At 39.2% G+C, this 288,358-nt stretch overlaps 4 protein-coding genes across 13 annotated transcripts; 3 read left to right on the top strand and 1 right to left on the bottom strand.

Annotated features, from left to right (window-relative positions):
• Window positions 1-86,563: 86,563 nt before the first annotated feature.
• PRICKLE1 (prickle planar cell polarity protein 1) lies at window positions 86,564-151,955 on the top strand. Of its 3 annotated transcripts, none has more exons than XM_015628126.3 (8): window positions 86,564-86,763; window positions 142,598-142,776; window positions 144,914-145,027; window positions 145,868-146,005; window positions 146,500-146,703; window positions 147,160-147,346; window positions 147,480-148,343; window positions 149,727-151,955. In XM_015628126.3, the coding sequence occupies exons 2-8, from the start codon at window positions 142,645-142,647 to the stop codon at window positions 150,581-150,583; spliced, it is 2,496 nt and encodes an 831-aa protein (XP_015483612.1). In that variant the 5' UTR covers window positions 86,564-86,763; window positions 142,598-142,644; the 3' UTR covers window positions 150,584-151,955. The 3 variants fall into 3 exon arrangements, with proteins under 3 accessions (XP_015483612.1, XP_015483613.1, XP_015483614.1); XM_015628127.3 differs by lacking the exon at window positions 86,564-86,763 and adding an exon at window positions 136,763-136,850; XM_015628128.3 differs by lacking the exon at window positions 86,564-86,763 and adding an exon at window positions 137,099-137,189.
• Window positions 150,657-220,423, bottom strand: PPHLN1 (periphilin 1). Of its 7 annotated transcripts, XR_004497641.1 has the most exons (13): window positions 220,343-220,423; window positions 214,993-215,040; window positions 213,811-213,902; window positions 210,940-211,119; window positions 210,440-210,495; window positions 193,878-194,128; window positions 190,212-190,291; window positions 187,059-187,178; window positions 186,557-186,604; window positions 184,391-184,531; window positions 158,857-158,971; window positions 153,908-155,499; window positions 150,657-152,705 (listed from the first exon to the last, which is right to left on the bottom strand). XR_004497641.1 is itself a non-coding variant. In XM_033514714.1 (12 exons), coding segments are annotated over exons 2-12 (1,173 nt in total). In that variant the 5' UTR covers window positions 214,994-215,040; window positions 220,343-220,423; the 3' UTR covers window positions 153,227-155,410. The 7 variants fall into 7 exon arrangements, 6 of the variants coding, with proteins under 6 accessions (XP_033370605.1, XP_033370606.1, XP_015483615.1 ...); XM_033514714.1 differs by lacking the exon at window positions 150,657-152,705 and having other exon boundaries at window positions 153,227-155,499; XM_033514715.1 differs by lacking the exons at window positions 150,657-152,705; window positions 153,908-155,499 and adding an exon at window positions 156,947-157,521.
• Window positions 220,424-220,507: 84 nt separating this feature from the next.
• On the top strand, window positions 220,508-230,899 carry ZCRB1 (zinc finger CCHC-type and RNA binding motif containing 1). Of its 2 annotated transcripts, none has more exons than XM_015629129.3 (8): window positions 220,508-220,638; window positions 225,270-225,357; window positions 225,507-225,535; window positions 227,619-227,730; window positions 227,815-227,922; window positions 228,647-228,756; window positions 228,861-228,936; window positions 230,248-230,899. In XM_015629129.3, exons 2-8 carry the CDS (start codon window positions 225,274-225,276, stop codon window positions 230,377-230,379), a joined length of 651 nt encoding a protein of 216 aa, XP_015484615.1. In that variant the 5' UTR covers window positions 220,508-220,638; window positions 225,270-225,273; the 3' UTR covers window positions 230,380-230,899. The 2 variants fall into 2 exon arrangements, with proteins under 2 accessions (XP_015484615.1, XP_015484617.1); XM_015629131.3 differs by lacking the exon at window positions 220,508-220,638 and adding an exon at window positions 220,741-221,172.
• Window positions 230,900-262,043: 31,144 nt separating this feature from the next.
• YAF2 (YY1 associated factor 2) lies at window positions 262,044-287,490 on the top strand. Its single transcript, XM_015628619.3, has 4 exons — window positions 262,044-262,296; window positions 262,436-262,561; window positions 281,566-281,718; window positions 284,281-287,490. The coding sequence occupies exons 1-4, from the start codon at window positions 262,271-262,273 to the stop codon at window positions 284,516-284,518; spliced, it is 543 nt and encodes a 180-aa protein (XP_015484105.1). The 5' UTR covers window positions 262,044-262,270; the 3' UTR covers window positions 284,519-287,490.
• The last annotated feature ends 868 nt before the right edge of the window (window positions 287,491-288,358 follow it).

Genomic DNA, 288,358 nt, shown 5'->3' with positions numbered 1-288,358 from the left:
CCAGGAAAAGATCAGCTGGGAGAAAAGGTGAAAAGGCGAAAACACTGTAAGAAGAGTAACTGTAAGAGAATACCACTTATTGGGTAAATACTTTTGTATTTATTGTATGAGCCCCTTTTTCCTTCTTTACATCAAGAACTTTTGACAGGATGGTTGTTATTCTAAAACCAAGACCAGAAGACATGGTTACAAGGAATTCAGGTAAAAATTGCTATAATTAAAAATGTCTAATTCTTTAAATTTCAAGGTGCTTTAATAATTTGGTTGGCTTTAATTCACAGAATCAAAAAACACTCTGAGTTGGAAGGGACCCACAAAAAACACTGAGTCTGTCTCTTGGTTCTGCACTGTACCATACCCAAGAGTCACATCATGTGCCCAAGAGTATTGGTTAGAACAGAGCCTAGAAACATCTGCCACAGGCTGAATTTTAGATTGAAAGGGTTTGCCTATTTTTCAGAATGATATTAAGGTGAGAATGTTATTTTACCCAAGTTAAAGAGAGCATTATTTATCAAAGAGGTTCCAGTGTCTTACTGTTTTGGGTCAGGGCTCTGAAATCTGTTGGGCTGTGTGTATGCATTCTGCCATTAAAACTCTGCCTTAGTCATTCCTTGTGAAATTTGCCCTAACTTGGTTTAAAGTATGAAATTGTGAAAGTTGTTGGTTTACCTCTGAGAACATATCACATGTCAGAGGCTGACACCTGCCTTTCCCCAAAAATTTCTTTCTGTTTAGCATGCTCCATCATGGGACGAAAAAGTGCAAGAATCTGTTCCTCTGGCACCCAGGGATGTGTCACCCATTGACTAAAACCACATACAAGGAAACTTTCCATTATGTTCCCACTGCCTTTCCTGAGGACCTCCAGCTCTCTGAAGGAAAAGGAAGAAGCTGCCTTATGTCAGAGGAGCTTGCAAGGAGTGCTGGAAGGAAAGGGGAAGTGGTGGAGGGAACAAGGAACTGGAACTTGGGTCAGGAACTGGAGAACGGCGTTCTATAGGAACACAGGAGTGTAGCACCTCCAAACTTCAAGTCATTCTCAAGACCACTGAGCTGCTGCAGGTTCCAGTGTTTTGTACCTGGCTAAAGGGATCTGATACATCTCCTCCAATGCCCAGCCCTTATAGAACTTTTTATCAGTTACCTTCAATAACTTAAGGGTCCAATACCATTAGCTCCAGGTCTGAGTGCCACCGATACCTAAAAGGGAGTCAATAATCTTCCACTCACCGAACTGCTGCATCATGTAATGAATGCTGTTTGTACATGTTTATCCTTTAATTTACAATTGCATTAAAAGAAAACCTATTTTAAATAGATTGATATTGAGGGTTCACCTAATTAGATCTGTGCATTTGTACAACACACTGTGCTAAGACAAGTATAGTTTCTGTTTCCAAGTCTTGTTAGTTTCTCATTGCATCAGGAGAATGAAATGTGAAATAAGGGAAACGCACTTAAGACTTCCAATTAACTTTTGAAAGCTTGATGAGTGCTAAATATATCATGTGGAGCAGGAAATAGACCAACAGGCCTACAATTCGTTGATGTGTTTGTTTTAGTCCTTTGTGTGTTTTCTAAAGATCCGCTGATTGCTCCGCTATATTTATTTGAAAATGCTACAAAAGAGGTGGGGAAAATGAATGCCACAGCAGAAAAAATTTGTTTTCCCATAGTTGAGTGGGAAAATAAAATTATTACCATAAAGATATGCAGAATTTATGCATTAATTTTACAGTGAGAAAACTATTTAAGGAAAGCTGAAGCATAACACTTTTTAAAAATAGCTTTTGCATAATTAACTATTTCACCTAGATTGGTATGAAACACTACTTGATTATGAAAGCTGTAGGACATTTTTTTCTCACATATAAATAAAATCTGAAATGTCAGCTTTAACCTCATTTCCATGGGGTGGTTAAAGGAACTTAGAATAATGTGAGAAATGTGTATCTGATTAAGAAGATTTTTGAAAGACCAGGGAATTGATTTCCGAACCACAGATATTCATTTTATGCATATGTAGTTCTTCTGAGTAATACAGAATTAAACCTGTTCCATGCAGCTGGCAGAGGAATCAGTAATGGCAAGCCAGGTATTTAACTGCTTATTCTCCATTCAGCCTGTAGCTTAAGCTGCTGTATTTCTGATCCCACACAAATCAACCACAAAACAGGAGTGCACAGCTGAGGCTGTTTCCCTGAGAAGTTATTGTACATATAGACTTTGAAATCATGGATTGCAATCTATTGTGCAATATTAAGAAGTACTTTCATTTAGTAGAAAATGGACTATTCCTCCTCTGGTCCCCATCAGTGGTGATTGACATCTATGGGTGCTGCCAGATATGAGAGATCTGAGGCTCTCTGATCAACAGCTTCAGGGCAACACCACCAAACCAAACTCAAAGGCTGATGGAAATCATCACCATGGATGCAGAAAAGGCAAATGCAGAAGGTACAGCTCAGCTGTGAATGTCATGTCCTGGCCCCAACTCAATGATCAAAGACATTCCAAAACAAGCACTAAGTTTCTGCAAGCTGCCAAAGAATTTGGGTGCAGTACTAGGAAGAAGATGGAGAACAGATTATACATCAGCAGCAACTACTCCCTAGTTTGATGAGGATGGATCTTTTAAAAAATAGCTGGAAATATTTGCAAGCCTGTTACAATTTTACAAAGATCCTCAAGAATTGGGATATGAAGCATATTGTGGTGTAGCTCTCCAAGTTACTGTTTAAAGAAAATACAAAAATCAGGGGTTATGGACTGGAAGCAGAAAAGAGAATGATGAAAGAAATGGTGAAGTAAAAAAGGAGAGCAGAGACTAGGCGGGAATCATGATAAAAGGGTAGATTTGAAAATGGGAATCTCCTGATCTCAACCAAAAATATATTGCCATATGGCTAGAAAGTCACATTACAAGAATTAAAACTTTTGGCACGTCTTTCCTGCAGTGACACCGGAGGAGGAGGGGACACAAACATCCCAGTGGTTTTCATCTTTGTCATGAACAAGAGGCATCTTGGTTTTGAATAGCAAAACACAGTATGAGCACTTCACATAGACCAGAGTTACAACTTTGTCCATCCCTCTCTCTGTGCCCACCTATCTCCTCAGCACGAAAACAAGCTATTAAAAAGAAAACAAGCTTTGCATGACTGGTTTGAAACAGCATCTGGTGTCTTGGAAACTGCTTCTTCAGCCAGTTCTCTTGGCTTCTTTGGAGATGCAGTGATGTTCAGCTGCAATATGGTTAGGCTTGCTTCCCAGATCGTATCTGCATTGGCCTGTGGAGCCTGGCCTCCGAGTGCTGGAAGTAGATGGAGAAACTGCTCAGAACGTGTACGTGGCTGGAACAAACCCACACCAGATGGCCATTCAAAATAGCAGTCAGGAGAAAAGTGTCACACGGAGCAGATGCAAGTCTCATCCTTGAGAAAAGTCCTCACAGCTGCCATTTTCCTCTGACTCATCTTCTAGATGAACTGTGTTTATTTCAATTGCAGCCAGTGTTGAGTCACAGATGCTACATGTCAGACCAGTTCACTGGGGCTCCTTTGTGGCTGAGGTGAGGATAGTACCTTTAGGCAACTAAACTTTTTTGCTTAGTACATGCAAATCCTCAGCTTTTTCTTATTTTCAGTTCCACTGTTGATAGAACCTTGGGACAACCTCAGAAGCACTAATGAAAATGCAGACAAAAATACACCAGACAGAGATTTGTAACAATGATAAATAGAAACTTCTTGATTTTAAGGAACATTGGATCAGCCTTGCATTAAACCAGAACTCTGGCTTTCAGTGATGGATGATAAAAGGATATTTTAAACACAAAGTGTCTGAGATCTTTATAGATTTAATTATGTGAAGCAAAAAGTTCCTCTGAGCGCCTGCACCTGTATGAAATGTTCTTTGAGATTTACTGCTCTTAAGAAAGCTTCTTTCACTGATATTTCAAGAACTACCTTTTTCAATACTTAAGCCACGATTTCTTTGTACTAAATCTGGATAGTACAATGTAATGACATGATAGGTAAAAATAGAATTGGAGGAGGTTTTTCTAATTTCCTGCTAATTTCCCCAGCAAATTCTGAAAGGTTTGCATTCATTTCACCAAACACTGGTACTGTCTGCTAGAAAAAATTGGTCTATTTTGATCTTCTTTCAGTTCCCAAAATAAAAAGTTAAGGGTCTTTTGTGAATAGCTTTCCTCCCCAGCTAGAAAATATGTGAATGCAGCTCTGTCACTCCTCTTTCTAAGCTGAAGTCATGGAGGAACTAGTTTCAGCTCGCACCTTAGGCTAATCTACAAAATGCTTTATATTTCCTTGCTCAAGAAGGGCTCTGCCTCTATCCTTTCCTGCTGCTCTCCTGCAGTTTATTCTATCAGATCCTCCCACTTACTGAGGCAGAAGATTTAATTTACCATTTTCTTGTCATAAGTTTTTAACCACTTTCTTTAAAAAAGCTCTCTTTTTTCCCCCAAATAATGTCTTTATTCGCTACTCAAAACCGTGGGTTTGGGCAAACACAATTCAGTCAGTGGACCAATTCAAACAATTTCCTTAGAATCCATTAAACCATGAGGAAGCTCAAAGGTATTTGCATTTCTTCAGAGATAATGGGCTCCCAAGATTTCTTAAGTTAATTATTGACCATATAGACTTTTCCACAGTGTCATAAAATAAACAAACAAACAACAAATCAAGAAAGGTGGTTTCATAAAGCTTCAGTAGCGCATACAAGGACAAAACTCTTTGTTTCATTTTTATTAATTTGATGTATTTTCCATGGCACTGGACCAAGTTATGCAACAAAAGGAAGACTGTCAGCATTTAAATTTTTGGACTACTGCATTGCCTTGATTCTTTGGCATCAGTGAGTAAAACCTGCATGATTTTCATACAAGGAGAAAATATCCTGCTTGTAGGTGGTCAACATCATCTATCCAGGCTAGAAAGGCAGCAGCTGTTGTCCTAGTCATGCCTGATTTGAGGAAAGTAGGATGTTGTCTACGTATTTTCACAATGTCATTTATAAGGCATGTTTGTGGCTTGCTACCATATGAATTATTTGCTTTGACAGAAGAAGCAAAATTTTTATACAAGACTTTGACAGAAATACTCAAAAGGCTTTTTTTTTTTTTTTTAAGCACAGGCTGAAGAAGTCAACTGTTTGAAAAACTGAACAAATGCTGTTCCCAGAGGTGCTTCACTGCTCTCCAGAAGACTGTAAGAAAGTCCAGCTTCTTCCACCTTCAGACAATTGCTCTGGCATAGTTAAGTATTCTGTATTTCTGTTGAAAAATCAACAGTATTTGGTTTGGTTGGGATGGAATATGGTACATCAGCATATTCAGATGTTGGGATGGTTTTATTCTCTAAGGAGACTCATCTGGAAGCAATGTATCTATTTCAGTTCTTTGTAGAAAATACTTAATTCTAAATTTTCACAAAAGCCCTTTCCCTTAAAACAACTCATCTGCTTAAAATTAGGCATGTACTTATTTGTCTTGCTGAATTGAGACCATACAATATACAGACTTCTTATGCTGAGTAATTTATATGCCTGCATAAATCAGTAGGTAGCCAAAAGAGGACAGACTGGATTCAACAATTTCATATATGAATTCTTCTTTTATGGTCAAAAGATCATGGAAATAATCTCATATGTCATAGCTTTGAAAGTTCATTCCTTCTGTCATGTCTGGAAAATCCAGTGGGTTATGACTATTTACAAGATTTTTAGTGAATTATTTACAATCCTCAGCAAAGAAAAAATGTGGACTTTGCTATCTTCTCCAGTATTTGGAATGAAGGTTACAAAGGTGACCACGAAGGCCTGTAACAGTTCCTTCTCTCCCTTCACCCCTTTGAAAGATTCAAATGTGTGAAAACTGCATAAAGCCTGAAGAAGCTGTAGTCCTGTAGGAGAGTCAGAGACTAAGAAACCCATGTGTCCTGTCTCAACCAGCAGAAATGACTGAAAAAAGAGAGGTCCAGGACTGCAATTGCACATTTCCAGCTCCCTCTGAGGAGTGAAATGGAGTGTGTTGAACTGAAATGCTCTTAGAAACACATCTCCTTGAGTTATAGATGGGCCTTCACAGGAAAGCAGCTGAGATACCTTGTTATTTCAACATACAGAAAACATTTTTCGTATCTGTGCAGAAAGTGTAAGCACCTATCCTTGCCAAATCACAGAAGAAACCTGATAAATGCAGTTACATATCCAGAACAGAATATTTGAATAGATGTAAATAATGTAGTAGAGAAGGGGGAAAAATAAATAAATATGGATTACTCCAGACTGGCAAATTCCCATCTCTAGCCCTGATTTGCTTCTTGCCAAGTACCAAAGCTCATGGGCTATATTCAGGGAAAGGAGATATGTTTGCTTGGTAAAGCACACTCTGAGGGCTATGCACCAGCAACCAGCAGGTTTCAGCAGACCATCCTGTAGCACTGAGAGCCATGAGGTCCCAGGGGTGGGATCCAGTGCAGCTCCCCTGCAGGGTCTGGGGGGGCACAGGGAGGTTTTTAGGATGGGAGGACTTGCCAGTCCACCAAGGCAGAATGATGGCAGAGGGCAGGGGTGCCTGCCTGAGAGGCCCTTGTGAGCAAGGGCTGCCAAGCACGGTGACAGCAGCCACCAGCAGCCTCTGCCTTGGCAGCTACAGCAACACCAACGCAGCAGCGAGGTGGATGAATGAACATATTGGCAGGATTTGTTAAAAAATGAATTGCCTCCAAATGATTACATATATTATGTCAGACTCAGCTGATTTTTAAATCCTATTAAGACTTTAAGTTATAATTCATTGCTGTTTTCCACCTCATGTTCACTAATGGTAGAGGCCATTCATGTGCATTCAAAGCTCTTTCTGTAAAGTGCATGTAAACCATTTAATTCTTGAATTACATCTTAAAGCCAAAGGAGTAAGAGGCAGCATGTAATGACCCTTTCTAATTTAGAGGTGAGAAACAGAATTCTTGCTAAACCCAGAAATAACTGAAAACATCACAAGATCTATGAAAAAGACACAATTTTCTTATTCCAACCAGGAGATAAGAATGGGTAAAATTTCATTGTATCTTCCTATCTACAGTGACAGTCAACCACATGAATTGAAAAAATGCAACTAGTGAAAAATCCTTTCTTCCCCTCCAAGCCCCTTTCATGTATGGTGCAGGCTTTGTGTGACATTGGTAAGTCAATGCCTTGTATGTGCCCCTGGTCATGAACAAAATCTCTAACATGGCAGGCAGGAGAACATCTGAAATAGGCTGACATCTCACCAGAACACAATATTTGGGTTTTATGAGTGTGAGTAGAACAGACAATCCCATCTACCCTTGCTTTAATAGTTTCCTTCAAGTCTGGGAAACTACAGAGAATGTAAACAGCAAGGTAATTAAAACATGTATTGCTTAATTCATTGTTATGGGTGGCTAAGAGCTTTTCAGACAAAGTATTTTTCCTTTAGGAAACAGTTGTACTTTCAAAAGAATAACATGTATTGCAGAAAGTATTTTTTCTCAAATCACTCCAAAATGTATTTAAAAGACTCAAAATTTTCAGTTTCAACATTATTAGTATAAAAATTCATCTTTGGTTCAAACAATTCTTCAGAACTTCAAAGCACCTATGGTAGAAACTATAAATGGGAGTGAGAATCAAAATGAAAATTCTACAGATATTGACATGAAATGTTTTCATTTACTCAAATCAACATGTCTTCTTTAATAGACTGCTGGAATGAACATGTTTGATTTTTCATCCTCCTTCAAGCTAAAAACTTTTTTCAAATGTCAACTTCCCCAAGAAAGATATAATTTCCTCATCCTATTCCTCGTGAACCTTAATTTAACAAGTGCACGATACACTGATTTCTGTCAGCAGATCACAGTGAGAATACACTGTGGCAGAAATTAACTCCATCTTCTATTCTGAACTATCTTAAGCAGCTCTGTTAATATAATAGGCTTGTGGGCATATATTATACAGTGACATGAGGCCTAACCTTTCCCTTTCAAGCAGTTTCTCATTTCCTGACTTCAACAAACATAAGAGAATATCACATGGTGAAAGAATGCTGTGAAAAGTATATTGGATCATCTGGCAGTATTTAAACCATGAGATGACATTTTATTTTGCTTATTCTACATGGAAATTCCTAAGATCAGCCCTTGCTCAGATACATCAGGCCAGGCTCTGCTGTTTCTTCTCAAACATTCTTTATTCTCCTCTTCTTGTTTTGTCATATCTTTTTATCTTTTAACTTGAATATTGATTTCTGCAGATCTCTAAAAGGAGATAAACACACAAAGTCTGAGGTTTTCTTTTTTTTGTTCCTGAAAAAAAATCTGAATACAGAATTATTTAACAAGACCTTTTTTCCTCTCTCTTTTTCTGTTTTCTCTGGACCCCTTCAGTGTCATGAGTACTCGATAGGGCATTAACAACAAGTGCTCAGTGGCTGCCCTAATGCTTCAGGGATGTTCTAAGAGAACTTTCAATATGTAATGGTAAAAACTGTGACAATTTATACATTTAAATCAATTGATTTCTGGCAAAGTGGCTAGTATGCTCCAAGGGCTCCATTTAAAACCATGGTGCCTCTCAGCCCAGACTGCTCATACGCCTAAAGCTGACCATTTTCGTAAGAGCTTTCTTGGAGATGGTCCAGATGTCTCGACACCTTGAACAGCTGAAGCTGAAACACAGGGCAATTTCCCAGAAGAGGTAGCACTTAGTGAAGCTATAAAAGTAAGAATTCAGGAAAAAAAGGTATGTGACAGTATGAAAAGGAAAGAAAATTAACAAAGCACAATAAGACATCAATTGCATGCCTCAAGAGACAAGTAAACAATGCATTAGAGCCAGCAAGTAGCAACTGATTGCTGCCTTTTGAACCAAAGGGAAAAGGCTGTGCTGTTAGCAGGGAGGATCTTATGACACCACATATGTTTTCATGGATTTGAAATCCAAAAAGGGCTGTTAGATCTTCTAGTCATACTTGCTTAATAACACAGGCCATAAAAATTCACGCTCCTCCTTCCATTCAGTAATGACTTGTGTGCTGGCAAAAGCAGTCTGCCCCCCTGGGGAGCCTTAATCTGAAACTTCAACAAGGGAAGAAGTCGGTCTCTTGCCCCTTTTTGTCTTCTTACAGTCCAGCCATTCCAGCAAAGGTTTACCAGCCCACGTGTACTCAACACCAATATTTGATATATGAATTATAATTCATTGTTTGCATTAGGTGTTCCCTAAAACATCTCGATTCCTTGGCACTGCTGGCAATGGCAGCAGATCGCGGTTGGGCAGGACAGTCCAGCAATGTGCTACTTCTCTCTGGTGCACATTCTGCAGTTTAGGAAGACCTGGCCTGGCTGGAAATTAGGTTGTGGCAGCTACAGCACCTTCACTGTTGCCTAGAGAATGGTAGAGACATTTGGAATGCCACAGCAAACTTCTGTGTATCTCACACTGATTTCAAATTCTCCATGGTCACGAGGGAAATTACTGCCTGCTTCAGCTGACTCCATGGAAGAAACAGACCTTAGGGGTAGGCTTACTCAAGAAAAGGGGGAATATGAGATTACAGCATTAGCTATGGTATTAGAAAGGCCGGAGCACTGTGACCTTACTGTGTTCTTTAGAGCAGTTCCCAGCAAACTGGGAAATGCTTCTCTGCATAAGAAAAAATACCTTTTTATGAGCATAATAATTATACCAGTTAATTTCCATATTTATCCTATACTAGAGCTTTGCTGTACCAATGCATACAAGCTTTCTGGAATTAGTTTTCTTTTCTTTTTCTTCTTTCATTTTTTCCTTCTTTTTTTTTTTTTCTTTTTTTTTTTTTTTTTTTTTTTTTTTTTTTTTTTTTTTTTTTTTTTGTTAATAGTAACCCCTAAACTCAGAAAAGACATGAAAAGACTTTTGTTTCTTTCTGGGCTATATAAAATAGAAACCTCAAAATGAATTTTTTCCTCAGCTTATGAATAACTCCTCTCTAAGGTACATAACAGTGTTCAGTTTTTGTTGTACAGGGAATCTGTTCATTCTTTTTTAGTAATACTGGATTCTCTTCTATAGCAACTGTACACTAAAAAGTGTTCTCGTTTTTTCGAGATACAGAGGTACTTGTAACTGGAAAGTTCTCATGGTGATACCACAGAGGAAAAAATAGCTTTTAAAAAATTTCTTGGACTGTAACACTGGTACCCATTCCACACAAAACCCTGGCATGGTACAGGTACATGTACATCACTCCCTTTCCAAGATTGTGGTCAACCTATTCCACATTTTTCAGTAGGGAAAATACAGAATTTATTCCACTATTTAATAAATGTTGATGAGATATATGCATGCATAATATGAAATTGCAAATGGCAAATAAAATAATTTTAGCAGCAAAAGAAGTCCAGGTCCCTGGAGAACATTCATGAAAGTTGAACAAGAGTTTTCATTGTTCCTATGCAGCATATATCAGTAAATACTAGGAAAAAGTCCTTCAGCTCTCAGAGAACAAATGCAGTTCTTTTCAAAGAGAAAAAGGAAGGAAATATGAAGGGGAAAAAAAGAAATTAACTTGATTTATTCAAGACACAGTGGGATATTTTGCTCCCAAAGAAGAAATTATCAGTCTCAAACCTCAGTCTTTGCTGCTCAGCTTTTATTGAGTTACATGGATGCTCTGCTCTTTGCAGTAGTTACATTGTCTGCTTTAATAGTACCAAGAAAGTTGGAAACTTAGGTAACCCTGCCTGACTTCCAGTCATCCTAGTAACAGCCCAACAACAGCCATGCAGTGTCTGCAAAACATCCAGGAGATGCCAGACAAATTATCTCCAAGGTTTTTCCAAAACAAAGGAGAATCTTTAAAGACATTTTATTATCCATAAACAGTTCTCAGACAGATAGCAATTTAAGGAAGACAAGCGACTTCAAAAAGAGTGGAAATTCTGAATTCATGCCTAAAATTAAAATAACTTTTTAATAGCTTTGCCCTTAAAGAGGAATTAATGAAAGTTCTTTCACATCTTTACATAAAGCCAGACTCTGGCAGATGTGAGATAGATTACTACAGGCAACATAAACAATATCTGGTCTTTTATCCTGACAGCCAGGAGCGTACATCTCTGTGCTTGAACAAAAGACCATTTCTAGCTCAGAAGAGGATGTAAACAACCCCAGTCACTAGTTGCACTCCAGGAACCCAGAGGAATACCTGGGCAATGTTCCCACCAAACCCTGAAAGCCAAGCTAAGGGGGAGGCAAGGGGATACACAGCAGCAAGCCCAGAGAAGGATTTGGCCTGAACAGCAGGATTCATCAGCAGTGTTTGCTTTTGTGCAGGCTGAGGACTGCCAGCCCCTGCCCAGCTGAGCTCTTCAAGCTGTAGCTAGGAGACTGCCTCCAACGTGCTAAAAATATATCCCCTGCAGCAGTCAGTGACAGCCCGTCTGCAAGTGCCGAGGGTGACCTTGGATGCTGCTGGACCTGGTTTCAGGAAAGCAGGGAGGCTGGCTGACAGCTGAGCCCAGACACCCAGCAGCAGGGCACACTGGCCCACTAACAGCACCCCTCCTCGGCCAGGGCCACAGGGCTGGTCCCACCTGTGCCACATACGCTGCAGCAGCAGACTGGTGTCACCCTGTCCTGCTGAGAGGACACCTCTCCTCCTGGCCTCCAGTCTAGGGGGCAGAGAGATCACCGTCCCATGCACCTACCTGTCAGGAGGAGCAACACGAGCCAGGACCTAAGGGCTCTTCCTCATGGGGAGAGCAGAGGAGGGACACAAAGGTGATCAGAGGGATGGAACACCTCTCCTATGAAGATAGGTTGAGAGGGTTGAGATTGTTCAGCCTGGAGAAGACTCTGGGGAAACCTTAGAGGTTTCCCTGAAAAGGGGTCCTTAAAAAGATGGGGGATACACATTTTGGTAGGGCCTGTTGCCATAGGACATTGGGTAATGGTTTTAAACTAAAAGATAGTAGATTCAGACTAGATAAAAGGAATCATTTTTCATGGTAAGTGTGATGAAAAACTGGCTCAGATTGCACAGAGAGGTAGTGGTTGTCCCATCGCTGGAAACATTGAAGGTCAGACTCGATGGAGCTCTGAGCAATCCCATCTTGTTCTAGATGTTCCTGTTCTCTGCAAGGGGGTTGGACTAGATGATATCTAAAGGTCCCTCCCAACATAAACCATTGAAGAGTTCTGTGAAAATTCACTTGGTGCCAACCAACATTTCCATGGAGACCTAGGTTTGCTTCCCCTAAAGCCAGTCCCCAGTTCTCTTTTCTGAGCTCTGGGTCACCTGGGCTGAACACTGGGAGACCACAGAGGACATCCATCCATGCCATCACCACTGCCAGCAGGCTTCAGGCAATGCAGGATCTCTGTCCTTCCATTAGTAGGCTGGAAATATTGCCCTGGGGAGCCCTGGGGTAACCATATGTCCCATTCCCAGACAGTTAAAAATATGGTTGAATGGGTGGTTGCAGCTGACATTTGTCTTCAAATTAACTTGAGCAAAGCAATACTTGTGCTGGGAGTTGGACCATGTGTGGTCAGGAGTCGGAAGATTGGTTTATCTGAGTCAGTCAGTGAGATCTACCTTGCTCACACTGAAAACACAAATCTGGGGTGAAAATGGTGCTAAAATGTACAGCAAAAGAGAGAAGTATTTTAATACCAATTATTCCCTTCTAGTGCTGCCATGTACATTGTTCCAGGTAATAGAAAACCCAGAGTAAATAATTATGAGATTCTGCACAGAATATCACTGTCTCAAATTTCTGCAGATATCTGTGGCTATTTCTAAATTCCCATGCACATACCAAGAACACACTTTTGCAACACAGGAATATTTGGTTTTGGGAACTGTGCTTTCATAGTTCAGCAGGAACCTTGGGCAGGGAAGCTACAAGGAGCTCTGTGGGTCACAAGCACAAAGCTACCTTTGATGAACTGGATCTTGTGCATTTGCAGATTTATGATTAAACTTAGAAAAAAAATGTAATTTTCTTTAACTAGAAAAATCTGTATCTCCTGGGTGTCATTAGTATCTATGGAGATACTGCACAAAAAAAACTATTCTAGTGTAGGTTTATGACATATTAGTTCAAAACTGTGGAGAAGAACAAGCACCAGTACCAGTTTAGCTGCTTGGAAATTAATAGATTAATCTACCACAACACTCCGGGCACATGGAGGCATTGAGTCACAAATGTATCTTCCCTTCCTTCTGTCTCTCCTCAATAATCTCTTCTCTGCTTAATTCTCTTTTGTATGTATTAGTATCAATAATTCTTAACATGTTACCTTGCAGTGATCAATGGAAGTTTAACATCAATCTTTTTCAGCATTTCAGTTATTGTTATACCCTGGCATGAGTCTGGAAGAATTTGGGTGGGATCTGGGTCTGCAGGAGCACAAAAACAAGCTTGCAAAGAGGTACTAGGTAATGAAACACCAGGTAATTACTTAAAAATATCTCAGATTACATAGATTTATTTGAGACATAGCACTGAAACTGGGAGAGGCCTATTACTGTTGTCTTTCCCTTTTTATTTCCTCTAATATCCTGATTCCTTCAAGCTGTTAATCATAAGACCCTTATTAAAGTTACTGAAAATATAATAAAAGAGAAATAGAAGGACCTGATACAGCAGGATTTGCCAGAAGTTTGAAAAGCCTGCCTGTTTCCCCTTTGAAATCTTGCAGGCGTGTAGAGTGCTCAAACCTGCTCCCACAGCCGAGTTGTCATTCCCCATGCAGCAGTGGCCACCTTTATGATACTCCAGGTATGGCCCAGGGATTTTTATGAGTTTCACAAAATGTCTTGCAGAACCTGGAGACAAAACTTATAAAGAACACATTAGCTCTTGCAAACAGTTTAGCAGACAGCAGCTGCCCCAGACAGCCACATGACTGTTTACAGTAAATGGTATCACCTGTTAACCAGGTATTCACTTGTGTCAAGGCTGGAGGCAGCATCCTGAATGCAGAACCTTCTGACTGCACCAGCTTTGTGGCTGGCCTCTCCCTATTGACATCTACCTGCTTAAATATTGCATTCAAACGCATTGAAAGGCACTACCTACCTCAGGCAAAGCTGTGTTTGAAAACACCGTCACTTTTCTCAAAGACTGGACATGCCCTTGATCCTTCATATCAAATTATCCTTAAAAAGGTCATTGAAAATGTTTCCTAAATTCTTTGTATTTTGGCATAATCAAGGAGTCTAAAAAGCACATTTGGATTTTTTCTAGAAATCTAACTAGTTGGCACTTTCAGCCATTTTTTTCCAGGAACAGCTACACAGCTCCTCCTGCCCTTACTGTCAGCGTTGAGTTCAGTAGTCCTGCTTGTGTGGTCAGGTCAAGCAAGCTCAGCACCATTACAGAACCTGGTAGTCAGCTCTGTGTTTGTGCAGCTGCTTGAGGTTTGTTCCCCAGCATTTTGAGGGTCAGGTGCTCTTCCACGATGAGCTGTGAGTGCCAGCACGCTGTCCTTGTCGGGGAGGGTGGGAGGATGCTGCCTGCACGCTCCGGGAGATGCCTCACCCAGCGGGCCGTGCACAGCTGCTGCCTGTGCCACCCCTACCGCTGGTGTGGGTACAGCAATGCCAGGAAACCTGAACTGTCACCTAGAACTCTTGCCCAAGTCTAACTGAGGAACACAGATGCAGAACAGCAGCTTCTCCAAATGTTCAGACATTTATAGCAGCACTGTCTTGCGCTCTTTTGTACATTCCGCATTCATACCTGCGTACGCGTGAAAGTACGTATGCATTTTAATGCATAATCTTAGGAATAAGTATCATTAAGACATATTAATTTACAGAAAATGCAGTTTTTCATGTATTGCTGACTCCTCCACTTTCTCACTCTTAAATTATTCACAGATATATGTGCTTCTCACAGTCTTTTCTCGACTTTTTAATTTGAGCCCTTCCCATGCTGATGTCACTCCTGTTTTCTATTTCTCTTTCAGCACTGTTCTCTGCTATCCAGCTGTAACACAAATCTTCCTCTTCCCAAGCACTTTCAGAGCACTTTGCATTGTGGGTATGTTTGGGGGTTTTGTGTTTTTTCTCAGCATAGTCATTAGGAATCCTGAGTACTCTCTGAGCTTCCTTGGTAACACTTATGAAAATCTCTGAAGCTGGTTGGGGTGGATCCATCCCAAGCAGTGGGAGAACTGACTTTTCCCTGAGTCTGAGATGGAAAACCCAACATTCGTTGCAAAAGTAGTGACCTTTTCTGCAGCTATGCCCATAAGCAATATCTGCTTAAGGAGGAAAAGGCAAGGGCTGATCCAATGCAATTCCTGAACAGCTGGGCAATGCATTCTCTGTGAGTTCAGGGATTGAACACCCTTGGTAAATCACACTAATGTCTCCTGTGCAAACACTCTCCTTGCAAAGTTAAACACAAAACCAGCTTTCCTTTGACACACAGCACATATATTTCTAGTGTAATTCCTGAAATATATAGTCATCCATGCCTCAAAGAAAGGCTAAAGAAGTCTTTGTAGGACAAGCCTTTAAGTGACCAGAATATCATCCACACACTCTTAAAAAATAAAAAAACAAAACCAACAAAACAAACAAACAAAAATGAGCAAAACAAAACAAAATAAAAAAATGAAAACAAGCAATTAAAAAAGATCCCCAAACAGACCCCCAAGAAAAAGATAAACTAATAAACACCCCAAATGTTTGGGATGGGCAGGCATCCAAGTGATGATCTTGTTTACCCATAATAGATAGCACAATATTCAGGACAACAATAAATACCTTACAGTGCTAATCCCCACATTTCTCCTGGCAAGAGAGGCTCCACATCTATGTCTTGGGGATGTGATGGAAAGAGGGATATATTACACACCATGACAGCCACAGCAAAGTGGTGTTGGCCATGACTGATTACGAAAGGAACTGTGTCATTCCTTATCTTGAATAACTTCTCTTATCTCACGTATATGTTGTTCTATCCCTGAAAAAAAAAACAGTGGAGTTTAGCAGATGGGCTGGAACACAGTTGGCTATCCTACTTCAAACAGCTGCAATTTCTTGCGGTCTAATTTTAACTGAATCACAGTCTGCATTTGTAATTGAAACCAGTCATTTTACTTTTAGGATATCCTACCCTGTCAGGACTGAACATCTGCTTTTATGACCTTCAAAATTATCTTTAAATCTATGCAAAAAACACCTTTTCCTGTGCCTGTAACTTTTTTTGTTACCATGTCTTTCCAGCAGAAACCACTGGTTTTCAACCCACTCAAAAATATCTCAAACAATATGTAGGTTTTTCATTCATATGGCTCTTCTTATTGCCAAATATTTGTATTATAAATCCATACCATTTCATTAAAGAAATATGAGAAATTCAACAGGTTATCTCCAACATCTGTCATATGAAAAATTTATTGATGAACTCCCTCATACTTTTTGTGCTTTTCAGATACACAAACCAAGTTTCAGCTCTCAAACCAGAGACATGCCAAATGTAATTTAAGTGTGATCAGGGGTATGTATACAAGAATTTACACTTTTATTTTTTTCCCCACACTCTATCCATAACATTAAGTGATTGAATTAAAAACCTCAGTTCACTGATGTTCAATTTCTCACTGGCTGTTTATAAGGAGGCTCCCCTTGGCTTTCAAGTTCTTCACCTGGACTAAAGATTGCAGATGGCTCTGTAGATGTTTATGAAACACCAGTGTATGATTTGGATGCTCTTGGAAGTAGCAAAACCCAAATCATCACCAGCTTTTGCCTACACAACAAGATTTTCAAAATGAAACATTCTTTGTTTACTTTTAATAGCAAAAACTGCAATATGTGGGAAAAAAAAAATCCTAAAATGCTCAAGTTGAAACTTGCAAGCTTAGCTGATTACTCTGTACCTTCTACCATTAATATACAATTAGGGCAAAGCAATTGTATTTGCAAACACAGTCTATGACAGCTTGTATCTTTAAAATTAGTCTTACCATTTTGGATTTATAGATTATTTTTCAGGTCCAGAATTTTCAAAGAGAGCAACAAAAATACAAAAAAAAATAGAAAAGTAGCAAAAATAATTTAAAAATCAACTATTGGATAATTTGAAAATCTGTTGAATTCATGTTAGTTAATTGAAGTTAATTAAAAAATTTGATAAAGACATTTAGCTGGCAAAGATTATTGTATGTTGTTCTACACTATATTTCTGAACAGAACTGTTTTCAAATAAAGCCAATGGTATTTAAATTAAGAACTTGTAGAAGCAGCAGGGACTTTAGGAAAAACAGCACACTGAATCGTATTTTCCATTTGCTCTTTTAATCACAGATTTCAGCAAACAGAGTCCATGCAGTGACAGTGATGTTACCCTGAGAAATTCTTATTAGAATTTAGAAAATCAGCAGTGCTTCAGTCAAAACACTTCATTCAAAACGAAAATTGAAGTTTTATTTTGCTCACCACAGCAAGAAAGGGTTAGAAAAGCCCCAAGGAAAATGCATGTTTATTCATAAATCCAAATTATTTGAACTGAAACAATTAAATGGTAGTTTAGAAGCACTAACTTCAGGCCAAAATGCTACAATGGTGTTGCACTGCAGATTCATTAGTTGGCACTAGGATTCAAATAATCATATTGAGGGGCCAGCCTTCGTCAATTAAAAATGATGAATGTCCCTTTGTCTGAATTACCGCTTGTTTTAGGCACAATCCATCCATCCAGATGGAAACTTATCCATCTAGCTTTTGACAAGAATCTGTAATCTGATTGGTCAGCTTCAGACAGGAATGTTCAATAATTAAATAATAATTAAATGTGTATTGATTGGAATAACCTTGGCTACATTTGTTGCCCTCTGCTGTACTACGGTTAAAGGTAGGAAAGCCTTCTTATTATTCTTTTGGACATCTTTCACTCCCTGGGAGAGTGTTCTAACATCCTCTGCTACCTACTGCTGTCTTGATAATTGAGACAGGCAAGGCAGCAATTAATGCAGAGTTTTTCAGCAGATACTGGAAAGTTGGGATTAAAATTTCTATCCAAACGTTGCTGTCTTTCTACATGTTTATGTGGAGGGAAGGGCAGACAGACTTCCATGTCTGAGTGTCACAGAACAAGCAGCGACACAAAAACAAATGGAGCATGAAATTAAATTTTAGAACTTGTGCAGTGTTTTCTACCAGAGTGATAGTCAGGTAATGAAACTCCCCAGGTTCAAGATATCAAATGAATTCTACAACCCCACATACTTAGCCCTGGAACTCAGCCAGGTAATGATTAAACCTGCCAAAATAAGATTCAGGAGAATGTATTTAGATTCAACAAACCAGTCAGGGGTTTGAAGACATTTCAGACCTTGAAATGGACTGGAAATACCCTGTCCCAAAGCAAAGAAGCTTCATTATTTACCAAAGAGAAAGGAAGGCTATTTGCTGAACAGAGAAAACTTCTGTTTGACACATCAGTGGAGGAGTCCGAAGAGGGCTTTTGGAAAAAAGGAATGGGCACTCATTTCAAAGTTCACACAATTATTTTGCAATTCTGGTTTGCATAAATAAGACTGAGTGGGGACTTCATTTTTTCTTTCATTAAAAAAAAAAAAAATTCCAAGAGCTTTTACTCATCTCTCACTTTTACAGTCTCTACATTTTCTAGATAGTAAGGATGGTTGCATTTCAGAAACAGAACGTTTTTAGTGTTTAAGTGGTCTTCTGTGAGAAAATGCAACAAATCTGGAGCTTCTCCATTTTGATCATTTTCAGGTCAGCCTTTTGCAGCACTTGCTCTGTGATCCAGTCAGGCACCTTTCAATAGACACACAGCTTTCACTCCCTCTTGAACCTCTAATTTATTTTCTTAACATTTTACTAATGATAAACAGAATCCTTAAAGGCACCTTTATTAAATAAATTTTGAGGCTACTGTAAAAAAGGAAAACGCAAGAAAATACAACAGACCAGTCTGAGGATAGAACATGGTTTTCTTGAAATAGTCATCTCGTTCATATGAAAGTTGCAGGCTTTATTTGTTTAATTCATTTGGACCATTTTTATCTCAAATAGCTGCAATGTCATTCCAGCAGAGAGTAAATCAGAACATTTCTCTTGATTCTCTTGTCTGACCACTTTCTTAGTCTGATATTTATTCCTGCAGCTGCAGTGATTAAATACACTCATTGCCTAAATCATGAAACTGAAATTTCATCCTTGTTTGTCATTACTGAAAAGTGTACCAATAAGAAGTATATTTTAAAACTCTGACTTTTTCTCTTCTTGCAGTTTGCAAAACGTATCCAGCGAGCTTGCAGTGATGTAAAGCAATGCATAAATAACTTCTGATCTGGATTCCCTCATATGCCATATTTACTGTCACCAGGGGATTTGGTGCCAAAAAAACCTCAGTGAAATTTGTAGCATTTCAACACCACGTAGCATGCATGTCAGTGAAATGAAAGGCCAGCACATCCAGTGGTGCCACAGATGAAAACGCCTTCTGTGGCACGCATTTCACTTCTCTGAAAGCCATGCCAAATGTTATAAAATGCTGAAACCCTTTTGTCAGACTTACCAAGCCATCCCCATTCAGCAGTGTTCTTGAGAAGGGACACAATGAAAAAGCTAAACAAAATGCAGATTTCTATACCAAACACAAGTGGCTAACTGTTGCCACTTCGGTTTCTTTTGTACCTTTCCTGACTTGTTCTACATACTAAGTACACTGGCGCTGCCCCAGATCTCTGAATGGATATACTCCAGACATTGATCTGAAAACCTGAAATTTTACAAGGAAGGTTTCAAAAGAGCAAAATGCTCCAAGTGTTAGAGTTTACATTTCATTACGAGCTAGTTGAAACCAGGGGTTCAACAGCTCCTTGTCAATACTTACCTGAGGAAGCAAGTAAGCCATCTGAAAGATGGACAGTGCTCCCTTAAACTAGTGACAGTCTTTTACTCATCTGGGTACATGTTCATGTATGCATTTCTGGCAGATGTGCTCAGAAGGGGCTGTCCATAAATGAAACATGGACTTTAGGGTCTGTGCTCTTCAGAGGAGGAGCTGTGATTCCCTGAGGGATTGCAGAGCAGTGTCTTTGAGCAAGAGCCTCTGACTTAAAGGATAAGGCTTCTGCAATAAAATTTTTTAAAAGTAATAAAATAAAATTTACAGTGGTGACATGATTCAGAAGTTCACTGGGAAAGGCGTAACTCTGCATGCTAGAAAGTGCAAGTAGGTCTACATGGCACTGCACAGCCAGGCTTTGCTGCAAGGATAAACCCAGAGAAAGGAAGGGTTGTATCTCCCAGAGGCACTTTAAAGTAAGATCCTCCAAGCTGCAGATTTGTTCAAGAAGAAGGAGGTTTGGATTGTATCAGATCCCAGTATGTCACTGGTTTAATCCCTCACTGTCAGGACCCCGGCTCTGGCCGACCCTTCCTGGACAAGGTGGTGCTCCTCGCTTCTGCCATGCCCCCCACAGAACAGGGGGGATTCAGCCTCACACTGTAAATCACATCCCCAGGCAGCTCCCTTTGCAGGCATGCCTGAGGAGATAACAGGGCCTGGCAGCTGCCCTGCCTTTCAGGAGCTCACCAGCTGACTCCCTGGGTTGCTGCTGCCAAAAGAATTGCATTTACAGCCATTAGTAGGGGAGGGACCTGGCATGGCAATGTCTGGGCCCTGGCTAGTGGTGCTCTCATTTCAGCCCTTGCTGAAGGCTGAGAACCATGATGATGGCAGAGAGACCACTTGTGTAAAGCAGAGGATATTTTGGGTCTTAGCAATTGCAACAGCCAGTTTTCTCAGGGCTGGCTTTTTCTTCCATTCAGCTTCAAGGTTTTGCTTACTTAAAGGGAATATTTCCTGTTGTGGTGTTGCTTTAGACAGGAATTCCTTCATTTTGCCTTATCTGTATCCAAGCTATGGGGAGGTGGCAGAAAGGGTCAGTCTGACATTTTTCAACACAAAACCTCTTGTTTTGATGACCTGTTCGCATTCTCCATGGATCCTTTGCCACCAGGACAATCATCTCTGCCATGTTGAGAATGTGGACTCTCTGTGGAGACTGGCAGGCTTCACAATCGCTTCTGAATTAAGCCTCCTGACACCCTTGCTAAGCACTGTTATCCTGTGTCTCTGGAGGAACATTAAGCCAGAAAGAGATTAAATAACTTCTTCAAGGTCACACATCAAGTGTGTGACAAAGCTGGGAAAACAACATAAATTACTGCAAGTCACCATCCTTTGTCTCCATGAGCTTCCACCTTTTGTTGTTGCTGTTATTATGCATACTGGTTATTACATACAGTAACACTGGCAGTATTACACAGTATTACACGGGCACAGTTTGCAATGAGGAGCAGACACCATTACCCCAAGTATCATGAAGGTGAAAGGATGGTCTTCGTCTTGAAGAGGTTGAGAACCAAAAGCAAGCTTTCCAGCTCCTCACATATCTGGGGATCTCTCAAGGCACAACCTTGAAACTTTCACTGGACAGTCACTCAATGTTTTAAAAATGCAGCTATGTGTATCAAAAAACCCCACTCTTATGTAAGGAATGCAGGGTTCCAGGAGCATGAGGGGCACTGAGTTTCAGCTTACCCCTTCTTCTGTTTTATACTGAAAAGTATCCAAAACAGAGAGGATTTTTGTTCATTTCCTGCAAATGGAGCCGAGAGGAAGAGTTACTGATTGCACTGACTGACCTACAAGAAGCACACTCGCAGCATGCTCAAAATTCAGTTCAACAGCATTCCCTATACCAGCCAAGCCTGGCCTCACACCAGGATTACAATGTGTGGTGCTGCCTAGTTCAGGCCTGGCTGACTTTACAGATTGGTCACAGCTTTCTCTTTAGTTATGAAACAGCTTCCAAACTTCAGACGTGAAAGCAATGGGCTGACTCACTGCCAGGTACGTCACGCACAGGACAATAATGTCCAGGAAGTACAAGAATGTGGATTTATTTTTAAACATATTTTTATGTAGCACTTCTTAAATACAACAGCAGTAAGTTTCTGCTTTTTCAATTCTTCCTTTTTCCTGAGCTACAGACTAAGTGATCAGACAATAAGTAACTCCAGGCACTGAATTTACAGGGAAATTGTTACACTTTTCAGGTGGTTAAAGTCATTAACTCATACTTTATTACAGCAGCTGAGGCATGCAATAATCAGCCCCAAAAGTACTGCTCTTTGGGTCTTAATGCTCAATTAATTTTCTGGAATCCACATCAAGAAACACAGGAATGAAACCACAATAAGAAGAAGCAAGGGAAGAGTTATTGTTTCCTTTATTCTTTAATTTCAGTCTTGGTTTATCAGAATTATAAATACTTCAACCAAAACCCATGCTGGTCAAGCCTCGCTGCCAGTCCAAATTGTTCTACTATTTCTGTTGACTCAAACAGGATTAATTGCAGAGGGCAGCCATGTGGGTCAGACCAAAAGTCAATCTACTCCAGCATGAGCCTCCAGAAGTGCCCAGCAGTGGATGCCCAGGAAACCCCACACCGACAGAAAGTGGTGCTTTCTCTGGGATATTCCCAGTGTTTGGTTTTCCGGGTGAATGAGAGATGGTTTTGTTCTATCTAATATCACTCATTAGACTTGTATTCCATGAATCTATCAAATCCTTTTTTGAACAGGTCTATAATATTATCCACAGCATCCTGTGGCATGAAGACATACGAAGTAACCTTTCAGGATACTTATCCAAAGATAAGTCCTTCATTTGTTCTGGATTTGGCAACTACCATTTTTCTTTGACATCATGACTTTCCCATACCCAGCTGTGTATTACTGGGGCATAGCTGAGAAAAATGATGTTGTAGTCATCCAGCCTCCAAAGAGCAATAGTGTTCATTCCCGAAAAGTAAAAAATGCTGTTTTCAGGGTAAGAGTTACAAACACTTTGCAAAACACATTTGCAAAAGAAATAAAACAAAGGGCACCCAAGCATTTTGCACAGGCCTACAGAAGGTTTTATGCCTGAAACACTTAACAGAAATCCTTTACTGACAAGCTACACTTCAAAGCAGTGCAGGCATGAAATCTCTGGACAAGGCTCAGCCTCCTTTACTAGAACAGCTGTAGAGGAATGTTATCCATGCAAGCTCAGGAAACAAATATGCAACTCTATATTCATGATCCAAGTGCAGTACTCATGAATTTTCCTACTGCTTGCAAGGCCAAAGTGTGCCTTTCTGATTGTCTAGTCTGATCACATGGCTATGAATTTAAAACAGTACTACTGCCACCAAGCCCACAATTTCTTTTGGAGATAAAAATACATATGCTAATTGAGAATTTAAAAACACTCTTGGGTGCCAGCAACCTGCAATTGAGAGAGACAATGTTCTATGCTTTAAAAAAAATTAGAGAAATAAATGTAAAATAAAAATTACTAAAACAAATGGAAAATCAAGAAAGTCAACAGCGTCAAATGTCATCGTACAGTGGGAAGTGAATAAGGCAGGAAACAGGACATGATAATATCTATAGGGAAAAAAAAGATTAGTGACAAAAAATATTTAAGCATAATTAAAATCAAAGAGTTCCTAACAATGGTTTTAGTGCAGAGGGCAGAAGTACTGAAACATTTCTGGCCTTTTGGTTGGGAGAAAGACAGATTTATATATATGATAAAATACTTTGCATACCATTATAACCATTTCTAAAGAGGATGCTAAGCAGCAGATTCCAAATGAAGATTTAACAATAACAAAATCAGACTATTCCCATGTATGGATTTTAAAAGAGCCAGACAAGGATCTCTTTAGTACTCTTCATCATTTCCAGTAAGTTTTGAAACACCCAGTAGCTGCAGAGGATTAAAGGCAGCTGAGTTTGTGACAATATATTAGAAGTATAAGCAGACATCCTGAGCAATTACACTCCCAGCAGCCTGCTAGCAAAGGCAGTGGAGCAGCTACTCCTGGTTTCTATTAATAACAGTTTTAAAAGGTAATAAAAGAAATGCCAATCAACATCCATTTATGAAAAATACATTTTGCCAAGTTAACCTGGAAACATTTTCACAGGATTACACATTTGGGTCACATTTTACACATTCATAGGTTGATTAATATCAGCACCTGAGACAGACAGCATGAGGACACGGACCCTCCTGGGGAAAACTGTGCACACTGGAGGAACACACACTGTGGGAGCAGGGACCAGGAGCAACATGCAGAGGGACATTCCTCAAACCCTGTTCTGTCCATCACAGGAATGTGTCAGTGGCCTACAAAAGCTGCTTAAGGATCATTAATAAAGCAAACCATTAGAGTCTGAGCAGAGGAAAGGTCTGTCCTGCATAGTACCAGGTCCCAATGTGTCCGTCCCAAGCTGGGCATGGTCCTCACTTCAACTTAGTGAAGGGTATTGAGGGAAATCAATATTAAGACAGTATTTGCAAATATGGTATCAGTTGCTCTAAGGTTTTTGCTCCTTTTAGTTCAGCACACACAGCTGATATTTGCACATGGTTAACAGATACTGATTAAACCTATAAACTCTCCTTTTAACCAGCTGTAAGAAAATGTTACAGTTTGTGTATGCCACAGTGAACAGCAAGGAAGAATATTTAATGAGATCAAGTCTAAGCAGTTTCTTAAAAATTAATTTAGCAATTACAGTGCCAAATAAATATATATACCATTTTTTTACACTGCCTGTATTCATGAAATGTGAATAAACTGTGTTTATGTTGTAAAATTGAAAACTTGCCTTTCTTTTTCTACCCACTAGCAGATGACCAGTTTTAGCAAATCATTCTCTTAATATGTTCTAAAACATTCATTTGCTGTATTTATTCAAACCCTTGTTCAACATTAGTTTTCTAATAAAATACAGTCTTTTAAGTCTGGTTTTAAAATAAAATTATTAAATAAAATAAATAAAATTAAGAATTGTTAAATCAATATTAACATTAATAATTTATAAAGAAAAATAAATAAAATTAATAAAATAAATTTATTTCTCTAAAATGTGAAAAGCCTTTCATATTTGTAGTGAAGTAACCCACGGATAAACCTTCACCGTTTCCTTTCTTTCAGAAAGATTCATATTCTTTATGATATAATTATATATGAAAGAAGAAAAATTAAATTTCAGGTGGCCAGTCTTATAAAAGTCTTCTGCAATAAAGCAGGTCTTTTTTTAGCAAGTACTTGCATTTTCTAAATGTCACTAGTGAAGCAAGTATTTCTCCTCCTTTTGTCCCTGGATGTTTTTACATCCATATTACAGAATAATGAGGATTTTGGACTGTTCAAGATGTGCAGAAGGAATGTGTGTGAGAGTCACTGCGCAGGGTTTGTCAGGTACATGGACAGGAGATTTAAGATGCAAGGCAATGCAGCCTCAGCTGTTGATACCAATTGAGGAAGTATTACCCTAAGAAAATGCAGGGCAATGAATCTATCAGCTGCTTCTGACACTCAGTTCCTCCCTCCATTTCCTGCTCACTCCCGCTCTGCTGACCTCCAAATCCCCTTGTTTCCTATCTTGCTGATTTCTTTTTCAGCATCCTCAGCACGGTTATCTTCAAGCATTCTGCTGCTGGCCCTCCTTCCTTATTTTCTTTGTGATGTTTCTTAGAGACCAGTTCTCAGTGAGAGCCTAATAACTATTCTGTAAAGTGGGAGGCAGCAAAGGGTGAATGACTATAACATATTAATAATTTTATTTTAAAAAATCATTAAAAACATACATACATGTTGGACTGATTCCTGCAAATTCCCAAAGATAAGATTATCTTTACAACCGCTTAGAATGAACTTTGTGGGAACAGCATTTTAGCAAAGACTGAAGAAACTGTGCTTAAAAATGCATATGGCTGAATTTATTTATTCAGCTCTTCTAGAAGTTAAAATAGATACTGGAAAAGTTTGGATTCTGGAAGCTTTTATAAAGTCAGATCTTATTCCATGGATATTTTGAATGAGTCAAAATGGAACTAGCAAAAATACTTTACATGTTAAAAACTTATATTTAAAACTTGGCCATTTTAAAGGCAAAAACAACTTAGAAATTAAATACCTGCTGAAATCTTCAGCCAATCTAAAACAAAGCTTAAATAGGACACTGCTCAGCTACAAAACAAAATAAACCAAATGTATGCCTGGCACTAACTACAAATGCACTCTGTCACTCTGTGTTGTTTAAATACAAAAGAATTCTGCAGATTTAAAAAGGACACAATTTGACATCGTTTACTGCCATAGCAACTGGTACCTAAACCTCATACAAATGGAAGAGATCAGCTGAACTATTTAGTTCTTTTCATTTGAACAGTCGCTGTCAGTTTCCCTCATCGCAAGGACTCGATTGGGCTGGGATGTCTCCCATTTTTATGCTTCTTTTCTTAAACAGCAGCATAGAGATACACTGCTCCAAATGGGGCATATGTGCTTACAAAGCCCTGAAATGCCCAGCAGGAGTGTGAAATGATGCCTGCTTTGCAGTATTCTGGCACAGACAGTGCAAGATAGAAATACTGTTTTATTTTCCTAGGAGCATTTTGAGACTATTTAACAGATAATTTTATCCCACCCTCTGGATAGTACTTAATGAACTCCCCCCCCCAAAAAACCCCATCATATGCAGCCCACTTCCATCCCTCATCAGTGTCCAAGGAAAACTGTCTGTCCTCAAGTCTGGGTTACAAACATCCCACCCTTCTACATCCTCCTTCTTCCCCCACACCAAAGCCCAGGGAAATACTGTGCAGTGTGCCTGGATCTCAAATATGGGTTCTGGGACACAGCACATCCCAGACGTGATGGACTGACAGGGGAGCTTCCTTTCAGCAGCCCCTACACTTGGGCATCCAGACAAATGTTGTGGCTGGGAAGCAGAAGAAAAGCTGCCTCTTGAAAAGGTGTCTCAAACTTTCCTTGACCTTTCCTATAAATGGAAAGATAAACTGTTCACAGCTCAAGCTGTGGCTGGAGCAATGCATGTGTTTTTCAGACTCATAGTATCAGTAAGTTTTCAATCAGACTGATGCACCATTTTTGCCTTTTTTTACCACATATTCGGTTTAGTGAAATGTCATTAACTTACTCTGAATTTTAGGAAAGATTGCTGTGAGGAAATAAGACATGCTACCCTTGCATCTGCTCTGACTAGCAACCCTGCTAAATGTGGGATCCGGTCTCTGAAGAGGGAAAATACAAAAAAAATGAGGGAGAAAAGTGCAAGAACTTTCTATTTCACCAGGATGATCTCTTTTTCTCTGAAAGATTGGTATTTTAAGATTATCTTCAGATTTCCCCACTATTAAATATTTCTAATCCTATTTCTATCCTTTTAGTGTCCTTTTAGCACCTGGGTGGTAAGACTGTGGTGCAGCTGTGTCCACAAATTCACTCCCTGTCATGTGAAAAAGCACAGCCTCTTCTCAGCTCTAAACGTCTTATTACCTTTCATGAAGTGTCCTAGCTACCTTCCCTGGTGCAGTCAGCCTTTCATACACAGCACACACATTCCCTGCTGTCTCCTTGCAGAGCTAAATACAGGACAAGCCATTTTGCAGCACCAAGAGCTGCTGACCGCAGTTCTGAGGTGCCCCCAGTGCTGCTGCAATTTCTCTTCAAGAAGAGATGTCTCTAAACTTTCCTCCAGGTCCGCTTTCTCAACAGTAACAGTCCTTTGTATGCATATGTTAGCCAGAAAACAGTTCAGCAGTGCAGCAGAAAGAAATTCAGCTTCTCCCCTAAAGAGGAGAAAAGGCTCTGCAGTGCTCTGCAGAACCCTGGGCCAAGCCTCTGAAATAGCCATTTCCAGGCTCTCAGAGTATTGACAGCAATTCAGGGTTCTCACAGAATATTCCCAGAATATTCCCAAATATCTTCACTCACATGGAGAAAAGTATCTGATAAATGGGTATTTTCCAAAATATTTTTTTGCTGAGAGTCCACTACTCTTCTATCTAAATTGTACCAACATAATTTTAACCTGTTTGAATATTGGACTATGCCATGTGGTATCAGAGTCACTAGAATCAGGGATTATCATCTATCTGTGGCTGAAAATCAGGAGTATGTGAATTACTTAAGGAATTTTTACAAGTTTTTTACTTTGGGTTTAATTAGAACTCCAAAACTCTACCTTTGTGATCAATGGCATTGGTAATTTGATTTAAACCTGGGCTAAAAAGATATAAAATCAGTTTTTTAATGGAATCAGATACATTTGAAAGAGAGTTTTACCTGGCTTTTACTTCGATTATGAAAAACACTAATGGAAAAAGTCGGATTTTTCTTGTTCCCTGGCTGACTGTCAATGGTTCTTTTTAAACATAAGATAATTTCCAAAAATAAGGTGTTTCTCATATGACTGACAATAGCAAGGGAGTGAAACAAATTCAGCTTGCTGTCACTCTCTGGCAGCTGTTTGCCATGTATGCTGACCAGTCACATTGAATGTCAACTATCAAAAGTTTTAAGTCATTTGTGGACAAATCCTGGATTTTGAACTGCAGACTAAGTGTCCTTTGTTCCTGTGTCTCATGCCATAAGGAGTTCAGCACTACTTAAAATCAGGTTTGTATAGAAAGTAGAAGAATGTCAATAAAAATCTTTGTACATTTGTTTCTTATCATAGAACAAAGTCTTTCTTAGTTTGATTCAGAAGGAGATATCTTCACAAATCCACCAGTTCCTGTTTCTGGGAAACCCCTATTGCCTAAGTGCCAGTCAGGTGAACTTCTACCGGCATTAAGCAAGTTTCCACAATTTCTCTCAGGTTGGTCCATAACTTTAAACTCATGGACAGAGATCTTCTGGATGCTACTCTCTGTCACAAAGTCTTTGTAGAAATTGCCTCTCCTCACTATGGAAAGAGTATGAGGAGCTACTATGCTAAGAATGTACTGAATGTAACTCTTGATTCCTGTGGCTGTAATTTCGTGGCTGGAAAGAATGGAGTCATTAGAATGTGACCAGCCAGCTCTCCAGAGGCCATTGTCAAATGCTCTGGGAAACACAGCTTGGCAACCCTGTAACCTCCAGTAAATCCCAAATTCCCAGTTTTCTCAAAGAGGTTAATTCCAGAGCACAGCAAAGAGCTATGAGATTTTTTTTTAATTTTGTATTTATGGGTATTTCCATATTTTGTTATTATTTTCGTTTATGCAGTCATGCAGTACTACGGAACCAATGTTGTTTAGCTCATGCTGGCTATGGCTGCTGATGGTTCTTAATTAATGTGGTCAAGGCACTCAATCCCTAGGGTTCTTCAGTGAGGGCCTGTCTCCTGTTTTCTGTCTTCACTTATCATCAGTGTGTATTCTACTTTATTTTACTCTTAAACAGAGAGCCAAGCACAAGCCTACCTGCAGTGTAGTCACAGCAGGTACAGTTCTGCCAGGAGGGCCTTTGTTGGTTCTAAGACTGCCCATAAGGGCTCAGGCCATCATCTGGAACTAGGACAAGGAAGACAAATGAGAGATGTGTTCCCGGCTGGGTCTCAGGTGTGCAGCAGCACCCCTGTGAGGAGGCTCCTGCCTGATCACAGCTGCTGTGAGGAGGGTGTGGGACCACAGCTGCTGCGAAGGTAGTGCCCCAGAGCTGGCAACATGGGCATATGAAACATGGACTATGAAAGTATTTCCTGTGACTAAGATGTGTAGAAAGCCTTGTGCAGGGGGCAAGGTGAAGGAAGCTGCAAACTGTCATCCAGTCTCAGTAGATTTGAGAGCAGTCTGCAGACACACAGGAGGATGTTTGAGGGACCACCTCTACCTGCTTGCCCTTCTTTTATACTTTTCCCAAGCATACACTTTCAGCAGACAAGTAGCCTACGTGGGCCTCTGGCTGAACTCAGTATGGCCACTCACTCCCCCAGGAGGGAATGCCAGCTGTGGGAAGATCTGCTGGGCAGCCCCCTGGTGCTCCATGTCCCTGTCTTCTCCAGCCCATCACCCTGCAGATCCTTGTGTTCCCTGTCTGCTTGGGTTTCACTTGAAAGGATCTCAGCTTTGGAGAGGCATGGCACACCCACCCATGTCCTTCCAGCATGGTGCCAGGGACTCTCCAGGAGTGTCTGTGAAGCACACCACAAAGAAGCTGTAGTATAGACACAGCTGTGGAAGCTGCGCAAATGATGTCAATAAGAGAAAGATCAGATCCTGGTTCTTAAAATTACTTGCTTTCAGTTAATGTCAAACATATTGCCAAAGCATCTTACACAATTTCAATTATGCACTAAAAGAATCTGCATTGTGAAGTTAAAGTTTAATTATATGATCATTTACTCTGAGGAATGTTTGTGGTTTAATCACTGTTTATGTTTATTATCTTTTGGTTTACATTTTTCCCCAGATTAATAGATCATATGATACACTGCATCAAGATTTCACATTAAGGCAAGATACTAGTTTAACGTTATGTGGTAACTCTTTAAAAACCAAATTGTCAACCTTGTGCCACTGAAATAACCGTCTGTTCCGAATTCATGTCCCTGGAGAAGACAGAATGTCCTCATGGTGAGGTGGCCTGTCAAATCACTAAACAGGGACTGGGGACTGGCTCTCCTGCCGGTGCAATGCTAATGACTCCATGCAGCTGTGCCAACAGGGATTTTGGCCTTCCAAAAAACTGCTCACAGGATGTTCATTATTTGATCATATGGAACATGTACATGCTGTGGACATGTAATGTCCTTCTAATAATCCACCTCAGAAAAATGACTTTGGGAAGTTGGATACACACAGAAAGGATGAATAAGGAAACTAAAGTGTATATTAACCCTATGAATGTGGTCCCAAGTGGCTGCAGGACCCCGCAGTGTAGCCAGTAATTTCCATCACAAACCAGCCATGTAATTACAGTCTAACTGCAGAACTAATGCTAATCTCACAGCAGTTCAGTTGTGCTCTGAGCCCTGATCGTGTTGTCAGATACCAGGTGCCTTCCCAGACTATCCAAAGGTCAGCCCTGACCTATAAATGTTGGAGCACATATGGAAGGCACTTGCACACGCTGTCATTCATGCATAAAGAAGGGGTAGCCAGCAGGAACTGGATCACCAGATAGGAGAGTCCTGCATCATCAGATCAAAATTTAGTTTATACAAATTTATCAATAATGTCAGTAGCAATGATATCATTGTAGTAACTGCAGAAAAAGAATTGAAAGTATCATGTAAAATCTGCATAGTCACAATACTTCACAATATCCAAATGATGACCAAATATTATAAAAGAGAGGAAGAGAATTAAAACATTTCTTTCACTCCTTCCTACCTAGCTTATTTGTGAAAGACTTGATTTTAGATTCCACTGTAGATAGGACAAAATCTCCTCAAGATACATTCAAGATTCAGATTATGTGAACACCAGATTTCTCTTGAAGAAAGTATGTCTCATACAGTAGAGAAGAAAAATGCTGTGCAGTCAGGGAAAATGTATTAACATAAAATAATACACATACTGTACTGTACTAGAATACAATACATATTACAACAAAGATGAATATGCATATATGTTCATTAATATGCATGAACAGAAAAGTACACACATGAGTCTCTTCTTCTGTACTTTACCCTGTCCCATACAAACAAAAACATATGTGCAGTTTTCTTGGGCTTTAGTTCAGAGTGTGCATTTGTAAGGGTTGCAGAATCTGGTCATATTAGAAGTAGTAATAATAATGTCAGTGTTTGTCCACATTCCTCAGATAAGTTACATGTTTGAACAATGTGCAGAGGGCTGTCATGTCTGCTACTACCTTACCAAAATCCACATGGCTTGCTCAAATCTATACAGTCAATTCATATTTCCTTTTTTTAATTAAATGACAGATGTGCCCAGTATAAATCATGAACGTGTGTGGAGACTGTTAAACCACTCATAAATGCAGACATTTCTGCAGCCACTGAATCACTTGCAAATAAATTCTGATTTCATTCTAATGCATTCTGCATACTGAACGTTCCAGCAAATATTTTCTGTGACAAACTCTCAGCTGATGGGTGCTACTCAGAATTCACTGAGCACAGCTAGTAACCCAGTGTGTAGCCTTCACTTTGATTGGATGAGAAGGAAGACTTTGTCAACAAGAAAATAAGGAAAAATGATTAATTCATTTCCCATATGAATTTTAAGGCATTCAGAAACATTCATACTAAAATTCATGAGACTTTGGGGATTTATTCATACCAGAAAATTTGTTTCAACTCATTTTTATAGAGACAGACTTAGTGAATCACAGACCAGTGACCAGCTCAATTCTTTCATAATTTTTTAGTAAAAATCTTTTCCTCCATTTTTTATTTTTTGTATTTGATGAGACATATATATATTTGTGTGTGTGTGTGTGTGTGTGTGTGTGTACATGAGAACATGAGAAATACATTTCTACATAAATAAACAGGACTAGGAAAAATCATGTCATGGATAGGAAATACCATAATGGTCATGTTCTTGGAAATTTATAAGGGAGGGGATGCTTTTGTGACCAACATTGCAGTCTTTCCAGGTACTCTGCCCCCTGAGCTTTCCTAAATGGAAAGCTGAACTTACAGGAGAATTTATCAGACCAAACTTTAGCCATTCAAAATTTAGGTACCAGTTAGGCTGGTCAGCTGGATGGTCCTTTGCACCCAAAGGGAATGGCCCCTCCAAAATGCAAGTCAGCCCAGCAGTCCCAGAAAGGGACAAAACACTATCTGGATTATTTATCTCCATCTATGGGGAGATGGGACTGTGGGGTCAACTTAGGCAAATAGCTTAGTGAGAAACTTGAGTTTCATGTACTTCAGCATAAGTCAGATGAATCTCAGCCTTTTGTCTGAACTTGGGAAAATAACCAAGTAAAGTAAGGAAGTCATAAGAGATTCAATTGGGGTTTTTATTACACTCTACAAAGCTTCATATAAATGCTGGCTAAGGCATTTCTCTATACAGAACAATAACATGAACTGACATTGCTGGCTGCAATTTTTTTCTCCTTTCATTCTGCAGAGGCTGAACATGGAAAACAAGTCACTGGGAGGGAGGGAAGCGTGAAAAATGTGTCTCTGTCTGCAACTGCAACCTTTTGCTTATTAATTCTCAAAGGACTTAAAGCAGAATCTCATGGAAGTTTAAAATCTGACAAATCTTAAGAACAAAAAGGCAAGTCTTAAAATTTTTAAGGTACTAAATCATAGTCTCAAGATTGGCCATTTTTTAGAATGTCAGTTAAGATGAAAGAGCCTGAGAAAGAATAAAATACTTGGTCTTTTTTAATTATTATTTTTCTTAGTCATCATTCCTATGTTTCTCTTTATTTTGCATACAGAAAATCCATTTCTCTCAGTGTAACTTACAGATAAATTGCAGGGGGTTAAACCTTTCCACAGCTTTTTGCATGGAATGTGGAATAATTTTGGAATGGATTGTTATCCTAACGTATCACACCATCTTTATCTCCTATTAGACAGGAGAAAGATGTGTCACATCACATATCTATTACTCTAATCAATCAGAGTATCATTCTACTACAAATACCTCTGTAACTGCAGAAAAACACCACTGAGGTTGCAAAGTACAAAACAGAGATGCTAAAAAGTCCCAAAATTAAGGACACCACTGGGACTTTGTTACACATCAGATCCAAAGAGCAATTTAAAATTCCCATGCTGTGCACAGAACTACCTGGATGCAGGCAACAGAAAACCAAGACATAGTGATGTTTCCTCTGTAGCTTATGCAATCAAGTCAAGACTACACATAATTTTCTTTTTTTTTTTTTTTTGGGGGGGTGGTGCAGCTGGGACTTAAAATTCAGAGTTTACTCTAGACAGTAGGTAGCTACCCGTGCACAGTGGGGAAGGAACTCTCATCACCATGACTTATGATGAGAAAACAAGTGAATAGGTGAAGTACTTGCCAGGAGGAAATACAAGCTTAATTAACTCTGAAATAGCTGACCAGCAGCCTCTGCTGACCTCTGGGAGGTTCAGCTGGAGATAGAAGTGCAAAGTTACACCCTTGTGTTTGGAAAGCCCACTGCACTGCTGAGCATGGAAGTACCATGCCACCAAAAAGTCAAGTGAGAAGCAGCTTCAGGCAGGTGTGGCCCCTCCAGGGAGCTGGGTGACATTTAGGGACTTCACTCATTTGTCTGGGTCAAGGTGTGAGAAACTTGACAGTTCACTCATGGAGAGGCACTTGGCCTGTCCAACCTGCTGTCCTGCCTCCAGCAGCGAGGCAGTGGCCATCAGCTAATTCCTGAGGAGGATGCTGTACAGCCATGCTTGCCCTGTTCCTGCCCCACCTTGTGATGCAATTGCTGCTGGCTTTGTGTCTGATGGCCCTTGATGGCTTTTCCTTCTGTGGTCTTCCCTTCTTACACCATGAACAAAGCCAGTCTCCAGGGGTATTTTCGTGCCTAAAGGAGCAGCAGGTCCAGAGCGAGGGGCCAGCCAGCAGCAGAGTGGGACAAGCTTTCTGAAGGGCTCCAGGTGCCTCAGCTCCACTCCAGCCTGACAGAGGTGCTGAAAATAGCTAGACTCAGTCTGGCCTCAGGACTTCAATGTTCCTTTTATTGCTGAAGCAATAGCATAAAACATCTGAACAACAGTTTCAGAATGCAATCTAACACATTGTTTTGTTTGCATCTTTTTAAAATGAAATTACTAGGTTATAAAGGCATTCTGTGAGTTATGCTGGCTTTCATGTGCACTGGAATATGATGTTTGAATAAGAAAATTCAGAATAATAGTCTGCTTTGTTAGATACCATGTTCACACAGTTAATATAGTGTTATCTTATGATCGGAGAGAGGACATTTCCAGAGCAGACAATACTTTGGGTTTTTTCTATTAATCTCCTTAACTCTGAGCTATGGCATGGATGTTACAGATGAAGCAGAGATGTTCCCTCAACATGCTCTTTAGACCTTCCATGAGTGTTCAGAAGACCCTCTCCCAGCAGCCACCTTCACAGGACACCAGTACTTGACTTGGTCTCTCTCATCACCCCTTCAGGAGCTCAAAGCAGATGGTACAGCTACCCCTGAAAAAGCTGGATTTTTCAAAAGACTTCAGCTCCCATGAAAGCTGAGAGCATTTAAAGTTTCATCACCTCATTTAGCTGCCTACATGGGAACTGGTGGGTGCTGAACTCTTTGGAAACGCCTGTCCTGTGAAACGAGCCTCCAAGCATTTTACATCACAGCTGACAGTGTCAGTGTCAACTTCTACATGTTGAATAAGTAAGGTCCTGACATAATACACTATAATGACTCCCTGTGCAGCCCTTTAAGGCTTTTATGTAAAGATATACTTAGATGTCTTAATAGCTCAGAGTTGTTACATTTACTGCTCATAGCTGTCTTACACATGTGGGTTCATATATCGATTCACGTCAGTGTGGCTGCTAGGTGAACATATTCACGTAAGCCTTGGAATTTTTCTTGGAAAATTCACCAAAGCTTTTCCCCCTCCCTGTGAAATAAATTATGTCCATTTGATGAAGTGCTTTCTCTGGTATTCAAAAAAGGCCATTGCTACAAGAGTTATTCAATTATCTGCCAAAAAATCAGTTGCAAACATATGCCTGTCTGGGTACCCACTAAGGTAAGAGTTTTATAGTCTGGTAAACTAAGAACAAGTCTGCATTTAAGTCTCAGGTTCTTTAATTAATCATTCTTTCTTTCCAGCTTTGGAGAGGTTTCTTCATCTAACTGTTGAATTAATGAAAAAAAAGGAGTTTATGTCTGGAGCTGTATGGTAACAAGAGAACCTTTAAACTGCATGTACATTTTAGACAACATGTGTACTTTACAAACACGCTCCATGTGGCTGTGTTTAACAATCTAAAATATATCGTAATGAATGAACATTTAAAAGTAATAATGTAAAGGACAGGGTAGAGCTCTGGATTAATCACTATAACTGTTGGGTGGTCCAGGATATGCTTGTAAAATTTTATACTAAGCAAATTTAATATTATGTAGAAAAATCATCTTTGCAGGATATTTCACCTCTGCATTCCTGTGTCTGCCTTTCTCCCTAGCAGAGCCAACATGGCCTCAGGCACTAACAGGGGTTCAGCTCCTGGGAGTGGAACTGCTCTGCAGACCCTTCACCGCTGCAGGACTGACTCTGCAAGCATTTATTTGTTGGTAGATGATGGATTTTTCCACTGGTACTTGCCAGACTGACAAACCAGCTCCTCTTCTTTCAAATGGATTCCTGATGCTTCTGAGACTTTGAGAAAGCCTGTCTATTAATGTGTTTGGCTTCATTTTTGGCAAAGCAGACTCTCTGAACTCAACTAGGACGAATGCTTTTTTCTCCCTTTAGCCTCTAGCAATATGTAAATAGGTGAAATCACCTCTTATATTTGAAAAAATAATTAAAAAGGTAGAACACTATCTGGCTAAATCTACTTTTTTCAAATCTGGCATTTATTTCTTTCTCTGTTTATGAAAACTAGGTCACACTGTGTGTTCATTTCAAAGAAAAAAAAATTTAAATATACTTTTTCAAGCACAAATTAATGCTTCCCAATTATGCCTTCCTGTGGTGTTTGAAAAAAGTTTTTTAAAACAATAAATTTAGCATAGCAGAAAAGAAAACATTTCTATTAAAAGAGAAGGGCTATCATAATTTGCTGACTAAAACTGTGAAGTTATCAGGTTAAAAGTAAAGTAAGGTAAAAAACAAAGTAATAGAGCTAGAAGCATCTCTCAAAGGATAGATTTATTCACAGACAGTACTGGTTTTGCTACAAACATGGAGCTATTAAAGCAATAATAAATTTAGAAAAAAACCAAAACTGTCCATGAAGAATGAATGAATGAATGAATGAGTGGGAAAAAATGTTTTTCTATACAAGGATATGTTAATTGTCCTTGTTATAAATGTCTGCCTATCTATAGAGGTCTTCTATTCAAGTAAGAGAATAATTTAAAATCCAAACTTGCTTGCCACTGATATTAAATCTTCCAGGATCTTCTTTAGCTGTAATGGCAAGAGAGGAAATTAAAAGGCAGGGTCTTTGGTTCTCTCTTTGGTGTGCTTCCCAAGTGTCATAAGCTGCATGTACAGTTCAGCATGCCAGCACCCTCCTCATACCAGCACAACAGCACTGGGATGTCAGAAAATACAATTTCCTCCACATTATTATTAATTTTCCAGTGATCATAGAATCACGGAATAATGAAATGGTTTGGATTTGAACAGACCTTAAAGATCATCTAGTTCCTAACCTCTTGCCATGGGCAGGGACATCTTTCCCTAGATTGGCTTGCTCAAAGCCCCATCCAACCTAGTCTTGAATATTTCTAAGGATGGGGCATCCACAACTTCTCTGGGCAGCCCACTCCAGTGCCTCACTACCCTCTGAGTAAATAATTTTTCCCTAGTGTCTGACCTAAATCTTCCATCCTTCAGCTTAAAGCTCTTCCCTCGTCCCCTATCACTGCACAGCCTTATAAAGTGTCAGGTCAGAGAAAAACTCTGGGTAGAGACCAGTGAGAAGAACTGTGTCCCTCACAATGCTTGATACAGCCGTGGTTTCCCTCAGAGCCAAGGAAGGGGACATGTGCTGATTTCTACCAGCAGAAGTTCTTGTCACCTTCAGGAAAGCACGAGTTTATTCCCCGTTCAGCTGAGCCCTCTTGGCTGGATGCAGATGGTGAGAGGCAGTGGCAGAACAAAGCATGCACACACCTCTGCTTGCTGAGGTCTGTGGCCAGATAGGCACCAGCTCCCAGTTAACATCTGAAGGAAGGAGTGACTGAAGCAAGACACCACCTCTGGCATGCCTGTTGGTGGTCCTGCCAGAGTGACTCTTCACCCAGGTGTGGGTCCAATGCAAAACAGCCCTGTGAGGGCCAAGGCTGCAGGGAAACTGGAGGAAAACTTGGCCAAGAGACCAAGCCAGAAATTTGCACTGCTGCTGCCCATATTGACTTGACTGCATGGATAAAAAGCTTGCACTAACAAATAAGTGCATTAAAGCTCTTTATTTTTTTCATGTCTCTCTAGGTTCAGTCCCATTGTCTTTTATCTGTCATGGTTTGACCCCACATGGCAACTCAGTTCAACGCAGCTGCTTCCTCAACCCTCCTGCACTCCTGGTGAAATAGGGAGGAAAATCATAGGAGGAAAAATATAACACAAGTGTTGAAATAGGAGCAGTTTAATAATTGAAAAAAAGTAAAATAATATAACAATGGAAATAGTAATGATAATTGTAATAAAAGGGGAGAGAGCTAAACCCCAAGAAAAACAAATTGTGCACAATCCAATTACTCACTACCCATTGACTGAGGCCTGGATTGTCACCAAGTAGCAACTGGCCCCTTCTAACCAGCTCTCCCCAGTTTATAAACTGGAAATGCCATTCTATGACATGAAATACTCCTTTGGCCACATCAGATCAGCTGTCCTGGCCATGCTTCTTCCCAGCTTCTTGTGCAGCTCCTCCCTAGCAGAGCATGGGAAACTGGAAACTCCTTGACTCAGGGTAAGCATTGCTCCACAACAATTAAACATCACTGTGTTATCAACATTAATCTCATAATGAATCCAAAACAAAGCGTTTTACCAGCTGCTAAAAAGGAAATTAATTCTATTTCAGCCTAAACCAGGACATTATCACCAAAAAAATTAAAAATAAATAAAAAATTCAACTCAAAACCCTTTTCATTGCTCTGGCTAAGCAAGGTACTAAAAGAGGATAGGTGCTGAAAAAAACTGTTTCAGGCAACACCACTGGCAGCACAGATGTAATCAGTGAGGTTTTCACATGGGAAAACCTGCTCCTGACTACCTTCATTTTGAGATAGCTCTCTAGCACTGTCATTTTCCAGCTCACATTCAACATGTAGCAGGACTAACAAATCATCCTCTAATCCACTGGCTGCAGAGGATACCTCTGCGTTTATGTCCACAGGCAACCATGTATAAGTACAAAAAAAGCTGGTGTTCCTGGCCCCTATTGTTTAGAGCTGGCAGCAGAAATAAAGCAATAAAACTGTTAATAAACATTTTGAAATCCCTACTCAGTCACAGCTAAACCAGACCTAAACTCAGTATTTTTTGGAAACAGGAAAGAAACAGACACTTCATTTCTATGCCTCAGCTACACATGAGCACAGCCCTTGTTTGTAAACCTGGCAGGCTCAGGCTTATGGACCTTAAAGTTACAATAGCATGATGTGCAGAAAGCTGTTTCCATTCACCCTTAGCAATACCTAATTGTGTGTCTTCTTTTGGCTTTTTCCATACTATGCACAAAAAAATGCTAACACAAAAATGCAAAATGCCTGGGATATTAATGGAGAGGTGAGAACCCAGAAGACCTTTTCTCTCAGCCTGGAAGATTTTTTTCAGGAAAGTAAATTCTCTGAGAACTGACATAATTTAGGACCTATTCCAGCTGCAATTACAGATTAATTTTTTTTTCATCAAATATGGGGTGAACTGGATCAGCCTTCTTTTAAGATGAGCTACAGATATTTATTTGGGCTTTGCCTCTCCTTTGCAATGGAATCATCCCTAATAATCACTCTCTAGAGGATCCAAGCCCCACTGATCAAGGGACTGTACACACAATAAAAAGACTGTCTAAGGGAGTTTAGTCTATCTAATGTACAATCACAGAATCAGCTGAATGCCAGCTGTATTTACTTAGCTGTTTTTTCTATCTCAAATATACACAATATGTGGAATTTCTTTTAAGATCAGCTGAATATTGGTTAAAAAATTACCTAATAAATAAAATGGTCAAAATATATTACAAATACATTCATTCACTGATTTTGTCCACCGGTTATTAAAAATAATAGTGTATGATTAAAAATTGTTTAGGCTAAACTGAAATATCAGTTGTCCCAACCATTAAAATGTCCTGGCTGTGCTCCTAGGTGATGACAGTACTATATTTAGTCACTGAGTACCACCAGCTGTCTTGCTAACAGAAGTCTGGCATTTTCCTTAATTGAGAGATGCAGTATGTGTGAAATGATACCACTCACACTCACTCATGATAATACTAGCATGACCTAGTTGAAAGCTTTTGATTTTTTTTGCTTCTTTGTTCAGAAGAATAACAGTTGGTTCAGTAAAATGCTAAAAACTGAAACCTATCCAAGAGGTTTATAAGGAATTCTCTGCAGATTATGATCTAGAAACCTCATTTTTCTGAGTCCCCTGGCAAAGAAGGGCAGGTGGGGGGCTGAAATTGAAAATATAGCCTTCAACATTTGACAATTACTTTCCCAGTCACCCATATCTTGCAAGTCTGTGTGATGTTTCCTTAGGTTTTTTTCCCCTGGCTGGACACTGGGCAAGAGATAGCTCAGAGTGTTACATTCTGGCAGACATTTCTGTCAGCCTTCTACTTTACAAGCAGTGGTATGGGTGGAAGTCGATGATGGCTTTTGTTGCTGAATAGTTTGTCTGTCTGAAAACTTTATTTGTGAATTCTGATTTGAATTCCTAGAGCATAAATTTCAGAGATGAGCCAGTGGTCCTTTTCCCCAGTCTCACTCCAAACTGTATTTCCCAGAAGGTAGGAGAGCACCAGGTCAGAGACATAACTAAGTGTGCCGCTTCCCAGGAGAGCTCCTTGGCACTGGGGGCTGGGTGGTGGGTGATGTGGGTCATTTGTTCTCTCTTGTTAAAATGCTTCCACTCATATTCATAAATAAACATGCACTGAAGCAGAAACCAAAAACCTGAAGTTCTCTTTGTCAAATGACCTGAAGATTAGAGATGTATATTATTTTTTTATCCAGTAAGTATTTAAGTTTTCATTGTTAAGTGGTCTAGGTATAACAGAAGAGCCATGAGACCCCTGCCTCAGCACACACTGCATCCTAGCACTTGTGATTTTCTGAGTGGGTCAGCCTGAGGTTAAAATTCCTTCTGTTGTCCAGACAAAAAGGGAATTGGATCCAAGGTTTCCCACATATGATGTGAATGTCCAGCCTGGACTGGGATCTAGGGCACAGGAGGAAGGAACAGCTTTAATACCAGCTTCTCTGGTCTACCTCATTCCTCTTGTGAATCTGGCCCTTGGGTTATTTTTATGAAGTCCCAAAGTGAAACCAAATGACTCAAGGTGAATTAAATGTTGCAAGCAGTCCAGAACTGGTTTTTTTTTTTGTTTCAGTGAAAATGTTGAAAAGCCTTGTCTGGGGGAGCAGTCAACTATAACAGTCAAAAAGGATGGAGGAATGGTTGTTGAGCAGGGAACATCCTCATTCATTGTGCCTGCTCCTGAAGGGCCAGCTGGAGCTGGCATGTGCAGCCAGCCATCCTTACTGAGAGTGTGATGGCCTGTGAATGGGCAAAATAAATATTTAACAGCACTTGCAGGCACTGCAGGCAGGTGAGGAAGCTGATCCTGAGCCGGAGACTCAGACGTGAATTCAGTTCCCAGCTGAGCTACCACACAACCTCAGGTGAGTTGTTTACTCCCTGGATGTGCAAATGTAATTCTTGTAGCTCTGTAGGTTTCTCTGCTTTAGTGCACCGGTTATACCAGCTGGAGATCTCAAACAGGCACCTCATAGCCCTTGGTATAATAAGGTGAATAATGCTTTCCTAGATCTTGAGACATGAGACTAATGATAAAGTCACTAATGGGTCTCATGTGTGGTTATTGTGATGGGCTCATAACGGCCTAAAAAACCAGAATGAGTAAAACAAATAACACTAACCAGCAATTTACTGTATGATAGACAGTGACTTGATATGTACAATTTCAGGCTGTGATTGTGGACTTTAAATCTTTAAACACAGGATGTTTTCCTGCTCTCACACACTCGATGCTTCCTTCAAATGAGAAACTTCTGATGCATATGGAAGATCAGCCAATCACATATTCATTGCCCTGTGAAGTCACATTTTACAGGAATTAAGTTGTGACTTTTTGCTTTAGAGGTGATTAAGAAGACAGCTGAACTCATGCAGCTTAGCAAAACAATGTAGTTGGTCAGAACACCTCACCATGTATTAACTGTGAAATGTACTTGAAAATTGAGATTTTAATTAAAAATCAGTGTTCTTACCTGACATCACTGGAGGGTCACTGAGCAACACAAGAATGCAAATGAGTTCTGGCCTGCTTCAGCAGTGGTTAACAAGCCAAAGAAGATTATAAGGTTTCACAGAAAGCCCAAAGAGCTGAAGAGGAAATGTACAGTGTCAATAAGTAAAGATCATCAGATCTGTTTTTCTGCTTTTCTGTTCCACATTTTTATCTGCTTGGGGAAAAATCTGGAAGGGATGAGCAGGCTCTCAGTCACTGTTTAATTACCTTGCTTTTCACAAAATCGTGAAACAGAAGTGTTTTGTTTTGTTTTTCATTGCAATTCACAGGTTCTGCACACTAAATGCCTTCAGATTCCTGCAGAGAGCTAAATCTGGTGCACAGGCTGCAGCAGATAAACAAGGTATATCTTAATGAACTGCCAAGTAATAACATGAAGGAGCTTTTTAACATGGCTTTACTTTCATTACTCATGCTATACTCCATGAGTGCTCCTATAGCCTCTAAGCCCTGAAAAACAGTGTTTGTCCCTGTGATTCCTGATGTAACATGACTAGGAGGCACAAACCTACCTTAATTTAGCATGGCTGAGCCACATGACTTTACAAAAAGACTAGGTTAATTTTTATTTTTGCTTTTTTTTGGAAAAAGAGGAAAAGAAAAAGTTGAAGATCTACATTTAATCAGCAAAGATGTTTGGTCCCAGTACTGTGCCCAGCAGGATGGCATTTACTAACAACACTTTCTCTTCTAAGAGTAGCTGCTCAGAGTAGAGGCATCCAGCTCTACCTGCTGTGCAAACATAATCTGAGAAATAGGTCCTTTCCAGAATATCTTAGGATCTCAAAATAAAATGTAACAAGCTGGTACAAGCAAAGAGGTCTTGGAAGGGAAAGAGGTCAGTGAAAAAGGAAGTTCACATGACAGGATGGTTTGGCTTACTGCAACTTGGGCACACACTCTTCTAAGAGGAGAAACAAGAGATCCCAGTAACATCAGAAAGCACCTCCCATCAGCCAGCACTTTGACATGGACATAGTGGTAATAAGGGCTCTTGAAAACCAACCTAAAGGTCAAGACAGAACCCCGTTATCACAGAACGGCTGGGGCTGAAGGGGATCTCGGGGGTCACCTGGTCCAATCCCCCACTCACAGGCAGGGACACCTAAGGCAGATTGCTCAGGATCATGTCCAGACAGCTTCTAAATATGTCCAAGGATGGAGACTCCAAAACATCCCTGGGCAACCTGTGCCAGTGTTCACCCACCCTCACAGTGAAAAAGTGTTTTCTGATGTTCAGAGGAAACCTCCCGTGTTTCAGTTTGTGTCCATTGCCTCTGGTCCTGTCACCAGGCAACAAGCAGTAAGTAGGATGTTCTCTAGGAAGTGGTTTTCACTCATAGATTGCAAGACTCCAGGTCTCTATGCTCACAAAGCATGAGATGGATGACTTAATAAAATTCTTCCCAGATAATTCACAAAACACAGCATTTAAGAAGCAACAGGCCTGCTGCTGACACTAAAGTGAAGACTTTTCTTGAAAAACAAACATACAAAAATTTGGCCATTTTTTATCTAGTATGTCACTTTGCAGTAAGCCAGGGGCTGCTTGTTCCATTTGAAATTGCTTTGCTTAGGATTTCTATCAGGGTTGCTCATAATGCCACACTATCATTTCATACATTTCAACATAATTGTTCTTTCCAAATCAGCACCTTATTCTTGCTCCAGAAATCTAAGCTTTCATTTTGAGCATATTAAAATCATTAGCATAATTAACATTAAAAGAAAATGCCAGGTAGCCAATAAAAGTTCTCTGATGTTGCAAACACTGTGAAAACAACAGCTTTGTTATGTGACCTACACTCACTCATCTCAGTGCAATATTAACAATGGAATATTAATTACAAGCAGAAGGCTATTTCTTACATCAACATTTTAATCTATTTTAGGGGTCACTATTGTGGGAACATCACCAGCAGTAGCAGTTGTTATGGAAAAGTACAACAGGCTGCTTGCTATTGTCATTCATGCTGTAGGTCTCAAGCATTTTTTGCCAAGGTATAAATTATTCACCAGAAGGAGAATATTCTCCAGATTCTGCACTAAAGGAATCTGCACTTGCCTTCTATTTCTAAAAGTCACAACCAGGTAACATATCTCTGTGTCTCTCAACACAGTGGTTCTCTCAAGTCCATTTCCGCAGTGCATCCACAGTACAAAATTGGCCATATGAGCCATAACTAATTTAGCTTTGATTGTATTGTTTCAAGTGATGGAACATAGCTCACTCCCATCCAGCTGCTTCCACCTGGCCCTGGATTATTTGCTGAGTCACAATGGTCTGTTTCTTAATAAGCATTGTAAAAAATTGTTAGCAGAAAAAGCAGACCTCCACAGCAGAACGTCTGTATAATGTTCTCTACACAGAAGCCAGATGTCCAACACCATATACTAATGGAGGAAAGTGGGTTTGTGGTTTTTCTTCCCTTATGTGGAGACCTAGCTTAAAAACCCAAGTATCTGATGGAATTTGCACAGGAACCTTCTGGAGATGACAGGCTATCAGGAGTACTGCTTAGGCAATGCAAGGCCCCCAAGGGTATGGCTGCAGCATCTGAACTTGCCTAAAATGCTTTAAGGACTTGAAAATATTTCAAGACTTGAATACCTTTAAAGACCTGAATCTTAACACTGGAAGCTACATTTCTGACAGGTGCAATTTGTGACATGATTGTTGTCCAATTCTAAGGGCCACAAACTACAGAAGATGAAGGTTTTTGATGCCTTTGGGAACAGGAAAGTAAGTGATTAGGGAGCTTGAGGGTGAAGCAGCACCTTACCATCTTCTAGTTACTAGGTGTCTTCCAGCTTCAGAAACCCAGCTGTGAAGGGCCTCTCAGTGGGAAATAGGGAAGTAGCAGGAAAAGTGGAAGTGAGAAAAAAAAAAGTAGTGTTTGGCAAGGTCTTCCATTACATCAGAAATTGGACAGCTAAATATAATGAATGATGCCAGAAATTGCTTTGAGCCTGCATCTTTGCCAAACACAGTGACTGTGCAGAGACCATCCCCATTTCTGTGAGGTGTGGACTTAGAGGGACTTGGGTAACACATCTTAATGAGCAAGGCTGGCAACTCTTGCAGAGAGCCCAAGGTTGGAAGCTCTGTATGAATCTGAGGATGTTAAGCCCTCTCTAACCCAATGTAGTTTTTACAAGTGAGCTTCTCCCCTTTTCCATATTCTGCCATGAGGAGAAAACAGGCCAGTTTCAAGCTAGGCATTTTTTCTGGCTTTGCTCTTTCTTGACCAAGCTAAGCACAAATGAGTAAGGAAAGCATAATAAATCACATGAGAGATTAGCCTCAATAACTGAAGCAGAAATCAGAAAAATAAGTAAGTAAATAAATAAATCTGAAAATACAGAAGGATCCACCTATAAAAGTGTACGCCTCTTTTGCATTTTTCATTTTTCACTTTCATGTGTAAATTGCATTGGGATGTCTTCAGTATTTTCCATGCCCATTTATCTTATGATATTTAACTGTTCTTGCCTCTTTTTTCCTCCCTGAGACTTTTCTAGCACTGTGGTTGGAGAGTGCAGCTGGGATACAGCTGTGTATCTGTCCAGCTTTGATGAGCTATAAATGTTTTCCCTTATGCTAACGTTGTGACATTCCCTACTGCTTTGGTTTCTTGAATGCTGATGCTTAAAAGGCAGATTTGAAAACCCCAAAACTGCTCTTTTTAGCCAACAGTTGCTCTCTGTTTGTATCAGCAGTTTCTAATTAAACAGTACCATACTAGAAGACCTAAAGGTCATTGAAGGTGTGCTCAGGGTGTCCAAGAAAAGCAGCACAATGCAGGTGTTTTTTCCTCAGTTCAAAATGGACTGATCAGTCCCTCATTGATTAACAATTGTGCTAAATGTCATATAAAAGCCTGACCCTAACACTGCTAATAACTACGGTCAGCCAAATTCTTTCAAACTTTCACAGTGGAAAAAACTTTCTATTTTATGATTTTATAACCCTGTCATTAGCAATCTTTGAAACAGCATTCCACCCCCAGGTTGCATTCTGTGGTTATGAACTTCATTTGATCACTGCCCCATCAATTTGACATTAACTGCTACAATTTACAACTGCTTTGGCTTTCCCTCCCTTATTGCCGTACCTCTGCAAGTGCAAAAAACTGCTGCCCAGGGGAAGTCTGAAAGAATGCAATGTCTTGTTAAAACCTGAAAGGGCAACAGGGGTGGGGGAACAACCTCCTAGAAGAGAAAAACCAAAGGCTGATAATGAATAATGCTTCATTCTCCACTGTGAACATGGGTGACCTGGCATGTAGACCACAGCAAAGTAGTGAATAATTCACCTAGAGAGTCATAGACCTCCTGGTAGACCACAGCATTGCTTTGTCTCACAAATATGTTCTCCCACAGAACAGGGCTCGACAGGATGTTTCAGTCTACAAATGTTTAAACAAAGGCAGGTGTGACAGGGTATAGCAGGGGAGCACTGTGCATGGAGCGGGCCCAAATGCATGGATGTTTCTCCACTAGCAGCCGATTGATAACTCCCCAGGCCCTGGCATAAGGGTGAAGGAGAGAAGAATGGCTTTGGTGGAGGTGAGGCACACAGCTGATGTCCAATTTCTAACCCAGACAAGTAAACAACTGCACTCTCAAAGAGGAATATTGAAGCAGCTTTAACTGTCTGAGCTGAAGAAACAGGAGCATGGATATTTTGAGCAGCAGCTGGAATCCAGGCTGATTTCCTGACCTTTGTGCTCATAAAAGGAGAATTATCCAAAGGAACCACTGAGGCTGGAATATTCCAGCCTCCATGTGAGTTTCTTTCTTTGCTTTTGTGGGTTTCTCAGCCTGAGAGACAAGTGTGAAGCCAGATTTTTTTCTGGTTTAGTTTGCAAATGTTCATGTTGCTGAACACTATTCAGTTTCTACCTCCATCCATCTCTGAGCCCAAGGCTGTGAATGTGGGCCTGGGTCCTGGGGGCTGTGCTGGGGACAGTGCAAGAACCCCTAAATACCAGCTCTGCTCTGGGTTGCCATTGTGTTTGGGAACAAAGCTAGCAGGCACTTTTTGTTAACTTGGATATCAAACTGTTTCTAGAAGATAACATTTTAACAGCTTTAGCCATTTCTCTAGCTTTTACACCTTTGTAGCCAGAAATAGTCTGATCACAGGCTTATAGAATAATCTTATAGAATATCTGAAGTTTAAATTTTTTGATCTGATGGGGCTACTGAGTGAGTCACTTCTATATCCATATCCTCTCATGTTACTTTACTCAGACTAAAAAAGACCTTTTGATTTAATTGTGGTCATTTCCTGCATAATAAGATAGTTCACGTCTAGTCTGTGCTTTATTTTTTTCTCTTACCCAGACAGACTGAGATATTCTCAGGCTCTGTAATTTGCCAAAGTATCAAGCAAATATTCTTACATTCTTCCTCCTGGTTATGCTCCCATGTTACACAACCTTCTATAGATCTTTATTCTAACATACCAGGCAGCATCTTATTCTCTCACATAGGGAAGGATATGTCCGGTCTGTCAGCCAGGAGGAGGTGTCCTGTGACACCTGTGACAGGAGGAGGATGTCCAGATGTTAAAACTTCAGTTTGGAGCCATGTGCTTTGGGCATGGGGCAATGAGGCAGGGGATACAAGTTCCCACGAGCTGGTGACTGCTGTACCTGGCTCAGGAAGCCACTGACAGAAGAAATACTTCATGTTGTCACCATGCTTCAGAATCCAGCAAGGTGCAATTGTCAGTGCATGGGCAGGGAATGCAGGGACCAGGACTCTCTGCAGGATTCTCATGCTGTGCTTGGAGCCTCCAAAGGAAGGAAATCATGTTTTGTATGAGATTTTTTTCAGTCCCCTTCCCTCTTGGCACTTTTTCCTCAGCCTCACTGCTACTGGCTGATACTCTCAATGACTCAGTTCCACTCAGCCTCACATCACAGATGAAAAGAGACATTTCTGTTGTGATTCTATGTCAAAAATCTTTCTGACTTTTCTCTTTACAGATCACAGGCTGGGAAAAGTATGACAACTCATTCAGAAAATCACCTTCCCAATCCATGCAGTTCTGCTCATGCTTGCCGAGTGTCTTTACCAGAATGCTCAGAGTAACCTGGTTTAACAACTATAATGAAAGAATTATTTCAATTGTTTTTCAAAATAGTTGATTTTCTCTCTGTACTCCACATCTGTATAAAAATTTAATTTTTATAAATGAAGACATTTTGGTGTGACTGCAGAAAGATGACTGTTCCATTTTTTTATAGTGCTTTTAACTCCCAGACCAGACTGGTTTTTCTTACTTAGCAAAACCATAAATGCTCTGTCATAACTGATGCATTTATTGCAGATTCTCAAAATTATTTAGTCACTGTTTTGACTGGTTCAAATGCATTTGAGAAGCTACACCTAACATATACAAGCTTCTGGTGTAATTTTTTTATTTTTCCAACCATCAAAGTCATATGGTCTGCAAATTAGCTCATGGAACACCACTTCCTTAGCATATTTTTCATTATTTCCATCTATTATATACTACTCTAAAGCCGAGAAGAAACTTTAAAAGCACACAACTAAAGAATCTTTGTTTATTATTTGGAAAAGCTTGGATGTATTTCCCTTGGCCAGATATTACTGACTATGACTGGAGGACTAACTGTTCCTGTTATTTCCAGTAAATAAGCTTTAAAATACAATTTTCTGACTTGTGGATAAAGCAGAAAACAAAGCTAGTATTAGTATCAAATGAGCCCTCATATTTTTCCAATTGATGGATGCCTGGCAACTTCTATGAGAATATTATCTGAGAACAGACTTACTTATTGTTCAGCTTCCAATGGCAGGACTCACAGATGTGATCCTGCCCCTCCTGTTTTCCTGCTTTCTGGGGGGGGGCTGGTTTGGCTTCCATGACACCCAGGGGAGCCTGGAGCACTTTCAGCCTCTGAGAAGTCACTCAAGGCCTTCAGGGGAATGAGTCCCCCATTTTCATGGATGGCTTAGACAATCTGAATGCGCACAGAGGTAAGAGAGCTGCAATCCCATTTCAAGCAGAGATGCTCTGGCAGCCACTGCACAATGCCTCCTGCAGACTTTAATAGGTGTCCCACCTCCTTCAAGAGAGACAGTTACCACCACAGTGCAACTCCAGTGGTTACTACACTGCTATTTCAACCTGCTTCTTTATCAGGGTGCTTTCCCTGCCGTGCAGGCATCACTCACTGTTACCAACCTGTTAATGAGACTCTACGTACTGACAGTACAGACCAGGACCTGTTCCCATGGTGCACACTGAGAAGAGCTTTCCTTCTCCAATTACCCCTTGGAAACAGGACAGACAGAAGCTAACCTCTTGCCCTATAAAAATTGCATGTTGTTCTGAAAGTCAAAATGCAAATTATTCATTAATTCTGTAACCATGTTTAAGGGAAGAGGAAAACAGTAGGCAAAATTGTAGTCTTCTATTTTTACCCATGTGTCTAGTTGATTACATGTCATTCTTCTCACACAGAACTAAATACCTTAAATGCAAATAGCCAGAGGTTGTACGTTTTTTTGCCCTTTCCACAGCTGTTCATTACAGAGCTCAACAGCAGCTGACAGCAGGTGAATGTGTGGATGATGGGCCATGGATATATTCTGTTAAATAGAATGAATAAACCATTAAATGATCTTGTTTCTTGATATGCCTAAATGCAAGCTGCACCTTCAAGCAAAGCAACATTAAATTCTGTATAGCAAATCCCTCTTGTATTTTGCAGCACATCAGTCATGCAAATTTTATGCTATAATCTTTTAAGCAATTATAACCTCCATTTATTTTTAATGATATAGTGTATACTTTTCCTTTTAGTTCTAGACAATTGAAATAAAGATGCATGAACCTGGAATACTAGACTATTTGTATCTGGTTCATTTCATAAACTATATTTGGTATTTTATATAACTTGTTTTACCTGGGTAGAAATGAGTGACAATATATCTTCTCTTTTTGAGAATTGGTATCTCTGAGTTTCACTAATATGTTAATTTAGCTGAATGTCTGTATGCCATTGTTATCATAGGAATTGAGAATGATTGGGAGAATTATTTTAGAGGGAATGCATATTGCAGGTATGTAATATATGTGCATGTATACAAAGTAGATGTAAAATAAGAAAGAAATTATAAAATTATTCCCAAATCATCACCTAAAAAGCTCCCCCCAAAATTTTTAACCACTTTTTGATTTAGAAATCAGATGCTGGATTTGGAAGTGTCTCTCTTCAATGAAAGGTTTCTATTTTCTGTATAAATATTACTTCAGATGCAGATCTGCTCTCCATTTTCTCAAAAGGGGATTTATTTTCCCATGGCTCTGGGAACGAAGGACCTCCAACTCTTTCCATGACACACCATCCACACAGGCATGACCTTCCTCCAGCCCAAAGGCTGTTTGATCCACAAGAGTGTGGGTTTTTGGAAGGTCAAACAGAGCATTCTTCTGTATGAGGAAGAATTAAGAGGGAGAAACACAGGACCAGACTGGGCTGGGGGCTTCATCTGAGGGATGGCATCACTGCACAGCTATTACTCTATTTCCAGATGTGAGGCTTGGGAAAAAAAGTAATCAAAGACCATTAAAACATTAACCATCCCTGCTCTTGTGCCTTCTTGCTTACTCTCCCTACCCTGCTTGCACAGTAGAACTTTTATCTGGATTCCAAAAGTTGGGAAGAAGCCTTGCGCCTTCAGAGTCCAGCACTGCATTATCCACTCTGGGAAATACAGAAGAAGATATTTGTCTTGGATCAGTAACACCTGCACCTGTAAGACTTGCATGAGCAGTGTGTAAAACAGGATTGACTGCAAAAGCGAGCCGTTCCAATAGCACTAAAGGTCAGGAGGAGGAGATGGTATTTGATATCATTGGGAGTTTTCACATTCCTTCCTTGTATACAAGCAGAAGGCAGTGTGAATTTCTTCTCCTTCCATTCAGTGAAGCTCAGGTAGAGCAAGATTTACTAAAATCAAAACAATAGGGTGTATAATTTACAAGCTTTAGTAAACCTGAGATATCTTATCCTGCCAGCCCACCAGAAAGTCAGACTCAAACCCTCCATAGCCCTCTATTGTATTTTGTGTGGAATTTGATTGCATTGTACAGCTGGCCTAGTGATATTTCTTTGCAGCCAACTGTGGACTAGAAGCAGGTGAGAGAATTAGTAAAGTTTAATCCATTTTTTCCTGCCAGCTTCTGGAAACATGTTGTGTACTCTATATTTGGAATTCTCTTTCTTTAGAAAATTCCTCTGTAACCAGCTTCCAGGGAAAACTTTTTTCCTGTCATGCTGCTGCTGTTTGGCCACAATTTTGACCTGATATTCTTTCAGAGACAGCTGTATCATTTCTCTTAAACATTTGAAATCCATATAAAAGTGATAGTTCTCTGCAGAATTGTCACAGGTTTACAGGAGTGAGTTTTGCCACTAGCAGAATTAAAGAAGCTTGGTAACAGAAGCGTATAAAATATGCTAATAAGAAGATATGGAGACAAAAAGTAAAAATAAAAAGTTACATGTAGGATACAAAAATACTAACTAGATAAAGATTTATGTATTAAAACATACTTTAGTAATGCTTAGAGAAGTTGAATAATAATGAAAAACAGATACAAAACTGCCCAGCTATATAGAATACCACAGATTTGTGCATGTAAAACTATCAATAAAATGAACATTGAAATAAACCCAGATGAACAGACCAGAAAACAAAGAGCAGCCCTGTCAGCATACCAAGTTGCAGTAAGATTAATATGTGCTGCAAGTGTTGTTCCCAATGTATCTCTCCGCACTCATCCATCATCTCCCTCCATGAAGCCAACATAAGCTTGTGGCCTTTTTGCTGCCTAAGGCAACCTTGTGCTTGGGAGTAAATATAGATTATTAGTCCAGTCCCCAAACCAACAGTGCTCACACAGTTGTGTGTCACCCTGAAAACTCAGTTTTCTGAGCTTGTTGACATAGTTTTCTAAGGACTTTCCCAGGATAGTAATTGTAAACAGAGATATGTATACATTCTTTCTGATACACGTCTTGTGATGGACATCTCTCATGGCCAGTGCAGTGGGAAAGTGTTATCCTGACCATCCAATCCCTGGCCCTGGTCAGAAACCTATAAATCCTGGGAGAAGAAATAAAGTTCTCTCTTCCTTTCACCACACCCTGAGACACGTTTGTGTGACCTATTTCGTACCCAGCAGCAACAGTGGTTAGTCAGTAGGAGATTTTTCTGTCCCCTTAACTGAGAATATCCAGGCTTTCTCCTGTTCTCACCTTCACCTCAACTATGCTGTGCTTTTAAAAAAATTGGTCTTTCAGAGTCCCACACCGAAATTGGTGTGAAAAGCTGGACACTTCTAAAGTCAGGAAGTATTTAGACACTTATTTTAAAACTATGGAATTTCCTCCACAGTAAATATGAAAGGTATCATATTTACTGTGGAGGAAGCCTAAGTGTCTAGCTCAAGGTAGACACCCACTTATGCATGGTTAACATTGAGTTAATGTGGTGCTTAGAAAGATGTATTCAAAGCCCACTGCACATACAAATAGCTGCTACAGTCCACCTGAACCAATCCATAGCCCGAATACTCATTAGACCAACACCTCAAAAACACCATAGGCTCACTGGCACACACTGTTTGAAATGAGCTCAGATTAACTTGCTCCCTTCTTTCTAATAAGAACAGTAACTCATAGTGATACCTTTACAAGCCCTTACATACAGCATTAGCATCCGCTCCCAATTCCCCTGTCTGTGTATACAGAGCCCATAGTATGCCCCATGTTCACAGCAGAGACGAGGGAGAAGTGGGAATTCTCAGAGCCCTCTCAGAGTTTGTAGTGCAATCTTGTTCCTCCCTCCCCAGATTTCCTCTGGTGTCATCTCTGATGTCATTACCAGCACAGAGTGGGGCTAACACATATCTCACAGGAATGTTGTGGGTGTTAATTAATAAATGCTCATAAAATTCTTGGAAACCTTCAGGATGAAAAATGAAAAAAAAACTTTCTTAGAAATATGTTCTTATTTTCTGTATCCAGATACTGTCTCCTGAGGTCTCTGGAATCTAAAAGTAGGTCAAAACTTGGCTCTTAATAAGTTGAATTGGGAACTCAGAAATTTTCCTCCAGACACAGTTTTGAACTACTTAAATTAAGAAACATGAAGCTCGCTTCCCTGTACCCAAATTGTGCTGTACAACAGCTGAGGATAGCAATGAAGAGCCAAATGTTGGCCTCAAAGTGTCAACCAGCCCCATGCTAACACCTCAGCTTCCATGGACTTACAGGTTTTTGTGTTTTGGCTCCCCCAAAAAAGTCATTTGTGCAATATATCATTCAGAGCATGAAATGCCTCTTTTTGGAGGAGCCATGATGAGCCAAGTGGATGCACACATTTGTCTCATGTCATTTAACCAGGTAGAACATGGGCTGTTAAAATTCTCTGTATGTACCAGCTGGAGTGGCGTTAACCCCTGCAAGAAATACACAGCACTGAGCTTTTCATTTCCATTCTGTAGGAACAGACATGGCTGAGACATAGGGTGTTTCCTGAGGTTAATGATAACCTGAGGTTAATGGTTCCTAGCTGAACTTTAGGCCCTTGGCTTCCCCTAACCTGTCATTAATCCCCAGGAAATGCCTGAAACCAAGCGTATTATTTAAATCTGGCAGCAATTAATTTATCTCTGGACCTTACAGATGCTTATATTAAATTAAAAAGAGGATGATTTATGGAGGACACAATAATATCCAGATCTAGGCAAAGATAGATGTTATCCTTAATATTTAAAATTCAGGTTTCCTTTTTCACTGAGTCATTTACTATCAGTATTAAAAGATTTTATTTAATTATTCTATCAAATAGGATCTTTTCCTTAATTATTCCTTTTAAAAAACACTTTATCTTGTATATTCTGCCAGCTGCATCATGATTTTATGTCTTTTCCTCTTTGGGAGTGTTTCATGAACATTGTTCACTGTTGCTTTGAATCAGAAAATAAATGTATTTTTAGCAACTTATTTTAAAAAGAAGCAATCAGAAGAAATGCAGTGCCATTTGTAAGAAACAAGAATTTTCCTCCCTCTCAGCATTAGATCTATAAGTCTCAGACAAAATAACAGCTGTGGTTTTATTTCTACTTATTAAGATGGGCCAAAAACACAGTGTAAGTTTCTCAGTTTCTACAGAGCCAGAAGGTGAAGCTCTGTATTGGTTTCTATTCTGTTTATCTCTGGCTTTTAGGCTGAGGCTGCCAGCAGTGTGTAGACTCTCTGTTAAGGCTTCTGAAGCTGTAGCAGAGCTCTCAGTGATGTGGTTTGGCAATAGGTACCACTAAATCACCATCATAGGCGTCAGTGCAGTTGGCTCCGTAATTGCAAGCAACAGCCATAAATCCATTGAAACTAATCCATGTACCAACTGAAATAAAATCCTTAATCTCATCTCCTTTCTGTTTTTCAGCTTTCACTTTCAAGTCTTATCACAGTATAGTGCCATTAGCTCTACAGATAAAATGGGGTCTTCCAGACTGCTTAAAATCTGAAATTCTGCTGTAAAAACAGCTTAAGAAAAATGGACCTTCTGAGTTAAAGGTGAACTGCAGGGGGACAAAAATCAGAGTTACGGATTTTTTTTCCTTTCTTTGCAAAGAATTCATTGAGTAATATGTTTCATGAAAAAAATGGTTACTGAAAAAAAACCAGTTTATGCTTTAATATTTCTGTAAACTGATTAAACCAATTCCCTACAGAAAAATTACTGCCTGTATTGCAGTATGAGCTCTACTGATACACAGGATTACTCCACTCTTAGAGAATAAGAGGAACAATCTTACATGTGTACATGTGGTCACACATCTGGCTTTGTGCAGCATTAGTACTCCCCTTCCTGAAATCAATCTCTGTTGAATATTTTTTCCTTAACAGCCTCTTCTCACATGTTGGTTCTGCTGCCTCTCAGCAGTTTCTTGTATAACCCACCCGAGGAGAAGAAGACAGGGCAGGTGCAGTGGTTGTGTTACTCTGGTCAGGCTCCTCCTTGCCAAGGAGGGTCTCAGCCTCAGCACTGCCCTCCCTGGAGCAGCTCCTGGTCCTGGTAACACCAGTCTGTGCATGTGGAGAGGACACAGACACCTCTGTACACGTGTGATCATCAATGCTGCTATGAACATTCTTGTGAGGAATGGAAGACAGACTTCAGCCTTCTCCACTAATGTGTGGCTCCCCCATGTCTGAAGAAAATTATCTTTCTCCAGGTTCAGATCAGGAAGTCTTTTTTAACCCCCTCTTTTTTACAAGCTTAGCTTCATATGGCATAACTTCAGCATCTCTTTTTGTTACAATATTTTGTCTTCGTTTTGAAAATACCACCATAGGTGTTCCAGCTACAGGTGTTACCCTGTTTCATAATAACTAATTAAAATATATGTACTGCAATATAACTTTCTAATGGCTAAGAGGGGATTACAGAAATATGTCTATAAAATATCAGTCAGGGAAGACAAGGGCAGTTATGTCACAGCTGTACCTGCCCTGTTCCTGCAGGGAATGTACAATGTACATTTCTTCCAGCATGCAATCGAGCAGCTACAGAGCTTCATCAGTGCACTGGAGCCTCCTGTTCCAGCTGGTACAAGCAATTCTGGGCTTTTTCCCTTGGAGAAATCAAAACCTTTTAACCATCATGGAATAACTGAAGTTTCCACAAATTTTAATGAGCTAAAGAAAACATATTATGTGTTCCTCTAAACACTTAGAATCCAGTCTGTATCCAACATAATTTAGGAAGGATTTTCTATGCACTATAATAAACTTTGGAGTGAAAGAAGATAGAGTACGTTATCATGAATGCTTTGTGGAGATCTTTGTGGCAAGAGTCAGACTCGGTGATGTTTACATGCTGCTTGGCAAATAAATGCTCTTCCAAGGAAAAAGAAGCCAGCTATCAATATACTGCTGCATTTCTTATGGTTTCCTAATTTTCTGCCTTTTGGTATACCTAAATCCTCTAATATGAGCTACTGAATCAGCATTTTGTATGCTCAGATGTAATTAAAGCTGTTCACAGGACACGGATTCCATTTTGCTCTAAATTTCAAGGTTTCAGAATTTGTTTTCACTATTCGGAGGAATGAAAAGAACCCCCTCAAACATTTTTGCAAATGGAAATTGTTATGAAATGTCTGTTTATGGATATAAAACCTGATCTTTTCGGCTCAAGTTCTTTCTCCTCTGGCTGTAAGTGACAAGGGAACCCCAGGCAAAAACTTTCTCAAGAAATGTTTGTCAAAACTGATATGTTGATACAACATTTTGGCTTTGATGAAGTGACATATTTCATTTCACTGAAAATATTCTGACCAGCTCCAGATGGGATTGACTTATTTAAGCTAAGAAAATGATTCATTGTGAGAGTCTGAATAACCCAATAAAATAATAGAGTAATGCACGGGGGAGTCTAAATAAGCCAATAAAATAACAGAATAAAGCAATATTCCTCAAATCAACATCATTGGATCTGAACCCTTGTCTTTATGTCTGAGATAAACTCATAAAACATAAACAGATTTAAATAATAGAAAGGAAGTTTATGTCAATCCAATATAGACTCCTGGATAATATTGGCCTTTTCTTTTAGAATCCTGAAGCTATAGGAAAGTAAGGTCTGAATCCAACTTTCTCCTATGCTGAAGAGCTAATAAAAAGAGAAGACATCTGAGAAAAATTTGTGAAACATATTTCTTGAGTTTTTTATTAGAGGAGAGTCTAAAACCTACCCAGATAGTTATTTCTTTACTGTTAGGATGTGCTGATAATTGAAAATATTTTTCTACAATGTAACTGGATGAAACCTCAGATAATTAGTTTAAGCAAAAGTTTAGAAGATCATCCATTCACTTAGAGGATAATCAATAATTTTAGCAGTTCCAGGTGTATTTTGAATATAGCAAAACTTCACAAGGTTCTCACTTGTAATTAATCTTTCTTAAGTAAATATAACATTTCTTGAAGAGTTTCCCAACTACCTGTGTTTTCTGCATTTTTTTAACTTTTTGAAGAGAAGAGAAAATAAAAAAATATTATGCAACGATTTTTGAATCATCTTCATATTATTAATTTCAATACATAACCATATATTCAAGTACTTGAGTAACATTTTCTACATCAGCTTCAGCTACTGCAACACATTTAGTAAGGGGCCTCAACCTCCTTTTCAATGAGAGAAAGGTAGTCGAATTGTCCCACCAGTTCACCACTCACACTGTCATAATGATGTCTGGATTTAAGTGGAGCTCTGACCGCCACAATATGTCATGAAAGCCTTGACACAGCCACCAGATGCAGAAAATGTAGGGTGGCTGACTTCTCATGAACTTCACACTTATCAGGGATTGGAAATCCCTGCCTGAACTAGAGCTTTGAGTATGGGCTGTGGAATTTCCCAAGCCATCTGACAAAGTGCAGGCATCACCTCAATAGCTCTTGCCAAGCCATAGCAGTGATCCAAATACCTTTTCCTCTTAGTGTGTCAAGAAGATTGGTGTGTTATCAGCCCAGGCTAGAATTAAATCACAGAGACGGTTTCGCTGTGAACAGGAAAGGGGGGATAAATAATCATTTTCTTTATTTTCAAAACCAGGGGAAACCAAGACTTGCCACACTGATTTTCAATGAAAATGTGATTGCCTAAGCAAGGCCCTACCACTGTCGATCAAAGAAGATAACTTTAAAAATCAGTTTGGGATGTTTGCCTAATTAATATAATTGCGGTATCTAATCTATTTGATCCAGAGCTAAGGCAATTTGGGTAGGGTTTGAGGGTCAGTAGGGAACAAAGCCTGATTCCCACTCTTGTCTCTTGGGAACAGGCTGCCCAAGCCCACATGGACTGGAAAATCTAACTCACACTGTTTTCCTTCAAGAAAATTCCTGGGGCCAATGGAAACACATGAGGTTTTATATCAGGTCATTAAATTGTCATGCTTTGTCCTTTGATTTAATTAAAATCTTCTTAGTTATTCAGACTTCTGTGCTGCAAGCTGAAATGTAAATGAATGATAAGATGAATGGTTTAATATAACATCTACAGCTCCGTATTTCTTCCTACCTGAGAAGTTAAAATTTGATAATGTATTTCAAACTCCACACCATCATCACTTCTCAGTGTTCAGAGTTACTGCTTGTGTTAGAAAACAATAAAATATATTTTATAGTTTCTATATTACAAATACTCAAAATAAAATTGTCTTCTCTTTTTCTATCCAACAAATGTTTAAAATTCTGTGGAGTTTAAGGAACTAAAGAACATCATACAGACTATTTTGATGTTTTCCTATTTGTACTAAATAAGCACACAATTGGATTGATATAGATCATAATTCAGTATCTTCCTTTTTTATTCCTTTGTTGAATAGAAAAAGCACTTATTCCCATGACTATAATCTATTTTTTAGTATACCACTAATGATTTATTATAGGTGTCTCTCAGGAAGAAGAATGATCTTCTACTGCATTCTTCTGATGACTTCAGTGATATAATTAGATATTTTATTTTATTTTCACTGACACCATTAAGTTCTAGAATTTAAGAAAAAGGTGTACTCCTCGATACCACAGGAAACATTCAACACAGATGTTTGCATTCTGCATAATGAATCCATACGTACTCTGTTTTTGAAATCTCTGCTTAGTGTAGATGGCAAACTACTCAATTACTTTCAGAGTATTTTGCTCTTCCAGACATAACATCTGCAATTCAATTAAATGTTCCATCTATTTTCTTCCTGTCATTCTAGGGTATAGACCTTGATTCTGTTAATCCAGTGTTGATGTTTGTTGTGGAAAGGACATTTAAAAAATGCAATACTTAACAAATGAGAAGAAAAAAGAGTATTTTGATGCAGGAAAAGCTACTGTGGGACCAGATCAGTGATTGCTTCATAACCACAGCTTTTCCCTGGCAGGCAATTAGAGAAGATCATATATGCTGAATTTCTCTGAGGGCCCTGAAATGCTTAGTTTCTGTTCCAGCTTCAACCAAGAAAAGAATTAACAGCTCTACAGATTAAAATTCTGTGAACAGTCTTTGTTATTCACCTGCTTTTTAGATAATTTTACAATAATTTCTGCAAGAACAAGTCAAGCTTTCAAATGGGGGATTTGCAGGAAGAGAACTCACATGGATTACTGTGGAGAGATTACTAGATCAATACTAGACAACCTGCAAAAATAACAAACATTTCTACAGATAGGATAAGAAATGCTTGCTTGTCCCAGATAAACACATTTGCAGTCTATTCTGCATTGCACTGACTTTCATAAGACCTTGTCATGATGCTATCTGAGCACATCTAGGCATTATTGGGTGAAAGCATTAATAACTGTTGCATTTTCTTCCATTGTCTGTCATTTTTTCCTTGTAGGGACAGTAGAGGACGTTTATCTGTTTAAGTCCATTCACTTAATATGTCCAGTGCTTGTATGAGCCCAGTCACTTTGGAAAGTCAATCCACTGTCTCCAAGGAGGTTCCTCTGCTCCTCAAGGTCATACTGAGGTGTGTGGCTGCCACTCACCACTGCTCTGGCACATCCCTGGGGGTGTCACCCCTCTGCTGATGGAGAGCGCCAGGGAGGGTGGGGCACAGCAGGCAGCCCCAGGACCTCTCCTGTGGGAGCTTTTCCTGTGCTTCTCTGGCCACCAGCTCTGTGCTGCTGCTTGCTGCCTTCCCTGGGGACCCTCAAACACTTCCTTTTTTGAGGTATCTCAAAGGCTAACGCTAAACACTGGGTTTTGCCCTTTGTCAAGAAGACTTAATTTTAGAACTCACTGTATCTGCCCGCACCCAGACTCTTTCACCAAGCTAAACCTGGACATAGAGCGGTTTAGAAGAGTTCTGCATCCCAAAATTGTGTCCTTTGCTTGGAGTATGTGCTCCTTCCCCAGCCCCATCTTTTTTCTTCTCCTCATTTACATCATGCATCAATGCACTTTAAGCTTAAGCTCAATCTACAAAAATCAAATTACTCAACCAAACAGCACACAGAGGAGACAGCTTATGACAATAGCATCAAGTGTTGATACTCAGGGAGTATTACTTTATAATAGAAGCTAGAAGCTAGAACAAATTGTTTTTTGTGAAAGGAAGTCTGCTTTCTCAAATGCATGAAGTTTATATAATAGTCAGAAAATGGCCAGTTCAGCAGATTTTATACACATAAATATTATATGTAATATTTTATGTATAAATGTTCCAAGTTTACTCCAGTGTAAAGCTTTCCTTTAAAGAGTAATTCTCACCCCATAATTCACTTTTATGATTTTCTTAGGGCTTTAAGTGTAAAAGCTCAATCTGGTTTTGTTTTATTCTTCCTTAAAAAAAAAAAAAAAAAAAAAAAGGAAAAGGAAAAGAAAAGCACAGAACAAGTTATTTTTTACATTGAACGTGCCAAAGGCATGTTGTCACATATGAAGCTAAACATGTCCCTTTTGCAAACACATGCATAGACACATATGTACATCCAGATACACAATGACTTTTTAAGACTTAATGACAATAGAAATAGTTTCATGTGGAAAAAGGGAGGCCCTGACCAGAGCCGTTGACTGCAGCAGGCTGTGCTCATTCTTGGGCTGCTCTCCAAACCTCCCTCCAGCCCTCCTGTTTCACATCTAGTGCAAAGATATTTCTCTCCCCCAGACAGTTTCTCACAAATCTGAAACTTGGGCTTTCTGCCAGATACTGGATCTTAGGCTGAGTCTTTTGCTTTACTGCGACCCTTCCCATGTGCTGTCCCTTCCCTTTGGTCTCAGAGAGCTGCAGCAGACAGCAACAGTCAGGTTCTTTGTTCATCCTCTTCCTCTCCTGCCCTGTATGAACAGAGGAGAGCACTGATTCCTGCTCAGCCATGGGCACACATTCTCCGGTGTTTTAATATGAATCCTCTCAGAAGAGAGGGTTTGGTGAAGCTAGCTGAGGAAATCACGTGTGTTTGGGCTGGAGTGTTATCAGTTTTGAACCACCATGGCTTCATGAGGGGAAAGTCCTGCTTATCAAACCTGATTTCCTTTTATGACAAGGTGACCCACCTAATTGATCAAGGGAAACCAGTTGATGCAATCTTCTTGGATTTCAGTGCAGTTTTTGATAGTGTCTCTCACAAGACCCTTCTGAACCAAATGTATAGCACATGGCTGAATAAACACATCATGTAATGGGGGAGCAACTGCCTCACAGGTTGGGCACAAAGGGTTAAGAGAGACCTCAACAAGTGAGAGGGCGGGGCAATCACCAAACATATGAAATTCAACAAGGGAAAGTGCCAGATTCTGCACTGAGGACAAGGCACCCTGGATGTACAGACAGACTGGGGAATGAGAGGCTGAGAAACAATGCCATGGAAAGGGACCTGGGAGTCCTGCTCGAGGAAAAGTTGGAGTCAGGAGTGCCCTGGGTCCCCAGGGAAACAGTCAAGCACCAAACCTGACAGAGTCCAAGAAGCATTGGGACAACACTCTGACGCACATGGTGGGATTTTTGAGAAGGACCAGGAGTTGGACTCAATGATCCTTGTGGGTCCCTTCCAACTCAGCTCATTCTGTGATTCTGCGATTCGTCAAAGTCAAGGATGCGGCTGCAGGGGTGCCTGCTTTTTCAGTCTCCCTGCTTCTTTGACAGCAGTTCAACTTTCAGACATACCCTGTAAACACACTCTTTTTTGCCCCAAAATATTCTATTTTAGACAGAAATTATGCCCAGTATATTATAGGATTTAAATTATAACTGGCTGAATTACAAAACCAAAGCCACATGTGTTTTGCATTACCAGAACTGACTCCCTTAGGATCTGAAGTCCTAATACATTTTCTCCCCATGTAGACAGTGTTGTATTCAGGAGCTGCAATGATTCCCTTTGCATTCTACTGCATTTTCTAGCACTTTTTAACTTGTGTGACTTGCTGCATGGAAATGCTTTTACCATGAGGACACCCTATAAAAGTTTTTAAATCCCCTGCTCATCCACACAGGGGTTTCAGCACAGGTAATGGCAGAAGACACTCTACAGGTACCTCCTGAGTCCCTACCATCTTATTTCTGTGGCAATTTAATAGGATGATGCTTAGTGAAGCAATGCTATGGGATCAGACACTAACATGGTCTCAAGGTTTACTGCATACATAGCACATGGAGCAACTTACCGAATTCTTGCTGCTCTTGAGCGGCTTACAGGCTTTGGTGTAAATACTCCTCACTTATTTTACCATTTTTCTTAACAACCACATTTTTAGATGTGATTCCAGATGTGTAAAAGTCTATTTGCTAAGATAACAGATTTTTTCCAGTCAAAGAAGATACATGGAGTATCATCCAGGGCAGTCATTCAGATTGATCATCTGAAATGAGAAATAAGATTTGGTCTCACAGGATTGCAGAGGGTTCCTCAAATCACTTACAGTCATGATTATCCATGGTGCTCATGTCCTGGTTTACTTTTCAAGTACAAAAATTATGCTCCCCAAGGCAAAAGATGGGTGCAGTTTCAGAGACAATTTACTCCAAGAACTACTGCTCACTGCGGCAAGCTTGGTTCCCAGCAAGCCATGTGGTACATGCTCACACACAGGCATGCAACTGATAGTATCAGTACTCATAAAAACACCAGTTTGCAACATTACCTCATGTTTCATGCACCTTACACTGAAAAATTACTAGCAAAAATATATGTGTACACACCTGCACACACACATACACGTCTTATGGTCACAGAAATGCTACTGGTGCTCTGCTATAGAGAAACTTCCTCAAAAGGGTGCAAGGGACATAGCTCTGTCTGTACTGTTTGGGTACTGCTTGGTCCCATCCTGCATTATTCTTGCTGTACTGGAAGAGACATCTTTCCTTGGAGCACTTCAATCACTCATTTAACAATTTTTGCATAACTGCTACATGAAGTGAGTGTGATCCTGTAAAGGAAAACATACAAAGAGCACAGCAAAGGAAGGGAACTAGGTTTGTACAAGCATCTTAAATTTGGCATTTCCTACCCTGAGAGTGACCTCAATGTAGATTTTGTATTGTGTTTTACTGTGAAAATTCCCATCCTCATTGTAAGGATATTTTTCCACTTCAGATCACAGAAAGCTTGAAGTGCTCCAAAATGGAAGTTCACCATCCTTACATCTTTAACTCTTTTTGGATCCAAGCCAGAACTGACTAGTTTAATGTGTCACCATAACAACTGCTGAGCACTTCAGTTTAAGCATATTTTCTCTACTCTTTTGTTCAAGGAACCAGTAGCTGAGCCATAGATTTCACACTCTTATTCTGAAACAGGCTCAAGCAGACCAAGACAACCATTTTCAACTGTTTGTCCTTGACACACAATAGACCACTGGCTAAATATTTCCTTGTCCCCAAGGGGTAAAGCTGTTAAAGAACAGAGTTTAAATGTGTTATTATTGTGTGATCAGAACAAATTCATACTTCTGACAAAATATTTGTTTTAATTACCATTTTTTGAATATTTCATTTCCATTCCTAGCAAATCTTGAATAAAAAAAATATCTAAGCAACAGATTTCACATATCAATATTTTCAAGGAGATTTATTTTTTTAGTGAGTACACCACATAGATTTTCAGATGAGCTTTAAAATGCTGGTTTCTTTACAAAAATTCCTTCACTGGAATCAAATACTGGAAACTGCTTGACAAAAATATTTACCTAAAGTAGCTCATAATAGTTACAGTAACAGACATGTTTCATCTCCAAAGCATTTAAACTTAACAGGATTCTTAGTTTTAGAAATATTAAAATAAAATGCATCTGTTTAATAACCAAGATTTTGTCATATATGAAAAATATGAAAATAATCATACACTTGCATGAGAGATTTCCTATAGAACCCTCTTTGCTTTACTCACCTGTTGGGGCTGCAGACAGCAGACACTGAGACACCTGTGGAGACCAAGCTTCTACTTGCATCTGCAGTTCAGATATTGAACTATGCAAATAATGTTGGAACAATGTGAAGAAAGAAAAGTCTCAAAAATATGTGATGCAATATAATTTGGAAGAGGTTTCCAGCTTTGTCAGATGTAAACATCAGGATTAATTTAATGAAGGAGGCAGTTCTGCCATAGCCATAGTGCTGTGCACACATGAATAGTGACACGTGTCAGAAGGCTGGGATGCAAGACAAAACATTGACCAATATCAAACAAAAGCAGATGTGTATCACACCCTTGTTTTTTACACCACTCCTTTCGAGTGGCTGCATAACATGAAGACTTTTTCATTTTTATGTCAGAGATGTCTCTGGTGGTATAAAAAGGCAGAATAACATCCTGAGTGCTGGCATCTTACAGCATTGCTGAGGCCTTTGAAAGCTCATTTACACTAATTCAAATACAGGTGTAGCTATCAGTCAGTGTACTTCTTAAAGACGCTCTCTAGCACACTGTCAAAGGGTTAAGATGTAGACCAGCTCAAGGCAAATCCTCCTGTGGTCTTTCCACAGATGGGGCTGCAGCTGAACACCTGTAGGAAAGATTATGGACAGATTTCTTCAAAGACTCAAAAAGAGAAGAGCATTAAGAAAAACAAGGTCCTGTGAATCCAGGAAACTATATTTGGATCACTACAGTCACTAGAGCACTGCCAAAGTCAGACTAATTTGTCACCTAGAAAGCTACAAAAGCTAGACCTGTCAAATAAATGTGAACCTCCACCAGCCCCTATCCTGTTTCAAGGCTAGAAATAGCATTTGATTAAGTAGCTGAGAAAAAAAAATAATTAAAAAGTAATAAAGCAGCTTGCAAGATCATAGCAGTTTTCTATCCCAAAACCGTGTAGATCTAGGATTTATTTACACACAGAGGGATCATTCATTGCTGTTTTTCAGGGTTAAGACACTAACTTTTAAACAACACACAGTAGCATATATATTCACAAGCATTTTCTCAGACAGACAAATTCTCTCAAATCTTGATTTTGAAAAAGCAAATGGATTTCTAGAGTATGTTATGATACTTTGATGGTGAACCTAAACTTACTTTCAGTATAAATGTTATCTTTTGCCCTCACTGCTCAGACAGAGGTCTCTTGTCATGCCAGTGAAAACATTTAATCTCCACTCTTCAATATGATTGCCTACTGACTTGTTGAGGAAAAAACTCAAAAGTTCTTATCCTGAAAAACACAGATTTAATGGCATTTCAGTTAAACATATTTCATCTCAAATTCAGTTCTCTTGTAAATTAGTTGAAAATATAGGACAAGCTTGTCTGGCTGAGGCAGAGATTAAATCATCAGGAACATACTGAAGTATGCCCTACAGATCTTTAGAAATTCTGGCAAGATCTCCATAGTTAATGATTGTTATCTTCTCCATAACTAGGCAGGATGAAACAATGCAAGGAAAAGTGATCCAATTTCAAAATAGGATGCTCCAGATACTCTTTTCTAACAATCTAACCACAAATTCCTGTCCTGCATCTGATTCCCTATTCATAAAACAGTTTACCTCATTGCATAAGATGTTATAAAGCTGTCCACATTAAACAGTGTGATTGATTCCATAGTACAGTAATCCAAAATCCTAAAATGAACAACAAAAAAGAAGATGAAGTCTATGAATTCCATTCTTCCATGAGAAGGAAAATGTTCTTAAGGAAGGACTGCTATTAGTTTGGAACAGAAGGGAAAACACTCTGGTTTTGAGGGGAAAAATACATGGCTTGAGCTGTATAGGCATTATTTGCACTCAGCGTGCCAAGGACCACTCACTACTCAATGCCCTCAGGCCATGGGCCATATTATTCATATAATTCAGAATAACCATAAATCACAACCCCAGACTAAACACCTTCTACAGCTGCTGAAAGACAAATTCAGCATCTCGTATGTTGTTGTTATTTGTGGTGCTGTTAGTATGCAGGGAAGCACAAGGCATAATAAAGAAAATTTTCCTACAATGCCCTATTCCCACAACCTTCTTCATAGTTTCTTTAAATCCCAGGCATGCCTTTCTTTCATTATGGAAAATATATGTTTAATTTAAAGCCCAAAACTGAAATGTTGCTTATAGTAATGCTTTCTTGAGTCTTATTAACTTATGAACTTTTGGTGGGTTGCCCAGCACTCAGAGCAATTTTTCTGTTATTTTTCCAAGCTACATCTAAGTGTTTGTCTCAAGGGCCTGAGGGATTTTTATAATTTTTAGTGATGGAAAGTCGCAAGAACAATTTTTTAGTGTAGGTCATGTCAGTTAAAACTGCATTACTCTCTTTATTCTAAGCTTAGCAGTTCCTCTATACTTAACAAGGGAAGCATTACTCCAACTCTAGACAAGTGATGTACAGGTTAGATGATGTGCTATTCCTTCTAGCAGCCTTGGGAGTGAGAAGATCCACACAGTGGGAATCTATACCCAAAACTGCTTCTATTTCAATGACTCAGGATATTACACAAAGGTCTCAGAGGACTCCAGATGAGCTGCAAGCCAGTGCAACAAGTACAGCATGAGCTTTTGCACCTGTCATTCCCACATAGACAAGCATCCATGAAGTGTATGTATAAATCCAAATAATATCCAAATAAGGGTCTGTAGCTAGCAGCATTCACAGCTAACGATGAACCATGGACAACATGGATTATTCAAGAGTGCATGCTTGGACAGTGACAGACCTTCCTTCTTCTCCTATAAAGCCCATTTGTGTAAACAGTATTTCTTGCCCTTGAACTACCTGAAGTGAGACCTGCAAAGTAAACACATTGCTGATGAGATGTGAGCGACTTAGATTAGTGTATCTTATAGACTACAACCTCTACTTCACCATATACTGGACAATATTTAGGTGATGGTACATTTCCTGAACCATGCAGGGCAAAATTCATTTAAAAACCATCTCTGACCTTGTGAAAGAAGTCACAAGCTGCTCCTGATGCCTGAGGAAGCAGCTGCAGTGTCAGTCAGAGATGCAGGAGCATCAGCAAATCCCCCTGCCTTGTGCAGATGAAGTAGAATCACCTCACACACGGCTGAGCAACACGAAGGTCTGTGCTCAGATTCAGCTCCTGCTCCCACCCAGAGCTAGCAGCTGGTGTATATTTTACCACTGTATTTTGCCTCACCAGTTTCTGGAAAACTTGAGAGCAGGATGGAAGATTTTAATTCTTTCTACTTTTTATCCTTTTCCCTGCTGGAAGCAAAGCTCTTTTGTGTTATCCTTTTCAGATGCCTAGTGTGGCTACTGATACAGTAACTTCAAGCCACAGCAGCACATAATGATGCCAGGAGTCCTGAACATTTATTGCCTCAGCAGGACACCGAAAATCAAACATGGCAAACCAGAAGCTCTTCTTTCAGCAAACAAATGTCCTGAATTTTCTTCCCAGGGATCAGAGCTTCTTATCCTCCAGCATCTGCTTCTTGCAGAAGAAAACTACTTACATCTATAAACTCCAGAGATCTGCTTGACTAGAAGTGGTCCTTAAGAACAATCTGGAGTAGACCTAAGTCCACAAATTTATGAATGTTATGTGAAATAACCTTTCAGTAACCTTCTAATGCAAGTCCAAGATTAGGGCAAATCTGTGATAGCAACAATCACTATGGACATGGATCTGCAAAGAGCAGTCAGGCTTGCTCTTTAATATGTACACAAAATAGACACAGATATATGCTTGAGAGGAGTCCAGAAAGAAAAAATGGTATCATGTCTTGCTGGTTTATTTCCTGTGGAGCAGGGAGTATGGGGATTAATCAATACCTCTGCAGGGTGGGTGATGAGAAGACCTCTTGGAACAGGGAGAGAACCAGCTGGTGTGCAGCCCTGTGCTGGGACAGCTGCATGCCACTGTCCTGTGCTGCCCTGGAAACCTGCACAAGAAAATGCAGACCTGTCATCCCATGGGCCTCCCTTGTGTACCAGGCGTTTCACTCATGGAAGGAGGAGCTGAGATTGGCTGTTCCTGACTTTTCCCCAGGCTGAGCCTTCTGCACAACGCTCAACAGCAACACAACACCAAATCAGCCCCCTCAGCTCTGACACTACCCAAGTGGGCAAGCTTTAAGTCTCGGGCTAAGCTTTGCAGTTTACAGACAGTTCTTTTAGTACGTGCTGGGTGATTTTATTCTATGTGTAATGTATTGTAATTCACTATATATTCCCCTTCTCACTGCAGCTTCAAAGAAATAAACTTCTTATTTAAAAGTAATTCATTCATTTGCGGCTACAGGCAACCTTAAGTGACCCCAAAGGCAGAGACCGGTAACAAAGGCAAGACCTAACCTTGAGCATGTTAATGCTGAGTTTTTTGGGAATTTTGTCAGAGCTGCAGTAAGAGGAACTGGCTGCAAAGAATTTATGGAAGCACAGCTCTCTCAGAAAATGGAACCTATTGAACTTTTCCTAATTAGCAATCAGGCTCCTTTCATTCATCTGAATTACAAACATCAGCAAGAGAGGGAGGGAAAAACCATACTGATGCTTTACATCAATTAATTTCAATGGAACATCAGAGATTTTTATATTATTAAACCTCCTATATAATTATAGCTCTTGCAGTTGTTTGTTAGGTATGTAAAGTTATCCCTTTTTTTTTGTATCACTGGTTTCATTTCTTTCAAAATTTTAGCTGTCATTAATAGTTCTTTCTCTTTTTCTTTTTTAATATAACAGTTCTTTGGTTCTGATTATCCATATTTCATTGCTAACATTGATTTAACAGCAGTAATGCAGGACAAGACTCTGGTCTCCTTACTCAAAATAGCTAAAAGTTGTGTGAGCCTCTGCTGACTTCAGTGTAACCTCCTGTGTGAGTATCTGTCCACCAGTGGAAGAGCTTCACAATCTGACATGTGCTGCTTTCTTCTGAGTTCAGCCAACTTTCAAAAAGATAGTGACTTATTCTGTCATTGATTTACATCTTGACAGTCTTGTAAATAAGCTCAGGTAAAAGAAAAATATTCCTATTAGCCCCATTTTATAGATTAGAAAAGGTGCACAGAGGGATGATACACCACATCTAAGCCTTGCTTTATGGGTATTTTAGAAATAAGACAGAAAGTGATTGCAGCACTCAGTACTGTGGCTCATGGGCCGTAAGACAGATTGTTGGGAGACTACTGTCTGCAGCTCCTGGGCTCATGCCTTCTGAGGCCAGGATGAAATCCAGACCTAGGTTGTTCCTATCTATTATTTGTGTATTTATAGGGTGTCAGTAGCTGAAGTACTGAAATGCCAGACTAGCCCAAGGCCATAGACTCAGCATCCAACTGGAATTCAGATCTCAGGAATTCCTCTGTCCCATTCCCATGCTCTGTTGCCTCCTCTGTGCCAAATAAAAATAAAAATAAATTTCAGGCCACCTTTATCTCCAGGACTATTTGATTTCATGCAATAGACACAAGAACACCATCACTGCTGCCAGAAAAATGTTTATCCATTTTGACCACATTTCTATAGGAATTTTATGATGCAAAAGAGCAGTGCTGCAATCATATAAATTAGGAGACTTATTTCAGTACTGTGATAATAGTACAACGGCATTCCCCTTGCTTAGAGTGAGCATGGAGGAGTAAGAGAAGCAGTGGTGATAGAAAATAGGTGTTAATATTCAGCCATATATCCAGTGTTCTCAGCAAAGTGTTTGTTCATTGTCTTAATTCACTCTCAAGTTCTTTTTTGCCCTTTTCAAGACCAAAAAACATGCAACTTGGGAAAACATTGAGGCAGGGCAAGAAAGGAACAGCCGCTTTTTAAAAATTCTTTTATTGCCCTAATTTATGATTTTTTTCATAATAAAAATCATGTTAGGAGCAGGGAAGGTGACCTTTTATAAAAGTTTTACAGGGACTTGGGTACCTCAAATCTAAATCTGCTGAGGAATCTAGAGAAGTTAACTCCTTTATTCTCCTCTTGCCTCAACCAGGATAAATCAAAGACAACAGAGCAGGGCTCACCTAATGAAACATATCCCACTGTATCTGAGTGAGCTATCCATGTTTCCTTTACTGCAAACAGAAAGAAACAGACAACTCAGCTAAGGAGGGCCAGCTAAACCTTACTCTAGTTCTTTTTCCTCAGTAGTTATGTGGGGAGTTTGTTGGCCACCTTAAACATGGCTATCTGTACTAAAGTCCTACGAGACATAATCCCAGACTGAGTCACCACAGTTTCCTCAGCTTCATCCTTATTGTTTCTGGATGATGAACAGTTTAACACAAGGCAGAACTGTATAACCATTTATTTCATCTGTTTGAAATAAATATTGTAGCTTATCATTTCCCTGTTGTCTGTCAATGACTCAACCCCAAGGGTTGAGTACTCATGAGGTACCACTGAACTACAACGTCTCTTTAATGAGTAAGAAACAAGTGCCAAAGGCTTGAGCTCACAGAGCTTCTCTGCCCTCCCGTCTTTTAACTTCTCCCTGTATTCTTCTCTCTCACCTAAGCTCTCATCACCATCTACAGCTTTTAGCAGCTGGTGGCCATGATAAAGGAGGTCAGCTGCTGAAATTCTTCAGATAGCTTTTGACAGTCAATTTGGATCAACAGTCTACAGGAATAGTGCATTTCTGAAGGCCACACTCATTTTATACACGAGTGCAAATGGCTAATGTTCAAATATGTCAAACGGCTCAGGATTAAGTGTACTGGAAAGTATGAATTTAATTTCCTCTGTTTAAGAATTAGGAGAGAAGCTTGTTTTTAAATTTCCCAGTTGCAAAATAGTAATTTCATTTTATTTCAGGCTTGTTCTCTGTGAGGTGGGGTGGTTGGTACCATGTACAGCATTAATTCAAAAACATGCTTAAGCACACAGAGTTTTAAGTAAGCAAGCATTAGCTCTAATGAAGTAAAGAAATTAATATTACACCATTCTTCATTAGTCAAGACCTGAAAGTCTGAAAAAAATAATTTCTATTTTCATCCCCACAGGAAAAGCAATAGACAAATGTTTATTTTTTTTTTTAACCTATTCATGGAGTAACTAATGGCTTGACTTTGGACTGTGCCATTGTCATGATAAACGTTCTTTCCAAGATACTGCTTAGTTTACTCTGGACCAGGGAGAAAGTGAGCAAGCAAGAAAGATTGACACGGGGTTGTGCTTGAGGCCAGATTACCCAGAGGCAGAAAGTGGTGGGCAGCCTTCCTTGGGACCCTGTTCCAGTGACATAGTATGTCTTTTCATTCGAGAAAAACTGCTTTCAAAGGCATCATAGCAACTCCTGAAGGACACTCTGACATTCAATACGGGACAGAGAGTTTACTGTTTAACACTGAAATACAGTTTATTAGATAAACATTACATTTAAGTAGCAAGAAAGCACATGAAGCCATTGCAAAAGTTAATGTATTTTCTTTGCTGCAGTTTTGTCCTTCATGTTATTTTTCTGGAAGAAAGAGTTTAGTATTGAAGAAAAGGTTCAAAAAGCAACAGCAGTATAACCCAAAATTTACTTGCTCAGTAATTAATACTGTGTATTCACCAAACTGCTCCATCACTGGTTTCAATGTTTACTCCTGAATAATATTTTTCTTTTTCACAACTCAAGGATCTTCTCATTGGTGCAGGAAGAAAGTAAATCTTCTGCGTGTGTGACAACAATCTGCTGCCACAGCAATGCGTGTCATCTTACATGCAACCTTTCGGGCTAAATTCTGCTCTTAATTATACTTGATTCATGCTTTTGGCTTGCATACTTTTACAGGAATTTCAGAGAGAGATCTCTTGTACGACTGTTATGAGTACAGCTCTACTCCTTTGCTAATCTTACTTCACTGGTCTCAACCAAGTTGCTCCTGATTTATATTAGTTTACCAGAGATCAAGTTCAAGCATGAAAATCACCAGGAAGTTATAGACCTTTATTCAAAATAAAAATATCTTTTCTCATTAATCAGGAAAGGCAATGGAAAAAGTAAAGAAGTGACTTTACATTTTGTTGATATGTGAGAACATTTGTCCAAGTACTAAATCCCCATTTAAAGAAAAATAACATGTGCTAAAGCTTTAAAAAGGAGTCCAAACAGAGGATTAATTGAGGAGATTGATTTCAGTTCTCCCCACCTTAGTTTAATAGGCTTTTTCGCAACTGGATTTTGGGGAGTTTGGTCTTTTAGACCACTTATTCTTAACAGCAGTAAGGAAGAAATCTGGAAATTGATTTATTGTGAGGATTTTGCATTGAACTCAATGGACATTCTATGCTGCCTTGTTTCTTGCTTTTTGTGGGGTTTTGGTTTTGGGGAGGTGGGGTTTGCCTACTATCTAGCTAAAATGAATCTGTTAGGGTTTATGCTTTGCACCTAAAAGTATGATATATCTTAAAAATATATGTATTTTAAAAAAGAACATTTCATGCTGATATTTTACTGCAATACCACTATTTTCAATATAGTACAATACAGTATTTCCAGTTTGCTTGGAATTGAGAACTTGCTGATACACTTCTGTGCTTTAGAAATGCTGTGTTAGCTGAGGAGAGTAGTTAGGTTAAACCTGAGAACAAAATATCTCCCATTACAAATGTAGCATTTGACCAAGGACCAAATCCTGGTTTGGTTTTAGGTCATAAAGGTGAAACCCCCTCATCAATCAAGTTCTTTTTTGAACTGATCTTATTCCAGGACATTAACTCTTAAGAGCCCCAGGAGCCAAAACAGAGAGGAAATTACTCCTTTTAACAGAGGATGCTCTTGTAACTGCAGCACCACGACACACCGACAAAGGCGGCTGTGTCCACATCTCAGGAGCCAGAGCTCAGGGCAGCTCTGCTCAGGGACCTACACTGACTCCTGGTCGTATTACGGGTGGGGACACACACTCAGAGGAAGCTATTTCTTCGTGTTGCTCTAACCTCCTGCTGTTGGAATCTCTGGCACAGAGCAGCCTGATCCAGCTTTACTGCAGCTCTGCTAGCAGATTTGGTCTGCTCCGTGTGCACCGGTGTAACTCAGAGCAGTCAGACACGCCAGGCCAGACCCTTGGCTGCGTTCACAGACCACACACCAGCAGGCTTAGCCTTACATCAGCTAGTAACAGCTCAAGCTGCTCAGAAACCAGGAGGTGAGTGCTCCTGGATTTTTAACTGCATAGCTTTTAATTGTGAAAATGTTCTTCCAGGTTTATTCAAGCCACAAGAGATCAGAATGGCTGGCAGGGCATCAGCTCCCCAGAATAGTATTCAAGGTCAGGTTGGATGGGGGTTTTAGAAACCTGTCCTAGTGGATGGTGTTTCTGCCCATGGCAGGAGGGGTGGAAGTAGATGATCCTTAAGGTCCTTTCCAACCCAAACCATTCTGGGATTCTACGAAGAGTAGCCCAGGCACACCTCTTTCTCTCTAGGAAGAGATATGTCCATACCATGGCCAGAAATTGCTGACTCTGTGATGCAAGCACGACCTGGCTCCTGTACAATATTTCCTGTCAAAGCTGTGCCTAGAATTTATGAAACTCTGGTGATTTTTTCCCTGCTCTGTTCTGTTTTAGATCAGGCTGAGAATACATCTGAGTATTCAGAGATTTTTAATATTGTCTTTTTCTGGCTAAACAGATGTAATGTTTTATTATTTTCCCACACTTCAGGCTTTCCAAAATGTGCTGCTTTTATAAATATAAATGTAGGGGAGGAGAGAAAATGGGTAATTGTATCTCCTATCCTTTTTTATCAAAGCTGTGTGTTGGAAGAGAGGGAGAAACTGTGAAAAAAAATAAGAATAAAATTTATTGCAGACCTTTCCCAGCTGAATGTCTTCCAACTGAGCTTCCTCTCCCAAATTTTGTGATTTTGAAGATGGTGCATGATATATCTTATATACAAGCATTTAAATGTGGGAGGTTTTACAGTTCAAGAAAATAATGTTTCCAGTCTAACCAAACACCAGGGGAAAAAAGTGTGTTCAGTGATATCTCACAGAACTACATCTGCATTGTGATTGTATAGAGATTTTTAAATGCCTGGCCTGTCTATAGAAACCAGCTGGGGAAAAAAAACCCAAAACCCTGTTACTACAGGAACCTGAAGGAAAGCACGGTTAGTGGATGTTCTCACTGGCTCTCCAAACACTATAGCATGTACTTCTTTCCCCAGGACATATATTAGTGATCTCAAAGGAGCAGTTGCCTCTCACATTATACCCTGGAGCTTTGAATCAGTATTTGCCGACTCCTGTCAACCTCAAGCACTTACATGTCATGACTCCTACCCTAGGCCAATGTATGATGATCTCCCAAATATGTGGATGCTTTTTCCTGACTCTTCCATTTTTCATTAGAAAGTTCAGATCTTATTTTTAGATCTTACCTTTCCTTGACAGATACCTATGTAATGTTTACAGCACTGCCAGGTTCAAAATATCGAGAATATTGAGAAGTACTTTTGGAAGTTCTTTACAAGACTCCCACTTGGGAGCCACATTTGTAGTCAGCTCACCATGGTTTTGTTTGGGCATTATGTCTCCCTCACTTGCACACAAATTCAAGTACATTCATTCCCACATCTACAACTTAACTTTCCACGCAGCTCAACCCAGAGAGCAAAAGCAGGCACACACTCTCCAGTTGTAGGTCAGTTCAGCCCACAGACTCACATCTGTTTCTTGACCTAGCATCACCCCTGCTCCTTTTGCAACACTGGAGGCTCCACATCTCACGGGGTCAGTCTAGGGAGAGTTTTGTCCCTTCCCATCCTTTTTGGCCTGAAGAGGGAGACGCCTTCTTCTAAGATGGTAAGATGAGGAGGGAGTGGTCAGCAAGGCCCGAAGTCTTTCTGAACTGCTTGGTATTTCCCTGACACCCTCTTTTTCTTCTCTCCTGTGGGGTTAATTTGGGGTTATCCTTCTTCTACATTCCTAAGAAAATGTTTCCTGCTCATGCACAAGTGGGAAGGAGTTCTGTTGGCTGTCTCCAGCAGCCCTGCTGTCTTCCCTGTGGCTGCTGGGGACGTGGCAGAGGCAGCAAAGCGAGGACTGCAAAGCATGCAAGGGCTGCAAGCTGTCACTCACCCTCCTGGGACCTCAGTGTTTGCTGCACATGCTCTTAATACCGACTCCTAAAACGGGACAGTGCTATTTCTTTCCTCCTGTCCCTTGAGAGCCCCAGTCAGGCTGGTTATATTCACCCACACTTGCAGGAGAGATGAGATGTTGTGTCTAAAGCTGCTTTGCAGTGACTTCTTTAATTTCTTCAACTGGAAATTTCCTGGGACTCCATTTCATAAAATATCCAGTTTATCACATTTCTTATTACTTTTAGTGACCAAGCTGTACTTAAACATGCAGCTACCAGTTACACTCACAATTCATACTCCAGTAGGAAAATTGGCTAATCAATCACTCATGTGAGAGGCAAGCTTCAGGTTTGGCCTCAGTTTCTGAGGCAGATTATGCAGTTCTTAGTATAAATTGTAATTATACTATTCAATTATAACCAGATATTGGAGTTACCACAGTACTAGTGAGAAAAATGTGGAAATCATGATGCAAAACAATGGTTTTTCACCCTGCATACAGGCATAGAGCATCCATTAAATTCCTTGAATGGAAATTGTACAGAATGACATGGGTGTTACAAATTGAGACAAACCACAGGGTTCATATGAAAGATCATGTGTGTCATGGGAATTCAGGTTTGAAGTGAATGTTTGGTTTGGGGGGTTAGACTTTTCACATTTTCCAATGCACCCGTGTCCTCTACATCTATTTTATGGTGATCTATTTGCTTTCTGAACCTACAGCACTGCACAGGTAAGAAAGAAGAATGGTTAGCTGTTTATGGGTATAAATTCTACCCAGTCAATGTGATGAAGCACCATGAACACTTCCACACAACAGTATCTTTAAAAATAGGTTCAGCCTGCCAAGTGAGACTGAAGAGGAAATATCTGGGGAAGAATGCTGTTGCATCCCAAATCCTTATACTTTAGTATCTGAGAAGTTATGAAAAGCATGTAGGCAGGGGAGGTTCCCTAAGATTTAGAGCAAAGAATATGGAAAATATGAAATCAGATTGAAACACTCAGCAGAATAAAGAAGCCTAGCAATCGAGAGGCAGCTAGCTGGAAAATGGTAGGGAGAGGAAATAGCGAAGAAGGTTTTCTATGAAATATGAGTAGTTATTAAAAGGTTTGCTACTGCTGAATTGAGTGCAATAGGACAAGATAGGACGCTGTTGAGAAACTCAATAGGGTCTGGTTAATCTTTTTATGTTGGAGGTTATTCTTTCTATATTTTCCTTCAATCATGTGGCCCTAGGGACTGGATTAGCAGCCTTACATCTTTCATTACTACTATACTTGTCAAAGGAATTGTACTTAAATTATTTACATATTTTTATCTTTGGAACTCCTCTTAAAGGATCCCTCTGTGACTTGGATTTTGCATGCAGGACATGAAGAATTGCATGCATCTCAGAGTTTCAGGGGGACAGTCATGGAGAGCAGAGCGCTCTGCATATTGATATAAAACAGGAAATCAGTCAAAGGAATCGAGTGAAGTGTAACACCTCAACAATATCCACGATAGGGCTAATTTTGATGATTGTGTAAAGATTTATCTTCACTGTTTGATATTTCCCTTCTTGAACGCATTTACTAGCACACACTCTCACCCTCCACTACACCTTCTGCAAGCTTGCTGCATTGAAGAAGTATAATTTTGCACACTGATAGTAACTCAGCCTCTCAAAGGCATAAAGTCAACTTTTTCCATTTGAATTGGGAGGGGAGGCAGATAAAGAAAAAAATGACAGCAAATTTCCAGCAGTGAAGAAAGTAGTGTCGTCTCTACTAGATTCCGTTTTCAGGGCAAAACTCTACTTTCAGAGTAAAACAGCCACTGCTCACTTACCTCAGCAGAAGTCATGGGTGAGAACCTGAGGGTGGAGCTTGTCCCCTTGACATTTTTGTGAATCAAGGAGCGAGAAACTAGTTGCTCCAGGATTTCCAGGTCCAACTAGTGCACCAAGCATACCCACTACTTCACATACATTTTATACATACAAAATGTATAGTACAGTAGCCTGTGCATCTTGTATTTCACTTTTGTCTGTGAAACAAAACAAAACATAACAAAAAAGAAGGATGTTTCTCTTGCAAAACATTTCAGTGAATAACAAATCAGACTCTAAAGAGGTCATAAATTTTGCTTATAGGAGTCAGATTGATAAAAACCTTAGTGGCTTATAAAACCTTTTGTGGACACAGTGCTGCACCCCTAATTTTTGAATGCTCTCTTCCTGAAGAGGAACCTGTTAAACAAGCACCCTGGCCCCCAAAAAGGGAATAAGGGAGGGAAAAGCCCTTCACTGCAGCTGTCAAAGCTGTATCACCACCCAAGGATCCCATGTCTTGTGCTTCCAGTATAGTTTTCAAGTCATTCTTCTGCAAGGTAGGAGACATTCATTTCAGCCCTTAAGCTGTGAATGGAAGAGAAACAAGATAGTCAAGCCTTGGGTTACTGTTCTGGTGACCAGACTGATGTATGAAAGATGGGAATCAGACTCTCCACCAACTATTATGTGAATCTGAGCCTGAACTTCTCACACTTGGCATGCAGCCTCTTGATTTTCCAAGCCAGGGACACCTTTTAGGAAGTACCAATACAGGTACAAATTTTCAAAGAGGAGTGCTCTCCTCACTGTCATGGCCTTGTCTGCAGTCTTGACCAAGTCATAACTACAAAAGTATATTCATTAGAAAAGAAAACACCTTCACTTAATTAATGTAATTTCTTCTCTCCCCCTCTTAAAATCTGTTTTCATTTTTTGTGTGTATCAGCTACATTTGATAAATCATGAGCTAGTGGTCAGCGAGATTTTGCCATGGCAAAGCTTTGACAAGTACTCACTAATCCTGACAGATTTCTCACTGATTACATTTCAAGTTTTGTCACTGAATCAAAAAATATAGACTTTGTAAGGTGTCTTTGTGAGTGAGCGAATTTCTCAGATTAGTACAATGAGAAGAATGAAAGGGATCTGAGCTAACAGGAGCAAGAAAATACTGTTTTCTTAGTATGAAGGAAATGTACTGGAAGATTTTACAAAAGGTTCTGATTCTATATTTTTTGTACCCAATTTTAGGCACAATTGGCTCAAATGCTTTCCTTTGATGCAAATAAACAAGAATATGTACAGAATAAAATAATGCTGTATTACAGAGGATCTCAAAGCAATCTTTTTGGTTCAAACTGAAAGAGGGGAAACTTAGGTGAGTATATGCAAGACCTTCTTTACAGTGAGGGTGGTGAGGCACAGGTTGCCCATCCCTGTAAGTGTTCCAGACCAGGTTAGGTGGGGCATTGAGCAACCTGGTCTAGTGGGACATGTCCCATGGTAGGGGGAGTGGACCTGGATACCTTTAAGGTTCCTCCCAACCCAAACTATTAAAGAGTACAGTCAGTCCTGAGAAATTTTCTTCTTTCCCAATTAGCATCAAACTGGCCAAGTAATTCAGTGTAAGTTTGCCAAATCCTGCTTTGCTAACTCCTTTGTTTTGACTTTCTGGAATTTCCATTATATCACATTTAACTATGTAAAAGCCAAACAAAGAAATATAAGGCATATTTAACTGATAGATCAGGTGGCTTGACATATTTTCACATCAACTTTGACAGCTAGATAGGCAGAGCCTGAGAAAATTACATCTCCGAATGAACAAGGATGCCTTTTTTTTATCCAGTACCTCAGTTTACTTAATTGTTGACATCTCAGAAAGGCCACTAATATACAATGAACCTTACAGGATGGAAAATGAAAAAGCACAAAAATTTGGCAACACTCCCCTCTGACTGGATCTAGAGAGAGACTTAGTGTTAAAGGGAGCTGTCACAGAGATAGCAAATTGTGTTGTGACACTCCATGGAAGAGAAGAAAACTGAAACACAGATCAGTGCTTAATTATCAAAAACTGGGGGGGAAAAAAGCATTCAAATTCTGTAAACATTTCTGATTTTCAGAAATGCTGCCACTCATTATTCTCTTTCCCTTCTGTTGGATTTCTGGCTCTTACCCATCTCCAAAGTGCATCCTTTGAGTAATTTACTCATGGCTTTTATGTTTCTGCCAACTCCCATGTTACCAAGTTTTAGAACTCAAACATTTTCTGAAAATGCACTTCAATATAATTTCAAATTGCTAAAAGAAGCAGAATCCTAAATTTGTCAATATACACACTAGCAGCACAGTGTCTTCAGCCAGTAAGTAAATAAAAATAATGTAATATTGCCTGATATATGGGAATATAAATAATTTGAATAAAGAACATCATATTCTGAAAAAAGGATATGCATTTAAAACAAAAAAAAAAGCAGATTTGTTGTGTGGCTTCAATAATATAAATCTGAGGATTTTTTTATTTTGTTTGAGGTCTATTTTTTTCACACTTATTTTTCAAAGCAACTTTCAACAAATTTTGAAAATAACTGGTTTGTTGATACTCAAAGACACAGTAAAATGTATTTTGTCTAAAAGAGAGGAGAGAGGAAATAAACAGTTCTGATGACGCTACCATTTCTGCCTCACTGCATAGGTCTAGCTAAAATGCTATTTAAATGTGATTGAATTCTGTTTATCCTTCTCATTTTCCAAATCAGTGGCCATTTAGGCAATGGAATACATTTGCCCATGTGCACATATGTTACCTGCAAACACTGCATTTATGGATCTGAACTGGTTGTTATAATGCATGTCATTAAGGCAAAAAGACCTTATAAACTGTGAGACAGCTCATATCTAAATCATAGTCCTAATCATATCAGAAAGTGTATTCCCAGTACATGAATTTCAAATCTACCTAAATATTTGTGCTCTGTGTATTACTGCATTCATCCTATGAGCATCAAAACAATGTCATGTGAGGTTATTATTTGCAACTAATAGCTGCATTCGGTTACATAGCCTGAATAATGATTACTTCCCAAGACCACTTCATCTCTGGTATTAAAATATCCCCTAACTTTATCAATCCTTCTGAAGTATTTCTCTTTTAATTTGAAAAAGAATCATAATCTGGTACATTAGTGACCTTCCAGTTTACTTCTTTGGGTGGAAGACAATTTAATTCCTTTCACTGTTAGCATGATGGTCAAAAACTCCTGAATACTCGTAGAAAGTTTTGACATCTGCTGGGTACTGCTGTCAAGGTCAGACTTCACTTTGAGTCCAGCTGACTGACAAGTTATTTCATTAACAGTGGTTATGACTAAGACTAATGCTGAGGTTTTTATCTTTTATTATCTTGGAGAATCTTTTTCTAGTATGTTATGTGACTGAAGACAAAAGGGTACTTCCCATTGATTTAAATGTCCAGCATGTCAGGTCCTTTATTCATGGAAATAACAAATCAAATAGTAAATTTAAAAATCCATAAGATTTGTAAAACTGAATCCTTACAGCAATGCAAATCCATGTTAATTTTTGGCACTTTGGATGAAAAACATAAATTAAGCTAAAGATAAATTTAGCACAGGGATTAAATGTTTAATTTGTTTTCAATAATGTGATTTATGTTTTGTAACTGTTGCATTGGTCACATATAATGGAGAAAATTAAAATATATAATAATAACATCATGCTGGCATTAGACAGAAGTAATGCATGGGAAAAAGTAGAAAATATTTCAGGCATCAAATATTATCTCTGTCCCCATACATGAATAGGCTCATTCAGATTACACTTTTGTACAATCATTACTCAGTGCCTCAATCAGGCTACTCACATTTTAATTTCAATTTGATTTAATTGCAAGAATTGTAATTTCAAAAGAAATTATCAGTACAGAATCTAGTAGTGTTTTATCTTAATTACAGCTTATTCTTCATGTCATCTATTCTTCTCTGAGAATGATGAATAATTGATTACAAGATTTGCCACAATTATTTGATGAAAAATCAATGGTGTTCAATCAATTTGTTTAGCGATTGTACTTTGTAATTTACATTTAAGTAAAAGATTAAGATCTCTGCATAGTTAAATAACAAAATATGTTTAAAGAATGTTAAAACTGTAACACAGTGAAACAAAAGTTAATCAAGTTAGGGTTGTGATTTACACTTTTGCCATTATAGAGAAGGAAAAGGACAAATTGTGTCACATTATCCCTAACTTCTAACACCCTGGCTTCCTAAAGTGCCTTTTTTAAGCAAATTTGATTTACTAAGAACAAAAGATACCTAAAATAGTCATCATTATTTATCTAAAATAATATTTATTGCCTTCTGTGAAACAATTTTGGAATTTTTTTCTGTGTAGCGCTTTGGTAACTGGATCAGTCTTGAAAAAGAGTTAGTCATCAAGTGTCTTACTGCATGGGGGATCAGACATGCTCTCAAAGATATCTTATCTCTTAAAGGGGGGACAACAGAAGGTTGTTGGTGTCTCCTGTTCAAACAGAAACACCTCCATGCAATGAAATGGCCACAAACTCTTGGGGAAAACACTGTGCAAAATCCTGTAGTCTCATAAAGGCAGGAGACTGGTGGAACGGGGAAATAGATAAGCAAAGAACCATTGGATTTCTGAGTATTCTCTTGGAACTAGAGAAATGTAGGGGAATTCTGCTGTTGTTTCTTGAATGCAACCAGATTCATCTGAGACCACTCAGAAAGCAGAGTAAAATCATCCATGGCTGGAATAGTTACAGAAATATTGGGATGTTTTCCAAGAGCTGCTCCAAACGTCACTGCAGCTCACGGGACTGACTCCAGCTCTGGCACAGGGAACAAGGCACTGCAGCAGATCTTGGAAACAGGACTGACATTACTTTTATGTATTGTAAATTAAATGTTGCTTTTTTCATCTCAGTCAAATTGCCTGTTGTTTTCCTAGTCCACAGGAAATAACTAGGCTAGGAGAACCAATAGAACAGTCTGTGATCAAAGACAGGGTTTGAAGCTTTTGTGTAAGGGTAACAGTTTGGCTGAGGAAGGACATAAAGAGTTAAACATGTAGGGAAGGTGCCTGTGAAAGCAATCCATAAGAAATGTTTTCTTGGCTGGCCATGCAAGGATTCAGCTGACTTTTAAACAGAGATTAGGCAGGACTATACAGCTGAAAAAGTTATGGAGCCATAACATAAGGCCAAAACAAACAAAACAGACAAAAATCACCAGGAGGGATCTTATACAAAAATGAAGGACTATTGCAAAAATAAAACAAAAAAGGAGATACAGTAAAGTGGAACAATACTTGAACAGGAAAACCAGAGAAGTTTTTCCTTCTCCAAAATGCAAGCATGCACTCCAGCTTTGTCCTGACCCTAAGGCAGGATGCAATTCCCTCCCTCCTTGCATGCTTCACCCAAGTTTAGATGGGAAAAGAAATCAAACCTGGACACTGTAATGGGACTCATAGTACTCCTCAGTCTGTCCCTGCTTTGACTCACCAGTGACCAGATTTTCAACTACCCTGCAAAACCATTCAGCACTCAGAGAAGGTTTGGTGTAGATTTTTAGGTTCATGCAGATACCGAAGACAAAAGTGGTACACCTACCAAGGTTAAAACTCATTATTAAGACTGGGATTTTTTTAAACCCAATTCTATAGAACTGATAAAGAACAAGCTGAAGAAAAGAGTTGGGTTTATAAGAATCAGCATTTGAAAGCTTTTAACTAATTGCTTTGGCTAGTCCACATTTCTTGATTCCAGTGAAAATGTCCCAAAAACACCAAAACACCTAACATAGAGTTTTAAGAAGCTGCTCTTGTTAATATTAATAATAAATGTGCTTCCATACAGCATTTTGTCTGAAAAACTCTGCATAAGATTAACTGACCCTTATATGACCCATGTGGTGTAAGTCAGTTTTATTCTCTGCATGCAAACAGGGAAACTGAGGCATTCCTACAGCTGCTTAGAGGCACATATAGGAAAGGAAGGACCATTGTATCCATTATGACATCCTTTCCTGAAGAAAGACTAAGTAATAAAAAGAGAAAGTAAAAATCCATTGTACAGTGTTATAGAAAGCAAGCAGCAGAAATTAAAGCACTGTTTCTCTCCCAAAATCCCCAAATGAAGCTGATCTATGCTTCACAACTTAGAAAAAAAGCTAAACGAAAACAACACAGTTCAATTGGACCTTGCACAAAATTCCAATCTTGTCGCCCATTTAACAAAAATTTTGTTGTAATACACAATCACAAACCCATCACAGACATCTGTGGGGTGGCTGAAAGTCAGTGTAAAAATTGCTGTGTTTCACTCAAAATTCTCCATCTCCAGGCATGGCCTTTTTCTATTCCCCAAACTTAAATGGCTTTAGTAATCAGACAACACAGCCAGACCTGTATTGGCTTAATCCAACAGCTCCAGATCACAGGATCAGGGTTGGAAGGCACATCTGAGGGCCGTCTGGTCCAGCCACCTCTTCCAGGCCAGCCTCAAAGCTGCATCAGTGCTAGATTACACGTTTGTTACACAAGGAACTACTCTTGTTTGCTTACCTGCAGTTGTAGCTGCAACTCTGTATGTATGGTTTTCATATGTAAACATGGGATACTTTAAAGATAATAAGAAATATTTAAAGTATTCACTGGAAGAGGTAGGATTGGAAAAGAAGGTCTGATTGATTGCTCTGGGCATTTCCTTCCAGGGTACCTGTATGAATCTGTAGAGACTTTCCTCCTACTTCAAAATCACAGAAAAACATCTCATACTTCACATTTTTAAATTTTAACCTTCTGCAAAGTGGGCCAAAAAACTGCATTCCTCACATGAAATTAATGATAACTGTCAGCAATACTTTCTACAGAAAAATTCTAAATATAGAACACATTTTAGAAAACACTTTTCATAAAATGGGCAACAGCCTCATGGAATTAGGGTTTTTTTATTATGTTATGGTCTCAAAGGCGGGAATCAAAGCCCTTTTAAACTTGCTCATCAGCAGTTTTTTGGAGTTTTTTCTTGCATAGATATTTTTGAAATATTTAACAGAAGTTTAAGACATACAAATAGATATTATAATTCTGGGCCTTTTTTATGTGCAAACTTTTCTTATACGCTCTTGCAACTGACTCCAGCAGCAGGCAAGACCCCATCCTCAAATTATCCACATTTCAAATGGATGAAAAGTGCAAGAATTTAAAACCTGCAAATAGTACCTGAGGAGAGAATGCAACAAAAGCACAAAACAGCCAAGTGGTTCCCACAGAAAGTGAAAAAAATTGATGGAAATATTATTGTCCCTTCCTCACTAATTGCATTTGCAGGTTGTAATTTTTTATCTTTCCTGCTGTTTGCAGTAGGTGTCTTTTCTCTTGGACACACCCAGAGTCCTGTAGGTCCAAAAGAGAAAACTGTACTGTTTTGGTATTACAGTTGGTACCTTGGACATGCTTTATTTCTGTCCATGCTGTGAAAAACAGAGCAGGTTATAACACTTTTTAAACAGCCATGCTGGATTTGCATTGCAGACATGGCTGTAGAATGGCTAAATTACATTACTGTAGCAAACTTCCCAGGCTACCCATATGGTTAAGTAGAAACTAGGAGTTTATAGCTTAATTAGAGGCACTTGTAAGTGAGGATCAGATAAACAGATATACAACTTAAAAGAGGGCATTGGCCATAAATTCTTTCATTCCAGATTCAGATCTGCTAATATATGACTTCAAACACCTTTGACATGGTTATTTAAAAGCTGAGCAACCTTATTTCCTATGTCTTTGGAACATGAACTGGGAAGAAGTAAATGACAGAAATCATGCAGTGCTGCCAGCAGAGCCTAAACATATTTAGATCTTTGTGATAAGTGATACAGAAATGCTTGAATAGGTGGCAGGAAGAAAACAAGACAGGGGACAAACAGGTCTAAGGCAGAAGATGGCTCCTTTGCCACCCTTTTCTTCTCATTCCCTTTACAATTAATTTTACAACATTATTATATAATGATATTATAGTATATATTTTACAATATATTTAATTTTTTTTTTCAGACACCTGCTTCATCTTCTGTGTTTTTTCTTAAATTAGAGGAGAAATACAAACTCATTCTGAGGGAAAGAGTGAGAGAGGTCGGCTCTTCTGAGGTTTCCCATGTCTGTACAAGTATCTATTCTTCTTTTCTGAAAACTTCAATGGTGAAATGTGAAAATATTTCTTTTCAGACCTAGTTAATATTTAAAGGGAATTGAAAAACTAGCATTTAAAAAATTGAAGAATTAAGATTTAAAAGAGCACCCAGGGTTTGCGTTGCAGTTGAAACTTATGAGGTGATCAGTAGTTTTAACACTCCTGACTTTAGCAAAGCTGTAGCCTATGGTTGTAGTCTGAAGTTGTTTCCTGTGAATTTAAGTTTTTATTTTTTCCGATGGAGAAAGATGATTTTGACCAGATTGGAATACAGATAAACTTATTCTGCTAACAGAGGAAAACCAAATGTGCTTCAAAACACTAAGGGAAAATTCTTGTTTTCATTTCCTCATATAACTCCTTGTTTAGAGAATCAAGAGAGACACTGCCAGAGACACAGTTTTATATAAAACAGCTTTTGAGGCTCCGAGCACACTTGTTTCGCCAGGTGGGGAGAGTTTGTGACTGCCTAGAAATCACTCTGGCAAAATTATTCTCACCTTCCAATTTGCACCTATAGAAGAAATAGAACATGGAGCTAAATGCCACGTCAAACATCCTTTGATGTTTCCATCGAGGGTTTAAACACTGGCACTAGAGAACCAGGAGCTCAATCCACGGTGCTTGAAAAGTGTTAGCTGCAACAGGAACAAGGGCTGCGGAATCCAGCAGCTTAACAGATACCAGAAGTGCCGCTGACGACAAAAGGAAAGGGATTTATAAGAGTGCCTGGCTACTTCAGTGTCCCTTTAATGCCGATCGCCCTCGTTTTGCCGTCTCTTTAGTGTGGAGACCGGGCTGCTTTGCTTGGGGCGCGCCCACCCCCGGCAGCCCCCTCAGGTGGCTGCGGGCCCCGCACCGCCCTCTCTCCAGCAGCGCCCGGGTGCCAGCAGGGCTGTGCTCAGCCCACCGGGAACAGCGTGGGCCGCAAACCCAGCCGCGACGGGTTCCATCGCACCCATCTGCACACATCAGCGCGAGAAGTTTTTAGTTAACTTTCCCCGTCCCGCTCCCTCGGTGAAAGCTGTCGGCTTCAGAGTTCCGTCTGGCCGAGGCAAAGGGAGCGTCGAACGCGCCGGGCCCGCTCCCCGGCCTCCCCAAGCGGGGTCACGCCGCTCTCCCCTCAAGCTCTCCCGCGCCCCCCGAGCTCCTCCCGGCCGCGCCCCCCGCGCGCCGCCGCCGGGCCCCGCCCCTGGCCCCGCCCCGCCGGGCCCCGCGCTCCGCCGGCCGCCCCGGCCGCACGGCGATTGGCGGGCGCGGCGGGCGGCAGCCAATGGGCGCGGCGGAGCGCGGCCGGCGCCGTCCCGGGCGCGGGGCGGCCGAGCCCCATTAGGGCGGGGAGCGCTCCGGGGTTCGGGCAGTCGCGGCGGGGCGGCCGAGGAGGCTCCGGGCGGTCCCTCCGCGGCGCTGCCGGAGATGCGCGTCTCCCGCCGGCGCTGACTCCGTGGGACAGAGCCGGGTATCCCCCTCCGCCGTCGTCTGTGTGACGGACCACACCGCCTCCCGGGAATACGTCGCCGTGGTCCGGCCGCGCTGCGGGGAGGGTAAGTGGAGGCTCCCCGGGGTGACGACTGACGGGCAGCCTGCCGCGGTGCGGCGCAGTGCCCGGCGGGTTTGGCGGAGCGCCGACCGCAGCCGGCACCGTGCAGCTGGCGGCGGAGCGCTTCCCGCGGTGCGCCGGGGGTCCTGCGCCCTGCCCGGGGCTTGCATCGCCAGGGCGCGCCGCTGAGGAGCCGCCCGAGCCCGGAGCCGGCGCTCGTCAGCGCCGCTGGCGCTACGCCGTCCTGTGCCGAGTTGTCGGACGGGGCTGCGGGCTTGGGAGAGAGGGGAAGGTGGTGCGGAGCGCAGGGCGTCCCGCCGAGCCCCGCGGCCGCTGTCGGGGGAAGGTGTCGCGGCGCCGCCGCCGTGCCGGCTCGGTGCGCCCGGTGGAACGAGCGGCGCGCCGCAGTCGCCGGCCTGAGTGAGGGTCCAGATGCGGGAGCTCAGCTGTTGCCTGTCAGTGCGTGACAACTGGCCCTTTGCAGGCATTCTCCTCCCTCTGCCTTAGCCTGGGCGAAGCGTCCGCCTCTGGGCACCCTCCTGCCCCGAACGGGGACCCCGGCGGGGTGGGAAGCCCGGTCTCTCATCCCGGCGGCATCTTCCGTGCTGTCCGCTTGAACTGGGGGGTAATCCCCACACCCAGCCCTGCAGCCACGGACCTCCCTGAAGTATGTGTGTGTGCTTCCCTTTCTTAACCAAGAGAGCTCTGGAAGGGCGATGGACGGTCCGCGAGTCCCTTCTCCCAGAATATTGATGCCCACCGCGGGATTTCAAACTCCACCATTTATCAATCGGCCGGGCTGGGCTGAGTCCAGACGCCTTCGCTGTGGTCCGAGCCCGGGGCGGCTGGGTCTGGCCTTTGACAGGAATCTCTCACCGTAGCCCAGCGGGGGTGGCCCAGGAAGGCAAAAAAAGCACTCACCAGTACCATGTTCTAAATGCTATCAGCTGGAGGGCGAGGAAACGCAGCGGGGGGTGTTTTACTAGCTCGCTGAGAAATGTTTATACAGAGAAATTTAATGGTTAACAATGCATATTCCCAACACGCTGAAACATAAAAAAATGGCATAAATAGATTACTAGCGTTATTGTGGCGAAATTCCCTGTGATCATTGTTTAGCTGGTAACTGAGGTCATACATGTTTCGCACGGCAAACTCTGGAGTAAGTACTGAGATTTATCTAGTAGGATGGGGTTTTCTCCCCTTCAGCTGTAGTTCTATTTCTAGGGGGAATTAAAGTAATTTATACCATTTGTTTGCAAGACTGGTGTGTCACAGTGGCCAGGTTTTCATCCCATGGTGTGAGTAGATCAGAAGGAGTTTGGATAGGGAGTGGAAAGGGAAGGAGATGGAGAGAGCCGTTACTCTGATGCAGTGACAGATCCTTTCATTTCTCCCTGCAGAGCCCCGGATGAGCCGGGCTGGTGCAGTTCTGCCAACAGCACTGTTAATTGTGTCCTGTAAATCAAGGTCCACGGAGCTGCTGCTCTCTTTCTGTACAACAAAAGGTTTTGTAATGAGTAAGCCCAGATCAGTCATATAAAAATTTTAACATCAACTGGGCAAGGTGTGTGTAAGGACCTTACAGGGTTAATAGCTAAACTATTAAGATTGGAGTCAGATGTGGGTAAAAGCAACAGGAGAGTCTGGTTTTTCCTAATATCCTGTAGTATGATAACTCTGAAAAAGGTAATTGTTTAAAAAAAAAAAAAAATCTGTTTCGATTTAAGATTTATTAAGCAAGGAGAAACTTACGTAAACATAAGAATCCCTTTCTTGTTTGGAAAGGCAAGAAATAGCTAGAAATCTCATCTGAACTTAAAGGCTACAAACTATGTGTGGATTTTCATACATATGTGCAAGAATGTTATTAATCTCATTTTCAGCTAGCTTATTCTATGTCTTAGGGGACTGGGGTGTTTAGCCCGGGCCTTTGGCAAAATGGCTTCTGTGCTTTTAGGTTGTTTTTTTTTCCCCTAGCAAATGAGTTATTCCTAGCATTTAATGAGACTTTAAAATACAGGAGCAAGAGATAGCAAGTGCCTTCCAAAGAAGGAGGAATAGAGGGGGTGGGAGGGGGAGTCAGATTTTACTTACATATGTTATAAGTTGGGAATGTAAATTTGTATATAAGGAGAAGATCTGAAGAATGACTTGGCGCACTAATGACCTGGCTTCTTGGAACTTCAAGAGTTTGGTCTGTCTCCCCCTATGGTTATAATAAGAGATTAAATGCATTTGGCATATTTAATTAATTAGCATATGAAAATAAGATGACTTCTACTTTGTCATTGTTTTCCTGTGAAACTTTTCTATGCTAATGAATGTCTGCATTTACAGAGTAATTTAAATGTCTTTGCTCCATATTATGCTTTTGCAGATTGGTTTGACCCTTCCTAATGCTGAAAGCCTTTGTATCGTGGCCTGAAAGTCCTTCCTCTTTGTCGTGTGAATCTTGTGTAATAAATACATTGTCAATTACTGCTATACACAGCTTCTAACAGAGCAGACTGAAAGTTGCTCTTAAATTTAAAGCCTCTATTTGCTTGGGTGCTATGCCTTACGCATTCCAGAGTTAATTGGATGTGTAGTGATGAATTTAATTTAAAACAAACAAACTAGCTGTGTTGTGTTTCTGTTTTCTGTGACTGCTTTATCCTAAAGTAAAGAGATCCCTAGTGCTGGAGTATAAAAGCATGCTCTGAAACATTACTTTTTATTTTTTAACAGTTGAGAAATATTGTTTGTATTTCTGGGAAAACTGTTGCATGATACAATATTGCACAAAGAATGCTGGATTGAGATGGGTCCCTAATGACCAAGTGGCTTATATCAATATTCAGTTTACCCCCCTTGTATTAAGGCTTAAGCTTCAGTTTGGCCAGCACTGGTTTTTGCTTATGCTGTTTAAACAGACGTAAACTTGAGGTTAGCTCTAGCCATTAGTATATGCTTGGTGTAAATCATGCAAGCTTAGGTCCTGCTCCTGGAAATGTTTACAGAAATGAGTAACTTTTACTTGTGTGCTTAAATTGTTTGGATTAGGAGTTGTATAATGGGAAGAACCAGCTTGGAAGGATACAGCACAGCTATTGCTCATCTTTTCCTCCTCCCACCTTATGGCTGAAGAATGATGGGAAGAAACATGTTTTGCAAGTAATAGCACACTGAAGTCGTGGCATTTCTGGCAGAAATTCCCAGATAGACTATCAGATCAGTTTGCCAAAATTACATGCTTTTTTCAGAAACAGCTCTTTAGCTGCTGGTTCATTGACAAAGGATATTTCCAGCTACTGAAGAAAATTTCACAGGTGGTCTGCTACAGCGCTTCTCTTTTGTATTTTACTTACTTATAATATTCACAAAATACGTTATATATTCTTAGCAGAACTAAAAGAGCATTTGACTTCTCAGCAGAAACTGACAGTACTCCTCAAGCATGTTCCTGTGCAAAGAGGGTTTTTTAAATGTACAAAATGAGTGAAGTGCTCATATACAAGAGGTAAGAGCCAACACAAACATTTTTAGTATTTTTAAAATGTCTGTAAATGACAGCATTTTGCTAGTTTACCTTTTCTTGGAACACTGCCTGGAAGGCTTCTTAAAAGTCCTTACATATAGCCATAAGGTTGGTGAGTTGCTTTTCAAGATCTTTATGAACCTATCAAGCCCAATGTTTTGCTAGCTAGTAAACCTGGGGTACACAGTCTCTCAGGTAGGCCTTTCCATTCCAGTAGATTACACATCAACAGATGCTGGAACTGTGTTATTTCAGTTGTTCTGTACCAAAGTCGTGTACTCCTGTCTAAGGTCTGTGTTTGAGATGCTGATTTACAGCACCTGATAGCTCTTGCTGTTCTGTCTTGTGTGCTTCCCTCCTTCATTTTCTCTCTCTTCCCCTCTGTCCCCTCCTTAAGGTATAAGAGTACTGTGGAGTGTTCTTGTTGGTTTGTATCTACAACAGATATAACAAATTTTATTCAGTTGCCCCCCATTTATCTAAGGACTGATCCCACAGTTCGCAATTACTATCTTTGACTTCAGTCAGAATATTTTTTTAAACGTTTCTGGTTTCACACAGTATTAGCTTTGTGGAGTGGTTGCATGCCAGAAAAGCATTTTCAACTGCCACCCAAATACTGAAATATAATTGCTTGCTTTTATTTAAAATAATTTTGTTTTCTGTGATGTTTTTGTAACCACCTTTTTGAGCTTGTTGCCTTCTAATCTTGCATCAAGTAATCTAAGACTTAATATTACATGATTCCAGAATTAGGCTTCTCTGTCGGCAGCATGCCAAATCCTGTCTAATGTCTGTGTTAATGTGGTGTATATGAAAACTGACTTCTCTGTGGATTGGAGCACTGATTTGTATAATTGCAACCAGCATGATTAAAGATCTGCATGTCAGTATCATGATGCTTATAATAAAACTTGGAGGTTTTTTTTTAAGCAGGGTGATGTTAGTCCCTTAAATTTTCTTTGAGAGTCTTCGTTGTCCAAACATCTTCATTTCTGAATGTGTTTGCGTGTTTAAAAAAGAAAATAAGAACATGTATGGAGTTATGAATATAATAATTGGATCGTGCTGCATGGTACGACTGCACCCTCTTGTTCTGTAGGAAAGCTGCATCTTCTCTCACTAGTCTTAAAAAGACTTGTCTCTGAATCTTTAAGTATATCTAGATAAATTCTTCTATGCCATTCCTCAAAGCTCACATCCCTTGTGCTGTTCCTGTGATCCCTGCTGGAGCCGTGCACGCCACCTCTGAGCCGGGCGCTGTGATTGTTCAGCTTTGCCCGTTTTGCTGTCCCTGCTGCCGTCGTTAGCAGAGCAGTCCTGTGACAGTGGTGGTGCTGGCTCAGTAGCAGCTCTGCCCAGCCACTCTTGCTCAACCCGTTGAGCACTTGGGCTTGTCGGACACTGCCCTCACCCATGGCCCATTTCGGTAGCAACAGAGACGCACAATAACCACGGCACAAATTGAAAGCCACCTTGTGCTTTCAGGTGTGGATTAACTTGTCTAACAGCAGCAAAACCTGACTTGTTTTCGAGTACGTTAAAAATTAGCGCATGATTAGCGAAGATTATTTTTTAAGGATCTCTTTTTGTAATCAAGCGTTAATCACCCAGAAGTTCAGATGTGTTTATGTAAAGAAATTGCATGTGTTTGTGTGCATACTTTAGGATTAATGCATTTTTACTTTATTTCAGACTCTTTGCAGGAATTGGTATTTTCATATAAAAATAAAAGCTTCACATGCTGAGATGACTATTCAAAGTATGAATATTTATATACTTTAAAATGAATTTTATGGAGGCGCTAAAGAAATGTCTGAACCTTGCATATTTGCATCTCTATATACAGACTGCTAAATAAATTATGCTAGGTCTAGAACCTCACTGGTGAATTGCAGATGTCTTTTGTAAAAGTATACATATGGCTTTCTGAGAGCTTTGAACTGTTTTCCTCGTGCTTTGCTCATCAGAAAGATGGTATGGATAACTTCATTCTGAGAGGGCATTTTTCCAGTCTTGTTTGCAAAGCATAGTGGATCTGTGTGGTAAATATTGAATTTTTATTTGTCCTCTGGTTGAAATGAGCTCATTCTGTGCATATGGAATATGAGAAAAATATATACAAAGGATATGTTTATATTTAATAAAATAAATAGTATAAAGCAAGTGCAAAGAAACTTACAAGCCTAAACAGCTTGGCAGGCCAATAGCCAGCGAATGTCTTAGAGTACTGCCAAACATGTAGAAAGCAGACCAGGCTCTCATGTGTTATGAGGTACCAAAAAACTTCCAGCCTCATGAGGATGTTGTTAGCCCAGGACGCGCTTTCTTCTGTTTGCTCAGCAGCTCAGTGTAGGTCTGGGTTTCAGCAAGTGTCTTCTAGGAGGTACCACTACTATTCAGGAGAGATGTGATTGCCTGGAAGAACAAGTTGTGTTACAGCAGCTCTCCACAGACAGATCCCAGGGTGCAAATCACTTTTTACGGGTGCTGGCCTCTCCTTGGGCGGCTCTAGGGAAGGAAGCAGTGTACCAAAGACTGGAGACAACATCTGCAGGGTAAGAGGGAGGCCTATAAATTGCTGTTGTGCTCAACCATGAGCTGCCAAAAAGCTGTGGACGTGCTCTTCAGTAAAGGATGCTGCAGAGTAGATTACTGAGCTCAATGATATCTTTAGCTGCTTGTGAATCCAGCTAAATGTCAAGCTTTACACCCAACCTTTCATACAGCCCATCTGCTTGGGCAGTATTTGCAGGGGGTTTCAGGTGGTGTGAAGCTGAAGTTCAGTGGTCCAGGTTAATACCCCATTTTGTTCTCAATATATGATTTTCCAGTCCTATAAAAGTGTTGTTTTCATGCAAGAGCAGCTTTCGTGTTTTTAGAGTAGCTGTTAATACACTGAAATTGAACAATGCATATATGTATTTGATTGAACTGAAGTGACCATAGTGGCAAACAGGCACCTGTTTCATTGCTGCAGATTCATTGCTTTTCAGATTTCTTTGCAAAATGTCCCCCTACACTTGGAGCTCTATTGTCTAGTTCTCAATCTGCCACCTTTTAGGCTGTCATTTTGGAAGACTGCTGTTTTTTAATGTCTCCCTGTCTGTCTTGTATTGTGCTGTGACTGTTGATAAGCATTTCTGACCTATCAGGGGGATGTCTTATTAGCCTGGAGCTGATGCAGTCAAGAGGTACTGGTATTATGATGGCTCTTTCACAAAGGTATACTTAGTGGCTTTATTCTAGGAACTGGGGCGATATCAGGCTCCTGTTCATTTAAGGCTTTTTTTTTTTTTTGTTAGGTATTTTTTTGTGCTTTTTTGTTTGTTTGTGTTTTTGGGGTTTGGTTTTTTTTGTTTGTTTTTGGGGGTTTTTTTGTTTGTTTGTTGGGGTTTTTTTTTTACTCACATGCATAAGTCAGTGTTTAACATCTAAATGCTAAGTGCAAAACAAAGTTGGATGTTCCAGGACATGGGCCTCTTTCTACCTTCTGAGGGCTTCTGGAAGGAGACTTATGCTTTGAAAGAATATTTCTCATGAAGGTATCAGCAGGTACACCTTCAATTATGCAACATTTTTTTCTGCAGGTAGAAGTCATCCTCCTTTGTGCAATTCTCTGCATGTGCCATCATCCTGCTTTGTTGCATACTAAATCAACTGATATCTAATGCAATTTTGAGTAGATAATCTAGACTAGTTTTTAAAAGGAAACTGTTGGCACATTGTCCTGCTGCAGTGCAGGGGGGTGACTTAAACTCTGCTGTGTGAGCTGCGACAGGGGTTGTGTACCTGAGTGAAAGGGAAAAAGCATTTCCAAAAAACTACAGTAGTTGTCTGTCAGTGTTGGACTCTGGATAAATTGCTTCAGTCTTGTATTTCTGTGGTATATAAAACAGTGAATTAAGTCTATTTTCCCTCTGGAAAATACTCAAGCTGTTTCCCTTTCCCTGTGATGTAGTTGTGCAGGCATACCTCAAGAGGAGATACAGAGATATATTTTCAAACTTTTTTGTTTTAAGTGAGCTTCCCAAATCAGCCCAATTAGTGCAGAACAGTACAAGGATTATGATTGTGTGCAGTGGTGTGGTGGAAGAGGGGCTTCCTAACCATATGCTGGTACCAAGAAAGAAAGAAAAGCCTAAAAGAACATACACTATAAAGATGTAGCATTTGTTTTGCTATACCTCCAAACCATGAAGTGATTTTGTCACCTGTGTCACATATAGGACTTTGTCTGACTTGAATTCCAGTCTCAAGTGTTACTCTAACCATTGTAGTATTAGTTGTCCAGATGGTCCTGAAGTGTTTTGAAGATCATCTGCTTGAACTTGGATAGGAATGATTATTAGGCACTGTTTCTGCTGATGCAAATAGATTTCCATTTTCTAGGAATGGGAAGTCTGTGTCTTCCACAAACAAAATGGCATGTTCCTCATTTTATGGAATAACTGCAGGAAAATATAAATCAATGAAGTCTGTCTGAAAAAAATGCAATAGTTATCTCTTCTTTTGGTTTTTTAGAAGCCTGTTTACTGACTGGGCTTCTGACGTGCTAATATCTGTCTGAAGCCTTAAAAAAGAAAAACCCCCAAACCCCTGAGTAAGCTGCAAGTTCTCTTCTTCCCCACCCCCAACTAGAGCCTCCTTGCCTGCCTTTGCTTGTGTACTCTATAGGTTTCACAGTTCATATACTTGTGTTTTTTTAAAATCTCCCCCTGCACTCTGGTGGGAAGCATGTCTGCTGTTTCCTTTCAAGCGCACAAGGCTTGATTCTCCTCTCACAATGGCATAAATTGTGAAGAACTCCACTTGAAATCAATGGAAGTAAAGACATGTAAAATGGGGTGAGAGAAGAGCCCAGCCTCTGGTTTCTATTTTTAAGTGAGTCTGGTTAACCTAAAATTGTTCAATGTGCCACTGTGACTTTAGTTTGTAGATATCAGTTACTATGCTTGTTACTTTTTGTACCTAATGTTTCATTTTCATATATAATACATCATAGCTAGTACCACTAATCAGGATGCATATGTATTTCATTTAATACCTTGGTACTACTACACCAATTTTGGTACATAATAAGTAATATGTATGGTAAAGTACTTGCCATACTAGAGTCACTAGATCCTGCAAAAAGTCTGGGGTATAGCTGTATTCCTGTGCAGGCCTCAAAGGAAAGGAGGCTGGATTGGCTATATCTCTACAATTTAAACTTCCTTTGTGGTTTTCTCTTGCTTCAGTAGTTCTAATCTGTGAATCTTTTTCCTCATTATCCAGGTGCCAAATACTAATTCAATATAAACAATACTTTCTCATTAACTGTTGTTTTTTTCTGTGCTTGTGAAGTGTTCAGCTCCATTCTTACGTTTTTTTAAATGCTTAAGAAATTTTATAACTTCAAATTTTCTCTGAACAGTGAAGTACTTTGCAAGAAACCTAGAATATCCACACACGGGTTTTTTCTATTGCCTAAGTTTTGGTGGTTGTCCCATGTTTGTTTATTTTTTGGCAATGGATTATGGTCCTTAATTACCATCAGTAGTCAAATAACTGAATGAGATTATACAGCAGTGCTGTAAAAACTGTTCATGGTAGCTGTGATCTGTATATGTGTGGATATCTTTGAGAACAGTCACCTCATTCATTAACCAGTGCAACAGACTCCAACTTTACCTCTATTTAGTTTTTGAAATTAATGCAACCTTCTCTACCTAACTGAAACATTGCTTTGACTGCCTCTTTCTATAGTTTAAAAAATGCCCATGAAATAGTTGGCTCTTGTAATGTATTCGGTCTTGGAGCAAATTTATTGGCGTTTTTAAATTTTTGTTTTCTGCATGAATAGCAAATCACAGGTGTCCACAAGAGAATCTCTTTAAATATGGAATAGACTTAATATATCCCTTAAATTGTATCTCCAATTTTATTATGATGAGGGTAAAAACCTCAATTTACCTGTTTAGTCACTGAGCTTTCCTCTTCCATTTTAGTCCAGCAGCTGCCTCAAAAGCCAAGAGGTTGTCTGGCTAGTTATGTGGTGGCCTTATGGATCAGGGACAGCAGATGTCACAAAAGTTTGCTGTGCTGCAGAGAGTGGGAATGATGCAGATCTCAACATTCAGCATGGCTTCCAGCTGACGTGGAACTGGCTTCTGACCCCTCGACTGCAGTTATTATTTCCAGTAGTGAATTCTTCCTTGTCCCTGATAGGTTTTGCATGACTTACCGCAGGGAAAATGGTTTATCACAGTAAGTTCATTGTAGCTTTAACTGTGGCTTTTTTGAAGTAGAGCTGTCAGACAGGGAGGTGGCATGGTGGAGACTGAGAAATGGTGTTAAACTGCTGCTGTGAACTGCTGTGGTCATGAGCAGTGGTGCTTGTCTAAAACTGATGTGAGGAGTGGTGGGGGACAGAGAAAGGTGTTTGGTAGGGATGTGTGTGCTGGTCAATTCAATATGCTTTTCCTAGCTGGAAGTGGATACTTCTCCACTTTGTTAGTTAGATCCATCTTTGTGGAGTAGAGAACTGACAGCCTTCCAAGTGCAGAGATGTGCAGGTGATCTTCCTGGTGGCAGGCTTTACTCTTATTTATTCTTACGATTTTAAGACTCATTCTGTTATACCATTTTGGGGGTATTTTTAAGCTCTTCTGAAAGTTACGATTGTGGAGGCTGCAGTGCATGTCTGGAACAGAAACTAATTTTGGTGGTATTTTCAAAGCCTAAGGTCTGGTGTGCAAAAGTAATTTTTGGGTCTAAGGGAAGCAAAAGGTGATGTGGTTAGAATATGAGACTCTGTAGGGAAATTAGTCTTTAATACAGATTGGTATATACAGCAAGCTTGCAGAAAAACTGAAATCTTATGAAGCACCTTATCAGGGTTATGGATAAAGTGGCTTCTATTGGAAAAGATATGGGAATAGAAGAGCATGCTTCTGGCCCTGTCATTAGTTGTAGTAGTTAACAACAAATCAAAAATAATAGTGTATATAATCAAGTTGATTCTGAAGAAACTTAAGACTTTCTGCCTGTTGTGGAACTGCTAAGACTTGACCTCAGGAAATGGAGATGGTTTTGGGATCCAGAGCTTGCATCTGTTTATAGATACTGTTGAAGAGTTGTCACCAAAGAATACAGAGCTGATGGTGCAAATGCTTCTGCAACACAGAAATCTGTTCTGGAAGCAGCAATATACCCAGGGTAAATATTAGAAAGCAGTCCTTCTTGTAAATAATTTCAGAGCCATTTGCTTGCAGTCGTAATTTCTATGTAAGTCTGCTAAAAACTATGACTACTGTATAGTTCACTACCTATTCCAGCCATCTCTAAAAGCTACATTTTTTTTCACAGAGCAGCTTTCTGACAAGAGGCCTCAGATGGATGCTTGGTACCCATGTCTTCTGTGTCAGAAAGCAAAAATGTATGGGATCAGAAGTCTGGGTAGATTAATCCTTCTGTTCAGTTACAGGTCCATATCATGGTAAACACTATAATAAAGTGTTTAAAGCTCTTTTAGAATATTCATGTGTTCAGGACAAAAGTGTGTGTGGTGAGGAAGTAAAGCAATAGTTTAAATAATGCCAGCAAGCTCTAAGCTTTTATCTGTGTCCTGTTTAAGGAAAGTAAAAATGACTAAAAATTGGTATGCTGTGGAAGGGTGCATAGAAAATACATATTTCCTGACATCCTTCCAAAAGTACTATTTAAAGACAGTTTTATAACATTGGTGTCTTAGCAGCATTCTGTTAGCCTCTGTTTTCTTTCCCCTGGAACAGTTCCAGCTCTCACTTTCAAATTAGCCTGTTGTGTGATACTTTATGAAAGAAAGTAAATATCAGGAGGACACGCTGCAACACTTACGTCTAAATTTGACTCCAGTATGCGCACATCTTGGTACAGCTATGAATTTTGTCCTTAAGAAACATTTTGGAGAGCACCTGATCCTGTGCGCACGTGCTGCACCTGTACCACCGTAGATGTACACCAGGCACACCTATATAAGGAAGCCTGAGATCCACACCTCCAAAGCTGAAATGTTTCTGTAACTGTTAGGTCAAAAATGAAGGGTACTTGGAGGGCAGAGCGTATCAGCGTGAAGTCTACATGATCATCAAGTCAGTGCTGTGACAGCTTTCTGCAGCAGAAATGCTTGAGAAAAGTCACCTTGAAAATGTACAGATGAAACATATGCAGAATTAATGTACAGTCCTGTACATTTTCACTTAAATGCTAAAATATGGAGCTTGGATTCCAACTACACTTCTGACTCCACAAAGAAAATCAGAGTGGTGTGCTAGTGCCTGCCTCGCCTGTCTTGCAGCTGGTGACTCCAGGGAAAAGTAGGGTGTTGCAGCTGGGAGGGTAGCAGCCAAGGCTGGTCAGGCAAACACCAAGTGCAGACTCAAAGGTGGCAGAAGATGTATTACTTAACTGGTGGGGTACAGAAGGCTCAGCCTTTGGTTTTAGGGCTCTGGCTGCTATTAATGTCCAGTGTGGGCCTCACAGTTCTGGTGGAAAAAAGGCCATGTGTTGTTATCTCCTTGCCAAGGGGCGGTGCAGTGAAGTTGATGTGACTTGTGATGGTGGCCTAATGTAGAGCCGAACAAAAAGTTGATGGATTGCCATAGAATGGTTTGGGTTGGGAGGGACCTTAAAAATTATCTATTTCCAGCCCCTTGCCATGGGGCAGGGACCTCTCCCACTAGACTGGTTGGTCAGAGGCCCCTCCAACCAGGCCTGGAACACTTCTGGGGATGAGGCATCCACGGCTTTTCTGGACAACTTTTTCTGGTGTCTCACTGACTTCCCAATAATGGCTTTCTTCCTAATACTTAATCTAAAGCTATCCTCCTTATTCATTACAAATCAAATATCCCTTGTCCTGTCACTGCACACCCTTGAAGGAAGTCCCTTCCAGCTTTCTTGTAAACACTGGAAGGCTGCTATAAGGTTTCCTTCAAGGCTTCTCTGTTCCAGGCTGAGCCCCAGCACTCTCAGCCTTGTCTTTATAGAACAGGTGCTTCTGTCCCCTTCTCTTCCTGCCCTTCCTCTGGACTCTCTCCAGTAGGTCTGTGTCCTTCCAGTGTAGAGGACTCCAGGTAGGGTCTCATGAGGGCAGAGTAATGGGGGGGAATCATTTCCCTTGCCCTGCTGCCCACGCTGCTTTCGTGCAGCCCAGGACAGGTTTGCCTTTCTGGGCTGCAGGTGCCCATTGCCAGGTCACTTTGAGCTTCTCAACACGGCCAACACCTTCTCTTCAGGCCTGCTCTCAGTCCATTCTCTGCCCAGCCTGTGTTGTGCTTGGGATTGCCCTGGCCCAGAACCTTGCACTTGGCCTTGTTGAACTTCAGGAGGTTTGCACAGACCCCACCCCTCAAGGCTGAGGGTCCCTGTGTGTGTCATCCCTTCCCTCCAGCATGGTGAGCACACCACACAGCTTGGTGTCATCAGCAAACCTGCTGAGGTGTGCTCCATGGCAGTGTCCGTGTCACTGACAGAGGTGTGGCACAGCGCCGGTCCCAGTGCTGACCCCTGAGCAGGGCTGGCTGGAGCCCGGTCCGCTTCGGTCCGCCCCGGCCCTTCTCAGTGCGGGGGCGGCAGCGGGGGCGGCTGTGCCCCGCCTGCGCCCGCCAGATGGCGCCCGTGCGCCGGTGCCGGTGCGGTGTCCGTGCTCCGGTCCCGGTGCCGGTGCGGTGTCCGTGCTCCGGTCCCGGTGCCGGTGCGGTGTCCGTGCTCCGGTGCCGGTGCCGGTGCGGTGTCCGTGCTCCGGTGCCGGTGCCGGTGCGGTGTCCGTGCTCCGGTCCCGGTGCCGGTGCGGTGTCCGTGCTCCGGTCCCGGTGCCGGTGCGGTGTCCGTGCTCCGGTCCCNCCGGTGCCGGTGCGGTGTCCGTGCTCCGGTCCCGGTGCCGGTGCGGTGTCCGTGCTCCGGTCCCGGTGCCGGTGCGGTGTCCGTGCTCCGGTCCCGGTCCCGGGAGATGATGTTAAGAAACATTGCCGGGTGCGAGTAAAGGCGATCGCTCGTGCTTTTCTCCCTGTGCTCGTGGCACTGGCAGCGCATCTGCCTAGCTGTGTTTTTAAGGCTGAAGATATTTCAAGGGCTGGCTCACAGTGCCACCAAAAGCAAAGCTTTTTCATTTATCTCAATTTGCTTTGTATGAGTGATGTTAAAATGGTTTTGAAGGACAGAGAGCAGCCTGTCCATGCAGAGAACACACAGAGAACTGGCTGTTTTTTCTATTCCTCTGCTTGCTTTGTCTCTGTTAATTTGCTAGTGTTCAAAATTATACCAAAACCTAAAGGAGACGGGAACAAGCCTGAAGGTCCTAGCCTATGTGCAAAAAGATCTGTGCAGATATTCATCTTTCACCATGACATCTTGCTTCATGTTTTCTGTCAGGCGGAGGTGGACATGACTTTCTAGGTGGAGCTGGAGAACAGGGACATAGCCCCTCTGGTTTCCCCAACTGGCTGGAGGGGTTGTACGGCAGGAGCCTGTCTGGCTGTGGTGCTGTGTGTTTGGAGAGTGAGCTCTTCCTCAGCAGGCTTTCGCTCCCCAGAAGATGCTCTGGCAGGGTGAGGATGTGTGCCTGTTGTTGTGGTGCAGCTCCATGAGTGTGCAAGTGGTCTAAGCACGTAGGAGGAGACGGGAGCTTTCTCACAGGCACTCCACAAACACCAGAGACAACAGAAGAAATCTAAGCACTTTGATGTGGTTCTCTAGGCCCCTGGTAAGCTGCCCAAACTAGTTTAACCAGGCCCAGAGGCAGAAGAGGAAGGAAGAAATGGTCTCTGCTGAATAGCCAAAGGAGCGCTTCCTTATCAGCCTCATTCCTAGGGAGCTTTTGCGCTGAAGTGAGCCTGTCCTGAAGGTACAGGAGTGATACAGGCCTGCCTGAGACTGAAGGAGACATGCATTTTCTTATTAATTGAGAGGAGGGCATCCAGCATCAATAACTGTTGGCTCTCCTTTTGAAGGGAGGTGCTACATTCAAGTCTGCAGTGTAATCCTGCTTGGGATGCAGGCTGTGACTGCCACCACATCCCACTAATGGCCTTAGAAGGAAAAAAGGGCACCTCAGGAGTTCACTGAGACTTCAGATGGACTGGGCCTTCAAACAGCAGTGTCCATATCTTTCCTTGGATGCAGGGTGACCATCAAATAAGGAAGGGATGTGACTCACCTGGCAAACAAGAGAGGTTGACAGCCTGTGTAGCCTGCAACCAGATTTGTGGATCAAAGCTGTCAAGCACCCTGAGCTATGTGTAATGTGTGAGCTCCTCCACCTCGATTAAGCTAGTCTAACAGCAAAAGAATGGATGAAATATTCAGTATTGAGAAAATTTTCTGCTGAAAAGAAATGGGGAGGAATTGCTGGCACTGCAGAACTTGAGCATCTGGCCAACTTGACCAAAGTATTCTTTAAAAATAAGATGGTGGTTTTTCAGAATTTTAGGCATATGGTTTTCAGAGTTTCCAGCTAAATCCTTGAAAACATTATCCTGTTGTCATGAAGTGCTCATAGCTTTGACTTTCTGATGAGGCTGTGAGACAGAGGTGCTAATAGTGAATCACCTGAATGGCAGGTGTTGAAACCATTCTCAAATAGACCAGAAGGCTTTTTTTTATCTTTTTTTTCCCCCCCTAATCTTCTACAAATACTGATTAGTGCTACAACAAACACGACCTGTCTCCTTTTGTACCCATCTTCCCACAGGAGAAAGAAATTCTTTCAGGAGTGGTGGGTTTGGGGGTTTGGTGTTTTTTTTTTCTTTTTTTCTTTTTTTGATTCCTTGATTCCAATCTTGTTAAAGGAAACCCTTGGTGGTAAATAATTGTGTTAGGAACTAGCAGGATTGGCTTAAATGAAAGTGCCTTGTTCAGCTATTCATTACTTAATTATACAGTGGACTTTCTCAGCACTGCTTCCTGGTATTCATCCAAGTCCTTCAGCTCTGATACCTGTAAACAATTAGCATTCTCCCACATGGCTCACAAACACTTGATCAGTGTTTAACAGGATATTTGTGTGTGGCAGCAGTTTAACCTCCTGAAGGAATCTTCCTGTCTGCCTTCTGCCTTTTGCTTCCATGATCTTTCCTCCTGTGTTACTCATATATTCAATTTATATGCAGATTCTCAATACAGCTGTTTATATGTGATGCTGCTGTCTTCTCTGTCCTAAGAGCTTTAATTGCACAAAAAAAGCCAGGTTTTAATTGCCTATCTCTAGTAGTCCTCTAATGTTCACACCTGCTTTTCAGTTTGTTATAGGAGTAAGCTGCTGATAGGAAGATCATGTTCTTCTCTCATACTGAAAAAAAAAAATGGTTCCTTGGCATTTTGTGAGGTTCCTTTTATTGCTGTCCTCCTCTTGGTTTGAATTACAGATTATGATGCTAGTTGCCTCTTGACTGGCCAAAAGCACAGTACGTGGAAGCAAGAATTACCATGAAATGTACACTATGTAGCTTGGCCATTGGGTGACATGGAATTAGACCTCTGGTGCTTAACCTCTTAGAAGTTGTTAAAATGGATTGAAAATCAACATATAATGAAATACTCCTAGCAGTACATTTCTGAATCACAGGACTCACTGGTATGGAATACGTACAAATGAGCAAAGTCTGGGAACTACTTCTTAGCCAGTGGTGAAGGGTAAGTAAGTACAAACAACCCCAGGTGAACAGTAGAAGTGGTTGACTCATGTGTTTCTACAAAATGCAAGGTGTCCTAAACAACAGCTTTGAGTGAAGTATTGATCAGCCCTGGTGCTGGTTTTGTGTGATGATGAGACACGAAAATTGCCATAGAAAAGTTCTCTGTGCTGCAGTACTGCCTTGAAAAAGAACCAAGCCCCACATTTGTGAATGTTGTTGCTTTAGCTTCCAGTTTTCATTAGACAATGCACAGCCTGAATAATGTGCTTACAAAGAACTTTTTTTAAATGAATTGAAGTAATAGAAACAATGGGAGTAGCATCTGAGATGCCGGTCCTTTGAATATCAGCTGCAGTTGAAGCACTTCAGGATTTGATGTGTCATGCTTCTAATCCTCCTGGTCTTCAGCAACCTGTGCAAGAAACTGACTCCAAGGATTAAAGCTAGCCATATTTTATACCAAAAGATTGTGCAATTTGCCCATCAGCAAGTATTCACTTGTCAATAAAGAACTTCAGAACAAGGGAGAAATTGAATGAGCTCTTTTTTAACAGCTTTTTCTTCTTATAATGACTAAGGTTAATAACTATGCTTTGCATTTAAAAGTAGAGATACTTTTATTTGGAACTTGGAATATGTAGGTCTTACTGCAAGTACTACCTGTATGTTTTGTCTGACTGACCACTTCTTATTAATTACAAAGCTAGAAGTAGATTGGGTTGATAAGGCATAACCCTGAAGCTGCTTCCTGTACATGATCCTTAGTGTTTTTTAAATTCTTTTCTTATCACGTTCTAATCGGGTCTGGCATCATGACACATGCCTTCAGGGGATGACAGGCTGTGGTCTGGTGGGATTCTTGTTTGTCTTCTAGCATAAATTTTAGGAAGCTTCTATTGACTAGGTAACACTTTCAACTTGTGGATAGCATGCTGTCTGTACCCTGGCTTGTGAAGACTAGTACAGGAGTATAAAACATGGACATCACAGGCAACAGTCTGAAGCTGATATATTCCATGGTTCAATGTTTGTGCTGTGACCAGAGCAAGCTAAGGTTCAGCAGGATTGTTAGCTCAAGGAAAGACTAGTGAAGTAAATAAAATTCTCAGTGTTGCTTCAGTCTTAAAAATCTCTCTAGAAGGTAGACAGCTCTTGCCCTTCACTGAAACCTGAACTAAATGTCAAAGAAATTCCTTGAAATAAGACTAAATGCACTGAACAAAAAATGCAGGGTGTTTGTTTTTTTTTCCTGGAAGCTCTGGAAGTTCACTGAAGGGCTGATATTTCATCAATGACTACTGCTGGTTGCTGTCTCCACACAGCACCTCTTTGCATCATAAAACCATTATTTTAATCAAAACCTGAAATATCTCCTGTCCTTTACTGTAGAATGTATAGCTCTGGTGCCAATAGTTGAGGGGTTTTTTTGGTGGGGTTTTTTTTTGTGGTTTTTGGTTTTAATAGGACTGAATTAATTTGATGGACCTAGTTTGTGAATTTCTCTTGTAAAGCCACCATGTGGTGCATCAGGACAGCATCTGAACAAAATGCTTCCCAGAAGTATGTAGTACCACTGGGGAACCTAGCTCATAAAGCAAAATGAAGATCTAAAACACTGAAAAAGACCATCCTCTGTAGGATGTCCAGCTCACAGTTTCTTAACTCTTCTAAGCTGGTGTTTCATGAGGGCAACTCTTGGGCAAATTCAAGCTGTATAAAAATAATCGGTTAACAGTTCTGTACTGCTGCTGCCAGGTCTTTGGAAGCTTCTCCCTTCAGACCAAAACAATGTTTAATCAACCATCTGTACACAAACAAGGCAAAAAACTTCACTTTAAAAAAACCCCACTGTTTTTTCTGAAATGTTCATACTCAATTTAGAGTTAATGCTTAAGCTGTATCTGTTCATCTGACTTGTTTTTGGCTTGTTCAATAAAATGCTACTGCAGTATTGCTATGGAATACCTTAAATTGTTGGAATAGAGTGACATCTGGCAAGTATTGATTATTTTGGCAGATTTACACAAGACTGTTTGTTCCATCAAAAGCACATTTTTTCATCTACACTTTAAACTTAAAAAAAATTGGAGAATGTCAAGTTATTTGTTCTTAGCAGTAAAGTCTGTCAGGAGGACATTTGGAAAATTAAACTTCTTGTATAACAAGTCTCATTTCCATTTAAAGTATTGCATATGTTCTTTCCTACTATTGGTTAACTTGGTCCATGCGTGGGTCTACTCTTCTCCCACTCAATGTCTTGAGTCCTTGATGATTAGAGTGGTGAATAGGGAAGGAAAATGGTGCTCAGGGGAACACAGGAAGAATACAAGAGGTAAAGAATCTGGAGACACAGAAAAAAGAAAGTAATTATCATATCTCTTTCAAACAGTTCCTCTTCTTTCAATAGTGAGAAGCTTATAGTGACCCACTACAGCTGGTAATGAAATGGCAGTATAACTCTGACCTGGATGGGAGTTCTTCACTTCAAAGGATGACTTAAGTAGGGTGTTGCACTCATCAGGAGACAAAGTTATTGTATGAACAGTGCATGCACATTTCTATCACCTACTAGTTTGCTTGGAAAAACAAATGCAAGGACATTATGCTAAAAAATCATTTTAATGGCAGATGACAGTGCTGTTGTGCTTCAAGTATGTTCTCACCAAACTGAAGTGGCCACCACATTAAGTTGGGAGAGTTCAATCATAACTGTAAAACATCAGCCTTCATACCCACAGACCACTGGAAAACTCAGGATTGGACACTTAGATTTACTTTATCATTCACATATATTTGTGCCAGGTCAAATGAATGCAAGTCCTGTGAGAGAACTGGTGTAATTACTGTGTTACCCATGTTAGAGTGCAGTGGGTCTCTTAATAAATAATCCAGTATTTCTGTGAATTGTGTCTTCATAAATTAGAATGCCTTTAGCAAATCACATGTTCTAACTGGAAGAATGGGGATAATAGAAAAACGCAGCTTTTTCCCTTTGTGTACAGTTACTCTTTGAAGCTGCAGTACTGTATCATGATCAGTTGCAGAGTATGTTGACCTGTTTGACTGGCTTCATTTGTTCTTGGATGCCTGGTTGCTGAAGTAGCTAGCTTTAGGGTGACCTAGTGGCACTTGACTTGCTATATCCTCCAGTGCTGTTACATGGGATCAAGATTCAAGTAACCATTAAGTTGATTTTCTTTTGAAAATACCTTCTGAAATATTAATTTTGAATCTATATTCATGAAATATAGGCTTTGTGTTACTGTTTAGAGATGTGATGTTAAAGCATCTCGCTTGTTATGTGGGACAGCAGACCCTACTCATTTGTGGCCCATGAATGGTCAGGGATTTGTTCTTGAAATATTTGCAAGACTTTCAGGAAACTCTTCAGAAAGAACTGGTTGTAAGTAGCAGTCCAGGGTACTTTCAGAGGAATACATAAATAAAATGCAATTAAGATTTTCATCTTTTTAATCTACATGATATCAGCTAAGGTTGAGAAACTGGTTGTTCTGGATCAGTAGCAATCTTGCAGCTGAACTTGGACCTCTGAGTTTGTTTCATTTCCATATTCAGTATGTTTGCATCATGCTCCCATGCAAGTAGCCAAAGTAGTTGCATGTTTTTGTATACCCTATCAGGCAAAATTTTTATGAGTGTGGATTCCTTCCAGGTAATTTGATAGCAAAGGGAAAGTTTGATAAGTCATAGTTATACCTAAAAGAACAATACTGAATTTTTGGATGCCCAAAGATATGTTTAATGGTTTAATGGAAATTGGATTTGGGTTGAAGATTATTGTGGAGGCTATAATTTGATTCCTGTTGGTTTTCTGGGCATCTGAGGCTGTTGAGGGAACTGCTTGAGGTATCTGAGTATACCAAGCCTATTGCCAGTGGCACTGGTAGGTGAGTTGGCTGTGCAGGAAAAGCATGTCCTTCTAAGGAATTCCACTGCTCTGCACTGATGCTGATTCACACTCTAAAGGGACTGTTGTATTTTCAGGGATTTTTGTGTTACTGTCTAGCATGTCAGTCTGTTACTGTTCAGTCAGTCTGAAGTGTTCTATGTAAGTAAAACTTCTTTATTCTTTCTGTAAGCTGTTAACCATTCTTAATTCTGTTTGTATAAAGTATTCAGATACTTCAGCCATAGATGTTCATATGTTATACTCTAAACCTCCAGTTGTCTTTGCTAATATAAACAGCTAATTCCTACCCAACAGAAATCTGTCTTGTGTTCTTCCTTGCCTACCCCAGAGTGCAACTGCAAGAGAAGAGAAAAGTTCAGGGTGTCCCGCTGAATGTGAAAGTGGAATCACTCAACATGGATACAGCGATAATGGTTTGAGAACAGCAGAGGGAAAAGTGGTCACAGAGGGCCTGGTTCCACTGGCTTAGAGCACTATTTAAATAAGCGCTGCTGTGGTCTGCCTTTCCCCTTGTAATGGCATTCCTGGTTGTCTAACCTCATTGTGAACTGATTTTAAAAAAATCAAATCAACAGGAAGTTTCACTTTTTTTCTTCTTTTTTTTTTTTTTTTTTTTTTTTGGCAGCATTATCTTTCTGCTTTTTTAAATGTCTGCACAGTTCCACCATGCAATCAGCTGAGTGCCAGTGCTAATGCAGTGCCCGTGGTCAGTAAGAAAGAAGGCAGAGTCCATGCAGCATCCCAAACATAAATGCAGTTCAGTTCTGTGTTAGGGCTCCCCAGTTATGTATTTCTTGTGCATCTTGCTTTGCTTTGTTCTTCACTTGAGCATACTTCTCTCCTTCACCCTTGCTTACATGGCTCACTTTTATGACTTCATTAACAGTGAAATGTTCCTGAGAAATGTTGGTATGTGCTCAAATAGTTGGGAATGTTACTACCCATGGTTACTGCTCTTGGTGGTGCAAAGATTCTTAGGGATTGGAACCCTTTGCCTGTCATTTCTGCGTCACCCCTGGCCTCTTTGCCAGAAATTATTGCCCCTCCCCAATAGCAGTGGTGGAGTGTGGGGTGGGTTGAGGAGGTTTCAGTCTAAACCAGGAATAGAATCATAGGTCTAAATCCAAATGGTAGATAAAGAGTACGTGCTGTGGGGGAAAAAAGGTGAATTGTTTGGACCAGGATTAAGGAAGTGATTTAAAAACCTGAGATCTCCTATATGAAAGACTTTAAAAAACAGTTTTCCTGTGTATAAAATCTGAGAAGACTTATCCTTACTACCTTTTTATTTTGTGATAGAGTATGAGATAGATTAATTCCAATTAAAAACAAACAAAAATATGTATGTAACTAATTGTGTTTGAGTCTTAGGTTACCATCCAATCTTCTGAGTCTTTCTCTAGGTTACTGTACTTATTTTGGTTTGTAGGTATTTGGTGTTTTGGTGTGGGATTTTTGGTTTGGTTTGGTTTTTAAGTGCCAGGAAAAGATTGCAAAACTTGAGTTCACATTTTTCAAATGAAGGGGTTCGTGTGTCGCACTTTTGTCATAGTGATCTTCATGCTGATAAGGAGAGGAGTGGTAAGAGATTTAAAAATGCTTTGCATTCATTACCTTACTTGCAAGGTAATTGTCAACTTCTGAAACTTGGCCAGATCTTGAATGCTAATTTTATTCTGCAATGTAATTATGCTGTATGCTTTTGTAAACATCTCCTGATTTTCTGTTCTTAGTTTGATTGTTTGGTGTCCATTGCACCCATGAATGCAAACTCAGGTCTGGTGCTTGTAAACAGCTGCTTGTACGTATCAGGTGTACAAAGCAGAAAAAGGAAAAGGCTTAACAGAAAAAAACAAACAAACAAAAAACCAACAAAAAACACCACCAACCAAAGAAAAACACAAAACATTCTTAATGTGTTCCTACTGTGAGCTCTCTCATTTAAGGAGGCCTTCAGAGATCCCATATTTAAGGGCTTGTAGAGGAGTGCTGTGTGATGCTTCCTCATTAAGTTTTACATCAGTAAATGGATTTTGGTGTTGTCAGAGAAGAGTTCCTTGAGGAAGGGAAATATTTTAGATTATTAAAGTTAATTGACTGTTATTTAAGAGATGGTGCTCTGACATGACTGTATATTTTTATAGATATCTGCATAAAATACTTTCTTGGTAGATCGGCTTTGTGATCTAATGGTTATCAAAAATAATCATACAGTAAGTCCAAAAATGTTTTTAAATTGTGATCACCACTAAATATTTTAAATATTAGTATGTTGTTGGAGAGAGCAATCTTTGGATTGTAGTACATTATTGTGAGTCTCAAAAATTGGTGATGATAAACTTCACAAATATTTAAAGAGTGATTAAGCTTGATCCATGCAAGTTGTGGCTATGCAATATTTGCCAAAGATTGTTGGTTCATTATATTCTAGTCCTAGGGAAGGGGGATCCTGTTTGCAGATGTGTTCTAAGTAGGCTACATCATGCTTTAGCAAAGAAGCCAAGAATATAATGTACAGAAGTAAGTTCATTTGAGGTGATACCTATAGTTAAGTGATAAATTGATGTTAAAACTCTACATTGCCAGCAATCTGTGTTGTTCTTACTGTAGTTAAATTTTCTTCTGTATTCTTGTAAATGTAGATCTTAGAAGAAAAAAAAAAAAAGGCATCAGAACAATTAATGCAATTAAAAAGAATACTGAACAGGCCATGCATCTTCACACAGCCCCACTGAGCTGCTACACGATCTCTTCTACTGTTACGCTATGTGCAGAAAGTCTGGATCTTAAAAAAAATGATTGGACAAAAGAGAGCAGAAAAGGAGTGGAAAATAAAGTTGTCAGACTCTCCAGCTGCAATAAAAAGCGAACTCAAATGCTAGTTGCTGAGGTTTTACAGCACTTGGCTAATAATGCATTATCTTGCTGTATTCTTGACTTTGAGCAGCTATTGTGCTAAAGTGTGGGTCCTGGCTGTCAAAGTCTTTCCCACTTTCTGTGTCCAGGAATGGCTAGAGCCCTGAGAGAACAGATTGTCTGGCTCTTTCTTTCTTTTTTTTTTTTTTAGCCAACCTTGTTTCCAATCTGGTCTGAATGCAATCAGTTATCTGTAGATAGCAAGCAGTGACTGGCTATGAATAATGTCTGTGTTACTTAGAAGTGACATCTGTGACTTGCCAGACTGCCTACGTGAAATGCCTCCAACAATCCCACTGCTGCTCATGCACCCAAGAGGGGACAGCAGCCTTAGTGCACGACCAGAATGCTCTGCTTCACTCTCTTGACCTAGGTCATGCACTGCTCTAGCCTGAGATCCCAAATCCTGGTGTATGTGATCCACTTTAAAATGGCACCAAGGCTGGAGCGCGGCCACGTGCCACTCCTGTTGCTGATGGCTGTGCCCTCCTCTGCTGTTGTACTAGTGGGTAGTACACAGGAAAAGCAGGACTTCAGAAACCCTGTGTTCTGGCACTTCTTCAGAACATTTCCTTTTCTGAAAGAGCTTACGTACTGAGCTTGACTAATGAGGATTTTGCAGAGAAAGCTGAATTTTCACTTCAAGGGTCAAAACACACATCTTTTGAAAGTGGTAATATGAACAGTAGATCTGGTGGTGGCTGAAGAGTATATTTTAAGATATACTCTTAAAACTATAATATGATATTATATCTGTTATAATATATAATAAATACCAAATATAACATATTTATATTTATAAATATAAATATTTATAAAATATAAATATAAAATTAATATATACTCAGACTTCTGAGCTTCATCTGCCTCTAAGAAGGGAACAGAATGATATTGCTCAACTGTAATTAAAACTAGTATCTAAAAGGCTGTAGTTCCTCCCCGGTGCATGTGTACCTAGTGCAGTATAAAATAAAGTCTGATTCAAGGGGCTGCAGTTGCTAATTGCTTGCACTTAAAGCCTAGAGACGACACTGATGATAGATTGCTCTCGCTGCCATGGCAAGTTCTTTATCTTGCTATATTTCATGATGCTGTTAGGCTTCATCCTAGTGATCATGGCATTTTTCCCTACCTGCCCTGAAGTGTGTGTAGTGTTTGTACTGTTTATGCTTATAGGCGGGTCAGTGTTTGCAGCCATTCAGAGGAGATAGAAATACCATTTTTAGGAGGGAAGAAAAGTAACAGGGACAGTTAACTGAACAAAATCCACTTATTTATCAGTAACCTCTGACATCTGTTAGGTGTCCTGAGTGTTGATTTAGCAAGGAATCTAGAGATATGCTGAAGTACGGAAGAAGGCTTGTTTGCCATGCTCATGTCTTTCTTCTTGGTTGGTAGGAAGAGGAAAATTACTCTCATAAGCTGTAGTATGTTTTGCTGAGAAGAGGTTTTAGAAAGAGTTCTAATAATGAATTCAGCCTAAGGAGCAATAATTACAGCTTTGAAACCAACTGAAGCAAATGGCTGGATGCTGTCTGAGAGTGCTGTTATTTTGAGCTGGACCTGATGATTGTTGTGGGCCACTACCAACACAGGATGTTCTATGGTTTTTTTTTAAAAGCAAATCCACACCACCAGATACTTAGAAACTCAATTAAACCTCATCAACACCAAGTAAGGAGTTTTTTAATCTTTTTATCTCAGTTCCTGTTGAGTTGTGTGTAATTAAAATACCTTATAGTTTGGGTCATGTTAAGGTAACTGAGTTTAGTTATGCCTAAGTAAATCAGACAGGGTTGCAGGTTAGGATGCCTCACAGTTCTGGCAAAGTTTGTGTGTGATTTATCTCCTGGACGTTCTTTGGGACTTCTGTTACGCACAAATAAATAAAGCTTTGCTGCTGTGTCAGTATTTCTCAAGCCAGCAGGAGAGGTTTGGGGCTTGCTATTGACTTTACATCTGTACTCTCCAAAAACCTAGTAGCGAACAGGATGGGTTGTTCTCCATCATCTGTGTAGTTATTAACTGGCTGGTTGGAGGAACTACGGTCTGCAGATATGAAGAGGTATCCTTTGAAATCAACCCTTGAATCTGCACACAGGTCTCCTTTGGCAGTGGATGAATAACTTGTTCACACACGTTAAGGTGTGTGTTTACAGAAGTTCTGTTTCCCGTCTAGCCAGGAGATGGCTCTGTCTAGCCATTCCCTAAGCACATCAAGATTTCTGAAGCTAGAGATAATTGGCATTCCTTGGGAGAAGAGTATTTAAAATTAACATTTTATGCATCTGTTTCACGAGTTGCAGGATAACTGTACGGAAGACCTTGAATGGGGAGGAATTCTGAACAGAATTACAGTAAGAAAAATGGATGTATACTGACATGCTTGCCTGTAATTGGAAATCTGTTTGTAGAGGGTGAAGATAAAGGCCTTACAATAACCAGAACCTGGCTAAAAAAGCCTGGCAAGCAGTCACAGTATCATCTGGCTGCTGCAAACAAAGCCTTTGGCCTGAAGCATAAGCAGCTGTCAAGCATGGTTTTCTTATTTCTTTGCAAATGTTGTTGCATGTAGTAGCTGCTTCCACTGATCTTAAAATTAAAAATAAGAATGGTACATGCTGAGTGGCCTCATGTTGTTAAACCACTGATAATTCAGACCATGTCACAGGAAGAAATGGGAGGGCTACTGGCACAGTCTTGGGTACTTAGTGGTCTAGTGCAAGATTGAGGGACCCAAGAGGTGTGAATAAACACAGACTGTTTTACTAAATTGAAACACCAAGACAGACACTTGGAAACACGCATCAAGAGCAGTTGTGCTGTGCCTGCTGCAAAAAGTGAGGGATGCACAGGTTGAGAGTTATGTGCTGGACTGAGGGAAATACCATATGAAGGAAGTGTTACGTGTATGTAGATTTTATAGTTAAGGAACTCAGCTAAAAGAGCAGATGCAGTTTGAACACGAGTTGTATTTTTGACTTATTAGTGCAGGTGGTGAGGATCATAATTAACACTTTTGTATCATCTAAATGTGCACAAGTGAATCCTTGATGATTAGGTCATGTGAAGTAACTACTGAGTATCTTGTCTATTGATGTTTCTTCTCAGGTCAAAGAAAACAGGAGTGTTTTTCTCATGGGCAGTTGGTTATTAACAGTTGCTTTTTTCCTAAAGTCAAATTAAAACCGGGTACTTGGGAAGTACAAAGCTCATTATTGTTCTTGTGGTGTCTGTTGCATTGCATATGACTTGCTGAATTTAGATACAACTTTATAAATCTATAGAGTGTTCATCAAGCATGGGTCTCTTAAAGTAAAAGATTTTAGTCTAATTGTACTCTCTACTGGTAACAAACATTGCTAAGACTTTACATAAGCAAACATTACAGAAAAAGGAGGAAACTTCAATTTCCAGCTAGTAAATATTAGAAAGTTTAACATTATTATTATCCCAAATTCTAGACAGTCGGACTTTGCTGTGAGTTCTCACTGTGGTTGGTTTGTTTCAGCTGTGAATATATTTGCTTTTCTTTTTACCCAGTGGTTTTCTGGGACTCAGTAGCTTTTGGGCATACAAGGCTGACTTGTTTGGATGTGTTGGTGTTGGGGTTTCTTTACCTGATATTTTAATATTTCTGTAATAATACTCAAGTATTTCTGACCAGTTATAAAATCTGTATGACTGAATGGTCTTGTATAAATGTTTTGCAGTGTGACAACATAAGAAGAGCTAATCAGTAGAGGGAGCTGTGTGGAAGATCAATTTTTTTTTACTTTTTGGGGTCCAAGTTCTGTAAGGCATAACAAGACTGTTCAAAAAGCTTTGGAGAACTGCCTGATTTGCTGTAAAATACCATTGGCTGTTTACTTGAGGCGCTGGTGTAAACTGATCTAAATGCATTTCTATACAAATAAGTATAACTGCAATTATCCTTTTTCAGATGTTCATGAAGCCAGAGGCTGATCATAGGAATGTTAATTTTGAGGTGCAGATCCCAACTTGGCCTGTACATATTTTGAGCAACAAGTTGCAAAAGAGAAAGAAAAGCACTGATTTTTTTTAAACCCTTGAGTATCTGTGAGGCTCCTCAGTACAGGGAACATCTTTGTCTTTATTATGGAGAGCTGACTTGCAACTGTACAGACACCAGTAAGAAAAGTAATTGTACTTGATTTTTTCCCCCACGCTCTTTAATTCTTGTACTTTTTATAGCTCTGAAGTAGGATGGCTTGACAGCTGCCTCATGAGCAGCTGAGACATCTTTATTACAATTTATCTTGGAGAAGGGTGGGATAGGCAGGTGGGGAAGGAATATTTACTACAGTCATGTAAAGAGAAGTTATTCCAAACTCTTGGCACATCTGAGATCAAGAGGATCCAGAACGCAGACTTGAGCTTTTTGTGATTCTTTGATTTACTTCTTCTGAGTCTTCTAAATCTATGAGAATTAATGTGGGGCTTTCAGTGCAGCACTGTGAAATAGAAGGTTTGTATTAGTAGGCTCTTCATTTCTGATGCACAACAGCTGGCTGTTGAACATGTAACTTTGCAAAAGTTAAAATAAGTGATTTAAGAAAGAAGCTTTTGCTTGTAACTTGTGTATGCATGTAATTAGTAGGTTTAAATTTTCCATCTGCATGATTGTTCTTTTGCATTACATAAGTCTTCAAGAACAGGTTTAATTACCTAATTAAGACTATGGTTATTATTTCCTGTGGAATATTTTAATTACAAATAAAATCCGAGGTGAAGTATCTAATGTTGAAGGAGAAAGTTCTGAGATTTTACAGCTATTTATGCTGGTGTAACTTAGCAAATGTTTCCATATGAAACCTGAAGGAGTGGGAACACTTGTTTACATATATCCACCCACAGGAGCAATTCCTCTAAAGGTAGCCTGCAGAAGACATATTTGAAGGTGCTCTCAAGCCACCTTTGCTTTGTACCTCGAAGTAGAAGGCCTAGAAATAGTTACAGTTAAGTGGTATCTGTTCTTTAACTAATTGTTTCTTGTACATGTGTTGGATCAGTTACCTACATCTTGATGGACTGGTGGTCAAGTTCTCCACAGCATGTGTTTTTGGAGGTTTGCAAGTACAGGACAACAAATGGAATTTCTTCAAAATTTACATCCCTGAAGTATAAGAAGGTGCTAATTCTTTAATGACTAAAAAGGAATTCTCCATTTAATACATCAGTTTTTTCTTTGGGATGGGAAGATATTAGATAAAACACCTAATTAGACTTTCTCTAAGTCCTGGATTCTCAAAAATGTTGATCTTTTGAATTAAATGTTGAAACCTGGAAGCAGATTGGCTGAGTTCTTATTTGGTTCTTCAGATTTTATTCTTTTCAAGAAGGCATTTTATGTGAGAAGATACTCTCTTCTCTATCCCTCAACTATCAAGAACATGCAAGCCAAAACCTATATTTTTCCAGTGTTTTTTTCAACAAAACCAACAAAAAGCAGATAATCCTATGTGGCAATGGCTCAAGAACTAATGCTTGTACAATCACCTGAGTTTTCTGTTAGCCAAGACCTGAAGCTTTAATGTGAGAATGATTTGCAAGTAAGAAAAACTTAGTTAGAAAAGGACACTATAAAGATCAAGTCCATGAACTGCTTTTGTAGAGGAGGCCACATTCTCCTTTTTACAGCAAAGAAAATGAAACAGATGGACCAAGTGGTTTGACAGAAGCAGAATGTTTTATTGTTGGAAAGGATTAGAGTTTAGGAATTTTAGTTTAGTGGCTTACACACACCCTTCTGACTAAGTACTTATTAATTTTTTTAATAAAGATGTGGTTTGAGATGCTGAATTTCTTGAGGGGTTTTGTTGAGAGGTAGGGGAGATAGTCCTTCTTGACAATTTAATTCATATGTGCTTAATGCTGTGCTCTGGAAATGCAGCACAAACAGGGCTCCAAAGATGAGCTCCAGAAATCAATCTGCTGGGGAGAAGAATATCTGTGACTTGTTTGCCTTAGCGAAGTGAAATGTGGTCACAGATATGTGCTTGCATTCAGGCTTTACAGTGACTGGAAGAGTTGTGGTGGAAACAAACCAGATTTTCATACCACTTCCCAGAGGAAGGGTGGGCCCCTTTTGGGACTGGCAGGTGAGAGAGATTAACCTATTTCTCTGTTGGTGAAGCTTTATGAAGTGTACTTTCTGTGGATGGTTCTTGTTCCCAGTGGATTTTTTTCTCCTTCAGCAGTCCATGTCTGGCTCAGGGCCCTGGAGTGCAGCAAATCAGGTGGATGGAAGAGACATGTCACCTGGCTGTTAGGCTAGTGCTTTAGGAAAAGCAGCCACAGCTTTACACAAACTATAGCATAGCTATTCAGGCTCTAGCCATAGAATGAAATGAAAGAAAAAATCCCCAGCAATTTCAGGCTTGTTAAGCTTGTTGGGGATTTCAAGTTAACGTATTTTGGAGCAAATGCCTCCTGTACCCACACAAATAATTAAGAAAGTTCTGAAGTCAGTTGCATTAATTACTCTGGAAACAAATTTTACTGAATACAAAATGAATCATTGCACCATAAGTTAGATGGAGGTACTTCTTAGAATAAACTACTTTGCATCTTTTAGCTGTCAGCGTGCTCTTTAAATTGTGCTATTACTTGCTTGTATCAACCTGTCTACTGTTGTGTCCTTAAGTGCTCTGGAATTATGTTGCTTGCTCATAGCTTTACCTGTGTGTGTATACATAGATATACACACATGTGGCGTGTCTCCTTTTGGAAGTAGAGCTAGAGTCTGCAGCCCAGCTTGTCTTCATTGCAGCTCACAGTCTCTGTGCTCTGCTTCCCTGTTGTCTTCAAGATCTTTCCCTCCCTGCCCTTCAGAGTCCTGTCCTGAGAATAGCGACCAAACTGCTGAGAGAGAGAGGGAGGGAGTATCTGGATGAGTACTGCAGTGGAGTTGTCTAAACTGAGGTGGCCCTGGGGAGAGAAATCCCAACACCTGTATTGTGTCACTTATGGTAAGACAGATGATGGGGCAGGTCCTCCTTTTTGCTAAGCAGACTACCGTGGATATATCAGAAAATAGTTGAAACCTGTCCATTAAGACCTTAAGCAGAAAAAATTCTGATACAAAATCTAGTTGTAGTGCTGAGAATCTGTTATTCCTGGGTGGAGGGGTGAGCAGGAGATGCTGGGCTGAGTGCAAAGCAGACTGCATTCTGCACTGAGCAGATCATCCTCTCTAACCATGGTTTTACTATGGCTTTCTGGCTTGCTCTTCTGAAAACTCTGCCTTTTCAGGAAAGGCGGCTCTGCACCAACTGTCTCTTTGCTGCAAGGGCAGCCTCTGGAAGTGCAGATGCTGTTACTGAGCCTGCTCCTGCTGTCCTTTTCCCCTTCCCTGAGATCTCCTGGCACTGCTGTAGCCTGGTGGACCAAGATCTAGTCTCAAACTGCCTCCAGTGCATGGTCAGTCCTCTCATCCCAGTACTTTTCCGTCCCTATAAGCAGTTCCAGTGATTTATGTGGCTTAGTGGAAGATGTCCTCTGTTTCCTTTCCCTTCCCCTCCACGCTCTGCACAGCAGTGCCTTGTGTTTTGGCCCAAGGCTATGAGCCTCCCTATGCAGCTTTCCTCCCAATTTCTGAGTCCCGGCTCAATCTGCTGCATTGGTGTTGGCCGTTTCCCAGCATTGCTAGTGCTGACTGTGCCGCTTATTTATCCCACTGGACATCGTTAAAATAAAACTTCAGTGTAATTTTTAGGCTATTTGGTAGATGAGTGCTGTTTTTGCCTAAGCTGTCATAGTTTCACTGATATTTGGAGAGTTAAATGAAGGTAACAGTCCTTTCTATGTTCTGTCAGGTATTGAAGTCCTACCTGAAACCTACCCTTAGACAGCTTTGCACTTTGAACATTTCTCTTTGGAATGTTTTGGGTTTTTTTTCCCTTGATGAGCATCTGTTTCCATATTCATACTGTTGGTGTTAGCTCTCCTGTTCACCTGAATCACCCCTTCTGCTCTTGTGTCTCACAGCTCCTTGTTAGAGTGGGGGATGAGGATGGGGAAGGAGATTGGTCGTTAAATCTCTTCCTGTCCTTCAGCTGGCAGGAAGATGGTGATTCATCCTGTCAGCTTTCACTTGGAGCATTTCTAGATTCCAGATGCATGTTCTCAGCATTCCCAGATTGGCTCTACTTCCTTGGAAGCAGAAGCTGTAGGGGAATGCAAGAGACTTCCAATTTTAGCGGCACAAGAGCTATGTAAATGCAGCTATAGCATTGCTGGGCCAAGCTGGATATCCAGCTGCACTGCATCATGTGGCTTTATGAGCCTGTGTCTCCACCAGCTCATGAGTCTGTTTCTGATCTGTTTCTTGGTGTCGGCACGCACGTCTTTGCAGATGTGTGAGCTCAAGGGTCCTGCCCGAGACAGTTGTAATTCTTTATCTTGCCATTTGAAGCACTGGCTCTTGAACTGTGATTGGCAGGGAGCCAGCAGCCATGTGGTGAAGGGCATATTGCCCAATGCTGAATTCTCTTCACTGACTCCATTTGGAGTCATATCTAAGTTTTGAACGTGCCAAAGTTTTGGATGGACTAGCCTGTTCTTCCAAGTGCTTTGAAGCACTCTCACCAGAAACAAGTGAGCAACTGTGATCCTTAAACTACAAGGGAGGATTTTAAGCTTTCTTCTTACCAACCCCATGAAATAAACTCTCCAGCAGGAATTTTCGTAGGAAGGTGTGCTTAGAATGTGATCAGCAACATGAGCAAACCCAAAAGGGTAATGAAGGAGTGACTTAAGACATAATAGCATTAATGAAGAGATTAGATCTTCTAGATCAGTAGTAACTATTTCAGAAATCTTAGTCCACCAGTTTCTGATAAAACTTTACATATTGAATCTTGCTTCCTTTGGCTCCCAGGGCTATCCTGGGTTGCTTATATGTTACACTATAAAGTTAGGCATGTGGTATTTTTAATAAATGCTTGTTTCTGTATCTTGGTCTAATGAAGAGATGTTTCAGGATAAGCTGAACATTGCAAAACCTTATTTCAGTGTTGATTTTTCCTCAAATCGTGTTACAAAATGACAGGTTGCACAGCAGCTAAACCAGGGCTGTCAAAGGAAGCCATCTAGATATTAACTGATGAAATTTTAACTAAGCTTTTCATCATAGAGCTGTTTTGTCAGTCAGGTTCCTACTTATGCATGCATTTGAAGAGTGGCATTAAATTAACTGGTCTCCTTGAGTTAAAACTTACATAGGTATTTTAGCCTGCTGTCCCATAGTTTTGTACTATAAAATTTGCAGATATCAATGCAGAATGGCATGATGACTAAATCCACTGTAAATTACTTGTTTTAAATAAATGTGTGCCATATAGATAGTAGAAATTCATACCTCATTGCTAAACTTGAAATCCTAACTCTAGCTTTTTTCTTCCTGTAAAGCCTACTAAATGTTGTTAGGTACCTGAGGATCATGGATTGTTTTTGAGTAATACTGGCTTCAGATTTCTTCTAAAGGGAGAAATTAATATGCTGCATCTAATTACTAACAGAGTAAAATGTCTGGATGGTCCCTGGCAACCACTGGAGTAATAAAATTGTTCCCTGAGCACAGGTTTAGAGCATCCTCTCTGAGTGCTGTACATGACTTAATGTTGAAATGTTTTCTATTTCAGCATGTACACCTAAAGCAATGTGTTTACAGAGGCACAAAGACTTATTTGTACAGATGCTCAAGTTTTGAGGTCCAGAGGAAGTTGGCAGCTCCAGGGAAGGCACTACTGGTGTACGTGCTGGTTGTGTAAGCATCCCAGTACACACCTGGAACACTCGGGCACAACTGCTGGGTTTTAACTTTTGAGAGAATCTTTTCTGAATGTATTTGATAGAAACAAGCATAGAGGTTGCTAGCATAAATAGTTAAAACATCTACTAAATTCCTCCAATTTTGTCATCTTCTCTGAAAAGCAGGTTCGTATTGAAAAGATTGCTCCTCCTAGAGAGAAGGCAAGCAATAAGTGTTTATAGATAAAAGAGATACAGACCTTTGCCACATTAAGGGATCAGAGAACTGTGTGTTTTGCTGTATTTTTGTGACTAATTGAAAGGTAATGCATTAGAAGGGAAGTGGGAGGGAGAGGACAAAAGAAAGGAAGAGGAAGACTATAGTGTGCAAGTCAAAACCACAAGCTGTACTACTTTGCTGCCGCAGGCATGGAAGGAGAGGGCACATCAATGTACATTAGCTGAGATGGAATAAAGCCTTGAGACAAAACTGTTTATAACTTGTGTGTTATCACACCTCAGCCTGTCAGCCGTGGAGGTTAGGGTTTCATTTTGCCTTGCTCAGTTTTACTAAAACTACAATGTTGCCCTGTGTTGTGGTTGTGCCCTGCCAGGTGTCATGTGTTGTCATAAACTGCTTTTGTAGCTTTGCTGCTAGGACAGGTGGAAAGCATGTGTGTCTCTGCTGGTGTAGTGTGTCTTAGTGGGATGTGATAATATAATAGCTTTTGTTTGCATGTATTCTTTGTAATCATGCTTGCAGAAGCTGATATGCGACATCCAAGTGAAAGGGCTTTTTCCCATTAGAAGGGAAGTACAGTAACTGGAAAAAGGATAATTCCTTCAGTGAAGATTGAATCTAACCCATATCTGAGTTTAAACTGCTTTTGAGAATTAAAAGTTCATTTAGTCAGGGTTTGTATGTGCTATCAACAGGCATATTTTAGAGGAGATGACCTTGGTTTGCTGTGGGTCACAATGTTTACTCCTATGTGTAAATTGTGCCCTGTTGATCAGACAGGAAGCTTTTGTGTTGAAAGCTTCCTGTCATGTCCTCATTCATGTGAAAATGAAGCTGCTTGCTGTTACAATCCTTTCTGGCACATCTTCTTACCTGTGTCCCAAGGCTTACAAGCCAACAGGTTGAAGGAACTGCTCTGCAGATATTTGAAAGAGACTGCAGCACTCTTTGTAAAGGATGCTGCTCTATCCAGGCAGATGGTCTGCCTGAAGAAACAAGGTTGGGACTCTGGGCTGTTGCTCCAAAGAAAGTGGTGAGAGAGTTAAGTGGAAAGGAATTTTTTAGAAGAGGAATACTTCTTGTGCTCAGGGCAGCAGACCTATACTTAAAACATATGGTTTATGTGTGAAGGAAGGTCACACTGAAGGCAGATCGAATACAGGGAAAGGTCTGAAGCAGGTCGTCCAAGATCTAGATAAAGGTATGTGCATCCAGTGCTGATGCAAACTGGCAGATGTGGGATGACCACATACGCACCTTAACAAGCATGACCTATATCACATGATCCTGTGATAATTAGAGAGTGACCATGCTGACTGTGCCCAGTCTCCTCACCTTACAGCAAGCTAAAAAACAAACCAAGCCCTTTTTTGTCTCTTTAATCATACAAGGGAGCACCGGCTGTCCTGCCTATAGAGCCTGCTTAAAATAAATCCAGGTTGGTATGTCTGACATCAGCTAATCAACAGATCTGCTCTTGCATGTGTCCACTCCTTTAAGTCCTCCTCAGTCTGCATGTTTACTCCTGGGGGAAGGAAAGTTGCAGGTTTGTGGGTTATGCACAAGTCCTGCTGGACCTGCTGCAGCAGATTCATTGAACTTTATCTTGTGGAAGCCCTGTTTCTCTTGGCCAGGTATGGGTTTCTCTGTATCTAAGAAAACAAGGGGACCTGCTTTGGGTGTAGAGGCATGGGATGGATTTGCTGCATTTCAGATGACTTATTTTATTACCTGTTTTTCATTTGCTCAGTAAGGACTCTGAACTCTACATGAAAAAGTCTGTTGGATAGTGATGGCATAGAGAACTTGGCAAAATCAAAGCATTTACAACATCTGTATCTTTGAAGTGCCTGTTTAATAGTGCCATTGTCATGCCAGTTGGAGGCAACACTTCTCTTTGCAATTGAAAGGCTCAGCAGAGCTAGCTGATAAGCACTGGTGCCCTGCTGGGAAATTGACCCTTTGAACTGGGAAGAATCTCTGCAGATAAGCAAGTAATGGAATTTTTATCAGGTCTTGCTTTTTATTGTAGCTTGTTTAGGGTTGTCAGGCTTTCTATGTAGCAAAAGTGTTTTCACCCTAGTCTAGTAGGTGAGGGGATAATGTAATATTCACAAGCTAAAGATGCTGCTTCCAGGCTTGGAAGGGATAGCCATGCCATGGTCTCAGAACAGAAAAGAAACAATGACAGTATAACTTAAATAACAAACATATGTTGATTTAAGTGCCAAACTTGCTGAGCTACCTAACCTCCCAAGGGAGAGGCGTTTTGAGAGTGGTCTTAGAATCTTCATAGGACAGATGTAAAGTTTTTTCCCTGTTTCCTTTATTTTTTTTTTAAAGCCAGGAAATTTATTTAATAAGCTTCCGTTTTAATTTTGCAATAGAAATAAACTGAAATTAACTAAATTAAATAAATTCCTCTGCCTTAAACCTCATAGAAACATTTGTTTCTACAACGTAACAGTACTTGAAAGCAAAGCGCTGTTAAACGCTGGGCTTTTTCTGTGAGGGTGAGAATCTGCTTTCATTTAAAACAAGGATTGAGCTTTTCAAGTCTTTTCTTTCTAAGCCATAAAAACTGAACCATTAGACTTCTTGTCTCAAATCCCAGTAACAAAAATGCAATGAGAAGGAAACTAAAATTCAAACTTGACCTGGTTTTGAGTCATGTTATGTCCCTGTCCTGAACTATTGATCTTTCCAGTGTGACCATTCCAGGAAAGCAGTGTGGGTCTTGTGGAAGGGCTGCTGTTGTCTGTGGGGTGTTTGAGTCAGCTTTGCACATTCTGGGCTGGGATGTTGCATGTTCAGCCTGTGCAATCTGTTTAGCAAAGCAGCCATTTCTGGGAGCCTGCACATCCAGTACAGATGGTTTGAGTTGTGAAGTTTGAGACAATAGCAGAGAAGAGATAACTCTATTAAAGATGTCAATTTGAACAAATCCATCTCGTGGATGACCTACAGATCAGAAGAAGGCTCTAAGGGAGAACACAGCAAAGTGATGTTGGAAGCTGCTGCCATTGCAGTGGGGGACGGGATGTGTTGCTCTGAGTACAAATTAATCAAGTTCAGGCTGACATTCCTTCGTGTCAGGTTTCCCCTTTGGTCTCCCTAAGACACTGCTGCAGTGAAAAAACCTTTCTCTCCAAGTAGTTTTATTCCACTTAATTGCTCTTTAAAATGTGTTTTATTCCTTGCTAATGATGTAGCACTGCTGTGCTATATTAATGAATTTGTAATTTAAAGAAGGGGGGGCAGGGGCTGACATATGGCAAATACATGCTTTAGTTCTGGTAAGCACATGATTTTGAAGATAAACAAAGCTGTTTCCTTATCCTCAGCATGTACTTTTTTTTGTTTTGCTGATAATGAGAAAAAAATTAACAGTGTTAAACTTGATTGAAAACAGCAGTATCTTCTGAAGTTAATATCTGTGTGAATGACATTGAAAGTCCCTTTGCTTTTTTGCATTAACTCTAGGGTTCTTTTGTAAATGTAATATACATTAAAAAATCATCCAAACTCAAAAAATGAGTTTCACATTTCTCTGATTTTGTTTTCAGTCTAGTAACAATGGTTTCTCTGCATTTCTTCTCAAATGTATATAACTAAAAGCTATTTTATTAAAAATTGGATTCAAGAAAAACGTTTCCAAAGGATGGAAGAGTTTCTGAAAGTATTTTATAACGTAGATGTTTTGCATTGAAATTTATAATTGCTTCCAGCAGTCAGGCTGTGGAGTAAATCATAGTTCCAAAACTTATTTTTATAGGGATGTGTTTAAAAGACATGTAGATGCAGCACTTGGGGGACATGGTTTAGTGGTGGACTTGGCAGTGCTACATTGACGGTTGGACTTGATGATTTTAAAGGTGTTTTCCAATCTAAATTATTCTGTTATTCTAAGGAAACTTATGTAAGCCTAAAAATTGTGGGAAGGCAGCGGTTACACTGCTATTCCACATTTTATCCATGTTTATTAAAGTCAGTGGAAGACTTCTCAAAAGCCAGCACTATTACCTATCAGGGCAGTGTTTCATTTAGCAGTGACTGGTCCTCTGACCCTGAGACCAGATGCTAGACTCTCCAAATCCATTGCCCTTGCCCATCGTTTCCCTGCACCACACATGTGCCCTTTCCACAGACATTGCTCTGTAGTGGATTGTCTTTTTTCATGTTCAGCATGTCTGAAATACTCATCGGGGAGCTGAGGGGGTGTTGTGGCATGTGTTGGGGTGCTACATGGAAGCATGGGCTCAAAGACTCTCTGGGGTGTCACTGGAGGACTGTGGAGGGAGGGTGGAGAAACCCAAGCCCAAGCCTTTCCTGGCCCACATGGTAGGAACAGCCCATGGCCTTTCACTGTGCCCAGTAGTGCTAGTTACTCAAAACTAACCTGTGAAGTGTAACACCAGTGGAAGGGTGCAAGTGGCTGCAGGCTGGGGCTCACATTTAGGCCCTGTTCCTGTTTAAGTTTCTAGTGCAGAGATGGTTGGAGTGTCCTTTCCTTTAAAGGAGGGCCAGGGTACTCTAAGTGCTGATATTTGGGGTGCTGGGGGTATTTGACACCGTGCACCAAAAGCTCATGGCCTTTGTCTCACTGGTCCTCCCAGACCGTGCTCTGACATGAGTGTTCTCCAGTGCCTCCTGGGCTGGGGGCTGAAGGCTTCAGCAGAGGTGCACAGCCTGAGCTGCTCACCCAGTCTGCCCCTGGGGGCTTCCTTTTTGGTGGCTGCCTGTCTCCAGGGAGACAGTGTGCCAGGAGTCCCCAGCACATCACTCTGCACCTACAAGATACAGGTGCAGCTAGTTTATTCTGCATATGAAGTACATGAGAAGTTAATTTAAGGTGTAAAAAGAGGAGCTGGGTTGAAAAAATGCTATGATGGATACCCTTCCTGAGACTGAACTGTGATCAGTGGTCTGTCCAGAAAAGAAGTTTGGCAGGGCTCCCTTGCAGTAGTGTTGCAGAGGTAGCATCATCTCTAACTATTTACTGAAGTGTTCTAGCAGCGAGCCTCGTTGAGTTTATTGGGAGGCAGACAGGTGACATCAAAAATAGGAAATAGTTTATAAAGATCTCTGGCATAACCTAAGTCTGTTCTCAGTTTGTAAGATAACACCCCCTTTAATATAAAGCCCAGCCTCTGAAGTGCCTTCTCTCTGCCAAATCTGAAAAATGTCTTTGTGCCCTTGAGTTGTGGGAGGAAAAAAGAAGAGAACATGCTATTTGGGGTCATCCTGTGATTTTTTTTCTCTCCTTTATCTTTTGAAATAGAGAAGCAATCTATCCCTTCTTAGCTGTTTCCATGGACTGAGCTGCAGATGTAAATTTTTTTTAACCCCTTGTTATTTATGCTGTGATATTCTCCTACAAACTTGCTGCATTGTGAACAGCACAGTGGATTATTTTATATTTCTTCATAATTCTGTTTAATGATGTCTGATTTCTTCTAACACCTCTCACACAAGGGTTTTATCTCTGCTCTTTGAAGCAGACACACACCTATGACAGCAATTAGATAAACTTCAGGGACTGAACTTGGTGTGCTCCTCCCAGAAGGTTTCTCCTCAGGGTGCGTAAGTGACTGAGCTCCATGCAGATCAAAATATGTTATTTAGTTGGAAAAGTGGATTCTATTGCTGCACTGGTCTTCTAGATAAAAGATGTGTATGATGAAACCTTTACTAATCAAAGGGCAAAGTTCCAGTCATTTAGAACAAAACAAGCTAATTGTTGCCAGTATTTCATGTACGCTCCTTTGCAGGTGAGTGAAGGCAGCAGCGCTTTCAACATTCTTATATTGTTACTCCTTATGGTGAGACATGTTTTCTAGTAACATAACCAGAGTTTGAACAATGTGACATTAATTTCTCTATTGTTGTGAAAAGCTTTTCTTTGCTTTCATTTAACTACATCAAAGTAGCAAAATGTTGATTATACAGTGATGCACTATTTTACAGTATTGTCAAAGCAGCTTTCAAATAAGTAATGAATCTGTGCGAGGAAAGGGTGGTATCAGCCCATCTTTCAGATGAGGAAAGCTGATAAAGAATTCTGTGATGTATTAGGAGTCACAGGAAGTCAGTACTTACCTTGATCTATATTTGACAAGTTTGGTTTATATAGGGAACTCTGTTCTCATAGCTGTTATGCCTTTCTTTAAATGTTCTGTACAGGTCTGATGATACAGAAACTTCATTCTTTCTCATTGATTAGCACTGTAAGGATAATACATAAGTATCTTCCTGGAAAATGTGACAAGATATTACTATTTGGCAGTGGGTACAATTTCTGCTGCTTAGGGTAACTAAGAAAATGTACAGCTCTGCTTCAGGTAGTCAGCATTGTCCCAGAATGAAAGCCCACTGTTCAAGGGATTCAGTCATTCCCAGGACAGCCCATGTGCTTAATTATTGCCTTGGTGTTCAGAGCGGAGACTGGCTTTCTAAACTGTGGGGTTTGCTTTGGGTTCTCATTAAATGCTGTATGCTGTAGTGTGACACACGGTACGCCCTGCAGTGTGTCATGTGCTGTGATGCTAATCAACATTCAATACCAAAGGAGGAGAGCAGCTGCTCCACAGTCAGCATGTCTGAACAGTCCTGCACTCAGCAGGGTATCACTTAATTCGTGCTAATGGATAAAAAACTGGCCTCCTAACACTTGTGTAAATGAGACTAATGATCAGGGAAAAAATGCAAACTAGTTTTCATTTATTCATAGAGATACATGTAATTAGAGGTAATAGCTGGCTCAAAAAACTTGCTCTCCAGCATTTATTTGTTGATAATACAAAATGTGAATGACTTGTTCCACTGTTTCTCTCTTGTGAAGTTATTAACTTCACACAGGACTTGAAATATGTATGCTCTTAAATTCTCATTGAGAGAGTAACAAGACTTAATGGCAAAAAGCTACAGATAATTGCATCTTGTAAACTTACCTCAGTCATTTTCAGCGTGGTAACGGGTCTCTACTGTAAAGCCACTGCTGGCAGGATCAGCATATTGCTTCAGGTTCTTGACCTTTTTCCATTAGCTCCACTAGCTTCTGTGGATTAGAGAAATCAAGAGACAACTTGTCCATTGCAGTGACAATTAGGTACAAAAGTCTTATTTTGGCATCTAATCTGTAGAGTACTAACTGCCCTCTTCCATTTCTCCAGCGTTGTTCATTTTCATCATTCAGGAAGTCTGACATTCCCTTCATAGGTGTGTTGTATCATACATGTCTTGAAGGATCAATCAGTCACATTGTGACATAGTCTAATGGTATCAAGCAGAAGTTGATCTACCTGAAATTTTAATAAGTCATCATCTAGTTGGGTTTGCTAAGAAGTGCTGAGTGCATGCTTCTCACCCTGCTCTACACACTGGTTTTGACTGTGCAGACTTCTCCAAGAACCTGTGTGATGTGCAGGGAAGAAGTAAATCCAGCCTTAATCCAATTTACAGGAGGAAGCTGATCAACACTTGAGGCTCTGCCAGTCTGGGTTTATGTGGGCATTCCTTATTTTCTGTTGCCTAATGATGTGTGAACTAGCTACATAAAGTTCCATAAGAATGGGTTTCACTCCTGCTAAGCAGGCCCTCTCTGGACCTTTGCATAGCAACTAAGTCTTGAAAAATTTTAGGTGTTTTTTTTTAATCTGACCGGTACACCAAGAATTGATTGAAGAAGGACATTTTAAATCCAACTGTATAATGGGGCACCATGTTGGTTGTCAGCGTTCTCCATTCTTGATTCATCCATTTCTTAACATGGAAGCTGTAGCCAATTTAGCTAGATGGTCTTTTCAAACCTTTTCTCTTTTTTCTTGTTCTCTGTTCTTTGATGTGCCCATTAGGCACATCTGTTAAGTTCCTCTTTCTGTGCATGGAGCTTACGCAGCAGTCTGAAGGTGTGTGTGAGATATCTGCTGATGAAGGCAAATCATCCAAACCTAAAAAGTGATTCTTGCCCAAATCCCCACCCTCCTCTTTGTTGGAAAAAGCGGTTCTTGCTTTAAAACGTAGTGGAAGATTCAGTGTACCTTCAGAAGACTCGGGTTCTTGTTATCGGGTGGAAGTGCAGTCCAGGCCAGCTGTCAATTGCTGTTACAAAAACAATATTATTATCACTGAATTATCACTGACTCACTAGTTCTGCATATCAGAGAAGCATTATGAAGGGGTACTGCTGCAGAGAAAGTAGCTGTTGACTGAGGAGGGAGGGTTGTGTGTGTAACAGAAAAATCCAAAGATTACATTAAGATGGAGAGTCATGTGTATATGGCCATTGTGAAACATTGATTCTCATTTTTCCTCTGCTTACTGATTGTCTGAGAGTTGATCTTGTCCTAGCAATAATTTTTGTAGACAAGAAAGCAGCTTGAGAAAATATGCAAGTATAAAGGGACTAAATTATTGAAAACATAAAATAATACTAAACATACATTAATATTCTCAGGACTTTTTAAATAGACTCTTACATGTGATGAGTGCCATTTTTCAGACCTGTAAAAACACCATGTCTTGACAAATCACCTGTCATACATATCTGAAGTAGCAGATATGAGAAGCAGCTCTGATATTCACAGGTTTTACTTAACAAAAACCTGGTTTGTTGAAATTTGAGTTTGTATTGCTACCTCAAGTATATGCTTTCAAAACGTATTTTAAAAACAATAAAATATTATGTAGTGGAGGATTGGATGCTTTTCTCCTGTCTCCTGCTGAAAGTGGTTGAACTTTTTTCAGAAACTGCAGAATTTCAGAAATTGATCTTGAACTATCTTTGTACAAGTGGCCTGACACTTGAGTAGATTAGCTCAGCCTCTGTTATTGGAACTGGTAGCAATGGTAAAATGGTTCACTTCATAGTGGCTGAATATAAATAAATTTTAAAAAATGGGGGTGAAAATTGCCAATTCTAGAAGCATGCATTGCATATGGCCATAGATTGCATTAGCACTTATTCACTTCCATTAAATTCTGGTACTTTTTTCAAAGCTAGGCGTTACTATTGCAAGGCTATCTATGTACCTGAAGGAATTCATCCTCCTGGGCTAGCTGCTAAAAAAAGCCAGGATGTGCTGGCAAGCCCAGGTGGGTGTAGCTTAAGCTCACCCCTTGTACTCAGACAGTATCTGAGTATCAGGTGTCAGGTATTGTCAAGCTGTTGCTATTTCAGCAGCTGACAGTGCTGTGAGGGCTTAGGGATCAATGGATGCTGCACAAAGGTCACTCATGTCAAGGGTACCAATTGAGTGTCTTAAAACAATTTCCTTTGTACTGTTTGCTTCTTAGATAAGGATTTTCAGTACCACAAATAATAAAAAATACTTTGATCCCAAAATATCCTTATATGTTAAGAGTCTACAAATATTTCTGTAAACACAGGTTGTGCTGCAGTTGTGTACATATGTGTTGGAGGCTCCAGAATTTTCTGTAGTAGTGTCATGTTGATGAGATGAAGCTTGCTATTTAGGGGATTTAGACTGATTTTCCCTGTTGTAGCTACAATTAATTATCTTGCCAGTTGGTGTGGACAGGATAATGACTGCTAGCTAAGAAACATAATTAACTGGATTTCTATTTGAATATTTGTTTAACTACGATCTTCAATATTATCCTACTGAACAAATAGATACATTGCATCTTGAACAGACACTGCCTGCCCACTTGGCCTTAAAATTCCAGTGCAGTGGAGATGAAGAGAGGGAAGGAAGCACTTCTATATTTCCAACCACCCAACCCTAAGCATCTGTGGAGAAGGGAATACTATTTCATAGTATCATCATAGAACCACAGAATGGTTTGAGTTGGAAGGAACCTTAAAGCTCATCTAGTTCCAACCCCCCTGCCATGGGCAGGAACACCTCCCACTAGACCAGGCTGCTGAAAGCCCCATCCAGCCTGGCCTTCAGCACTCCCAGAGATGGGGTGTATCAAGCCATTGCAGCTCTTTGTGTGCCATTGTCCAGCCAATTTCTTATCCTTTCAGATGCCTGTGGGTGGTGACTCTGCTAGGTCTGAGGTTTTTATTGAACTAGAACTTCTTGCCTAATCTTTCTGCTCAGTTTATACCTGAGTATCCATAATCACAAGAGTATTTGGCATGCACCTGGGAAAAGTGCTCTTGAAGCTGTCTTCCTGACCACCTTTTGATGTGGCTTGGATGTGTCAGTGTAGTTATGATAGCTAGCTGCTGACCAGGAGCGGGACCATCCCTCTCAGTGTTCCTCCTGTTCCATTCCTAACACTGACAACCAGGCTCAACTCATCCTGCATTAAACCAGTTCTGGGAGCTAAACCAGCAGAGGAAAAACTAATCATGCTTACAGGAGAGGAAAAAAAAAAAAAAAAAAAAGGAGAGGGGGGGAAAGAAAAGTTTGTAACCTCTAGATCAGCATTCTTCACTCTGTTAAGCAGAACGCCTCTTTGGGTTTCCCAAAAAATGTGCTCAGTTGTCCCATTGCCCCCCAGCCCCAGGAAAAACCATCCATCTTTACCCCACACCTTATTTTGTCATACAGAGTTACATTGATGTTATGAGGTAAAGTTTGTACTAAGGGTAAAAGCCCCTTAACAATGATTTTTATTTGCCCAGGCATGTAAATGGGGGATGGTTTGTTGCCCATTTTGGAGTAGTGGGGTACATTGCAATGCTTCCATTGGGAAACAAGAGATTTTTTTATTTTTTTTTTAATTTTTTTTTTACCAAAATGCCAGCATATGGAGTTTCACAGTGCATTTAAGAAAGACATAGGAGTAAAACCTTTGTGACTCTCATTGAAGGAACTTCATTTACGTGGGTGACTTTGTTTCTTCCCTTTTTAAGAAATTTCAGTGTCGGAGAGCATAAGAGGAAGAGAAATACAAGTATCATTTCTATTTTAAGGCAACACATTGCAAAACTAAGTGTTAGTTCTCAAGTCAGGGTGTCATTTGGATGCTGCCTAGCCCGCTCCAAGCCTTTTTAAGTGTGAGGAAAAAGAAACCTTACACAAATCAAACTACAGTAACAGTAGTGGCAGATTAGATAGAAGAACAGCAAACCTTTGGTGAGGTAGAATCCTGTCCACCTTTGTTTGCTGAGCAAGAAGTGAGAGGACTGTTCCCAGGCTCACCTGGCTCAGAGAATTATTTAGCCATTGATCTTTCTATGCAAAATACTGAAATACTTATCATATTTTGGTGATGCCTTTTGGTAGAGTTTCATGGTCTTCAGTCTTGGCAGCTCATCAATCAGTTAGTGTCTCTTGCAGCTGCTGTAATAAGGAAAGCTAATAAAGGTGTAATGTATCTCATTATGCACCTGACATTTTTGCATCCTTCTTGCATCACTGTCTGCCTTGAGGTTGACCTGTGGCATTAATTTGGTAAAATAAAATAATAGTTAATATAAGTATTGTCCTCTTCCTTGTATTTGTAGTGTGCTGTACATATAGATTCTGGAAAACAGCAGTGTAGAACTGTATTATTTTTGTTATTATTATTATAGTATTAATGGGTGCCAGCTCTTGGGTTAAATGTCCCTTTGTCTCCATGTATGAATGTTGACCACAGCAGAAGACCCACAGAGTTCATACCATTATCTTTTTTTAATCTAAACCAATTTAGATAAATGGTGAGGAGTTCTTCGAAGACAAGGCCTGGGAGCAGAGCTGACACAGAGAAGATGACATTCACCATCCGCACAGGCACAATGCTATATTTGGCACAGTACTTGACTGAAATTCCCTCAGTAAGCACACAGCACATTATCACGAGCTCTGTGACACCTTCCCCACTGCATAATGGTGTTTGTGCTGGGGTGTTATTAAAAACTCAGGCAGCGATTCCACCTGTGCCAGCCCCTGCGACTGGCAAAGCACTGCAGGCACCCCTTGTTGCTGTGCACTTTGCTGTGCCTCCTGCAGCCTGGGAACGGGGCACTGTCTCTATCCAAGGGTGCTAGTGTGCTAGGGGAGCCCTACTCACACCCCACAGCTGCTGGTTGCAGTGGGCACCTGGGTGTTTTCTTGTGCCCTGTATGAATGTGGGCTGCACCGAGCCAATTACGATAAAATCAAGATTGCTGTCTTCAGAGGAGCCTGTGGGGTTAAGAGTTTCCAGATACAGCAACAGACCTGTTGGTTCAGGAGCAAGTCCTAGCCCGATCTGACAAGGAAGGGCATTTTAATGAAATTTTAATTCTTTGCTGCTGAAGCAAAGTAGGATCATGGTTTTAGAAGGTGTGTTGGTCTTCAACTCTGAGAGCATTAAGGAAAGGAAGTAAAATAAACCTCTTAGTCAAGCATTCCCAACACACAGCAGCTTCTGCCAGCCAATCCTCAGGCCATTTATAGCTGGTGTAGCCCTCCAAAGCAAGCAGTAGTCATTGTTTCCCGCCTTGATGCCTGATTGCTTGATGCCTCAGCAGATCTATGTACCATTGACAGGTGAAAATAAAAATGAGCTATTATTATTTTTATTATAAGTTTAGTGCTTCTTGATTATTTCCTGATCTGTTACCTGATGTCAGTATTGCTATTGGGTGTATTGACTGAGGCAGGCAGAGAGAAGACAGGCTGTTAGGATGACTGGGAATCACAAAGCCTTGCTGGCCAAAAGTCATCTTATCCTTGTATTTTTAACTTGTTGCATTTCATACACACGGTTCCATTTAATCCCTGTATCTCTTTACTGCATGTCATCTCTTGTGTTTTACATGTATGTCTCCCACAGAGGTGCTTTTCTCTGGATTTTAAATGTTATCTAAATGTTATTTTAAAACATTATTTAAAGATTGGCAAAGAGTCAGACTTCGGAGCCTTGAGAAGTCGTGAGATGCTGCCTCCACGCCCTTTCTCTGCAACCTCAAAAAAGAAAATAAGGAAGACGCCAGTGAGTGGCACAGCTCAGAGGCCTCAATACATTGGTAACACCCCTGTTTTGCCTCTGCTCCCAGCAGCACATGGTGATCCACTGTTGGTGCCAAACTCCCCGACTTGGGGGGGCAGGAGGAAGCAGGGTTGAACAGGGAGAAGTTTCACCTGTGCCTGTAAGTGTGGGGTGGCCTTTGCCTGGTGGCTCACTGGGGTCCTTCCAGGTTTGTGCTTCACTTCAAGGACATCCCATGTGTTGGGTGTCTCCTGGTGACTGTCAATAGTGATAAAATTGTGCAAACTGTTCCCATCTATGAAGGCATACTTCCACACTCATAACCTGTGAGAGGAAACCTAGGGCTGGGTTTGGCAAGGCATTTCAGTGTCTAGAGGTGCAGGTGGATGTCCATTGGGGGTTTCTGAATACACAAAGGCAAACATGCTTAAAGTGCTCTTGGAAGTCAGGCCTTTTTTATACACCAGCTAAGCAAGTGTGTGCAAACAGCTAGTTTTTCCAGCCTCACAGCAATCAGGCATGGTTTTTCCTTGTGCCAACACTGGCAGGTCTAGTGAATTAGATCGGTATTCTTCTGTGGGTTGGGTATTCCAGTAGATCATTTCAGATCATGATGAAATTGCTTTCCTTATTCTGGTCTTTTGGTTCCCTTGGGGCATAGGCCTAGGGCCACAGGGGGTGGAAGAGACCTTGGTGCTGTAAATGCATCCTAGAGTTCCCTATGCTGTAGCCTTCAGGCAGGACCATACATGGTCGAGTCATCATCCCTAAAATTCCTGAAGGGCATACCTGTCTTCATCAGACATTGCTTTGACTTGTGCATAACCACTGCTTGGGGAGCAGTTCTGACTCCTGCTCCATGGACTCTTCCTGTGCTGTCAGATACATGGAAAACCTTTCCTGCTTTATTTAAAAATACAAAGCCTGGGTTATTTGGGGGAGTTTTTACATTGATTTCTCTGAAAGAATCATTACTGAATTTTTTTGTTGTTGTTTTTGTTCTAGTTTCTGTTCACCTTTCTGCATGCTTTCACCTTTCATAGATGAATTGTGACTTTTTATTTTAAATTAACATATGAGATGATACTTAATTAAATGTCTTAGGATGGAGGTGTTGATCATTAAAGGGTGATGATGTAGATGGTGAACTCCTCTGTTTATCCACAGAACTTGAGAAGTGGGTGTTGTGCCACTGTCCTACCTAGACAAGCTGCTTCTGAAGCACAAGAGGTTAATTTGTTTTCTGCTGCTTGGTCTCTCTTCTGTGACTGCCAACAAAGGTAGCAATTACCAGTGTTATCTCAGGGGATGTTCCCTGATCTGGCTAATTTGGAATGGGGAAACCACACTGACAACTCAGCAAATTTCTTACCGGGCAGAGAATATCCTTGGCCTGGTCAGTAGTACAAGAAAGTTGTAACCTAGACTGAATTTGTGCTACTACCTTAGGGCAAAAGGTTCCATATCCATTACAGGTCCCTTGAAGCATTTGGTTATTTGAAGGATTCACTCTACCCAGACACAGTCAAGGATGATGTTCATTCTGTAAAGGGCGAGTCACTTTGTGCCTTTTTAGCGGGTTTTTTTTGTTTGTTTTTTTTTTAAGGCAACTTCTGTGGCATAGTTTGTGCTTCACATAATGAGTATGTATGCTGTCATATTTGCTGTGTGAAAATAAAGAAGAAATCATACCATTTTGTTCTTGTGGAAGCAGCTGAAATCAAAGGAGGTAGTTCAGGAATGACTTTCACAATTTACAAATGCCTAAGGGGAGTTATGATAGCTGTTTCTTTAGCCTAACATTCAAGGGTACCTAGAATCGAGTGTTTGAGCTCTTAAACACAGCAATCTGAAATGAAAAAAAAAGAAAAAAAATAATGTTAAGATAACTGACTACCTGAAATAATTTAACAAGGGCTGTAGATGAATTTAACAGAAGTTGTAGTGGGTTTTTCATTACTGGTACTTTTAAATCAAGATAAAATGTTTTGTTTATATAGACAGGAAATATAGGAAGATCTTATGACCACATTAGTTCAGACTAGATCACAATAGTTGGCTTTGGCCTGATAATGTATAAGTGTATTGTCCAGAACAATATAGTAGTTTCTGTGCTCAAGTCACAAAAGGCCAGGAAAAAAATAAAAGCCATGTATCCAGCCATCTCCGTACACCCTCTGACACTTCAGTGTCAAGGAAAGCATTAGCAAAATGGGGGACATCTTGATTTTCCAGCAAAGTGAACATATCTTCTTTGGCTTCAATAGACTTTTAGTCACAAAACTTTGCAAACTTATCTGCAGCCTATGAGCTGGTTGTGCTGCAGAAGTTCCCAAAGGAGAGTCTCATTTTTGCAATTTGCTGTGCAGAGGCGTTGAGCCCTCAGTGTGGGGAAGCTGCTGAGAAAATGTCAGGCACTTCTGGAAAAGGAGTAGACAATATATGCAAATTGTTGGTATTTATTCAATCATGTAGTGGGGGAGAATAAACATTATTCCTGACATTTCCATTTTTGATTAATGATGAATGGAGCTGGCAGATGTTCAGCTGGCCGCCAGATGGGGTCTGCTCAGTCCAACAACCAGCATAGGAACAGTCTGGGTCTGAAAAAGCCAGCACTCACAAAAGCTCTGACAAAATCTCCGGTTTATCCAAGTGATACGCCAATTTTGACCTCAAAACGACCAAGCTGTTTAAGAATGGAGGCAGTACAACCAGAGAAACTGCTTGTGGAAGTGAGATGGGGTGTGGAAGGATGAGAGCTGGTTAGTTTGCTGGAGTTTAGCAGGTTTTCTCCTGCCGCAGGAGCCACAGACTGCAGCTTTGATTCCGTGTAGCTGCGCGGGCCCTTCTGCATTCCGCCGCGGTTCCAGGTGTAATGGTCGTGTCTCTGGGCACATCTCCTGCCTTGGTCTGGGGACCGGCTGTGGTAGTGTCCTTGGCCCAGGATGGGCTGTGCCTCCCGGGATCAGCTAGCCCGGCGCTGGTCCTGGTCCCTGGGCCGGACTGGCTGCCTGCTCCTAGCCATGGGGAACCAGCCCACGGGAGGAGTTGTGGAGGCTTCTCCCGGCTCGCCGTGAGACCGTGCCGAGGGCAGCCCCTGGGGAGGGGGTGCCAGGCTGAGGACAAGGACGCTGCTCTGAGCGCCTCAGCCCGCGCCCTGCCCGACAGGGCCGGCTTCCTTCAGCGCCCTGCGGCCGAAGCCATTCAAATCTGCAGAAGTGAATTTAAACCCATGCAAATTCGGTTCCTGAGGGAAGCGATAAGTGTCTGAGAAGCGCCCCGTCGCCGGGCCCGGGCAGATAAGCCGCCCTGGGCCGCGGGCCCTCGGCGGGGAGCGAGGGACGGGGTGCGAGGGGGCTGGGTGGCCGTGTCCCTCACAGCCGTGTCGGGGCTGGGAGTGCTGCCGCTCTGAGCCCGAGATGCGGCGCGAATAAATTCCCTTTGATAATGACTTCCCCAGGGAGACAAAGAGCGGGAGGGAAGAGGAAATTTGACCGCGGTGTTCACGGTTACATTGGCGGTGCCGGGGGGAAGCCGTCCGGCTGCCTTTGAAGCCGAACCACCCGCCTCTCGGGGCTTTTTATGCCTGCGGGGGTGGGGGAAGTGGTAAAGCGGGGGCTGGCAGCCTCTTAGAAAATGCCCCGGCGCTACTTCTCTGTGCCTAAGCTGGGGCTGGGACACCTCTTTCCCACTTGGAATGTGCCAAGGGAAGCAGTGATGGACGGCTGCTCGCTGAGATCCTCGGCTTCAGATAGGGTTTATTATTTTTATTATTTTTATTATATTTTTATCATTCACGTGCAGAGACCTAGAACAAATGTTTTCCCGTCCTGAGCCGAGTCCTTCCCGTCCGGCTGCGCGGGGCGGCGGTGGCCGGGCCGGGTCAGCCCGGGGCTGCGCGTCCAGGGTGGGGTGGGAAATCTATTTTGGGCGTAAACACCAACAAAAGCACGGTCGCCGAACCGTGTGTCCGTCGTGTCCCGAGCGCAGAATTTATTGCTTCTACAGGCGCTCGGTCCCCTGGGTGGGCAGGCGGCCGGGACGGCGACCCTTCCTGCCTCGGGGGCGGTGGCAGGAGACGTTCCCCCTTCCCACACTCCTTCCCCCCGCCTTGGGCAGCACTTCGAACGAAGATCGCCGGTGGCAGAGATTCCTCCCGCCGCCTGACGGAGGAGCGGTGAGGGGCGCTCGCCGGTGCGGGGCGAGTTCGGGGAGGAGCGCTGGGGAGCCCCGGCTTTGCCGCCCCGCGGGAGGGGACGGGGGGCGGCGCAGGTATCGCTCCCGCTGCGCTGCCAGCAGCCGGGACGGGGAGAGGGAGCGGTGGCGCCCGGCTGGAGGAGCCCCCGCCGTGCCTGGAGCTGCCGGAGCCGGTCCGGGTGTGCGGCTCTGTGCGGCCCCGGGTTCGCTGTGAGGCTGCGGCGGCGGGACGCGGGTCCGGTCTGCAGCCGGCATCGGCTCTCCTGCCGCCTCCCCGGCTCCGCCAGCAGCCTGGCCGCTGTTCCGGTGCCGCACAGAGGTAATTTGCGGTAACTCGTATCCGCTCTCCCTCGCGGCAGCTCCGCCGGAGGGGCAGAGTAGACGGGTGGGTACCGGTGCCTTTGCGCATCCGGCTCCAGAGCGGGGGGACCCGGGGGACTGGGGCTGCCTCTGAGCCACCTTAACGTCTCTGAAACTTGGTCAGGATGGAAAACCCCCCACCCGCCCTTCAGGGATCGATCTCTGCCTGATGAGGAAGGCACCGTCCCGGCTCCTCAGAGATGAGGGCGCGGGGCTGTCAGCGTGCTCGGGGCTGGGCGCAGAATTTTTTTTACTTTACTGGTTTTTTTACAGTTCCTGTCTTGTGACTTATTGAACACTTTCTTCAAGTGTTTTCTCTGGAAACTTGTCACAAATGAGGGCTGTGAGCCCTAACAAAGAAGGGTGTTGTTCGACAGCCAACAGGTGATGGGGTGAAACCTGAGTATATGTGTACATTGGAGTAAAGTCTGGCTGCTGTTTAAAATAGAATTTAAAAAATCAATGGGAGACTGTAAAAGGCAAGATTTCCTTCTTTCTAAATCTGTACACCCTCCTAAAGGGGTGGGGGGAGTATCCGTGAGAATACCTCTTTTTCGGCTGGAGGTTTGGGTCTTGCCTCATTGCACTGTGTGCTTGAGTTTCCATCAGCGATGTGCAGAGCCAAGGATAACACAACCAAATCAGATGTGTTGGCATGGGACGATGCTTTGTCACGGGGCTTCCTCCTTTTGCTAAATGCAGGCAGCCTCCCTTTGCAGTACAGCTGGTCAAAAGAAGATACCCTGAGAAAGATGGTCTGACTTCCAGTTGGAAGAGTGATCTTTGCGCTAGGATGCTAGAGGAGGAAAGCAGATAGCTCCTCTGTTGGTCTTTGTATACTGGCTAACAGAAAAGGATACTAGTTCTTCTAGGGTCCATCTAGAGGTCTTTTGAATGAACAAGTAGACTGGCTCTGTTCCTTCCTGACTGCTCTGGGTAGTTCATTACTCAAAAGGGGTCAGCAGCTGTGTGCTGGTGCTGATGCACCTTATCAGGACTGGATCCAGATTTCCCACACAGAAAGCTATGGAGCTCACTGAAAATATGTTATTTGTACTGTAGCTAGAGAATGGGACTTCCTGATCATGAGCGTAATGCATGTTGGAAATAGGCTTTTAATTAATAATAGTTACTTTATGGGGGTTTATTGCTGTTGTATTGCGCCCTTCCTCTTCTAATGTAGTTATCTTGCACCAGAGATTAAATAAGCAGGTGAATGGGCTGACCAAGCTAATCTTAAGTCGTTGAGCCTTCATTGTGAATGGATGCATGTGATATGCATCTTGTATCCCCTATAGCCTTGTTAACAAGCCTTCTAACAAAAAAGTTGTTAAAACAATTTGCCCTGCAGGACGGAGTAAAACAGCAGGGGGTGGGCAAGGAGATGTTTGTCTAACTTTGCTTACAAATCATGACCTCTTCTATCTGGTCAGGGGGAACATAATCAATGAGCTGGAAATCCTAGCATGGGGATAACCTTCATGTGGGCTTCAGCAACAACTTTGTTCTAAGTTTGATATCCCAGTATTCTGTGCACCCATAGTTTTGTAATTAGGAGTGTAGTTTGTCTTTGCCTCTAAGGAATTTATCATATGACTGTTTTAATTCATCGGTGGAAAAAAACAAAGTAATTGCTTTTCTTTTCAAATCAAATTTAGCTGTGTAACTCAATTATGTTATTCATAGTTGTCAACCTGCCAGTGAAAAACCTCCTTGTAGGCTATAAAGCCTTTTTTTGAGAGGCAGTATTTAAACAGAGCTGAAACCTCAAAATGTTCCATGGACTTAAAGGAAGGCAAATCAAAACAACACATCCTTGCTGTGTTTTGTAGGTGTCATGGCAGGAGTAAAGACCACCTTTCTAGTCATCCCTTGGAAAGCACTTATTTTTTCAGCTGTTGTTTATATTCATTTGAATCCTCCTTAGGATGTAATCATTTTAAACAGATCACTTTGAAGGATGAGTGAGGCTGGGGGGCAGGGAGGAAGAACCCTGTAGTTTTAAAATGCAAACCAAATTACACTTTAACGGGAGAGGAAGAAGAACTCCTAAACAAGCAATTGCTAAAATAGTTCTTCAGATAGCCTGCTGTTAACATAGGCTGGATTAGAAACCTTGTTCTCAGCAACCACACAGTATTTGTGATGTGGCTTTATTTATATCTGGTGTATTGTCAATCATTTTATAGCCAGCTTCACATTCACCCTATGGAAGCATTTTTCCTTTAAAGTGAATGATGTCCTTTGAGCTGTCCTAAGCTCAGTTCGTTGAGCTTTGTGGACCTTGCTTTGAACATTTCTAATCGCCTTATCTGGGAAGGAGAACTCTGATTGTAAATTACATTTGGAGGCAAGATGTGTTTTTCATTCATTCTCTATCAGCCAAACTTCCAAACTGCCCTGTATGACTGGAAACTGGACCTGTGGGTCTGTAGTTTCCTCTTGTTGGAGTTGGTGTGTGTGCTTTTGAAATGGATGTGTCAGAGGAGGTGCAGGCAGGACCAGTCTCTGCAGAAAAGCAGCTTTGTCTCTCATAACAGTGCCTTGTCTTCCTTCAGAATTAGGCAACACTCCTACACTTATGTACCTTTGCTGTGCTTAAGATCCTGACGTTTCCCAGTGCTGCTTTGTTCACTGTGAGAGTAGTATGTAGCCTTAGTGTTCAAAATACTCAGAAAAGTTAGTAAGTCATCATGCATTCAGATTTTGGGTTGTCTCCTTGTCTTTCAAGAGAAATTGGAGAAGTTGATCTTTGATCTTGTGGAGAGAGGGTTTTGAACAATCAATATGAATTATTACTCAGTTACTCGGTGTGCTTGTGAGTGTTGGGTGTTGTGAGAAGAAGGCAGGAGTACATTCTGCTCTAGTGCCCAGGCACTACCAGAGCTGAACCCGTCTCTGCCTAAATTATCAAATCTTCTTCCTGTGGGATGTGTTTGAGGTTGTGCTGCCTAATGAAATACTGTCAAAGATGTTTAACCTACTGACTCCTTTTATTCCTGGGATTTTGGGCAGGAGTCAGTTCTTGAAATAGAACCATTTGACCAATATGAGTTCTTTCAATGCCCTAAGGATTGGAAATACCAGCTTAGGTGTCAGTGAGTGGCACATTATTGCAAACCAGGCATCTGCCCCTTTCTGAAAGGAAATGGAAAAATAGATCATCTGCTGTTAAGGTCATCTTGGAAGAAATTTAGCTTCTCGACAATATTCCTAGTGACTCTATTCATAATACAGTCATTACAGTTTGATAATTTAAGAATTACTTGGATATAGGTGATGTGTGACACAAGTTGCCAAAGTGAGCATCCCTATCCATCAGCAACAGTGAACATCGTTGCCTTTTTTTCCTAGAGTGATTTCCTAACTGCATCACATTATTCCTTTGTCCCTCAATCCTCACACCCCAGTTTTATGCAAACAATAACAAAAATATGCATGACTTTACTTCCACCAGTAAGTGGGAAGAGGAAACAGTTCTGTATTCCTTATCATTTGTTTCTGAGAGCTGCTAATTCAAGGGATACAGTATGTACCAGGAAGCCTGTCTTTCTATTTTACATATATAGGACTGAGCTTTTCACAATTGAGTTTGGTTATACTTACCTTCCTTGAGGAAGATTGTAATATGGTGATGTTAATCTCGGAAGCTGTTGTGCTAACCTTTAGTTGTTCAGCTTGAGTATGATTTCAGACATGTGCCTGACAGCTCACCAGCTTTCCAGAAATAGCCTGTTCTCAGCGGGGAAGTTGGCAGGTTTGCTTGCCCCATCAAATATTAAATTAATCTTCTGTTATAGTGCAGCTATGAAGTGTGTTGGCATCTTAGCAGTACACCAAAAATAGTGTGTGTGTGTTTTTGAACCAGAAGTTTTGAAGTTAAACAACCTAATTTTTTGGAGCCCAGTGAAAGAGTTAATCCCATCTCTTTTTATGGGCTGCGGGAATGTACAGACATATTGAAAATAGAGCTAGATAAGACTATATACTGGATATTATAATTTTTCTGAGTTTGTAGCTTTTGGATGCATATGGCTACTTTTTATGGAGCAGGTTTGGGTTTATGTGCTGAATTTTCAGAACCTGGCATTAACCAGGTTGAAGGAGAACCTCCAGTTGAGTAACCAGCAGAATATTTGGGTAAGCAGTCTTAAATCTTCCACCTGTGATCTAGGAACAACTTATTTTCTCTCAAATAGTGGGGGTGAGACTGGAAATGTAATGTAGGATCCACTAGAAGTTTTTAGATTGCTCCTCTCGTTAGACCCACCAGCAAAATTTATGTCAAGGAGAATAAAATTTTCTACAGGTTGGATGTAGAAAACTTTGTAAACAAAATTGCATCTGTGTTTAGATAAACAGGTGAAAGAATGTCCTAAAACAGGGAAGGCACAGCTCAGGTGTAACATGGTACTGTAAGAGCAAGCTTGTCCTACCCCAAGTGGTCAGGATATCTGTCATGTTAGGACAAATCCACTGTGATTTTGGTTAACTGTATTTCATTGAAATGTCTCATCTGAATTTCCTAAGAACTTCTGCTAGAAGTAATACAAAAAATATATCTTGCTAAGCTTTTTACTGCAGACTGCTATGGATCTTGGTAAGAGCCTTCTTTGCCAGTTGGGACTCAAAACAACCCCACTGATATTAAGCTTTGCAGGCTTCATGAATCAACAAAACCATCTCCCTGTAAGGTTTTAAATTGACAGAACAATCATGATGTATTTTCCAGAGACTAATCTGGCATAATTGGATTTCAGATATTTAACAGGGCCAACGCCCTTCCGCTCCCATACAAACCAAAGTTCTCAGAGGAATCCAGCAGATGCTTGGTGCTCTCTGCCTGCCATCCAGCAGGATGCTACTTGCACAGTTGTCTTTCCCCCTTAATTTCTTGAGTTTTTGACAAGTGTTTGTCATGTCTTTTGTTTTACTAGGTTAGTGGTAGTAATGACTTCAGGAAGAGCTCGTGTCATTCCTGTTGTTAGTAACTGCTCAATGAGTCTTTCCTAGATTTACCTTAATATATATATATTATATCACAGGAGATATATATATATATCTCCTGTGATGTGAAGGAAGCAGAACTGTAAAAGGTGGCAGGTGTTAATACTGAAATACATTGTGTTTGCCAAAAGTGGTCATCTGTGCCTAGGTTTCTGTTTTGTTTTGGTTTTTTTTTCAATAGTTTTATTTTTGTCACTTTTTTGAGTACTTTTGAATTACTTGTAGCAAGATGTAATGAAGCTTCACTAATTTATTGTTCTGGGCAACACAAGGAATACTAAACTGTTGTATGATCGTTTACACTGATAATTAGTTGTTCATGTTCAAATCCATTAAAGCTCTATTAATCTTTTTCTCCAGATCCCTGCTTGATGAGCTGCAGCTGAAATATTTGACACTTCACACTTATGCCATTGGAGATGGAGCCCAAAGCCAATAACCTCGTTTTTGGGTGTCAGCGAAGCTCAACCTCTGATGATGATTCTGGCTGTGCCTTGGAGGAATATGCCTGGGTCCCCCCAGGCCTCAGACCAGAGCAGGTACCAACTGTGTTTCTGCATTTTAAAAATAAGCCTCGTAAGGACTGTCTGAGGAAGCGACATGCTGCCTCTATAAATCTAATTAAATTCTTATAATGTATAAAATTTTAATTCAAGTAGAACTTTTCACTTCTATTTCCTGTCCAATGAGTCTGTGTGTAGGGAGCTTAAAGTTCTCAGCCCTGAGGAGTTTTATGTTCCAAAAAAGTTCCCAGTCAAGGTTTTTCAAAAAGAATATTCTGCAGAGGTATGTATTGCCAAGTAAAAGCAGCATAGAAGTTTGCTTTCTTTTTGAAAGAAGTTATTAGGTTAAATTAAAGCTCATGGCATGCCTCATGACATTGTGCTCCCTGGCCAAGTATTTCACTGCACTTGTATGACTCTTTAAATAATTAGGCATTTGACATCTAGAACATGGATGGTACAGCAGTGCATATAAATGAAAGTGTTCAGTCACTGTGACAGGTAATAATGTATTTTACGCTTGTTTAAATCGTTGTATGGCTGCCATTTGTTCATGCCAGGATTTCTCTTGCATGGTGTCTGGAGCTGACACTTGTGGTTTGTTTGGGCTGTCCTTTCCCCTCTCTTCAGTTCCCTTTCTTTATGTAACATCACATGGCAATGGGAGTAAAAGTGAAATTACTCAAGACTTCATTGTTAAATAACCAGGGTGGCTTTGCAACATCTGCTAAAGGAGGCAGAGCAATCCTGGCAAGCTTATACAGTCCATAGTTTTAAAAAGTGCAGAAGATGTCTCTTTTTTGCGATGCAGAGATTTTCCTAATCATGAGTAAAGTAACAAGTCAGCAGGAATGCCAAATAACAGGCTATTTTTAGGGAGACTCTTTTTATCACTTACTTAAGCATCTATAAGAATCCTGATGAATCAGACCTTAAGGCAAACAGTGAGCTAACATTCTGCCAGAACAATTAAATGCCCTAAAATATCCTCATAATCCCAGTTAGCCCAAACCCACTAAAGGCAGGAGGGTTTTTCCCCCAGAAGGATTACTTATTTTGAGACCAGTGCAATAAACTTGAGAAAAGGGCATTAGCTATTTTTAAAGCTTCACTTCTTGCTGCATGTTATCTTTTTCTGGAGCATCCTGAAATACAGTCAGTAGCAAGTGGGCTCACAGTAGACTTCATCTGTTTAAATTTTGGTTAAATGAAGATCAAGTCATGTTTTGTACAACCTGTCTCTCATAATTTCGATTGCTTCCTGACTTAAGTGACTGATTAATGCCTTTTTTTTTTTTCATCTGTCTTGCACAGTAATAAGCTGTTGACCTGAGCATTATTTAAGTCTGTATGGCAAGTAATATTTTTGCCAATAGTCAGCTCTTACAGCCCCAGGCCTCGTGACAAGCTGGAAACTGCATAGGAAAAACAATAAATCTGTAGCTGTTCCACAAAAATATTTTTTGCCATTGGGCTTTGTCATAGTGTTCATTACAGCTTTCCTGTCATAATATTCTTCTGAAAAAAAAAAAAAAAGGGAGTGAAGACTGATACAAAAACATTCATCCCGTGAAAATTTCCTGGTTAATTTGCATCTGATTGAAATGTGGCTGGATACAGCCTCCTCCCAAGGGAAGGATGTTTCCACCTTCTTACCAAAGCCCACATGGAAGCAATGAAAGCTGATGCTTTGGGTGAACCTGATCAGCAGGAGACTACAAAACAGCTTTTGTCTCAACAATGTGTAAAATGCAGAGAGCAAATTAAATTTGTTTATATAGTGACTGTTTTCTGGAAAGCTTCATGTCTTGTGTGGTAAATTGCAGAGGGAAACTTAGAATTTCCATGCAGTTGTTGACCAGCCCTGAAGGGGGTGGGAATAATGAGAACATTAAATGTGCATAATTTATGATACCCCCCTAATTGTCGCTGCAAATTGCATTCCAGAAAAGCAATTCAGCAGCTGGGTGTGAGTTTTATCAGAGAATTCAGGTTTGCTGAGCTGGTTCATCTGGGTCTTGTATTTTCAGCACAAACCCTGTCACAGTTTAATGTAGCGTGACCTCTTCTTCCTTCGTAAATGAGACCTGAGATAAAACAGTAGCCGAAATACACTGGCAGTGCTGGGGGCCTGTGTGTCCCTGGGTCTGAACTCTGCATTTCTCCTGGTCAGGTCCAGCTGTATTTTGCCTGCTTGCCAGAGGAGAAGGTTCCTTATGTTAACAGCCCTGGAGAGAAACATCGGATTAAACAACTTCTCTATCAGCTGCCACCCCACGATAACGAGGTAAATACAGAGTTGAGGATGCACCATCAGGGTTTGGGTCTCCCTGGCAGCTTTTCCGTGGAGAATTACCTGCCTGTGTATTTATTACAAGCCTAAACCATGGCCTGCAGTGGCATCTGAGCCATAAAGCAGCAGAGTGTGTACACTGAGTCCATTGTTCAGCTGTCCACTTGGCTTGTGTGCAGATAAGAGCTGTCTGGAAGGACACTGTCTTTGCCTGTTAGGGAGGCTGGTGTCACTGCAATAAACTTAACACAAGTTGGTTTTATAGTGTTTGCAGCCACCCACCAATTACCAGGAACCTACAAATTCCTGGAATTGCATTGTGGCCCACAAAAAGGATGCTTTGTGATAGTAAAAGGTTTGCATCTCAGTTATGCAGTGTAATTTGGAGTAGAAGTGGAAATAACAAACAAGCTCTTTGTAAGGAAAGGGGCGGGGGTGTCAGTACTTAAGGTCTTGTGTATACTGCAACACTTAGTCGTGGGCACTTAACCATAAATCTAAAGGACAGTGTTATGGCTGATTTAGGTTCATTCCATTATTTTAGGTTAGCAGCAGATTTTGGGTTAACTTCTAAAAATCTTTTTCTTGCCTAAACAACTCCTCAGTTTAGCATGGTGGGTTTTTTCCTGTAATGGAAAATAATCTCTCTCCACACTATTTTTGTGTTATGCCATATTACCTAAATATTAAGATGGTAGAGAAGGCAAGCAGGAAAAGTCTAATGATGATTGGCAGCGTGCCTGATAAATTCCTTGCATATATGCACTTACTTTCTCATCTGTTACATTAAAAGCTCAGTCTCTAATGTAAGTTCTCCTGCTTTTTCACTGGAAGGTGAGATACTGCCAGTCGTTAAGTGAAGAGGAAAAGAAGGAGCTGCAGATGTTCAGTTCCCAGCGCAAAAAGGAGGCACTGGGACGAGGCACTATTAAACTGCTCTCCAGAGCAGTGATGCACGCCGTTTGTGAGCAGGTAACACGCTGGTGCCACAGGCTAGCTACAGGGCTGAATAATGTAAAACTACAGTATCTCAGTATTAAAATTTAAACTTACCTCTGTCTATGTCTGAAAACAACAACAAAAAAAGATTTATTTTGAAACTGCATGGAAGAAGAAGGAAGGTAGTGCTTGCTTAAGCAAAATGTAACCTTTGATACTAATGGGAATGAACTAAGTCTTTGATATATTTTCCTACTCAAAAAAATCCTTAATGCTGACTCATACTAAAGCAATGACAAATAAAAAGCAGACATACACTTTAAAATGCTATTTAGTATAAAATAAACTTATATTCACAGAAGGTTCATTGAGATGCAGTTCATCTAGACTAAAACTGATAATATTTTTTCCTTGTCACAATTTTGGAACAAAAGCTCATATTTGGTTTGGTGTTTTAACTTAGTTTAAATGCAAAAAGCTAGTAGTTTTGGATGGGAAGTGTGTTCACATTCTGGGTTTGTTCCTAGTGCGGTACAAAAGTAAACGGCGGTGAAGTTGCAGTTTTTGCTTCAAGAGCTGGTCCTGGTGTGTGCTGGCATCCCTCCTGTTTTGTGTGCTTTACATGCAATGAGCTTCTCGTTGACCTTATCTACTTCTACCAAGATGGAAAAATTCACTGTGGCAGGCACCACGCTGAACTTCTCAAGCCTCGATGTTCAGCCTGCGATGAGGTAAATAATTCACATTTTGCAGCCAAGCTACACTCCTGTTGTTCAGTTGACAAACTGCATCACTTAAGAAGTCACAAGTCTGCTGCGTAGATGTGTTTGAAAGCTGAGGAATGTTTAATTTCTTGTCAAAATGGTAATGTTACAAGCAATAAGATGGTATTTAGAAAGCAAACACCTGTTTGTGTTTAGAATTGAACATTGTAAAATATTACAAAATATGATCGTTTTACAGAAGCTTCTTTGATGGTTGAGTTCCTAGGTTCCTTTTTTTTTTTTCTTTAGATTGTACTGTTTATTTTAGTGGGAGATTGTTGTTTCTATCCTTGTATTCAAAAGGGGGAAAAATAAAAATAAACTTTGTGTGTGAACTGCAGAGTTAGGATATTTTATATGTTCTAATTCCCAATGTGAGATTTTTGCCACTTAATTAAAAGTATCCTTTTTGTCTCTGAAAAGATAATTTTTGCTGATGAGTGTACAGAAGCTGAAGGTCGCCACTGGCACATGAAACACTTCTGTTGCCTCGAGTGTGAAACAATCCTGGGTGGACAGAGGTACATCATGAAGGATGGGCGGCCATTCTGCTGTAACTGTTTTGAATCTCTCTATGCAGAATACTGTGAGACCTGTGGGGAACACATTGGTAAGTGTGTCCTTTTTAAGCATTAAAATTTAGGGAATAGCCAATTTATGAAATGATTTCACATTCCAGAAGTATGAATTCTGTGAGTAATTTTTTAGAGAGACCCAGAGCATTGCTTTTTCTCTCTTTCCAGGTGTTGACCATGCTCAGATGACCTATGATGGACAGCACTGGCATGCCACAGAAACTTGCTTTTCTTGTGCTCAGTGCAAGACCTCTTTGCTTGGCTGTCCTTTCCTTCCAAAGCAAGGGCAGATTTACTGTTCAAAAACCTGCAGCCTGGGAGAGGATGTTCATGCCTCCGACTCTTCTGATTCTGCCTTCCAGTCGGCTCGATCCAGAGATTCCAGGAGGAGTGTCCGCATGGGGAAAAGCAGCCGGTCAGCCGACCAGTGCCGCCAGTCTCTCCTCCTGTCGCCAGCCCTCAATTACAAATTCCCTGGCCTTTCAGACAACGCTGATGATACTCTTTCTCGTAAGCTGGATGATTTAAGCCTTTCAAGGGAAGAGGCAGGCTTTGTTAATGAAGATTTCTGGAAAGGAAGAGTAGAGCAAGAAATGCCTGAAGACCCTGAAGAATGGGCTGAACATGAAGACTACATGACTCAGCTTCTTCTGAAGTTTGGTGATAAAAGCCTCTTCCAGCAACCCACTGAAGCAGACATTAGATCAAGCGAACACTGGATTTCTGATAGCATGGTCAAGAGCAAGTTTGACTTGGAAAAAAATAATCCAAGCCTAGCAAGTAAGAAGTATCAGTCAGACATGTACTGGGCCCAGTCACAAGATGGTTTGGGAGACTCTGCATATGGCAGCCACCCAGGCCCTGCCAGCAGCAGGAAAATCCAGGAGCTCGACATGGAGCATGGGGCCTCAGGATACAAACATGACCAAACACCATGGTATGGAGGTTCACTCGAATGTTTGTCTGACCTGAAACAGCAAGAACAAAGTGTTCGAGACTCCATGGATTCCTTGGCTCTGTCTAACATAACAGGTAATGGGGAAATAAATGAATGGTTTTGATGGAGAGGTCAACAAAAGCATGTGTGTTGGAGTATTTTGAATGAAAATTTTTAATTTCGGTGATTTTTTAAAAAGCTTTCATATCAAGTGATGCATGTAAAGTAGGCAGCAGCTTTTACCAAGCACATAATCTTTCACAGGATATGTTTTCGCTACTTAAATTCTATTAGATTCTTCTCCTTTCCTTTTGAATTCTCTTTTTTTTGGCTTTAAGCAAAAAAAAAACAAAAACAAAAAAAACAACCAAACATTGATGTTAAACAGAATAAGAACAGTCTTCAACTACACATTTATTATGCACAAACCACCACTTTTATGTACAAATCACTGCAAATTACTGTTTTTCTATACCTTATGTATAATCATTTTATGTATTAGCATGATATTAAAGATAATCTACAAAACACTTCAGGTAACTTCCTGATTTGCTTGTAAAACTATATAGAAAATCTGAAAGGATGGTAAACTTCTTAGCCTTAGGCAGATAGATTTGTGAGATTATATTTCCCCATTGACTAAAGGGAAACTGATAATCCACTCTTGTGAACCTCCTTGTCAAACGTGATTGAAGTTACCCAAAGGGATAAAGTGTGTGCTAGCCTTCCTTTCCTATTTCTGTACAAAAAGCCCAAACCTGGCAGTTAAGACCCATTTGAAAAGTTGTCCGATCATCATCTCCTTTCCTTTCCTCCTGTAACCCAAATTACTGCAGCTCCTTGTCTAGCTGAGGCCCAACCACAGGCTGGCTGCATTTACCAAGCAGCAATGAAGGAACTGAGGAGGGGAGCTTGGTTCAGGGGGCACAGGAGGAGGAGGGAGGAGGCCCTGGAGGTGTTTCACCTGGGACCATCACAGAGCACGTGATGCTGTTGTTGTGGGAATAAAGGGTCAGTGGACACAAAGGTAGAGGACAGCAGGCCAGCTTCCTTTTGATGATTTTCTGAGAGTAAGGATCCTACTTTGCAAGGCAGTAAGATTGGCTTCCCTGTTTCAACAGCTGGAATATGACTTTGGCAGTACTAGAAATGTGAAATATTTTAGCCTCAAGAATGGCAAGCATAGACTGCAGAATAATTTTAAGTAATCCTTTTTTCTTAAAAGGCATACCTGTATGTATGCTTCAAAATTTTCAACCCATTGAACTTCTGCTCATAATAGCTAATTCTTTGGTCATCAAAGCTAACACTTAAATGTTTTAAGTCAAAACAAAGGTTATTCTCCTATGAAGGGAGTCTTTTTTTAGTAATAGTTCAAACAAACACTTGGTGACAAGAAATATTTCCTATTTTGTTATACTTGTCTCTTTGGTACTCCTCTCATTTTCTTTTTCCTCCTTTCTCCATTCCCACCATAGGGGCTTCAATGGATGGAGAAGGCAAGCCACGGCCATCTCTCTACTCTTTGCAAACTTTCCAAGAACTGGAGGTAGAGGACTGTGAGAAGATGAGCAACATGGGAACTCTGAATTCTTCAATGCTCCATCGGAGCACTGAGTCGTTGAAGAGTCTGAGCTCAGAGTTGTGTCAGGAAAAAGTGTTGCCAGAGGAAAAGCCAGTGCATGTACCTGTACTGAGACGATCTAAATCCCAGTCTAGACCACAACAAGTGAAGTTCTCAGATGATGTTATTGACAATGGAAGTTACGAGAATCTTGAAATCCGTCAGCCTCCAATGAGTGAAAGGACTCGTAGGCGTGTTTACCATTTTGAAGAGCGTGGAAATCGGCCTTCCCACCATCGCAGAAGAAGTAGGAAGTCTCGTTCAGATAATGCACTTAATTTGGCCACAGAAAGAAGATGCTCTCCAAGAGAGAGATTTCGTTATTACTCCCCTCAGGATCATGAAAAATTTATTCAGAACAGAAGCTCACGTGAGCTTCGGGCCTATATTCAAAATGCAGAGCTGTACGGACAGTATGCCCATAGCAGGTCTGATTATGCGCTGCGGAATCAGATGGTTGATAAGTTTTTTGGATTGTATGGTGAGGAAGATGACTCCTGGTGTTCAACTTCATCCTCATCATCTGATTCTGAAGAGGAAGGATATTTTCTAGGACAGCCAATTCCACAGCCACGGTCATTGAGATATCCATACTATACAGATGATCTTTCTGGTCCAACTACTGCGTTATCTAGTTCTCAGTTTGGACAAAGGACAACCAAATCAAAGAAGAAGAGGGGACACAAAGGAAAAAATTGTATTATATCGTAATTAATTACTAATATTTCTTAATTGGGAGGACCAGTCAATTCTGTAGCTACAGTTTGAACCACATCTTTTTTTATTAATAATTGTACTTAGGCAAGTTGCTAAAGTCCATAATGCTTTGCCACTGTAAATGATAACTGTGCCAGGGTTTACATTGTAGAAGTAACATTCAGAAATGTCACCACGCCAAATGATCTGCTTAGATACTGCTAGGTTTACACACTGTGTTTCAGCTGTCAAAATACTGTTACTGTAGTTCTTAATGCAGACTTTTTTTTGACATTTTATTTTATGCTCACTATTCACTACGTTGAATTATCTGAGAGGATTCAACAAAGATGAATAAATAAAAATGTTAGCCCTGTGCTGTAGCTATAGACACACAGGGTGATCTTTGATTTCTTCCTCTTGCTGCCAAGAAGGCTCTATACTGTGCCCTTTCTTCATGGATAAAGCTCACTCTTCCTCATTCAAGTTTCCATACAAAAACTGGATTCTTTTTTTTGGGAAAATGCTCCTTAAGAAAGCAAAAGTCATAATGTGGGAGCCAAAATGCTTGGAACCGTGATGAATCCCAAAGCAGCAGTGAATGTTCTGTACATTTAATTTTCATGGTTTTTCCTCTACAATTTTTTGAGAAAGTGTGAGGTGGTTGGTTTTGGTTTGGGGTTTTCTACATGCCTGTTTAAAGGAAGATATTAATTCAGCTTCTGGAATTGGACTTAGCTGCCAAGGAGTGGTGATGATTTTTCTGCCATGTCCCCCACCCCTCAGCAGTGAGAGAGGTACAACTGCTGGAGTCCTTTGCTCAGGCATGTAACCCCATTTAAGTCAATGGATCTACTTACGTAACAAATATTTTCATATGGGCTTAAAGGATTAGGCTCCAGAATTGTGTCTTTTCACATGCATTATCCAGGTTTTAAAATGTATTAGCTGCAATTCTAAGTAAAAAAAAATTGATATTTATAATGTAGTATTTCATAGGCTTAAATGTATTCATAATTTAACAGTGCAAATACTAATGTACATATTGTACAGTTAAAATTTTAAAATCTGAATATTTTTATATCCCTGGATTTGAAGAAGTTTGTTACAATATCAGACTAGATTTGTTAGGGGTTTAACAGCAGTGTTATGGTTGAAATATTGCTTGTATTTTAGTCAGGGGGTTTAAGTTGAAAAATGTTCAGTGCAAAACAGCTTAATTTTGTCTACTAGGTATTAAAAGCTCTGTATGCATGGTGGGGCTATGTAAATACTCTCTATGGCCCTCTTAATCTTGCAAGTATTATTTATGGGTCAAGCAAAATGTAAACTATATAAATGTAAAAACCACACAAGCTTGGAATATATCATTACAACCAGTATGCAACTTCTGTGGATGTGGATTTTTTTATTATTTTTCCCCCCTTCTTCCCCAAAAATAACTTCTGAACTTTGCTTACCTAAAGGAAGAGAGATACTGAGTGGTTCTAGAAGGCAAGCTGGCAAAAACTATAAAGTAGGAGGTAATCACAGTAGTTGTCCTGAACTCAGATATGGAGCAGGAGCTATTTTAAGTTCTAATAAACTTCTTCCACTGTTTTAAATAAAGAGCAGGAATTTGTTAAACAGTGAATATCCACTAATGAAATAGTAAATGCTAAAGCCATTGGCGCTCTGATCACCTGAAGAAAGGAAACTAATGAAATTGTTGATGCTTCTTACAAAAAAAACCTGTCAATTGGAACTAAGCTTGTCCTTGAGGATAGAGAAGTATGGAAACAAAGTAAGGGACAGAAAGAACAGAAGCACTGGTTTACACCAAAGAAAATTAGGCTACAGCTAAGGATAATCAGACTAGCAGTTACTTGCTTGTATTTTTCAGGGTAAAATGAGCAGCAGATCCTTTCCTCCCAGAGATGGTGCTCACCACACAAGTCACTTTCCTCATGGCTTTCCTAGGCCTTGTGGAGGTGACAGCTGATCACAGCCATGCCTGGTCCCTCGCGTGGGCACCAAGGGGTGCCTTGTGGGGTGCTTCCAGCTGGCGCGACATACGACACTGGAGATGCTGACATGTTCATAACTTTCTCCAGGATGCTCCAACAATGATTAGGGCCTTCCATTCTCACCTGTGTTTCTAAAAATGGGGAACAATGGGGATCCTCAGAAACAAAATGCTGTGGTGCCACTACCGGTGTTGGACCAAGTAACTGTCTCATGGAGAAATGTCTCCACAAGTAGTTCTTCTGATGCCACACCATCTCCTGAGATGCAGCAGATGTCCTCTCCCAAACTGCATTACCTTATGGAATATAACAGTTCTCCTAGATTGTTAACTGCTTCTTAATACTTTCCTTTTTAAAACTTCATTTTTTTCAACTTGACATACACAATATCTTACTGGTTTTGACAACTTATGAAAAATATTTCTAATTGATTCCTCCACCTTGAAGAGAATGGTATCGGACTGTGGTGGTTTGGCTTCACCAATTTGAATTTCCTGGCCGATGCACCAATTTATGTAGTGGGTCTGATGTTGGCCAAATGCCAGTGCACCCGCTAGACTATATTTACTCATTTTTCTGCTGTGAGATATGAATTAGGAGGAGCACAAAGCAGGCTAAAACTTTAAAGGGTATAAAGAAAACTTTAATTTTTAAGGAAGGAATTAAAAGGAAAAAAAAAATAATAGGAAATCAGAATAAACTTCCAGAACAGTTCTCTCCCCCCCACCTTCTTTACTTTCCCACTGATAACGTAAAGAGACAAAACCTGGTACTTTCAGTCAGTTTACCACCTCTAAAAGAGTCTTTTCTTCCGTTTTCTTAGGGAGAGAAGTCTCTCTTGCCATGCCATGGAGACTTCTCCACAAGAAACAGTTCTCTCGTGGCTTTTAAATTCCACGAGTAGCCTGGAAATCTGCAATTGTGAAGTCCTTCCCATCCTTTGCAGCCTTCTTACGGCTGCATTCATGGGTCACGTCAACTTAATGGGGTGCTACTTTAAGGATGAGCTGTTCTAGCATAAAAACCAAAGTTCTTTTCATACACCCATGGTTTTCTTCTATTCCTGGGGTGAAGTTTCTCATCTCTCTCTGTTTAAGCTTCTCATTGGATTACAGCTACTACAACATCTGCTTATTTCAACACTGGTGCTTCTGCTCAGGACTGTGGTTAGAATGCTACAACCCCCTAATGCATTTCATGAATTACAGGGAAAAAACAAAGTCTGATACACCAAATGTATCTTCAACCATAGCCTTACAAAAGAATTTCAACCCAAAACTAAGGTGTCCCTTCACTCCCCTCCCATCTACAATTTGGCTCCTTCTTCACTGACCTCAGTGTCCCATGTTGTTTTTTCTATGTGTCTTCATCCTTTCCTCTTCTTGATTCAGGAGAGAATTGTTCTTAGGTTCATTTGTTCTCAAGTTTTATCAATTGAAACAGTTTCTGTAGAGTTCTGCAGCGCTGAAAACTTGATCTCATCCAGGCTCTGCAATCGAGGAATTGCTGTCTTTCGCTGCTGGCACTGTGCGAGTCGCGCTGGCTGCTGGTGCCATCCCTGCACCTTTCCATTGTGTGGGGCACCAGAAACAAGAAAAGCTGCTGCTGCTGTTTTTGTCCTGCCCACAGCATGGCTGGCTGAAAGCAGCTAAGCAAAGTTCATCATGAGCCATGCCAAGATAGCTGCAGCTGCATGGCACTGCCCCGGTGTGCGATGGCAATTTTGGCTGTGCAGTCCTGGCCACGCGGCCACTCCCGGCCTTAGGGCTGCCCCCAGTGCCAACCATAGGGCACTCCAAGCTGTATGGTTGCTCTCAGCACTGGCTCCCGGTGGCAGCAACAGAAAAAGGACCAAGGGGACTGGGGGCAGGAGCTTTGTCACCCCTGGGAAGGGGCCCAGCCCTACCAGGAAGGGGCCCCAGCTGCCCCACTGGGATGGGGCCCAGCAGGCTCTCCGGTGAGGGGCTCGGCAGCCTGCTCTTCACCCCTCAGAGGGCAGAAATCTCAGTCCAGCTGTCCGAGCAGGACAGGGACATAGTGTCTGTGACCAGCACAAGACTCAGATACATCACAAAAGCTCTAAGCGTGGCTGGTGTTATTGGAGGTAGCACCCATACTCCTAGTGAAGCACATACCCTGGTAGGCACCTAAGCATGACACAGCTGCTTACTCACTACCCCTCAGTGGGCTGAGGGAGACAAAAGTAAGAAAAATAAGGAAACTTATGGGCTGAGTTAAAGACTATTTTTAATAGATAAAAACAAACAAACAAAAAACTCCAAACAGAGAACCCTGAAGTGATACCAAAAAACCCACTAGCTCAGCACTATCCAGCTAATACCCAGCCTGTCCTTGAACAGCAGCAGCCCTGGCAAACTCCTTGCCCCCATCCCTAGTTTACATGCCAAGCATGATGTCCCATCACCGGGGGTCAGCTGTCCTGGCTGTGTTCCTCCCAACAGCTCATGCACTCCCAGCCTCCTCACTGGTGGAGAGGCAGAAAGGCCTTTACTCTGGCTAAGCTCTGCTCAGCAATAGCTAAAACATCCCACTGTTATTACCATGTTTCCAGGAAAAACCTGAAGTGTACCAGCCACTACGAAGAACATTTAACTCCATCCCAGCCACACCCAGTACAACCTTCATGACAGTGAAAAATATGAAGGCAAAACTTTACCCTTATCAAAATTGAAAATCTTGCAGACAAAGTGACAAGGATTTGGTCTTTCTATGATACCTGGTATTACCTCCTTTCATATCAATAGTGGTTGTGTTGCTGATTTCCACCTTTACTGCTTACATTGTCACTCAAAGCTGCCAACTTACCCCAGCAAGGTTACAGAGGTAACCACTTCAGTCTCAGCAGACACTCTGAATTTCCATACTCCTTCAATTTCCACCTTCCTTTTAATGTTTTAAGGGTATCTGCAACATTTACAAGTGCTAGGAATAATTTCTGTTTATAGAAGCTCTGAAGGTGACAAATTAAGTTCCTCTGTCACAGTATGTTTCTTTCCCCCAGTGTTCTTCCTACATCTTTTCAGAGGCCAATTGAGGCTGACCACTAGACCAGGGACATTTTTTTTTTTCATGACATGAAACTAATCCAAAACACACACTTGTAAAGCAAGCAAGACTAAAAGTCATGTATCTTCCTTAAGTTAAGGGACTGCCATAGTATAATTTACTTACACCAACTGAAGTACACATCGCAAAAGGTTAAATGCAAACATTCAAGACAATCCCAAGTATTAGATGGCAAATCAGTTACCTATCACTTAGAAATGTGAATTAAACCTTTCACAGAAATAGCACTTAGAAAAACTCGAAAGACTCCCTCATTCACAGGTAAAGTTTAATCAATTAAAAAAAAAATCGAGCAAATGATTAGGCACAGTGAATGGGTTACCTCAGGCTGGCAGCTGGTCACCAGTGGAACTCTACAAGGCTCCATTTTAAGGGCAGTGCTCTTTAATGGAGATAGATAAGTCAAATGTACACTGAGTGCATTTGCTGGTGATACTAAATTGAGAGGAGCTATAGACTCCCTCAAGAGTAGAGAAGTCCTACAGAGAGATCTGAACAGACTAACAAGCTGGGGGGCAATGACCAACTGCATGAAGTTTAACAAGGGCAAGTGCCAGATTCTCCACAGTCCTGATTATTCTTAAAACTTGGGGAATGAGGAGTTGTATAGCAGCACAAAGAGATTTGAGGGTCCCAGCTGATGGCAAATTATACACGAATCAGCAGTGCCCTGGCAGCCAGGAGGGACATCAGGCACAGCATGGCCAGCTGGGCAAGGGAGGGGATTGTCCTGCTCTGCTCTGAGCTGGGGGAGCCTGTCTTGAGTGCTGGGAGAAGCTTTGGGAGCAACAATGTAAGGATATAAATCTATTTGTGTGCCCAGAGTAGGGTGATCAGGGTGGTGAAAGGAGGAGCCTGGATGAGACTGAAGGGTGACTTCACTGCATTCTACAGGTTCCTCAAGGTGGGCAGGAGAGGGGCAGGCAAAATGAATTCTCTCTGGTGAGCAATGACAGGACTCCAGGAAATGGAATGAAACTGCATCAGGGGAAGTTCATATTGGATATGAGAGGGTGGTTAGTCACTGGAACAGGCTCCCCAGGGAAGTGGTACAGCCCCAAGACTGCCAGAGTTCAAGGAGCATCTGGACAATGTTCCTAGTGGTTCACTGAGGAGCAGGGAGTTGGACTCAACCAACACTACAGGTCCCTCCAACCTGAGATATTCTATGATTCTGTGACTGTGAATTTAGGTCTTACTTTATGGAAAAGCACTTGTAAACTTGGATATTTTTATAATGGTAAACTTAACCAGGCTTCTAACAAAGGAAACTCCTAACAAACTGTACAGTAACAATGGAGATTTTTAATAAAAAATATATTACACACGATTTTATTAATTTTTCCATTAGCATTTCTAACCCAAAGTAGAAACTCATATGTAACATCCTGAAGGCTCTCAGTCCTGTAAGCAAGTAGTGAAGTGCTGTAGTTATGGTACTGCATCAGAGAACACTTCTACTGATCTCAGTAAAACCAGGTAGTTGCCAGAAGGGGCGGGTCAGGTCTCGCTACTATGTCACAACAGTTTGCCTCTTTTCCCCTTTCTCCCTCCCCAAATTAGCATCCTGTAGGATCCATGAGCTGATTCCCACTCACTGTGCAGCCCACACAATCCCAGGTGCTAACAAGGGTAGTTGCAGGTCATCTCTTCGGAGCATTGTGAACTCTTAAGAAAAGCCAACTGCAAAACTTCCCCTTACTGACATGAGAACTAACCAGGTATCTCAGCAATCTGATGCAATGCATATTTAATATACCATATCAAGATTTGCATGTGTAATACACTGTGATACATACAGTACCTTGTACATGCAAAATCATTGCCACTTTGTGTTTCTGCACACCATTCTGATGAAATCTGGAAATAGTGAGTTTGGTTATTAGTCCTTTTACAGAGTTTCACATGTTGTAAATGTGAATGTATACAAAACAATCATACTTACATCTTTGCAATTGTAACTCAAATTATCCCTTTCCTAAAACATTCATAAAAAATCCAGTATCTTAATAATTTATTTGTTATTTATTGTATAAATTTATTTTGGGTTTCCTCAACCATTGTTCCCAAAACTGCAAGTTGTTCTATCAGGTCAAAAGTGGTGCCAGACACTAACCAGAATCACCTAGGTTTGAAATGAGTGAATTTGAGGACTTAGGGATAAACTTTGTATTGCACCTAATCCAAAGCAACCTGGGTTTACTGGAGAGATGGTCCTGCTCACTTTCCTTGCCCATCCTCAACACCCCAATTCCTGCTCCTTCTTGAAGTTGGAAATAAAGATTACACACAGCATCCTTATTGTTAAAACTGATGAAGAAAAGGCTTGAGAAGTTGTAAGTGGGGACAGCGACAGAGTAGGAAAAGTGACCTTTCCCTGCTCAGTGGCTGCTACAGCTACATTCTGTACAGTGTATTCAAAATAGAGCAAACAGTAACAAAAAATGGAATCCATCTTACATAATACTGCTTACTAGTAATGAGTCATGATATGGAAAACACCAAAATTTAACAGGCATTCGTAGAACCTGCAATTAGAACATGAATACAGCACTTCTTACATCAAGAAGTTAATTGCTCTGGCAGTTAGAGACTAGAGATAACCCTTAGTGTAATTTTGTGGAATGTATCTGAATTTTTTAATTAAACCAGAATAAATAATTTAAATCGTAATTGTGACCAATTTTGCAAGTTTTCCCTTCTTATGGTATGTATGTGAACAAGATATATTTGTGCATAACTTGAGGAATGAGAGCAGCTTCATATATTTTAATTGAAAACAGTGTTTCAAGTTACACTTATAAGCATCAAAACATAAGTGTACAGACAACAGATCATTTTCTTCACGGTAACTGTGTAATGTTTCAAAAATAGTTTGTTGCTTTACAGTATTTTTGAAAAGAACATCCTTTCAACAAGAACAGGTAAGATGATTACAATTGTGGAGACCACAGTGGACAAGGGAACAGACACCTGAGCTGTTACAAAGGAGCGCGGGCCTTGGGTTCAAACCTCTAACAAGAGCTCCCCTTTCCCCACAAAAAGCAGATTTATGTACTGTGGCAGACACAATGCAGAGGATAAAAGCAAATTTTTGTCCTTAGTATGAGCCCTCTTTGAAGGACTCTGATACATCTTGGTTGGCAGCATCATACTGAGCAATGAAATGTTTGAGTTCTTCAACACATCGCTCACCTATTTCATGCAAATTCTGCCTCAGGGCAAACTGAATGGACTTCTCTAATGAAGGATCTTTATCAATTAGCATCTTCACTACCATGCCGAAGGTTTCACAGTCTTGTCTGTAGACCTAGAAACAACACATTGTAGAAAATTATTAAATGCAAAACTCTTTATATTAGCACAACAGCCCTTACTGAGTTAGATCCAAATGTAACAAAGGATACTGGATTTAACATGAGTTTCAGCTGTAAAACCTACTGGCCATTTCCTCTCTTCTAACCTGTGCTAATAAAAATTAAACTAGCTCAGCACTATCTGGATACCAAAAATAACTTTTATGGGATGAAATACCATAATAGAGAAATGAAGTTCCCCTTGCAGCAATATTTAATAAGTAACAGTAGAGCAAAGAACAAATGCTAAACCAGATTTTCTTCTCATTTCAATATATTTAAAATTAAACTGTGAAATGTCTAGCAATCTCAATCTTCATACACAGCACCAATAATTTAGTTTGTAATCTTTCTTCATGCTTTAAACGCCAGTTGTGTTTAAATAATTTCACAAAATTTTGTTTGTTTGTTGGATATCTGTTTCTTGTAGAAGTCCTTGATGAAGATGACTATAATTATTTTGGGTGCATTTGTGATTCAATCACCAATGAGTCAATCACAAAGATTAAAGATGCCAGATGCAGCTCATTTTCAAAACTCTTAGGCCAATTCCCATTTAGGAAATACATTAGCTTTTTGACTGAAGGTAAGTAAGTTTTCTATCTTCATACATCTTTTTTTGAGGAAAAAAAGCTAAAATGTTGATATTTTTCCAAGTATGATTATCTTTTGGTATTGTCTGCTTGTCTTTGAACTTGTGTTTCATAGAGCTGTGCAACCTTTTCCTTTCACATTTATCTGTATTATGGACAGAAATGATACAACTGTATGCAAGCAATTCCCCTTTACTAAAAATGAAAGAAAAAACCAAGCAAAACACCCCCATCCCTCCCCCACTGAAAACCCACCCTAAGAACCCATTCATAAGAACCAGTTTGAGGTCAGCTCAAGCATCTTCATGTCAGAAAAACAGCAAAAAACCATTCTGTACAAAGCTAAACTATTCTTAGAAATACAATGATTATAATGATACCTGTAATGAAGACAATTCTCAAATGCTTAATAGCATAGTCTAGGAAAACAGTTTAAGATCAGAAACACTTTTCAAGCACTGGTTGGCAAATAAGAGAACCTTCTGGAAGGAAATAATCTTCAGTGAGAGAGTAACAAGTCAAAAAGAAGAGTGTAGCCCAAACCAAACTTGAGCTCAACATTTTTAAGTGCGGGAATGCACATGGCATTTTTTCAGAGAGGTTTGTTTCCCACTTTGTAGTTCTTTGGTAGTAAAATAACAGCACAAAACCTCAACTCTCAGAGTTCATGCTCCACAGCAAGTAAAACATGGTACTTGGTAAAAGAACTTCAAACAGAGAAAATATGCATTGCTTTTTTTTTCTCTCTTCCCAAAGAAAAGGCTCAGAAAGAGCTGCACGGGGAGGTACCCAGGGCTACAACTGAAGGAAATGCTCTACTTTTCATGGGTCTGCAAACTAATAGCAAATAGTGCTACCTGCTACTTCTCCCACTACACCACAAAGAACTAACCCAGATGAAATTCTCTGACTCTTAGCATATAAATTCTAGCTTCATCTAAGCACATTTTTCTTCCAAACTTTCACAAAACAAGACTTGTGAGAGAATCAAGAGAGCCCTTGTCATTGCTGAATCTGAAGTCAGAAGTCACTCTGCTGTCACAACAATCTGGAAACTAAATACTTTCATCCAAGAGACGAACATTTTCAATACTGTGTGACGAAAGATTTTTAAAAAATAGAATTTACCTAAATTAGGGGAAGAGGGCAAAGGTGGAGCAGGAAGGCACTTTTAACAACAAAAAACAAAGGAAACAGCTCTGCTCCTCTAACAATAATTGAGCAATTTTCTCTCAACAAGCTTGTTGCCCCAGCTGCTAATTCTGATCCTCCTGGTACAATCTGCCTCCTTCACAATTGTGGTGATAAATCTATTTGTATAGCTGCAATGTAAACTGCATCACTGAGGTGCTCCCTTCTAAAATTACTTCCCCCCCCTCAATTAATGTGATTCAGTGATTCAATTCTAAAACCAGATGCATCAGCACAAAGAACTGTGAGCCATGGCCTAAAAGTGAAAACTTCACAAACCAGTTTATATCTGAAGCCAAGGCACAACTACCAACTTTCAGAGATATGTTACTATGCTTTACAGAAGGAAATGGAGATTATCAATTACAAGAATACCAGTATGTTGATTAATTACAGCTTAATGTACAATCAACTATTTGAAAAAAACTGAAAAGCACTGAAAGCTCTTGAAAGAAGAATGGTGGCATCACATTAATATCTATTTTTACACAGAATGGAAGGGGGCTATTTCTGAAAAATGAGAATGTGATGCTTGAGGAAGAAAACTGTAGAAAAGATTCTAACCATGCAAAAAGAGCTCTCTGTTAGGGAAAAATACTGGAAGAACTTGTGACCCAACAACATATGGAAATAACACTATCTTTAAAATTCCAGCTGATACTGATTTTGAGCTCAGACCATGGAAAGCTCATCTGTAAACATCTGGAACTAAAACCTGAAAATGATTCCATGTGTGGAGAAAGAAGAAATAACATTTCTAAAATGAAAAACAAGAAAGGGAATGATACCAATGACATGATTATTCTGTCTGACATATAAATCAGATAATCCTGAAAACAGCTAGAGCCACAGGGTGATCATTTACCGAGGCCCTAGCATACATTCATTCTCTGACCTAAGCTACAGCACCAGCATAATGGAAAGAGCATGTAAAACTTTAGTACATAGATGAAGAAGTAGTAACAGCTGTCCTGCTTCCAAATACATAAATATAATTTTATAAACACACACTGTAGGTATGTGTATATATATATAAATATATATATATATACACACACACACACACGCTTGCTTCTTCTATGCATGGCAAGTATTTAAGCTGAATTCAAGCTCTTTGAAGCATTTTCCAAAATCAGCACATCTGGCATCTGTGAGGTCACAGGATCACAAATATGCATACTTTTGTATTATTTTCATGGAATTTCAGAACGTTAGATAACAAGGGCATAGAGGCTCTGGCTGAGATCAGCCCTTTGCTATGACCCATTTTCCATGTAAGTACTTGATGCAAATATGAAGTTGTGATGCACCTGCAATATGCTAGTGAACACAACTCATTTATTTGAGGAAGCTAAACCAAAATTTTCACTTAGAACTGTTTAAATATAGCTAAAAGGCATTTACTTCCAGACCTAGTTAGAGAAATGGAGATGTCAGTCACCCAGGTTGGAGGCAGTCAAGCCCTAGAACTCCCCAGGCAGAAAGAAACTTTTGAGAACTCCCTCATCTACATCTATGCCAAGTTTTCTCAGTGAACTTCAAAGTGCCATCAACAATGTCTTGAATGTATGACACTGACATGGAAAAAATTATGCATACTACACACTCTCTTCTTCCAGCTCAGCTGTGGAATGTTAACCTCTGAACAGGAAGAAAGAGGGGCAGAAGCAAGCACATGGGGACTGTTCATATCTTTGACTGCTATATCCCTCTTTCAGTGATCATTTAAAAATGGTCTTGGCTTAAACTGAAAAAAACACTGAATGGCTTTGCTGATGGGTGAAATTACACATGGCTAGAGAATACCTTGATAACATGCCTACTACTCAAAATAAGTCCATATAATTTTCTGACTGGCACAGAATGTCTTTCTTCAAAATGTTCCAGAGCCGCATGTACGCTTTGTGCAAAAAAGCTGTTGGACAATATGAACAGTAATGACACTGCAAACTAGAACTTAAGATGTCCTCCTGCAAATACAGGCTGCAGAAGAATCATAATAGCAATTTTGATCTCAAAATCTTACATACCTGGCCAAAACCCAGCTTTATTTCAACAGCAAGAGCAAATAACAATATTCAAAGAGGATGAGGACATCCTTATTTCATCCTTATTTCATCCCATGCACCAAGTTTCCCCAGCTCAGCTCTACAATCTGTGCAAAGAAAGGTTTTTTTTAACCTCTCACAGTGACTCAGAACAGCTAAAACCACAGTATCTATTCTAAACAGGCTTTAAGGAAAAAGTAAACAAGAGAGAAGTTCTCTGATAATTGGAATGACTCTCTGGAAGACTAGTCCCACCAGGATACAAAAGTTAGCCTCTGTATCTCTCATGTCCACAGCTTGTAGAAAGTAGAATTGAGTAGCAAATGGGAGATCCAAATTTCTCCTGTCTTAGAAAGAACTCAAATGAATCTCCACTTCTCATTCCTGGGAGGCCTGTTCTAATAGACGCACTTTATTTCATATGCAGATATTAAAACATTTTAGTCTCCAAATACAATTTTGAATTAATATGACCTGGTGGCACTTTTTTTGAATGATCTTGGCTTCATGGACATGTGAAAGCCTCTTCAATAGAATTCATCCAGAGAATTGCATATGCCAGGCTTGAGCAGTTATATGCAGGAGATGGGCAAACTCCAGTGCAGAAAGGGGTACTTCTGCTCACAAAGACAAGCAGGACCAGCAAACATGATAAAGACCACATCCATTATGTGGATATGATGATTTAGCATGTGAAATTGATACCCATGATTTAATCTGTAATTTCCAACACCTTATTCTTTTTCTTCACAGCCTTTCCTGGATTTTTTTTTCAGTGTTTTCAGCATTCCATACATTTTGAGATTCATGTAACACTCTCTCGCCTCCACCAGAACTCTTTCAGAGCAACACGACGCAAGTCTAGACTCTCTGAGCAGCTCTGCACCATATGTACACAGCCCACCATCAGTGCCTGTGAGTCAGTACTTCATCTTCAGAGATGCCTGTTCTCAGCTCCTCATCCAAAGGCCAAAGACCCCCAAGGCTCAGTTAACATGGGGTTGTGCCTCAGAAACCATGTTCAATAGCCTGCAACCTTTAGATACTAACTCACTTTGAGAAGACCCAACATGCCCGGCAATCGCAACTTTGCATCTGTGATTCATGCAAGTACTCATTTAATATATTATTTTTCAGAAGACAGAAGCCTTTCAGTTACTAAGGGTGCATTTCCCACAAGTATCAAATACTCCATGCAAGGAGGAAAGAAGCAACATGCTCACTGGTAGTTTGATTTCTCACTGAAAGGCAGAGCATCACATGCAGAGCACAAGTACAGCACCAGTTTGAAAGCCGTATTGTGTCCATTCCAGACACTCCATGAGCAAGCTGCTTGAAATTTCCCTCACTCCAATGACGCCCCAGGGCCCCCCTACACTGGACTGAGATAACAGCTTTTGTTCCCTCACCTAACCTATGACAGCTGGTTTGGTATAGCCCTCTGGTGGTATAAACCAGCTTCTTATTTCCCCCTCCAGAGCAGACCTAAAATAAGTCTGACAAACCACTCTTGTATTAACCAAGCCACATCTCTGCCAGTTTTTCCCAGCATGGGTGAGACAGACTATGAGGCATATTTTTCTTCTACATCTAACTAAAAAATACTGATTTTTTTTGTAATGTAGACCTAACTCTAAGCTGACTGCATATGCAATCAAATTTGCAGTTTAATGCAAGCTTAAGCAAACTGGGAAACTACAAATTGGGAAACATTGAATTGTCGCTATCACTGCTTTTTCTTTGTCAATGGCATCTTTTAAAAACTATTATTACCTCTCCCCAAATCTCTTCTTTCTAATTTATTTATATGTTATCTTGGAATTTTTTTTCAACCATGTAAATTAGATTTCATTAACTTACCCAAAATTTACTCTTCCAAATTACAGTAAGTTAATCCTCTGCTAAAAGACTACACAGAAATTTTCATCACTGCAGTGGCAATGTAATTTTATGTTTATGAGGACAAAATATAAGTTTATAGCTCCACAGTGTAAAGAAAGCTCAGAACTGTCATTAAACCACTTGCAGACAATTTTCATGATCAAGACACTTAAAACTGATTTTCAACTAAGATGAACTATTTTTTACGGTTACAAAAAGCTAAATGAACATAGAATAAATTCAAAGCTTGATTACGATAGTATGCAGTTTACAACAGCATATAATTTTTAATTATAAAATATCAACAATTGTACTCTATTCCTTTCTTAAAAACACACCAATTATTTTGCCCTGTATCTACGTAATATTTTCTGCATCCATTATTCAATGTGTTTATAGACCAATTAAATACTCATTGGGATGCTAATTGGGAGAAACAAGTTATTTAATCTATTATGTAATAATGAGCAATTTCATGTTACTTTGCTTCTTACTGAAGATATGCAAAATATTAAAGTTACTTACACATAAATGCAATTCTGCTTCCCTCTCCAATGAAATTTTCAAGTTCCTTTTTAGGAACTTCAAACAACTTTCAGAATGAAATCCCACCATTTTTGGGTTCTAAATACCTGACTGAAAAGTCTTGGGGAAGTTCCCCAGTGTGGAAGAGATGTCGATAGAACTCTCACTAAAAAAGGGATAGGAATTCAGATTTGTACTCCTCTTTGTCCTCAAGGACCAGTGTGGCAACATGTGGGGGCAGTAGGTGAGCAAAGCTCAGCAGGGGAGGATGCTGTGAGCCACAGCTGGTTTACAGCACTTCGCTTCTAGGTCACAGCATCATTCATCCCTTTGACTAAACTAATCTGATAAAGGATGTGAAGTTTAAAACAAAGCCACCACAAGACTTCCTCACCCCCTTCATTTAAATGCAGAATTCTAATATGAAAAGTACTCTGTAAAACTGAGGGGTGGGGGTGTGTGTCAACAAGGACCAGCTCCGCTGAGTTTACAAATACATTTTCAAGGCTGAAAAGCCTGAAGAGCTGGCTTGGGTCCTGAGACATAACCTTGGTCTTCTTCTACACACACTGGGCAGAAAACACGTAGGCAGAATTATTTACCTGTGTGAATCCATTAGCTCCAGTTTAAGCTCAAGAATCATTTAGACACTGCTCTGCATTATACCATGCCCCTCTTGACACCTGCACAATTACAGCAAATCCATGGGGTTTCCATGAAGTGGAGCCCACCTCAGCTCAGGAAAGCCCATGGCTGGCTCCAGCATTCCATGGCTGCCCATGGCTTCTGCTGGGCAGGGCTCAGCCCCTAATCAGACCTCTAATCATCTCTGCAGAGAGCTGCACACTGCCTCAACTCCCTTCTTCTTCCCTTCATCATCCAAAAAACACGTTTCTGTGCATTTGCTCAATGCTTATAGAGCAATCTAAAAATGAACATACAGCTTTTCTATGACACTGTTGAATAATACAATTAAAAAGCAATAAAAAGTCAAGTCCCTCAGCAAGTCCAGTACCTGTTTACAGCTGCAGTTACCCAAGGACAGATCTGTAGAGCAAGGCTGTATAATTCAGAACAATTACCACAAGAGTTGGTACTATTTAGAAAATAAAGTTTTCATTTATGAAAACTTACAAATTCCAAATAGTTAGTCATTGCTTTAAAACTACTATACACAAGTTTTCAACAAGCATCAATTTATTTTAAATATATTGCTAGGAAATCCATGTGTTTACTATTTTTTTAATACTATGGTGGAGCACTTGACACAAATGTTTAAATGAACAAGAACTGGTACACAACAAATGTACATGAGGATACACTTCATTTAATGGTACATTTTGGTAGGAACAAGTGTATTATTACTTCTTCAAGAAATGTCTTGCTTAGTCAAGCAGAAGTAGCTCCCCATGTGGGAGAGCAACGACTATTATGTTACATGGTTTTACTGGAGATAATTCTTTACTAAACCAATCAGACCGCATAATAACAGCATTTTAACACCAACTACAGGCCCTTGGAGACCAGTTTGTGTGTGGCCCAGATTTCATAGGCTTCTTTACAACAGATGTGTTGGATGAGGGTAGAGTTACTTCATATATTAACTTGTGTGTTCCTTAGGTAGAACAGCAGTACGAGTTTAAATTCTGCCTCTTACATATTCTTCTTATAGAAAATGTGTGTCTTGTGCAAGACGATGATAAACATGAACTCAAAAAACCTACTGCAATTACAATTGATCAATTTCTAAATCTCAGTGGAAGTACTGATGATGTCTTGAAGATGTGTCAATGACATCTTTTCAACTCATGTGTAAGAATACCCAGCGGTATGTTTCAGAATGCCAAGGCACAAACAACTGTGCGGCCAAGTCCAAAAATTGTAAAAGGGTGGTTATTTATATATCTAATAATTTATCTTTGTTCTATAATAATATGCAAACATTGAAATTGTATTTTTGTAGGAGTGTAAATGAAAACCAAATCCTAAAAGCTCTCCAACAGATGCTAGAAAACTCCCATTAGTTGAAATACACCAGTTCAGGATTAAACAGGAAATAATCAGCTTTATGCCAAAGGAAGGGCCTCACCCTACAACTTTTTATTTATAAAATACTGAATTGATGGAAAGCCACTTCCTAAATCTGATCCACAGAAAAGTTATTGCTCCATCCAAAACAGGAAGGGTGAAGTTTATCTGTAAAAGACTCTGTGTTAATTGTTTTGTTAAAAATGCTTTAAATAATTTTCAGTTATATCCACTGACCATAAAGGAAAGTGATATTCATTTAAGCTTCAGCAGAATGGGCTATATATTAACAGCAACAATAAAATGAGAAATCAATCTTTCTTGTCATAAAACTAAACAAGTATTTTGTATGAAATGTACAGTAGTTCAGAATCCACATAGATTGACTATGTTGAAGATCAAAATTATGCATTTGATTTTACCCAAAACTGACTTGTGATGACTTAGTTTTCACACAACAGAAGTCATCCCACTTTCAGTTTCACCAAATATCTTCAGCTACAAATATTCTCAGATTCAACAACATTCTGCATTAAGTGAGCTCATTTTTGTTAATGGGAAAGACAGCATTTTATCCTGAGGTGTGGATTTGCCTGCATTTTCTCCAACTGCACAATGAAAATAAGCAGTAATAGAAAACAACAACAACAACAACAACAAAAACAACAACAACAAAACCCCTTTTCTTTCCAATTAGGAGCAACTCTGAACAGATTAGTAGCACAATTAATGGGCAGCAGCATTGGTAATACAAATTCAAAGTTGGTGGATCTAGGAGTTTAAGAACTAGTCTTTCCAAGAGAAGATTTCCTCACCATCACTATATAAAGAGCAACTTAATTTTTTTTTTCTTTAATGGTTAAAAATATGCTATAGCTAATTTAAAACTGCATGCCAAAGGGTAGGTTTTTCCATCACATATTTATGCTGTCATAAAGATAATACCACAGTAAACAAGTAAACTACTGTATGTAATGGACATTTCAGAAAAGAAAAGCAACAGCTGCAAGAAGAAAAACAATTACTTCGATTACCAACATTTTATGGCTTAGTTTATGTTAAACCTAACTGCTTCTGAAGGTTTAGAATTACTTCACACATTATATTAGCCTCACAAATCAGTTTTATTAGTGCCTCAATAATGAATCAAATTTTTTTCAAGTCCAAGTCACTGTCCTGCCTTTACCCATGAAATAGTCACTCATTTACTTTAAGTACTCATTTCAAATCTAAAACCAAATAAACAAAAAAGTAAATTATTTTGGAAGACTTCTCTAATCTTTCCTTAGCTTGTGGATAGGTATCTTTTTCTACATGCAGCTGTGATGGCTGAAAAGGCTATTCCCCCTTCCCAGCTGTCAGCATCCCTATGCCACTTGTTTGTGTGAGCCAGTAATATACAGGACTACTCCTAAAATGAAATCTTAGGCAAAATCAGGCTGATTAGGTCATGTGCTGGGACATCAGTTGGGCTGCAGGGAGGGATCACCTATCCTGGGTGAGAAAGTGATGAGCAGCTATGGATGACATCAAAGAGGAAGTTTATCTACAGCTTTACACTAGTGTGTTCACCTTGAGCTCATCTGGAAACACAGAACTTCCACCCAACACAGACAGACAAAGCACACAGGATCTGTGTTTAAATGTTTGCATATCTTAGTATGTAACTTAAGTCAAAAACACAACATAAAGCTGGCACAATGGCTGGGCTTGAAGCAGGTCAGAGGACCTGTATGATGAAATCTCATTTCTTATTGCAAATATGTTCATTCCTTCTATGTTTTTAGCATTCACCACACACACTATCTCTCCTTCTAAATCTGCTCCCACAATTTTAGTTATTTCCACATCAATTTGGAAGCAGAAATCTGATCCAAAAATCGGTAAAAACAGAAAGCATGTCTCTCCCTAAAGAGAAAGCCACAAGGAGTAGTGATTGTCTTTTATGGTTAGCAAATCATATGCCTTAGGGCAGCGATTACCAACTGTGGTTTCAAGGGAATGCAGTACAAGTTCTGCATTTACAAAATGGATGTACCATTGACTGTATCCCCCATGGTATTTGGAATTAATTATTCCATAAGTTTGGGCTACAGTCATAAGTTATACTGAAGAATCACAGCGATTAGCTGGTTCAAAAGAGCTTGGAAATCACTGGTCTTTTTCATTGTGAAAAACAAGTCCATTTTGCTCTTAAAGACATCTAAGAACACTGGCTTTCTACAGCTTCTTTTCAAGCTTTTCTTAATGAGACGGTTACGCAAGGCTGCAGCATTTCAGCACAAGAACTGTTACCTATCAAACTCTTTAAAGGAATGTCTGCCCTATTCAACCCAGTGTCACTAAACATTTCCCAGAAGTTGTCTGATGGGGTGGGTGAATTGACAGAAGACAGACTGGGAGCAAACTTGGCAAAATATGTGAACACACTCATGACTTTTTGAAGTGTTTGCTTGTCTTCAGATTCTGGCATACACTGAAAAGCTTTGATTCTTTTCGAGTCTGGCTTCAGTCTGTATAATAAGAGAGAAGAAACTGGGATCATCAAATCCTGTTCTGTGCTGGGGTTTCTGAGAGCTTTAGCTCTGTATTCTTCAGACAGCTTAGAGCAGCTTTCTGTGATCCCTGACACCTACAAATTTTGGTAGCAGCATGATGCAACAAACCCACCAAGTCAAAAAATAGCAGAGGTACTTCCAGTACTCAAGAGCTAAAACTCAGAATCACAGAACCATTAAGACTGACCTTTGAGATTGAGTCCAGCTGTAAACATAACACTGCCAAGTGCACCACCAAACCTTGTTCCTAAGTGCCACATCTACACATCTTTCAAATACCACCATGCAGAGTGATTCCACCACTCTACTGGGCACCCTGTTCCAATGTTTGACAACTGCTTTGGTGAATTTTTCCTAATATCAAATCCAAACCTCCTCTGGTGCAAAACTTGGAGCCATTTCCTCTTGTCCTGTCACTTGGTACCCGTGAGAAGAGACAAACCCCCACCTGACTACAACCTCCTTTCAGGCAGTTGTAGAGAGTGAAAAGGTCCCTCCTGAACCTCCTTTCCCCCAGGATAAACACCTTCAGCTCCTTCAGCTGCTCCTCATAAGAACTGAGTTTCAGCCCTGTTGCCCTTCTCTGGACCCACTCCAGCACCTCAATGTCCTTGTTGTAGTGAGGGGCTCAGAACTGGACCCTGGATTTCCCTCAGCAGTGCCCAGTACAGGAGGAAACCACTGCCCTGGTCCTGCCAGACACAAATGCTGACACAAGGATACAAGCAGTCTAGACTCAGTCCTCTTGGATTTACTTCATGACATATCCTATTTACTCCAACTACAAATAGGGAGGCTGATTATGGTACCAGTACTTGTTTACTAGCAACAGTAAAGCATCATGTAATTAACAAGTCAATGAAAAAAAATAGCTAGAACAAACTAGCAGCTGCCCTCAAATTCTGTCAGCTTCCTGCAGGTTACAGATTTGCTGAGTATCATCACCAGCATTATAAATTATGGTCACTTTGGAGATACAGCAAATTCTGCCTCTGGCCAATACTCCAATGTGTAGAACTTCACTTTGGTAAATCACACAGACAACTGAAGGTATGGGGGACCTGTTTAACTAAACACTTAATTTAATTTCAAATTATCACCACCATGTTGTTGCTTTGAAGGTATCCCCAAATAATTAGAAAATCTGTGTCGTGGTTTTAAACCAGTAACTAAAGAAATTACTTATTTCTTGTTGTGAGATATGGATTAAAACAAGAGCAAAACAGGCTTAAAACTTAAAAGGAATAAGGACAGTTTATTAACAAAATCACAAGAATAAGAACACCAGAATAAACTTTCAGAAAACTCTTCTATCTTTCACTACTTGACTATTTCTTTGTACACATGACAACATAGAGACAAATAACTTTAGAACTTTGGTGGTTAAAAACAGTCTCAGTTTTTGTTAGAGTCTTTTCATCAGTCTTTGTAGAGAAACAGAAGTCTCTTTCTGTTAACTTACGGAGTTTCTCACGAGAAAACTTTTTTTGTCATAGTTTTCTATTTCTCTAATGCCAGCTGCCCGGAAATCTGTCATTAGATCTTCTCCTCCCATCTCACATCTCTCCGAGGTGTGCATGGGTCACTAAAGTCTTGGGATTTCATTTTTAAGGATGAGTTATTCAAAGGCAGAAGTCCTCTTCATCTGTCTCTGTGAGCTCTCCTGGAAAACAGTTTCTCTTTGCCCCCAAGGCTTCAAAATCTTCACTTTACTCAATTCCAGCAACTCACAGTATCACAAGTACTCTCTCTTTTGCTCAAAACTTACACTTTGAATACTCTATTCCTCCCAATACTCTTATCATAAATTAGAGGAGTCTTTTTATACTATTATTGTCCATCTCCATAACTTTAACAGAAAGATATTTCAGCTGTCAAGCATCTTCTTATTCTCTCTCTCTCATTTAAAACTTAACTCTTTTCCTCACTGTTTTTGGTGGTTCTATGATGTCTTCTTCTAGTTGATTGTCTCTCTCCTTTTCTCTATCTTTCTCATCAGAAGCCAGAAACCAAAGAGAGCAAGAGAACTCTGTCTGTACTTCTTCAGGGAGTGTTTACAAGTTGAATTCACTTTTTAATGGTCAGATCTGCTGTCAATTCTTGGAAATGACTGATAATTGGTCAGGAGGAAAAACTCCCATCAATCACCAGCAGCTTCAACTTCCCCTCTTTCTAAGCTGTCTTAAAGGTAAAGCTACTCCATGACAATCTGTCAAAAATCTATAATGATACTTTGCCATTTTGACCTTACCTTGAGACAGACATAGGATATAGTGTGAATAGCTGAGATAACTCACTTTATAGTGACACCAAACTAAGTAGTTTCAAGTCAAATAGCTAAAACTAGGGGAAAGAGTAAAGCAATAAGGAGGTAATACAAAAAAGATCTAATATAGATAATGAAACTTGAAACCACTGAACTACAAATGAAAATATTTACTGAATAAAATGTACTGTTACAACATAAACTTTTTATGCCTAATCTCTAAACAGAATAATAGCTACTGCTGATAAAGTCTACTGATGCTGGAATGATACAGTGTGCTTTGGATGAGAATAGCATGGAAAGAGAGCACTGAAGTCTCTTTTGATAAGCAGAACTAAACAGTTTATTGCCTAAGATAAAGACAGGTTGCTAAAGGTCAAACACTTTAATGCAATAGCCAAAAGAAACAGTACCATACCATTTACCTTTTAACCTTACTTCACACAAAATTACCACGTGTTCTCAAAGACACAGAGGTTATTCATATAAACATATCCTGAAAAATAAGGCATTCCTTCCTCCACACAGCCTTCTGGAACTTTCAGAAGTTTAATGTTTAAGCTTCTTTCAGAGCTTTAATGTAGTATGTAATAAAGCAGCTTTAAAGAATACAGTAAAAAACTACCAGGTTAGTAGCTATACCTACTTGCTGAGTGGTAACATGGTGAAATTAATTGCAAACATACCAATGGAAGCTTCTATCCCTACACCCATAAAACCATACCTGACACCAGACACTGAGTATTCATACTCAGGTAACATGCTAAATGTCCTTGCCTCTTCAAAATTTTAGTTGATTCACAACAGACAAAACCAAGCTCAGCACTTTCTCCCAAACAGACCTCTGCAGATCTCAATATAACTCCTCAGCAATATGCACATATGTTTTGTTAGGAATACTTAGAACAACCTTTACAGTAGATGAGATACTTCTCTTTGGGATCACTGCTCTGGCTGCTTACTGTGACACGAGTAACACCTACACACATTAAAAAGCTTCAGAGACAGCTCATTATAATGATATATGCTTTTTTGGGTAGCAAAAAGTCCATCCTGCTTAAAGGAGAAAGGAACACTCCTAAAGTACAGGGTTTTTTAGTAACTTATCTGGGTCATGAGACACCAGATAATTACTTGCCTATGTCTGCTTCTGATTTTAGTGAAAACATAGATGCAAGAAATCTCCTTCCATATCAGCATAAGAAAAACTGTACAGTGAGCTGTAGTGATGCCTAAGAGTAAATTTGACAAAAACTATGAAAAGCGTAAAAAAAATTTGTCAAGGCATTTTTGAGTTATGGCTAGACATACATTTGGGTAAGCAGATTAATAATTTCATTAAAAACTCATTTTTACATTAAGTTACATTACATTTACATCCTAGCTGATGACAAATACACAGACAACAACGGCCGTGAATGGCACACTTATCAAATTTTTTAGTAAGCAATTTCAGGTACTTGATGCAGGAACGCTGCATTTCCTGCCTTACAATTGTAGCTTCCTGCAGACGCCTCGAGGGCATTCAGAGAGGAAGACACCAAGCTGGAAGCACCTGACTTCTCCCCACTTGTTTCTGGCACCAGAAATAGCAGCAGGTTTTCTTGCATGATCTAGAGTCTCCACCCTGCAGCCAGGGAGAAACTCCACTGTGTTTGCCCATGGGCTTTAGAGCTTCTGTGGAATTAATTCCCATCTCCACCCATGTTCCCCATCTCATTCCTTCCCCCACCCTCTTGGCTGCAGTTCCTGATCTTGGCAAAAATCTCTTGGATTTTTTTTTTTCAACTGCAAGTCCAGTCCCACCCTTGTTCATTGCTTCCCACACTCAGTTACTAACTCTACCTCTCCTGTCACCATAAATCCTTTCATCTTTTCCAGATATCCTCCACCCTCCAGTTCCAAGGTCACCTCATTCCTCTGCTAGTAGTAGTTCCAAGAATTTAGGGGCCAGCTTCTTTCACAATAAACCAAAGTCTGGCTCCAACAGGCCAGGTGAAAGGGGCTGTTCAGAGGGTGTCTAGTGATGCACTAGGGCTTCCAAGTGAGTTAATTCTCAAAAAATATCTAGAACCAATCCTGCCAATGTTAGAAGATGGTGGAGGAGGAAGGAAGGAAGGAAGGAAGATGACAGTTCTGGTCATGGCAGCTTTAGAAACTGAACAAAATCTTTTTTATCTTCCCTATGATAAGAATAAACAGTTACTGTGCAAATACCAGCAAAGACTACAGCTTTCTATAGAAATCTGCCTGATGTTAAATCACTGTGTCTAAAGCAGTGCTTTCAGGATATTGAATGTTCAGAGACAGTGGTGACTTGACACACAACACAGGGTGGCTGCACCCTCGTAGCAGCAGGCACACTTAAGGAATTACACTGTGCTTAAGAGAACTAGTAAACTAAGTGTCTGCAAATTCTTCTTTCTTTTCTTGATCTGATTCATGGTCAGGCCCCACAAAGAGTACTGTGCCAGCAAAGGGAACAGTACAAATATAGGGATGAAATTCCTCAAACCATAGCTGCCACCAAACTCTTTGTAATGTGCAGCTGAAGTCTGCAGTGTTACAGGCTGGTTTTGACTGAAGCACTTACTTAAGGAGACTTCTTGATGTATAATGGGATGCAATCATAGTCTCCACTGGAACTCGTACAGTTTCTGTTACTGCCTATTTTCATAAAGCTTGTAACAACTAATCATCGTGGTTTATGCCTAAATTGAATTTAGTTGAAATCAGACAATAGAGTCAAGATACACAGCACAGATACTGAGATTGCATAAGATAGTTTCTCCAGGAAGCCAAGTGAAGAAGTAACATAATAAAATGGGCAAATTTCCAGCTGGAGATGAGCACTCAAAAGCTTGTGTCAGCATATCGTAATCTATTTATGATTTTGTGCTTAAAAATGCTTATGTGCATTTTTTTTATTTATTTAGGTAGCATGTGACCAAAAAAGTTTATATATAAATTATTTAGTATACTAAGGTGGTGAACTGCTTGTGAGGTGTGTAATTACAGTCAAGTAACCACACACAGTACCCAAGTAAATAGATCATTTCATGTTTTAATGAAACCAAGCATTTAAGCTATCTGGGGTAAGGAGAAGGGGAAAGATTGCTAACAAACAAATTAAACCTTGGAGAAACAGTATCAAATCCATCTATTACAGGTTATTTGTGTCATTCAGAGTAGCACCTGAAGTTCAGTAGTTCAGAAAATTAATGTATGAACATTTCTTCTCAAGAAGTGTGAGAAGGTGAAGAACCAGGAACAACCCATGACCTACTCAATTTTGTCAGTATTCACTTTGTGTGTTTTTTTCAAGTGAGGCTCTATTAGCTTCTCCAAGTCAAAGCAGCAAGGTAAAACAGGCACACCATAAACTTTATTCTGTGGGGCATCTTGGCCCTGGTTTTTCTGCCACATTTTGTGAAGTGTGCCATTGTGATATCCATACAAGTGTATGTCCAGACAACCACCGACAACTCAAGTCACCACACCAATGCAAATAAGAGTCAAACAAAACAGGAAAGTGATCTTCTGTGGGTCAGCAATAAATGGTGATGGGCATTAGTCATTTATACCCAAGATAAAAATCTAATGTTTTCATAACATAAAGAAGCAGCACATGCATAAACAACTTATGCAACTATAGATTTCTTCCCCACATAATTTAGGAAATTAAATGTTACAAAAGTTCCCAATTCTGATGCCTTTTAGAACTATAATATTACCCTGTATTTGAAAGGTCAGAGAAAAGGAACAGGCATAATTTACCCATCTTTAAATCTTTAAATAATTGAGTTTAACCTACTCAACACTGCCAAAAGAAAGAAGACATCAGGCTAGGTGAGAAACTGAGATACAGCACATAAATTTAAAAACCAGGTGACAAACACAACTTGTAACCAAAGTGTCTTTGGTCACAGATGATCCTATATTTATACATGAGCCAGTGTTGTATATAAATCAGATTATAAACGGATTAGAGGATTAAACTACAAGCACCAGGAAAGCTGTCATCTACAAAACAAGCTTCTATTCTATAAAGAACAATCTGTAAAAGACACATAAAGCCCCACAAAACTGTAGATTCACCCTTCAGCAGATTTTCCCTACCTACAGGTTTTGTGTGCAACACTTCTGCTGCTGTCCATTTCAACCTCCTATGGACTCAAAGTACTTATCAGTGCAGGAGAGATGGAAATCAACTTCCATGTCAAACATCAAGTCCTTCCTGACACCTACCCTCCTGCCACTACCTTTCATTTGCCACTTTTCATGGGTTTTAACATGTTTCTCAGTTACCACTATCCCATCATCACATATGGTTTTATGAAACTTTTCCTTATGACACCGTTCTCTGTTTGCCCTATATATATATCTTGTTTCAAGCACTTATCCTCTCTAAGTCTTTCAGAAGATCAGTGCTCAGACTGTATCAGGAACACTGATAGAGCTAATATATAATCAGTGTTTGGGGGGTAGAGATGCTAGACAGTAGTTCTTTGAGCTACAGCTTTTTCTGGGGGAATTTAAATTTCTGGTTCTAATTACTAGGTATATGGGACTGATTCTGTTCTTACTCTGTTTCAATCCAGGAAGCAGCAAGTTTCCCTAGTTACAATGCTGAAGAGACTGTAGGTTGTAAGAATAAAAAATACATAAAACTTTAATCCTCAGTGCATTGAGCCTACTGAGAGATAATTTTATCTTTAATCCTTAAAACAGTTCAAAAATAAAAAACACCACTGCTAACCTACTTCTTAAATCCACCAATGTCCTTCTGTTAAAGCAAGAATAAGCTTGAGACCAAGTTGGAGAGAAGGAACCATCCTCTGAATTAAACCCAAGTTATTAATACCAACAACAAAAGCCCACCATAAAAAAAAAAAACCAATAAAAACCAACAAAAACCAACAAACCAACCAAGAAACAAACCCAAACAAATAAACAAAAAACTCCACAAAAACAATAACCCTCACTCCCACAGAAACTATTGCCTTTATCAAGGCTCAGACAATTAATTTCTGGTTTTATCCTTTATCATTCCCTGGAGGTTTGCCAGTGTCAATTCTCCTTATCCTTCCAAGCATCTCAACTTTTGACAGTTTTTTCAGTAGGCAATCTCTCAAAATTAATTCCTAATTATATATCAAGGCCCACACATTTTTAGTGAGTTTCTTCTCGTCTTAACACCTTTTCCAATCCTGTTGACACTCATCTCTTGAAACTAAGCTTTCTTCTTTTCAGCCCACTCACTATTATAGTTTCGTAGTCTTTCATTCTGGTTTTGCTCTTTGGGTTTCTCACAACAGAATCAAAATTTTTAAGTCAAACAATCACTACCAGCTTTTGATTGAAAAAATGCTATTTAATGAATAACTCCTTATATTTTCATTTTATCTGACCAAGAAGCTGGTCTTTCAGATCTGAACAACCTTTTTGCACACTTCTTTCAGTTTCAATTAAATTCAGCTATTTCACCAAGTACCTAAGCAACAGAGCTCTCCCATTTAAGTCTTCCAGAGATCTGCCACCAAATCCTAACACCTGTAAACAACACCCTTTAAAAATGTCTGTAAGCAAACAGTCCTTTTGCAGCTGCTGTGCTGCTTGATCACGTAATGAAGTGCCACTACATCAAAAACTCCACATTTGTCAGTGGGTTGAATAGCCAGCATTTGGCAACTTCAAAATAATGTGATCAGCACAGGCCTAAAACTGTTTACATGAAAAAACATAAGGCAAACATGATCTTCAATACAGTGGTGAAGGGTAAAGGTGAGTTACATTTAATTCAAACCTCTCTAAGAAATACCCCACTGTTACTGGATAAAGGCATACATTTTGGTATTAAATTCTCTTAAAAGTATTTCCCTATGAGCACTGCATATTAAATAACATTTATTATCAGCTTTCCAATGAAAAAAGCTGCTGGCAAAAATATGAAATGTGGTAATATATTTCCTTATTAAACCATACCTTCAGGTGCTGAGTAAAATGAGTTGCACTGCTTTTGCATATGCAGCAGTTTGTAATTATGAAGCAGTGCACACCAAATAACCCATTAATGTCCAGAGAAAGGGAATAGAACACAGCTGAACAAATGGAAAGTGCAGGATTACAACTTCTAAAGCATGGTGGCCCAAACACAAGAAAAGGAAATTAGCTAAATTTTTCATGTTCTTCTACAAGTATCCTGTTTTAAATAAATGTATTTGTAAGAAGAATGAAAGATACAATGAAGAAACTTATCAAAAGTGTCTATATTCTCTATCTTGTAGTTTCACAAACATGAAAACACAAATTTCTAACAAATAGGTCACATTAGCAAAATTGAAAGACAAAACAACAACAAAACAGATAAAAATACAATAAAAAAAAAACACAAAAAAACCAACCAAACAAAAACAAACCCCACCCTAAACTTAAGGAAAGCGTGAAATATAGATATCAAATAAGCATTACAGTGTGACTGATTAGATTTTGCAATGGCAAAAAGGAAGTCTAGAATAAATACTAATAGATAGTAGAAAATTAGGAGGTCAGAATTAATATGAAAGCTGTCTAAGAATATGTAGAAAGAAAGAAATCACTTCTATACATAAAGAGGGATATTGATAGAAGGAAACTAATAAACCACATAGGCAGATGATATAATTAAGTAAAAGAGTCATCATCAATTTTTCTGAGAACCTTAAGGCAAAATTACAAAACCTGACACAAATGTTTTCCTGATTAGGAAAAAATAAATTAACACACTTAATTACAACTTACATTTAAGTAAAATAAACGTAAGCTCAGAAGAGGCATAATACATACTACACTACCAACCAAATGAAGAGTGATGATGATGAGTCCATCATTAAGGCCTTGTCACAGTGTATTAAGTACAGAAGGTTTGAAGGACAACAGCAAAGCCAGGAAGGAGTGAAAATCTACTTCCCCATCTTTTACTCTCATTTGGCCTGTTACTCTTGTCTGGTCTATTCCTGTCAGAAACAAAGCATGTCTGACCTCATCCACAACCAGAAATAATCCTTTAATGTGTTTTTAGCTACTGTTCCAGTTCCTTCAGCTTCACTTAACTCACCTACTTCTTAACTTATATTTTAATTAGGGGATTTTTTTCTAACCTAGATAATTTAGCCTGAAATGAGCAACAGGACAAGCAGACCAACAAGCTAATCTAAGGAAATGGTAACCAGTTTCCCTGGCTCAGCTGAAGTGAGCTTTACAAAAGAAAAGGTACATCCAAGGCCAGCTCTGAAATCCTCCTTCATTCCTTTCTGGATTCCCATTACTCCAATTTATTAATTTATTTATTTTACTAAAACTGCTAGAACTTAAGACACCTAAACTTGTCACATCCAAGCCTTACAAAACTTTTCCAATGCATTTACCATGAGCTTATCCCTAGCCAAGATGCAGAAGCTACTTCATGTCTACATCCTCTTCCACCTTTATACTGTTGAAGAACAGTAAAATAGTTTTGCTTGAAGCAAAACTAGCAAAGGACACAGGAGGGGTTGAGGCCAGGGAGGAAAGCATACAGTAAACTCCCATATACTACACAAACTGTAGGTATTTTATTATTACAGAAATGCCTGTATAATTTTATTCAGGATTTGTTGGTATTAAAACCTACAATTTTTTTTAACGAAGTCCTTTCAATGTAAAGTATCACTTTGTGAGAGGTCAGTCTTCTCTCAGAGCAGTATCTCCAGAGAACAGAGTCCCATTAGCAAGTGTTAGGTACATACAAAGACAAAATTCAGCTATTGCTATATAGATCTCACCAGAACAAGAGCCATCACAAGGAAGGGGAAGAAGAAACAGTTCTCAAACTACACACATACACTGTAACTGCTAAAACATGCTTTTCTTACTTAATTGTAACTTCTAGGTCAGAGATGTCATTACTTTACCTTAAAAAGAAAAGGAGCTAGACAGCAGCCTGGATCTAGCCACACCCCTATTTTTCATTCTTTCTATGCATGATAGCTATGAAGTTTCAAACACAAGCTTTAGAAAGATCTCTGATTTTCAGAATCTTCCAGCCAGAAGGCTGTCCCATTAAGGTAACAGTTCATTAATACTACTGAGGACTCTTAACAAGCAATAGTAATTTAGAATGTCAACTAAAGAAGCAATGAAACTAAATGTTTAAATAATAAAAAATACTGTTCTGCTGAACATTTAAAAACATTGGTGAACTGAAAGCATATAGTCAGCCAGTGATTCCATTAAGAATAAAAAAGCATTCATGAATGTGTTAATTCCTATACTTAATTAATTCCTTAGATTCCAGAACTCTGTGGTACTAACCAAATTCAGACAAAAACTCACAAGTTTGATTTTTATTTTTTTTGCCAGAATCAAGGAGGGTACTTGGTAAAATTGTCATTTAACAAAACTTGTCTTCAGAAAAGAATAGATTTTCCAAGGTAATACATGTCACTCCAACTTGAATATGCAACATGTAAGAAAAGTGGACACATAATAATGGACTAATTAACACAGTGTTACAGACTTGATGTCTAGACAAGATAAGACATTTCAAGAATCCCTGCTACCGGTGCTCAAGAAGGAAGAACAAAGAGATAGCCTTTTGTGTAACACTGATGCTGAATAGCTCCAATAATTAATTTAACACCAGGGACATATTTGTCATCACTTCTGAAAAAAAACACCACACTTCAGCACATTACATACTAAAAGCATAAGCTGATCCTTAACTATATAAAACCAGAAACTAAACAACTCCTAAATATTACCTTAATGCATCATGCATGCTATTAAATGCAAAGATATTTTAAAAGTGCATGAAATGGTTACATTAGCAAATGATAGACATTCATTGATCCTGACTTGCAGAAGCAAAATTCACTACTATGCTGTTTTCAAGTAACCAGACCAATCTTTTAAGCATCTGTTTAATGGGGTTCTACCTCACCATGCTAAGACAAATGCTCAGACAAACACCTTATTTCAAAATTGTAAAAGCAAAGAGGGAAATGCATGTTCAAAAATCTAAGGAAACCCCTAACTTCAAAAAGAAAGCCTAACCAAACAATCAAAAAACATCCCAATCAAGAAAGCTAATTATCTCAGTATTCTGTTTTTTAAAAAAAATCTCTCCAAAGCTTTTTATTATAGCCAGAACACTAAAAAACACATCATGGGATATATTAAAACATGAGACACACATTAATGCTGCAGAATTTCCACTCTATGCAGAAACACAAAGATTGAAAACACTGCACCTGGATTGAAGGGAACAGTTTCCACAGTACCTGCCACGCAAAAGTGCCAGAAGAAAACTATTCTTCCAATCATCAAGTGTCAGAGCCAGAGGGTTCTAGGAAATGAACCCTTTCTTCCCTGAGAGCAGCAGAGCCCACTCCCAGTGAAGCAGGTCCCAAGAGCAGGGGACCACACCAAGGAGCTGGGATTCTGCAGCTCAGGAATGCAGACAGAAAGCTGTCAAGAGAAGCAGCGAGCAGACATCGCATCCTTGGTGGAAAGAAATCATGTTCTGGAATGCAATGGCAGCTGAACTCAAGACACTGGAAGAGAGGCTGCCCGGGAAAACAGCAGAGCCTCCTTCATTGCAAATACACAAGGCTCAGTTTGACAGAGCCCTGAATGACCTGATCTCTGTTTCCAGGACATTGGCTGGGATAAGTCCTACACAACCTAGGTGTTTCCACAATAATGTCACTATGCCTGTTGTTTCAAAGATGAGACTAAAAATGTTCAGGATCTGCAGTCCCAGTTCAGAAATGTTTTCTAGCATCTGTGCATCTGCAACCATATCCTTCCTTTCTAAGTAATATTGGCACAATTCAAATGAAATATATACTTCAAAGTTTTTCTAGTTTGGGAGTGACACAGATAATTCTTGGCTCTGTTTAAACAGTGTCTGGATTTTTCCAAGCCTTTATCCATGAGCACAACTTTTAGTTTCCTCTCTTTGTGTCAGCTTCAGTTAATATTTGCAAAGCAACTGCAGACTCCTACAAGATAGTCACTATATAGCACAGCAACTAGCTCTTGGTTTGACACATTTTCCCCTGTCATCATCAGCACACAAAGAACTTATTTTTTCTTCAAATGACATGATTTTACACGAATGTTCACAGTAAGACCCCCATCAAATAAATAACATACAGCCATTTTCTTGATGAGCCACGGTGATCATTTACAATCACACTTCATTTAAAATTCTGAAACTGGCAATTGTGTCATTATAGCTTAGAGAAAAGGCAGAGGCAACTTTACAAAAGAGTGATATGAGCGATACACAAGAAACTGAGATGGACTAATTTAAAACAGAACACCTGTATGAATATTTCATTCAATTGCTCAAGGGATATTTTTGCTTGTTTTTCCTAAGAGAAAAAACAGACTATATCACAAGCTGCCACCTCCCACCTGCCCAGGGCATCAGACTGCCTCTGTTTCTCTGCTGCACAGCAGTGGATTTTCTCATTGCAACACCATGCATGTTCTGTCAGCACAGTTTTTTTTGCCTCTGGGTTTTCCTGAAACAGTACCATCCTATGAAGTAAAAGTACATATTTGGAAAATTTTGCTCCTTTTCCAGGTTAGAGCTTTGGAGACAAATGGATATGGAGAGGGCAAAGCAAAGGTGGCTTTATGAGGAATTTGGAACAGCTAAGACATACCTGGCAGTTGGGTTGAGAATAATTATGAGAATAATAATGAAAAAGCAAACATCATTAGATCTGGTGCTCCAAGAAACATTTAGGAGACAGAAGCAGAGGAGGTTCAATGGGTCAAACCTCACTTCCTCAAACATTAGCTGGGCCCTCACCAATCCTTTAACATGTAGCTAGTGGCACATGCCTTGTCTGACTTCATTTCTTACTTATTTAAAACACCTTAATAGCTGTCCAGTGAATACCAAAAAACAGCCTCTTGAAAACTTTTGTAAACAGAATAGTGTACAAATTTCTGCAGACTGATTCCCTATATAGTGGGAAAATTCACATTATTTTACTATTATGACTCATTATGATATTCTTGCTGGTTATGAAAATCACCAGGTCTATCACAGCAATTTTTTTTAAAAATCCAGAAAATTTAACTGCAGATCTAGAAGTTAATTTTAAATATTTATGTGAAAAATATGTAGATCATTTTCCAGTCATAATTTTTAATGATTAAATAATTATCTTGTCTAACACTTAAGAAATTCACAGTACCTGGTTTAAAAGAAAACAAGCACCTTGTTCACTTCAGTAATACTTCCAGCATCATTCTAGAATCTTATTTAAATTCTGCAGAAGCTAACAGCTTCAATATTCAAATGAACAACAGGAGAAACTGGTTGTGCAAAATCCAAATCTAAGTTATTCCTCAGGCTTTTCTGAACTAAGTTCCTGAATGTATTCCATTTTACAGAACATAATCTAGATTTCCCTAGAATTAAGTGCAAACTGTACTAAACAGAGTAGCATGAGACCATATGGAAAGCAGTACTTGGGTTTTATATCCAAATTTTCATCTGTTTTCACTATAACCATGTCCTTAGGGCCTAGGGAAATTTAACCATAGATTCACCAGCATACGGCTAACTAATCATACCAGCTATTTTTAAGAAATCTGTTCCTAGCCTGAGTATATTTTTTCAGTTTGTCATTTTTAAATAGTCCTAAGTTTATGCATTTGGTCCTAGCTCTTTTAAGCCATTTGTGACCCTGTGATCAGACACAAGGGGATAAACCAACTGCATCTTGACTCTCATAGTTACAGCACACTCTGGTAAACTCCATCCCAGCCAGACCCTGCACACATGGAAAGCTGTGCCCACCATGAACATGATTATGTAAAGTCAATTTTAATAGAATTTAAAAAAAAACAAAACAAAACCAAAAAAAAAAAAAAACAACAAACCAAAACCAATTGAGTAGAAAGTTGGTTTTCAAGTGTCAGTAAAAAAGAACAGTGCTGCAGCTCAGGAAATGGTCTCACAGGCAACTGAACAAAGGCCACTAGAATTAAGAGGCAGCCATTGTCTTAGCTTGCAAAACAGCAGTTGTTGCATCTAAGTTGCAGAAAACTACCATTAATTTCCATGTGCAGATAAATGCCATGGTTCCTCAGAATTAAACAGCTGGAAATGTTACCACATCATCTTGAAAAATCAAATTACACGCATATTACACTCCAAGGAGGAGGAAAAAATAAATCAAGGTAATTTTAGCAGAGCAAAACATTACTGAATTAGTGACAAAATGCCAAGAAGACTCACCTGTTCAATCTCCTTTGTCTTAGCTGCAATTGCTTTTGAACGACTAAGAAGCTGGCTGTCCTCATGTAATTCTGTACTATCTGTTAGGTTTGCTTCTGTTTCCTCTGCTTGCTCAATGTATAATGGAGCTGAAGAACCAGCCTTAAAAAAAAATAAACAATAAATTCAGTTTTCAGAGAAAAATAAAAACTGCAGTGTGAGGAAAAAACCCAAAAAGCCCCAGCACAGTCACCAGAGATACAAGTTTGCTCATCAAGACTATTAGTGACAATTAGACTATTGCAGCAATTTTGCTACAACTGCTACAATTCTAACAGATACAGAAATATGGGTTTTAAACATGCAGAAAACATGACACAACACAACCCCCTGTGACACAGCCTTAACTGTGTGAAGGCAATGTTGTCAGATAACCTCTACTTGTACATCCACTGAGAAAAAATTTCTGTATGCGGTATTTGTAATACCAGAAAGCAAGAAAAATCCACAATGAAAATGTGATTAGCCTTCTGGGAAAAGATAAAAGTAACAAAATCAAAGGTACATAGGCATCAACAAAATAAAAATGCAGTCAGAAAGAACTCCAAAAGCATTCAGGGCCACAGGTCTATTATTAAAGGAACTGCAATGACTATTCCATAGCAAAAGCAAACCTGTGAGTTGAAGATTTCTAGTAACATGAAAAAATCAAACTGAAGTACAGGAATTGTATAAACTTCCCTCTAAAATAGAAATTAAGACTGCACTCCTACTCCAAAGAAAGCAGATGCCATTTTGTTTCACAGCATTACTTAAATTTGGTACTATGGAACAAACTTATAATTTTTTTTAAAAAATAGGATTTGAAAATTGAAGAAGATGAAAACTAGTTTCTATTATTCAAAAATAAAGGTGAATAATCTTAAGACTTAACTAACATGAGAGAGAAAAGCATTAGACAGAAAAAGTAAGCAAAAAGCTTAAGTGGTCCTGTGAACATATGCTCAAACCTTAGCAGCAACACAAACCAAATCTTGCTATCCCAGTAAAGAATGAAATGCCTGAGAGTGAGTGAAGGCTACTAAAAATGCTCAGTGAAAAACGAAGTTCAACTACTAACCACTTCTTAAGATAAACAGGAAAAAGTTAAGAATTCTTGCCCACTAATGTGACAGGTGAGAAGTCCTTTCTTCTAAGACTCAAAATGAGACACCTCACACCTCCTTCATTAGCATTTCTACAGCCCACTTTTCTTAGTCAATAAATCATCTTACACTGTACCACAATCAACTACAATTGCTTCACTTCAATTCCACACTGCAACTTTCTCTGAGGCCTGGAGGATGCTTTAAAGACCGTTTCTCCATGTGGCCCACTCTATTCTTTCCTCCCCTGCATTACTTTCCCCTCATCAAGAACCACAGTGATAGCTCTCTGCTGAACCTCTCAGAAATGTCCGCGCATTTGTTCTCCTTCATATGGCATTCGTCCTTGGATCAGCTGCTGCTTTTTCTTCACTCTAACACTTCCTCCCCCTTTTTCTTTTTTTAATTGCTTTTTTTTAATTGCTTTAAAAGCTTTTAGTTGTTTTATGTATCTAACTAGATCTTCCTGACCACTATTGAGGAGCTGATCATGCATGCACCGTTACATCAATTGACAGGACTTGAAAGTTCAGATAAATATGGATTCAGGGAGTTCATTTCTCTAACCTAGCCCTTACATTCTACAAGTGGAAATGTGATGCTTCCCAAGACACATTCATTTTACCTAAAATTATTTACAAACAAATTTAAGAAAAAAAAAAATATCAAGCCCACTATTTGGTAAGGTTACAACATGACTTTGTGAAGTAGATACTATTTTGCTTTTTTTAAGAATGCCTCTAAAGTTGAAACAAAGTGAAAGAGAAAATTATCACAGAATTAAAACAGATTAGTTTAGATGACATAGTATTCAGGTTATTTTAATTGACAAATACATTTTCTACTAACATAACAGAACCCAAAAAAGACAACCTATCCAAGAGCAGTATAACAAATGACTGAAAAGGGCTATAATCACACTTCAATATAGCCAGGAGTAGAAGACAAGGAGAGGTGAAAACAAAAGGGAATAAACTAGCAAATAATTAATGTTGATTAATAATGAAATAAGGATTCTAGGGAAAACAAAAAATATACCCACTGCAGGAACAAGGCACGCTTTATTTTTAATATAATGGAGGCTTGCTTTCTGAAAAAGAATACATGACATTGTAGACTGGCACAGTTTGAAACAAAACTCAACAAACCAGAGTTTCTCTCCCTAAGTCTTGTGTTTTACATGTACACTCATGTTTTGACTCAGAAGTCCCCTCCTAATTTTAAGGAGTTCAGTAGGTACACAGACCTACACTACTACAAGAACTCCTAGAAGAATGCTTGGGAGAGCTGAAACTTTGTCATGTCAGTTGTAGCTCAACATCAAATCAAATAATACTAACAAAATGTACTGTGGCTTTGTGCATTTTTTCAAAATAAATAAATCACCAGGTTCTAGTCTCCCTCTCATTCCCCTTTAAAAATATTTAATAGCATAAGCAGAAAAATTCAAGATTAAGTTACAAAATCTGCCTTTATGAACAATACAGAAAAACAAGAGCCTATTGTAACTCTTTGAATTAAGAGGATTAATAATCCTATCTTACATCATACTCTGTTATCTCAGGTATATTGCTTTCCTCGGCCTTCTCTGACTTTTCAGCTGCCCACTTGCTTGCAGCTTCTGCAAGTTCCTTTTCTGACAGTCTGTTGCTCTTCTCCAAGGCCTGTACAAAAACATTATAGTCAAGGTTTAACATGAAATACACTTATACATGGAAAAATCTTCAAAATTAAAATAAACAGTTATTCTGATCCCTAAAATATTTTAAAATATTATTTATTCATTATTTCATTTGCTGATTATTTGAGATTATTTCATTTGCTGTCCAATTTCTTTAAAAAAAAAAGGAGGGGGGGAGCAAATAGATAGTAAAGAAACAAGAGAGGAGAAAAACCAAGATAAATCCATGAAGGTCAGTGAACTACTACGAAACCATTATACTTTCTGAATAAGGTTTATTAAATTCACAGGTCAGAGATAACAGAAAAAATATTTTTGAGACCTGTTAGGCATTGAAAGAAGTCAGATACAAGAGTGGAGTTAACTAATAATTCAATGTGATTTTCAGGCATAAAAGGTTGTAAAAAAATTAAAACAAACTGTTAAATACTAGGTAGGGTATAAAACCTGAGCTAATTAAGGACAAAAAAATATTTCATACAAACTTGAAGTGATCAGAGCTGCTCCCATTAAAATCCATTATTTTTTATTTGGGGCAATGCTAATAATTTATAATAGAGTCAGTCATGGCATTATATTCTTTTAAGTCTACCTATTCAAATGGAAATCCTCACATAAACAATGTTGAAAAATTGATTTCTCTCTAATAATATTATTTGGCTTTTACTATCAGAGCAGCAAACAGACAATGACAAATATCAGTTTAGCTAGCTTTATAAATCTTGCCACTTTGCGGATATTTAACTTAAATCAACGGTACGTACAGAAGCACCCAAAGAATCTATATCTAGCATTAAAAATAGCAACACTAAGATGTCTATCTGAAAAAGAGACACAAAAATTCTACTGCCTGAAAAAGGCCACAACAACTTCTGCCCAATGCCTGTTCCATCTTAGCAAACAGGTAGACAAAAAAGCGCAAACAAACAAAAACCCAAATGAAAGAAACCAACACTCTACATCTTACCATTAGCTCATTCTAAGTTGCATAAATGGCCAGTATCAAAACTCCTTTGTCTTCACATATTTTGTGCTTACCTCAAGCAAAGTGGTAATACAAAAATACACAATTCACAGAGCCCCTCCAGGATTCTGTGTCATAAAGACACCACCTTAATCTGAATCCAGAAAAGCAACACAATGTTCCAATAGGAATCCCTGTTTTCTGTAACTGCAAATTACAGAATTGCAACCAGTGAAGTCAGGAGGCGACAAAGTTCAATATGCAGAGATATGAAAAGGGCTCTTAAAAGAACGGAGTAATATATTTCATAGAAAATCTCAAATGACCTGCTATTATTTCCACAAGCCATAAAAGAAATTAACTATTAATATCTACTGGAATACAGAAAAAAAAATCTGTTTAATTTAATCTCACTGAATTTAATCCTTTAGGTTGAATGCTGATAAATACATATTAAATCCTGCATGAATTTTATGGAATAAAGTAATGGTATTTGCACAGGTATGCCTCAGCTGAAGAGACAGAACAGGAGCATATTTCTCAGCTGAAAATAGCAGCAGATATTTAGAATGCAAACTTGCAAGAAACAACCAACATAATAGATCTCAAAAAAAACCAAAAAACTAAACTGCTGCACCCCACCCTCCCACCTGAAAACAGAAGTCTTTTTTTTTTTATATTTTTTAATCTCATCAGTAACATGGAAAAGCTAAAGCCTGACTTTGCTCAGCAGCTGTTCGTGTCTCACACATCGTTTTGCCTTATGTTGGATACAGCCTCCAAGGCTTACAGTCTATAAGGGTAATAAACAAAAACAAAAGATTTCATGTCATAGTCAAACAGGTGGCTAAGATCAGGTAACATCAACATGTATTAATTCAAATGCATGAATATGCAAAAACTAATTATAGATAAAAATACCTTTTCAGATTTCCAAATAGATACTACAGTGAAAAGAGGTATTGCTATGGAAACATATACCTTTGTAAAAAATTCAGAGCTAAATTATAACTTAGAGCATTGAAAATCATATCCTTTAATTGCTAATATATAGCATATAACTGATTTCTCAAGCCTTGATAAATTGTAAGACTCTGGTTCTGGAGATGCTCATGTTTTGCCAAGACTACTTCTGAGTTAGTGAAGCACTTAGGTAACTTAACTGCTCAGTGCAACTCCAGCCAAAAGGCTCACTCCAAAAGGCTCCACTGACACAGGGCAGTTACATTAGAAGCAGATTTGGGGACTCAAGAGAAAAATCAATAAACAGTCATGGAAGTACTTCCATTTCTGCTTCTGATGCACACCCAATAAATATTTATGCTGTCTGGGGAAATTACTTCCACCAAAGAAAGTTTCATTTTGTGAGGCCTGTATCAAGTGGATATCCACTGCCAGCAGATGCTTGCAAACTGATGACAAAAAACCAATACAACTGACTGAGAAGAAAGCAGAACACTTACAGAATACAGAGTTCAAGCTCAAACTACATATTAACACAAAAGCAAGAGATTTTGCAATGCCTCTTTGTTCTCAAAGGTGTGTATTAAATAAGGATTTGATATTAAGCTGCAGTGTGCTGAGTGTATAAGCACAATAGGTGAACTACTTATAAAGTGTATTTTATGAACCAAATCAGCATAACTTGTGCATAATAGCTTTTATCCCATTTTCCCTTATTTTACATCACTGAAAAATACATTACTTGCCTCCCCCCTTAAGGACAATGGCAATCAGCTGGCAGAGCAGTTCCAAAAGAGATGTGTAAGAGGTAAGTACTGAGAATGACATAGCACAACCAAAGCCTGGGTTTTTTCCCCACTGAATAACATGGCAGGTGTGTCTGTGTCAAAATAAGTGGTAATACTGACATATTCACAACAACACAGAATTTTAAGACCAAGTCCTACTTCTATTGTAAGGAATAGGGAGTAATATTGTAAGGACTATGTACTTTAACAGGTGAATGCACAATCTCCTTCCAACTAAGGAAAAAATCCAAGAATGAACAATCTAAAACTATGGTGTGAAGTAGTCAAAAAGAAAATTCACCTTTGATGAAGGTACTGCTGTGGACCCTGAAGGTGATGCATCTCTTGATGTTTTCAGTGACTGACCTGTCCTCTCTTTACCTACAATTAAGAAAAAAATTAATGACTGAGAAATTAAAGATATATATATTGCAAATATGCTTACTGGCTTAGAAAAATTGCAGTGTAATTTTATGATGTCAGACATGAACCTTATCACCTTCAACAACTACCTGACAGGAGGTTGTAGCAAGATGGGAGATGGACTCTTCTCCCAGGCAACTACTGACAAGAGGAAATGGCCTCAAGCTGTACCAGGAAAGGCTCAGGCTGGACATCAGGAAGAATCTTTTCACTGAAAGAGTGGTTAAGCTTCAGAACAGCTGCTCAGGGAGGTGGTGGAGCCACTATCCCTGGAGGTGTTCAAGAAATGACAGGACATGACATTTAGTGCCATGTCAACAGGGTAGTGTTTGGCCAAAGGCTGGACTTGATCTTGGAGGTCTTTTCCAACCTTAATGTTTCTACAATTCTATAAAACCTACGTATTCCACCATCTGACAAATATTGGTAACACTTTTTTTCTCTTCCTAAGTAAAGATACAGCTGTGTCATTTAATGCCTTTAAGAAAACCCAGTCCTTTTTTCCATCATTAACTGTAAGGTTGTTATCAGTAGGATTCCATAAGATGATGTGATTTCACTTTTTAATATTCTTGCAATAATATAAACATGAAATATTAGACACCAGTCACTCACTCAAGGTAATCAGGTAGTGTATGAACTAGTTTAGCAGGCCACAGTATGTTGAAAAGACCTGCCATGGGAAACAGTCCTGTATTGTATCAGCCACAAAATAGATGCTTCTTGTAAGATCACTGTCTATCTTATGAGAGTTAAAATTGGCAAAATGTCAAATCAAATTCACTGTGCTAATCACAATCTGTGTACAGTCTTGCCACAGACCAGTTACAGGCAGCTCACAGCAACAGAACTGGTTGCAGTGTAAAGTACTAGTTTTCAAGTTGTGGTCCATAGATTAAATCTAAAAGATCTGAAAAAGGTAAGTACAAAAAGCAAACATGTTTTAAGTCGGTCTAAATTAACCAGACTATTTACACTCACTGGGGAAACAGTTGACTGATCACAAACAAGCCAAGGTAATGTAAACTTACCTTGGCTTCCATCAAATTTTTATAAATACAATTAATAACGGGATAAATTTAAAAATCTATCAAAGACTTATGAAAATTGGGAGAGAAATTATTTTTGTATAAATATAAATGTGATTGTTCATTATGGCTTTAAATATGGCTTTAATTTAATGAGTCAAAGCAAGAAAGCACATATTTTTGTCACCACTAAGTAACACAAGTTTTTCTCCCATGATATGTGCTTTTCAGCCTCATAGACAAGCCACCTCCTTTTAAATTCATGGACTACTCTGCTTCCCACATGCCTCCTTTGTCAGACTGGATTCTTTAAAGATTATCTCAGTTAAATGGGTTATATGTTTGCACCTGAAGAGATGAAATTAATTGATACAAATGGCAGAAAATTATTTAAAGTTAAGCGAAGTTGAAAAAATGCCATTTAATTAGAAGACATAATTAGGCCATTTTTTTCAGAATGTGTGTGGCTCTTTTGAACATCAACGCCCTACCTGTAAAATTAAACATGACACTCTTCAAGCACCAGTATTCGCCTGCTTGCATTTCCTCAGCACACCACTCTACTGACCCCTTCGTGCCTGGGCCCCTGAAGGAATACCATCCTGCTTCTCTCCAAGCTCTCCCATCACAGATCTTGCCCTTTCCCTTAGCCCTTTCCCTCCCTTTACCAAGCTACTTCATGTCCCTGCAGTTTTCTTTGGTTAAATTCTGTATTTATCCTGATGTATGAAGTGTGGTGGAGCATAGGATGTTCCTTCTTCAGTGCAAGTCATGCGGCCGAACCAATTCGGATAGCATGATTTTAAACAGCATTATGGTATTTTAGAAAGATGCCATATTGCAAATTCCACATGAAATAGGATATGCTTTTCATGTTGTAAATCCATTTAAATGTACTACTGACATATGAGACATTCCACTAGATGTTACTTTTAAATATGCAGTACATGAGCTTACCTAAGGCAAACCACAATAAAAAATTATTCTATAAGTATTCTATAAACCATTTTTACCTTGTAAATAGGTATTTTAATTCAGTCATCTAGAGGGACATTTTAGTAGTCCTCCTTTCCAGGGAAAGGATAAATAAATAGTCCAGTGTATAACTTAGCCGGTCTCTTAAAACTTACCTAGAGATGATTGAGAAAGGTTTTCAACCATGCAAACAGGAGAAAATATCAAAAACCACAGACCTAGATGTAAGCTCCTCTCTTGATCAGCACCTTTTCTGGTTTGTGAACATACCTGCTTCTATATCACTACCTCCACTATTGTCTGAGTAATTCTATCAATATAGTATATACATATATGATCAAAGTCAGCTCAAAATTAAAAAAAAAAAAAAAAAATTAAAAAATGAAACATTCCAAAATTTTGTATGGTTTCTCACAACATTGTTTTTCTGTCCCTAGTAATTACAAGCTGCACACCTACAAGACTTCTAGAAAATTAGGTAACTATTTTATTTTTTTTTTCCTCTCCTACACTTAGAGGAATTTATGTTCACTAAATTCATATTGCTACAAAATGTTAAAAGCACTGTAATGCTCAAATAAAAAGACCCATCTCTACTCTGCAAGGAGTGAAATTATTCCTCAATATTTAAACAATGTTAACTAAATCACAAAGATCTCTTTTGACAAGAAGTGCTGCATAATGGTTCAGTGTCACTCTGGAAACACAATGTGCCTTCTCAGTAAGCAAAAAAAAATCTAATTCATTTTTTAAAAGCTGCCAAAATGAGAAGTAGTTTGCATAGTTCACTAGAAAGCATTTGCAGAAAAAGAAATCAAATTGGATTAATTTGCATAAGCTGTACAAACAGAGTGGCTAAAATTGTAGTATACTAAAAAAAGTAATTCCTTTTTTTCCCCCAAAAATAATTTAAATATGAAAGCTCAAATATTTTCAAAACAGATGATTCATTAGACTTCTGGGAAACATTAAGAGTCAAGCTTCTAAAAGTCAGAATAGACTAAACTGAGATATGCTTCACATTTCTTTGAGGAGAGCAAGATCTGAGAGGTTTTGACATTGAAATGTAATTGCTAAAAAACAATCAATCAGTTTCAAAAGCCTAGTAAAAACTGGAGAAAATGCAACCAGTAGAAGTATGTTCTTTCACTTCTCCATTTTTTTAATCCATGTTTTATCCTGGTTGCAGGAAGAAATGTCTTCATCTGCTGTAGATGGAGCAAAGTTTCCTCTCAGGGAATGAATCACATAAAGAAGTAAAAGGAGCTGATGCTAAAAAGAACATAAAATACTAGAAAAAGCTGTGCAGCTGAAACTCCTACAGTCAGTCTAGACCTGACACCAAAATAACACCTACAATCTCCCACATGAAATACATAAGGGAACAGAGAGTACAATGAAACAACCAGAGCAGACAGCTCATAGACAGCACAAAATGTCAGCTTTTCCCATTTTAAAAAGAGCATATAAGGAAGAGAGGCTTATACAGTGACTTGCAGTTTCACCTCACTAACCAGTTCACATCATTAATCCAGCATTACCTTGCTGAGAAGAAATATTTCTTTTATGTAAAGATGACATACTTCTGCTATGCTGGTGGAAAGGATAGGCTTTGCTTCTTTCAGGAGAATAGCTCCTGCTGCTGACACTAGAGCCAGATCTGCTGTGCGGAGAATCCCTCCGGCTCCCTGGCGATTCCCTGAAGAAGGGAGAGTCCCTCTTGTGAGGGGATCGATCTCTCACATAATGAGAAGAATAGAAGCTTTTTCTTCTGAAGCCATCTCTGACATCCCTTGGAAGACAACAAAAAATACAAGAAACTTGGTTATCCTTCCAATGTTTATGGTACAGCACATATATAATGTTCATGCTTGGTAAATACAAACAGGTTAACTGTCATCTGCAGAACACATCCAAAATCTTCAGTGTTTTTAAGAGTACTAGGCAAAGAATGAAAAACAAGTAAATAAAGTGAAAAAAGGGTAATTTTTTAAGATTTCATCATGATACCTCATTGCTAGAAGCTAATTCCTTTCTATTTCTTGATAATACAGCTAAAATGCAAGAAAATGACAATGACAAAATTGTGAGAACTCTCACAATTTTTTTCATATTTACTACACTTACCCTGGAAATTAAGCCTTAATTTATAATAGCTAAAAATGCATATCCAAATATTGCTTACACTATTTCCCATTTTTCACCTAAGTTTTTCTCTTATTTTCAAGGGAGTATACTCCTCATTTGATTTCAAACACCTTGCTACAAAAATATCACTGACGAACTTCAGCTTATATCCAGCAAAGACAAAAAGAAATCTGCAGAATATCTATTCTCTCACCATGAATCCACCCAAGGTCAACTCTTGAATGAAAATATGAAGACTTACATCTTGTAAACGTGTTTCTCACAACACACAATATTAATTTTGAACTTTAATGTAAAATGTCACAAAATCAGTTGTATTAAAACTGTAATTAAACAAACCATAAAACTTTCTACTGAGTTTAAATATTGTTACTCCAGACCACAGCACAAATGTGTTGGTTATTTGTAAATCATATTAATGTACACATAAGTGCAAAGGTGAAAAAAAAACCTCTTAGTATAATTTCAAACTTGTCCTAACTCAGAGCTAAAAGATATACAAAGCAACTGAATCTAGACATGTCACTTTTGCCTTGGTCAGAAGATGCATTGGTAAGAATAGGAAGTATTTCTCAGCTTCTCCATAGAAATCTCCAAGATTTCACAGCATTTCTAGTAAATCAGAATGTATATTCTCTCCTATTTCTCATCAGAGTCCAGTATTTTAAATAGGGGAATATCTCACAAAAATCTGGTGGTCACATTTAGCACAATGTAGCTATAGCTAGTTTTATGTTGGTGGAGAAGAAGATGTACAGCTCCTAGAGCATGGCACAGGCCCATATTTGTGACTGATAAGAAAGGATTTCCGTGTGCCAAAGGCGTCTTGGGCGATGGAAGCTTCACAGGTAGCACCACAAAACAAAAACCCTGTGACACTGGCATGTTTTTACACAGAGCAGGTTTACTTGTTGCATGGAAAGCACATCTCCATTATATGTATGAACATTTTATGTAGCTACAGATATGAAGTGTAAATTCAGGCTTGAAGAATACTAGATTAACTCAGCACTGAACTATTTTTCTAGCTAAGTGCAGGGTTATTTATTAAAGAACATATTGATTAAATATTTATCAGAAATTACTTAGGCACAGCCCACTTTTTCTTCCATTTCCTTCTTAATCTCTCTCTTTAAATGTTATTTATTTTTAAAGCAGAAGCTTTGTGGCAGACTAGTAAACCACCTTTATGTGTAAAATACACTTTTATGACCATGTTATTAAACCCTCATATACAGAGCAGTTTATTATGGTAGTGTTTACAGAGCCCCAGCTATTGCACATGTATAATAAATGCTCTAATATCCATGTAAGAATTTTAAAAAAAAATAATTGAAATGCACTTTCAACACATTTGAAAGCCACATTCTGCAATAATATTATGCACCCTAAAATAGAATCTCACTTTCAATTTTTGAATTTTTATTTCATCACTGTGTTAATTCTTAATTGAACCATATCTCATACAGAACATTCAAGCCATTAACAATATTAAATCTGTTTGGGAGAGCAGAGCAACAGCACAGCACTTCTGATGTTTTCCATTAATGTAATGCACTGAACAGAACAAAGATAGTATTGTTTTGCAGTTATTTTTTCCTTAAACACTTAAGCTAACATACACCTGCAATTTGGTAATGAAGGCCCCGATTCAGCGAAGTAGTTAAGCACATGCTTCAGATTCTGACACATACTCAAAAGGTTTACTGAGCAGGGACAATATTTAGTAGAGATGCAAAATAGACTTAAAAATAGAGCTACTGCCCTTAACAACAAATACAGAATTAATCTCTTTTAAATAGCATCCCTTAAATATTTGTATTTTGAGTTCATAATTCATACTTAATTCTGAAAGCACAATTTTGTTCTCTCAGCAGTGTCGCAACAGGAATCAGTATCAGTGTTAACCTTGATGAAACTTGACCATTAAATTCTCACTAAAGCTAACAGTCTTGGAGGAGCTTCTGAACTGTTACAAAAACAGCCACACTGTGATATACCATTCACCAAGGGCAGCTGGGGAAGAGCTCCACCCTGACAATTATTTCAGTTCACCATAAGTACTGGTTTCCTCAAGGGTAAAACACAACTACACAACAGTTGAAGGTATGACTTTCTGCACAGCAGAAAACCAAGGGAATACAACACTGGGGAGATTTTCAGCTGCCTACAGAACAGAAACAACACAGCGGTATAGCTTAAGCTCTGTGAAACAAAGATGAACACAAACCAATGTGTCAGATTTATCTCTTCAGAGTACTCAGAGGTAAAATTAAATCACTTCCTGGATGTGAAATGCCCTGGAATAGAGAGGTACTCGGGTATATGAAGCACATCACATGCAATAAAGGAAAAGGCTTTACTGAAAGAGGACTTTTAAATCACTCTCATTGAATTTGTGCTACTGGGCAAAAGCCAACAATACTTTGTGCTCAATGTTCTCCGAGACTTCTATATACCATTACATTCAACTTTTCAACTAGAACATTAATCTACATTATGGTCCAGCCATAGTGAACATAACTCTCACTTTTGACACTGAGCTGAAGACTGGCAACAAAACAGCGTATTATTGTGGAACAGAAACAGGAGGGTCTTCCAGGAATTCACAGGTGAGTGCTGTGTATAACCTAGATAAAAAAGTCAACAGAGATGTTTCCATGATCCCTTCCACCCGAGAAAGATTACTGCTATTGCCAAAGGGATTAAACACTCCATTTACAGCCTTGTGCTTAATTACTAACCTTGCCTAGAAATAACTCTCACACTTTTATAAATAAATTGAAGAAGAAGCTATAAATAGCTTTTGCAACAGCAGACTTCAGTGCTAAGAGATGAAACAGTCAAGATCTGAACTGAATCCTTAACTGAATATACTTTTTCTGTCTCATAATGCAGATGCAAGAGGGAGGGGGAGGAAAAGTTAAACTAAAATTCCTTTTTGCCTGCCTTTTCAGGACATTGCAAGAGCTAACAATATGAATCACACGATGTAGAAAATATTTAATAAAATATACAACGCCCCCAGCCTCTAGAATAGGCAGGAACACCTCCAATTTTAACATCTTCAAAGTAAATGTAGGTGGTGCAAGATTCCAGCCACCCCTCTCCCAGAACTCATTCAATTTCTTTCCAAAGTACACAGTACAGTTGATTTGTGCAACAAATCAACAACTTATTCTTCTGCTCTGGAGATTTGCTATAATCTCCTATTATTGTCCAAAGGTCCTTATGCAAATTTATCCTAAATTCAAGTAATACAGTGAATTACACCATCATAGACAGAAGACATTGCACCTGGTTCCAATGGCTTTCATCTGAATATTTGAAATGATGACAAGATTTCTTATTGACAACTGGTTTTCAACATTTTATGACTAAGCAAGTAACTGGAGCACTTGCGATATCTGCATTTTGCTCTAAATGAATTAACATAATTAGGACCAGCCAGCATAATCTTATTAACAGCTTTCTGCATGAAGGCAAAAGGAAACAGACATTGTGAAACACTGTTTCAAGCAGAAAAGGATATCCAGAAATACCAAATGTACAAAAAAATTTGAAAATATATAAATGTTTCATCATCTTTATCTGCATGCAGTACTTCTGAAGTTATCATAAGCAAACACCAAGTCTCCACACTGATGCCATTTGTCCACCTCACTCAGTATGAGAGCTACTCAACTCCTCTTTCCCTGCCACTACCTTGGGATGTCATGACAGGTCAGAGAATAACAAATAAGACAATACGAATATTATAGCAATATTAGAGAGAAATGCTATGTCCTTTAATTGAATAGTAAAGCCATGCACTTCAATGGCATTGGAAATCCCACTACATTGCTTTCTCATTAGTACCCTCCTCCTTCTTACTGTCATTGGTAACACACTATTAGATTTGCTGCAAGATAAGCCCACATAATAAAAGTATATTTAAACTAAAACTCTCTATTATCTGACACAGAGAAATTATGGTCAATCACAGATAAGGACAGAGAACAAAGTAACAAAGAGTCCAGAAAAACCCAGGTTGAAGTACCAAAGAATTAAGAGCAAACAGCTTTAGACAACTCTACAGAATAATAAAGACAAAATATGTTAGACAAATTACGATCAAATTAGACAAAGTAACTGCATTCAAATGCATGTGAGTTTGTTTTTTCTTCTTTTTAAAAACAAGGGCTTAGTAAGACCCTCCAGTTTCTCCCAAATAGAAAACAAACCACAGGTCTTAAGATCCAGAGGGAGTACTTGCTTAAAGTGATGGACCAAATCATGATTTCTATGAACAGCAACAACATTTACATCTGCACTTTGAGCTGCCTATCACCCCAGAAGAGTAAAGCAGTTCAGACAACTAGCTCAGGGAATAAACCTCTTCCATTTCAGGACTCTATGCAACTAAATCAAGTAGCAACTAAATAAATTCCTAAACAGACTTAATTCAAAATAGAAACAAGTGAAATCTTCTATCACAATATAAGCTTAAAAAGTGGAAAAAAGCCAGGAAGCACAATACAGTACTTTACATACTTCTTTTTTCCCTTAATGCCCTAACAGACCAGAGAAACTGGTCAATGTTTTAGCTTCTAGACAAAGTTCTAATGGACAGAGATTCCTAAGTAGGTGCTTGAACTTTTACCGTCATCCTGCCTCAGACAGAGAGCAGCACACAGAAAACATTTTTAAAACATTTCCCTGAGGTATCAAATCACATTGGTACCCTTCAAAAGTGTCTTCTCTTTGAGGGCTTTGAATTTACTTTGCTTTTTACTTCACTCTTAGTACATGCCAAACAATTTAATGTAGACAAGCACTTGTCTACATTAATTAATTAATTGTCTAACAATTTAATGTTGACAAGCACATGTTAAGCCCCAGAAAGAAATATTTTTGCACTGTATTTTAGGAATTCAGACTTTTATGTTCAGCAAGCCTTTTCTTTCCCCAAAAGCTATCTTTAAAATCCTTCCATAGAAAAACCCAGAAACCATGAAATAGCTGCTGAAAGAGCACTTAAATCTTTTCATCTTTGTGCTGCAGAATGCAATTAGTTCATTGACAAAAGAATGCAACAAGTAGTGCTAGGGTATGCTGATTTGATCAGCTCTTGGGTTTGACTTTCTAACACTATCCAAAAACTGCAAAATGAAAGAGCAAGTTGTGGAACAGGTTTGTAAGCAGTAATACCTTATGTCAGTATTACTGACAGACAATACCCTTACTATATTTACTTTTTTCCTATTTCCAAATCCCTTAATGAGATCTATAAATCAAAAAACACTCAATTTTTCTCTATATGGGAAAAATGCATTACAGATCTCTATGTTTTTATTCTCAAATTAAAGTGAGATTTGAAACAATTAGACCAAATAGGTTTCACTTGCTTATGTCCCTTAAAGTGTTGTAATAGTGGTATGGACTTTTGCATACCAAATTTCAGTAAAGTTAGCACACTACTACCTCTGCTTCTGGATTTCTCAATATAAGACATTATACATATATGAAGAAAAATATCCATTGCACATAATCAGATTTTACTTTATATGATCTCAATCCTTCCTGTCAGGTATACAGTTTGTTCAAAATCAAAACGTGAAGAGAGACATTTCCCCTTAAAAATTATTCAGCCATGTAGCTTTATCTTCTTTATTTTCCAATTTGGTTTTTCCCTTCGGTTTCATTATAATTTACCGTTTCTATAATAAACATTAATATCTCTTGCCTCTTTTTGCAGGTGATTTCCTATATAAGTATCACTTGTTTGAACATATTTAACAGCAGCTATGCTGCCTGGGTAAATTCCTTATTAAAAATAATTTTGCAACTCTTGTATGCCTTCAGTTATTTCAGTGATTTACTTTGGAGATCCATGACAGCTCATAGTGATTGAAACTGGTGCTGCTGCAATCCTGAACTCTGAAACCTTCCTTGGATCTAGATTTCCATTCTGTGCCTAAGCTGGTATGGATATTTTTCTCTCAGTCAACAAAACTGGCAGACAAATATTTAATTCACTGTGGCAGGTTAGCACACTAAACCTATAGGAAATACACAAACACCTGAACCAGAACCAGGGAGAGGGGAAGGACTGCAATGGCACCTGCTTAGATAGTTAAAACTGCTGTGGAAATGCACCCTTACTGTAGGAACATCAGTCTCTTTACCTCATTCATGACTTTTAATTAATTACTATAAATAAAACAGGTTCCTTGACAGAATTCTAGAGCAGTTGAAGTTAGAATCAGTAAGCCTCAAGGAAGTAATACTCCTTTTTTCCCCTAAAAATAACAGACATACATATTTAGAAACACTGACTGGCTGTGAGTAATAAATGTAAAGTCAAAGATAAATTTTAAAACAGAATACTGCTTACCAGACACAAGTTTTAGTAAGTATTAATAAATTAGCAGTAGCTGAAAAGAGGTTTTAAAGAAAGTAATTCATTGCTTTATACTTCAGTCTCCTCTGTTAACATAATTTTTCACCTTACTTAGATCCTTGGACAAAATGCTTCAAAAACTGCATCTAACAACAAAAAAATTGTAGAACACATACTGAGTCTAGAAACTTATCAAACCTGAATTAGTTTGCCCATCTACTCTACCCTGATGAGATCCCACCTGGTATGCTGCACCCAGAAAGAAGGAAGTCCCAGAAAGACATGGATAGATAGCTGGACCATGGGCAACAAGAATTATCAAGTGGGATGGAGCACATCTATGAGGAAAGGTTGCAAGAGTGGTAATCAGCCTAGAAAAGAAAAGGCTCTGCCAGAAAATATTTATGATGAGTATGCTGAAACAGGTTGCCCAGAGAGGTGGTAAATAACCTGTCCCTGGAAAAACATTCAGGGTCAGGCTGGATGGGGCTCTGAGCTACCTGATCTACTTGAAGATGTCCCTGCTAACTGCAGGGTGCTAGCCACATGACCTTTGAAGGTACCTTCCAACTCAAATCATTCTATTATTCCTTAAGTTAACACATTAAAACTTTTTCCATTTTACTTCCAAAATTCATAATCACTCTCTCAAGCATCATTTTCAAAAATAATTAGGCATACTAGGCTAGATATGATTTAATATATGCAACTGTTGAAAGTCAGCCTTCAGAAGAGAAAGACATTCCCACAGCTGGCTGACCCAACCCTGTTGTGTGTAATGACACCAATATTCAGTTTCACTTACAGAAAAGCATTTACTATCAGCTCATAAACAAGTTCGACAGAGCTTCAATTACAAAGGAAAGAACCTTTCAGGTTATGCAAATACTTATCATGAACTAATGTCAAGACTAACACTGAGAATAATTTGCTACCATGCAAAAATAGAACTATCTTTTAAAAATAATACCAATAGCATGAGACCATGGAATTGTTTTATTGATGAACTTTTCCTCAGATGTAGATCATAACACTCTAAACCCAAGAGCAGGTGGAAATAGCACACGAAACATTTTCTCTTTAAAGCAAAATGCTTAACAAAAGGATGCCTAAACTATCAGTAACATTACATTTTTTTCTTATCCTCTCCTGTATCTTAATATTCCTGCACTCTCCCAAAGGGAATTGAATCTAAAATGTTTAGTATATTCAAAATACAACAAACAAGTCCTTGGAACCTAACATATGACAAAGAATTTACCTTCCTAAGGGAAGTTATGTCGAAGTCCTCTGTGACAATACACCTCAACATGAGAAAGCCATGACTACATTCATCAGCCCAATTCATTGGCTTTCATTGAGATGATTTAATTAGATGCCATCTTAACAGAAGACGTCTGGACTCGAAGGGACACTCCCTCCTCTTTCCCTCCCCCACTGTCTCAGCAGCTAGGTGTTTTTCAATGAAGTAGTTAGGAAACTTTTCCAGAATAATCAAGTGCTACCTATGGGAGTTTGTCTCATTATTTCCCAATCCAGCATTAACCTGCTAGTTTTGATACCATCTATAATGCAAGCTATAGGGCTAGACCAGGCGAGCTCACTTTTCAAATACTTCCTTTAAGAGATATGTTAACCAAGATCTTACAGTGTTAAAGGTGCATAATCTTACCTTTAGGCACATTACCCTATCATACACTGTAAACAGAGGAGCTCTTTACACCTTATTACCATTATGTAAACAACATTTATTAGAAGGAAATCATCATTTTCCCAATATGTGACTTAGTTTTAAACAATGAATCAATGTTACTACAAAATTTAACTGAGTTTGCACAGACTACTGAATTTTTCCTTATAGGTGTATGGGTATGTATAACATATATCACAACACCTATAGTAAACAGTTCTCATGCAATAGCCCCCATTAAAAAATATAATGATAACATCAATTTTATATGACAATTTAAAACCTTACAAAAACCACAGTGGGAACACAAAAAGCCACAAATCATTAAAACACAACACAGCTTTGGATCAAAAGCAAGTCAACTAAACATGATAGCAGTTGAGAACTGCCATAATGAAAACTTCTGAGGTTTGTTTTTTTAAACAAATTTGGTGCGTTTGCTGCAATTTTGTCAAATAAATACTTACAAGTCAATTTACTACCTGGCCATTCTTTATTCAACAACAATTTTTAAGAATATAAAAATGTTCTTTGCAAAGTTTATAAATATCTGTCTTTATCCTTTCCCAATGCCTCAGAGTAACTGATACACTTAAAAGGACCAAAGTATAAGAAATACCATATACACAGAATCCAACAGAGATACGTACTGTAATTATGCTTTCCAAAACAAGCCCACCCAATTTTCTCTCAGGGCTTTTAGAGAAGTTACACCTGAGATTTAGAATTGTTTCACATTTCATATAACAGGCCAGCTCTATTGTATGAGGCTGTTTATTTACAAGCTCAGCAGAAAAAAGAAAAAATAAAAAAAAAAATCAGGTACTAGGAAATCCTGCTAATTTGATAGTTTAAACTCTTTTCTCTCACCCTGAGATGGAAACTACATAACCAATTAGAATTCTGCAATATCCTTTAAAAGGAACAAAACTATCAGTAAGCATTTTCTGAAAGCAAACTTTTTTTTAGCATTGGATGGATAAATTTTGCAAAGAAAATAAAACAGCCTTCAATAAACATCACAGTCAGTTGTTATGCAAAGAAAATATTTAAATTTATTCATCTCTCAGCAACTAAAACTAGCTGCCAGTGAAAGCAACATTGACCTTCCAATTTAGCCACACAACTAGCTAAAACATGCTTTAAAAAAAAAAAAAAAAAAAAAGAGGAAAAATAAGAGGAAAAAATAAGAGGAATTTCTATGTCCTCCCCATATTTTTGCATCATAGGATTGGGAAAAAAAATTGTACAGTTGAAATCCTGTCTAAGGCCTCCTTTACTCCCCCTTCTCAAGTGACAAACATTTCAAAAGTGGAATGACAGCAGTCTTGCTTTGAATGAGGTTTCCAGCATAATTCTAGACATATGCACACAGGACCCATGTGCAGCAGAAACTCCGTTTGACATAAAATTCTCAGTAAGAAAACAGGCAGTGTTCACATAGTCTCTTGGTTTTAAGTTAAAGACAAGAAAGATTCATCACAGCAATAAAACCAGACTTGTCCAAATTGAAATTTTTTTACTTTCAGTTGACCTGTAGCAGTGGACATTTCTGAACTGCTCTTGATTACACTCAGTCTTCAGTACAGGGCATTTTTAAAATGCTGCATGGTATCTGCATGAGAAAATTTGAATTCTTAAAATCCATTAAAAAAAAAAAAAATTACAGAACTACAGAACCCAAAGTGCTAGCATACAATCAGACATATTTAACTCTGACTGAGTAATGACAGTCAAATTATGGAACATAAATCTCAGTTTGCAAACAAATTGGTTGTCCTAAGCACAAAAGAGCTACAGCCAGCAGAGCAGAAAACAGTTCTTAAAGAAAACATAGCAACTACTGAATCAGTAAGACTGCTACATAAAACAGAAACTGAATATGAAGTCATTAAATATTTAGTGTAAACCAGAATCAACTTTTAAGTTGTGTATTACCTATTATCTTGTTCCAAAAGGTTCTAATTTTCCCCCTCCACCATTCAAAATATCACAAGCCAAGATAAACTAATTTAGCTAGCAGCTTAACACAAGGGTTTTCTGAGCAAAAGATTTCACCAGACAAGTCCTTGCCTGGAGTTGTAGTCAGGTATAACGAATCTACCACAATGATCTATTATAAGGAAACTGTAATTTTGTATATGAATAAACAAGCTACTCAGCCATATGAATATCTGAGAGGTTCAATGTTCTGACAGAGATTCTATTTATTTATTAAAAGAAAAAGGCATGTGTTAATGAGTATGATTACAACTCTGCTTATCAATCTCTGTCAAAATCAAGACGATTTTCTTTGGGTGACTGCCATATTTATTTTCATCCACACATGTTTTTTTAATAAAGAATGAGGTTCTTGTATGGTGTCCCTTAAGAGCTGTCAAATATTGCAACAAAACAACAGACTTATGTGCATTTACAGCATCATCTCATAAATCCCTTTGGCTAAGTTTATCTTCTATAAGGAAGACACAGATCAGTTTACATTACAAGAAAGTTTAAATCCAAAGCCTTATGGCCTCCTACAATATAATACACTGCTTTGGAATATTATACTATTTAAACATGTTCACTGTTTCAGTAGTTGAAGAATACATATGGGGAAGAGGGAAAAAAACCCCAAGAAACAACCTACTCCCTGTAATTCAAAGGTGGTTGCATGATGGCAATGTAAAGGTAACTGCCTTGGCCTATGACACATCTGGACTCTCAATATTAAATGTGGCTTTACTGAGAGAAGAGTCAGTGACTCTTATTTCCACCTGGAGATTCACTCATCAAAGGTTTTCATTTAAAATAACTATTCTTACCAAAGACTGTTCTTCTCAATGTACAATCTTCAGACCACAACTCTACAACATCCTGTCAACTTACAAGGCTAAGTGCACTTACAAGGGGGTAATCACTAAATGGAAGGCTAATTCAAGCAGAAATCAAAAAGCCAGGATTGTTGGATTTCTGTCCCCCACTTTGCAAACAATTTACTCAATATGTAAATACAGTCTCACTGTGAAGCTGCATGCATCTAGAAAAATCAAGGTCTATTTTGCTTTACAACACTTAAGTGGTAACTGCAAGTTTAATCTTCAGACATCCATATAATTTTTTCAGACGAAAGACAATAACCCATTGATTTAAAATACTTCCAGAACAAAACATAGAACTAACTGACTGATGAATATCAGTTGTTCACTGATCACAATTGTTTACAATTAAGTTTTTATATTTTGCCAGACAGTCTTCTTTAATTTCTAGCACCAAAATTACTTCAGTATTTCCATTTATTACCAAGTATTTCCTAAGTGCTCCAGGAAATAAGCAGATCTGTTTTTTATGGACAAATGCATTAGTATTAAAGACTGGACTACTAAGACTACTTCCTAATTTCACTTAGATCATAGGAGAAAATCCCAACCAACAAACAAAACAAGACACATTGTAGCAACATATTTCCTTCATTAACAAAGGAAAAATTATTCATATATACAGTTGAAGAAGAGATATTAAAAATGTCTTATGTAAGCCACTTCTCAGGAGTCTACATTTTACTAATTCTACAAATATGGCAATCCTTGTTTTACAAAAATCTGGGCCTCAGAGAATTCTAAGGATCAAATTTAATGCATATGTAGCTGGGATTTACAAGTGCGTCATTTTGTAATTTCTCTTTGAAGATGAGTCTTACCCATCTTAAGTTGCCAAGTTTCGTATATTTCACATCTTGTGAACTCAGTTTGGTTGGTAAAAAAAAAGGAATGAAGTAATGCTCTGTGCACTCAAAAGGATTAAAATTTGGCATGACTAAAGTGAACAGCAGCTAACAATCTTCTAAAGCATTTCACACTGGAAAGTTCATCTGACCTTATAAAAATGAACTTGGATGCAAAATCCATTGCTATGAGGCCCACAGGGAAGGACTGCAAAACTAGAAGAATCCTTCAACATATAATAGCATAGTTCCCTGAATTTTTTTTTAAAAATCTGCCATGCATGAATCCTTTGCATAAATAATAATATATTAATAATATAATAATATATTGCTGAAGACAAGTAGTAACACAGCTCCAGAAACGATCAACATCAGTACAAGATAAATGTACAAAGAAGTCACACCTTAATTGATCTCTACTCCTTTCAATTGCTAAGTCTCACAATTCTCATAGCATCAGCAACCATTTTAAGACATTTAAACTGCCTTAATTTTCAGAAAATTTTCTCCAAACTATGATGTACAATTCTTCACATCTGCCAACTACACATGAACCAAAAGGCACCTCAAATCAAGTTAAAACAAAAATCACATTGGTTTCTAGAGTTCAGAATTACTTAGGTGACAACAGGAGAGAAAGAATTAGTTTTGAAATCTATGCCCTGCACATCCTCTGATATCTTTGCCATAAAAAAGTCATGGTCAGGATGCCAGCTGTTCACTAAGCATAATATAAAACAGGGCTAACAACTCTCAAAAACCATGTGGTCCAGAAAATAGCAGAAGGAATAGTAATGCTCCACTCAGCACTAGACATGATAATGTGTACCATGTAAACGACAGCTGCTTGGAAACTGGAGCATAACCCTAATATGGAGGAAGGCAAAAAAAACCCAAAAAACCAACACCCAAAAAGACAGTAATCCAAGTGCTAGAACATAAGCAATCCTCTTGTAACTCATGGAGAACTGCTGCTGGTCATCAGACACATCACAGCTGAAGCCACAGCTCTACAAATGCTACGCAAGCATGTCCTATTTTTAAGAAAAAGGCAAGAAGCTTAAAAAAAACCCAACAAAATACCACCAAAGAAACAATAGGAAAAAAATTACAAAATATCCGTAACTGCTGGTTTCTTCAACAGCAAAGTTTAAGACAATTACAGAATGGCAGAACAAGGAGCTGGAAGGGACTCACAAGGATCACTGAAGTCCAGCTCCTGGCCCTGCACAGGACATCCCCAAGTCACACCACAGTGCCTGAGAGCACTGTCCAAATGCTTCTTGAACTCCGTCAGGCTGGTGCTGTGACCACTTCCCCAGGGAGCCTGTTCAGTGTCCAGCCATCCTCTGGGTGAGAAACCTTTTCCTGATATCCAACCTAAACCTACCCTGACTCAGCTTCAGGCCATTCCCTTGGGTCCTGCCACTGGTAACCACTGAGCAGAGATCTGTGCCTGCCCCTCCTCTTCCTCTCACAAGGAAGTTGCAGACTACAATGGGGTCTCCCTGCATTCAGGCTGAACAGACCAAGTGACCTCAGCTGCTCCACATATTGCTTCTTCTCAAGGCCCTTCACCATCTTTGTGGCCCTCTTTTGGGCACTTCATAATAGATTAATATTTTTCTCATATTGTGGTGCCCAAATCTGCACACAGGACTCACTTAAGGACATTTGATACTGCAGATAAGCAGCATTTTACTTCAGGACAATCTCAACTAATGTTTTTCAGCACTTTAAATCCAAATAGCGGGAAGAAAAATGCAGAGAGTAAGAGATCAGAAAGTACTTTCTGACAGGTAAGTTTTTGAAAACCAAAACTGGAAAATGCAAATGATGAATACCCAAAGGAATGAATATCCAAAAGGAAATGCTGACATCATATTGACAATTTCTTACAGCACATTTTTAGCTGCTGATTATGATTTTTAAAAAAAGTCAAGAAAGCCATTATTTCTGTCAATAAATGAGTTATTATTTTTAAGAATTTATAGTCACTGTACTAACTATGAAAACCCATCAACCATACAAGTCTCCTGATTGTCTACCTTCTAACTATGCTTTAGCAATGTTCCATGAAATTTTTTTTAAAAATCCTTTTGGTTAAAATAATCTTAAACCCCCTCCTACTTCCTCAAAGAAAAAAAGCTGTATGTACTCCAAAGAACTTACCTAAAACAACTCTAAGTATATCCAAAGAGAAGGCATTTTGCATAAAATAACTTCTTAATACCATGTTTTGTGGAGCAAATCACTTTGAAATAGAAAGTAATTAGCATTTTCACCACAGGAGACAACTTATACCATGAAATACACCTTGATTTCCTCCTTGAGATCTACTACATTGCTTGACAGTGAGCAATATGCAAAAGATCGTAATTAAGCTTATTACAAAAATGCAACACTACAAATGTTTAGCAGTCTGATGACAAGACTTTAATTTCAAGATTATTTACTATATTTATATAATGAATCAGTAGGATTACATTCATATAAATATATGATGTAAATATATTTGAACCACAGATCTTTATGAAGTTCTTCCATAGCATTATTGTAGTTGTGTAACAGTAATATATTTTGAAGTATATAATAAATACTCAGATGAGACTATCATATACCACACAACACTCTTATAAAGCTTTCAACAGAACGAGCTGACATTTTAACCCTACATTTTGAAAGAAAGAAATCAGGATGCATTTAAGACAATCTTTTTGACCACTGGGTGCCACTCTTGTTCTGCGTACAATAAGCTGCCTGACACTAACTTAGTCTTCTCAGCCTTTTTAGTTTTTTCCTCAGCATTAAACAGCTCTGATTCTTCTAAATTGAGAGGAAAAGATGGAAAAGCTTTTACACAAGCTTTTATTAAGCACTCCTTTTCAAAATCCTTTATTACTGCTTCTAGCCCCAAGGCAATTCTGAAAGAAGTCTATTGCACACAGACCTTATGATATATGAAGAACTTCCTTTATGGTGAGGTTATAGAATAAGCCATCCATGTTATGTCTAAATCATCCCATTCAATGGAATAGGTATCTGCTGCAACTGTGTGACCCTATATGGATATTACTACTAACAGCTTCATATTGAGTTTGCACCACCGTAAGACTGTCAGGTTTGCCCTGTCTGAGCTTTTTCTGAGCTGCTTACAATTTTATTTTTTTTTAACTTGCTGCTAATTTAACAGCAATTTTTCCAACTGGCCAGGCATCTATAGCTAATTTGGTTTATTTCTGTTGATCTTTGTATGGTACTACCACAGTTTTAAATGCATAGCGGTAACAAGAAGTTATTCTATGATACTATGACTAACACCACAATGCAGTATCTACAGATACAGGCCTGGTATAATAGACATTTTGAGAAGTGGAAATGCAGGATGTGACATATAAAAGCACAACCACCAAATGACATTCTTAGATCAGACTGCTAATACCGCACCTATAGTAACAATCAATTCTTGTCTAAATATTTATGGTGACTTCCATTCTTGTCCATAAATTTTTGTGTGTAACGCTATCCTGTGCACTTTATTTGCTAACTCAAACAATCCATATCAAACATCATTGCAGGCATATGTATATTACAGCCCTATGATTTACTACTAGTCATTAATTTCATAAATGGGAACCAGAAGTACAGACCAAAAAGGATTCATAGAAATTAATGTAACATATGATGGAAATATATATTAATCAGTTCATCTGAGAAAACAGGGAGCTCAGAAGTCTGTGGTGAACTTCTTAATCCCATTATCTAATCCACCAACCTTTAAAATGGCACAGGCATCATTATAGTGTAGCCCCAATGTACTGCAGCCACAGAATCAGATAATACACCAAAGAATTCTCTTAAATCATGTAAGAAGAGTGACTGATCATTAGTGTGACTAATGCATTAAATTACTTACACTTGCAGATTACCATCCTAAAGATGTTAGCATTATGCCTCCTTACTAAACAAATACTAAAATAGAGACTTTCATGTCATATAATTTGTTTTATTTCTCTTTCAATACAACTAAGACCTATTTTTCCACTCTTGTAATTTATTTAATAGATGGCTTCTCCCTGTTATTTCACTGGTCTGCTCTACAAGTTGTTTTGATGACCAAGTAAAATGCTCTAAATATTCACAGCTTATGCATGGCACTACTAGAATCAAAAAATACCTGTATTCAGGTCTTGTAGGATGATCATCCCTTGCCCATCTGTATCCTGATTCATCCTGCAAAACATACATGCAAAACGACTGCATGACATGTATCTCAGTGTCAGATGTCAAGTACAGTTAGTCACCAAATCGTATTTAATTACTGCACCAAAGCATTTAATGAGCTAAAAAAATATTAACCCCCACAGCAAGTATCTTCTCAATTTATTCCCTGTATCCCTTTACTTTTTATTTTCTTCCTCTGTAAGTATTAAAGAGAGCAACTTTGCAATGCCATGCAAAACAAAAAAAATACAGAAGTTTCTAAAGTAGATATATGTACTCTGACTTAAAGAATTTCCTCTTCAAAATACAAATTACCATCAACACCTTGAAATTACAGAATTCTAAACAGCTGGGTTGCAGGCGGCAACAATAATGACCTTTCCAGTATTTTAATTACCTAGCATACAAGCCTTAATGGGAAAATAAACATCATAAACATGTGAGAATAATCACCTTACGTACACCTCGGTGTGGAGGGCCGCTTCTTCGGGCATGGGAAAAACTACGACCCTCCTCATAGTCTCTGTACTCGGCGTGACCGTAATCGTCATAGCGACTGTAATTCCCGTCCCCAGGTCTCTCAAGCAGTGGTGGTTTCTTGGGCACAATGTTTACTATTCTATGGTAATCACCCTAAACCACAAAACAAACAAAATCACATTGCTTTTAACAGCTGAAAATCTGTAATGAATAAACAACAGCTTTTTGCTAGAACACAAAATTAATTTATTTCCTTCAAATAACATGTCATACACCATTTGTCAACTAAAGAAATTCTTTGTTTATTAAGTACAAATTGCACAGCTGCAAAAGATACAAATTCAGTTTTACTAGAACTAAGCTTTATATAAGTCAACTGTAAATAAAAAGCAAATGAAAATAGGAATGCAAGATTTTGTATTTTATATCTTCCTTTAGGAAAACATTTTTAATAGGCCTTAAAAGCTACAAATGCAGACTGGCAAGAGTATGTGCAGTTTGGCAGGGTGGGGAGGGGAAAAACACTCAAGCTATGTTTTTAACAGTAAGAACTCATGATCTAATGCACTACTTTCTGCAGAAAAATACACTGCATTCACAAACTGCTAAATATTGTCATGCAAAAAAACCTGTTAGTTCTGATTTCAGAAACCACCCAACAAACACATTGGAGGGCAATCCAAAGCCAGACTACAGCCAGACTGGTGCAATGTGGAGACTACATACACAGTCACACTGCTTGATCTACTTTTACCTCATTGAGCATCCTCCACATGTAATTATTATTTTTTTTTTTTTTTTTTTAGTTTGGTGTCATACAAAGATGTGTTGTGCAGTTTCAGTAAAACTGCTCCATGCTTTAACCTCACCCAGAAATCCCCACCACATAACTATACAGACACACAGAAGAACAGTTGCATGAAAGCTTGACAGGTATCCTACTTGCATAATTGTGTCAAGTGCTTGCAATTTTATGTTCTTTACCAGTATCTTGGTTTCTACTACAATCTATACTTGATATACAATTAGGACCCAGCTTAGATGAGGACATATCTTTTGCTGTATTAAAAAAATACTTAATTCTGTATCATTGGCACATCCCATTTCCAACATACTAACCTATCAGCAAACACTAAACATATTAACAGATTGAACAAACTAATTCCATTTCACTTATCTAATCAAAATTAAGTCAGCCTTCTACATGTGGACACAAATACAATGGCACAGGCTCACAAGGACAGAAAGTACCTTCCAATTATCTTGACTCTGCGGAGTTGTATGAGAAGGAACTCCATATCCATCTTTCAGGACAGCAGAGAGACACTGTATCTTGGTTTGCCCAGCTATTGGGGGTGTTGTTTTGGTACAGATGGATAATACTAATTGTGATGAGAGTACTCTGCTACTCCCTTCAATCCCAGTTCCAAACACACGTAATATAAAGCTAGCATTGAACCATCTAGTTAACTCTTGCATCAAAATGAGTGCATACATCATTTAGACTGTAAACTTTCATAATGCCTAATCACACGCTGTTCCCTGGACAGCCTGAAAGACTACAGGAATTTAGAATGTCAATGACACAATGGTTAAATTAAATTGGCAACATGTTAGTCAAACAACTTAAAAAAAATCTGTGAAAATACATTCTGGCTTTCCTCTTGTCCTATCTTGATAAATATTTTGGAGAAGGAGGTAGCCAAACACCCTGTGAAAAATCAATCTGATTTCCAGCTTGCTGAAAATGCAGAAATGTTGCCGGTGCCTTTAAAGAGAGTTAAAAATGCCACAGAGCAACCAAACAGTAATAAACTACTCAATAGAGAAGCCTATGTAACTAGTTACCAAGTTACTACCATTGGTAAGCTTCCAAAGAGACAAGATCAAAACGTAACTGAGGGAATCCAGAAGATACACTAAATCAGACACACTATTATTTCAACATTTACTGTAAGTAAAAGAGAAGTCAGATAAGAGGCTCTGGTACGTGAAATTTCATTTTGCCAAAATCACATTACACAGGATGTAAATAGAAATATCAAAATATATTCTTAAAATTCTATTTACGGTGTAATACCTCCAAAGACAAAGCTACAACCTGTTTTATTTCTTTGTTAGAGACTTCAGACAAGGGAGGAAAAAAAATTACCCAACTCTGTGGAAAGGAGAATTCCTAAAAACAGTCTGAAGTTACTCTATAGCACAGCAAGCAGAGCTTCTGCATTTGCTTTTACAAGCATAACATACATACATGACACACCACAGAAGACTCTGTACCTACAAAATAGATTTCTGTTGACACTCTTCTTGTAAAATGTTTCCCTTACAGGACTCAAAAGCACAACTTTAGCCAAGATGTATTTTCAACACTTGTTAAAAACATCTTCTCCTATACTTTAACCTTCATAAAAAAATTGTGTTGGTGACAAGAACAATCATGAAAGAAGTTCCTTTACCACCTCAAGTTACTTAAAAGAAATATTAACATAAAACTATGGAAAAATATAACATAGTATGGCCTTTTGTTCCCCAGAAGTCATTAAAATTCCTGTGTTTAATTACACTAAAAAATCAGTTTACCGAAATAAAAATATTCTAAAACAGTTCCAAAAGATTTGAAAATTAAAGAAAAAGAAACCAAGACTTAATTCTCTAGGCAGCCTATTATATCTGTGTCGATGCATATGCTAGATTGCTGACTTGAAAGAATGGGGAGAAAAAAGGAACTTGGGGTATACTAGGAACTTGCTCAGGTACACAAATCCAGCCCCTAGGGCACAGGTTATTGTATAAAGGTATAATGTTATAATGTTACAGATACAAGGCTTACTACACACTTACATCACCATGAATCCTCGGAGGGAGACGTTCTCTTGGAACTCTTTCATAGTCATATCGCCCTTCAGACCACATTTCATCTCTTCGATATGCCACTAAAGACAACAAAAACACCATTAGTGAAAACCAGACTCATTATGAATGGACAAAAGGACAGTGTGCAGAAAAATAAAGGTTCCAGGATTTCTCCCAATATAATGTATTATGCACAAGCCCTGTACATACATTTTTTATTATTAGCCCTTTAAAATAAGTCTTTCTAGTTATGGAAAGTATGTAATGTACCTGGAGCAAAAATCACTCACAGCATGGGCAAGAACATGGAACTGGAAATTAGTTCAGTGTGATCAGTAAAATTACAGGACTTAGAGATATTATAAACAGCTCTATTGAAATATATGCATATTGCAAATACTTGATGTACATACAAGTGCACACACACATGCCTTACAGCAATTTTAATACTGTTACGCTAAAAATACTGGAACTTTAGAAGAAGTAATTCAATGTCTATTTATTAGATTAAATAATTTCTACTTTTTAATAACAAATAATAACTTCAAATTATTTCATCAATTCAACCATCTAGAAAGAGATCTAAATGAAGCCCATCATTTCTTAGTACAAAGCCCCACATTTTGATTATATGGATACAATACATTCTTCACATGCAGATACTTCCTGTTTTAAATTGGGAGCCAGCACAAAGAATACCTCTTTCCAGAGGAAAGTGACTTTCAAAGCTGAGTTAGTCATTAAAGACAGGTGGAAAAAACCATCACCCTAAGAGATTCTAGTCATGCTGTGCTAGACAATACAGACTTGAGGAGTTCAAACCTTTCTGTTGATTATAAAGGTGACAAATCATCTACTATACAACACTGAAAATAGGTATGCAACTGCCAGAATTGTTTTTCAAACCTTCCCCTCAAATAGTAACTCTATCTGTTAAAGACAGTCAATATGGAAAAGTAACAGCAGGCCATATACAGAAGGAGAAAGATGTAATGTTACCTACTTGCACAAAGGAAAAACACCTTACTGGATATAGACTTATGAAGCTATATAAAATTATTTATTAATACAGATGTTAAGAATCAACATAATGAAAGGGCTTACTAATTGTAAACAGAGGTAGAACTAATTCTGATACACTTTTGCAAAACATAACAAACACTCACTTACTTTTCTGTCACTTTTAGCAACTCTCCTTCTGAAGTTCCATTCACTTATCTACAAAAAAAACCCTGAGGTTATTAAAAAATACAAATATATTTATCATCAGTACATTTTTTTTCTGTTAAGTAAACCAGACAAGTAAAATCTACATGTTTTAACTGCCTGTACCCTATGATCTGTCTCTGTAAAGAAAGTAAGACTCGGTTGCACTTGATAAAAGGTTAATGAAAAGCTTAATTTAACAAAGGCTTGTATTTTGGAAATAGAGTGAATCCTGATAAAGAAGCTCTTTTGTCCATCCACTATAGGATACATCTATGTTCAGAGACTTTGACTTCAAATGAACCACATTATCTTCTTAAAATATAGTCCCATTTTATAACAGACTTGACTTTAAGTTTGTTCTACAACCAAGACACAGAACTAGTCTGATGTAGCTACACATTATAAATCAAAAGCTGACTAAACCAACCAGCTGATCCTAGTTTTGGTAAGGACAAAAGTGAGGGTCCACTACCCCTGCCATCTCCAGTTAGCTCCATGTAAGAGTTATTATTTCTGAAACCACCGCTCATATTGCTGCATTGCATGGTCAGGTGCATCATCAGAAGCACATTCCTGGCACTTTCACAGTAACTGCCTCAACTTCTCTTTATTCTATACTTCACTGACTTTTTCTAGAGCCTTAAAAATGCACACCAGGGCTGCTATATGTGCATGAACAGCTGTCCTGGGGTCACTTTATGGTGACTGTATCCCAAATCACCTGTTCTATTTATGTTACATATTAATTTCTGCACCTTCAGGACTGGTTCCAAGAGGGAAGGGGGGAAAAGAAGAAGCCACAGTTTGTGTTCAGAAACAGCACTCACTCCCCTGCGGGCTACTCTGGACTGTGCTGTCTGCAGCACAGACAGCAAGACAGAGCTCTCCTTTTAGTTATTTATTATATCTACCTCTAGCTGAGGCAGAGAAGTTCCCCAGACTGGTTTTTTTTTTTCCTTTTTTCTTGGATCTGTTCAGACCTGCTCTGGACTGAAAACCCAGAAAAACCCAAGGAGTCCACGCCTGTGGCCCACCAGGGCCTGGGCCTGGGCACTTTCCAGCGCCGGAGGGACTGGGAAGAGACCAAGAGAGCCAAGCTACACCCCACCAAAAGGATTTTACTGGATTTGCCATCTTTTCCAAAGGCAAAAAATTTTATTGTTTAATATTATTCAATTTCTGTTAAATAAACAGTTTTTTCCACTTTTCTCCAAGGAAATCTTTGCCGAATGAGCTGGGGTAGAGGCAGCTTGAATGTGCCTTCTGGAGGGACCCATTTGGAGGTTTTCTCCCAAATTTGCCCTAAACCAGGACAACAGCTCTCAGGCCAAGCCCTCCTTCCCACCTTACCAGGAGGATGCTCTATCGGCTCTCACACTGTCCTCCTCATTCTCTTTTCTTTGTGCCCAGAACAGTACTTGAAGATCTGTGTTTTTATGTACCGGGAGGGACAGAATTAGCTAGGCAAGACGAAATCATTGTGCTGAAAAGGCATCACGTGCTCTGCTTTGAAACACTTCAATGCTGGTCCCTCATGGCCAGCCCTTGCCCCAAGGTGGACCATTCCTTCTGTCCATACTTGCCCACAGCTGGGAAGCACCCGTGAACTGCCACAGCCCGCACTCCCTCCCCTGCTCATCCACAGCCCACCCACCTCTCACACAGAGATTTAGATACTTGATGGCAACCCTCAGTTTTTTAGACAAATAGCAAAATACCAGAAGCTGTATTCAGATAAGGTTTTCAAGGGGGCTGCTTTTTTTTCTGTTTTGACAAATACAGTAGTGATCCTGTCCTTTTGCCTGCAGAAGTTATTGAAACTGTTAACACAATGTTCAAAAAACAACCCATCTCAGATAAGTGCTACTGAAGCTGAGGACAAACTTACACCTCATTCTGCTTTATCAGTCAAACCACCTCCAACATCCCAACACATTTCACTGGCAGTAGGAGCCAACACTGATATTCACACCCCATTATATTATCAGGTAGCTAGGCTGATAAAAACAGTCCCTTTTCTTATCACTATTGGACATCACTGAAATGAGCAAGAATTAAGACCAGTATTTTGACTGAAAAAAGGTAGAGATGCACTACCACAAAAGCCAACAGACTGACAAAAAATATATACACTAGACAGCAAGCAACTATGCAGGTGGAAGAAAAATCTCATCTGCATTTAGAGGAGTGAAATGAAGAAAGTTAATCAGGCAGAATCAACCATCAAGAACATTGGTTAAAATGACCGTAAGGTAAACAAGTAGCAGACAAATTTTGTACAGAAGACAAAAGAGACAAATTTTAGCTGTGACCAATGAGATAAAATAAGGATGTATTTGAAAATACCAAAAGAAAGAAATGTTTGAAGGGAAGAAAATGCAATTCCCAGCATCCTGAGCACCTTTTATCTGTTTCTATAGAAAAGGAAACAATCAATTTCTTAACTGATGTGATCAAACTCAGCTTTAATAACAACCATGGACAGTCTAAGCTCCTAGGATCAGTATCAGAAGATTATAGTAACAAAGACTCAAGAGCTCAAATCTCAAGTTTATTATGCTGTATTGAGATTCATCTGTTCTCTCAGTAGGTACAAAGTTATTGTAAAAAAAAGAATGAGAAAAATCTGATTTTGCTTCACACCTGAGATTATAACTCATCCTGATTAACTGTTTTACATTAGCACATACAACAAAAATAGTTGATATTTAATATTATGAAATATAATGACTTGCTATATTAAAAAATCTTATTTTTTCATCAGAGGTGACTATTTTACCTAAAGCAAAGTCTTCTCTCAAATAAACACATTCTGTAAGTGAAGAGATCATTCTATTAACACAAAACAAGCTTCTCTATTGTAGCCAGCCATCAAGAATGGCTTTACTCCAACTACCACTATGTTGTGCTCTATGCTAATATAGGTTTTTATCAGGCAGACTACACAAGTCTCTTGAGATTTTTTTGCACCACTGGACTTTCTTTATCTAACAATCAATTGTTAAGTTTTTATTCTTTTTGCTTTATAAATAATATGTGTTAAAAATTCCAGATGCATTTGCGAAAGCACTGCAGTACTTAGAAACATTTTGTACACAATTCTTGACTGTTCACAAGTAATTACTTGCGACATCAATTTTCATCAAGACTAGAAGTATCTACTTCTCCAAGATTTGTAATTTTATAGCATGTGCTATTATCCTTCTGCAGAATCTATACTTTTGTTTTGAACACATGCAGCTTCCTAATCCGGATGGCTAGATCTTGCCACATGTGAACAAAGCATAAAAACAATGCTGTGCTGCAAATGCAGAGACAAGCAACTGAAGTACCTCCCATGCCACCGAGATATATCCGATTTTATAATGTTACTTTGATAAATAGTAGAGACTGTTAAGTGTGAGCCATTTCTCTCTCTCCTCTGCTTTGGAAAGCTCTCAAAAAAAGCTCAAACACTTTTGTACAAGATGTAGGAGAGATGTAACTTATTAGCAATACCACCATAAAACTTGCAATGATTCCTGCTGTAAGGATATAAAGACAGACAGAAGACATTGTTTTATCTTCCAACAATTAGACTCTGTATTTCATAATCTTCAAAGATATCCCAGTATCTCTTACCTAGACAGAAGACAAGACAGATAAAAATAGGTTTGGGGGAGAAAGTAACTTTCTAAACTTCCCCTCATATTTGGGACAGGTAGAACACACTGAATAGACACAGTACTACTGGTAAAATGAAAAAGCAGAAGTGTAAGAGCAGAGGGAAAAATCCAACACATTGGGAAATAAAATAATGTGAGAGAGGCTCTAAGAAAAAACAGATTTAAAGACAATCTGTCTCTGCCTAATAGCAAATCTAAGGCTGTAAAAGTTTCAAAAGCAGTTAGAAGCAACAAGTCTAGGGATATTCACCTAGATACCAAGAGGTTTCCTTCCAATCTTCCTCAACCCATTCACAATAATTTTGACGTAAAATAGCATGCATAAACTGAATATAATTAATAATAGCAGCAGCATTCCAATAACGATTTACAGTCCCACCAGTTCCACTTCCTTACTGCATCATTCTAATGTCACTGGAACAAGAGAAATGGAAGCAACGCATTGGGGGTTATACTAATAGAATGACTGATACACTGGCACTTATCTTTGCCTGACCACCTGCAGTTACTGACCTGTCCATCATCAGTGTCAGTGCCATGAAAAGCATATTCTACCAGGTTCTGATGTGGCTGCTCCACCAGCAATGTCATTGCAAACAACTGCATGGATCACCACTGCTCCCACAGCTTTCCATCCTGCAGCACAAACACTCTCACAACAAAATATGGCAACTTTCCATACTGCTGCCATAACCACAATGCTCTCAAAAATTACTCTTGAAAGTACCAACCAATCCACAGCACTTCATCCAGGGCAAATCACTGCATCAAACTGCCCTCATTGGCTGTCTGGGTTTCCACATCTTTTTGTTTCGTTCTGACTGTTTTCATTCCCTTGAAGTCTCAGATACGCTAGATAAAGAATTTATAGACTATCCTTGAAGTCTAATGGATGGGAAAGAGCCTACTTAATTACAATATTACAGTATACCCTATTGTTAAACTAATCACACAGATTTATTCTGAAAGACTCATTCTAATACTTATTAGGAAATGAGCTGAGTGACACACTCATGTCTTATTTATCCCGCTAGAAACAACAAGAGCACAGATCCTGCACCAACAGACCCAGCACATACTTCAATGAAAGTGTGCACAACTGGATTTATATAGCCTCCAAATATCCATTACAAATTATTGTTTAAAGTTACTCTCAGATGCATGTACAAGTAGGACGATCTTTCCCTTCAAAACAAATATACAAATTAAACTGAGTATGAAAGTCTTCTGTCCCATATGGGTTTTACAGAGAATTAAACGATAAGGCTTACAAGCCATCTCGGGTGCTAACCCAGCAGCCGCCTGCCAGAGGAAGCCGTCCTTCCCTCCGCCCCTGTCCCGCCACTGAAATTCACCCACCTCGTGGGCACTCCGGCTCCCCAGCGCTCCCGGCTCCCCTCGGGCTGCCCCTCCGCAGGGAAGGACGCGCTCCCCAAGCCAATCCTCGAGGGTGTCGCTTCCCAGGCCGGGCGCTCCGCGACCCCCGAGCACGTGGTTGCGCAGGGAAGGCGGTCCCGGGGAGCCCCACAAAGAGTCCAGCGCGCCCCGCCGCGGGCCAGAAGATCGGCTCCGGCCGCGGCCCCGGCCCCGGCGGTTCCGCGGAAGAAGGTGGCCTGCCCCCGGCTCGGCTCGGCCCCGCCACTCACCCGCCTTCGCCTCTTACTCCCGCGGCGTCCCAACTCCGCGGTCGCCCCGCACCTCCGCCGCTTCCGGCGCGCCCGAGCCGTCGGCGGAAGCCCCCGCCCGCCATCCCTGGGCCGCCGCCCATTGGCCGCAGCCGCGCAGGGAACTGTACGTCAGCGGAAGCGCGACGGGCCGGGGCGGCGGCGAGAGAGCAGGGCCGTGCGTGCCGGGCTGTCCCGCCCCGCCGGGACCGCAGCTGCGCCTCTCCGGGCCGGGCCGCACGATGGGCGCCCGCGCGGGCTGAGCCCCGCCGTGACGGGTACGGCGGGACGGGGGCAGCGCGGGGGTCGCGAGCGCTCGTTCCCTGCTCGCTCGCTTCGGGCCTTTGCGGAATAGGAAGGGACGAAATAAGCGGCTGGTCAGAGCCGTGGTAAAGGAAGCGCAGGGCCGGGTTAGAGCCGAAAGTGTTAACAGAGCGTGTGGAAGCTCCCGAGCAGTCTGTGGTTCTGTCGCTTTAATGTCGCTTTGCTCGAGCAGAGCTCTGAATTAGGTTACGTGTCTCGTGATTCGAGGAGGAAGGGCCGTCACTAAGTGAGTTACCCAGGTCTGCCCCTCCTGGGTGAAGTTCTGGGTGAGACCAGGTGCGATTGAACCAAGCAGCTTTTCTCCATCTTGGCTGTGCTGAGAATCCCTTTAAAAAAGGGATTGTTGAAAAAGCTTTTATGGGTTTTCCCTTTAGAGTGTGGGAAAATGGTAGCATAGAAATTATGAAATTCTGAGGGCCCTGGGTCTCTCCAAGTGGAGGCAGAAGAAGACAGCCCAGGCACTGACCTCCAGAGGATACAATACTTCTGTAGGTATTGTACATTTGTTGTCAAGTAAATCACTTACTGCTATGTCATCTTCACTCACAGTAAAGTCTCAGTGAATGCTGAGTAGTACTGAGGATGAAAATGGAATCATATCATTATATCTGTCTGGGACAAAATTCTACCGATTTTGGCCAAGCTCGATGGGACACCTATATGTAATCTGGAAAAGGAACATATATATAAATTATATGTATTTGATAAATAGTCCTGGCTGATGGTCTGGTTGCCCAGTCTTACTGTCCCTAAGCTTTTGTAGTTAGATCAATACATAAAAGTGGTTTGATTCAAAGCAAAGATCCTTTTTATGTTCCTCTTTGGGCGGAGCAGATTGTATTCTTTGCTGATAGCACTAACCTTATTTACCAACTCTTGATCCTGTTTAAGATTTTCTTGGTACTATCTAAGTGACTAGGAGATAAAACAGGTTATTCTCTTACAGCTTGTTCCATGCCCCTTGTGCAGGGCAGAATTGTGGCAAGTGATTGTTATCCTTGTCAGGGACCAAGGAGAACATGGGTCTGTTTTCGTCCTTTACTAAAGACACTTGATTATTAGCCTGAGCCAAGTTTCTGCCACAACTAATGGTTTGTTGACTTGGGACTAAACTCTGTTGACACTATGAAATCAGGAAGAAAATGTGTTTTAAGGATGAAGATAGGAAAACTCAAATTACTTGGCTTGAGTGGGAGTGTCTTGAGAAACTTGCTCCCAAATCATTTGTACACACTTCAGTTGATTAAATCATAAATCTGACCTTGCTGCACTCCAGTTAAAAACAAATATACAAGTTTCTGTTTTTAAGTTGAAATACCAAAGTTGAGTCATGAAAGTATCAGTAAATTTAGGCTCCATTTGATGACTCAGAGGCATCTGAACTGTTTTGGTCGTGTCCTCATGTGTTCTGGGATAGAGTAGAAAAGCCAATTACTGAAATTAATCATTGTCTTTTTGTGTTATCCCCAATGCTAATGACAGATGCTGCATTAAGCATATTGGATTGAAGCAAAACATATTTGTGTACTTGATCTATTCTTCAAGAGACTTAGTCATTGCTGACAGATGGCTCTTGTCAAAAGATGGCTTCTTTAAGTTTGAGTTCTTAGAAAATACAAAAAAGATTGAATTCAAGAAGTCACTGTAATAAGACATAACTCTGTTGTCAGAGTTAATATGTAAAAGTGATAAATGAAGGAGGCATTAATATTGCAGAGAGACCATTACATTAATGGGAATTGTATGCAATTCTGTGGAGGTATTGTAAAGGCTTTCAGCCAATATTTCAGAGTTAAGTAATGATGGTAATACCTTGAAGATCCAGAAAAGCCCAGAAAAGCATCCAGGATAAAATTGAAATATTTTGACTTGTTGAAAAGCTCTAGCAGTATATAGCCTTGAAGTTAGGCTGTACCTGACTTTCAGGTGAGTCTGCTGCAGCAAGAAGAAAGTTCAGATGTTGTTTCATTGTTGTTCATCTGGAGATTTTTGTGAGGGAAAGGGATTTTTTTTTTCTTATTGGATGAGCAGAGATTGGTAATCATGGTGGAAGAATATGATGAAAATATTAAACCTATATTGGACAGTTCTATGAAGTTAGAAAAATCCAGAAGTAGCAGGATTCTCAACCTTGTAATGATGAGCCTCCAGATGACATGTCTTGTCTGGAGAGTTACCTTAAAACTGGAATTGGCATTTTTTTACTTCTCCCTCTAGGAAACATTGTTATAATAAAAGATGATAACCATACAGTTGCTGTACTCCCTCTTGTATTAAAATTGTGTGTGTATAGTGAGTCAGACATTAAAAATAAAAAGTACTTGGGCAACAGGCCTAAACAATAAAAATTGCTAAGAATATTTGGGCAGTTGGGGCAGCAAGACTTTTAAGCTTAAATTTGTCATGGGGAGTATAAACAACATTCAGTCTCAGCTGTCTGGCAGCCAGTGCTCTGAGGGTGCAACTCTTTTAGCTTCTTCTGGAAAAAGCAGTGTGCAGCTGAAAATGGTGATTCTGTAGGCTGCTTTCATTAATAATTTCCTAACAACCGAGCTGTTAGGCCAGTAGTAATCTCCCCATGGTGTCTCACCTTCTCTGTGGAGGTTTGCACAGTGGCATTGTGGAATATGCAGGCTGACTGCTCTGGTCATGATGTTCTCCCTGGTGCCTGCACATTATAATGGGGGCTGCTTGGTCTGTTACAAGGTGCTCTAGCTTCTCTTGCCTTTTAGGCATAGTGAAATTGTTGTATTCAAACACTTGAGGTTTACCTCCAGTGTTTTCTCATCCACTGCTACAATATATTAGCACTGGCAATGTACGATAGTGCAGTGTTGAGATTGCTCTTGCTGAATCCTTCTATCCACTGTACATCTGGATAAGTGCACTTCAGGCCATCTCTTCACATGGCATATTGCCAAGTCAGTCTGGTTGGGCTTGTCATGGATACAAATGCCAAGCAGAAAGGAATTTGGGATAATGAACCCAGTCTGCCTAACACCAGATGCAATGTGTGGCCTTTATTGCAAATTTATTCTGTTTTCATTTGCTTAACCTTTGTGTTGCCATTTTTGCTCATGCCAAAAAACAGTCTCTGAACATGGAAAACCTCGAAATTCAGTCACTTGGAAACTGCCACTCAAATGAATTGTCATACAGTAAGCATGTCAGGAAAGAGAAGCAAAGCACTTGGATAACCAGTGTCTACTGGGACTATCAAGCCTTCAGATAACTGAATCATAAAATGCCAGAAAGTATCAGCAGGATTACAGTGTGATATTAGTTACTTCGTTGGCACTTGGCCAAGCAATCTGTTCAGACAGGCTACCCAAGAAGTCCCCTAAGAAACTGTAATATGGCAGATGCTGATTCTAATACTTCAAGTTTTTTATCCCTTGATCAGCTCTTGTCTGCATTTGAAAAATGTCTTGCTGAAGAAATGGCTTGATCCTCAGGAAATTGGCTGGAGGTGCCAAGAAGCAGTAATAAGGCTGTAGGAAAACGGACAAGGAGGTAGAGATTGTAATGTGTAGGGAATAGGTTTGCTGTACTATTTGGTGTGCCCTTTCATAAGGGGTATGTTTTGATCTTAAATTTTACTCAGTTCTTGGTCTGAATAATGGCTAAAGAATGGATCAAAGAGAGTGTTTTGCACAGACTTTACACCACTAAAATTTTTGGGAAACGTCCAAATGTGAAGAAAAACATTGGCTCATCATTCTCAAGTTAGTTTGGTTACTCTTCACCTAGTATTAGATGATGTGTATGTGGTTATAATGGTATTTTAAATTGATTCATTGTTTTCAGACATACTCAGTTTCAAGAGCATAGAAAATATTGGAAATTAAAATGGAAAGACTGGAAATTTTCCTGCTTCCTGCCAGGAGAAATCTGCTTAATCAGAAGGAGGAAGTGGAGTGCTTCTACAGGAATGATGCTTTATGGTTAGCTCTTGACATATGCAGTTCTAGAGGAATGCAGAGACTTGAGCAATAGCTAAGAGAGGAAATGAGTGTGCTTTATCATCCTACTATGTTGACTTTAAAATGTATTTATCTCCCTCCCCACAATAATTAGGACTCTGCTTTAGGAAAACTTTTTTGTTTCCCCTTAACCAATTGTATTTTATTGTGTGTTGAATGCAGCTGAACTGATACATGTATAAAGAATCAGATCATGCTGGTACTGGTACAAAGGTCAGTAATTTGACATGTTGGCCATAATGGACATTGCTTGTTTCTTTTGGCCACCAACCTTTCTAATTGCACAGGTCAGCAGAGGGTTATTGTAAGTACACTAATTTGCCAGTTTTTTCTTGACTGCAATTTGACTCATATGGAACAAAAATATGTTTGGATGCAGGAGAGGAGGAAGGAGTGTATGTCTTCTGTATGAAGGCAAACATTAATTTTCATGTAATGTGATGCAAGGAAAATTAAAGGGAAATAAAAGCTATGTTCTCCTACAGCTTTATCATGACTGTCTGGGCTAGGTTTGAAATAAAACTGAAAGTCTTGAAACTGTTTTTGTAATTGCTTTTTGTGACAAATACAGTTTAACTCTTCTCTCTTTTTCCTTTCATCAGAAAAATGAGTGGTGGGTTGGCACCAAGCAAAAGCACAGTGTATGTGTCCAATTTACCCTTTGCTTTGACTAACAATGATCTGTACAGGGTAAGTTTTAGGAGATGCATTGTTTAGATTAAATTTGTTGATAACAATTTTGACTGTAAAATCAATATTCAAGTTTGTCATGATAAATTTATTGTTAGTGAAATGCAATTGTCTGTTGTTGAATCTTTTTATTTTGTTTTATGTTTCAGATATTTTCAAAGTATGGGAAAGTTGTCAAGTAAGTGACCTCATATGCCCTTCTATTTTTGTACCTCTCATTTTAAATATTTTATGTCTTTCCTTCACTTGAAGGTCTTGAGCTTTTCGTAATTAAAGTATGAATATGGAACTGTATTGAAGTTCTGTTCATTTTTAATAAAGTATAAATTTAATTTAACAACTGGAAGTCCTTGCAGTTACATACATAATACAAGAATATTTGTGTTGAGGACAGGTTTTGCTAACCATTTCTTAGGAGCAAGTAGAATGTTACGTACCATCAGTCTTTTCTCTGAAATAATTGAAACAGTGTTCTTCTAGTATTATTCCCCTTTCCTTGAACACTGTAGGGCACGGTGGGTGTGAAAGTGGGAGCTTCTCCTTACGTGAACTGGGTGTCACAGTTCCATAATTGCAGCATACAGTTCTCTAATTCTAGAGGGGCTTGTTATTGTGACTGCTTAGTATTTTACTTAAAGTTGGATGTATGGCTGCACTAATGGCTTTCAGTATGTGGGGTATTCATGAACAATATATGTGAATATCTGCCTCTGTGTTGAAATCATAGAAAGAAATGCCACAGTAAGGAACTGACTGGTTTATTTTTTTTTAATTGGTCAGAATAAGGAGACTCAAGTCTTCAGTTTTTAATCATAAACCAGCAAGTATCTTCTCTAATTTCTAGTAGCTGTTGCAATAAACTGTGAGGTATAGAGTTTGAAAGTTTTTTAAGTCTCGTAAGTGTGTCTCAGGTGACAAATAGCAGGAAAAGCAAGTATATCCTGATTTCAACTGAGTTTGTTCAGTAAGGAATTTGACTTTCTATGGCTCTGAGAAGTTCCTGGCTTTTTAAAGATTTGTCACACTTGATTCTTTCTGTTCTTGTGTTACAAACTGGTATGTTCAATATCCTAATTAGAACCCTGACAGTCACACCAAGCTTTTTGGAATTCTTCAAAGAATAGCTTGGCAGAAAAATTAATATAATTGTTTTAAAGTCAGTTTTATTGACACTTGAACTTAATGCATGCAGTTATACATATCCTGTCCAAGAGGACTTGGTAGTAAAACTGTTAAGCTCAACCTTTTTGTGCATATATTTGGAGAAATTTGAGTTTTCCTTACTGTGTTTTTATTTTATAAACTTTTTACCATGTAGGTCATCTGTTACTTACACAGGTTGTATAAGGTACAGGTAGGCCTTCTGTATTGAAGTGGGGTTTGTTTTTTTTTACTTCTGAGAATTTTGGCTTGCCCTGTGGCTAAACCTTGTTCTGCCTGTGGTGGACATAGGGAGGAACATATTCCCTACTTTTTTACATGTACTTGGATTTTTATGTACATGCAGCCTGACATTCTGGTTCTCGCTGTTGTTGCTTTGTTAGTTTTTTTCAGGACTAAATACAATTAACATTAAGATTGTAAGAATTCAGGCCTTGTATAGACACATACCCCATCCCTGTATTGTAATTTTTATCTTCAGGTTTTATTTTACTGTTTCTAGATTCTCGTGAATTTCTCAATGTGCTATTGAAGCTGTTGATTTCAATGTTAGACTGAAGATTTAACTTTGTATGTCATGTGAAATAACACATACATCCATGATCCTTGGATTTCAGTTGGAGATATTTGTAGACCAGTACTGCATATAGTTAGTGTTTCCTATTGTGAACCTGTTTAGCTGATTGGTCCTACACAAACATAGATTTCTCATTGTGGAGGCAGTTCACACTGTGCTTTTCATCAATAATAGCAATGGTAAAATTACCCATGAATTTTTCTTTCACCTCCAGTACATGTAGTTCCCTCCAGTTAGGTTGCATGTAAATCTAAAGATTATGTTCTCTGTTCTTCATGTGATACATGTCCCAGAAAGATCCCACATGCTGTTTTAAAATAATCCCCACTCTACCTCTAAATACATGGCCAAGTTAGATGCTCCTCTGAGTTTATGTTAGTGAGTATTTTTATTGTTAAATATACTTTAACCCTTTTGCTGTATGACAAAGGTAGGATCCTACTGAGATCTTTAAGGAAAAAATATCTCTGAAGTAATTTTAGTGTGGCTCACTAAAATCAATAATGTGGTTATATGTTTCCAGAGTTACCATTATGAAAGACAAAGACACCAGAAAGAGCAAAGGAGTTGCCTTTATTTTGTTTTTGGATAAAGAATCTGCACAAAACTGTTCTCGGGCACTTAATAACAAACAGGTAATTTGTGGAAAGTTTTTATGGTGGGGGGTTGGGCTTTCAGTCCCAAAAAAACATTTACCTTTTCTATCCAATTTCCTGTAGTTGTTTGGAAGAGTAATAAAAGCAAGTATTGCCATTGATAATGGAAGAGCAGCGGAATTCATTCGCAGGCGTAACTACTTTGATAAGTCGAAGTGTTACGAGTGTGGGGTGAGTAAAACCAAAAATGTAGAGAAATGGGCAAAAAAAACTTAATAATTGAAATAGTGCTAAATAGTACTAGTAACAGTAGATGGTAATGAAAGTAACAAAGAGAAATAAAACTCGAGAAAGATAAGTGATGCGCATGGAAACTATTGCAATGACAGCCTCCTACTCTTTGCTTCAAAATATCTGCTTTTGCTGTATCTTTGGAAGTTCATGATTTAGTTGGCAGTAAAATAAATACCGGAAACAACTGTTTAATATAGAAGTGAGTTTTAAGTTTTAATTAATTCCTGACATTTCCTGAGTAGTTATGTAGGACAGTGATATTTGGATAGTATTTAATGTCCAATACACACCTTATTTCTATTCGTAACACTTCTTACAGCAAAAATGTTGCCTCACTCCTGTGTCTTAAATTGTTAATTCTGAGGTTTCTGTCTTCTCTTGCATATAAACCATGTGTACTGTATTCAATTATCACAACAGGAAAAAAATCTACTGTGCTTGTAGCTTGTTCTCAGTTTGCAGTTAAGCATGCATATCACCACCAATCTCTTCATTTCCATGGCAAGCCTAGAGAAGAGTTTGTCTTCTGTGTGCTAATTCAGCATCCCCTTTATCTTACTAATTGCTACATTTTTTTCCCCCATGAACATCCCTCATGATACATTTTAACATGTAGCTGTTTGTAATGGCTTCTGTTATGCAATATTTCTTTTTCTCCAAGGAAGCAGGACACTTAAGTTATGCTTGCCCTAAAAATATGCTAGGAGAGCGGGAACCACCAAAGAAAAAAGAAAAGAAGAAGAGAAAGAAAGTAGTGGAGCCAGAAGAAGTGTATGTATATTGAGTTATATGTTACTACTTTTTTTTAGGAAGCTTTTTCATACTAAATACTTAAGGATCTATATTTTTTTTTTCTCTCTCTCTGCACAATGAAGTGAGGAGGAAGAAGAAAGTGAAGAGGAAGGAGAAGATCCTGCTCTAGATAGCCTCAGCCAAGCCATAGCTTTTCAGGTACAAAACTGAAGCATGGAATATTTATTATTATTTTTTAAATTCAACTCCCTTCTTTAGCTGCTTTTCTGAAGCTCTGATATACATGCATAGGTCTTTCTGCTCTATAGCACTTAGAGGGCTTAGGTTTGGTAGCAGTAGTTGGTAACTATGGTTGGCTTCTTTACACTGCAGGCATGTTGAATGGAATTTTCTTTGGGTTTCTTGCTCTTTCATTATTGCTGTATTTGTGTTTTGCAGCCTTTTTTTCCCTTCAAGCTCCTTTGCTGTTTGCTAGGTCTACAAATCCCTCTTTACTTTGTTAACTGAGGAGACAGGAAAACAGTCATGTGTGAGAGACCAGACACATCCTCTGTCCTCACTGGAATGTCCTTGAACATATATTACTGGGATACCTTGTTTGCCTAATACAGACCATCACATTCTCTAATAGACCTCATCTTCCAAATCATACTGAATGCATATTTATATGTACCTAGATTATCTAACATCTGTATTACTGTCTTTATTACTTCTTTATCTCTACACCCTTTTGCTTCGTGAAACAAAACAAGCCTGACCTGATATTCAAATTTCATAGATCCCATGTCAACATCATTGCCTGTGTGCCTGTTCCCCCCAAAAAAAACATCAAGGGTTAATAACTTTGTTCTGAATATGACTGTAATGAGTGCAGGACTTTTACATGATGTAGTCCAAAAAAGTGATTCGAATATTCACAATGTTCCTCCCTTTCCCCAAAAGCTTCACAATTGGAAATAAAACCTTTAAAGCCAGGAAACATTTTCATTTCTATCACCATCCAAAGATTTTGACTGGTAAAAATAGGAGGCTTCTATTTAAACTATTAGTTGAATAACCTTCAGTAATAATCCCCAAAGGCACTCATTATGTGAATGAATGACTGCAAAGGACAATGGATAGAAGATTTATTAGTGGAACAAAGCTGATTGAATAACATCAGTTTAAAACATGAGGCATTTTTTGCTTTAGATCTCAGCTAAAGAGATCTGCTTAGATTTTTTGCTTTAGATCTCTATATTTTTGGAAGTTTGCCATGGGCAAAGTTCCTCTTTTTGAGAATACAGGATGGTCCAGGCAGCTGCTGTGGTGTAGAAGGCAGCTTATATGTGAGAACTACTTTCAGAAATGTTTCCTAGTGCTTTGATCACACAGTTTACCTGGAAATAAACCTTTGTAATTCTTTAATTTATTTAATAATTCAATGCATATTAATAATTGGCGTTATTATTTGTAGTGCACCTGAATTTTTCATAATCCCAGCTAATACTTCCCTTTTCTTCATTATAGCAAGCCAAAATTGAGGAAGAACAACAAAGATGGACACAGACTGCAGGGGAATCTTCAATTTCAGATGATTCAAAACGTCCACGAATTAAGAAAAGTGCTTATTTCAGTGATGAGGAAGAACTTAGCGACTGAAATAATACTGTTCTAAATGCATATATAAGATATGTATAGTGTACATTTTGTAAAGTGCTATAAAGTGATGTGTAATACAGGTTTGTTTTGATGTTGAAGACACTGAAAATCATGGGTTTTTTTATTCTGTCCCTGACTCTCCCATCTTTTTATATCTCTGTCTCAAAACCTTACCTTGAAACAAGGCAACTTTTTAAGAAAATGATGTGGTTATACACTTAAATCCAGAAAAGTATCTGTGACAATGCATCCTGCAGTTAGTGTCTAGACCCAAGTTCTAGCAGTGAAGTATTTCATGAGAATTTCCCAAGGCTTTTTTCCTAAGAGGTGTTCCTCTTAGGATGACTGTTAACACCACTCATGCTTTATGTATTGGTCTGCTTGGAAGCAGTGCTTTAGTAGTGCTTAAGTAGAATATGAAACTTGCATTAGTTCCTCTGCATAGGGTTGAATTTCAGCATTAAACATTTGTCTTTTTACTCTTCATGCAGTGCTCTAATAAATTATTGTCACATCAACACTGTTTCTCCTGACTGCAGTTTGAGTGCCTAACAGTAATTAGGGTTATCCACAGGGTTTTAAATACACTTGGATCTAACCTGCATCACAGCCATCTGAACCTGTTGGCAAAATCCAAAAGGCATCATTTCCTACATGCATAAAAAACAGCTTTCATGTGTACTTGGAACTGTCATTATCTCTTAGCAAAGTATGTTGCCACATATTTTGCACATAAAGCTTTCCAGGCTTTTTTTGCCCTTTGATCTCTTTAGGGTTCTAGGCATGTTCTCCTGTAGCTGTGATTGTTCCCAGTACCACAGACACATGGTGATGGTGGTACCTGTTTTATATTGGTGTGTAGTCTAAGCTCATCACTTTTAGGAAGCACTATATAAAATACATTCACAATTTCACACTGAGAAGAAGAGACGAGCTGGCCTCTTTCTGTTTTCAGTTCTTCTTGTTTGCTCATCAGCATTTTCTTCCAAATATAGAAAATGTAGATCCAAATATACCAATGTAGATCCAAATATACCATTATGTATTCTTAAGTGATACATTCAAATATGTAACTGGGTGCAAAAAAGAAATGTGCACACACACCCTCTAAGCTAGTATAAAATAGTGACATTCAGAACGTCATGCTGGTGCCTTCTGTTACTCCTTAAACACAAGAATTCAGAAACAAGAGTGAAGTAACACAAGTATTTTTGGTGCAGGCTCCTCAAGTCAGCAGAATAGGAAAGAGTATTGGGCTCTAGATGTAGGAAAACCTTGGACTCAGTAGTCCAAGGAATGTGTTTAAGACTGACTTTGACTTTTTTGCTGAAAGAACTGTATTAAATCCGGAGCTACCTTCACTGAATTTCAGGAAGATCTCTTAATAGCTGAGCTAAACTGCCAGGTGTAACTTCTTGTTAATAAATGCAAATCACTCTACATCATGTATGTGTGCAATACTGAAGCATGTGGAGTTTTAAACTCTATTAAGGAAGCAAGTAATGCTGCCAGCATGCTCTTCTTCAAATGTTAGGTATGGGCTCAGTGGCAGTCCAAAATGGCAGAAAAAAGAAGATTATCAGAGAAAAAAATCAGAGTTTGTCTTCTTCTCAAATACCCTATTCAATGCTAGTTTTAAAAAAATAAAACTAGAATGTGACAGAGGACCAGTTTGAGTTTATCCATGACTTTAGTTTGGAAATACTTGATAGCTTGTAAGAATTAAGATTTCAGTGAAGTGATTAGACAACAAGCTTCAAACATTTATGTAATTTAGTAGTGGAGCTCCCTGCCCTGAGACTTTTTTTCAGGGTCAAAAGGATTAGACTTACAAGTGGAACATGATATGTTAACATAATATATTAAACTCCCTGCTCAAAAATATCCTCAAATAAAAAACAAAACTGACCATTGTTCTAACTTAATACAGTACTTTTTCCAGAGTTCCAGCAGCTGAAGCACACTGATGTATCTTTCTAGTCTGCTGCTTCTGCCTCACTGCTTTCCCCATAGGATTTGCTTTTGTCAGCATGAAGCAGTAGCTCAGTCCAGACTATTACAACTGACCCGGTGTTGTTCCTCCATGCTCTCTTGTTCCAAGCATAAAGTCACTTGAGGTAGGTGACATTGGAAAAGAAACAAAAAATGAACCTGCTTCTGTACAGAAGTGGCATTTAGAATTTTTTGCCTTAAATCATCTAACAGTTTTCTTAATTCTGAACTTCTGTTCATCGGCAGTGTGTGTAGTTTTTGACTTAGAAGAATGCACCTAATGTCTAAAACACAGTCTAAAGGGACCTTCAGGAATAGGATTTTTGCACTTGGTTTCCTGAATAATTTTCAGTTCTTTATTGGCAAAATAACAAAGCATTTCTAGGTGAGAAATTCAGAACATTAGCGTTAGATAACCATTATGTCAGACAGCATGAGTACCTGTCCTGCTTGCTTAAATACAAAGTTGTTTTCTGCGGCACCTCCAGTGCAGCTGCCTCATTGTGAAAAAAAATAAGGCCAAAATTTGTCAATAAAGTCTTCTTATGACTTTCAGCGTGGAGGGATTTGCTCCTGTTCATGCCTACCCTCGCCTATTGTAATCAGCATGGCTTCAGATTTCACCTGAATCCCATCAGTGCTGAGGAGGAGAGAGTCTTAACAAGGCTCCTAATTTAGATCAGGGCAAGAGGGTGCAATTAGTGTGCAAGCTCAAGCAATGCAGTGGTGCTTTTAACTGGTATCACAAAGCATCGACTGTGGGAGGAGGAAATGGTGTCTCTGGTCTAGACAGCTGAGACTGTGTAACCTTGTTATCAGAAGAATAGAAAATGCCTTGTAGAACACCTTCCTGTTATTGTTAGAAAAAGCACAGATATTTGTTCTGAGATGTTCATGTTCAAGTTGTATGTTGGTTTGGGGTTATTTTTAATACTTTGAGGCCCTACATTAGGACTTGAAAGCTGAATTCTGGTTTTAGAGTATAAATAATATGGCTCTGATTATACAGAAAATTACACTAAGTGGGAGAGGTTTTTTTAAATAATGTCAAAAGCTCATATCTTTCTGCAAATGCCCTCTTACTAGATTTTTGTCTTTCATATTTTAAAAGCAGCTTGAAAATTGTCAAAATATGTTCTGTGTCATAGGACCTCTCATCTATGGAAATGTCTAAGACAGTCTACAGAATCACTAGGAGATGTCTTTTATCTGTCCTTGGGGAAGAAGGGATATGGAAGTGGGATAAGGATGATTAGCTTACTTGATTATAACTGGTATTACTCACACTGTGCCTGTGCACCACTTGTTAAAACCATTGCAGCTATGAGACACAGGAGTAATTTTAGTCCATGTTTAGCAGGCTCCCACTGTGTTTTTGGCACATTCAGGATACTACTCTCAGCAGAGCAATAGAAAGGACTGTAAATATAAAGAACTATATGTAGCTAAATAGGTGATCACTGGAAGAAATTGTAAAGGCTTTATCTTTGGCTTCTGGGTCACTGTGTTTTCTGGGATAGCAGAGATGCCTGACTCTAGCATGGGAAGGTGAGCTGTGCAGGCTATTTAGCTGTAGTCTTCTGAGACAAAAAAATAATAAATGCCATTTTAGAATATCCCAGTTTACATCTAGTTTTTCTATGCAATTTAATAAGTGCTACTACCAGTGTTTCTATTCTATTTTGCCTCTTCAGTGTCAATATGATGATATATTCCATCACTCTTCTGCTATTGCTCTTCTATAAAAATATTTCAAATAATATTCTTCCAAATGTACTATCTTAAAATAACTGGTATTAGATAGCTGATTGCTTCTTTTTACTATAGATTACAAAACCATTTTTAGGTGTCCTTAAAATGCTCATCCTCAGCAGATTTGTTTATCTTACAGATCTTAACAGGGTGAAGGTTTTTCCCATAGCTGTTGAAGGCAATATTAAAAAATCACTACACTGCTCCTTCTTTACAGAAAAAGGTGTAAAGTGGAGGATTCAATCACTTTTAATGTAGATGACCTTATTCCTTGTATCTATGCTGGTATCTGTAAAACATATCCTAGAAGGAATAAGCTGAGGAGATTGTTCGAGTAAAGAAAGCAATATTTTTTAAGAATCATGCTGGTTTGAGAAACAACATTCCATCACTGTCAGGCTAACCCTGACCCTGCTGTGCATTCAGACAAGATGTGTGCTTATGCATGCATTTAATGGATGTGACAGGTAATGCAGCAAGTAAAGAGTTGCAGAAATTGTGGCAGTAGAATGTGATAAAAATGTGTGAAACATTTAACCAGCCCAGTTAGGAAATGTAGGTCACAGTGGCTTGAAGAAATACCACAGTTACTAATATAAGAAGTTTCCTGTCTGATGAATAGGATGCTCCAGAGAATCAAAAGCAGCTCTGAGGTTTTAAGTTCATGAAAGGCAATGGCTATGAACCTACATGAAGATGAGCTGATCCATGAAAATTCAGTCTTCTCAATATCCAGTTAAAGAGAATTAGAAGGCATCCAAATTTAGATACTGCATCAAGCTCAGTAAAATACAGCAAAAACTGTCACTTGGTAGCAGGAGAAAAGATGCATTATTTTAACTGCTTATGTTAGAAGGCAGAGGATGTAGATGTGATTTGTTCAAAGAACAGATGTGGCTACAGAAGAAGGAGAGACCCAAAATAGAACCAGAAGACATATTAAGGACTCTGTGGGTATACTGTGAAATTCCAAGGCACTGAATTGTATTTTTAGGGTGGGATAGATCTGCTTGTACCTTGTCTGCTTTACTGAAGAATGAGTGTTTTATATCTGAAAATGATGAACCTTTTGGTAGTACAAGTTTGTACTGATGTTCAAATGCTCAAGAATGGAAGAGAAACTAAAGGAGGATACAGTTCTACAAAAGACCTCACTTGAGATGTATTTGATATGTGAATTTGATTAGGTGGCAAAGAGCCATCTGCCCATCAAAGCCTGGAGCCATGAGGGTGCATATAAAATGAAACGCCTGAGCAGCATATGGCAGTTAGGAAAGATGAGAACATGCAGTACTTGGACGTGATGCTTTTGAGTTCATGAACCATGTATCTGGAATGCATGGCTGTAGTCCTTGAAATTATTCTCTTTCCAAGAAAGTTTTTGAAAATTTGTCAGCTATGTTTATTTTCATCTGCTGCAGCATAACATTTTTAAAGAGTTTTTTTACTGTGGGAGGCTTTCACAGGAAGAGCTGAACTGAGGAAACCTGGTTAATTAAAATCTGGAACACATCTCTGCACCAAGGGTGGATTCTCTGCAAATCCCATGCCTGTGGCATCCCAAAGAATGCAGGGCCCCAGGGCCTTATTCATCTTCAGATCTAATTTAGCTGATGCTACTGGAGAATGTCCAGAATTCTCTTCATTCGCTGCAAAATTTAGGTCAAGCCCATGATTAAGTACATAAGTTCAAGACAAAGTAGCCCTTGAAAAACTTGCACCTTTTTTTCACTCTTGCATTATTTGTGCTAGGATGGTGGATTTTGTACTGTATTGCACACCTTTGAAATGGCAGACTTGTTGACAGGAGGGTACTCAGCTCTCTTGATCTGAATGTGGTAGGAACACTGCACACAGATTACTTTGCACCTTTAATGATGGGGCCAGGAGTAATTATTATAACAACATTGTCTGGATGCAATTTCACTGCTTCCAGGGGCTGGGAGCCAGTGGAGAAGAGAAGGCAGGCAGGGCAAAGATGAGTAAGCCAAATATCCATCCAGAATAAGTATATCAGTTATGCTAAACATTTTCATGTTTCCTCCTACAGATTCTCCTCTTTGTACTTTATATCAGAGTGTATGTGGATTAAATGTATGTGGTTGTCTGGAGTACATGGATGTAATATGTCTAACTAATGCACAGGCTTCATTTCAGTCACACAGAAGTCTAACATGGATTATATTAATGCAAATGGATTATATTAATGCAAATGATGTTCACTACATGTCCATGTTGTCTTCATGCTTTTACTGGCTTTCCAGGGGCACAATGATACCTGTGTGTTAGAAGAACCACTTTTTGTACTACCTTCTGCATAGGTAGATTCTGACATGAGATACTTGAATGCAGAGAGCACAGTGGATTTGTAGAAATTAAGGGAATCTATTCTGGGTAGGAAAGGAAGGAGATGAATTCTCAAATGTGAAAATAAAACAAATGAGAAAAATGGCAGGTGAGACTGAGGATTTTGATATAGTAGAGTTCAGCATCAAAATGAGGAACAAAAGGGAGCAAAATAGGTTGAAAAAATAAACATGCACACTGACACACATGCCTGTGGCATTAATTCTCCTCTATTTAAAGAAGGCTTTTATAGGAAATTAATGATTTTGCATATTGCAATGAAGGTTTGTTCTTCACATTCAACTCTGAACTCAGTTATCTGATTTTTTTTCTCAGGTGCTAGACTTCACAGCAGTATGGTAAACACAGATGCAACTCAGCAGCTTTTAGAAAAATAAGGTCACAAATGACTTCTCAGTCTATCCTTTGTGTCACCAGTTACTGTTCAAGCGTGCTTTAGGCAATAACTAACTTGGCAGATCTAATGATGTAACTGGTGTCTCCTAAACTCACTTCATTGATGTCCTGTCCCTCCTTCCCCCATGAGGGAAGCTATTCAGAGCTTTCTCCAGTTTTTCCAGCTGTTGGAATGACAAAGTCCCTCCTGTCTATCTTCACTTCACCATTGATATGATTTATGCTGAGGGGTTTTTTTTCCATTTTCATAACATGCTGTTGGTTCTTCTGCCAATAATGAACATTTCCTCCCTAGCTTTCTGACTCTCAGATGTATAGATTTCTGTTCTGTGGTTTTTTATGTGTGATATCCAGTCTGCAGGCCAGGTTCAGAATGTTTCATTGTAACTATATTTTACCTTCAAGATGCTTTTTTAAAAAAACCACATTGCTTTCCAGCTATGCCCTTCGTTTAGTTATTCCGTCCAATTACTTTTTCACTTTTATTGTCATCAACTAAATTTAGAGTTTAAATAAAGGCCTGAGTTTCCAGCTGAAGGAGGCTTTACTTCTTCATGTTTTTCCTTCAGTAAGCTGCTAGTAATGTGGTTCTCTTATCTTCTGTCTTACTCAGCTCATCTATTTTTTAATTAATCAGAAAAATATAGAATGTTTAAAAATGGGAACAACCCTAGCAAGCTGAAGTGAACAACTAATAAAAAAGCTCATCTTATGTTTTGTTCCAAAATTACTTGTATTAATAATGAATAAGGCAAAAGAATTTAATTCCAAAATCTGCTGACTGGGAACTTTCCTGAAATCTCTGTTTCTCTTTCTTCCTGCAATGTATTTGGTATCATTCCTTCACATAATATGAATGAGTTAAATTGAATTCACTGAGATTATTAAAATACACATGGTCATTATTAAATGAATTATAGCAAAATCAGCAATAAATCACACAGGTTAATATTTGCTGCCACATTTGTTGACAGATACATCATACTTGGGCTTCAGCTGATGAGAGAGGCCAAACAATATTTCAAATGTCTAGACAGACTCCTTTAGAGAATACTCAAGTATGAGTTTCATACATGCCTCCAGTCTAAGTGATAAGTGCATTATTCATTCATAACTGATTTTAAAATATGTATTTTGTTCCACAGTATTATGCTAGGCAATACTTTTTATGTTGCTGTCTTAAAAGGATTATTAGATGTTCCATTGTTTTTTTCTTTCTTTTTCCCTCCTCCTTTTTAAGGGTTTCAGAGTTCATTGTGAGAATCTGTGGATGTTGCAGAAAATACTTCAGAATCATATCTTCATTTCTAAAATAGAAAGCAGTGTGGTGAGGAATCTCTCCAATATTTGTACATAACTTCAAAAATACTGTCATAAGCTTATGCATATTGTACTACAATTCACATAGAAACAAAAATAAGCTCAATGTCCCTTTTAGTAAAAACAAGCAGATAGTTATTCCATGTTATGATTTATATTTCTATAGAGCTATAGTAAGGCTGTTTCCCAAATGTTCATATTTCTTACTAGCACTGCTATTGCTGATCAGTGGCTTAGGGAAACCACATTTCAACTTAAATTTCAGTTACAGGAGGGAACTGAGAGACTAGGAGGAATCTTAGTAGACTCTTACCGTTTCCAGGGCATAAGTAGTTTGTTAAGAAACAGGAAAGCATTGCTGAGGAGAAATGCTAGATAACTGGTCATTCACTCAGACTGGTTTCCCAGCCTCATCTAGAGACAGTAGCTCATGTTTCACTTTACAAAGTTGTCTTTGATACCATTAATTTTCAAATAGAGTCACAACAGAACTGAAGCAGCAAGAAATGAGAAGTTGGAGCTCATGGGAAATGGTCAAGAGCAAAACAGGTAGTTCTTAAAAAAAGCGGTGATAAAGGCACTATTGCCAACTGCTACAAAGTGGAATAAAATTAGGAGTGAGCTAAGAGCCCAAATTACAAAATCTTCAGTGATGTTTAAAAAAACAGGGACAGAACCTTGACCAGTTTGCTGAGTGTAATTAGCACAAGAATACAGAGGCAAAATCAAAAGATCAGCCAATCAAACAAGAAACAATGTGTGTTGTATAAAGATTGAAAAACAAGGTCCATAAGGTAAAACAAGGAAGCAAATTGATCACCTTTCAACAGGGGGGACTTTTCAGTGCAGCAGCTGGAAGGGCTGAGGTGTTTCATCCTTGGCAGAATGGGCCCTCACTATCAAAGCCGACAGCAATGCTAGTAACAACTCATCAGAGTGAAAACTATAGCTGGGAAAAAAAGGGGTAGGGAAACCTTCAGTTGGTTAGGTTGTTGTTGTTAAAGAGCTTGGGCCTTGCGTAGTACATAGAGAACCTAGGCAATTTTAGGAGCTGTCTTTGAGAATTTGCATTTACAAGCATACACTCACATTCTGGTTTTAAAAAGTGGGAGCTGAGGAATTTCAGACCCGTGGTTTTAAAAGAAATCCAGCAGCAAAATTACCAAACAAAGACATGAGATTAAAAAAAAACAGGATTAATATAGACTCCAATCAATCTAATGTCTTTCTGTACAAGGCTGTAGCTCTTACATGTAAAAGAGAGGTGGTAGATGTCGTTTATCTTGACTTCATTAAGATTTGTGCTATTGTGACATAGTAACAATATAAATGCTACTACTACAACCCAAGTGAAAATTTTGGGGGAAAACTGCTTTTAGCACTTCACAGACAAAGTGATGAGATGTACTGAGGGGTGTTCTGCAGAGATCTTTCATGAATGAGATACTGTTTTATAGTCTCTTTAAAACCTTGGATGGTGGAATGGAAAATATGCTTGTGAAAACTTGTGAATAATGAGCATCATAGGACACCAGCTGTCTTGGCTTTTCATCTGATACTGCTGAATATTGAATGGGCATAAGAATAGCTCTTCCTTTTCTGGTTGTTCCTGAGCTAATCCGTTACCTCCGATGACCTCTGCAAGTACCTTCTGCTCAACCCGTGCTTCTTCCATGCTGGCATAGGCTGCACCAGCTGAACTGATCTGTGCTCAAGGCTTATGTTCCTTTGTCCTATGGGGACAATAACAAGATGATTGATAGCTAGACTAAATATTTTAATAAAGGTTTTCCAGATAAAAGTGGGACCAGAACGCCTAAATCAGGTTTTACACACCTCACCATTTTCTCCTGCATGATCTAAGTGTTCAGAAGATTCCATATCTTTTTCCCAGAGAATGGTAAAACTGATGTTTGGTTCATGAACACTTTAACATTTCAGAAGGTGAGCCTAATAAGCTGGTTGGGGTGAGTTGCTTTGGTTCATGGAGGGGGGCTGGTTGTTTGGGGGAGTGTTTTGTTTGTGGGGTTTCTTTATCTTCAAAGCTCCTGTCTAGAAAAAAAAGACTCTATTTTCCTTGAGGCAAGTTATAAGATCTTCAAAGGTCGTAACTGTCCTCTATTTTTCACGGCTACGTTACAGCCTGGAGCTATAGACTGTATTTCCCACAACCCCAAAAAAGTTCCATTATGCCTCTAGCTGTGACGTGCCTCTAAGTATCAATAACTTGCCATCACTATAAATACCACATTTATAAAACACTTCAGTGTTTTTAGATTGAGGACAACCCTATCTTTGCCTGGGTTTATACTCCTTTGCAGCAGGCCACTGGTGGTCTGCAGAAGTGGTTGGGGGAGACATCTGTTGCCAATGTAGTAAATACCAAAGCTGAAATCCATACTTTCAGGGCTTGTCTTCAGCCCCTTCAGTCTGTCAACATGAAGTTTATCAGCACGTGGAGGAAAGAAAAAGATGAGAAACAGACTCTTGAGCAAAAATAAGTGACAAAACTGGAAAGAAAAAAAAAAAAAAGAGCTCTTTAACTATGTTCTTACATTTCAAGACTTTTGTTTAGTTGGAAAGACAGTTTGGTCATTTAAAGAGGAAGCACACACAAGCAATTTCTATTAGATACCACGAGAAAGTAAACCTGGGTGTAGTGCTGGACATGTTCACTACATTTCTTATCTAATTGTGTGATACTAGCGAGCCCTACTCACTGGCAACCCAGGCACTCCCATTATATACAGAATCACGGTGCTAAATAACAATGTGCTAAGTAAGATGAGAAGAGCCAACGCTTTAACTGTTTTGCAGCCCTCCAGGTATGTTTGCAGAGAAGATGAAAATTCCCAGGTCCTGCTTTGATAGATCACAGCTTATAATTATAGTCACGTTGCATGGGAACGTGGACACACTGCTGTCTCGATTAGAGAAAGAGACAGACAAGAGAGAAGCATCCCTGTTATATTTTCTCCCTAAGTGACTATTGTCACTAACTTGTGACTATTTTAGAAATTCGGATGAGAACGTCTTCATGCTTTTTCTCATTTCCTCATTTTTATAGCTCTGAAAGTACCAGCGGTTCCACTTCAAGTAAATTCTTCTTTTACTTGTCCTGTACTTATTTCCACACTGATAATTTTCCTGCCCTGTATCCCTTTTCTCCCGTTGCCTCAGTTGAGCTTCCAGCCCTTCAGTGCTGCCTCCCCTCCGCGCCCGCAGGCAGCGCCTGTCATTAGCACCTCTCCCTCTCTCCTCTGTTCTCCGGCACAAGCGACAAGCTCCGTGACACACAGTTCCCTGCTTAAAAGCAGGCTGTTCACCGCCAGCTTTTATTTGTTTAATAGCCCTCTTTCACAGGAGTGAAACACAGCGCTCTGCAGCTGAAGAAAACGGGGGTGGTTTAGGGAGCAGAGGGGCAGAGCCTGCTGCCCCCGGTGCTGCAGCTCCACCGCCCTGCTGGCTGGGCGGGCCCTCCAGAAGGTGAAGTGCTCCCGAAAAGGGTGAAGAGCTTCTTGACGGGTCCCATGAGACCAGCCTAGCTGCCCGTTTTTTCCAGTTTTCAATAATCTCTTGCATTTAAGTGATAGCAGAAATGAGATAACTCTTCTGGAGTAGAAACTTTGCATACTGAGACACCTTCATGGCCAAGATGTTTTCTTGTGAATTACTTCTTTTAGTTATGTTTAATTTGACCCAGAGCATAGTTTAGTTACATAATAGATAGAAACTAATTTAGGTTACTTATTATTAACTCAAGAGTAAAAAACCACACAGTTTACTCCTTACAGAGCTACTGAGCTCCTTCGAGAGGTAGCAGCTCATTTTAATTTCACGGTAGAACACATTTTCTTTCCCAAATGTTGAACTCAGTTTTGAATCTGCCAGGCCTTTTCCAGATGATAGGTAAATGCAGATAACAATTACCCACAAAAAAGACTGGCTAATATGCTGCCTCCCAAGCAATGTTGCTTTTATCCCTAGTCTCCTCAGAGAGAGTGAGAAAGATTAAAACATACTGCAATTTCACCCAGGTGTCCTGCTCCATACCTGATATTACCCAAGACAACAAGAAATAAAAGGGGGAAATGCTGAATTTGCACTTCTGAGTGATGAATGCCCTGGAGCAATAGAAACATAAGGCAGGTCCCCCAGGAGAAGAGTAGGATTAATGATCTTGATTGCTCTATAATGATCTCTGCATGTTTTTCCTGTCATAAGGGGAAAAAAGCTATTTGCTACCAAAAATATATATATATATTGTGGATATCTCGTGCTAAAAGGCAAGGGCATGAAGTATAAGCAACCAGTGAGAGAATAAGTACAAAAGGAGTCCTCCATAATTTCATTCAGAAATGTGCTTGTGAGTGTTTAAGAAAAAAAATTTTAAAAAATCACACCAAAACAAATTCACACTTAATTTGAAGGAATTCTCACATGTACTTCATTTCTCAAGTGCACAGACTGTGTCTCCAGCTGAGAAATGAAAAGCAAACTAAAGAACTCAAAAAGAGTAGGAAGTAGCTTATGTTACCTTATAATAATATTTTTTTTTTCTGTAGAGAAATTGTGGTCAACACATTCTTCTCCAGGAGTGGTTCATGCTGCTCTTCATCTTGTACAAATGTGGGCTGCCACCAGAGATGGCAGCCTTTCTGTCTTCATGTCCCCACTCCCATGTGTGTCCCTGTTCTTCTCCATGCCTCACGGTCAAGGGATTGTGCAACTTCAGGGCGAATCAGCTTGCCTGATCCAACAGAAAATAAACAGATCTTTAGTGGGGTAGTTAGCTTTGGGGTTGCCCAAGAGATCTGAGCTGGAGGTAGGTGGGGAGGACTGGGAAGAAACTGGTGGGTGTGTGGGGGTGACCTCATTGCTTCCACCAGCTTTAGCCGGAGTGGCATTTTTGGCTGCACTCTCAGGCAGCTTCAAAACTGGAAAAGCACACAGGGAGAGTCGTTCTCTATCAATATGCTGCTCTCTATCAATATGCTGCTGGACCAGCAGTAAAGATTTGGGGAGGAGGAGGTGGCAATAAATGTGATGGAAGAGGCAGAATTCTGAAAGGTTTAAATGCTGAAGCATATGGGATATTTGGAGAATGGGAAACCTCCAGCTCAGTTCTTTTTGAAGAACAGAAGGAACCAACCTCATGCATCTTCCATTATCTAGTGACTGATGAGAGCTTTTACTGAAGAAATTAAAATCTCATTCAGGTTCAACCAAAAAAAATGGTTTTTTGCTTCTGTTCAGATATTTGCTACTGATCACAATCTGGTGGATGATGTGCTGTGAAAGGTGGAGGCAGCATGAAATGCCATGCTGAATAATTGATCACCACCCCTCCAGGCTACGTCTATGGATGAATGCATATGCCAGTTAGGATGACTGTGTCCCTAGTTAATGCTCTTAATTGACAAACACCTGATCTGAATTGAAATAGTATTTTTAGAGACATTTATGTCAGAAGTCCTTTCATATTTTACAGTGTTTCTCTTTTGTGTGTGTTTTTCTGATTAAATGCAGCCACCTTTTGGCCCTTTGATTGTAGGGACATTTAGAGATTAATTATGTATTTTTTTAAAACAGTAGTGTAAATATTGATCACACAAAATCAATGGAAAATGTCCTGTTCACCTTCCCACTGTACTTCTTTGTTCAATGTCTGTTGCTACCAAGTAGTTATAATTCCCTCATCTTCTTAATAGGAATTAGGGGACTACAGAAAAGCCAATATATCAAGTCCCTGTATCTCATTCACAAAGGCAACACAAAACAGTAAAGAGACAGAAGGCTAGACCAGGAACATTGCTGAACTCAGTATGTGGCAGAGATTTCCCACCTTCAAGTCCATTCTAGTGATTTCCTGGCCTTTCACAAGAATCACAAGAGGATAAGAAATTTTATCTGAAAATAGCTCTGAGTCCTAAACAATTAAAAATTTTAATACAGCCAATATTATGCACATGGTGCCTTCTGGAATTTACTGCAGACTCTGGAAGAAGGGAAAAAAAAATCAAAGGAAAATTAAAAAAGCAAACAAGGAAAACAACAAAAACAACAAATAAAAAACAACCCTGAAGGAGTTAAGAAAGTTAGGAAAAGGGCAGAACTAGTACCAAAAAATGTCTCTCTATGTGAGGTCTCCTCTCAGCATTTTGCATCATCTCAGCTTTCTCAATGTTGCATCTTCTAAAGTGCAGAGGGTCTGGCTCTTAGTGGCCTTAGGCCATTCTCTTACTTGTTCACCTTTGGGACAATAATGGCTATTTGAAGGCAGCTGCCTACATTTTCTCCCCATGTGACTGTTCACACAGTCACATCCAAGCTTGATTATGTTTGTTTTATATTTGCTATGGTAAGCTGATTTACTATTTACTATATAAATTGTTTAACGTGACCTTGTAAGTCTAGAGTTAACATGAATTATAGAAAGAAAAAAAGTCAAATTTCATCATTAATATTTTTTTTTATTTTTTCAAGACATTTTTACTTTTCTTTCAGGTAAGAACTTTCCCCAAAGTACACACACGTGTCCACACATCATGTGTGTTCTGCATGTTACCCTCTGCATTACAGGAATATTAATAAGGATATAAGGGCTAAGATGAAGCATTTGAATGTTAGAAAGTAGCAAGTTTAAGATCCCCTTGTTAGCCTTTTTTCATCTATATTCTTCACTGAAGCAGATGGAGATCCCATGGAGGAGCAATACATGCTGATGCTGCATAATGCACTTTGCACAGGGGACTGAGTCAAGGTCATGTAGTCAGCTGGCATCTCATGATTTTTGGGTGGCTGACTTCGCTACCCACATAACAAGGCTTTCTAAATAGGTTTCTTGCTTCTTTAAAAAACAAAACAAAACACTATAAAGAAGATACAACCATGTATGTGTGTCCCATGTTGTGGACAGGTGTCCTTTTCCAGATCCAGCTGCGCTGGGGTGAAGAGTTATTCTCCCTGCAGTTCATAGTCACCCACCCCTTCCCCAGGAAATGTTCCTGCTCCCTGGTACCCACTGGCTGAGCCTGCTGTCCACCTCCAAGGTTAGAATGAAATCATTCCAGGTTAGACAGGGTGAGCAGGAGGCTTATTCACCTGCTCCATTCAGGTAGAAATGGTCAGAGGGAAGTAGAGCTTCCCAGGGGGTTCATAACTCTCTCATCAGACCCCGAGAAATGCTGCCCATGTACTGATTCCTCCTGAGAGAGGAGGATAAAAGTGTGCCAGTGTGCTGTTTGAAAAGAGGCATTTCCAGAGTGCTCTTCTGCCAACACCTGAGCAGCCCAAACAGAAGGACAGTGGATATTATGCTCTTTCCCGAAAGCTATATTAGATGCTCTTGTGACAGAGGAAAGGCCTTTCCCTGGGAAATACAACAAGCTTTATATAAATTGTGCATCTTCTCAAATAAAGAGAATGGTTTTGAGGGGAAAAAAGAACAAAAACCAAAGCAAACCAGTCTGAATTCTCTGCTTTGATCAGGAGATTGGGCCAGAGACCTCTTGAGATCCTTCTAACTCGAATTATCCTGCGCTTTTTTAAAAAAAAAAGTAAAAAATAGCCAGCTGTAGTTGGCTATAATCATCGCTAATGCTATCAATTGAATGCAAATAATTAGTGCTTTGGGGAACTTTGGAGAGGGTTCCCATTACATCTGAGACAATAGGATGCCTAGTTGTTCACAGAAGGATGGTTTCCACTCTGTCAGTCTCTCTGGCTCTTCTAACTGTTCACATGGTCCCACAGTTTTTGGGATCTGCTGGCTGAGCTGGTAGAAAACTACCTCACAAGCTGACGTGGCTCACCCATGGATCAGACAGTGGCAGAGGCAAAAAGAATGGGAAAAGGTGAGGCCACCCAGCCAGGAAAAATCCCTGCGAAAGCAGGGCCTTAGCTTCTAGCATTAGCAAGCTGTGAGAGAGTACACATTATTCTTGTAAGTTAATGTAGATGTGTCTGCTCACTGTCTGGGTCAGTTCTCCCATTATCATGTTTAATTATTTAATACAGCATCTGATCCTTCAGGACTGCAACCCTGTGATGTAAGCTGGTCTCTCTGCCTCTGTCTTGCAATGTAGAGGCTGAGAGCTTAGCTTGTGAGTGCCAGGGATCAAGTCATGTCTGTGAAGTACCACTTATGTCTCTGCTGTTAAATAAGTGATAAACTACAAAGAGCTTTTCACTTCCCAGTATGTTTGGAGACTTTTCTGTCTTTTGATCATAGGTCAGATTCATCATTTTTTTTTTGTTAGAACAACAATTTGGGTTTTTGTCTGATTTTCAGTGCAACCTCCAATTCTATCCTTTTGCTGAGGTTGCCTATATTTATGTTGCTGACTCATGTGCAATGAAGCCTGAGCCTCTGCAGCCTAGAAAGAACAGGCCAGCTCTGTCCTCCTTGCCTCTAGTTGCAAGCTCCTGCTGTTTCCAATCAAACAGCTGTGGGCTGAGCTGGACTAGCTCACAGATGAGAACAGAGAAGATGAGCTCTGCAGCAAACCCAGCAGAGGGGTTACAGTGAGCCTGGCAAGGTGATCCAGCTGGCCATGTGCTGCCCTGTCCCTGAGGCATCCCATGCATAGGGAGACAGGAGCAGACCACTGGGCAGGGAAAGGGAACGCTCCCCTGGGTGGAAACCCACAATTAGCTTGCAAAAAGGGATTGTGAAACCCCACGTTTAGTTACCGTTGCTCTTCAGAAGTACTTGCATTAAAATTTTTCTTCAGGTGATTTTGCACATAAAAATATTCTCTGAGAAATTTCCTGTGAAGCTGCAGAGCTGGCAAGACACTCTATCATAGCTTCTTCATCAAACAAATGTAACAGGAAAGAATGATTATTTTAAAATACTATTTCATTTGGCAGAGAACAAAACCAAGCCAGAGAATATATTATATTTCATCAGTTAAATATTTACAATAGTGAAGTGGTGATTTTCTTTTTAGCTTTTGGCAACAAATGCAATGATTAGCTACACATGAAGTCAGTGTGAATGAATAACAGTATTTTTAAGAAGCTGTCAGAGTCTTATCTCACAGCTGGCATCTATTAATACAGAGAGTGATTTCTAACACAGATAGACTCCAAATTTAACACTATCCATTAAGGAAGACTGTGGAGTGCTATAATTATGTCAGAATGCTTTGGATGTCAATAAACAAGTCACTCTTAATGTATGTATTCATATCCATTAACACAGGTTTCTAAATAGAGAAGATGTCAATTTGGGGGGTTTTGATACAACTTAATCCATACATCGTTTAACATAATCAGAAAAATAAAAATTTGTCTATTATTTCCACATCAGCAATTTTTGTGGAAACTGATCAGCTCGACACGGCTCTTTTTCCTAGCAAAGTTTTCATGTTAATATGTGCTTTCCCCTAGCCTCCTCAGGCTTCTCAGAAGTGGCACAATTACTCCAGATTAAGCAACAATAAATTCCATATTATCCTCTAGCCTGTTTTTGCTCACCCACGGAAAACAACTTCCCTGCGCTTATTCTCAGAAGACTTGAGATTCCATCTGCTTATTTTATTTTAGGTGGAAAAGGAAACCTGAAGAAGGTGAAACTGACAAATCTGCAGCCATTTAAATCCCTTCAAAATCCAGAGTGAATGCTTGGCTTTAAGTAGAGTCACAGAAGATTTACAGTGTCAGGCAGCCAGGAACTCAGAGAACTCCAGGGCTGAGTTAGGGACACATGTAAACAATCTCAAAGCAAGTTTAAAGAAGAGTGAACTTGTGCCCACTGTTTATTTCAGTATAAACACATAATTCTGTCTTGAAATACGGTCTATGAATCAATTCAAGCAGTAAATTTGGCCCTGTCAACTACCAAAAGAAGGGTTCTCAGCTGGCTCATTGAAGAAATATAGCAGACTAAGGTCTGGTGATCAGCTCCTAGCTGGGTGTCAAACTAGGCTGGAGTAAAGGAGAATGTTGTTGTGATTCTGGGAATTTTCTAGTTGTGAGGAGAGCCAATAAAAAATTCAAACAACTTAGTGTATTACTCTATTCGATTTCAAACAAAAATAATGACTCTGAAATCATGTGTGTATAAAATATTTCATGTGCAACAGGAAAAAAGATACAGTTGCTACCCTCTGCATAATGCTCTTTTTTTTAAAAAAAAAAAAAAAGAAGTATCTACTAAAAGAACTTAGAAGCTGGTAGTTTTCTCCAAGAAAATAAAAAACTAAACTGATACACTTTGTACATAAAATATCTTGGAATATGGAAGACTCATGCGATCCCTTAATGTGTAGGAGGTCTGAAACTGAGATCTCCAGTACTATAGGAGGCCAAGGTTATAAACGTGAAGTTGGCAATGTTGGCACAGTGCTGGGCTCTACTTGATATGCCTTTTCCACTCCCATTGTCCCTGGAGGGGGCACAACCCGTAACTCTAAACCTATGGGAGACTTGGGGTTGAAGCTGAGGTCCCAGCACCATGGGTGGCAAACATAAGATGTGGGGAGACCAACATTGGTGCATTGCTCTGCTCCCCTTGCTGTGCATTTTACAGCCCCTGTGTCCACAGAGCTGTAAACATTGTGGTTCTCTGAACCCAAACCCTACCCCTTGGCCCTAACAGTGGTTTTTGATATAGGCTGAGACCCCCACATACTATAGATGACTAAGTTAAGAAACTTGTGAGTGTCAATGTTTGTGTTTGACAGTGCTGTCCTGTGCTCTCCCTGGCATGCCTTTTCAAGCCTCAGTGTCCTTTTGTGGTTCTGTGAACCCTTATCCTAAGTCTAATTGTGGCTTTTGGTTGAGATTGAGATCACAGGTACCATGGCTAGCCTAGACCAGAAAGATGTGGAGAGAGCAATGTTGGTGCAGTGAATGTTCTTCTCATCTCACCTTTTTGAGACCTGGAGTCCCTGGGACTCTTTGTGGTTCTCTGAACCCTAACCCTACCCTTTAACACTAATGGCAGCTTGGGGTTGAAGCCAATGTACCAGGTACTTTGAGTGGCCCAGACTAGAAAGTGGAAGGAGCAGTTTAGGTGCAGCATCCTGCTCACCATGGTATCCCTTTCCAAGCTCCAGTGTCTGTAGAGCTGTATGCCTGCTGGTTGTCTGAAACCAACCCAAAACCTAATTGTTTAGGTTAAACCTTAGGATGAAGGTTCCAGGTTCCATGAGTGGCCCCAGGTAAGAATGATTCCTTCAGGAAGAAGGAATATTGCTGTAATGCTGTGTTCTCCTTGGCATGCCTTTTTCAGGCCCAATGTCCCTGGAGCTGTAGGCTCTGGGGCTCTCTGAACCTTTTTCCTTGCTAATTAAAAATGAAACATACCACACAGCAAAAGTAAAGTTTCACCCAGACTGTCTTATGGAACTTATTGTCTCTTGCTTTTAATTCCCTGGATTTCCCACTGTCCAGGTATAGCTGTGGCATGCTCATATGATCACTGATGTTCCTGCTATTCACTTTATAGGGGTAACATTAGCTTTACAATACTTCCCTAAAGTGTTATCTTTGATAACACTGGAAACAGACATTTTAAGGTTGCTTCTGAACTCAGGTTTTGTATAGCAACACCATTCATCAGCACATCTAAGACACTGTGATTCAACTGTCCAGAAATAATTCTTCCAAGCTCTTTACTGAGGACTTCATACTGACATGGCTGCATGCTGTTAGAGATCATCCTAACTATGCCTACTATGACAACCCTTTCTTACAACTTTTGAACATCAGAGAATGCTTATATAATCTGTAAAATCATCACCACAGGTGATTTTTTTTTCTCCCAGTTTCAGACTTTCAATGTACTGTAAGGAACATAGAGTACTGGTGTGATTCTAGTATGTGTCTTCATATAGAGATCTGAGAGAATGATTCAAAACTTCTTTGCTTTGTACATATCAAAGTTCAAGATCCTTTTGTATGGATTGTAGGATGCATCACCAAGGATGTGTCATAGGCTGCATTACCTATCCTTCAAGTACAGCACTTTTTCTGACAATTTACTGATAAAATGTTTTAACTAATTTTTAACTTAAAATAGAAAGCATAAAAACCTAAACCAGTCACTTCAAAAACTTGTCATTTGCCAGTCTTTTATGCCACATCTCTGCTAGAATCGTACAACCATTAAGGCTGAAAAGACCTCCAAGATCATCAAGTCCAACCATCACCTAGCACCACAACAAATTCACCAGCAACCCATGTCCTCAAAAGCTGTATCCACATGGGTTTTCTGAAAATTTTTACCAGCACCTGTCCACACCATGGGAAGCCAGTTTCTGCAGGAGAACACTGGAAAATGATGTCCAGAGTTTTACTAAAACTTTAGGTAGACAACATCTGCAACTGGGGACACTGGCCTCATCTGTTAATAGCTCTCCCTGACAACACACATGGTAACCACCTGGTCCCCAAGGCCACTCCTGCGAGCATGTCTGTGCCTGCCTGCTGGTCAAATGATGATCAGTCTCTTTGATTGGTGTTAGTTCACCCAGTAATGCAAAGCAGCTGATCAGCAGACCTGGCCTAACTTGTATCTCCCTTTGCCTTGGTACATAGCAGCACAAAGCCAGTGCCCACTGATGAATCTGGCTCAAAACTTCAGGTGTTTTTCAGCTGAGACAAGATTCCACATTTATATCGTCAAGTTTTGTGAGGTATTACAGTATCTTTATTGTGTCTTACTGGATTTCCTCACAGGCTTTCTGGTTAAATATTCATATGTAAAAACTTTGTGAAGAAATTCTCAGACAAAAATCAATGTTAAATTGGAGTCAATATTAAGAATATATATCACTAATATAACTGAAAGTAATCCTGGGAAAATACCAGCTTCAGCCACTGATGGCTACTCTTATCAAAATCGGATTCCACTTTTTCCCAGATTTGGTTGTATCTGCAACCAATAAACTGAATGTCAGGTCCTTAATGAACACTGCCAATAAGATTACAAGTAAATCCATATTCTTACACTGAAGTCTACTAGGTGTTTTATTTTTGTGAGTTGATATCTCAAATGTAAGAATGCTTTGAATTGTAAACTGAATAGTCTGTTTTGTTTCTATACTATCCTATGATCGATGGATTACAAATATTGTTAAGATACACAAACCTAAAAATATCTTAGATTGCATTTGTCTTTTTTATTTGTCTTAATAAAACAAGCAGTTTGTTGGCGATTACAAACTGCTTATTTTAACTAAGCCTGTATTCAGTCATGCATATCAAGGCAAGCTGATGATTGAAAACTTCTGTATGTCCATCCCTTGTCCCAGTCAAGCCAACTGAAAAATCCCAGTGCTTTGTCCATTACCAGCATGCTAAATTGAACTTCAGCGTATGTCATGTCACTCTTTGAAGCTATACCACCCTTTGATTGTTACAATGTCTAAAATAAAAATTGTAAGGATTATACTTACTGTGGAACACAACCAATTCTATAGCTTCAAAGATTATGGATTATGTAGATTTGTTTGGAAGACTGGCTTATCAGTAATGTTAGCATTAACTAAAATAATACCCTTCTGCCTTATAATGGGCTTTTTTCCATGTCTATTCTGCTGTCCTTCTTCCTCATACCTAAGAAAAAGGCTCCAAACATCAAGAATTCCATATTCCAAATTCCATTTAAATAATTTATTATCAATGCTATTTTGAATGCTTGTTTTTGAAGCATCCCACGTTTTCTCTGCCTTGAGTGTTACAGTGCCCTTTATTCTTTTATATTAGTCCAAAGTGCTTGCTCAATACATTTAAGTGCTCTGCTCTGTCAGAATATCTCATCCTGGCAAATATCCAGCTGGTATTTCATTTAAATTTACACAACAGAAACCATTACAATTTGAGCTCCCTTCACTCAATTCTCATCACACAAACCCACGTTTGTACCCCAATGCCAATACACAACCTTCTCACAGCACCATTTGAAATTAAGGGATAGTTAGCTTAAGGACATGCCATCAAACTGTAATCTATCTTGAAGCTACAACTTGAATAAAACTCAGTTTGGCAGACCAGAGAGATTATGATTCATGCTTTAATTTTATCTGTCAGGTGCTGTTGTAGTGCTATTCTGGCTAGTGTCCCAGGCAGACTCCTAAGAAGACAGATCAAACAGCTCTTAGAATACACACACTTTTTAGACTTTGAAGCTTCACGACTTCTCTTGTGTTTGACCTCCTGAAGTTACCACATGAAGACAAAGTCAATCCATTTTTTCCTGACACTTCCCTGTGGAACTGCTTCTTTCCCATGTCTGCTATACAGTTAGCTACCTTCTAGTTACACAGGGACAGAGTCTTACCTGGAATTACCTACAGTTTGAACGGCTCACATAAGGGTGTGATGGTTAACCCAAGCACAGTATTTACTGTGTTCTACTGCACATTAATGAGAGACATGACTAAAGAGTTTCAGATACATGTCTCTCTTCTTAACTGTGCTACAGATTTTTTCCAACAGATAAATCTTTCAAACAATTCCACTACATCTAAAATGCCTGATTTTGTTTAAAATCTTCTTATATGTTGTCTTGGGTTACAATGCAAGATGTAACCAAAAGTATGTATTCTATTACCATCTGTTAAAACCTGGTGAGGCAGTGTACTTCATCTCTTCCATGACCCATCCCTCATAACTCCAGTGGATATCTTCTGTTAATGGGCCAGCTGTTAAAACCAGGTGGGGCAGTGTTCTTCATCTCTTCCATGACCCATCCTCCCTCCAGGGGGATATCTTCTGTTAATGGGCCATTGAGTCTCACTGATATGACTGATAAAATGACATCATCCCATTGTGGGATGCTCCACCCAGGGGGAGGAGCCAAGCATTCCTACCTGGATATAATCTGAGACTTGGAACACCACAGCAGCCTTTCTCCACTGGATTCCCAGAGGAGAGTCCAGACCCATCTATACCACCACTGGACCTTCAGTGGAAAAGTACAGCCTTCTACAGCATCACTGCTTCAGCAGAACCACATCTGTCTCTCCAGGAGGACTGCAGCCACCATTTAATCAGACTGCTACCAACACCTTGACCAACAGGGTGTCAGGCTGTGTTCTGACTCTGTCAGTGGGTTGGTTTTTCTGTACTACTGCATTTCTGTTTTAATCCTCCTACTAAAGAACTGTTGTTCCTATTCCCATATCTTTGCTTGAGAGCACCTTGATTTCAAGATTATAATAATTCAGGGGTGGGGGTTTACATTTTCCCATTTCAAGGGAGGTTTCTGCCTTCCTTAGCAGACACCTGTCTTTTCAAGCCAAGATACATGTGCAGCTAACAAATATTCTGTTGTTAACATATGAGCTAGTATCTCACGTTATTAATTACTTTATCTGCCTAAGTACTTCCTCAAGAATAATGGAAGTGCCTTTACTATGTATTCTACTGAAATGGTAAAAAGTATATTCAACACTTCACTCTTAGAAATATTTATCAAGGTTAAAATGATTGTAATCATTAAAATGATAGTAACTATATAGATTTGGTGAGAAAAAATTTGGATATTAGAGTTGTCTGGAATGCTACAGAATATTAAATTAATTAAAAATATAAGATTCTAGATAGTCTTTTCATAAATCCAGTCTTCAGGAAAGAACAGTTCTTCTCTGAAATATGTAATTTAATAGATTATGTATAAAGACTTTATTCTGGAGGAGATACATTAAGGCAATGAATGTTCTTATTTATTTTGCAAGTGGTAATGAACAAGCTGAGACAGAGATCTGGTGGGTATGTTTGAAACCAAATCACAAGCTGTCACTCAAAGCTGACTTAAAGCTTGTGCTTACACTGCCTTGATCTCAGGGTTTCTTTGAAGATTTCTTTGTAGGGCTGTAAGAGAGAATTCTGAGGGTTAGTCAAGAGTGTGTAACAGCTACATATGATGATAACTCTGATGTTAACTCTAAATTCAGAATTAATCATAGAATACAAGGATTTGTAAGGGATCCATCAGGATGATCAAGTCCAACTCCTGTCCCTGCATAGGACACCCCAAGAATCACAGCAGGCGTCTGAGAATGTTGCTCAAACATTTCTTGCATTCTGTCAGATTGGTGCTGTGACCGTTTCCCTGGGAAGGGTGTTCCAGTGCCCAATCACCCTCTGGGTGAGAAACCTTTTCCTGATATCCAGTCTAAACCTACCCTGACTCACCTTCAGGCCATTCCCTCTTGTCCTATCAATGGTCATAAGAGTGAAGAGATCAATGCCTGCCCCTCCTTTTCACCTTCTGAAGAAGTGGTGATTGTAGTGAGCAGACTGCAATGAGGTCTCCCCTCAGTTTCCTCTTCTGCAGGCTGAACAGACCAAGTGACCACAGTCGCTTTTCAAAAAAGGCCTCAAGGCCTTTCACCATCTTTGTTGCTCTCCTTTGGACACTCTCAGATAGCTTTATATTTTCCTTGCACTGTGGCACCCAGAACTGCCCTCAGAACTCAAGGTGTGGCCACCCCAGTGCAGAGCAGAGAGAGACAATCCTCTCCTTTGTCCTGGCTGATGATGCTGCATCAACCATGCTACATGGTTGGCCCTCCTGGCTGCCAGGGCACACTGTTAACTCATATTCAACTTGTAATAAAATTTGTCATTTTTCAAACTCCCTTTTATGTAATTATGTTAATTATGTGTGCGCTTTTTTTTCCCTTTTTCTTTTTTTTTTTTTTTTTTATAATAGCCGGAGGGCAGCAGTTTATCTTGGGAACAGAGCTTTTGCATCAATGATGTGCCTTTGCAGCATTAGCCATCCAGCATCATGGTCATCTCCTGGCTTGACAGCCCTAGTCAAACCCCGTGGAGTAGCTACTTTGTGAAGAAGTCATCTTGTCTTAGTGTTCAACTTCCAGTGATGGTGATCTGTGATGATCATCTTGGTAACTGCAGTATTTTTTTTCCATGGCATTTTTAAAGGTTTGAGTCAACTTAAAACCAGCAGCACTACAAGGTTCAATAGTCTTTTATACTGATACATTTTTTTGAATTCTGAACAACTTGGAGAATCTTCTACATGAGTAATTACCTAACAGGAGGAATCAACACTGATCTGTGTCAACTGACAGGTTCCTCTGGGAGATTTCTTCCAGCCCTAGATCACCTGTCAGTGCAGTAGGCTCACTGTTAACAGTGTTCTAAACCTACAGGAAAAGCCTGAGTGTATACTCCATATTAATTAAAGAACCTCATTTATCTTTCTTTCTTTCTTTCTCTCATTTGTATACTAATTTTGAAATTAATATTTCAAATTTATTTCGAAAAATAATCTCTGTAAAATAGTTTTATGCAGTATTGAGTCTACACAGTCCAGCCCTGCACATGGCAACAGTACAAGTCCAAGCAAAAAAGATGGGAAAACAGGCAAAAGGATAGGAAGAAGGACAAAAGGGTGGTAAGATGCAGTGCATGGTTATTTAGGGATACTGGCATTGCCAAACCAACAAAAAATGGAAATATAACACTGGAGCCGGAGGCAGAAGATACTGATATAGATTATGTCACGGAGGGTGTAAGCTTTGGCATACTGAGACCAAGCAATTAATTCCAAGCCAAAAAAGAAAGGTGAGATCCTAACTAGCACTCCTGCATGCTGCATTTCGACAGCATTCATCATTATCTTCCTCACCTAGAATAATATGGAAATTGAGAAAAAAGGGACTTGTGAGGATGGAGATCTCTTACCTCAGAATATTTCACAATATTTCATAATGAAAACGTAGTGAGCTGATATGGAATACCTTTCAAGAAAAATTTGCAATTCTCTTGAATGTTTAAGTACCCATGTCTCTGTGTTTGTATATGTGTATATATAATTATAAGCAGTGAAATATGCTTTTTACTACACACAGAAAAGGTACACTTCTCAAGGAATAATCATCTTTGTGTGGTTTTTTGTGACAGAAGGTTGGTTTGTTCATTCATCACTTCTGTTACATCTGAAAAAATCGGTACATCTGCAATATATTTTTTTCCTACTGATCCCACAATGCAAACACATTCACCCTTTTCCCATTGTTAGTCAAAGATAACGCTTGTAAGTCAAATTCTGATCTCAGAGTAAATCTGAAGGAATTCATAAAAGAGATTTATGGTGAGAAAAATTGAACAGCACTTTTGATCCAAAGGCAGCTTATGGCACTTGTAAATCCAGCCATTGCAGTAGGTGTTTGAGTGCTGTCTTGAAACGATGTTGGAACACTGAACTAAGCATGGAACTGGCTTAGAGGCTTTAGTTCCAGTATTTCATTTATTTCTCTGACAGCCTTTAAAAAATGCTATGTAGGACCAAGAAGCTTTGTGACTTTTAGCCATATTCTCTAATCAGATTCAAAATGCTTTAAATATTGCTGTAAACTGTGAAATCTCCTTTGGGCTGCTGTTCTTCCTTTGGCACTAATTCCATGGGAAGCCTGCCACGTGCATGACACAAAAATTGGAAACTCAACCTCCTGTCAAATTTTAACACTTTAAAACAACTTCTAAAAGGGAGAGCATCAGTGAAAGTGAAAGTCAAGCAAGAGATGAGTGAGACATGACAGAAAAGGAACTTGAAGGATGGACCATGAAGAATTAGTAATACAGAAGACCAGACAGAAAGACAAATCTCAGACATAAAGACAAGGACGAAAATAAAACAGGAAGGAGAATGAAGGAATACATGAAGAAGAGATGAAAAAAACACAACCAGGAAGATAACAAATAGCAGAAAAGGAATGAGGGAGCAGATTAGGAGAGATCAAGGCACATGAAGAAATCAAAGAGCAGACATGAACAGATAGCAAGGAGAGTGGGATTTTTTTTCTCTCTTATAGGCCCAAGAGAGCTTGACTTGTTAATTGAGGTATCTATGTGTTCACACCTGTAACCAGCTAGATCTTATGCTGATGTCAGCAAGAGATTTTTTCTGTTTAAAGGAGCCTCAGCAATATATACTTATTCCTCCTCAGGAAACTGGCTTTGCCCAAATAAATCCCCCTTTGGCACAGGGTGTACGGGACACTATCTCAATTCACCTTGATGGGAGCAGATAGGGAAAAATTCAGCCCCAAATTTAAATAGTTGATAAGAGCAGTTTCACTCCAGTTTCTTTAACCCTGGGGATCCAAATTCACAGATGCTTGTGGGCCTTGTCTTCCTCTGCTTCCTTTATAGATGGTTCAAAGCAAAATCTGGCTTTAGCACTTTGAACGATTTGCCCTGGAGGAGCCATTGTTTCACCATTTCTTGGGCTGAAAACTTCCACTGCTTCCTCAAGTCCAGACAAAGGGTGTGAACACCGTTCCAGTGTTTGAAGTAATTGCCTGGCATATCGTCAATTTAACATTCACAGGCAGTTTTTAGCAAACCTCTTCTGTATGAGGTATGATAGAATTAAGTATCAGTATTATTTATTAACAGTCTGACCTATCCAAAATAATTTCTTTTCAGTCTAAAAGACTGCCATGTGTGCCACCAAATCCCAGCAGAAGGACCAGAAATATTGAGTGAATGTTGAGAATGTTCTTTCATTCCTACCAGTGATCTTTCACATCTTGAATTACCTCAGGGAGAGGCTAAATAGAAAAAGTAGGGAAACTTCTACTTTAAGAGTTTTCTTTGATGAAGCAGAGGATTTAAAGAAACTATAGAGCTGAACGACTTTAAAATTCACTACAAAATCTGAAAGGAAAAAGGCTAGGCCTGAACAAAGAGAGTGAATGACAAATAAGCAGTTACTGAAATAATTACTTGATAATTACCAAGTACCTGAAAGTAAGTGGTTTGATAATTTCATCCCAGTTCACAGAGGGCAAATATAAAAAATAACCATTATGATCAGATTTTTATTGATCTTACACATGTAGCTACTGCTGTGCTGTAACCTGCAGGTGTTCTGTGTACAATCCTCTGTCTTATGAATTTGGAGGCTAATTTGCATAAACGTGCAGTCAAATTATGACCCTAGAAAGATTCCTGGACTTAATTACCACCATGTTACTCAAGGTTCATGACAGCATATCCCTGCTGATGCCAGGGCCACTCTAACTGTGTGAAACCTGTAGGATATGGTGATGAATCAACTCTCGTAAGTGCTATAGTTTGTACATGCAAGGAAGTGAAACTCTTTTAAAATAGCTTTTAGGCTCTCTGATATTATGAAGTATTCTAGGTGTCATTCCTCTCTGTTGTGGCCCCTTCTGAAGCAGAATTTCACTCTCCTGTTTCCACACACTAGTAAGAGGAGCATGAGTTGTCAGGACCCACTGATACCTTTTGATAGCTAGGGCTGCACCCGAGGCTGAGCAAACTGGCTGAGCAAAATTGCTGGAGGGGCAATGCTTGCTGTCATCAATCTTATTGTCTTTATTATCAAGTCTGCAAGCAGCTTTCACTTTTCACTATCTCTGATTTTTAATTCCCACACCCAGTATCATATAGAAACCCAGCCAGGATTCAGACCTTATTATACCTAATATATCAAAAAATCCCTTGTCAGTCAAATTCCCATTAATTTATTTAATTGTATTAATTTTATTATGTCAGTGCAACCCAAGCAAAACAGATACACCATGGTGGAATAACATGCATTTGTTCTAGTACAGTTTTATACTTACGTAGTATTCCTTTTCATTAATAGGGATTAAAATGTGGTTTATCTACAACATAATGATAATCATCTTTATGGAGAGCTTTTTAAGCTCAAACACTGACAAAGTGATTACTTAATAGCACAAGATGCTGATAATGCAGGAACTGGTGTAGGTTTGATGTGCACAGGGATGGTTCAAGTATTGACTAAATGGCAAGTCTTTGTATAGATTTACACAACACCAGCTTGCTCTCAATAACCTTGTATGTGAACACCTTTTTTTGGGAACAACTGTAATTTTCTCTACAGTAGGAATTTTTACACAATAGGTATTTAAAAATTGCTACTCTTTCACATCCTCTTTATTACGATAGACTTTTAGCTGAGAAGTCATGAATGCCAGAACATTTATACCATATTTTGAAATACATAACTTCCACAAAGCTATCAGCATACATAATTTTCAATATCATAATCATACTATGAGCATTTCCCTTGTACAATGCTACAAAAAAGGTTAATTTTAAGATAATAAGAAACCAAACACTATCTAGAGAGTGATACCTGATGTAAAAAGATACAATTATATTCCCCAATCCTTCTGCCTTAAATATGTGTTTACTTTAGCTCAGCTGAGTTAAAGCAGGGGACAAATAATAGCTCTGGAACAACTGCACTAGACAAAGTCAAAATTTAAGGGCGTTCAAAATTATAGTTCATTCATCCCTTTTCTTTCCCAGAAATATTTTTTACAAGACTGCTAATACTGATGCCATTAATTTTGTCATTCAAACTTTCTAGATCACGTGCCATAGAAATATTTAGCAAAGACAGATGAGTTTTCTGGGTTCACATGAATAGCACTGGATGACAAAATATCTGACTATGGAATTCTTGATTTTTTCAGTTTATCGAAGTCCCACTGAATCTCTTCAGTATCTGACTATTACACACACCTCTTACACGTGCTCTTCAGCATTGCTGCTACATAATGCCTTCCATCACTCTTTCAGTTGCAGAGATGACATAGGATGCCTTGATGCTTTAGGTGGTCTCCTCTTTTGTTCCTATTTGAGGACAGAACAAGAATGCAAGGAAAATAGTATTTCCTTCCTTTTCTGCGTTATGCAAGAATAAGACTCACACTTGCACAAACCCATGGCGACTATGAGTTGCACCATGACCCATACACCTGAACTTTTGAATGTACCATCCAAATCACATTTCAGCTCCCAAAATGAGGATTAGTTGGAGCTCAGGGGAAACAGCACTAATGCTGCTGGGAAAGCATGATGATTTTTAGGCATGGTTGGTTGGGTGATGAGCTTGAAGCAGAAAGTCTGGAATGCAACAGCCAGAAAGATTACTCTTCTGTTAGGGATAACATTTATGGCTGGCAGTTGCATTTCCTTCTCCTGATTAGAAATGGTCCTCTCCAAGAATGGTTTCTGAGGGATTACAACATATCTCGGCATTTTGTAACCATCAGTGGAAGTTCTGTTTCCCACAATCAGTATGGAGAAAGTAGGCTGTGACAGGGGAAAGGTCAAGAGAGAGCACTTGTTTCAAAACAATTACTTTCCAAAAGTGGGGAAATAATGTTTATTTATACAGTAGAAAGAGTGTGCTGTGGAAAAGGGCATAAGGAGATAGGTTTCTTCACTGCTTACCATCAAGAGATTTCTACATATTGTCAGGTTCAAGCACAGATGAGACACCTCATTTAATTCTGTCACTTTAAACATCCACTTCTGGACTACTGGTACAAAGCACTCTTTACAGTCAATGGAAAGAAATAGTCCACTTAAAGAAATAAGTGAGAAACTTGTATTCCTGTCTGAGTATCAGATCAACCACCTTTGTATCATGAAGGCATGAGCTTGTTTCTCCTGCTGAGAGCTGCATCCAGGCTCCTAGTTCATGTAGATGTCTAACTAAATGCAAATGAACCCAGGCCAGCTGTCTGTATGTGGCATGCCTCACCCTCAGACGTGCAATCCATACATTTTATTCATAATTTATAGAAGACTGCATAAGAACCATAAAGAGATAAGGAAGAAAGAAATTGCAATAGAGGAAGAAAGGAATAGGTCAGGCAAATACAGAAAGAGAACTGTAACATGAAGAAACTGGCAATACTGGAAGCTGGATGGGAATGCAGAAGGAATTCAGGATAAATGGTCAGCCACAAGTAAATCCTACACAGGATTCCAATTGTTGACACACAGCATTCCTAGAGAGACAGAGAAAACTGGGAATATTGTAAAAGTGTTAGTTCTTTTGCATAAACGTTACGTTCCAATTAAGGGGTCTTTAATTGCTTCCCTAATTATTAATCCCTCTCTATTCCAGTATTTCTAGCTGAATTTTGTCTTGACAACTTTGCCTTCAGAATCAGAAAGTTTCTCTGTTGTCTAGTTGCTTAATTTTTAAACGCGTCTATCTATGTCTTCACACACTTCAGTAAAAGTCCCCTTGGGTGTATTTTGTTCTCGAAATCCCATCATTTCTTGGCAATGCATCAGTAATAGCTTTGGCCACTGAGATGCTGACCGGTATCATTTAATTGTCTGCTTGCATTCTGCTCTCTACCTGTGTCTAACTGCTGTCTTTGTTACGTACTTAGGACATGTGCTCTTTGTTCTGTTTGCACAGCATCCTGCAAAATGGCATCCTAGTCTGTGACTGGGATCTTGTGCACTCTGATAATTGAGGTGATAAACAGCCGTGTCCTTTCTGAGATTGCTATGATGCATGAGAAAGAACCACGCTGTACTTGCAAGCTTTTAAGTGCAAAAGTAGCGCCCTGCACGCGGGTACAAGGTAACACCACTCTCTCCCGGTTTTGTATTGGTACCCACGGTGTTCTCCCTTGGCCTCAGGCCAACGGGATGCTTTAGACCAAGACTTCTAAGCAGAAGTTCGTATTCAGTTTATTCCCGTTTGTTTCTTACTGTAAACCACGGTCTGGAACAATTTCTGCGGGAAGAAGCACAAGACAATCTAGGCGCTAGTGCGAGCAACCCCGGGAGATAACAGAGGGGCGGCTTTAAGGCAGAGCCGCGCAGGCCGGCCGCAGTCCCTCTCACTGCCGGTCCGCCCGTCCTGCCCAGCACCGCCTCCCCGCCGGGGCCGCCCCCCGGCGCCGGTACCGCCCCCGCTCCGCCCGCCGCCCCCAGCAGCCCCCGCGTTGCCCCGGCCCCGCCGCCGCCGCTCGCAGCGCCCGAGCCGCCGGCGGAGCGAAGGTGCCGCCGTGCGCGGCCCGCCGGGCGCCGCGGCCTGCGGGCGCCGCTGGTTGGCGGCGGGGGGACACGTGAGCGTGGAGGCGGCGGCAGCGGCGGCAGCGGCGTTAGCGGGAGTTTCCCCGACAGCTGGAGGTTGCGGCGGCGGCTCCGGCTCCTCCTCCCCGGGTCCCCGCTAGAGCCCAGAGACCCCCCGCGCTCCTCCTTATTGACAAACGCACAAAGGGCCGCGCCGGGGCCGGGCCGGGACGCGTCTGGAGCCGGCATGGGAGACAAGAAGAGCCCGACCAGGTAGGGGCAGCGGCGGCGCTTTCTCGTTCCCCCGGGCCCTCCGGGAGCGCGGGGCCGGCGGCGATGGCGGCGGGGGCGCCCCGGGGGCGGCGGGGGCGTCGCGGCCGGTGCTGCCCCTGGCGCGCGTGTGTCTCCGCAGGCCGAAGCGGCAGCCGAAACCCTCCTCGGACGAGGGGTACTGGGACTGCAGCGTCTGCACCTTCCGCAACAGCGCCGAGGCCTTCAAGTGCTTGATGTGCGACGTGAGGAAGGGCACCTCCACACGGTGGGTCGCCGGCGGAGCGGGAGCGGGGGCGGCGGGGGAGCGGCTGTGCGGCCGTGACAGGAATTGGGGCCGGGGGAGCCGCGGTGCATCCCCAGGGTGTGAGGGAGGGGTGGCCGTGACTGGAATCGGGTCTCGTTTATCAGGGGTGGGGGCGGGAGCACACTGCCTCCCCCGGCCCGGGGCTCCTCGGTGAACCTGACCCAGCGGTGCGCTGGCGTGTGTAGAAACAGAAATAATAAATACCAGGAAGGGCATAACTAACTGCCTGCACATCCTAACCCTGGAGAGATTGTGCCCCTCTCACGGAGAAGCTAGGGTGTGCCTGCTAAGACACTTACCTTTTTTATTTTTTTATTTTAAATTATTTTTTCTATGAGTTTAACTTAGCCTCATACATATCCCCTTTGTGTGATTAGTATTAGTGTTATTTTAATTCGCTTTTCATCACAGAACATCACCGTGCAGGTTTCCGAGGGCTACAGGGGGTGGATTATAACCCTTCAGTGTTTAGGGAGGAATTGCTAGCTGAATTGCACTTTATGGAATTGCCTCCCTGTGTAACTGTGACTTCCCAGGGGGACCCTTTTTCTGTACACCAGTCGCAAAGCTTGCTGTGGATTAACTGGTTCCTGTGCCTGCCAGTGGCCTAAACATGTGTGCTTGGGGAATGGAGGCTTTATACAAACGAACTCGAGTGCACTTGTAGCCGTGCATGCTAACGGAAGAGAATGTCGCTCAAGAATCCTTTCTTACCACCACCATACCTGTGGGTTAATCCCATCAACGAGAGAAGTTTAAATGGCAGTCAAGTTGCAATCCTATCAAAAGCTGCAAGTAAATTATAGATATTGGTCAAAGCAGTGCTGAGTATGACTTGCAATAAATGTTACGTGTTTGGTGTTTGAAATTTTACGTGCAAGGTTGGGTCCAATTACTTGATAAAAATGATTATTCTTTATTTCTGGAACTGGTTTCCCTGACTTCTGAAAAACAGAATGGATATTGGAAGGACTTCTCATAACTTCAGTTTTGAATATTAGTTGAATGTTTTGGTTCATTTGTTTAGTTTTTTTTTTTTTGTTAACAAAGGAAATCAGTAAGGTAAATGTGACTAGAGGGAATTGTATCTGTCACATATATATTATGATTTCCGGTTATAACAATGGCATTATGTTTGTGTCACAGAGAGGTGTGTACGGATTGGTAATGTTCAGCAAAATAAGACTGCTGAATTAATGAAAAAGGTCTCCTTAACATCCAGTCAGTTTGATAAGAAAAGTCAATTTAAAATTTGTTTTACTGCATTGGAAATTCAGCTGGATAAAGGCTTTGAAAGTTAACAAACAAACAAAAAATTGAACTTCTGAGAAACAAATATTTTCATTGTCTTCTAGTCTCCCTACTTGAATATTTCATATTTTAAATAATTTTGCAACAAAATGTCTTTTTTCTTTCTTCGGTTTCCACTTTCTCCCTGACAGTAACTTGGTATGCCAACTGTAGTTGATTGGTTGATTTTTGTTTCTCTACTTAAAACTCTGTAACAATGTATCCCTGAGTAGGTTTATGGCACTCTTTTTCCCCTAAGGTTTAGATGGATTGCATCTTCATATGATTGCAAAATCCAGGTTTTACACATGGCATGAGGTAGATAAAAGTTGAGGTTTTAGGCCAGGCAGCTTTTGTCTGCAGTTTTGATATATGATTTGAGCTAGCAAGTAGACCTTTGTGTCCATGAAGAGAATCATTAGGGTGCCAAAGAAACACAAAAGGCCAGCTGGGTGGTTGTTTTCTGTTTTTTTTTCCCAAGGACCTGGAGTCCAAGTGGCCAAATTATTACGTTGTTGAAGAATTTGTTGTTGTTTCCTATAGGACAGAATGGTTTTCATCAATGTGGGGCAGGATAACAATACTGCCATGTTTCAATGGCACTGAAAATGCGTTATTTATTTATTTCAGTCTTCCATTTTGGAGCTTGATGTTAGATTAAGTTGATGCATCAGCATGGTTGTTGCTGTGCAATAGTTTGTACTTAAAAGCTTTAACTGTTTTTTCTGGTTTTTTTTCTTTTTTTTTTACTGATTAGAGCTTTGTCTATAAGACATTGTACGTTTTTTTTAAATTCAGAGAAATCTCTGTCTTTGTGTTGAAATGTGTAATACCTGATTCTGCATGTTAAACTTCACTAAACGTGACCAGATTTGCAGGTGGGAAAACAGGCAATTGTATTGAAGGTTTGAAGGCCTCTGGAAATCAGGTGCAAAGTTGATGAAAACTTTTTTTTTAAATTATGCACATTTACCTTTACAGAAGTATTTTCAGATACAGGTAGAGTTTGTTTTCAGTGTTGAATAATTTCTTCTCTCTGAAAGAGTTATCTTTTGTGCTAGAGGCTAGAAGTGGATTTTGTTCTTCAGTTACTGATAGAATTGTTAAGATTAGTGCAAATAAATTTTGCAATTTCTTTATTATATTTTATTTCTAGACTGAATTTTCAAAGCAGGTTAGATTATGGAGTTAAATCAACTTTTTGTCTATGGCAGTATTGCATTGAGTGGTTAAACTGAGCTGTCCTTGGAGGGTGATGTCCCATGGGAAATCCTGGATGCTGCAGGAAATGTGTAACTGATTCCCAAGGTGGCACTCTGGTTTAGTACTAAAGCAGTGCCCCAGCATGGTGGCAGTTAAATGTGCCACAAGTCAGATGTGAAACTAAGATCCTGTCTGCTAGATGGAGAGCCCTCTACCTTTTACTCTACAGCTATTGTCAGATGTTACCTTGGTAATGTCACTCACCCTGTACACATGACTTTAGTATTTGCTTTCTAACCTAAATTATTTTTTTTTGTTCCTTGGGTACTGAGAAATTCATATGTTCTCTTCATAGGAGACTGCACTGTGTGTAGTAATTTTCTACATGTGACCTCTAAGACATCTTGAAATATTTCAAGATGAAAGATGTATATAAATGTAAGGAACATAGATAGGACTGTAATAATTATTCCGTTCTTGAACAAATCCCCTGCTGAAGTTAATTAGAAGCACAAGTAAGGAGTACTGAATAAAACCCTAATGTACTCTGTTATAGAGGGAACTGGTAGCAACCTCTGTATTTAGGTTGCCTAATAGTTTCCATTATAAAGAAATTGTATGACCTTTTTGAGAAGGTTTCTTGCTTGCAAAAGCCATTGTAGTTTGGTAAGAGGATAAGTTCTTGGGCTAAATTAGTGGTTTGATTTCCTTGTCCCATGAAATTGTTGAAGTTTTGCTGAGACTAAATCATTTGAAAATGTTCATTTCCCCTCTGTCACTCATGTTGTACAGAAAAGTCTTTACTAGAACATTGAAAAAGCCCAGACTGGAACTGTGTAAAAGCAACAGAGGTAATGATGGTATGCTGAAAACATGGAAGAGAATTTTGTGGCTCCTGGAGAGGTTATAATGGGCTTGTTAAATTTGGTTTGATTCTCACAATTACTGCTTTATCAAAAGAAAATTGTCTCCATTGGCAATTTCTTTCCTTCTGTTCTTCATGGCACTATCTGAATCAGGAGCATACCAATACTGGTTGACCTTCAAGAATTGGGCTGGATCCTTGGACAGACCTTATTGGAGCGAGTATTTGCTCCCAGTTTGTCTGTCCTTCAATAGATGTTTGGATTTTGCTTTCTGTGCCAGCTAACACCATTAGTCACTGTAATTTAGATGAATTGTAAAGCTGAAGATTAAGAGTTTGTGTTGCTGGGAAGAAGTACACAAGAGGTTTGGCATTCCCTCTAAAGGAGTGTGTGTTCTGCTGCCTTCTAGGAGGCTTTGTTTACTGCCCTGTTGTTACCTCTCTGCTTTAACTTACTCAGAATGTTGTTAATGCTCTTCTTATTCAGTTAGCAGTAGCATCTAGATTTAAAATTACCTGTTGCTTTGCTTTCCTTCACGTGGATTTTATGCATGTGGTCTGATCTTTAGTTGCAGGATCCTATTCTTTTTTCCACATTGTTAGAAACCACTTCTCCTTTCAGTGTGAATGGTGAGCATCCAGGGCAGTGTAGTGAGAGCTACAGGAGGAGCTGCAAATACTGGCTTTGTAAACATTGAAGTGCTTGGAGTGATATTCTACTGTGTAAACAAGTGAAAAAAGGATGCAGGGACATGCAATCAATTTCCCCTTTTCAGACTTGATAATATTCCATTTTATTCTTAAATTAGAAAAAAGGACCAAATTCCAAAGGGTATTTTTACTAACAGTATTCTCTTAGCTAGTAATAAGGGAAGATTTGTTATACAAACTTATACTTTATGATTGTTACGGTTTTGTTTTATTTTATTTTTTAGAACTATTTTCATTACTTGCTTTGGATTCAATAAAAACTTAATGTTGCCAATGAATCAGATTCTTAGTGGATGCTGTTCAATTTTTTTTTTGTGTGGGTTTTTGTTTTCTTTTTTTTTGTTTTTTTTGTTTTTTTCGTCTGGGGGAAAGGCAGAATAAAGAAAGGAGACAGGTACAAATTACTTCTGTGAAGTTTTGCGGTTTGTTTTTTTCTTAACTTGGATTTAGGATGGTTTTTTAAATGATTCCTATTTGATACACATGTTGAGTGAGCTCTTATATGCACTATAATTTATAAAATAGCCCCTGAAATTTATAGCCAGAATAAGAAGGTAATGTTTAGTCAGGATGAATTTTTGTGGATTTGGGATCTATACCTCTTAATGTCCTTTACTGCTGAAGTAGAGATAATATATAACCAGCCAAATGAGGGCATGGCTTCTGTGTTCTATGATCTATTGATCTTCATCACTGAATCATTCCTTTTGTCACAGGCTAAGGTATGAAAAGCCCAATTTAAATCCCACCGGATACCTAAGAGTGTGAGATACAAAGAATTGGGATAGAATCTTTGTACCTTTCCTTGGTATTTGGTCTATATTCCTTGACTCTGCCTGAGAGTTTGGCTGTGTAATGTATTTTGTAAGCATATCTGATCATCTCCTAAGTATGAGATACAGGTCTCTACTTGGACTGCCATGAGTTTGTTTTGTGCCTTGAAACTCATAAATAAAATGTTTAATTTTTTAACTTGGATAACAAGGTCATTTTTCTTCAGAAAACATGGGCAATGTGTTTAGTCATGTACCATCTGGATGTTTATAAGCACAAATCAGTTACATTTAATCAAATCTGGTATTTGTATTTCTGTTGAAATGCATACTGCTGAGGACAGAGAGTTGGGACTTCTCTTGTATATCTGGTTTAACATATCTGTTTCACAACAGCTTGTTAAGGACTCTTCTGCCTTCCAGAATGCAGCCTCTGTGTGTGCACATGCGCGTGCATGTCAGGGGGAAGGTTGGGAAGGAGAAAAAGAGGAAGAACTGCCTGTCATGCTGATTTTACAAATACGTGACTGACTCAAGCTCAACAGACTCAAGAGCTTTTGTTTGTTACTTGTGGTAGTTTAGAGAAATATCTGCAGGAATGAAGTGAGTGGAAAAGTCATACAGAGCTTCATAAAATATGGGTTACATATTACAAATTTTATGGTTTAGTGTTCATATTAAATTATGAAGAGGAGCAATAATAAATAGTTCTCTTGCTCTGTAGATGGCCATTGAGTAACCTAGCCATTCTGTACTTCCAGTCTTACTTTTAAAAAGAGTTTGTAAAAGTAATATTTGAAATTGTTTAGGAATTTATTTAGGCATTGTTTTCTTTGAAAAATATAGTGAAACTTGAGAGTTCTGCACACATCAATTTCAATGTTGTTATAAAACAGCAAATGAACTTTTATTGATTGGATGGCTCTGTTAGATGTTCCTCATGGGTGTAGCTTGTATGGGTAATAGAGAATGCAATGGACAGCCAACCAAAAGAAAAATCAAGTCTGTATTTTAGAAAGGAGTAGGGAGAGTGTTGTTAATTTTTTTTTTTTTTTTGGTTAAATCTCACATTAAATTTTCATAATTTTGAACCTAACAGATATTTTAATTAGTTACTCTGAGAAGCTCATAAAAAATTATAATCTACTTGATCCACTACAGTCTGGTGTCCTTTTGTATCTTGGTACTTAAGTAAGGCTTTTTTTCATGTAGTGGGGCCTGCTGTGCTTTGTACTCTTTTTTGGAATTCATAATTTTCATTCTGAGTCACCTTCATGCAAGATTGTTTTGTCAGATAGTTCTCACCACCTCTCAGCTTGATTCTTGTTCTATTCCTTATACCTTTGTCCAAAGGAAAATTAAAAATATTAAATAGTATGCCTGTAGAATCTCACTGTAAAGGCTGTCCCACAGATACATGTAAATATATCTACAGCTGGTTGGTTGGAATTATTAAACAAGCAAACTCAAATTTTGAACTTCATTCTGCAAAACTTTGTCCTCATCATAGTTTAGCATAAGTGGGAGAATATATTTTTGACTGTGTTGCATGCAAGTCAAAACTGGCAACATGTATTTCTTTTCTCCTAGTCAGCAGGGCTACTAGTCCATTAAAGGAAGAAACTGTCTTGACACAGAAGACTGTCAAGTCAATTGGCTTTATGCTTTAATGCTCCCCATTCTTAAATAATTTCATTCTAGTATCTTTCTGAAATCTGAGTTAGATTGAGGTTTTTATTTGCCCATCTAATGATTTTTTTTCCATTTTTTTATTTCTGTAGTACTTGATGACTTCTTTCACCTTTCCTGTAGTTCTCTAAACATTGTTTTTCTGAGGATGAATTTCATTAGAAGCTGTTGACTGCCATAAATAACATTCAGTGGTCTGTTTTTTTATTTTTTTTAATTCTAACTTGAACTCATACTCCCTTGTTTAATTTGGTTATATGGAATTAAACTTTTGTGTGGGTACTGAAGCAAAGAAGACTTTATGCCGTCCAGTATTTGCTTTCTTTCCATGATTAATTACTTTCCTTTGGGGCATAAGTAGTGGGGGTTGTTTTCTGGGGTTTGTTTGGGAGTTTTTTGTTTGTTTTGTGGTTTTCTGTGCAGTTTTTTTGGGTGGAAATGCTCTTTGTTTTTTTAGTGCCATCAGGGTTCTAAATTCTTATTCTACGCATCTTTTCTAGGGAAAATTGTCTGTCCTAGACTAAAATCTACCAGGATGTGAAAAAACACCTAAAATCAGATGAAGTATGTTGAAAGGGAAGATTAGCTGCTAAAAAGAAAGCTCTTGTATCACTTGTAAAGTGATGAGAATTTGCATTTTCTGCCCCTAATTTTTTATCCAATTTTCCCTTGATTGCTGTGACAGCCCACTATGCCTGTTCCTGTTTAAAACTTAATAGAAATATCTGCACATTTCATCTTGAAAGTCAGGTTAGGACAGTATGCTTTGCAGAACATTTTCTCCGAGTATCAAATGATGTCATCTTGGCTCATACAGTCTAGCTACAAGATACTTTTGAAGTAGGCTGGTTAGAACAAAATAACTAAGTGTTCAATTTTTATACTTTCACACAGTAGCTTATCCTGGTTTAAGTAGGACAGAGAGATCCTGAGGATTGTCTGTTCTCTGAAGTGCATTCCACTGGTATGTGGTGCACTGATGTAGAGCAGGCTTGAACTTGGAGAGTTCAGCTGCAGAATGTTGTTGGGACGCTTTTGGCTGGCAGACTTTCCATCAAAAGTCAGACTGAAGACTAGAAGATATGACCTTGACATCTGCTACAAGTTTTTTCTTGTTTTCTTAGGAGTTGAGGGGTGGGGAGGAAATAAGCAATTGAAAGTTTTCCCATTCTAACTTACTGAAGATTTGAAACCTGTCTTTAAATTTTTCCAAAATGTTTGAATACACTTTCTTTGTACTATATAGCTTGTATGACAGTGCCTAGTAGGAAAAAAACCAAATTGTGTGAATCAGTAGGGGTTTGAAAATTCAATATGGGAATGGAGTTCCCAACTCCAAAAGCTGAAGAACGTTGGTTTGGCACATGCTGTGAAAGGAAAGTTATTTTTTATGGCTATCATTGAAATCTGTGTTTAGGGTCATGCACTAGAAATTCTGTAATTGAATAAGAAGGATAAAAGAGAATATGAGGACTCATTCTGTAGCATCTTTTAAGATTAATATACATCTTAATGGAGGACATTATGGAGATTTGATTTTTTAGGGAAAGTGTGTAGCCTTTTCTCCTACTCAAGATGGACATCTTTGCGGGACTGGCTCTGAATGGAAGAAGTTTCTAGATTGCTGCCAGCTTTTGGGAAGATGACACCTGCAGTGCAGAGAAAGTAAGATGGGTCAGAAGCAAGCTCCTTCAGTTTGATCACAAAACCAGCTGTACCAAATCTTGGCTGTGTGCAGTGTAACAATGACTGTGCTGCTGCATTAGTGTGATCCTCATATTTTACCTGTTTTTTTGCATAGGTGCAAGAGGGTTTCGGTTTCTGCAAGAAAGAGACAGAGGAGCAGTGTGAAGGATTGTGGGATTGGCATTTGGAAGAGGTCACTTCCCCATGAATCCTAAGGATCTAGGGGTCTAGGAGACTAGCCACTCCTCTTTCTGTAAATACTTTCCCAAACACTGCCTCCTTAGAGGAAATTGAGCTTCCTGACCCCTGCTCATATGTAGCTCATCGTCATCTAGGAAGCATAAATTAGTTGATGCCAATATGTTTCTCAAGCAGAGTATTTTCAATATAGCTTTCACACTGAGCATCGGTGCACCACAGCCTGTGGCATATGGGGAAGAATTCTAACAACAATATGCAAGAAGTTGGAACTTTTTAACTGGTTGTTGGAGAAGTAGCGTTTGATGGCTGCTTTGAAAACTATCCATGGAGATGAACTTTGTCTTTCTAAAGGTCCTGATACAGATATTTCTTAGAGCAGGCTGTTGTGCATTGTACCAGTTGTCTTCAGGAGAGTTGCTGGCCTCAGCTGTTAAATGTCATCTGGAAAATAGGGCATTCCCTTTAAGGGAATGATTAAATAGGGACATTGCCTCAAGGGGTAGTTTTCTGCACATTTTTACAGTGACTGATAAAACCATATGGGTCATGTGAGTCTATTCTAATTGAATCAGCTTTGATTGAAAGATGGAATTGCTAGAAATGCACTGAATGGATGAATTCCAAGTAAATGATTCATGCTGTAAAACAGCTAAAAATATGAAAGCAGAAATCAGAGCTGTCTGAAAGTTAGAATTCAAATATAAATAGGATGTGTAGAAATTGCATTGCTACTCTGGTATATGCAGACGGATCTGTATAATGTTTTCTCATACAGACCACTAGCTCCATTGTTTGCACTGTGGTTATTATTCAGTTGCATTATTTCAGAGACAGTGAAATGGCTGGTTAACACTAGGATATGACAGAAGTAACGATAATGAGAAAAAATAGCTTTGGATAGCAAAGTGTTGAAGTTCATATAATCATGAACTGCTTCAATGTAGCAATAAAGTAGTTTTTCACAAAATAGCTTTGTGTGGTGATTAGTGAGGGCATATTCATGTGACATGGAAAGCTAAACATAGTTTAATCTGATAGTTTTTATTTGGTGAATAGCTTAATAGAGTGCTGATGACTGAGGGAGAGTGAGCTGATCTGTGTCAGAACCTAAAGACTGCTTTTGCTGCTAGTGATTTAATTTAATTGCTAGTAGCTTATACTTGCATTACAAGAACTGGCAGTAAGAAATATTTTTTACTTTTCATAGTACTTAAACTGTTAAAAATCAGGAGTGGCATCATTCGGTGAGCTGCTTGCTTCTGTGTAGGAGAACATTTGCGAGATCTAACTGGCCACACCACTTGCAATACTACTTAGTATACACAGTGTCCCTGATTATTTCCTGTTCACTTTAAATAATATCACTGATGTGATATTTTAATAATCACTGACGAGAATATTTTTTTTTTATTTTTTTTTTTAGTAGGAGGTAAGCTGGGGCTTACTGGAACTTGATCTCAAAAACCAGCAATAATAATGGAACAAAGGTTTGTACTGGGTCTAAAGTGAAGTTGAAAAAACAACTTCCTTTGTTATGGAATGTCGCTTGGCAGAACCTAAAAGCTCTTGTATAAGGTGCTGCAGAAAGGGATTGTGGAGTAGATATGATAGTTGATAAAATGTTAAATCTTATTTTAAAAAGCAAATTTTCTTATGTTTCAAATCTAGAAGAAAGTGTTAAGTTAGTTGAAAAATTGCCTGATAGAAGAAAATAAAATCTGAAAATGTTGTAGCTACTAGTCTGCAAATATGTGCAAGGATATATTAAAAGCTGTTGTGCATTTTGTGTGTATAAATGCTTAACAATTCTCTAATTATTTGGGAATTAATGTTTTATATTTGACAAAAATAGTGTCTTTACTATTGAATTTTTAAAAATACTGCATGCTTTTAAGTGTTTACTGTCAAGCTAACACTTGAAAATTTCATTGCCTTGAAGCACAAAGAAAGATTAGTAAAAAAGGTCGGGAATTTTTTTGCTTGGTTTCTGCAGCCAGATTGCATATGCTTACACCTTAATAGTACAGATTTAAGCATGAACTTAAATGAACAACCTAAAATGTAACAGTTAAGCTTTTGCCTTCTTACTTGGAAGTTTAATAAGACTGCCACTCTGTATATGTCAAATTGGGTGTTGACTGCCAGCATTATTACATTAGGACAGCTGCTGCAGTGCCTTAATACATGTATGAGTGTCTTGGTTGTAGTTATTTCTTTCTGTATTATAAAGAATTCTGGTAACAATTTCTTGACTTGTAGGAAATTGCTTTGCATTTTAAAACTTGATAAAATTATGATGCAAAATTTAATTTGGTCCTGTTTATTTTATTTAACACTGGCAATACTATTTCAACATCTATACAAATGTAGGCCTCAACCTTCTTACATTTTTTGTGAGTTCCTAGTCCTGAAAAGCAGTCTTTTTGAAGTTAAGCTCTTCTTAGCTCCAAGGAAGGAAGAGTCAGGTAGCTACAGATATGCTTGATTTTTAGGTGAATGTTTAGGTGAAATTGATTACATTTTTTTTGTCCTTTAAACCAGCTACACTGGGAGGGAAAAGAGACTCCGAAAGGGACACAGATATAAAAATCACTGGTGTCAGTGTTAACTGTTTTGCAGAAAGAATTCTGAAAAAGTGAAAACATGCCTGAGGAATTGGGAATGTTAATTACTTGCTTGATATAGTAACTTGTTATCCGTATATGGGGGTGGGAGAAGGGAGGTAACCCTCAAAAAAACCTGGCTAAAGGGTAAGAGGAAAGTTTATTGACTGGTTAGTAGGTTTTACTTCAAGGTAACATAATGCTTTTTGCAGAAGCTGAACTTGAAATATCTTTCTTTCGGTCTGAAGCCATTTAGATGTTCTGACATCTAAATCTACATCATCCATCCGTCATGGAAAGTCACGTTCCAAAGCTGCTGGTTGCAGCCTGTTCTGTGATCTGCTGAGTGAAAAGCTGTCTGAGCTCTATTATGAAGTTAGAGTTAGATCTTTGCATAATTAATGTCTTTTTGAAAATGCACAGGAAGTTTACTTTTTATACACTAATATTGCTACAATACTCAGCTACGGATGTGCATTGTAAAAGTTACTGAAGTAAATGCTGTAAGAATTGCTCAAACAATTCATATCTGTTTGAAGGTATTCTAATTAATATGTGTTATTCATTCACATATTCATTCCTTAGAAAATCTTCTACTTAAAACCACTTCTTCACATCCTTCAATTTGTTTAAAAAGCTGCTTATTGTAAAATCATGCCTTTTTCTATTTTTCTCCCTGTATATATCTGCTTGCTTTCAAGATTAGGAACAACCTTTTATTTTTAAATTAATTGCTCTAGTTACTGTATTAAGAGATACTTGAGAATGTGGACCTTGGAGAAATGAGGACATGGTGGAGATTTGAGTAGAGACTAGCTAGAATATGATGATGAAGTAGAAAGTATGTGAAGATAATTTCTTGAGATTCCAGTAATGACTGGAAAAATGGACATTAGAGTATTAATGTGGATATCAGATTTCTATTAGCTTCTTGAGACATTAATATTTAGGATAGATGTGAGTGGAAAATGATCTTCAAATAAATTATAAGATATTTAAAGCCTGTACATTTGTACTGTGAGATGACCCAGTGTAGTAATGAAAGAACAGGGTAGAATTTGAATGATTCAACTTCATTCCCAACAAGATTTTAATGCCTTTAACTGTATTCTGTTTCAATTTTAGAAAGACATGTATGAAACAAACATCAACAAATCAGGATTTTTATCAAGGTTTGGAGTGTTTACAAGGCATTTCTGAAAGCATTACTAGATGAGGGAGTAGCAAAAGCTGGTGGAGGAGGAATGCTAGTATATGAATGATGCTGGAATTCCATTTGGAAAAAAATAATAGCTGAGTTAGCTCAGTTAGAAACACAGGAGCAGATGGAAAGGAGATAGACAAGTCTGCAGGGCTTGAATGAGAGAGGGATACGATCATCTCTTCTATTTACAGAAAGTTGCTTTTTAAGCAACTGTCCTTCATAGGCAGTAAATGAAGAGGAAGGTGGGATTCAGGAAAACTTGAATGGTTAGTTGGAGGACCTGATTGACTTTCTCTGAAGCCCAGTGAGTAATTCTAGGTATTTTTTCCTACAAGCTGGTTGACCTTGTTATTTTATGCTTTGCACAAAGATACTTAATTGGGAATGCCTGACACTTTGATTTTAGAGTTTCTATTACATTAATCAGAACTGTAACACGTGTTCTAAGTTTAATCCATAATACATCAGCATACCCTTTGTTTACAGTGCAGCTTTTGGAATAATCTTCAAGACATTCCCAAGGAGACACCATGAAAAAAGTCATGTGGAAACTGTAAAGGCAAAAGCATTTCTTTTTTGTACTGATTCTATTCTATAGCAGCCAGCTTCATGAGTTTGACTATAGGTGACTTATATAGATTTACTACTCATGTGACCTTTTGACTATAGCAATTTTGCTAAGTCCTGTAAAACCCTGGAGAATAAAATTCAGGGTGCTAGTTGGCTAGGCTACGGATTTCCAAGGAATGAGTCCTGTCATCCCATGCTGGTGGAACAGAAAGAAGCTGATGTTCAGAAACATGCTGAATTCATTGCCTAAGCCCTGTGCAGTGAGGGCCTAAAAGCAGCAAGAAGTTGAGTAGAAGATGTGGGAACTTGCATTAGCTTGGAAGCATTTATTCTGTCCTTCTGAATCACCTGAAAGGGAAGAATACTTTAAATATAAAGATTTTTCTTTAAGGAAAGGATTCTATGACCCAAGGGTAAGATGAAATCAGTCAGGTTTCTGTTCCAGATATTTCTTCTTTTTCTTGAAGAATAAATCTGTCTTGAACAAAAAGTCAATGTCTCCCTGCAGGGAAGTGAAGTGTAGATAGAGGGTACTGCTTAAGGATTAGGGGTACCTTTGAATAAAACCTCTTTAAATCTCTGAAGCCCGATTTGGTTTAGTGGTAGGGTTTTTTTCCTAAGAAGTGGAAAAAAGGATGAAATTAATTTGCAAACTTGAAATTTTTAAATGTATGATAGACAATGTAGAGATTAAAAAAGGTGAAAAATTATGAAGAAATAGCACAGGCTTTGTTTTTCTTGGGAGCTGTTTTTTTTGGTTTTTTTTCTGGGAAGGAAAACATGGTAGGAAATAAGATGTTGCTGATCAATCTTGAACTGTTCTGATGAATTGACAATTCCAGCTATGTAATAGTTGCCTCTTCTGTTTGATAGTATCATCATGATCATAGACAACTTTTCCAATCTAAACAATGCTTTGATTCCATGATATTACCTCTCTCATTGAATCCTGCTGTCATTCCAAAGGTAGTGATTAGTATTTGCTATAGAAACTTGAGTTCATGAACCCAGAATAAATCAACATCTTGGGCAGCTAGGACATACCCTTCTGTACCAGCTTTTTGATAGCTAAGTAGAACTGGACTAGATTATTCTCTAGTTATCAGAGGAAAACTTTGGCAGGTAAGTTGACCAGAGAGGTCAGTAGCAGACCTAAGTATCAGGCCTATGTGCTATTTTAAAAGTTTTAGATAAGTTGAGTGTGTCCATAGCTTTAGGAAACACATAATTCAATACTTGAGACAGGATAATTCTCTGGCAAGAGATGTTGGCCTGAATTGAAGCCAGGAGGTGGTTGGACTTAAGAGGAACAGGAAGGAAAAGATTGCATTAAAATGGAAGCTCTGCTTGACTGATGTTCTGGATCCAGGTTTTCTGATGAAGAGCATCTTTTTGATTGAATGCTGAGGAGACAGCATTTCCGTAATCTAGACCCATTGTGTTTCAATTGGGAAATTGTAATTTTAGTACTTCTGCAGTAGTAAAATAGACAAAACAGGAGACAGAACTTCAGGAAAGAATGTGCCTTTGAGTAAGTGGCCAATTCTTCAGGATGTCTGAAGCCTCTGAACTGCACATTATAGATGACAATACACTTCCCTCAACAGGTTGGAAAAAGCACTGTGCTTTCAGCAGTCTCACTTGCTTGGCAGCACTGTGTGTTACTTGGCAGTCTTATTTGCTGGCTCTGGCCATGCAGGATATGTGGCACCAAATGGACAAATCCTACTCCTAACTTTACATGCAGGGGTACCTCATGCTAACGTAGGACTCTCTTGAGAAATAGGTATGTTTGGGGTTGGTTCATGGAAAAACTGTCACAGTTGGCCCGTCATGTTCCTTGTTTCCAGATTGTAGCAGATGAGCCCTAAAGCTGATTGACTGATAAGTAGTTAAGGTCTGTCAGCATTGGAGCTTATACTCTGAGAAGTGCAGAAGACATGGGATGCTTTATGGACTTGTGATGGCTGCAGAAGCAGCACTGTGCATATGTAGTTGTGCTCTATGTAAATTAAATTCAGCTAAACACCAAGATGTTTCAGCATGAAGCCAGTTAGGTTGTCTGCATGTTTGAAGCACAGCTCAGGTGGCGGAGAGTTTACTGTACTTCTGGTGTATGTGTTGTTCATCAGTATTGTATAGATATTTTTTGTTTGTTTTGGTTCTCAAAATGGATCTGTTTTGCTGTAATGAGACCAAGTTATTCATTGTATCAAATTAGTCAAAATACTGTTAACATAGGTTATTGGTGAATAGTAGGTGAGGGAAATCAAGGAAGCATGTGAGATTTCCAAAATTATTTATGTGCAGGAAAGTATTGTGTTGATCTCTGGGTCATGGGAATAATTCAGGGCAACAGTTCCAGATACCATGTGGTCTTGAGTATTTTTTATCTCTAGGCATTTAAATTGCTGTGCTATAAATTTTTTTTTAAAGGATGTCAACAATGAAAACCAGTGCATCCTTCACAGTAATAAATACTTCCTTTGGGAGTATCAGTAGTGTCTGCACAACAATTGCTAAAGCAAAGTTTCTGCAACCTCTATAAATACGCTTTCTAAACCAGCAGCTAGATCAAACCTGATAAGATAAAATGTAGTTACAGCCTGCAACAAGAAGATTAGTGTTAAAATGATGACATCCTTGTTTTTGAGCATTTATGGAGAAATTTTAGGGATGACAAAGACTTTATCCTTGTATGTTTGTCTTAGTGGCTGTTGGCTGTTTAAAGATTGAAAATGTTAGTTTTCCTATTTTTTTAAAGGAGACTATGAAGTGCATATCAAGTAGGACCTTGTAAACAAGAATTAGAATTAGGTAATAAACAAAACTCTAATGAATGAGATTGGAATAGAAGTGTTGGTAGAAGTACAGCTGATACCAACTTAGAAGAAAGCTAACTGTCTGAAAAGGAAAACTAGGTCGTAGAGAAGGGGAGGTGCAATATTCAGAGATGTGATGTTTAGAGATCTCTTGGAAGCTCAGTAAATCAGTTTTTTGGTATGGCTAGAGTGCTTAAACTGTGACGTTCACCTTTGGAAAGAATTGCTAGCTCTTCTGTAATAGTGTATGCCTTTCTTAGTGTTCTTCTTCAAATGGCTAAAGTGGAATTCAGGGTAAAAATACAAAGCTTTTAGGGGCTGGCTAAATAATAGGTATTGATTTTAGGAACATTTCTGCTTGTAGTTCTGGATTGTTCAGTTGTGGTGGTCCAACAGTGGTCAAGTGATAGAGACAAAAATGCTTGTAATCTTAATGCAGAAGATTATAGAGCTTCTTTTTAAACATCAGTTAGCTCAGGTGCTCTTGAATATTCTTAAAGATTAAATTACTATAAATATCAACAAAAGGCAGTGTTAACATCTTGTCTATTTAATCTGTAGCAGCATATTACAAGAATATTAATATTAAAGAAGTGTTTAACTAGTTTTGAAAACAAGTAATTTAAAATGTATTTTGGCAAATCATCACAATCAATTTCCTGTTACAGGGATAGTTTCTCTAACTTTTGTCTTCTCTGAAGTAGCGTTTTCTTTATGAATTTATTCATGCTTGAATGACATGATTCAGCTACCACTAAGCAGGAGCAATTCTATCAGGTTCAAGCTTCATGGACACAGTAGAGTTATCTCCTGACACCTGCATGGCTTGTGAAGTGCTTGGTTGCAGTCCATTAGCCCCTTTTGAGTACCTGAGGAAAAAAATGAGCACTTGAAAGGCATTCCTAGTGTTGAGAGATGAATTGCTTTTTTTTCTCAATGTTTTTAATATAGGAACCTTGAATACCTCATTTAATAAATTGAGACATGAGAAAGCAGATAATAAAATTTAGAACAGAGATATAACTGATAGCTGTAGAAAAAAGTGACAACAAAAAGGATGGCTAATAGATGGATTTAATAGAGGGAATCTCTTGTCACAGCAAAGCCACATAGAACCTCTTGATTAATTTTTAGTGCATCTTCCAAAACATGATTTCTCTGTTATTTTCTCTTTACTGACTTCTGTTCCTTGTTGCAAGGATATTTTTTCAGCTTCATTTGTTTTATGGCATTAGGAAAAAAGTTCCAAGCCCAGGATTTAGAATTAAGCTTAATTTCCCAGCTGTACTCTAATAGAAATTATCTAGTTTGCCCTCAGGAACCGAAATTATTATAAATTGAGAATTTACTTGTCTAAGATTGTTTTTTTCCCCTCTCTACTAACCCTATTTAACAATTTTCCATAATCATGGTGTTGTCCACTCTCCTGGGAAACAATTGTGTGTCAAGTTCACTAGTGTCCTAATTCATAAGTAACATGTCCAATCATACTCTCAGGTCACTGTGTAGTAATGATGGGATTGTCACTTGACTGTCATGACAAACTGTATCTCCTATCCCAGAGCAATCTTCCAACTCAAGACAGATCATCAGTTTTCTTTATGTATCACAGCTCTTTTCCACTTGAAATTATAAGCTTGTGCATCAATTGCACCTTGGTGGTTCTTGCTCTGTTATGAGCTACAGAGGTGACAAAAGGTTGAAAAAATTCTGAGATAAGTTTTCTTAAAAATGTCTTAAGTACTGTGTTAACCTAGACATCTGTAGTCCATTGAGTCCATTTGAGTTGTTCACTCTGGGCTCAATACAGGGTGTGCTTTGCAAGGTCCTATTGCTATAAGCTGGGTAGTTTTCACTGAATTGATTTGTTCCTGTTCTTAGTCCCTCCATGAGTCAGCGTAGGCTCAGTTCATGAGTGGGTAAGGGATAGTCTGGCTTTTATCCCAAAGTTCTATTGTGTTGACAATTTATTAAAAGTCTTTCTTTTATTTGTTTTAATTCATTAAGGACATACTGTGAAGACTCATGAAATACCAGCTGATTTATATTGACTGTCTGTCCCACACTTTATGAATTCTTTTAATTTGGCTGTCACTCTGTAACTTGAACTGTCGCAATCATTACTGAAAATATAACTTGTTAATGGTAGCTGCCTTGATTTTCTGCATTTATTTTTCTCATCTCACCCAAGTAAGAAGTGCTAGTAGTGTGATCCTGTGGGTTGGGATAAATAAGTATGTGTGTGAGCTGATAGCTTCTGTTGCTTTAATAATGGTTTTGTATTTTCAGAGTATCACAATGCATATAATTTATGCTTTTTCTAGTTTAAAAAGCTTAACATCACAATCCAACTAACAAAACCCAAGAGCTTGGCAGGGTAAGCATTCTTGTGGAGAAGAAATTTAGATCTTCAAAGGCTTAATAACAGAAACTTGTTTATATATCGTGACTTGAAATTTCTTAATTCCAGAACTGCAGAAGAAGTAAATACACTTGCAATGGAATGAGTAAAATGTTTCATTTCACACTAGGATTGCTGTATTCCAATACAAAACAAAATAAAAAAATTAATCAATTTCAAAATAATATTTTGGAAAAAGTAAAAATAATAAACTGTTGAAATTCTTTCACCTGCTGTTGCTCTTCTCACACTGGTTTTTAGTTTGGATCAAAACTTGGAAACCTGCACTGTGTATCTCCTAATGGAATGTCATTTTATGTTTCTGTTGCCAACTTCCAAAGTATATGTGTTCTGACAGCGATATCACACTAATTAGCAGTGTATTTTTTTCCAGTGGACAACATGATAAAAATGATACACAGCAGGATTTATTATTGCCTCCAATAAATTTGTTTGAGCTGAAAACGCTTAAGTTCTATTCTGTAAGGCCAACAATAGTTCTAGCTCTGATACCTCAAAGGCCAGCTTTTTCCTTTTTGTGATATGGATTGTCTGCTTCTGTATTAGAGTCAAACCAGACCATTTCAGTGTTTGAAGGGGCTGGGAGTGGGTGGTAAAGTAGTTTCTGGAAGAATTGTCATATGGAGCTTACTCTGCGGTCTCTGTCTGGATATGACAACTGTGAGAAGAGGGCACATTGCAAATATCGTCTCTAAATCCCTGTAAAATAAAAAAAGGAATCTCATTTGTTGGTAATGCAAGTAAGTGAAAGTCAAGGCTATAATGGGTTTAAATTTTATATGCTATCTTAATGAAGTATTAGCATCCAGATATGCTTAAACAATATTTCTTCTTACAATGATGGTTAATGTTGATAACTGAAGTGTAGACAGTTTGAGACTTGCAAAGTCTAAGCATTATGCATGTCTATATATATGTGCACACAGGAAACCTCGACCTGTCTCTCAGCTGGTTGCACAACAGGTTCCTCAGCAATTTGTGCCCCCTACACAATCAAAGAAAGAGAAAAAAGACAAAGTAGAAAAGGAAAAAAGTGAAAAGGAAACAACAAGCAAAAAGAACAGTCATAAGAAGACCAGGTAAAAAATTTAGAAACTTTTTCAGTAGTGGTAAAATGTAATTTACAAATAAAACTAAGAAAATGTTCTTTGATTTTACTGCTTTCCAAGTACTGTGGCAAACAGGTTATATAGTGGTGTGAAGTTTTATTGGTTCAGGCTGTCTATAAAATATGAAGACCCGCAGTGTGTAGTTGTGGCCAGAAGATGGAGATGAGCTGAACAGAGAAAGACTGTTTAAGGGTTATTTAGGATATTGTTTTAAGGGTTCAGACAAGTATTTTTCATAACATACAGAACTGTTGATAGGCAAATTGATGATATTAATCTCTGGGAAAAAGAGGGGATGGGTGTGATTAGTTTCTATGCAAAACAGTAGTGGGAGGAGAGAGAACCAGTACCAGACTGCAGATGAGGAGGGAAAATAACTTGGTTATTGATAGCCTTGTAGAACCCTTCAGCTTTGAAGGGCTGAGCTAGCGCATAAATTAATGTGACAGGATAAAGTATGTGTATTACCTAGTGATAGAAATCTCTTTGCCACATCTGGGATGCTGAAGGACTCTTAACACTGAAAACATGAAATACTGCAGTACAGACAAGCAGTTGTAAAAGCCTTGGTCTTGCTGTAAGGAAGGAGGGTGCAAATTGCTAAACAAAAGCAGCAGGTTTAACCCCTAATTCATCATAATCTAAGCATGAAGTTATTGTGGCAAGAATGCTGTGTCAAAAAAGCTGAAAGGGTATAAGACATGTAAACTAAGCAAATGTGGGAGGAACTTTTTTTTTGGAAGCCTGCCAAAATAGCCCAGCCAAGAAATATCCTTTGGGATTAGTTATGCATAGAAGCAGCATATGCTTCTGTTGTGCCTGAAATAGGATCATTAGGATCAGAACAAGGGAGGGACTGAGAGTGAGTAGAGAGCAGTCATTAAGAAAGTCATAGTTAGGATTAAGGACACTGAAGTGTTATTTCCTTTCCTTTTTTGTTTTTTAAATAGTCAAATTTACAAGCTTACCTCATACAGCTGAAGTCCTTCAGTTATGAAGCATTTGATGTTAGCATAGGGAGCTTTAGTTATGCCAATTAAAATTATAAATTGAAATATTAATGGATAAATTGCAATGATACAGTAAAAATGCAAAAAGCGAGATAGGAAAAGAGTAAGGAAATTTGAAAAATAACTAAAATAAAATCTTGGGCTGAAATACCAGTATTAAGAATACCTTAATGCTGAAATACCTTGCATTAAGAATTGCTGCTTTTTTTTTTTTTTTTTTTTTTTTTTTTTTAATGCTTCAAACATTCAAAGTTAATTTTTTTTCCAAAAATTGTTTCACTAGGTGGGATGGTAAGTTAAGACTGCTTGATTAGTTTAGACATACTTCTCCAGCATTCATTGAGAAAAGGATATCCTCTTCTTTTTGCTTTAAAATATGTATATTATTGCTGGAAACTACTATAAAAATCTTCATGCACACTCACCATAATTAATAAGCTCCATGTACATAGCACTTGCACAAGTTGATAATTCTCAAGTTTTCTCTCTATTCCCATGATGCAGATCAGGAGATTCTCATTCTTTTTCTGAGGTGCTTCAGTCATGCTGCTTCAGCCTCAGAGGGAGCATGATGTCAAAGCCTATCTCAGTTCTAGTGGAGAAAAGGCATGACTTATTTCAGCTGAAGTGAATGGGAACCAATTCTACATCAAACAAAGTTGATGATAGGGTAAAGTTTAGAACTTTACTATTATCACACCTGCAAGCATGTGATGTCATTATTTTATTGCAGCTTGTGTCAGTGGTAGCTGTGGAGACAGTTAAATGCACAAACTGTGCTGTTTATGACTGCTTGTATGAATTCAACTGTCTGGTACCAGTTTTTCATGGTGATTATAGGAAAGGACTAAATTGAAAGTACTTTATGCATGTCACTAGCAAAAATATGAAGGCAAAATAGAAGTCAAATTGTTCTTTAGTTCTTTTTGTTGTGAAAAATCAAATAATTGAAAGATTGAATGAAGAGACTTATCTGTCAACACTGTGAACACAAAGTCCTGTTCAAATAGTATACTAGTGGTCATGGCGAGGTTCTGAAATTAGGTAACACCTGCTGCAAGTTAACAGTGTCTGCGCTGTTGAATTCAAAAGACAGACACCAACATCTTCATTATAGAACATAATTTTCTACTTAGAATTGTTGCTTCAGGCTGTTGCAGAGATGGACATTTCCCTGGATCGAATTCCTAACTTTGCATAGTCACAATAAAGGCAGACTTGGGTTTTGAAAGTAAAAGCCTTCACATGTGCAGCACATATATATTGTTGCACAGTGACAATAAAAAATGTCAACTTCTAAATAATTTTAGGAAATGGTAATATGTTATATTCAACTCTTTCAATGTAAAACATACTAGGAAACACTCCACCATTAATACTTCTGGTACATTGTTTTCCTACACATTACAGGTTGCAAAAAGAAGTCATATATACATTTGTTCCAGAGCTCCTAAAAAGTAGGAGTGAGACAAGATAATAAGATTATTTGTGTGCTTTTAATATGATTATTTGCTTTGTTTAGGCCAAGGTTGAAAAATGTGGATCGAAGTAGTGCTCAGCATTTGGAAGTTACCGTTGGAGATCTGACAGTCATTATTACAGACTTTAAGGAGAAAACTAAGTCACCACCTGCTTCCAGTGCTGCTTCTGCAGATCAACACAGTCAGAGTGGTTCTAGCTCTGACAACACAGAGAGGGGAATGTCCAGGTCATCTTCACCCAGAGGAGAAGCGTCATCACTGAATGGGGAATCTCATTAAAGTTTATTTCCTCCTGTTTCTTTAGTCTCTTCAAAACATGCAAATACATAAGTTCTGTCACTTGTTACCACATTTTCATGACAGATTAGTCATGCATAATTGATCTGTCGACTGGAACATATAATGCAGTTTAAAAAAAGAAAGAAAAAAAGTGCAGTGGTAGAAACAATAACAGCATGAAGCTGAGTCGGGGAGGTTTAGGTTAAATACCACAAAAGGTTTCTCACCCAGAGGGTAGTTGGGCACTGGAACAGGCTCTCCAGGCAAGTGGTCACAGCACCAGCCTGACAACGTTCAGGAAGTATTTGGACAATGCTCTCAGGGCTCGTGGTGTGACTCTTGGGGCTCTCTTGTGCAGGGCCAGAATTTGGAATTGATGGTCCTTTTGGGTCCCTTCCAACTCAGCTTATTGTGTGATTCTGTAATAATTTAAATGCTATCTACAAATGCTTATGAAGCGTCTTCAACTTTTTAATCTACATGTGTAAGGGTGCCATGAAAATGTGGTTTGAATGTTCATTATGCAGTGTTATTGGTATGTCCATTTTCACTTTTAGTTTAGCGAATTCTAACACAACTCTTGCAGTCTCTACTATTGGCATGTACTGAATTTAAATTTTTATAACATAGTTCAAGCTGCCTAAATATGTATTATTTGAGAATTGTGAAACATAGTTATATGTATGCAAGTCAGAGATCAACTTAATCAATTATTGCTGCAACAGAATTTTCATAATAATAATTATCTTCTTAAAAACACCTGCTGGTACTTGGTGTGGTTAAATAGGAAAAATGTTATTAAAGAAAACATTTGTATGGATTTTTGCCAATGTTTGACACATTTTACTAGATTACTGTTACTGAATTATGTTCATGGTTTTACCAATATTTTTTGACACTTAAAACACTTATTGTAATGTTTACAAGCAAAATAGAAAACACATTCTAAGCATTGATTAGTTAACCTTGCAATTCAGGTAAAGTACTGCTTTGTCGCTGTACACTGGTATTTTGTGTTGTGTAATGAATACTGAACCTCAGATGGTGATGCATTTGGCAAAAACTATTTGAAAATATGAAAGTTTGGAAAAGCTTTAAAAAGAACAGAACTACAGTTCTCATTTCTGCTTAGTGCTGTTTCCTTGCCCCAGATTTTTCTAGTGTCACATAGTCGCTTATCATTTCAGTACAGGAATATCAGATGTTGCACAAAGATAAAGAAATAACGACGCTATTATTTTTTTTTTGTTCCTGAATCAGTTTCTTTAATATTGAATCGGCCTATTAGAACATATTATGTCATAAATAATTTGAAAAAGACCCATTATCCTACTTTATGGCATAAACTGACAACATTTACGCACTTAGCAATATACTGATCAAGAGCAGAGCTATTTACAATACCATCCGGTATTATGTAAAATTACCAATAAAATATTTTTGTGAATACAAATTTTGCATTTTTGTTTACAACCAATAAGTGTTTTGATACATACATACAATTCATGTATAGATTTTAAATTATATACTCTGGTTCAGTACAAAAGTCCATTTAGCTCCTTTTAGTGAGATAGGGCACTTACACTCCTGTGAGCCTTTTCTTTTTCATTCAAAGTAAATATATTTTTAAGCCTATGTGAAAGTTGGATGGACCTTCTTGGTAGTGAATCCAGCCCCAAATTATTACCCCTTTAAGAAGACATATGATATGTCTTCTTAAAGGCTTAAAAACAATGGATTTTTGTAGCCCCTGACAATTGTGATGTTTGGTGGTTTCTTGTAGTAATGTATTTTTCTGTTTTTAATGCAGTACTTCTACAGGCACAATGGTACTGTTCTATTTTGTAAGATGCTAGTTGTGAAATACAGTTAGTTGCATAAAATGAGAGTCTGATGTGATATCTGAGAACATACATACCTCATTCCTTGGTGTTGCTGTTTAAAATTTTTAGACATCAAATGTTAATTATAGGCTATTTCAGATGGATAACTACTGACCTGTTTATTATGTATTCTGCTTTATCTTACTAAATAGAATGTCTGTTCATTGCTGTTACCTGGCCAAATTTAGTATCTGTAAAACAATGCTTTTTAAGGTTCTTAAATGTTTTTGGGGCTGGGCTAGTGTTCAGAATAACATACACTAGTTTTTAAAAGAAAAATACGTGCTTCTCAACTTTATTTTTTTATATTTTATTTTTAGGTGGGACTATTTGCAGAATATACTGATGTAATGGATTACAAAAGAGCTGAAACTGTTTAAAGTAAGCAGTTTAAAGATAGTAAATCTCATTGCAAGAAGTTTTATGAAATGTGTTTCTAATTTGAAATGTAATGAATGCTAACACATTTCAGAATTCCTTGCAAAGAAATAATAATCTATTACCGGTAATTCAATAAATGGAAAATGTATTTTTATTTATGTGAATAAACCACCCAGCACTGCAAACAAAAGGACTCTATCTTCAGAATTAAGTAGCCATTTGGTTTGAAAGGAAGGATGGAGTAGATTTTACTATGATTCAACTGTCTCTGGAGAATAATCTCAAAATGTGGTACAAGTCTGGTTGTCAAAAGGAATGCAAAAAGTCTCGTTGTTCTCTATGAAACAAGACATTGAAGAGCAATTTCTACTACAGGTGCTGTGGAAGTCAGCTAGGATCTTAAAAGCTGTGGTGGTTTTAACTGAGTTATTAGGTTGCCAGAGTTTCATTGCAGTGACGCTTGTTTTAGCATTAAGCAGAGTTAAGTTTTTGTCTGTTGGTGATTAAAGGGATATGATAATATTGACAGCAGAGTAGACAAATTCTAAGCAAAATACTGCATTTGACTCCATTTATAATATAATTTAAATGAACTTCACTTTCATAATTTCTAAGTAATTTTGACTTGTAGTAATCCTAAGTATTTTTTTCTAACTGTAAATATATTTAAAAGCATCTTTACTCCATTTATAAAAAGTGAAAATTTAATGTTGTAATGTGTTCTGATTAGCTAATTTTTCTCTGTGATTGCTCTCTGCATAAGAACTGTTATTTGTTAAATCTATATATGCACCAGTCTATAACAGCCATACATCCTGGGATGTTCATGAAATGGTGGCCCCACAAAGACAAGTGTGATAGTGTTCCATGTAAATGAGTTCCTTTATGTGCTGGTTGATTGTCTGGTTTCAGAAAGGAAAAGGGGAGAGAAATGGGGGAAAATTAAGTATGAATAGTTCATTGATAAAGTGTACAGTAATTCAGTCTCTTATCTTCCTAACTTTGCCATTAATTATAGGTGATATAAGAAAAAGAACAAATATACAGTTGACTGATCTCTTTTTTTCATTAATTTAAAACTATGTATTGGAGATAAACAAAATTTTTTCTACTCAGTAGCAGGTTGAATTATGCCATATAAAATCTTTATTCCCACAAAGGCGGTAGTAATAAATTACATTTAAAAATTGAAAATTCTTGACATTAAGAGTCAATAATTAAGAATATGACTGAAGTTTTAACCTATTATGTGTTTATCTAGATATTTGATGTTTTGGGGCATAGATTGTAAAATCCCAAAAATGGTTTGATTTTATAATTTGTGCACTTTACTTCTTTTAGTATTATGAACAGCACATTTTCAAGTAGCCATGTGAGACAGTACTTTCTAGAATTTGTCTTGGTTCACTGTACTGTTTAGGCAGGTCTTCTGAACTTCACATCTTGCATCTTAAATTCTTTATTCTTCTCCTGTCTCAAAAGTCTGGCAGTTTCCTACATTTTGCTGATTGATTTTACTTTGTTAACAGGATTGATTTGGCATGGAACCATCTATTGTGTACTTTTTAACCAGGGT

This window comes from Parus major, chromosome 1A (assembly GCF_001522545.3).
Source record: "Parus major isolate Abel chromosome 1A, Parus_major1.1, whole genome shotgun sequence".
NCBI lineage: Eukaryota > Metazoa > Chordata > Aves > Passeriformes > Paridae > Parus > Parus major.
The sequence above is the reverse complement of the archived record's forward strand: the minus strand, read 5'-3'. Positions and strand labels throughout refer to the sequence as shown.

Coding starts and splice junctions, on each gene's coding strand:
- ZCRB1 (XM_015629129.3), top strand. CDS start 225,274: ATGAGTGGTGGGTTGGCACCAAGCAAAAGCACAGTGTATGTGTCCAAT. Junction 225,536..227,618: donor AAGTATGGGAAAGTTGTCAA/GTAAGTGACCTC, acceptor ATATGTTTCCAG/AGTTACCATTATGAAAGACA. Junction 228,937..230,247: donor GCCAAGCCATAGCTTTTCAG/GTACAAAACTGA, acceptor TCTTCATTATAG/CAAGCCAAAATTGAGGAAGA.
- YAF2 (XM_015628619.3), top strand. CDS start 262,271: ATGGGAGACAAGAAGAGCCCGACCAG. Junction 262,297..262,435: donor GACAAGAAGAGCCCGACCAG/GTAGGGGCAGCG, acceptor GTGTCTCCGCAG/GCCGAAGCGGCAGCCGAAAC. Junction 262,562..281,565: donor AGGAAGGGCACCTCCACACG/GTGGGTCGCCGG, acceptor ATGTGCACACAG/GAAACCTCGACCTGTCTCTC.
- PPHLN1 (XM_015628129.3), bottom strand. Junction 190,292..193,877: donor AAATATTTCTTCTCAGCAAG/GTAATGCTGGAT, acceptor TCTTAATTGTAG/GTAAAGAGAGGACAGGTCAG. Junction 186,605..187,058: donor CTGAGATAACAGAGTATGAT/GTAAGATAGGAT, acceptor ATTCTTTTTCAG/AAAGCAAGCCTCCATTATAT.
- PRICKLE1 (XM_015628126.3), top strand. CDS start 142,645: ATGCCATTGGAGATGGAGCCCAAAGCCAATAACCTCGTTTTTGGGTGT. Junction 146,704..147,159: donor GATGTTCAGCCTGCGATGAG/GTAAATAATTCA, acceptor GTCTCTGAAAAG/ATAATTTTTGCTGATGAGTG. Junction 147,347..147,479: donor GACCTGTGGGGAACACATTG/GTAAGTGTGTCC, acceptor CTCTCTTTCCAG/GTGTTGACCATGCTCAGATG.